This window comes from Falco peregrinus, chromosome 1 (assembly GCF_023634155.1).
Source record: "Falco peregrinus isolate bFalPer1 chromosome 1, bFalPer1.pri, whole genome shotgun sequence".
Lineage (NCBI taxonomy): Eukaryota > Metazoa > Chordata > Aves > Falconiformes > Falconidae > Falco > Falco peregrinus.
Genome location: NC_073721.1, coordinates 120,645,364 through 120,933,721, shown reverse-complemented (window position 1 = coordinate 120,933,721; position 288,358 = coordinate 120,645,364). Strand labels below are relative to the sequence as shown.

At 46.4% G+C, this 288,358-nt stretch overlaps 3 protein-coding genes and 2 long non-coding RNA genes across 28 annotated transcripts; 4 read left to right on the top strand and 1 right to left on the bottom strand.

Annotated features, from left to right (window-relative positions):
- Positions 1-29,903: 29,903 nt before the first annotated feature.
- On the top strand, positions 29,904-47,883 carry LOC114013575 (uncharacterized). Of its 3 annotated transcripts, XR_008745416.1 has the most exons (4): positions 29,904-30,084; positions 30,947-31,793; positions 43,904-44,115; positions 44,924-47,883. It is a non-coding gene; the product is annotated as an uncharacterized LOC114013575 (long non-coding RNA). The 3 variants fall into 3 exon arrangements; XR_003556627.2 differs by lacking the exon at positions 30,947-31,793; XR_008745415.1 differs by lacking the exon at positions 30,947-31,793 and having other exon boundaries at positions 43,813-44,115.
- A 61,283-nt stretch (positions 47,884-109,166) lies between these two features.
- On the top strand, positions 109,167-136,278 carry RGMA (repulsive guidance molecule BMP co-receptor a). The gene is made up of 4 exons (XM_055793329.1): positions 109,167-109,249; positions 116,477-116,592; positions 129,275-129,786; positions 132,372-136,278. The coding sequence occupies exons 1-4, from the start codon at positions 109,236-109,238 to the stop codon at positions 133,071-133,073; spliced, it is 1,344 nt and encodes a 447-aa protein (XP_055649304.1). The 5' UTR covers positions 109,167-109,235; the 3' UTR covers positions 133,074-136,278.
- Positions 136,279-141,362: 5,084 nt separating this feature from the next.
- On the bottom strand, positions 141,363-236,141 carry CHD2 (chromodomain helicase DNA binding protein 2). Of its 21 annotated transcripts, none has more exons than XM_055813112.1 (43): positions 235,675-236,141; positions 208,390-208,461; positions 207,580-207,674; positions 203,270-203,330; positions 194,624-197,808; positions 194,155-194,288; positions 179,864-180,083; positions 177,305-177,391; positions 170,819-170,880; positions 169,340-169,462; positions 168,862-169,011; positions 167,811-167,944; positions 166,937-167,162; positions 166,124-166,224; positions 165,429-165,473; positions 165,094-165,269; positions 164,314-164,438; positions 163,507-163,723; positions 162,772-162,861; positions 161,670-161,860; positions 160,459-160,647; positions 159,780-159,942; positions 159,243-159,395; positions 158,671-158,742; positions 157,349-157,498; positions 156,596-156,744; positions 155,981-156,077; positions 155,128-155,220; positions 154,473-154,646; positions 153,366-153,541; positions 151,851-151,892; positions 150,669-150,808; positions 149,795-149,933; positions 149,506-149,656; positions 148,048-148,170; positions 147,618-147,746; positions 146,741-146,881; positions 145,430-145,564; positions 143,882-144,060; positions 143,379-143,478; positions 142,634-142,850; positions 142,011-142,260; positions 141,363-141,896 (listed from the first exon to the last, which is right to left on the bottom strand). In XM_055813112.1, exons 6-43 carry the CDS (start codon positions 194,214-194,216, stop codon positions 141,563-141,565), a joined length of 5,505 nt encoding a protein of 1,834 aa, XP_055669087.1. In that variant the 5' UTR covers positions 194,217-194,288; positions 194,624-197,808; positions 203,270-203,330; positions 207,580-207,674; positions 208,390-208,461; positions 235,675-236,141; the 3' UTR covers positions 141,363-141,562. The 21 variants fall into 21 exon arrangements, with proteins under 21 accessions (XP_055669087.1, XP_055669075.1, XP_055669071.1 ...); XM_055813100.1 differs by lacking the exon at positions 235,675-236,141 and adding an exon at positions 228,859-229,094; XM_055813096.1 differs by lacking the exon at positions 235,675-236,141 and adding an exon at positions 225,946-226,118.
- Positions 172,741-176,986, top strand: LOC129785089 (uncharacterized). Its single transcript, XR_008748622.1, has 2 exons — positions 172,741-175,507; positions 176,538-176,986. It is a non-coding gene; the product is annotated as an uncharacterized LOC129785089 (long non-coding RNA).
- A 20,727-nt stretch (positions 236,142-256,868) lies between the features above and the next one.
- On the top strand, positions 256,869-278,067 carry FAM174B (family with sequence similarity 174 member B). 2 transcript variants are annotated; one of them, XM_055820230.1, is made up of 3 exons: positions 256,869-259,022; positions 267,193-267,324; positions 271,203-274,092. In XM_055820230.1, exons 1-3 carry the CDS (start codon positions 258,742-258,744, stop codon positions 271,210-271,212), a joined length of 423 nt encoding a protein of 140 aa, XP_055676205.1. In that variant the 5' UTR covers positions 256,869-258,741; the 3' UTR covers positions 271,213-274,092. The 2 variants fall into 2 exon arrangements, with proteins under 2 accessions (XP_055676205.1, XP_055676216.1); XM_055820241.1 differs by lacking the exon at positions 271,203-274,092 and adding an exon at positions 274,105-278,067 and having other exon boundaries at positions 258,414-259,022.
- The last annotated feature ends 10,291 nt before the right edge of the window (positions 278,068-288,358 follow it).

Below are 288,358 nucleotides of genomic sequence, written 5' to 3'. Positions count from 1 at the left end.
TTTCCAGTGTGTCAGACTGACTAACAGCATCAGAGAGGCCATTTCTGCTCCTACCCTGCTTCTTTAACCTGTAGGAGCCGCTGACACTTTGTACTACTGAAAAACTGAGTCAACGGTGGCACGATGAGATTTTGTTATAAAGGACGTTTAGCAGATTAAATTTTTATGCAGGATATTCCTCCTGGGTCAGCCACTCACTGTGTGGCCTTCAGCAATTCAGTTCACTCCTTCACACCATAAGTCAACTCAGTTGGAAAACTGGGTGAACAATACCACTGAAATCTAGGTGCTACACGTTAATTGAGATTTTTCTTAATAAGCAATTACCCATGTGTGTTAAAGAGCACATCAATTTTAAGGTACACAAAGAAGGTAAAGCTTGGCATAGCCTTCATTCAAGAAGAATCCAGCCTATAAAACAGAGCTATAGAAGTTCTTGACACAAATTTAAGGTGTTCTTGTGATGACTCCTCCCTCCTTTTACACATGCAATAAGCCTGGCGACCCCTCTGGTAAGGCTGTACCAGCTGTGGCTGCCTGGAGGAAGAGGACTGGCTGGAGATCAGGACCTGCACAGATGACCATTACAGCAGGAGAGAGCATTCACTAAACCACAGCACATGGGAAGGAAGCTTCAGGAGCAACACATCATTATCCAACAGACAGACCGACCACTCTGGGCACACCAGACTCTGACATGGCTTGCATTAAAAGGAAATGCAGGGACTCTGTTACCTCCAGGAAAACTTATGTGCACACAGATTAGATTCAATTCAGTTTTTTCACCTTCTGGATTCTCTCACTTGCTCTGTTGATGTCTTTAACAAGAGCCAAGGGTTATTATTGCCATTTTCAGTCTGCATAGATAATTTGGGAGCCTGTGGGCTGTATGAATCAGGTGAAAAAATAAATAATACATGAGTAATCAAACCATACTAGCTTTCCAAAGTTAATCATGCTTCTAGATTTGCACATGGCTCTCTCCTTTTCCTTTTTATTTTGCATAATCTTGCTTACCTCACACTACCCAACACAGAAGCTGCAGCCACATATGAATGACAACAAGTTTTGCCACATACATGTACGCCTGCCAGCAGGGAGGTGTGAGTAGAGCTCCCTGCATCTAGCTGTAACTCAGCAAAGCATCCACCCCGTGGTTTCGGTCCATGGCATGGCATTGTCTCCGCTTTGTGTTGGGAGCATGAGCTCTTCTATGTGGATGGAAAACGAAACAGATTTCCAGGTGAATGCTTACTCGGGTTGCCAAATGTCACTTGAAATTAGATTCATACTGCAATTTGCAGAGACTCTGCATCTCACTCGCTTGTCTTAAGCACTTTTCTAAATAACTGTAGATAAAATAAGGCATGGTCAGAGAAAAGGGCCAAACGAGTTGTGACATTTAATTTTAATTCAAACTAGCAGTAATTGAAATATGTTTAGCTCCACTGGTTGGCAGCCTTCAGGAGAGATTCAGCACGGGCAACGGAAGAGCTCATACTCATTACATTCCTACCTCCTTCCTAATATGCTTCAAACCTACCCTTAGATCTTATTGTTTTTAACCATGTGGTTTGCTATTTAACGCAGTCCTTGGACATCTCATAGAGACTGTCAGCCAGCATGTCCATTAAAGAGGGCCAGGACAGAGGAGCTGCCCTTTTAGACTTTGTAACCTCTTTGTCTTGCCCCTTCTATTTTCCATTCTTCCCGTCCCCTCATCCCCAAGAGGCAGGAGGAACTGATTTTTCATTTCCAGCTCCTTCCTGAGCATGTCTGCTGTTTGTCGAGACAGGCATTGAAGTGTAGCACTTTCGTCTTACTCTATTGAGCATGTTTTGGAGCCCTTATGTGAAAGGTAAGTACATGTGTGCATAATACAGTCATTTTTCATAGCAAGAAAGACGTCATAATTGATTAACATAAATCAGATATCATGAATTATATGGACAGATTCCCCAGACTACTGGCTGAAAGAAAGATGAAGAGGAAAAAATAGTTACCCTATAACAGAAATGAGTTGATGATATATATTTCCTTCTTGTAACATTTTTCAAATTAGAAATTTGCACAGAATTGGGTTTGACCTGTAGCTGAACCACTCTCAACTTCCCAGGGACAGAAAACCTAGTTAAGGATTTCTCACTGTTTCTTCCTTGGCTTTCTCAAGATACAAGAAGCCCTAGTCACCCCAGGATTTTACATATTACAATACAGAAAAAATTGACTTTCTGATGCACAGCATTTGCAATCCAAGCAAACTGGAATAAAAGAAAGCAATTGTCATCAAAATACCTTGTCTAAAATGCAGTCTTGACATGTAATAAGGGGCATAAATTTGAGATCATCCACCCTCACTGGTACCGTTTTGGTGAACTGACTGTATTTTAACTATTGAGTCATGTCAAAGTATGCCATACAACAGAAGATCACAAGCTAAGCAGATAAAGATAGACCTACATATGGTTCCAAATGCTGTGATAAATATTTAGATGAGTGACTGAAGTGTTATAGCATCATAAAACCACATATTTTAGGTTAATGTAAATGCTTATATCTCTATTCACCGCAATACTATCTACAGAACCTTAAAGAGACAGACACTATAGGTATTTTTCATAATGTACCTAGGTGTGGGTTTTGGCAAACAGCCAACACATGCAGTTTTCTGAGTTTCAGAATTCCCCTGACCTGCATTATTTCCACTTGTGATTTTAGTTTTCAGCCTCCCAGCCAGAATAAGACCATCCAAACATTCAAATGTAAACTCCTCAAAATGCCTCATCTCTGTTATTTTCCAGTGAGGTGTGGAAATTAATAAACTCCCATTTCTATTGGAGCCTAACAGACAGAAAGCTTTCATATCCTAAGCCTCAGGCAAAGCCACCAGACCAAGCTGGAATTACTAACAAAATCCATGGGCCAGGAGGAAAGGTGGGGCAAAAAGATCAGAGCCCTGAATGTTCACTTTGATTCACCCAGTCTAAGGTCAAATTTTATTTCCCTTGCTCCACTGGACACAAATGGTAGCAGATACTTCAGCGTCTGGGACAACAGCATCTCAAGTCTCTGCAGCTGCAGGAGGTACTCACAAAAGGATTCACCTACTGGAGCAAATGTAACGATCTTAATAGACTTCAGTGCAGAGGGGGTACGGAGGAAGGAGTTTGTGACAAGCACACATGGTGTTAGGGGATTTTTGTGAAAGAGATTAATTTAGGAGGGAAGTGGGGAATGGCAAGTAGCATACATATCCATGTATCTCCATACCAGACAAAAATGGAACAAAAAAGATGGAAAAGCAGAAAGCCCTGACCTGTCATTGGTGTGCTCAGCGTCTCCCAGTGGATTCATTCTATTAATCCTTTTGCCCATACCTACCAAGTGACCAACGTGCATTTTCGGATGCTGTTGTGTTGGCCAGCCCAAACTGAGTCAGAGGTGACCAAAATCCCGCAACAGCAACTGAGGCAGCTTCCTTCAGCCAGGAAAAGAATAATGTGCATCACCCCTGGCCTCCTCATCCCCATCTCCTGTGCTCCCTAGTCTACAGCTCAAGCTCTTAATGTGGATTTGGAAAGTCCTGTGAAGATGCACAAATCCACGGGAACACAATCCCTGCAGCGCTTCTTTCATGGGAAGAAAGAGATGTGTATATTAAATGGTCAGAAATAACCACACAGACATAAGGACAGGAGCAGGCCCGTTCAAGTCCAGTTATGTGATGTGCAATCCAGGAATGTTAACTCTTCCTATGTTCCTCACTAATGCAGAACATTTACCACTAGTAATGTAAAAATAACGAACAGCAACAATTTCACTGGCTGCAGAAACACTGGAGTGGCATGGGTAGTAAAAATATTTTCTTTTCCCCCAGGTTTGTTACACCTGCAAATACACCAAATTTAAAAACAACGATGATCATATTAGGTACTAAAAGACATTTTTCTGATGCTTTCTGCACAAAGAATGAAGCATTGAACAGGAAATTCACACTTCTCCATTTTCCAATGGCACAGGAGAAAAATTAAATAGACCCAGCATTGAAATACTACCCAGGCTTGTCATTTGACCAGTAGGGAATGCTGATATTTGCAGTGATCCTTCAGGTCTGAGCTTTCTAGCCCACTCATATCACATTCCTCCTAAACTGTCTGCCTTGTTCCTTCCAGCTAAAAGGGCAGTTTGCTAATCTATTTACCCGGGGCTGACAATGAAGGCAACCAGATGACATTCAGAGAGAAAACAGCAAAGGACTTTTCTACTCAAAGACCCAATATGGTGTGTTGGATGCTGTTGGAAAGCATCTGCAGCACTGGCTGTATTTACAGAGCTGCTGAGTGTTGATGGCTGGCTTCCTCCTGAACACGAGCCAAGCATCATGGGCGTCTGCTATTAACAAGTGAGCAGAGGATCCTAATGGGGCTCTTGTCAGGCTGAACAGTACACACAGTTTATTCTTGCTGTAGCCTCTGCGGGTGGTTACTGGATGCTGAAAGGCCCTACTGAGCTGAGGGTGCCCACAGAAAAGGGGGAAGGAAAAGAGAGCATGAAGCTCTATTCCCTGTGCACTGCCACTTCAGGTAAATCTTTCTGTGCCTCCATCTATTTGTAAAGTCAAGATGATGGTGTGCATTTCAGAGAGGTGCAAGGAAGCCAGCAGTGCCTGCAAATTTGACAAGTTCTTTTGGCAGCAAGTGCACCTTCTGCATGTCTTGAAGCTTCTGCACGGCATGTCCACGTACGATATATTTAATCCAGCATTTTTACATGTTACTATGAAACCCTAACTAGAACAGTAAAGTAGTGCAGGACCAATGGGTACCTCTGGTTGCCAACAAAACTAAACCACAGCAGACACCTGGGAAGTCCAGAGGTACCCTCATGGCCGGGAACATTAAATGTAATTTCTACTTAAGTCAGCTAGTTGGTCCTTCTAGTCACAAGGGTTGCTGGCATGGGGCTGATGTCACTGATACCCAAACTACACACCACATTCCCATCCACATGCCCAAAGCCATTTCCAAATAGAAACAACCATACGTTGTGCTGCAGGGATATGAGAAAGGAAACAAATAGTGACTCTTCCAGGCCTTCTGAGGACAACAGAACAATTGTTAGCCAGTTGCAAAAACACTGGACCGATTCTGAGGGGGTTCCCACACACACACACTTCTGTAACCCAGCAGTCCAAGCACAAACTTAATTGCACACTGGTCTCATACTGCAGCTATCGCCACAAAACAGGGCAGCTGCATGCAAGCCAGCAGCTCTGTAGCTAACTTCCAAACTGCATACTCACATTTGCACACACAAAGCTTTTGGCATGAAACTGGTTTTTAAGAAACTAGATTATTAACATTTCAAGTTCCTCTAAAGAAACCGGAAAAATAAGCAAGACTAAAAGGTGTAGTGGTGAATTTTGATCGGTTTTGCAGGTGTGAAGAAAACAGAACACAGAAGAAAAAAAAACCTTAAGTGATGAATAAACTCCAAGCTGATACAGAGGAAAGCAAAAGGAAGCTTACTACAGTGATGAAAACTTTCCTGCAACTCCAGGAAAGAGCTTCAAATCTCTTAAGAGGAAGTTGTCTCCCCAGATCTCTCGGACTACTCAGGTAGTTCTGTTAAACACTGGTTTAATACTTTCAAGTCCAACCTCAGCCAGAGTGACAAAACAGGCAGTATTTGAGGCGTTAAGAAACAAGGGACAAAAACATTGGTACATTGACTGTGGTTTTCAGAGACCTCAAGAACAAAACCAGAAATGAAAAAAAAACCACCCCAGTTCCTACGTCCTGAAAGAACTACAATGGATCGTTAGCAGTAAAGAGCTGAACAACAACTAAAGAACTCCTAGTACGTTCTTTAAATGATATTCCAGCTAGGGGTAGTATGGAATATTCTGGGATTGCTGTGCCGTGTGTGGGAACAGATTAGGTAGATTCATTGACTCTAAGGCCAGCAGAAGCAGCCTGTTACCTAGAAAGTTAAATGTCATCACCAGTCATTAGAGTTTCTGCCGCCACATGTCTAAACCGCTTTCAGGAATAGACTTTTGCTTTAGCACCTCTTCAAGACTCACTTTGGGTTGAAGTCTTTGAATGTTTCACCAAATATATGGGAAATAACTGACTCCATTTAAAATGTGAGCCCACCTCTTCGAAGCTGCCTTTGCAGCTAGTGACGAAGAATAGGACAGAGACACATGATGTTGTCTGTTTGAATTCATTCAGCCATCCCAAATGACATAGAGGGTTCAAGGAGAAAAAAAATAAAATCAGCCTTTATGAAAGATGTTTGAGTGTCCAGATTACATCTAAACCCAGTTCCACTCTCACTTCCCATTACTGAAACACCCCTAGCTTTACGAGGTATCGACATTTCAGCTCATTAGTATTATTTACCACTGCAGAATCAGCAAGGGCTTTAACACTAGCTCAAACCACAGAATATAAATAAGCAGCTAGCAGATCATCTTAAGGTTTGGGTGGGGTGCTTTCCTTTTCATCCCCAGCACTTCTCCCTATCCACTGCTTCCACGAACAGGGAAAAAGTGTGCTTGGGATGGAATGCAGAATTTGGATTTATGCAACGAGCACCCATAACAGGGAATAATCCTACTAATCTCTCCTTTTGGCCCACTGAGCCTCAAACAGAGGTATCAGGAATTAGAGAGTCCTCGTTCTTACAAGGGAAAATACCTCTTTTTTTTTTTTTTTCCTGTTTAAATCAAGTTAATCCTCACTTGGTCTTGGCCATTTTTTCCCCATAGCAGCCCTTTCACAAACTCAACCTTGCAGCTAACCAGAACCAGTCAAGCAATTACACTTCAAATGTCTCTTGCAATCCACCTCCTTGGTAACCCGATAGCTCCCACTACTGACCTTCTAGAAAGAAAATTGATGTACTCATGCTTACCTGAGTACATAACATAATATATAACATAGAGAAGGGCAATGGGGTCATTTCAACCCCCCAGTTTTCATTCTGTGTATTGTTTCTGGAGCTAATTTTCTACCATACAATTAATACCAACAGGTACTGGGATTTCTTAATTCCACTTTTCTTCACCCAAGCAGTCATCTTCTAGAGAAAACGTATAAAGTACACAGAAATTTAGTATTACCGTTCCCACTATATTAGCCCATGTCTTATTTCACCATGTGGTTCCAAGCTCTAGTTAAAGTGCTGCTGATGTCTCACCAAAAAATTAACTGGTTGCTATCATGATGCCAAGACAGAGGCACTTGTCTAAGTACTGATTTATTTATTTTTAAACCTCACAAAACAGTCCTTACCTTTTCTCCAATTTTTTTTCCTCTGAATTTTGAACTTAATCTCTTTGATCTTGACACAAGGATCTGTTGGCTAATGTTATGCCTAGCAAGCTGTGGAACAACATACTAGCACAAAAATTTGTTGTGAGAGAACTGGACCTAGAAAGGCAAACCACTCTCTAGTAATCAAAACTATCCTATATTTTCACTGTGAAATTAAAAAGAATCAAAGTGTTTGATACAGGATGAACAGCATCTATAATTCACTAGCTAGGTGAAGGACACACTTGTTAAAGAAAATCATCTCAGAAAAATGTTCATCTCATGTCAGATCTTTTTTGTAAGAGGACCAATAGGTAATTAGATTTTTTCCTAGCAGCCAAAGGGGACATTAGCTTTTTGCCTCCTAGCTTCTAAAAAAAAAATATGTCAGTATTCTTCCCTTGATGCTGGAGCTGTTCCAGTGTGACACATACCATACTCAGCCAACATGTCAACAAATGTAACACAACAGCTAACAACATAATTTCATCTGTTATCTTTTCCTTCAATAAATCTCAGTCGGTCTTTGTTTGCCCATCTGCTTAAAAAACCCAACACAATTAACACCTGCCACAAAGGCATCCCAAATGTTGTTCATTTTTTATGTTCCCGAAATAAGACCTGCCTGGAATTTGAAGGACAGGATTCATCTTTACACTGCCCCTCCACTATTAACTCTACATACATCTCTAGCTCCAGCACAGCAGATGTGAAATGCTATGGAAAGTACCTATGAAGATGGTCAACAAAAAACACTGAACGTGTCTTCGATCCTGCATAGCCTTCAGCTCCAGCAAGGTTGCTCCTGCAACACCTAAAACAGGGTTAGTATTTCAGCTAGTGCAAGAAACAGCTTGGGTCTTGGCACAAATTCCTCTGTGTCAGGGAGGATAAATAGAGAGAACAATCCCAGAACAACTCTGTCAGCAGGTTACAGCTGTGAGAAGGAAGATCTCATGTAGTCCAATCCCCACAGTACTTCCCTCAGCTGTGCTTGTTTATTTGGGCTCCGCTCAGAGATAAGAAGTCAAGTTTAAATGCATAGTTGTATATAACCATAATGCAATGGACCAAGCTATTTCCCTGTGGTTCAGGCCAGCAATCAGTTTCTAGCATATCACATTCCCATCCATATCCTCCAGACATTTTATTGGCTGATCTATTCCATACTATGCATTACAGGATATGGAAGGGATTGAGGAATACAATGTTAATGGAAGGTGTGTGGCACCGAGTTTCATGGCATCAGTTGGAAAAGCCAAAGGAATGGCCCAGGGTCAGATGGCGCTGAACTTATTTTCAATGTGGTATAGTGCTGTGTTATTCAAACTTGGAAAACTGAACCTATGAAACACCAGGATGAAGAGACGGGGGTTACTTGCTCTGCAAGACATCCAGGTTTATGAGATTTTTTTTTTAATTGAGGTGGGAATTGGAAGTCTCAAGGAAAAATCCCTCATGCAAAAAGGCACACTTTATGCAAGTGAGGAGAGCATCATTACAGATGCACCTGGTTTCTCAAAGGGGCCCAGATAACTTCGTTCACCACTGTCTGCCTCAGAGACTGGAACAGTGGATATACATGTGCATATGAAGGCAAGAAGAATATTTTTGCTGTTGTTGATTGATGTTTACATGGCCCTTTCAGATTCCACAGGCAAGGTGTTCCAGGTTTGCAAAACAGTCCTAAAAACCCAACACAGCAAAGAGGAGCAGCATGTGGAGAAGCAACATGTCAATACACACTGCTCACTGACCACTCCTAAACAAAACCATCAGAGGAAAACCAAGCAAAAATGATCTAAGCAAAGATGGATCCAAAGTTCAGCTTCAGCAGAGATTAGCTGTGAAAACTGGACAGAACACCTTCTAAACAAACTTCTCTTCGATCCAGGTCCCTAAAAAAAGAAAAATCAAACCATAATTTCAACCAGTTGCGATGATTTTCATGAAGGTTCACAGCTTTCTATACGAGGAAGTGGAATTCAGAAGAGATGCTCAGATTCCATTGATCTCCACATTTTTGATACAATTGGAGATGTTGAGAAGCTGATTGTCCCTTTGTCTCCTCTCTTTTTCTCTTTGTAGACTCAGAGAAGCATAAACCTGAATTGATAGCTTCTCCCAATGCTCAGGCTATGATTTATCATTCCAGAAGGCTGCAGTGGAGAAGTAATTGCATTAGCACTGCCACTGATAAATAGTGCTTTCTTCAGACTTACGAGCCGCTGAGGGCTAATTATTCCTCAGATTCCAGATTCCGTTTGGCTGTAATCACAGGGTGAATCATCTCTTTCCAAACACGGCAGATATTAATGGCAGCACATTTATCCTAATTAATCTTCCATGGGGAAGGCCTTTTCTTTTAATTAAAGACATGAAAATGTGCAAAAATGACAAAAGAGCATGTGGCCAAGTAAGGACAAGAGTCAAAGCACCTCAGAGGATGGCGAGGATTGTTTTCACAAGGAGATAACGTAATAAGCCATATTCATCCTTGGCATCTGGATTTTGACCTTATTAAGCTGACACATTGAGACAAATTCATCTTCAACACTTCAGCTAAGGGAATGTGGTGTTGATGAAGGAATGGGAACCCACTCTAGCATCTTTGTGGCTTAGCCATCGGTACTCAACCCACCCCCTCAGCCCCCAAGAGCTACAGCTCAATACCAATAATATGCAAAAGCCAGAAAAATCAACAGGTTATTTGGCTGCAGAAGCCTCCTGTTGCCAACTATCTAAACATAAGTCAAAGAACAAACACTAAAGCTCAAGATATGGCAGACTCAAAATTTCCATCAAATCTTAACAAAAGTAATGTTTCACTAAATGTTCACTAGTTCCTAAGAGATATACTTCAACCTATCAAACAAGTTAATAGGATTATATTCTATCAGCTCTTGTAAAGCTTGCTACTGGGAACATTATTCATAAATACAGGCTCAGATGTCAGTCACTCTGCTGTGAACTAGATGCTGAGAATATGAGTTTCTTTCAAAGGCAGGCTTCACATAGGTTTTCTGTGGGCAACATGCAACATACACCCTGTGAAATATGTTTCTGTGCATAATGGGGATCCTGTCTAGGTTATGGTGCTTTGCAGCTTCAAGAATTCCCTTAAATTTGGGGTGAATTTAAGTCAATCGGTAGCCATGGCACAAAACCCTCTTTGGGCAGACGTAACTTTTCCTGTCCTGTGTCTCAGAGACAGGCTGTGGAGGGGGAAGAAAAAAAAATTAAGTCACGAGTAGCAAGGAAAACTCATCAGTCAGCATTACTACATTATTTGGAGTCAGATTGCTTACCACCCCTGTACAATCAGTTGATAAATACTCGGGGTTTTAGCAGTGGAGTTACAAAAGAGGCAATTATTCTCACAATGTGAACAGATAAGATGTTGGGATAACATTTTCCTTGAGATTTCTCATAGTATATTTAACTCGGGAGCTGTTTTGTTCTCAGCATCTCCAGTAATTATGAAGAAGAGACCCTTACACAGTGTCATCCCTGGGGATTTTACCTGCATTTGTACCTTATGGATTCCTTAAGCAAAAGGCCATTTAGGCTGCACATGCATATACTGCTCTTTTAGTTTACAAAGAGAAGAAAACCCTGTCAAAAACCCTCTGAAAGATGACCGACATGCAAAACAGTTCATGCCCTGACCTAGCATACTTTCAATATCAGTGCTTTAGTCTAACCTGATGGTTACATGGTGTTCCCAAGCATCGAGGAAACGTACCTACTGGTACATTAAGTGAGACTGCAGTCGATACTTCTAAAGTGCCTGTTTATGCTGCAGTAGAGAGCTGATAAACAGCCTTGCTTCTAGTTTCTCTTAATTTAGAATTCATTACGTCTCTCTTTCCATGAAAGATAAACCAATAGCTGCCCTTGACAGCTGTTTTCTTTGGGGTCATTCTCTCTATCCACCCATCTACTCTTTCTTCGGGGGGTTTTGCTCACTGTAATGCTAGCTCTATCAATTTCATTCAATTCTTCCAACACAATCTACAGGGAATGAGGAGGACAGCAAAGCCAAATGCATTTAACCATTTGGGTACCAGGCATCAGTGTGAATTATGATAGCTAGAGGAACTGTGGGCAACGGCCAGAGCTGTGTCACAATAAGGAGCATGTGTAAATGAGAAGATTATGCCAAAAGGTGAGACACTCAGCAGGATGCCAGGTGGATTGACTTGAGATGTTTTATTTTGGTTCAGCTAGTATTGCACCTGGCTGCAAGCTCTGGCAGAGTCTCAGCTGGGGCTTCAGTTGTGTTTGTGTGCCAGATATACACAGGGTGCATCCAGCCTTTTTAGAGCAACGATTACTTTCCAGGACTCTGATTTATACTCCAAAAAGGACAGATATGACTGCTTGAAGAACACAAAAATCCCCTGTTAGATTAGTGGTTCATGTAGCCCGATGTGATTTCTCCAACAGCAGCTGTATGAGACACTATTTCGAGAATAATCCACCTGCATAATCCCTTCCTTAGCAGATTCCACCAACACCCACAGTCATTGCACAAGAGATGTTGAAGAGAACACCCCTGCCTGCTCCCTTTACTATCCATTCAGCAGGCTTGAAAAGGAAAAGATAATTTCACAAATAACAAGTCTCCAATGTTATTTAAAAAGTTCCTCCAGTTGTTCTCTGTCTGAAGAAAGCTGCTCAAGTGGGAAGCTTATGAAGGAAGGTGAAGATAAGTCTGGAGAGCAAAGAGGGCAATGGAAAACAAGCATCTTAAACTATATCATCCTCACTGGTAACTCAGGAGTATAGTAAAACATTTCCCAGTGCCCAATGTCTGGAAAACCAGCCTGACATGGCACAGGGAGTTCCCAGGAGTCTGCTAAGAATTTAGTGTCTTCATTCCTATGGTGGTATTACACAGCTAAAACATTTAGACTATAAACACCTCAAAGAGGAAGCAGAGGCAATAACTTTGATATTGCCCCTGCAAAAAAAATGCAGTGATGTCCGTGGTAGACATTTTCACGATACTGCAAGAACATCGTAACTCCTTGCTTTAGAAGGAGAATATATCCCATAGGTTTCTCTTACTATTCATTCCTCAGCCACCTCTTCAGCATTGCAAAAGATGGAATACAGAAGAAACACCCAAATTATTTTTTTTCTGTTTACAGCTGAGCTAATTTCTGCTTATATGCTGTGATCAGCATTTGCTCACTGAAGATGTAAGACCTTCTATCTGAAAAACTCAGGGTTGACAAAGGGTAATCTGTGACAAATTAGCACAGAATGGCAAGAACAATATTGACAAACCTTAGATGGTCAAAGTCCCAAAATGCTGATAGCAGCAATAGAATTTAAATAGGTTTATAATGTAATCAGAAAACAGAGTGAGCATCAAAAGGCTTCCAACTACACTGGGACTTAAGAGGAGAGTGGTCTAGGTCTTGCAATTTGTTATTCTTAAAGCTGAAGAAACTTCAATAAAACCACTACAGGTTTTTTAAGCTGTTTTGTCAGGGACATCCCAGAACTCCCTCCTGCCACTCCTGGAACAGTTTATTCAAGCATTCGTTCTCCGTCTGGTTGATTTAGACTGTCTGATACTGGCTCTTCCCAGATCAGGTGATTTGACAGTTTATAGGGACACATTGGATTCCAAAAAACCAGTCCATGACTTTGCACCAACAATCCCATGAGCAGTCTTCAGTCTCAAGGGTTTATGCTAAAGACAACTGAGGGAGCAACCTCTGAACTAATTCTGGTAAAGTTTCTGTGGCAGCACTCATTTCTGTCCCAGTGTTGGACCTGTTCTACAAAAAGGGGCATGGGGCAGAGCATCAATGTGTCCGACCTGGGACCGTTAACCATAAATGGTGGCCAGATCAGAGTCAGTGGGGAGTGGAAAACCATCCTTTCTGGCCTACCACTGTCTGTACGCCAGTATATCCACCTCTGACATTACCAAACTGGAAATTCTTGTCAAAAAATGTCTATTCCACTCCATCCCACCTCAAAAAAAGTGAGAGATATGCCACCAAGTGTCAAAATTGGGAAAGCTATGCCAAAACCATTTCTGCAAAGCAAAATCCTGCTTCCAGAAAGCCACATGCAGGGAAAATGAACCATTAACTGAGTCAAACCTGCCCACCCCTTCAATGAAAGGGGAGTAGCTACAGTGTCTTCCATCCACCATAGAAACATCTGCCTTTGTATGGCACTGGAAGGAGACCATGTTCCCGGGCAGTAGCACCTTCTCCTCTCCTCAACTGTAATAAAAAGCCACCTTTCCCTCTCTCCTTACCAACCTCTCATTAAAGGTTCAAATGATCCCCAAGCAGGGAAATGTAATTAGGATCTAGCTCCTGGGAATTGCTATCAGTTTGCTCACACTGGCTGGTAAATGGCTGAACATCTCCATCCGCCTGGCAGGGCATGATAGAGTTTCCAGTGTCTTTTGCCACCGTACAGCACTGTGGCTCCCAGAGCTCAGGAGAAACACCGCCTGCAAGCCCTCAGCACAGACCAGCTTCTAGTGTTCTCCTGGTAATACAAACTGCCAGCCAGCATTTTTAATTAGAAAAGCAGCTACAATGGAAGAAAGCAGAGATTAACCCATTGAGTCACCCTGTCCTGTTTCCCCACAGAGGAATAATCTTTAGAACCTCCTTTCACTAGCAGATTCAAGTGCCATCATTCACATGGAAAAAGGAGAAAGGAAAATAAAACAGTGGTTTCATACTACTGAGCCATATTGGACTTCAGGAAACACTGCACTGTGTACAGAACCACAATACCGTAAGGGGATGTTCCTCTTTTGAAGACAGGTGGTGAACAATAGCAAGGGATCTAGGAGACTTTTTCAGTTGTCCTCGATCATCCAGATGGACTGAGCCTGGAAAGCAGGACATTTTTCTTTCCTTCAGAGCCAGGCTTTGTGTGACCCCAGTCATGTCATCTTGCCTTCTGGACGTCTTTCCACACCCAAAGATTCAGGAATGGTTGTAACAACTCTAATGTTCAGCCAAAGGTCCCAATGTGATTACAGAAAAACCACATCAAATGCCCAAATCATTAAAAACAAATCTTTATGTATTTCAAAAAGCTTCTGCATTGTTTGTCAGAGATCTAACCAGTCTATACTGTGCCTCTCTTCTGGCCCAGCAATTTATGTTTTCTTCCCATTAAAAAAAAAAAATAAAATAAATGCTTTCAACCATGTCTCTAATGCAGCACCATCACTGGTAACTGGGAACCCTGATGTCCTCCAGCTGTGACATTTTACTCTCATGGCATGGATTTCGTTCTCAGAGTTTACTTTATCATCAAGTCCTTGTGTCAGCTTTATTCCTCATGTTAGTCCACTAGCCTGTCCTGTTATTTATGTTCTCTTGTGATCAGCTGCTGCACTGCAAGCACCGTAGCGTGCTGATGTATAAAGGCTTTTTTGTTTTTAAAGGGTGGGCAGACTCTTCCCAAAGCACGCATAATAAGGAATTGCCAGAAATAGCCACTGCCCTTGCCCAGGTTCAAAATACAATTGTGTAAAATATTAAATGCTTGTTTTATTATATAGAACAGAACCTTGGTATTTATGTCAAACCGTAATCTGAAGTAAGAGAAGGTTGTACTATTCTGCTATGGATCTATTTCTAAGATTGGGTAGAAAAACTGATCTACAAAGGCTGTAGATCTTTTCTTTAAGGATCATTTTGATTGTTAAGACAGACCTAGAATGTGTCCCACCATTGCAGCGGGTGAAGAAATGAAACTACAAGGATGAAATGAAGGTGGGGAGATGTTGCTGAGGTCATGTTGGGCCAGAGGGCAGGAAGGGGAGGTCTCCTTGTCTAAGGAACAATAGAGTTCTCATTAGTATGAGCATTTTAAACCAAACTGCATGAGGTACTAGAGCAAGCAAGATTAGAAAAAAAAACAAAAAACAAAAAACAGAACACCTCAGAGGGCAGAGAACTGACACAGTTCGTGCCTTCCCTTTGAAATGCCCATAATCAGGTCTCCCCTTTACCCTATTATCCTTCACTATAATATTTTAAACCATCACACCTGTATTCTTCTCATTCATTCTTCTGAGTACAATTAAACTCTACTAAAGAGTCCACTTCAACAAGAAACAAATAACAAAAGCAACATCATCTGTTTGTGCTGTCCTCACTTGCTCTCACTGCTCCATCAGGTGGAAAAACACCACGCTCAAATTGGCAGCCAAGATGTTCGCAGCTTTTTTTGAACTATATCTTTAATTTCAGCTGCATCTGGGTTCAAACAAACGTCAGATTCCTGTCTGCATTTTATATCTCAGGCTCAAACAAGAGCTCTGGGTTAAGATGAGTAGATCCTTGCTCTATCTTTTGCTGGCATTCTTCAGGGCATCGAAGTTTCATCTAACCGTTACCTTAGAGTCAAGAAATATATTGCTCATGGATCTCCAGGGAAAAAGACACAAGTGAAACTTATTAAGTGCATGGCCTCAATATTTGTCCATCCCTTCCCAAAGAAACACAAGACAAGGCTATTTGCTTCCTGGACAATAACTGGTCAATCATTTTAAAGCCTGAGGGAGAGCAAAAGTACTAACTGTGGTATTAAAGCAAAGCATCATTAACAGCACTGTGTGTTCATGGGAGCAACATAATGAAAAGGGAATATTTATAGTCAGTATCAGTTTATGCAGTGAGCACATCTGCCCCTACCTCAACAAATCCAGATTATGGGGTTTATTACACTTTAAAAAAGGTCAGACCTAGACTTATAAAACCTGAGGACCTTTATCAGACAGTGGTTGTGCATGGCATGTCAGTGTCACATTTTAAACTGCCAGAGATAACTGCTTCTCTGGCTGTAAAGATGGGCAGAAAACCTCCATTGCATCATTCTGGTCAGGCAATAAACATGAAATTTTGAGTATAATCTTTTAAGTCCAACAGCTTTAAATGCACACACCATCCACCCCATGGCCACCCCACACACCCCCAAAAAAAGGATGCCTGGTTGTAGTCCCCTACAGAATTAACATGCTACCTGCCTAGCCAGCCAGCTCTTGGCTCAGCATGCTCAGGAGAATTTTACTAAGACATGGCTAGAAAGCAAGATGTCAGCATCACCATACAACAGGGTGCCCAGATTCAGAAGGCTGCACAGGCTGGCCAAGGTCTGAAATGCCAGGTGATTGGAGATATTTGCTGAGTTTTCGGTGGAGGAGGCAACAGTCACTTTGATGACAAACCTGAAACTAAAAGTAGAGCTTTGAACGCAGAATGGTGAGCTGGTTGGAAATTTTATATATCTGGGCATTTATCACACCCATAGCTGGTAGCTGGCAAGTTGTCAGCAAAATACAGAAGCACACAGTGAATTATTTTCAATCAGCTTATTTTTCCAGCCAGGAGAAGACTACAAACTTGGCAATTAACAGCAACCTTGTTCAGTACAGATACCAGCAAATTAACTCTGCTTATTTATTTATTTTCCTCCTTGCCATGCAGTGCATCCTAAGGTCTGTGGATACAAGCAGAGAATAAAGTGGATGCTGAAGGGAAAAATACAAGGTCTCATTTACAATGCATTCAGAAGGACTGTAGGAAAGGGAGGATAAAATATCATTGCAAGCTAACTACAGCAGGGAAATGGCATGAGCCATATCAACGCTGCTGATAAGGCATTTATTTAGAAATTATGAGACCAGGGAAATCTGGTTTATTTCTTAGTGGATTTTTGGGTTCTTAGCCTTTCATTTTATGCTTATACATTTTTTTCCAGCCTTTTTCAGTGTTACTTCACAGCCAAATTGAATCAAAGTTATTCTAGCCGATCTGTAGCTATGTGTTTAGGGTTTCATAAGAAAACCTTTTCCTTCAATTTAGGAATAGGATGAAGGGAGCCATCACAGGGTAACAGGACAGAGGAGAAGCTGGAATTTGTTCTTCAACATCAGGGCTCACAGAAGAGCTTCACAAACTTTAAAGCCAAACATAACTGCAGCTGTGCCATGAGACAGATGCAGGCTCTGTTTCACTAAGCTCAAAGGCTGATCGGCTCATGCTAATTAGCTCATGCTAACAGCACAACTTTCCAGCTCTCAAAGTCTACCTGTCCCCAATGCCCCACCACCCAACATCAGAGCCCCAAACAGTTAAGGCCTTCAGAAAGACAGTGCTAGAAACAATTGCAACACTCCTTAACGCTGCACACTCCTAACCCCTACAGGAGGGAGGCAAGTCTTAAAAAAGAGGAAAATCAATGGGGTTGCAGTCCAGAGAACAACTTGCAACGTAGATTATCAAATAAGGCACTGTTCTTTGACTTTATTTTCAGCTGACAGAATTCAGACATCTGGTCATTTCCCCAGCAAGGGCTTTGGACCACAGCAAGTAAAAATCTCTTTACAATAGGCTGCAAGCTTAAACTGCTACTCGTTGCTACCACCAACATCCATGCCTGGCACGTAGGACTTGCTGGTAATGTCTCTGGGGAAAAAAAAAAAAATCATCTTCCTGGGACCTTTAGTGTAAGCTTCCCACAGCAAGAAGAATACCCAAGCTCTCGTGGCCAACACGCACATGCTCAGCCGGCACGGGAACTGGCTCAAGACACTGCTGTTTAGGCTTGCATCATTTATCAAGATAGGAGGCTGGCAGGCTCCTGCCTGACATGCACTGGCTCAGGAAAGGGAAGTGGTGGCAGCTTACCTGAAGAAAATAATAGCATATGGCTGGGTATTTTGGCAGGAGAAAATAAAAAAAAAAAAAAAATACACAGCAAAATTATGCCAGTAAAAATTGGAAATAGTTGCTGAACAGAAGCGCTTTGAAGACCAGAGAGATCATTATTCTAACCCAAAGGAAGCATACCCTTGAGAGCAGGTTGGGTGGGGTGACTGGAAGAGCATAAAGAGAGAATGCCTAAGCCTACGATTAATGTATTAAAAGATTTCAATCCATTAATACCTCATATCCCCATTTCACTCATGTTCTGCCTCTCCCAAAGAACCCAAATTCCACCATGAGCCATAAGGAAGGAGGGGTAGTATCACTGAAAGACACACCTAAGAAAAAATGTCTTTCCCCTCCTTGTTCCTTTTTGTATACGTACAGAAAACCAAAGAGTACTTTTCATATTTGCTCAGGGATTGAAGGCAGCACAGCACATTTCCCACACTTCACCTGGAGCATCTCACACTACCCTCTCTCAAAAACTGCATCAAACTTGGGAGGGATTAATTCTTTTCCTTTTTTTAATTTAAATCTACAACACTTTACAACATGGATCCAGAACTTCCTGGCTTATACTTTGTACTCAAAAGGTTAAATCATTTCCTTTATGAAGTTGTTTGGGGTGTGAAGAAAATAAATGGGTGCAATAAAAATAAATCATCTCTTGCTTTGCTGGTTAATGCATGTAACCTTGCCTATTGCCTCATTCAAACTACATCCTCACAAAAGCTTTGGAGAGCAGAAAGGAAAACAAAATAAAAATGACAGCGGAGAGAAGAAAGCGGAAGGGGAGAGGAAAGGAAGAAAAGATGAGTTTTCAGGCGAGATCTGAAAACAGATGGGGAGTGATTGAGGCACAGAGATTCATTGTTCTTGCAGAAATAGCTCTGAGCAGATTATTAAAAGCAGCCCATCTCATACTGTCACACTGATCCACAAGAGTCTTTCCTAGAAAATCTAGCAGCTTTCTTCCCCATCCCCAGCTCACAGCTTTCTGCAGCCAGTTCCACCAGTAACAACACCCTTTCCCTCCCCTTCTACCCCTGCCTTCTTCTGGACAAGGCTTCGAGGCTGCACTCACCTGCCCCACACCACCTCCTTACTGCCTGACAGTGCAAGCAGAAGTAGTCCCAGGGCTTCTCCACTTTATTTCAGGATGCTGGCTGGCAAACTAACAAGGTAAGCTTTTCCCAGTGCTCAGATGCACTGTTGGAATAATATAAGTACGTACACAACAACTTTAATTCTCTGCCTAACTGAGCATGATAGATTTTACTCAAAGCATACTAACGCAAGACTCAGATCTGCTCGACTAATCAGGACAGCCTCCAATGTGATCACTGAATCTTGCCTTGGCAGCATGAAGGTCCAGACACATACATATTTTGCATACATGTGTTGTCCATCTTTGCTAAAACCAAGCTCAGTTTCTCCTTAACTGGCAGTAGGGCTTTGATCACTTGCAGGGAGAAAAAAAAAAAAAAAAAAAAAACCACACACATAACCCAAAAAAACCCCAACACACACATACGCACACACACACAAGTCAGAGCTCCTAGGTTAAGTTTGAGGGAACTATGCAGATAGAACTTGAAAAATGTAGTCACAAGGAAGACCATGTAGACACCTCAGAGAGACATTCACCTTGCTTCATTAATTCATTCCTAAGGTATAGGCTTTGCTCAGATTCTCAATCAACTGCTCCATCAGCCTGATTCTGCCAACCAGGATCTTGACGCTCCTAAGAAAAGAATAAATTATAGTCAAGACAAGGAATTTGCCATTATGCCTTCTAACATCCTGAGAGGGGAACATGAGCTGTGCTTACAAGTTGCTGAACTTATCCCTCCCTGTGCCCTGTGCTGTGCTTAGCCACTGGAGCACTGGTATAAATTATACTTAGTGGAACAAGACCATGTAAGAGCATGACAATTTATTAGTGGGGGATTTTCAAGTGACTTTGCCTTGCTACAGGTGTAATGCCCAGGCTTATTTCAAGCCTTTCCAATGGAAGGTTACTTTTCTGAATAAATTTAAAGCTTTTCAAATAAGATTTTCCTTTAACACAAAGGAGCAGAACAAAGGAGACATTGCCCCCCTTTCCTCCCCCAACCACACTGATTGTGATATATGGCCGATGGTGAAAAGCAATTTCTAAGAGTATCAAGTATGTTTTCACTCATGTCCTCACTTGAGGAAAGCTGCATTGCTGCACACTGGCAATTGATTTGCCAGGTTCCAATTCAAACAGCAGGTTGCCAGAGTTATCCAGGCATCTCACATGCCTTGCATGGTCACTTACATCAAAAACACAAAGTCCTTTTTGGATGCTCCAGAATACACTTAAGAGGTAACTGGCAAGCCTCAACAGCTTCAGGGCATTTTTGCTTGCCACATCTAAACATTGCCTTAGGTATTTACTTAGTATCATTTCATAACAATTTCAGGAATGCTTTAAGAGTTTGAGTTTTAAATCTCTGAGGAATTTTATCTTTACAATTGGATAGCAAGTTCCATCAAAAGATCTAGGGCTCAAGGGTTGGCATCATGGATGGTGCCTTACAACAGTATTACATAGCTATGTGTCAGGGCTAACTTATAAACAAAGGCACTGCATCTGGAAGACCAGCTTTGAATATTGTTCCCCAAAATAAAGGGCCTAAATCCTGTCAAAGCATTTGGATATGCCAAGAGTGGCCTATGGGATCACAAAAAGGAATTGCCCCAGAGGCAGAAATACCATCCATATTTCTAAGCTCTGTCCAAGGCACTGACTTCTCCCTTCACTGGATGTATGACAGAAGGGATGAACAGAGCCACTGACACGTCCAGAGTAACCCCTCAGATATCCAAGCCTAGGCTAGGACCCTTTCAAGGACTACAGACACCTCAGGAGACATCTCTGGAGGCAACACATGGAGAAAGAAATATCAGCACTAAAACATCAGTTAGCTCCATTAGTCTGGGCCAGAATCTACCTGGGCAACCAAGCTGTGGAGCCTGCTGATCATCAGCCATCTTCGTGACAGACAGCCTCATACACAGTGCCAGTGAAGAACAAGCTGTGAGGGATGATTTCTCTTGCTTGAAAATGCATCCTAGCAGTGCTGTTGGATGCTCATTGTACCATTTACCTGCAGCTGTACTCGTGTAACTTGTGACCATCCCTGCCTCGTGCCATCCACAGCTTTCATGGCGTTACTGCTGCCTGACCTTCATCAAGCCTCACCTTGCCTTTTCCCAAGGCACATAGCACAGGCTCCTGGTTTCCAAAGCATCAGCCTCCATTTGAGTAGCATTCCTCACCCAATCTCTTAGCTTAATATCATCCCATATTCTTCCAGTTCTAGACCTCCCCTTTCCCTCATCAAGGCCCTTCTCAAGTAAGAAGGCAAGAAACAAATAGCCCTTAACTTATGGTATCTCCTAAAAGATCTCCATTTCCAGAGATATTTCTGTGACCATATGGAAAGGCTTTTGTAGCTTTCCCCAGACTGCTGCTGCTGTCAGAGAGAAGACAGTCTCTGCAGAGAAGTCATTTGATATATAAGTGGGAGGAGAAATGCAAAGGACAACTCTCAAGCCCAGTGTCAGTTCTGGGAAGGAAGCCACAAGCAAGAGGCTAACAGCTCACAGCCATCTCCCTGCCCTGTGAAATCCAGAGGCCATTCCAGCAAAGCTACGCCATATAACAACATCTCATCATCATACAAGGAGGCCCTCTCAGGCATCAGCATCAGACTTTTCATCGAGGCTATCCTTAATATGCAACAGGCAGAAAGAAAAACAGCTCCGTCCACAACAGCGAATATTTGCCACACTTGGCTGCAAAAAGTCACCCCAGCTGTTACATACAGGCCCAGAGGAAAAAGCTATTGATAAGCAGCTATTAAGTCTTCCACTGATGTCTCTGCAACCTCTGCTTATGTTCCCATTCTGCAGGGTCTGTAATCACACGCACCGATTTAACCAGAAGAACAAAATCTCTGCAGGACTACAGATGCTGACTTGGTGTCCTGGAAGGGTAGAGAATATTCACACAGAAGTGACTGATAAGAGAAAAGAAAGAAGAGGCAGAAGGATGAAATAAAATAAGACCCAGGAGGAAAGAGCTAGAAGTCATCTGCAAAGTTCTATAAATCACATTGAAAAGTAGCATGTCTCTCTCCCCGAGAAAAACTGATAAAACATTGAGGATGTTGCTTTCAAATGCTGCTAGTCTTGTCACAACTCTTAAAATTTCAGTACAAGTGTCTGAATGTAGGAATTTAGGCCTCTTTCTACAAAGATAGGAGAAAAAGATAAGCTAAGACTGAACACATCAGTAAAGATTCAGATTAATTTGAACCGAGTGCTATTTTTTTCTGACATCTCCTCAGTAAATATAATAGGCCTCATATGAATGATCCATCCACCCAAAATCTGTTTGAACCAGTATGTTTTCACAGCCAGAGACTTGACAAATTTACCTGGGTAACTGAGGTTTTCAGGTTACATGCAGTCCTTACAAGAAATTTCCTTCCCTCCCTGAAAAATTAGGTCTTCTGGAAATTATTGAATCTTTCATCTTATGAACAGCCATAACAATAGCTGGGAAAATCACCCTACAATTGTGCCTGTCTGCCAGAAACCCTGCTATCCTGGCACCGCTCGTTTGAGATCACCTATTGCCTTAGAAGTTATTCTGGTTTGCACAGGTACAGAGCATTCGCATCTGGATGCAAAGCAGTATTTTCCCTGGCTTTTTTTATCTTGTTTTATTATTAACTCTGATAGGCTTGAAAAACAAAGGCCACACATTGCTCCAGATACAGCAAGATGCAGAGGTCACAAGAAATTGTATAAAGGTTCTACCAAGTTCCTTGGGATCTTTTTCTTTGTGCTTCCCCCACCACAGTAAGATTCCCTTTCCTTAAAGATTCTCATTTCTCACACCTTCACATACCCCCAGGCTCTGTCCAAACTACTTTCACAGAGCCACCTTTGCCTCCTTCTGACCACTGGCCCTTCACCGACTCTCAACAGAGCCAAAACAGCAATGGTATTTTTGCCACGAGCACACAGAATTTTGAAGAAATTCTCCAAAAGCCATGGACTTAGCCAGAAGCTGAAGTAGTACCTCTAGGAGGAGCATGAGGTCTGTGGACAGCATAGTCCTTCACACACTCAGCAGAGCCAGGCAATTGCCACCTCAGTTGGCGTTGTCATTAGATGAACTTTCTGGAACTGTGTTTTCACCCAACCTGAAAGATTCAGACTTTTACTTTTTTTTTTTCCCCCTTCAACAAAACGTTTTAAATGCCTCCATAAATTCTTGAAATGCACAGACAAGGGTGCAAGGTAGCCATCACTTTGGCATCATTTTACTTATTCTTGGAGAACAACAGTCTGTCTTCCAACAAAATAAATGGAAGAATGCCTGTATCTCATGGTAGCCAAGCAAAAAGCCACCAGGGTAAAAAAAAAAAAAAAAAAAAATCATTAATCTTCAGCTTTGCTGTGGGCAAAGCCTTTCATACAGCTTGCTGTAGACACCGCTATTCCGGGGATCTTATTTTATGTCACTAACACTCCAAACACGTGCATGGACAACACATGTTGAACAAAATAGTCCGTATGGCATCCCTGATACTCGAAGGGAGAAGGCTTTGCGGATGCATGATCCAGAGAGACAAGCTGACTGCTGGGCAGGTCCATTGCTGACCTCTGATGGTCGGAGCCAGACTTACAGAGCCAGGGACAGTCTCCAGGAGGTGGAAGGATCACCCACCCTGTGCTTGTCCCTCCCGCCCGCGGTTAACGAGCAACTCCTGAGCTGTTTATGTCAGTTCACCTAATCATCAGTGACCAGCTCAGGGTGGAAAAAACAACTTGGAGAAAACCTTTGCTTTAATCCAACCATCTCATCTTCAGAGACCAGTTTGAACAAAGTCTTGGATCACAGGGGTAGGAAGAGGTTGCAACTCAGTAGCAAGACCATCCTTGAAAATAGAATTGAGGGTCCTACACTATGCTCAGACCTCACCTGACCACAGTGAGTACGTTCACAACACACCAGTGCCCAGTTATAGCACATGGCAGGGACCTTAGTGTCCAGTCTTCTGTCTGTGCAGCTACATCAAGTTCAGCGATGACAGTAGTATTGCAGCTATTGAAACCTCCTACTCCAGCAACCACAATCAGCTCAGGAACTCCAGTCCAGATACAAAAACTCGAACCGGGACCCACCACACCTGGTAATTAGACATGGTGATAAACAATGCTTCCTCGCTGCAAAGTAACACACCAGAAGTCCTTCAGCAGGAAACATGCTGCAGAAGGTAGGCACTGGAGAAGGGGTGAGGCACTTCAGACCAACTGCTCCCTCCCCACCGTGTTCCTCCCCCTTCCCCAAAAGTCATGGGAGCTAAAATAACATTTCTTTCAGCAAATGTCAGAAGGAACTTCCATGACTCATCAGCTGTTGTTTTAGCCTGCAAGGGACTATAAATTACACTAATTAGAACATGGTATTTTTCTTGCAGTTATACAAAACACTGTCTCTTCCTGTGACATCTAAGAGCAGAGTCATCAAGCAGGAGCGTGCTCTGTGCGTGTTTTAACTAGAATCCACAATTCACTACATGAAAATCCTCCTAGCAGCAAATCGGTAAGAGCTGAAGAGTGCATCAAGAAAGCTGTGCTGAATTACAACAGGAGAGAGAGTAAATTAGTGGCCAATCAAACCTGTTCAACCAGAAAGGGAGCCATTCCTTACTGTCAGGGTCTACAGGACCAGTATCACTTTCACTCTGAACAGAAAGAAGGTAATTTATGGAGTCTCCAGTCACTCACGCTATCAAGTCCACATGGATAATAAGTTTAGCATTTGTGAGACTATATTTTCTGGGAGCAGCTTATTTGCATTTAGCCCCATACACATATGCATAATCTTAGATGAGCCAAACTGAAAAGCCTGGCTATAAGCTGCCACTTCAGTTTTCAAGCCTGAATTATCCCCAGCAAAGTAAAAGCAGAGATTTATTCAGAGCCCAACATCCTAAATCTGGCAATTACAACAGGCTCCTGCAGAGCCATTGCCCTGACTCACCTTCCAGCAAGGCTCGGTCAGGGACAGATACAAAAAGGGGGGGTTCTGCTGCACTCCTGGAGCGTGGCAGTGCATTATGGAGCCCTAGTCTATACATCCCCTAAGGTGGGCATGTACGTGAACAACACACCCATCGAATAACCGTGCTGGTGAGGAGGGAGCTGCCCTAAAGCAGAGCTGCTTCTTGCAGTGCCCCATTCATCGTGACAGGGTTCAAGACCTTTGGCTGATTTCTTCTCCCCAAGAAGGGAGAGGGTCACCTGACCTATGAAGGCTGATGGGACCCAGTTGCCCACTGGTGGTACAGCTGAGCCCAGGGCTATGGGGCAGGCTGGAGGTGGGTCTGAAGCAAGGAGAGAGACCACTGGCCTTGGTCAACAAGTTAGCAGCTTGATCTAGTCACACATTTTTCCACAGAAAGCTGTGGTTTTCTCCTGAAAAGACAGTGACCTTCCTTAGAACAGGACTCCCTGGTGTTTCACAACATTTCAAAGAGTTTATTGAATTCAATACTGGCTATTTCATTTATTTTTTTTTCATAAAAATCTCATGCGCCACTGTCTAGAAGCAATGGAGTATCTACACTTTGCATTGCCACCAGGCTTTTTGACAACATGAAAGATTCTGGAAAAAATATTTTTTTTTATTTTAAGAATACCATCTTGGTTACAAGCCAAAGCCCAACCTGGAGTCCAAAGCAGGACCATGCCTCCCTTCAGAAGATCCCAACCCCAACCCTACGGCAGCACTGTCTGCCCGAACCTTGCCGGAGGTGGCAGCCCAGGGGCAGTGGGCAGCAGCGGGGGGCAGCACCCTGGCATTAATATGGTGCTAAGAAACAAAAGCCTTGGGCACCAACAAGACCCAAAGGAGCATCTCCCCAGCTGTTCAGGGCAGGGACCCGCATGGATCCCTCGTAGAGCTCCTTGCAAGCCACAACGGTCACAGCTGGAGAGTGAGCGGCGCAGGGCAGCTGCCCACACAGCCTCCCCGGGGCAGGGGGGTGTCACTGAGGTGGGCCCAGCCGCCCCCCACCTGCAGGGATGCACCAGGCTCCTCACCTGCGGGGGAGGGCAGCCCCCTCCCTGCAGCAGCTGAAGTCAGCGAGCCGAGGGGCTCGGCAGGATCTGGCGGACATCTGGCCACTTGGATTTCCAGACAATGACTCATACACACATCCTGGGACAGCAGAACCTGCGGCATCGGCATTGAGAAGGGATATTACCAAAGGCCCCATTTTCTCCTGATTGCGCAAGGTTTAATTGGCACCTGAGCCTCTTTAGGACCAGAGAAGCAAGGGGCTAGTTTGGGTGTTACAGTCACACACACACCCCCCGCCCAAAAGCAGCCCCCCTGGCAAGGCGGCAATGCACCAGCAAGGGGAACCAGACAAGGGTCCGCGGGGGGATTTGAATATGCAGCTCCACAGTCCAGGCCATTACCGAGGGAGCAACAATCCAAGTCAGAAAATTAGTTCCTTAAACAGAGGGAAGGATTCAGAAAGTTTGTTTCTGCTGTTTGCCGTGAACCACAGCCCAGGTGCAACACAGGCAAATCTCCTGAGCAAGGGAAGCCACCAGCACCCCGGCCCATGTTAGCAGAGGGCAAGTTCGTGCCACTCACACTTCACCAACATAGCACAGCTGTCCATGAGCTATCAAAGTTTGGAGAGCCCTAATCTAGAAAAACACTTCTCAGCCAGAGGATTGTGAAAGACAAATAGGACACTGCTAGGTGCTGGAAATCTCATTCCTTTCAGTACAGAAAACGTTGCTATTCCACCACTGGCCAAGACCTACATCATCTTTTTGAAGCACATACAAAAATGGGCTTAGCATTTTCTCACTGGGGTTTTTTATATCTTAACTTCACGGTAAACAGAATCAAAAAAAAAAAAAATGATGAGAAAACTTTGGCTTCTGTTAAGGCACCATCACCCCAATGAGACAGAAATATGCCGGTCTGGAAGGTCTCTATGCACTGTACATGTCACAGCAGGACAAAGCAGCTAGAGGCACAGCCAGGCAAAGCCATCTAAAACCCATAGTATATTTGTCCTGTCCTCAGGCGTGGAGATTTTCAGCAGCTGCCAGCAGTACCTCTCTGCTCCTGTGGGCTTTGCCCAAAAAGGATGGTACCCACACACCACCTTGCTGCCTCCCAGCCCACCCTGCTCTGGCAAGGGAGCACAGGTCTCCTCTGTGTGAGGCTTGCTCAGTAGAACAGACAGCATATGGCATCCCACGATCAGCCTGATGATCTCATCTTGTCTGACTGCTATTTTTACAGCTTGTTATTAATAAGCATAAACTAGGAATTTGAGGTGCTGCCATGTTGGATATTCACACACTTACAGCCCAGATGGTGCTTTACCAGGATTACAGATTGCCAGGCAGAGGAGCATGCAGAGGAGAGCCACGCACGGCTGCACACGAGCTCTTCTCCTTATTCCCAGCTACGAGTAGGACATAAGTGAGGCAGAAGAACAGAGCAACGAGTCCATCCTCAGGCGAAAGAAAATGACCTATTAGCAAAACCATAGCACAAGTCCTACCTTGGTGACAGAGATGAACCATCAATTGAAGGTCCCACCAGACTAAAGAAAAAAAGCATTCTCCTAGGAGGTGGGTGGGTATATGTACTCTCTGAGCAGGGGCATCAGCCTAACAGCTGAGCCCTATAGCCTTTGTTACTTCCACCGACCCTGCTGGCTATAACCTTCCCACCACCTTAGCAGAGAGGAGCTAAATTTAGGACATCTGTGGGCCGGCTCAGCTGTGACTCCATTCTCATCCTCCTCAGACCTACCCAAAGGCCTCACTCTCTTCAGGTCCCCTCTACCAGTAAACCCCAAAGCAGGGCTCAGGTGGCACTTAGTGCAAGCTTCAGGCTTTACAGTGTGTATGGGGGAGAAGTCTGCTTTTGAGACCCAAGAGCAGGTCAGATCCACTGTTTCATGGACTGAACAGATATGTGTTATAGAGAATGCGAAGGCGTCAGGGACTTGTAACACAGATGCCCAAAGGCGGCTACATCCGTGCCACTATCCGGAGTGTTGTCTAGAGGGATTCACTCACTCTAAGCATCAGGGTCAGATCATTAGGTGAGTTCAAAATCCACGTCTCAGCCATCAAGTTCTTTTAGCTTGGATGGACACTGACATCCCTGGGGGCACTGTGGCCCTACCTTGACTGGTTTTCCCATTACACTTCTTCCTGCAGAGACTGCCCCAACAGAGGCTGCAATAAGTTCCCTTTGAGCAGGGAACAAAACCAGCCTCCTCGCTGAACTCATGACCCACTGTCGTTACAGGGGTCAGCCCTGTTCACATCGTGTGCTCAAGTGTTTTGACCTATAGATATGGAGAACAAAATCTCTTTGAAGTCAGCAAGATCCAGAAGAAGAACGAAAGGGGGGAAATGCCCTCCAACACAGCACACAAGTGAATGAGGCGGCAGCTTCTGGCAGCCTGACAGGCGTGGAGGGGCACGCATGCCACCGAGGCGCTGGGGGGGTTTCCACCCAGATAAGCAAACCCCTGCAGTCACTCAGCCTGCATTCGAACCCACGGCGGCAGAAAAGCCTTCCTATGTGCTTCATATGACCTTGGCAGAAATACGGAGCTGGGGACAGTCATGAGGAAGGAGGTGAAACACTACTCACAGATGACAACCAGAAATGTGTCGTAGATATGGGAAAGCACCCCTCTGACCTAACTGCACAAGGGTGGGGAAAGAAAAAGTGCAGAAATGGGTCAGGGAAGGCAAAGTGTAAGAATAAGGCAAGAGGAGGAGGAACAGGAAGATGGTTTTAAGGTCATACATAAAGAGGAACAAGGCTGGCTGAGAAAGGCGGTGGGAATTGGCTGTTCCAAGCAGCCCAAAAATACTGTCCAGCTGCGCGCAGCCCTGGGGCAGGAGGCCAAGGCTGGGTGCCTGGCTGAGGGAGGCGGGGAGATGTGGAGAGGGGGGGCAGGGGGGCTGCCAGCACCTGCAAGAGCTTTACAGACTTCATAAAACTGAGCAGGCTCCGGCTGTGCACCAGGCTCAGCCCGACGCATTGATGCCCAGGGTTGTTCCCACAAAGCTAAGCACTCCAGCGTGCCGGAGGTGGGTGAACCCCTCGCTCCTGGAAGGCAAACGTGCAGCACAGCGGCCGGGAGCACATGTGTGTGTTGAAGCCCCTGAGTGCTCCCACGTGGGTGATGATCTCACGGTCCCTCCCTCCGCCGCCTGCCCGGGAAGCGGCAGTGGAGGCTGGAAGGGCCTCTTGTCTTTAACGCCTCTTGCTGACCTTTACATGGGGCTGTGCATGCCGCTCATTTATTTTACCCCACCAGGGACACCGCTGTACCAATGCATTAAAAAACAGCAGCTTTCTGCTGCGTGCAAGATGCTCTGCAATTTGCTCTGACAGCAAGGCAGGTTTGAGAAAGGGCCTGAGTTGGTTTGGATTTGGTTTTAATTAAAAAAGGTGGGTTTGTTCATCTTTTTTTTTAAATGGGCTCAGGGTTGCCTCTTCAGCAAGGAGGCTGATCCTCCCCAACTCCCACTAACTTCCAGAGGAGTGGAGGGACTGGGGCACTTTGCAGGACAGGGCTGCGTGACGGCTCAGCCCCAGCTTTGAAGGATTTATGTCCCCCACCTCTTCTCTCTGGTCAGCCAAGTGTCTCTGCATCCTCTTCAGCCGATCCCCAGGCCTGACCCGAATCCGCCTGAAGTGACACTTCCACCCACAGCCCATCCTCCCTCTGCTTCCCCTGAGCTGCTGCGAGGGTTGGGCTGGTTTCATGGGGCAGCCATGCACTGCCCATCCCCATCCTGGGCGGAGGGGAAGGAGGGGGAGATGGAGATGTGGCAAAACCACATCATGTTCTCGGTGTTTCCTCAGCTGGTAAACCACCATGGAAACTGAGGAGGGAGCAGGATGCAAGGACACCTTGACAAGAAGCTTCTGGGTGAGTTTTGGCTATGGAGGACAGCTGAGGGGGTCGGTGGGCAGGGAGGAGAGCGTGGAAGGGAACAGGAATGATGCAAGGCTTGCCAAAAGTGGGTCCACAGGATAACCCCATTCCAGCTACCTGGCCCTGAAGGAAGGAGCACACCTCAGAGGTCCCGCAGCACTTCCCTCCCTTGCCCGGCCATGGGGGCTCTGTGGGGTGCTGCAGCTGGTTCCTCCCCAGGAGGCCATCTCCTCCTCTCACCCAGCTGGAAACCACACTGGGGAAGGAGCTTGGTTTTGAAAACAGAAAGGAGCGTCTTAATTCGCCATTGTTCAGCGGGTAATTGCTTCCTTTCTTTCCCTGCTCCTGGTAAAGCCAGGGGCAATTCCTCCTAGCTGGAGGCAGCCTCCTCCAGGCTTCTACTTAAAGTCCTTAAGAGAGACTTTCCAAAGAAATAATTGCTGCCTTTCTACTTCACAGTCTTAACGAATATCTTTCGACCTCATTTCAACACTTAGTGGGTTTTATTCAGGTGACGAAGGGATTGTCTTTTATTTTAGCTCCTGCAGTCTTTTCTCTTTTCTCCCTTTCTGATTCTTTTCCCTCTTTCAGTCCTCAAAAGGACATATATGTGTTAAGGTCAGTTCAGAACTATTCTTAGGATTCAGTGTTGTGCCACTGTGAAATTAATTACAGCAGTAATGTTTAAGTCTGAAAAATAAGGTGCTTTGAATCAAATGAAATAAGACTTTTAAGTAAGAAATATTAGTTTATCCCACAGTATATCCCTGCTTAATGCAGGCTAAAATTGAAATCCCAGCTCTTGAAGGATGAAATTGTCCATCATATTCTTTACTAAAACCTATAAACATCTCAGGAGGTGAAGAGGTCTCATCAGCTCAACACAGCCAGCATGTGACGGGAAAACTTCAGAGAAAAATGGATTTAATAAAGCAAATACAGTTTCAGTGGATGGTCTCACTACAGCAGTACTGACACATCTTTTTCATGCATGAAAGAACTGCACGTTTGTATTCAGTGAGGACTGCAAAAATGAAGATCAAGGAATGTGTAGCCCTTATCTACCTATAAGGAGAAACCACAGGCAGTGGTGAGTTGTGAGGTAGGACTGGAGTCCATGACCAGAGCCAGCAAGAGGGGAGCTGAAGCCTCCTGTACTTCCAAGGAAATCTCTGCATTAGCACATTATATCTTTAGTCTCTTAGTCAGAGTATATGTTCAAGGTCTGGAATTTTCCCCAGGTTTCTCCTTTAGTCTCCGGGAGGCCAGGACTTTCTTCTTGCTGCAAACCACTGGATGATACCATTCGTTACAACACTTGCTCGCCTGGTGGGCTGTGAACCTGTGGGGTGCTCTGAAGGGAAAGGGCGGCTGAGTGACAGCTGCTCCCTGGGGAGAGAGAGGAGGAGGGAGAGATCTGGGGTGGGCTAAAACGAGAAGTCCAACAAGACGTACCATGTTGTTTTGCTGCACACGGACACACACGTTTTACCTGGTATCAAAATGCACAATTTGGATGGCTCCTTCACCAGAGGAAAGAGGTTGAATATGGAAATGAAACGATCACAAGGAGGCTTAAAAGAATAAGTGGACTGACAGTCTTCAGACAACTTGTTTTTAGGTCTATCTTGGCACATGATAAAGGACAGGCGTAGTGACACCTGACGTTTCAGATTTTTGGGAGAGCCCCACATGACATAAAGGTAAGAAAACACTGAAGACACGTATTCCATACAGTGTAAGTAACCTAAAATCACAGATGCACTGCAGACTGGAAGGGAGAGAGACCTGTTTGAGAGCTGACCCTTTACAACCATAACAATCCAGCAGACTGGCTGCCTCTCCCAGTTTTTTCCCAAAGCAGTCCTGAAGCCCGCGTGCTACGTGCTGCCATGGTGCAAGTGCTGAGCAAGAGCACCTGGGGCTTAGGAGCCTGTGAGTTGGCTAAAGCCCGCATGAAAAGCAGAAAAAATATCATGAGCATTCTCTATAGAGTTCCAAAAAGCATCCGAACTCTTTCCAGCCAATACACAAGTTCAGAGTCAAGCAAATATTTCCCAACACCTTAGTCTGTCACTTTGGTTTTGCCTCCTTATCAGCTGTGGATTGGCCACATTGCATTCCTTCTGCTCTCCAAAAGGCCAGGAATAAATCACACACAAATGGTTTGAATGCCTGAGACTTAAGCTCCTGCTTAAAGTTAAGCATGTGGTTAAATGATTTGCCGGAGCATTTTGCTGAATTAGGCCTAATGGGTTTGTCCCAGTGGAATAGTCAGATTTGTAGAAAAGCTAAAAAAAAAAACAACCAAAAGTTCTTAAATAAATCACATTATTTCAGAAGTTCAGAAAAGTATTATTTTTTATTTATTTATGCTGCAGGTATAGCTTTGCAGGGAGGGTGGTCTTATTTTATCAAATGAACTCATCTTTGTTACATATATGGACAATTGTTACCTGTGAATTGCCCCCCACCCTTTCTCTCCTCCCTCTCTAATACACAATCATAGATAGGCATTCTTCTGAGTGAATGTATTGGCAGAACAAAAGGTTCTTTGTGAACAACACATTTATTGTTCCAGTTTAAAAAATAAATATTTTTTAAAAACGTTAAAATTGAGCCAGGGGGTTGGGGGGAGGGAATGTAAAGAAGGGGTTTGTTTTCCTGCTATAACACCCTCTCAGATGAACATTATTGCTAAACAAAGACACATCAGAAGACACTTTTAATTAAATTGATTTATGGGAGAATTCAATGGATTTCTGCCAGTTTACACCAGCAGAGAATGTGACCCTAGGTGATTCTGTGTGGGGGAGATATTTGTACTTCTAAGTCAGGGACTTCAGGGGGGGATATATGAATTTTAGATAGTCAGTCTCTATTTGTGCTTATCATAGAGCAAAACCTTGAAGCATCTTTACAGGTTGATCGTAGATTGTCCTTATTTGAGATGATTCTTTCTTTAAACAGCAAGAACCTGATAAAAAGCCCAGACTTGTATATCTTTGGTTGATATGCGGATTTCATGGGGGCTGAGGGTGGGGAACTGTACCACTACTGGCCTGACAATTTTTCTGATTGCCATGTTGAGGAGACACCAGTCTGGAGATGCACGTGGAAGCTCTGCATAGGAATACCTCTGTATGCCTTCTCTTAGAAAATCAGATTCAGCTTTTGGAAAATTTCCTTTGGCTGAGCTTCCCTTCACATCTGGTAGCTTCTCTCACCCAGCCCTCTCCCCAGGACCCTCCTGCTTTTTCAAAAGAATAAGGGCGTGTAATCCTCAGCAACCCCTCCCTCCTCCCCACTTCAAGCCACTTTAGAAACCTCTGCCAAGAGCCTGTCTCTCTGGTACCGCAGCCAGCTAGCAACAGACTGCGGGTGAGACCAGATGTCCTCTCATCTTTATCTGTACATCTGCAGGCTGCAAGTCCTGGAAGCTCCTCTTCTTTGTGCCACCGTGAGAGAGATACACATCTCAGCCCGGGCCTATGCCCTGAGAAAAATGACATGAAAATGCAACCTGCCAGCACTGACTGGACTGACTGGTTAAGTCAATGCAGAAATTGGAAGAGTGATTGCAGAAGGTCACATCAGCTAGGCCAAAGGCCAGGTGATGTCTTGAGGAGTGGGTATTTTCCAGCAGCTGCCTCCCTTTCCTGCCGGTAGTCCTGTCTGGCTTCTTCAGGAGAACATGAAATAATTCCCTGCTGCTCTCCATCCACTGGCAGTCACCCAAGAGCATGACACAGGTTTTAAGCAGGTACCTTCATCCATTCCGGTTTCCAGAACTTCTCACGTGTAGGATGCTGCCCATGATTTGTGCCAGTGTCTATTGCTGTACAGGAGGTTTTTTACATGGCCAGTTAAAAAACTTAGGCTAAGGGCATGCCTCTCTTTCCGTAACCGTACAGAAAGTTTGAACACATAGTGCCTCAGCATGAGGAACATCTTCACAGTCTTCTTTCCTGTAGAGATCTGATTTTGATAGGAAATAGTAGTCATTGGGAAAAAATACCTTTAAACCAACAGCATCTTCCTCAGACAGCTAGAAGTGCCTTTAAGTTTGCTGCAGATTTATGTATCAGTTTATTACTACCAGTAATACAAACCATTCTTCCATTAACAAGAGCCCATCCATCATTCTAGGCACCTTTTCACCATATTAAAATTGACAAGCCAACACCTATCCCTACTGTAACAGTGGGCTGCTCGTATGCTCATAAAGTAAAAAACACACAGGCTTTCTCCTTCTTACCATCAGCCTCCTTTCTCCCCTCTCCTAAAATTTCCCTTTCCCTCATGCCTGGGAAAAAAGCTGGATCTGTGCATCACAAATACCGTTCCAGCAAAACATCCAAACAGCCCACGGGAAGAGGCCCAGGACACTCTTCTCCTTGCTGCAGCCAGGGTCTCATTAAAGGGTGGAAAAGAAGACCTGAAACCTTACTCGGTTGCTACATGAGATCTGCGTATCACAAAGCAGAGCATGCTGCGGTCTTCACTGTTGTCACAAAATCCCAGGGCCTCCTCCGCACCTTCTTTTGGCACCAGCCAAAGCATGCATGCACCAGTCCAGGAGGAAGAAGACAACACTGGATAAGGTCTCTCTCTGCAAGTGAAGGTCTCTCCTTTCTTAGTTGGTGTTTCTTCACTCCGTTGTCCAGTTAAAGTGTCTCATCCACACAAAGAGGCAGCCTCCCTATTTTGTTGGAGTCTTTCCCAGCACATTGGCTGCAATTTTCTGCTCTGTTTTTGTTCCCTTGTTTTGAACCGATGACATGCTGCGCTGGTCTTCATCAGATACAACTTATGTTGCCCTGTTTGATGGGGGTCTGAAACACAGAGTCCTTCGCCTCGCTGAAGCTAAAAGACCTCACAAGATCTCAACACACACTCACTACAAGTTATGTGTCTTGGTCAGAGTCCTGTCAGTGAGGCAGAAAAGAAAACATCAAGGAGAAAAGTATAACTGCATCCAGGACGTATACATATTACATGTATTTATTTATTTATTTGTCTATTTATTTATGTATATGGAGCATGCAGCAGCCAAAGGACTGTTCTGCCTAGGCAAAAACCTCCTCTGGCCCATCTTATTCCAGGTCTGGAATCTAGAGCCCAGCTGCCTTTCAAGATGTCCATGCAAGGCTGCAGGTGCTGGGATGGGGGTTTGGTAGATGCCCTCTTCTCCCGGACAAGCTTGGAGGGGTCATGGAGCAGTGGGAAACACTTCTCCCTAGATAAGGCACTGTATCAAGCTCTGAGGGGTTCTCCAGTGCCCCTACTTGCATGGGTCTTCCTAAACTACCCACTGAGCGTACTCTGCTGCCTTGCATGCCCCTAAGAGTTTCAAGGAAAATTGGTATTTTTGTTCATTTCCAGCCCAGGAAAGTTTGGTGCTAAGCAGCGCTGGCATTGTCTTGAACACTGTTCATTCTCCACCCCAGACACTTTTGCATTTCCACATTTCTTCCTAAAAGGTGATGCATAAAGATGATTTAGAGGTGATTTTTACTGAAAATATCCAAAAAGTATGAGGCATTGCTTTTGCTGAACCAAATCAGATTTAAATTATACAGAAAGAAGTTACCAATTCCATTCTTGTGAAGTGCTTAAAGATCACATCTCTCCTGAAAATAAGATTCAGCCTTACTCTGAGCCTTACAAGTTATTTAGTAATTTTCCTTTTTTTTTTTTCTTAAGAGCACAATAAATAACTTAGTTTTTTACAACTGAGTGCTGTAAAAGTTTTAAAACAAAAAGGTTTTTTTGAAATGAAACAGCAGAACATGAAACTCCAAACCCACTTAAATACTGAGTTATGCAATACTGCTGGAACCTCCTTCCTCTGTTTCTTCTAAAGAAGCGTTCAGTGAACTGGGCACAGTCCTGGGGCACGCTGAGCCTGGGGCAGAAGTGCACTCTCCAGCCAGAGCTTTGCCAGGGGACACTTCAGTCACAGCGTTTCAATCATCTTCACTTGCCAGTAACACCACTCTAATTGTCTTTTACAGTTACATGCCCAGGCCCTTCATCTCCCAGGACCCGGGAGTATTTTTGAGATTGTGAGTAAAGAGATAAGCGCACCCTCCCCCGCTGGAAGCAAGGCTCTCTGCCCTGCATTTCTGCAGCTCATTAAAAGCTGTCAGCACTGCACAGCCCTCCCGACGGGGCACGGGAGATGAGGGGCAATGTGAAGCTGAGACCACAGATAGCATTTGCAGAGGAACAGCGTAGTACTTAGTATGGATGCTATGAAACCTCGGAGAAAGCAGAACCATTCAAGCAGAAGAAAAATTAACCAAGGCCTCTAACTTAAAAAACAAGCTGTAGGTTAAAAAAGAGTTAAAGTATATGAATTTTCGTTTGGAGCAAATGATGTTCTTGGAATATATGAAACATCTATTACCAGACATCAATTTCTACCATATGGCATATGCATTACTTTCCCTTCTAAACACACTTGCAGTTGCAGGCTCATGCCTTGCGTTCAGCTATCGTATTGTGACAGAACAGTTGACTTTGATGAAATGCATCAGTCTGGCAAGTTGAAGGTGTTAGGACAGTGGTACAGAAGTTCACTGAGACTCTGTTCTTGTTAAGCCTGTGTCTAAGTACAACATCATGCAGCCTGCAGCATATCTGAGAGGACTGAACATCTTCAGCCAAATTATCACTAGGATTAGGCAAACGAATTCAGCTCAAATAAGTTCTTCAAATCTTTTCTAAAGCTCCAAGCAAGTTTCCAATGAGGATTTATTTTGGCAGATCTCAGTCTCTTCTATCTCATGATCCTGTGTTGCAATGGAAAAGAAAGACTTCAAGACTTTTTCCTGGCAGTTAAAATAAGAGGGAGGCCTCTTGAATTCATTTGCAATTTACAGGTTGAAAACATCTGATCTGTATGATCCAGTTGTTTTGCATTTCTTAGCCTCAACAAGAAAATGCCTTGCAATATTTTCAGTGCAGCTGGAAGCAAAGATTGGTGGATTTTGCATCTTAAGATACATCTATTTGAACCTCTTTGAAGGAATAAAATTCAGAGTAGAAGTGAAGCAGAGTGCAAGTCAACAGAATTTCTGGACGATAAAGATCCAGCTCTGAGCAGGTGTTTTTGCTAAGTGAAAATACCCATCTGGATGTTACTCTTCGTGACTCGGGTTGGCCCAAATTTGCAGGAAAAATCTGTCACATTGTTCCCTGGATTATGCCTCCAAACCTGCTAAGTGCCTATCCCTCATTAGTATGATCAGTCCTGCCTAGAACCCCTGTTACACTGAGATCAGATTCACAGTTTTGGTGTGACCTCCTGAGGTTTGATTTCCTTCCTCCCTGACAGCAAGATCATAATTATTGAGGTATTAGCTGACATGCACTGACTGATTAAATGAAAAATAAATACTAATTGCAGACATATCATTAAAAAGGAGAGACCGTTATCTGACTCTAGGTCAGATGTAAGCAAAGATCTGCTCGTAGTTAAAGAAAAACCCCAGCTTGGTGATGAGTTTGATGGGGCACCTTGTCCTTGGTAACAGCGCAAGCCTGTAATCAAGGGCAGCCTGAAATCTGGGGGATGGCACAGGTCTAAAAGGGTCCTGTCTCTGTGGGGCAATGCACCAAACACACACACGCTTACTGTACAGCACAGCTGCATGAACTGCTTAAGTCCAAGATGACATGAAACAAGTCCTCTGCTGCTCAACCCACCACATGCCACATCCCTCACGTACCAATACCAGGTCTATAAAGCCAACATTTGCCCTTCAAGCTCTGCCCCTGTACCAGCGTGGGCCCAGCATGAAAGCTGCAAACATAATTTTATGTCACTTTTTAGACCTGTTTCCTCATCTCAAGTCTTGCTGTATCCCTGTGACATTTTCCATGTAAATGTCAAGAGGTTCCAATCAGGAATGAAAAAAATCCTAGCACCTCTGACAGCTTGCATCTGGGTTTGGTTCATTTTTTTTCCCGAAGATTTTTCTTGTCTTTCAGTACGGAGTTCAAGCCCATGTTCCCTTTTCCCGAAAACTGATCCAGCCACTTACGGGATTCTCAGTGAGATCATTCAGGAAATATTTCCAGTTGGAGGTCTTTGCTTGGGGAATTTTTTTTATTTATTTTGTCCTGTGCTTGGCATCAGTTACAGGTGCTTTTCCTATTTTGGATGGAAAGGATATTAAGCAGTATTCCTAAAGGTCCTTTTGGCCTTTTTTTTTTTTTTATTTGCCAAAAAAGCTTTTGATGGAACATCCTCCCCTGGCCCCCAGTCTGACAGGATTCCCTGACCTGCATAACGCTGTCCAGATTGAAGCATGAGAAACATTTCGAAAATGAACTATGCTGAAGTCTGGGAGTTATTAGCTGCCAAGAAATCCCAAAAGCTTTTAAACCTTGTTTGCAGCTGCAGAGTAGGAAACCTAGGTGTTATTCATAGAGGAATTCAACAGGAACTGTAAATTCAAGGCAACTCACTGCTAAAATACAAAGGTAAAGAACTAAAACAGACTTTAGAAAAGAGCAACCCAAGCCATTACCATGCCAAAGTGAGTGATTGAAAAGGAAGTCTGAAAAATTTCAGTATGCCTAGCTGGGATATAAAACTCAGGCTGAGGTAAAGCAACACATTCTCTAAGATCATCTCTCCTCTGCAGTCAGTCGCAGATCAGGGCTGAAGGAGGAGGCTGAAGAGCTTGTTAGCACTCCAGCATGGGAGATTTTCATTAGGCACCTGGCACGGGGGAAGCGGGGGAGGCTCTGGGCAAAAACCAGACTCAATTGATCAATAAAGGTCCTTGTCAAGGAACCAAACACTTCCCCAGTCCCAGTCACCAGACTTCATGTGCTATAACATCGCAAAACTGCCCCTTCCCAGGCAAAGAGAGGAAATGAGGGTGAATACTGGGTGGCTTCCCAACTAAGATGGGTTTCCCAAGAGTGCTGGTGCACAATCAAAAGTCATAGGATTACGTTGGCTTGATGGATGTTGCTCATCAGCCACGCGATGGCCATCACCTGGGTGTGTTGTCCCGGCCCTGGCTGTGAGGACGGGCACAAGTGCCATACTGCGGGCGAGCGATTTTCATTTCACAAGGAGCAGGTGTACAGCAAACTACAGCAGGTCAGCTTTCCTTTTCCAATGCAAGCCCCGTGCCCCTGCCCACTGAAAAGCACGTGTGACCCTCTTTCTCTGCTCTCCTGCACACAGAACAGCTAGCAGCCCCAGCCAGCGAGGCAATAAACTGCGAACACCTTTTAGGGAATGATCTCATCCTGAACAAAAGTTAAATAAAATAACTTGATAAATCCCCATTCCCCCGTGTGCACGAGCACACAAAGAAATAGAGTGCTCCTGCATGCTGAAGTGAGCAGCTGCTTCAATTTTCTAGGCATCTTTAGGGGAAGAGAAGCTTGATTTTCACATAGTTCCATAAGTGCAACCTCTGAAAAATCAGGTCCCGTCAAGTTGCCTTATGTTCAATCCCTTCAGCAGAAGCATCCCGAATGAACTTGTCACTTGTCACCATCTTTTCCAAGGACTCCAGAAGGAGAGGCGAGACTCTCAAGGCAGGAGGATACTTTTGCACACCTGGCTTGTACTACTTTAAGGAAAATTACTCTCAAGAGCTAATTAAAATGCATGATTTCCCCCCTCTAGCTGTATAGATTAATCTATTTCATTTTCAAAATCTCATTTTTTCCCATCACTTCAAGTATTCAGAAGAGATTACATTATTACAATCACAACTTGGCCTCAGTCCCAGAACATAGAGATGAAGAGAGAAAAGGCTTTTGTTGAGCGCGCACACACACGCACACTTACACACACACGCCCCCCAAGCAGTCAGTGGAAGCGGTTGGTGCTTCAGACAAAATGAAAGCACATTAATCAGCTAATGGGGGGGATGGATATCTAAATTCTTATGACAGAAGCCACAAAAGGGAAAGATTTTAGTGGAATGTAGACTCAATACAAGGCAAAAAGACCAGGGAATCTGATGGAAAACTATAAATGGCAATTTTTTTAATTTATTTTTTTTAAAAACCAAGGGAAAGCACAGAGACAACGAAATGGAAGGGGTAATTTTTAACAGGGCTCAGAAGTGCCACTGGGCAGTTCAGGACAATATCACATCCAGGGGAAATCAAGAGCCCTTGGCCAGCCAGATCTTTCAGACAATCTGAAGCCCAAAGAGGTTAAAAAACTACTACTATAGTAGCTGTATAAAGCAATTCTACGGCAACAAAAGAGTTGAGAGAGAAAAAAAATATGAGAAAAACTGCATCATATGTTAAGATGCTTCATTAGAGTGCAGCTACTCAGACTTCCCCTGGAAGAAACAAATCCCTGGAGGTGAAGGGACCAGATTTTGTGTCAGTTATGCCAAAGTACTTTCTTCAAAATTAATGTAAGCACTGGGAAGTTCACACAGTTAAACGAGAGCAGAACTGCTGTCCCTACAGGACGCCTCCTCCCAGCGCTGCCATCCCCCCTCCACTGCAGATGTTTGGGGAGGGGGAGAGGCTTAGGCTGTGGTTCCATGTCTATTAATATCACATCAGTTGTATCCCAGATTTCGTGGCAGGACAGATTTGATCTGGATCAAGCACAAACACATTTTTGTTGAATTAGCCTAAGCACATGATATGATGTGCTCCAGTTTTAGATTAGTTGCCCATATTATGTCAGCCTGAAGATGACAGACAGTACTAGACTTGGCATAAAGGTTGCCAGGATAAAGTTATGTCACCAAAACAGCTGGATGCATTTGAAACACCTTGTAAATTTGTACCAGATCAGGACTTTGCATCGCAGGGATCAAGCTCTTTTGATCCACTGGTGTGCACCTTAAGTCCAGATGCATCGGCTTGTGAAAGCAGACTAAACCCTAAACCCATGTGTGCAAGATAGTCACCATTCTCAAAATCCCAGTATCCAGAAGCTAAGAAAATAAGTTAGGGTTAGATCTAAGTTTTATAAGAGTCTTCCTTTTTCTTGCTGACTCAGGGGCTGATCACCTGCTGGCCCAGGTTAAGGCAGGGATGCTGGTGCTTGAGACATCACTGTAGCCTGACACCACAGCTCCCCACCAGCCTTCAGCTGAAGGGCTGTTTCAGGGTGGGGGCAGCATCTCAGAGCAGCAAAAACAAATTTAATTTTTATATTTCGTAGAAAGGGTTTGGGTTTTTAAATTATATATTTAGTGAAAACACAAATAATTCATGAGTGTTTTCAAATACATGAATAATTCAAGCTGGAACTGAAATAGCTAAATCATCAGGGCCGTCATCCTCATAGAGACATCTAGGATAGGTTATTTCAAGTACATTTCACTGCAGACTGGCACGTGCACAAATTCACTAATAAGCAGCTGCATCCATGCCTTTTAGCCTCCACAAAACCCAGCTAGTCACAATATCCCAGACTCAGGACGCCAGCCCTATAGCTGAGATGCATCTGAGCCCTAATTGAGCCATGGGTTTAAGAGTAGGGACAGAACCAGTCTGAAATCCCATTTTATAGCTCCTCAAACCACATCTGAACCATGTGGTACATGTGTGGCATTCAAGAACAAATTATCTGAACACCATACAAATGTTCACTAATAGCTAACTCCGAACTCTAGCAACCAGCATTCTTGCTTGCATATTTGTGGCTGACATTGTGCAGGCTGTGAGGCATGTATATTTGTTAATTTGAATTCTGTGTATTTTGTGGGCAATGAGGGTGTAATACTGAAACCATAAGTTCATTGTGAAAAAGTTTGCACTTTTATATGTGTGTATATATATATATATATGGAAACCTGGAATGAGCTGGACAGTCAGATACATTAGCAGGAATTCTCAGAACAAGAAAAGCTCAGCTTTTTAAGTACCTTTTAATGGCAGTTTCCTTTACCTTTACACCAATAGATTCTACTTTTTTGGGTTTTAAACTAATTCGCTAATTTTTTTTTTTCAAAATATACTTTTAACTTCCAGTTGCATTTTTATTAAAAACTGCATTTTACTTTTCATTTACTCTATTCCATCCAACAGCATTACTTACGGCCACTCCTGATTTACTGATATAAACTGAAATCCTACGAATATTTTGTCAGGTAATCAAGGACATGTTTAGCCTCCTGAAAGAGCAGTAGTTAATCATTTAGGTTTTAAGCACAAAACGTCTGCCAAAAACCAGCCTCTGCTTTGACATTTTACTTGTTACTAATTTGATGCATAATGCCAAAACTGTATTCCAGTGGATGCATCATCCTACTTCCAGCCTCCCCCTTGCTCTGGCCTTTACGCCACGCCTGGTCAGCCTCGTGCCAGGAAGAAATTCAAAACTCAAACCCAGAGAACTGCAAATTCAGCATCAGCTTAAAAGCTAGTAGCTGTTGTCACCTCAGGCTCTGCAAACACTAACCCCAGAGGGAAACCAGCCAAATCTCACCAAGAGCTCTGTGCAGGGACACGGTGTTTGCTGACCCAAAGAGCTCAGCCAGGACCAAGATGCTGTCAGCCACCACGGCACACAGAACCAATGGAGAGAGTCTCAGTTTAGGAAAATGATGTCGAGCACTCCCGGCCATCAGCATTTTGATAAAGGACAGTGGCCAGCTTACTGAAGTCTTGGTGCATCACCTTCAAGGCACCCTTGTCCCTTGGCCACCCCTCGAATCCTGGGGTCAGCCCTGGGCCCCTCACTGCAGGGTGGACATTGAGGGGCTGCAGCGTGTCCAGAGCCGGGCAGGGGCTGGGGAAGGGGCTGGGGCACAAGAACCATGGGGAGCGGCTGGGGGGGCTGGGGGGGTTCAGCCTGGAGAGGAGGGGGCTCAGGGGGGACCTTATCGCTCCCCACAGCTGCTGCAAGGGGCTGCAGCGAGGGGGGTCGGTCTCTTCTCCCAGGTCACAAGCAACAGGACAAAAGGAAATGGCCTCAAGCAGCACCAAGGGAGGTTTAGATTGATTATTAGGAATTTTTTTTCACCAAAAGGGCTGTCAAGCACTGGAGCAAGTTACCCAGGGAGGCAGTGGAATCACAATCCCTGGAGGTGTTTAAAAAATGCATAGATGTGGTGCTTAGGGACACAGTTTAGTGGTGGACTTGGCAGTGCTGGGTTAACAGTTGGACTTGATCATCTCCAAGGTCTTTTCCAACCTAAATTATTCCATGACGCTATGAATGAGGACACGGTCCCTCTCCACTCCCAGCACAAGGTGACCTTGGTGCACCCGATTGGCAGCACTGTCCCACCACCCCTGTGGCTACAGCCAGAGCCCAGGACAATCTGCGTGGAGGACATGTAACTTTTATAAAGCAATATTTAAGTAAATAGCTGTCCTATATCCCCTCTTGTGCCCCACCGCAGAGGAAAGCAGTCTGGGGTGGGTTAAACAGCTATTCTGTGGCCAGAGATGACACTGACAGAAAGAAAAACTTTTTGGAAGGAAGCTGTAAGTGTAACATTTCAATAAGAGGAAATGATGGAGCTATGTTATCGTATTGGCTTACGTAGTTACATCTGATAGCATTTTACATTCTCTGCTTATCACCCCAGCTATAGCTCTGATTTGGAAAAACTTGGGGTTCAGAACAACCAACAGAAAAATGCTATGTGGTAAATGTTAACACCAAGTGTGCTAGAGCCATGTCTTCTCTAACCCTCTGATCTTGGGAAATATAATGGCTCATTCATTCTCTCTCTCTCTCTTTTTTTCCCTCCCCAGTTTTGTAGGAATTCTGCCATTGTAACAAGCCTTTGACCTAATCTCCGTTTCTTCTAATACTGCCTGACATCTTCCCATCATATGCTAACAGTGTGTGTCTTCAGTGAAAAGCAAACCGTTGCTGGTGCTCTCAGGCCCTAAAGAAAAGCAACATGGAAGAAGAAAGAAAGAGAAACCTCGACCTTGCTGGTTCTTCCCAGCGATCTGTTGCTCCAGCAACTGAAAGTCAAACAATGATGTCAAGAAGAAGGAGCTGGCCACTTCAAACCCTGCGTCCAGTTGCCACAGCAACTAGGTTTTAAAGTAAGTGATGCAGTGAGTTTTTCTTTTCTCAGTAATAAAAAAAAAATACGAGAGAGTAAATGAGGGCAAAGGATGTTTACCTGGGGCTGGGGGCGTTAGTTTAGGGGACCGTGCTGTAGCACCCTGCCAAAGGGCCGGGGCAGGGAGGCGGATGATGCTGTTCCCTCCCAGTGGAGCAGAGCAGCTGCTTGGAAGTGAATAGCTTTGCTCTTCCTTTCACCAAAGGAAATGCCAGAGAAGCAAACTCTGCTGCCAGATGCCACATGGACACCAAATGTTCCTCACTGGCTCACACCAGCCCGCGCTGCCGAGGCACCGAGGGGAGGGCTCACTGTCTCGCTTTCATCCCTCCTGACCTGAGCTCCCTCAGCTGTTGCAGACCCATCTGTCCCACCAGCGGCTGGCCGCACTGGGCAGCTTACAAGCTTCAAATGAGGAGGACAGGTGCTGGGGGGCACGGGGGGGCCCTTCGGCCACCCCTGAGCAGCAGCTCTTTTCCAGCCCCCGCTCCCCTCCGGCCCTTTCCCCAGCCTCCTGGATAGCTCTTTTGTTTGGGACTGTCAGTTTGTGGCTTCTCAAGAACTGAAATCTGTGGCAAAAAGGCATGGCTTTGCAATTTCACTCCAAATAAAAAATCCTCCCCAGCCTTCCCCATCTAAAGGGCTAAGAGGAGAGCTGGGAGGAGAGCTGTTTGTGTTGCTGGGGGAGCAAGACCTGTCCCCTGTTGGAGGTTACCGCCAACGCTTTGGTTGATCAGACAGCTTACTCATGTGGCTTCTTTGTACTTGGAACACGTTGCTTCCCACAGGAGCCTTCCACGTGGAGCTGGTGCCAAACGGAGCTGGGACATGAGAAGCAACCTTAGTCCATGGTCCCTTCTTGGAAAGATCTCGCTAAACCAACCAGCCTCACTGCAGACCTCCTAAGGAGCCGCTTATCCCGGCATGCCTGCAAGGAACGACGTGATTAACTCTTCCACTGATTCATTCTTATCCATTTATCTAATACAAACCATTTCTTACTCCATTAGGCCCTTGCCCTCACTGAGTAATCCCCAGTTGTATCATGCTTTGGAATTAGTCTGTAAGGTCCTCAGGGCAGGGATCATGCCTTGGAAGGTGCCTCACAGACTTTAGGCCATTGCTAAATTAATAAGAATGTAATAAAAGTATTAGAGAGCTCTACCAAGGGAGGCATTGTTATGCCCCAGAGGCAGCATATCTGGTTAACAACCCTGAAAAGAAATGCCAACAACATTAGCCTCTGCCCCTACATCCCTCTGCCTAATGTAAAATTAAATAGCTACAAATTACCTATCTATTTTTCTATCTGCCTAGGCAATTAGCCCACGCTCATTACTGGACATATGGGGATACATCCAAGCATGCAGACACTCATCGAGACGGGAGGCGCAACACACAACATGGCACGAGTGGATTCTCCCAGGCCTCTGCCCCACTGTAAAATATACCATCAAACCCACAATACACTGGACCATCAGTGGAGGTCAGAAAAAACCTGCAAAATCCAGCAAGAAAGGTGTCCAAAGAGTGAACCAAGAGCCAATGGTGGCAAACAGGCTGTGGAAGTGCCATCAAGAGTGCAGGACAGAGAGGAGCAGCCAGGGATGTTTATTCATATGGGAAAGACAAACACCAAACTATAAGCAAATGTGGCTCAGTGCATTTATGTGCAATTAAAGCTCGTGCATGCATCTCCATGAATATGAGGTGCACCCTACTGATTAGCGAGCCTGTCGCCAATGGTGCATCATGGAGAATAAATCCACAGAATTCCAGCAATGGGACATCTAAGCATCAAGTCAAATATCCTGGAAGAAAATTCAGCCCGAGGTTCTCTGGTCAGCAACAGTGAACAGGACCCCCCTTATGCTCTGGCACAGATGTGGGTTGATTTGGCCACGGCGGCAGCAGCCCCCCACACCATCACTGCATTAAGGGAAGAATGCTGTCTCAAATGCACTTTAATCCAGTTAAGTTCAAGCCCTCCGTTTTGCAGTTTGACAGTAATGCTATATTTTTATTCAGCACAGGATCAGAGGTCTGATGAAACCTCATGTTGCCAACATAAAAGTGGAAGGAGCTTTAGCTAATCCCAAGGAAAATGAAGTCCACTTCTTTTTCCCCGCACCCCTCCTGAAAAGAAAGAAAATGCAAACCCCACATTTGACTCTCTTGGAAGAGAAAATTCCCTGCTGTCCTCAGATGGTTAAAACATGCAGCTTTAGTGGGCTGCATAAGGAATAGTAATTACATACCCTTCACCTCTTGCCAGCTTGGTGGGTTTTTTTTGGTGAGGGTTTGTTCTACATCTTTCAGCTGGTTTGGATTTTTTTTTTCCAGTCTTTCTTCTGGGGGAAACAATCTCACCCTCCATGAGAAAAGGGCGGTTCAGGGGGAAGAAAACAGAAGGGAGTTCACAGTCTGCTTCCATGTCACATAAAAAAAAAAAAAAAAAAAAAAAAAAAAAAAAAAAAAGAGAGAGAGAGAGACGGAGAGAAAGGCCAGGTCTGCAGTGGAGTTAGCCTGGCTGCACTAAAGGAGCAGGTGTTGTGCTGTGTTAATTTATCTGGGAGGAGACCTGAGCAAATCCCTGCAGCCCTGCTGAGAAAAAAAGCTTTGTATGCTGACACAAAGCCCTCCTCGCTGCAGCATTTCTCTTGCTGTCTTCTCTTCCATTCTCTTCAGCTTCTCCTAATTGCAGGGCTAATGTCCTCTGACAAGTGCCTCAGATGGCCCAACAACAGCCCTACCACCCACCCTCCCTGCCCCACTCCCCATCCCTGATTAGCACCGGTCTATGCAAAGCCCAGGCTGCTCTTGATTACTCTCTAGCACAACCATGTCTGCTGAAGAACTGCAAAATACTTCCTCCACCATGCTGAGGACACAACTGCTTGGCCGTTATGACATTTCTGCCATGTCTGGCACAAGGAACAGGGCAAACGGGGCTCCAAAGATTCCTCATTTTAGGCTGCAAACCCAGGACCCACATCAAAGCCAGCCACTTGTCTGATGTTTGCTTGGAATGATGGTGTCTGAGGGAGGGGGCCTATCTGCCTCCCATACCATGAATATGTGCATTATTGGCATAGCCTCCAGCCACGCCACAAGCTGATTGTCAATTAAAATGTGGATCTGGAGAGCAGCAAGCCTAGGCAAGTAAAGGTGGGAAGCAAGGTTATTTATGAAACGATTAAAATAGGTGGATGGTCTTCATATGAGGTAGAAGAACAACAATCCAACAAAGTCTTCTGTTGACAATCAGAAAGGGTCCAGGTTCCACAAGCATCGTCCTAGCGTTTCTCACTCCTAAATACATGCCCAGGCACTGGCACTTCCCTGGAATCCCAGGCTTTTACAGAGAACTCACCATTTCCACCGGGGCCACAGCATCCACCCTTGCTGCTGGCCACTTATCCGAAGTCCAGCATGTAGAGCAAATATCTCCAGTGGCTCTACTGTGCTTTGGAGCTTCTCTTCTATTAGTAAGACTTTCCTCTGGGAAGAGAGGCCAGCATGGCAGAGGAAAGGAAGCCAGCACCTTCAATAGCTGACTTTCCCAATGGCATGATGTGCTAAACCTCCCCTACTGCCCATACCATTGCTAGCACCATAGCAAGGCGGATGCACTGGGATGAGAGAAGGAACAGGCTCTTGCCCTTGCTACCAACAGCTGCAGAAGGTGCACGCAGGGCTGCTTGGACAACCTCAGATCCACATCAGCCAGAGCAACCCCTGCGTGGGTCAGACCCACCGGGAGGATGTGCAGGAGGGGACATACAGGGTGGCAATGGTGTTCCCTGCCACCCTCAGCTGCACCCACCCCTCCATGCTATGGGGACAGGCAGTTTTTAAAGGCAGTTTGGGCAGAGAGAAGGTGCCCATCAGACAAGAGTTACCCTGCACTGAATTATTCAGACCAAAATCAGTTTCTTTGTCAAGAGCAGAAGGTTCCCTTGTGCATCCGGGAGGAAAAAAGAAGATTTCAGGATACCAGCAAGCGGCAAAGGGCATCATGTTCAAAAATTGCTCGGAGGTTTCACTGCACAAAGCTAAAACAAAAGACATGCTTTTAACATACAGTGAAAGGAGAAGCACGTTGGGGGGGGGGAGGAGGGGCTACGGGGAGGGATGAGAGCAGCTGGAGAGGAATTCCAGGGGGACAGATAGACAGGCAGTCACAAAGTCTGTTAATTATTTAAAAAATAAACTAACACAGAAAAGGACATCCCAGGGAGGAGGGGGAGGGAGAACCTCAGGGTACCCATCAATTATACACAAACCAGCCTGGGGGCACTGCAAATAAGGGTCCTGTGGGCACCCTCATGAAGATGTCACCAGAAGCTGGCCCCATCCCACCACTTATGACACAGCACAATACTTCTGTGACCCTTTGTTACCCGTAGTTTATTGTGGTTTGTAACTTGAGTTGATATCCACAGGAGGAAACAAAAAAACACCAAGCAAGGCTTGGTGATGGTCTGTGTTTCTAATTGCATCGCAACCACATTTTCATCTGGCACCACTGTGGCACATAGTGAACCGGACAGTTTGGAAGCCTCCCTCCTTATTTTTGAAATAAACTACAACAAACAGTTGGGTGTTAGGCAGAAACCAGCTGCATCCAGACCAAGGTAAGCAAAGCTACAAGCCAGCAAGTAAACCTGTGCTTTAACAATCAGCTTTTCTGGCTGGAGCTTGGACAGAGATGGAGCAGCACCTCCAGAGCTGCAGATCATCAGTTTTCAACAGGATCAGGTCACACACACCACTCCTGGGGACTACACAACATGATTTTTCTTGGCTGAACAGCCACCTACACTGTTGGCTTTCAGATCTTTCTTTCCAAGAACTCCATTAACAGATAATAACCAAAACACAAAGTTTAAGTGGCAAAAATATTTCTTCCCAATTTTAGTATTTTCTTATAACTTGACCCTTGAATTGGTATCCCAGTATCTTTAGTAGAGCTCTGGTCCAGAAAGTCTGAAGCTTAAGAGGGGAAGAACCATCTCGGGTTCAGAATTAGTAATCCTGCATATATCCTGTGTCCACTTCTGTTGTTTCTTGTTATGATGAGAAAATAAAAAATATTCACTAGAAACAAAAAGCACTAACTTGCCTTCTGCACCCCATCAAGCAACTATTGAAAAATAACAGCTTTGGGTTACAAATGGGAGAAGCTAGAATTCAAGTTTTCAGCTTAAAAGTACGAAGACCCCCAGCCCATTACAAAACCTTAACCCATCCAGGTCATCCTAATTCCTCCTACTCCTCTGCTCTTGGTTTATACATGAACTGACTTCGCTTTGCATTGAGCTCCTCCTTAAAACATACAGAAACGTGCAGCTTGCAAGCAAGAGGGGTGATGTGTGTTTGATAGAAACCACCCATATAAATGAAACCACAATTTTTACGATAAATTGGCAAATGGGCAAACATGCAGAAACTGTATCTGCCCTTAATGATTTATTTAAAATAAACAAATCCAGCTGTGGTGAAATAACGAGCTCTCTGCAAATACACACACAAATTCTGGCTATTTCATTATGAACATATTAAATCTACTCACTCAACTCTAGCTCTTGATGATAATTAAATACACATAAATGTACTGCAGTGAATTTGCTCCTGGTAATTTGCATAGCAGAAAATAATTATACTGGCATTTAGATATGGTGCAACATGCTTCTTCTTCACGTGCACCACAAATTTCTTCTGATGCTTTTGTGTCACCCTTTAAGTAGTTAACGGAGGCCCCCTTCCTATTAATAGCAGGATACAGTGGATTCATGGTGGCTTGGCCTCACGTCTTTGGAGCTCTGCTTCATTTATGTGTTTGGGATAACTTTTGTCCTTGTTGCTAGGGCTGGTGCTGCAAACCTCTTACTGCCTTTAAATAGCCGGCTCCTTTGCTGGAAGTAGAGTGTTTTCCATTTGTTATTTATTATATTGGTCATTTGTCCAATTTTGCTAGCCTTGTCCAGTGATTAACCAAACAACGCCAGGGCATCCTTCAGTTCAAGGGAACTAACCAGTTCGTTCCCCTCCTGTCCGGTCTATTTGGCCTGTCGCACATGGGGATGATGCATCTCTGACCCAGGAGAAGAGGCACAGACCTGCGTCCATTTGGGTGAGAATCCTCATCCCAGGCTAAGCTTTGTAGTCCCCAGCCATCAGCAGGAGCGAAGGCAAGGGTCAGGCAGGAGAGGAGCATCGAGGAAAGCAAAGCCACGGAACAGATTTGCCGGGCTGGGTTTTGTACAGCCAGAAAGCCCAGCCTTTTCTACTCTGAAGGCATTTGTCTTTGAACATTGGTCATAAAAGCCTGTGAGAAAGCCTCCTCTCCCTCTTGAGGCTGCTTCCTGAGCTACAGCTGGCCATGCTAGCAGCCTTCCCTGCCTTTCAGCCCCCAGCCTCTGCTAAAAGGCAGGAGGTGCCTCAGGTTACTTCCAGCACACCCTGATCTCTAGAGAATATTACTGCTCCAGTCACACTGCTTAAAGATGGGAGGCATATATGATAAATGTTGATTAACCACATCAAGTATTTTAATAAATATTTAAGAACAGATTTGTTGCCAGATCACATCTTGTAATAAAGGAAGAGAGCCCAGGGAAACATCAAAGACAAAACAGGCAGCACGAAATCTGTCTGAGAGGTGAGATATCACCATGGGAGCTTCAATCCCTGCCCAGACAGCTCCTGGTCCTGCTTCCTCACGGCCTCAGAGCAGTGTCCACTGGTGCTGCCGCCTCTCTCACCCTGCTGCCCTGTGCTGCTCCAGCTCCCCTCAGCCCTTGCCCAAAGCCATCCCCCTCTCCCTTGAGCCACCTCCCCACCCCCACCCCCCTTTTTGTTGTCTTCTCCCTGATTTTAGTCTAGTCTACTTGCACAAACTGGTGGGAGGAAGATGTCCCAGGAGCGAGGGTGATAGCCTGGGCAGGGGAGAGTCACGCTCAATTCTCCCCTCCGCCACTGACTTCTCGTTTAACCATGGGTATGTTATTTTACCTCTTTCTGTCCACCACTGCCTTCTTCAACATACTGTTCAAAGATATCTGTTAAAAGCTGGAAACACTTCAAACATGATGTTAGCCAGCAGCCACTTCAGAAATCTTGTCCATTACAGCTGGACGTTTATCCTTAGGTGAAATCGTAATTCTACCAACATCCAGAGTCGGACTCTGTGTCCTTCAGCGGATGGTGGGTTTCCCCCTCCCAAGGGTGATGGTCAACATTGCAGTCTGACCCATCTCACGTGGCTGTATGCTATGAGATGAACACACAGGCGTGCTGATGTTCTCCTACAACTACCCCCAAACCCAGCTGAAGGCCAGGCAGAGCAGGAGGGGTGGGATGTGGCCACCCAGTGCTCTCCAGCGCTGAGACCCACTGGCTGCTGCTGGGATGCAAAAAGGAAGAGGAAAAATGCAACAAAAGAATAAAAAGTCTTCCAGTCCAAAGCACAATTAGGAAGAATGTATCCCTTTTTCTCAGGGTTAGTCTTTTTTCTTTTTCTCTTTTTGGCCTGGCTTACAGCTGCCTGCAGCTCCCTTTCCTGGTTGCCTAGCAGGGCTAGCATTCATGGCAATCTGAGGTACACCATGGATGCTCCCTGGAAGCAGCCTGCTATTTCCTACCCAGATGTCTTTCATTTCAGTCAGTGTCATTGCTCAAAGAGCAACAATAGCCCTTCATTTCCATCATCTTCAGATGATCTAGTGACAACATTGCCTTACCTTCAGCTATGTTGTACCCTAGATGAATATCACCTACAAAATAATTCAAAACAAATCGAGATGCCTAAACTTGTGAATCCTTCCATTCCGCAAGGCCGAAGGGTTATTTTACAAAGCACAAACACTCAGGCTACACAGTTCTGCTCAAGTGCCCTGTAACAGTCAAGAACAGCTGAAGCAATTAGCAATGCCCCATCTCCTCCAAAAGGCACAAACTCCAGGGAAAGAATCAATAGGAAAACTTTACAATACAGAGCCCTTAGCTCAAGACACGTTTTAGGGATAAAGCCTTTAAAAGGCAGGGGGATAAGATGCTAGACTAGGACTTAGGAAAGGGCTGAACTCTATCCCTGCATATTTGGCCGTGCCATAGAGGCTTGGGTTCTTTTGTGTAAAACGTAAGATGATGATATTTGTTTCATTTATTAAATCATCTGGACTCCACTGACAGAACAAGCTAAATATCTTATTATATATATCTTATTATACTTCTAGTATACCTCTGAGTTATTTCTACCATCCTATTATTTAACAGAATAGTTTTAAGACTGATAAATGTGCCAGAAGAGAGACAAGGAAAAATATTTCTACACACTTCTAACCACAAGCACCGCATGTACAGGATATCTGGATGGAGGTGAACTATCTCCTCCTGGTTAGTTTTTGAATGGCATTTGTGGCATGTCCACTTGTCCAGGCAGGAGGCTCAATTTGCTAACTCCTCTGCTCCCACATCTCTAAAATCTGCACAAACAGGAAAGGGAAAGTGTTCTCATTCACTCGCTGGCTGTGTGATGGATGGAAAATCAGTTCAACCTCTCTAACACAATGTATTGTATTCTTGCTAATAGAATTTGAGCGCAGGCTTCCAAAATATCGCCTGAAAGGTGAAGCCTGCTCAGAGCTTTCAGATTTAGAAACTTCACCTTCACAGGTCTATACTGTACCTAAGAAGATGCTTGTGATGTACTTACGTCTTTCATCATCGTACAAGCACCTAACACCTCAGCCACGTAAAACATTAAGAACAGGACTTAGAAAGATATTCTGATTATAAAGATGATTTATTGTTTACTCTCACAGGCCCTCGTTGTTACTTCCACTGAAGTCAATGGGAGATTTGCCATATAATTCAATAGGGTGGAGCAGAGCCAGGGACTTTTGTCTGTTAATTCCTTGTGGATCATTTACAGCTTTCCAAGCACCACTGCAAAAATAAACTTCAGATTTTTAAAAAACCACACGCACACACAACAAAAAACAACTGGAGTTAAATGTGTATTAATACCCAAAGAGAACGACTGGCATAATATCCCTACAGTATTTCAGAATAGCTCATTATTTACTCATTAAATCAGTAAATGACAGCTCCATTTTTCAGGATCGGCAGCATGTGCACTTGTCTCATCGGGCATCAAGTGACCCAGTATCCCAGGGGTGTGGTTTGCTCTTGAATATAGATCAAGTCTTAATGTGATGAGTTGGGTCGGAGCACAGATATGGCCAAAAGTGGGCTTGGTAAGTGACAGTGCTCTGGAGATGCCAAGCAAAGACTTCCACGCAGGGAAAGGGAATATCTATCTACCCTAGGTACCTCTCTGGTGCAGTTCAGTTGACCAACCCTAGATGTCCAAGGCCTTGAGGAGGAAGAAAAGGAAGACTACAGGGGACAACCAGCTGCATAAAGTCAGATATTCAGGGAGCCAAAAAAAGGAAGAAAGTCCAGTTCTGAGCTCCCCAGCTCAAGAGAGACAGGGTCCAGCGCAGAGGGTCCAGTGGAGGGCTATGAAGATGATGGAGGACTAGAGCATCTCCTTTATAAGGAAAGACTCAGAGCACCTGGAGAAGACTGAGAGGGGATCTTATTGATGCCTACAAATACCTTTAGAGTGTCAAGAGGATGGGGCCAAGTTCTTTTCAGCTGTGCCCAGCAACAGCACAAGGGGCAACAAGCACAAACTGAAACATGAGAAGTTCCTTCTAAATATAAGGAAGAACTTCTTTACCTTGCAGGTGACAGAGCACAGGCACAGGCTGCCCAGAGAGGTCGTGGAGTCTTTTTCTCTGGACACCTTCAATGTGACTGTGCAGCCTGCTCTAGGAGAACCTGCTTTAGCAGGGGGTTAGACTAGATCTCCAGAGATCCCTTCTGACTGACCATTCTGCATGATTCTGTGAAAACTCACACACCCCCTGTTTCTTCCACCTTTAACGTACCTCTCATCTCAAACAGCATAGTGACAAAACTCAACATTAGGATAGAGTTTGAGCATTTTTGCACCCCATTGCCACATTTTCAGGCAGAACTCTTCTGAAGCTAAGTATTTTCCCTGCAGAAGCATGTGAAATGTCACTCCCTTGCAAACTTCCACCACTCAGCTGCTGAAAGAGTCAGAACCTATAGTCCCAGACTAAATCGGGGCAACGCTCCTGGATGAACCCTCCACCATCTTGCTGAAACGATTCTCATGTCAACTGCTTGGGAAAAGCAGGGCTAAGACAAAGGGGAGCTGAAAGCCTGGGGCTTGAATTGAAACTATAAAAGGAACAAAAGTAGCAACAACAAAACTCCATGGACTCCTTTGGCACCCAAGGAGGAAGCTTAAAATACAGCCAGCATCTCTCGGCCTTTTTTTCCCCTATCTTCTTCTAAAAAAAAAAAAAGAAAGAAAGAAAAAAGACAGCTCTTAGAAACAATCTCTTTCTGTGTAAGCTGTTGCCAGAGTCTAAGAGAATAAGCCAGCGTTTCTGTGCCAGCCCATTCACATGGCCAGGTGAAAAGAAACTCATTCCTTTACAGCCTGCGCTGCTCCACACAACATCTGCTGAGAAAGTGGAATGGGAAACACCAAAAAGGGGAGAAGAGAACAGCCGAGGCCTTCAGGTTAGAAGGGCAGCCTGTTCCCACCAGGGAGCCCCTCTTTCACTTGCAGACAACTGCTGCATTTGACATTTCAATGGGAACTGAGGCAGAGCGGGAGGGCGGGCGATGGAAGAGGGGGAGGTGGGAGAGCACACATAAAGGGACCAGAGTGAGAAAAGTGGGAAGACAAAAATTCTGCATCTCTTTCATTTCTGCTTTCAGGGTTTTTTTCCCCATAATATGACAGTCAGGAGACAGAAGGGAATTTCTTTTAAAATTAGGCAGATAAAGGGTTGCCCTGTTAAAAACTTCTTCAAGATGAATCAATTTTATGGGGCTTACAGAGCAAAATATATTTTTTTTGTCATCTCCTTTTTTTGTTTGTGCTTTCAATGAGAAGGAAAAAGGATTTACATAAAATAAACAAAAAGAATGAATAGCAGCAAATCCTGCCATGGGCACTAACAGTGGATGCTTTTAGAAAAAGTTACACGAATATTGTTTCAGTGTTCAGCATTGTCTGAGGGTGCAACACAGACACATTCATCCTGGGGAGGAATTCTGGAGTCCCGATCACTTCATACAAGCCCCTCAATGACAGCTGCATGCTTTTTTTAAAAAATCTGCTTTATAGAAACTTTCATCCAAACAGATCAGAGTATTTTGCAAAGGCTTCAAAGCAGCCCTGTACCATGAAAGGGTATTATCTCCATTTTACAGAACAGGAAACTGAGGCCCAGAGGGAATCACACAGACAGCATCCAGAAATGAATCACTGGCAAAGCCTGGAATAAAACTGGTTCCCTGGAGCACCACGCTCGTCTGCAGCAAATGCAGAAATGGCCTTGGCTAAGTGAGAGTCTCTCCACTGGGTTTTATGTCAAGCCCGAATATGCAAACCAAAAATAACACAAACAAGGCTCACAACAAAATAGCACGTTCATACCTACAACCAATAGGTATGGATTCATCGTCACGACAGTCCACGTACTGGGAAGCATGGAGGAACCTTTCAGCATCTGGTGAGAAGGTAAATGAATGGCTAAGGTGGGAAGATGGTAGAGGAGAGCCCAGTAACAGCTTCCTTGAAGGCAGCACAGGAAGGGTTGGGGTCTCCTCAGAAGAGTGAGGTGCAACTTGGGTTTGGCTTCCACAAAATATGATGGGAAGTAAGACACTACATCCGCAGTTATGTTAGGTTTGTTTCTTTCTCGGTAAGGATGCCCACAGATTCCTCTCATGCTCAGTAAGGGAGGCAAAAAAACCCCAAAAAAACCTGCAAGACTAACACAACACACAACACATGCTGTGCAACAATTAGAGGTGCCTTGCTATTTGCTTGGGACTAGGGTCACACACAGGAGAGAACCTCCAAACAGCCACAAAGCCCTGAATGCCTAAGCTATAACTCAGAAGTGAGGATTAAGAGGTTAAAATGCTTTGTGTTCAGCTGGAATCAGTCTAGAAAGAGTTCAGCATCACTTACCCTTTTGTGTGTCAAAAATCGCCAATCTTTGATCCTTCTTTACTGCTGTGGCTCAATACCATTTCCTTGCTGCCTCTGCTCCTCACTGCACACACACTAGTGGGTTCCTGGATAATAGACCCGTTTGCACTGGGACAGATTTAAGGGTGATGAAACAAAGTCACAGGTGCCTATCAGTAACGCTGGTCAGCGTGGCATGTGTCACATCACAACGAGCAAGTGCAACCTGCACCTTCCTCCTACCAGCCCAGCCTCCTGGCTCTCCAGCCTCCACAATGTCCATTTTCCCTTTCTTACACATCACAGATATCCACAAACAAACAGATCTGAAAACCCACAGGGTCCATCAGAAGGCATGGAAAGAACTTGCTAAATGATTTTGGAATGGTTGGGGGGGTTTGCTGTTTCGTTTCAAGTCAGAAGACTGCTACAAACATTTCTGTCACTGGCAAAAAAAATAACAATCTCTAGCAACCTTTATTCGCAGGTTAAAGCATGAACCCTGATTTAAAGGGACCCAGGAGCCTGCATGCATATGTATTATTTGTCACACCTTCAGCAAGCCCAGCACCATGACACAGCAGGTATCAGAGTCCCATTGCAATCCTAAAACATCTCTCCATACTCAGCGGAAATGGCAATTTCTTCCCACTCGTCTTTTCCTTCCCCCACACCCCCAATGAGAGCAGAAGGCAGTTTACCTCTGCTAGAAAGGAGCCTGGAGTGTTCTCCAAAACTGTAGGGAAAGCTTCAGTCCCTCTTTTGAAGACTCCCATTTTTACACTGGAAGAAAGTTTAAGAACAAGATCTCATAGCAATGTTCCCAGCACCAAAATAGGGAGTGCTCCCAAGGGTGGGAGGATTTTCTGCCTGTCCAGACTCACCACCAAAATCCAGTTCATGTGAGCATCCTAAGGGGTAGGTCTGGATACGTGCAGGGCGATCCAGGCTGCCCTCTGCACTGTACCACTAACTCATCCAAAGCCAGGGGGATGGTTTCCAGCAAGGAGCTGTTGGCACCTCTGAACTGCACGGCTTTTATTTTCCATCTGTAAAACAGGAATAAAAGCTACACAGTGTGCACAAGATAAAGGTGCAAAGTGCTAGTAAGAGGTTAAAACCCTTCCTGGTGCCTCCCAATCAGCTGCCAGGGAGAAGAGAGCAACAGGTAGAGAAGCACCTTTTTTTTTTTTTTTCCCACCTTTTTTTTTTTTTTCCTAACTATAATAACTTTGCTCTTCTTACTGCAGTTTTGGCAACAGTAACATAAGTTAGGGAGCTCCCCACCCTTTTAATTCCCAGGAGAAGTGACTAATAGAGTGACAAGAGGGCTGAGCCATCAAGGCTCTTGCAGCCTCTGCGGCCGGTGATGAGTACGATTCCATCCACCTTTTTCCACATGGGCTGCAGCCACCTCCCCGTGCTCGGTGCTGAGAGGTTTCACTGTTTCAGCTGCCACGTTTTATAACACATACTCAGAAACCAGATATCTATGGGGTAACGGCGAGTAACGTGCTGGCCACTATCTGCCTTGCTGAAAGGGTGATAAAAGTCAGTCAGAGACAGTCCCACTTCCCAAATCAGAGAGTGAAATGATCAGCCCCTTGGAAAAATAACAGCACAAGCCCCTCCCCACCATCACCTTTCTTCTCACAGATAAATACCAAGCATTAATAACACAACATTAAGTCCAAAAAAGTCATGGCTCACACAGACAAGATCATGAAATTGGTTTAAATGTAACAGTACTTTTTCCCATTAGAAAAGTCATTTGAATGAACTTTGGGTTCTCTCCTCATTGCTGGACTAGAAATGGGTTTTAAAACCAAAAATGCGACCAAGAAACAAGCTGCTGCTCCTACAGCGGTTGGACTTCACTGGAATCTTTCAATTTGCAGCAGAGGTACAACTTTTTTCCTAGCCAAGAGATATGGTGTCTCTATCAAAAGCATTCCTTAGGCAGAGGCGTCTTCTCTGCCTTTGGCTTAACCGAAGTTTTTAAGCTCCAGTTCATTGTATATTCCCCTCAAAATAACTGCCTCAGAGTCACAGTAACATTTTAGCTCAAAGCACTGCTTGATGATGAGCTTGTTTTGCTGCAGCATGACCTGTCTCAGCTGGCAGTGTGACTAACTTCTGGCAGAGGCAGGGCTGGTAACCTAGGTGGGTGATGAGGAGAAGCAATGACACCTGGACCCATCACTGCTATTTGCTTCAGTGCACCACAGCCAAGCTCCTGAGATGTTTGGCCCCTACTTAGAAATCCCTCCCAGTGCCTGTTGGCCCCAGCTGCACCAGCCTGCAGGTCAGGTAAGGACCACAGATAGTTCAGGCTGGTTGGCATGGGCAACTGCATGGTGATGGGGAGGTCTCGGTTACGCCCACAGTGCTGTCCCCAGCACCCTCTTCCACAGCAAGGAATTTAGAGATGCGACAAGAGAACAGTGAGATGGGGCAGAAGGTTTGTTTGGGGAGGAGGCGGGGGAATCACCCTGCAAGCATCTCAGAGAGAATGGAAAATCATTAAGAACATGGCACTGAAACAACTCTTTGGATTTGGCATTTTGTGCTCTACAGTCTTGTTATCCTTCATCAGCTGTATCTGCCTTGCATGTGAAGCACCGTAGATCCACACCTCCCAAAAACAATGGAGATGAAAGATCTGGGGTTCGGCATGAAAACCAAGGTGACCATGAAGTTGGGATCAGACTTCAGCCAAACCTTCCTGCAAGTGCAGGAGCGTGTGCATGTTGCACCGCAGTTCTTGTATTTGCAAGCTCCTGGAGCAAGGACCATTTTTGTACAGCTCTTAACACCAGCTTAGCACCATTTAATTTTCCATCCCAAAAGGAAAGCTCTGGTCTGCCAGGTTAACTAGGCAGAACCATACCATTTGGAGACCCCAGAGCTGCAAATGCTAAATTTGGAGCTTCTCCACCTACCACTCCCCAGTCACAATCTGAGAAATAAGAGGGGGGGGGATAATCAGAGAACAAATTTTAAATAAAAATATAACGAAGTAATCTGTAAGATGTACATGGGTAACTTACCTGTCTGCTGTTACATTTTTTTTCAACTGAATTTAAAGCAGATGAAAGCCCTGAAGGCTAAAGTCTGCTAACTTCACCCCCTACCTACCCACCAGCTCCAGAAATAAATCTTGTGGGTTTGGAAATAGCTCCTTCCCCACCTCTAACCACAGGCTTCACAGTCCCCGCCAAGCCTATTTCATTAGTTTCTGGATCTTTCATACGCATACAAATATGCATACATACGCACACACATACAAAGAGCTGCCCACTTACAAATCTGACAGGTAAAATTATTCCCTCCTTCCACAGCCCTCCTAATTGCCTCCCCTGGGCTCTTGCGAAGTGTAAACGTCACTGACTAAATATTAAGTTCATGCAGTGTCACCGTTATGCCTTTCATTAAAGCAATATCTGTCTCATAGCTCAGTGTATACGTTACTTCTAATTTCACTGTTAGGACCCACATGTAGTATGCAACTTTCCAGTCCCACTTTAAATCATTATGCCAATTTCCCTCAGTTATTTAAAGATAATTTTCTTGGAAACCACTTGAAAGATGATGGTGGCATTTTTTAAAAAACAAAACTGTGTTTTTTCTAAAAGACATTTTGTCCCAGCACGCGTAGATGTGCTTTCTGTTGACAATTTTCTCAGAAATTGTTAGCAATTCAAGACCTCATTCATTCAATATCATTAAAATTGTGTCATGATATAAGAGTTATTAGAAGGTTCATAGTATTTACCGTCTTAAATATCCACTGCTGAAGGCTTGTGATCACTCCATAGTCTCTGCATTTTATTTTTTTTTTAAACAAAATTGAATTTCACAGGAAGTTTTCAAGAGTGATTTTTTCTGTCACAGAAGGGTCTTCTCCACAAGCTGCTGTTGCTTATGTCTCCTGAAATCCAAATGAAGAAACACACCACCTGCAAGGAACAGCAATGATTTTAATTGGATTGCAGTAACTATCAAGAGATAAATAAGCAACAAAAATAATTAGTGTCAGCAGCTCCTTGTTTGCAAACTGGGACCTGTAACACTTGCTCCTGAGTTCAGGATGCAAACCAGCTCTCCCCAGACCCTTTGAATCCCATCCCTAGAAGTGACAGAACCCTAAAAACAGAGAAGTCAGCAGAGAAACAGAAGAAACTGCATAAGAACCGGACCTAAAACTTCACAATGCAGAAAATAAACAAATCTGGTTGCTGCTAGCTGGGTTACTCAGAAAACAGCAGTACCAAAGTAAGATTTATTGTGTTAATGTACATAAGATTTCTACAGCCTGCTAATTTGCAACAAAGTGAATTAACAAACAGAATTAACTAAATGACCGATAGATAATCAAAGCAATTTGATGACAGTTCATTTTGTTAATGGTAAGTAGTGAGCAACATGGTGGTAGTTTTCTGCTTTTTAAATGTGCAGATAGTAGAAACAAAGCGTGCAAACTCAGATGCTTAAACCTTGGCTCCTGAGTATATATTTGGGTGCCTATCTTCCTTGTTTTAATTTTCACAATGTTCTTAACAGCTCAGCAGCTTTGAAAACCAGACCGTAATGTTTGTACCCAAGCAAGGATTTCTGAAGCTTGAGATTTGAAAAGGCATGACTAGAAATATTGTAAATGAGCCACTAAATTATCATAAAGCACCCACCGACTTCCCAATTGATTTCTTTCAACAGCTGAATCTGTTGGTTGCAGATTGAACAGGGAGTCAATAATTCCCATTTCTATTTCCAGCTCTGTCAATAAGAATATCTGGGAGCATTTCTTCCAGGAAAGATCATCTTCAAATCCTTCCATGTGGGGCATCAATTTGTCAACGCTGGTTTATGACATTGAAGTCTTTGCATTAGTAAGACAAAAGCAGTGCCCCAGTAAGCTGAGGGCGCAGGCTGGGTGTCAGGACAGCTGTTTTCCAGCACCCACCACCACTGAGCTTGGCCGGGGGCGATTCACGCAGCCCCCCTGCACTCCAGCTGTCACAGGCCAGCGTGCAACATCCTCTTTCAGACTGTAAACCAGCACTTCGGTGACCACCACAGATCTTTCAGGATAAAAGCAAGCCTAATAAGACCAGCTGCTACATCTGTAATAAGTAGCTATGAATTTATATTCCTCCTTTGCATAAAATGCACAACCCTTATCCAAGAATATGGAAGTACTTTTGCTCCCCCCAACAAATACCTAAACCTTGTCAAAGGTGCAGGTATGCATACATTTATTCCAGCTGTGGGCTGTATCTGCAGATTAAATACCATTTTTTCTCAGTCTGACAGAAAAGGGAGCTGGAGAAAAATGTGTTGAAGTAAAAAAAAAAAAAAAACAACCAACAAACCAAGCAGTCAGGCAATGGCTAGTAACTAAATGCTGATTCCCACTGCAGGTGTCTTATTTCCCCTGAGGGCCACCTCTTGCTGCTTGTGTCTGCTCCCCGCCCCGCCCCCCCCCCCCCAGATGTTACAATGCAAGAGGCAGCAGGATGGGTTAGGGCACCGACTGCAGCAAGTCACGCTCTCCTCCTTCTTTCCCCCCTCCTCTTCCTCCTGCTAGCAGAGGCTGGCCAGCCACAAAGCCACTTTTATCCAACACACCTTACTTCCCCAACTGTGTAATGATGTTCAAAATATCCCCAGAAGATGCTTTTCACTGGACATAATTATAGACACTTGCAGGACACTGCAATTAGTAGATCCCGCTGCCCCCAAGGATAATGAATTAAGGAGACACCCAACATGGGAGAACAAGAAAGGGAGGCAGAAGTGAGAACAGGATTTTCAGCCTCAGGTGCTCAGGCTTCAGGGAAAAAGGAAAACCTCCTTGCTCTAAGTTTCTGGAGGGCTGGAGAAGGTATGATCTGTGCAGAGACCAAGGGAGAGACGCAGCTAGATCCAACGCGTCCACACTTGTTCCTTTCTTGTAAGCACCAGGGGAGCAGAAAACTTTTCCCAAGCTGGCCCCCATCCTGCAGCACATTTTTTTTCCTTCCCCTACTACTGCAGTCACATGCTGGCCACACTGTCATGTAGTGCCCAGCCCCACCAAACCAGGATGAGCTGCTCAGGCACCTTCATGGAGAGGCTCTTTGCAAAAATGACTCTGGAGCGTGTCCTTCCCTTCCCTTTTCTAAAGGGAGAGACAGAGCTGTGCACTGATTTGGAAAAGCAGAAGCCCCCAAAAAAACAGCTAACTGCCCTTGGTTAGTAATGTGGAAAGAGGAGCCTGGCCAGCTCTTACAAAATACACTTTTGACACTGATCTCCCAAACAGGAACAGACTTGTTCTGGCTGTACGTACGTGTACACACACCCACACGCACAGATGTGAGAGGAAAACTCGGATCTTTTGGGCAGCAGCCACCAGCACTAACCCAGCCTCCGTCACCCCAACCCACCACTGCAGCTGGTGGCCGTGCAGCTCCGGCCGGTGCTTGGAGACCAGGACACCAAACTGCTGGTCATGCCACTGACCTTAAAGGGGTCCTGCTCCCATGGGTTGCAGATGCTGGTAGGACCTGGAAAAGTAGAGAGAAAGAGATGAGAGTCTACATCCATCAAATGAGGCAGCTAAACGAATTGCCCTTTTCCAGAGCTACGAGTGCTCCAAGTGCAAATCTTTCAGAGTTTGTGACAATAAATTTCCCCCCATCCTATTAATAAAATATAATAGCAATTCTAAGAATAATGGCCTGTTATCTAAAGTCTTAAAATGACAGAGCAATCAAAGGGAAGGTGAAATATCAGGCTGGGGGAATCTGTTCGGAGCGGGGCGATTGCAACCTGCCTGCACAGCACACAGGCAGAGCACGATAAATTTAGTGGTTTCTCGGACAGAAAAACACCACACGCGTGACTTATTTAAAAAAAAAAAAATAAGAAATGCACATTTTAAAATTGTTCCCGGTGCACATATGTCAACTGTTTGCACAGCTCAGAGAAATTGCCGTGATCTGCCATCTAAGCCTGCAGAAGAGACAGGCTGGAGGTATCAAACGCCCGCCCCTCCTGCACTACAGCTGTTGTGAGGTTTGCAGGATCCGACACCTGAAGGCAACAGGGACAGCAAGGATCACGCAGCACATGTTGGTCTCTGCCACTGTTAAGAGTGGATGGGGAAGACTCTTTAAATATTTTGCCCTGTAGAAGATGCATAGAAAAACTGAATTTAACTACAGGGGTTTTTTTTGAGACCAAAAATTATGTCTGACATTTTTGTTGTCATTTAGGACATTTTGGGGAGCTGAATTATGGCCAAGGGTGTATTTCCTTTTCCTTTTTTTACTACTTTTGTAAGAATTTGAAATTCCAGAATGTTGTCAAAACAGTTTAATACTTTTACTCTTTACTCCTAATGATGCCCTCATTCCTCATTCTTCCTTCTTCCCTTATTTTTTATCTTCCTCTGCTTTTCTCTCACCAGTGTCCAAAGGCTGAATTCTCCAGAACACTGTTCTACAACACAGTTATACAGCCACTAGCAAAAAAACCCTGTTTCCTCCTTGCATCCAGCCACTAATGCAAAAACTGCTTATGACTTAACGATGCTTCTCCACGCTTCATTAGCTTTTATCAGTATGGAAATCGCGATTCATCCCGAGTTCTACAGACCTGTCACTGGAGATGGGCATAGGCGAGCAGGATAAGTTTCTGGCTTTCCCCGCTGTCATTGGGCTCACTGCCATTGATTTCAGGGGTGTCAGAAATGTCACCCATGGAGGTTTGCAGCGATAAGCTGCTGATTCTGATCCAGCCCCAATTAGCAGCTGCCTGATAATTGTTGACATTGGAGAGCTATGAAGTAAATTGGGGGCCTTGATCCAATGAACCGTAAAAATAAATAATAACCATAAAACGACGTCTGCACTATAAAATCTCACACAAGCATTGCCAGTAACGATGCCTGCTATTTATATCCACTACCTGGTGGGGAGGGCTCTGCGCTTAGATACATAACAATCTGCCTTAGCCATCTTTATGAGAAGGTGAAGGGTTGAGCAGGCACTGAACCAGCACTATTATCTTGCCTTGCCCCTAGTCTAACCCAAATCAGGGCTGAAATATTGCAGGTAGCTCAGCTATTGTATCTCTGCCCATGGGGTCTTTCCAAAAGGCAGGTTTCAAGCACTTTTACAAAGTTTCAGGAGCTGGATTCAGCCTCTCCTCAAGCCCTAAATGACCTATTAAATGTGGTGGCACATCCAGGGAATATCTTCACAGTTGCTTTGAGCACATCTCTGAAACAAAACACGACCCCACTCCAAGAGACTTTTGCTTTGATTCACCTTTCCCATCACCTTATCTTCACTATCGCTTTAGCATGCATAAATATATTAAAGAATGTATCTGCCAAAATAATTTCCAAATCAGAACCTCCCGAGTTTTAATTGCCTTTTCCCAGAAAGCAGTTGTGACAACTCACTTGAGTCAACTTGGGCTTGTAAAAATGATCTTGATCTTTGCCAAACCCTGGCTCTGGCTGGTTCTTAACAAACCACCAGGCAGGGAACAACTTAATTTAAAAACTTTCAGTGCTGAAAACCATGGAAATCTGCTCTTCTCTTACCAGCTCGTCTGCTAATCTTCTGCAACTCAGTAAGACTGGGGCATCAAAGGGCTTTTAGTGGGTTTAGGATCCAGCCCTACACACCTTTGCCTATCAAGCTCCCATTGCCTTTGAACTGCAGAGGAAGAGCCTGGAAGTTTTCTTAGTGCTGCTCTTAGTGCTACTCTCGCTTGTACGAAAGGGAAATTTTAATGCTTTCCTACCTCCACCAAGCTTAATACATCAGTGTTTGCAAAGAGCTGTGAGATCCCTGCATAGAAGATGACAGAGTATGAAGTTATCATTCGCAAACCTATTGATGTTTTCTCCAGAGCAGCCAAATTAATACAATACCAAGTCCTCACCCGTGTTCTATGTAATTAATTCAACACTCAAGACAACATTTCATTTAATCAAGACATATCTTCTCTTTCAGCTGAAACAAACATGGAAGTTATAATGAAAACAGGTCGATACATCAACTACCAGCAATTTTTCCTCTGTATTTCTGCCGGTCCCTGAAAGCTAAAGAAGAGCTGACACATTCCCTTCCTGATCTGCTTGCTCCTTGTTTGACACTCCTGGCGATATGACAGTCAGACAGACAGCAAGCTTCTCAGAATAGAAAGGTTTGTCATTTAATCTGTTCGCAGCAGAATTGATTGCAATTTCTTTCCCCAACTAAAAGTGTGTTTTCATGGAAATAAAAAATTGTCAAAGGAGATCTGACCATCTGGTCCTCCATCCTGACTCCGATGGGGATCAGCTCCAGCTGTTTCAGGGGAGTTTTGTTGCCAATCCTGTTCTGTAACAAACCAGTTTGCATCCTGAATCTGGAGGGCTTCCCTGCCTCCAAGCTTTTAAGAGAGAATCTGCAGCTTGCTTTTTTTTTTTTTTTTCCCCTTTTACAAAAGATTCCCAAATATTTTACACTGTGCTTTCAGAAAGGTACTACAGTTAATAAGGAGTCAGCCAGCTTTTGTGGGCAGCAAAAGAGCTGGCTCTTGCACCCCCAAAGTATTTATAGCCTTCTGTGACACATTTAACAGAAAAGCTTCATGCTATAGCAGATAGATCTATATTTGCCATACTTTCGCCAAGATTTCATGGGATAAGACCTGCTGCCCTCATACCATATGTAAAATGTCGCAGCCCCTTTCCTGGCGGGGTTGCTGGAGTTGCCATTCTGGTTTCTAATGAGGGAAGGAACTGGAACACTGTAAACTTGCAACTTCGTCCACTTCATGTAAATCAAAGCACAGCTGCAAAATTTAGGAACAGGGAGGGGGGCGGGGAATCTCCCACCACACACATCCAAAATATAAATACTCCTGGCTAGTAAATGTTATTTGACACACTCACATCAAACCTGTCATCAGCTCAAGCATTTAAAAGAAAACCACTGCTGGGATTGGGTTCACAAATCTGTCCCTTATACTAATTTACAAGTAACCCTTCTATATTAATTACTCCAAAGCATGCCACAATGACACATTAAATTTGCATGCAAAAGCCTAGTTAAAGTCTGAATAAGCCAAGACCATCTGAGAAAGCACTGCACAGAAATGTATTGTTTTAAATAACTACCTACTGCTGAGCTGGGGCACAGAACATATTTGGAAGCAGTAAAACTGCCGGAAAGAAGAATATTTTGAACACAGTATATTTGGATCCTGCTAACGCTGGAAGAAATGAACAAACAAATATTAAGATTGGTATAAGGTGAGGGGTTTTTTAAAAATCAAATAAATGCAAGCATATATTTGCCCAGTCTACTGATCCCTGGAGGTGGGAGTTATCGCTGCTTTGTTGCAGCTGTAGCAAACGTGGGAAATGCAGGTAGCAAAAACCATTCCAGTTCCCCAGAGAAGAAGCAGTTGCAGGGACTACCCATCGCTCAGTGAAGCTCTAAATCAAGTTAGATTTAGATTTAGGGCCACAACACCGGCCCTGTTGTGGATTTGCATGGACCTTCCCACAGTGCACCAGGATGTTTTTACCTCATAACAGATACCATCAATGCTAAGCAAATTGCTTGAATAATAATGCATATTTGCACAGTGCTGTCAGTTGCTGCTGATGTCACTTGCTGATTATCTTTATCCTAACTTTTTCATCAATGGAAGCTTGTTGGTTTTTTTTTTTTATTTGTGACTCATTCTGTATCATTCATTATATGCTGTGCCATGCCAGGTGTACTTTTAACACTTGCTTTATTGCCACAGACATGTTGTTTCAGATGGGGATGGGGTGGGAAAGGTGTCTGCCAGAATTCACCCTTCCCACCCTATGGAATGTTGTTATTAATTATAATTTATGTGTCATTAATCACATGATATTATTATTTATAAAGCAATCAGTCATCCACATACCAGTTATAAAAGGATCAAATCTTATGCCCTGATGAATCAGAGTTCACTATATTTTAGGTTTCCCATAATCAGCTGGCAAAGGCTTGTTTTCAAGCAAGATGCTGTTTATTTTTAGATTATAATGAATAATGAGGAGTCCATGGGAGAAATAAAGGGAGAACCACTTCTCTGGGGGATGGAGTGATCCTAGAACAAAATGTTTGCCCATAGTGCCGTCACCAAAAGCAGCAGTGCAGAGACGATACCTAACCGCTCATTACATCATCCCATCCACCCAAAAAATGGAATAACACACAAGTTTGGCTTTGACATACCATCCACCTTTGGGCATGTTATCACACAGATGCTTCCCCAAGGCATGAAATCACAGGTTCATATATAGGAGCTACACAAGAAACAGGTTGGCAGGCGATGGGGAGGACCTGCGGTATGTATTTCATGAGATGATCTGCAGTAGAGGCTGCAGGGGATGGGGGGGCTGATCAGATCTACCATTAGGTAGAGCTTCACCCAAGCCACAACGATTTGGAAAGGCGGCGAGAGATGAAGGAGCCTGGGTCTGGCTTGCTGGTTCCCATCCCGCTTTGTTAGCCTTACAAAATGAAAATAGGGTGTGAAAAGCCAAAGTGTGACGATGAGGGGACACTCAGGAGCTGCACAGTTGGCTTCAAAAGCAAGCAGTGGCTGTACGCCAGGCTGTACCTGCAGTGCATGGACCTGTGCAACAGACTCGATTCTCCAAGGACTGAAGAGGGCACAAAGCCTTTGACCTGCAGGTTACTGCTTCAAAACCCAGACAGATTTTGTGAACGATCAAAAGTAGTTCCTGACCGATTGCTGTTTGCATCTCTAAGTAAAGAGGAAAATCTCAATCCAATGCTCAGCTGCTCACAGCCCAACAGCCACCTTCCAGTGCTCAACAGCAAGACTTGCAGCAGCAGCCCTGCACCTTTGGGAAATAAGAAAATCTGCAGTCCCAGCGAGAGACATGCTGGGGACACCACACCTCAGCTCACTGCAACTATCAGCAGCCACAGTCATGAAATACTTCCCTGGAACCAGCTTATTATCTACAGTAGAGTCTGAAATCCATCATTATAATCCTAATGGAAATACATCCAGTATAAGACCCCATCTAGTCAAGGGGAACAGGACTGGGAAGATGAGAGGATGTTTGCACAGTCCCAGCACACAAGCCTTTATCCTGCAACATCATCTTCCAGCACCTGCTTAAACAGAATCATAGAATCATTTAGGTTGGAAAACACCTTTAAGATCACTGAATCCAACCATTAATAGAGGATGCAAGGTGCTGGCTGTGTCCTGGGAATATAGCTTCTCCGTGAATATCACAAATTTAGAGCTTTTTGAAATAACCGTACACATCTACCACGCTCAGATATTCTGAAACCCAAGGAAGAAATACCCTTGCTGCTCTCCCAGCATGACCATGACTCATCCTTCAGAGAAAGGCGCAGACAATTAAGAGCATCTGTCAGTAAAGCCAGTGACAAATAACTCTTTCTCATGGCTCTGAGCACACATACTTTGGTCCACAGCTTTGGCAACTCTGAAGTGCTTGGAAAATGTGTTACTCCACAGCAGTCTGCCCCCAGCTTGTTTACCAAGCAAGTATGCTTAAGGAGCCTGTGGAAAAGGCCATGGTTATAGAGTACTCCTGGGCTGTCAAGTAATCAGGCTAGATTATGGTGTCAATCATTAATTATTGGGGAGGGGGAAAGGAGGGCAGGCTGAAATTAAAAGCAAAGCCAGAGTTCATTAAGCATGCAGTAAACAGGGAATAAAGACTAAAGCACTCAGCTCCTCCCTTTAACCACACCTGGGACCAAGGCTCTCATGCCTGCTCACAGTGCTGCTCTTCCTTAGTGGGTTTCAGTTTTCTTCATTCAAAACAATTCAAAAGCTTCACATTCCTGCTTCTCTCCAAACTTCCAAGGCCCTGTTTCTTTGTCAGGAGAGGAATTTTGTTATCAGAGATAACTCCTCCAGTCTGTGGCTGAAGATGATGCTCACATGGGATGCTCCATCAGGCATAAATGGCAGGGTTTGGTGGTGCAGCGTCTTCTGTGTGTGTGGAGGCTATGAACCACCCCAGACCAAACACTGCCTCTTCCCAGTCATTCTTAAACCCATAGAAAACAATCCATTGCACCCCAAAACTGCAACCACTCAGGGGAGCATGTGGTGCTGCTGCAAAGGCACAGGGACATGAAACTAGGGAGCAGGGAGGAGAGGTGGTGACCGAAGCAGAGTCTGGGAAAAGGAGGGAAGGTGTTTCCCTAAGTGCTTGTCTTCTGCAACTCAGCAGCAACTTGCAGTGATTCGTTATCATGCTTTTATGGTGACTTTTTATGTAAAACATAAATGGACTGCTCCAAACCATCCACTTTGATGCCTCACAGAAGCAACATCCCACACATCACCCCCTGCAAGAGGTGAGAACCAGCCCTCACGGCACGCTGGCTTTGGCCTATTGCCGCCTTAGCAGCATCACAGCAGCGGTGCTGAATGTTCAGACTGCTGCCCACATGCTGCAGCATCCTAGCACAGGGGCTCTGCAGTCTGACCAACAGCAAAAACCACAGGAGTAACAGTCTGTGCATTTGAACCTAAATCTAGTCTCTAGTGATATATATTGTTCAAGTGAAGCTCTATGAACTCCCCTTGAAGAATATTTCAGGTTCAATTGCTTGAGAAATTTATCCAACACTTTATCATCCTTGATGTTGCCTTTAAGACCTCCTTGATTCCAGAGATTTAGCACGGGATTAGCTGAGCTCTGGGGTGCAGGCATGTAGACATCGTTCTCTACAGGCTCAGCCAAGAGGTGTCATCCCCTTTCCACCACCCATTCCAGTGCCCTACCATCCAAACAAACTTGCCACTACCCACTTGTTCCCAGCCCACAGAGGTGCGGTGCGGGAAATTCCCTGGTAACAAACATAAATGAAACCTTTTTCCCCAAAACCTTCCAGGAGGAAGCACTGCAGAGCACAGCAAACTTTTGGCACGCTCAGATCTTTTATGAGTGGCTAGTCTGGCAAGGAGACTTGGCTGATGAGCAAGCTCAAGCTCACCTCTGGCCAACCCTTACACAGATGGAAAGCCACCGACTCAAACCCAGGTTCCCTCACTGCTCTCCCCACCTACCCAAGGAACCCAGCCACTTTGTCATCCCCCTGCAGCTCTCTATACTCATTTCAAGCTTTCCCACTCTGTTTGCCAAACCAAGCTGGGCACCTACCGGCTAATTCCAGAAAAAAATAAAAATTCTTCAGCAAAAATCCCAATATCTTATCATCTGAAGCCAAACCCCACTCAGTAAGCCTGAATGCCTCTAAAGAGGACCCTCAACCTTGAGAGACCTTCAGCGACACCTTTGCTGCTAAAGCCCAAGAGGAGGTGCAGTGTTGCTCAGGCCAATGCAGAATGCCATCCTCCCATGCATACCACCTTTTCCCAGGACTGCAGGGAAGAAAAGAAAAAAAAAAAAAATCAACAAGAGCAAAAACACAGACAGGTCTTTTGTCTCTGAGCTGCTTGTCACTGTGCTGCCAGATGTGAACAGAGTTTAAAGGAAAGGATTTATATGACTGCCTCGCCAGACCAGGCTCAGATGCTTTTTTCAAGCTTAGGTAAGACATAAGACAAAAATCGGTTTCCCCGTCTGCTTTAACTCATGGAAGGAAAAAGAGATTGACTTTAATTTTGCCTATAAACAAGCTGCACCCCCCAGGTGAGGACAAAGAGACGTAACGCAGGGCTGCCCAGAGCAAAGCCACACCTGACCGCCAGTCAGGCGGACCAGAGCTGACACCAGCGTTTCCCGTGGCATCTCACCTGCGGAACACCCCGCCGCACATTGTCACTGCCCTCCTAGACACAGCCACGCAGCCACCGCATGCCCTGCCCCTCCGCAAGCGTCTGTAGAGATAGATCTGAACTGAAATTTAATGAATCCGGCTAATTCATTATTTGAAAGACTTACGTGTTTCAGTTTTGTTTCATCTCTGTTTCTTTTTTTTTTTTTTAACTTCCAAGCCAAGCATACCAGATGGCCGATACCACTCTCATTGCTAGGTACTAATCAGCCACTTCCGTATGATATTTGCCATGAAGAATTAATACAATTAGGTCAGGATGTAAAGACATCATATTATTCATGGCAATAAGCCCAGATTCACTTTTTATTCCTCCTGCAACTGCCTGCAGCCCGGGTGAGGTCAGAATCCAGGTCCCTTTTTGCTGCAGTGAGCTGAGCTGCTCCATGTCTTACTGCACAGCACTTTCCCAGCTGCAGCTCTTGTTTCCCTTCCACCAGAAATATCATCAAATTCAGCTTCAAAAGGAAGCCTTGCTAAGAGATCTCCAAGCACATGCTTAACAAAAGGGTGATGCCTTTGTAGCGTTGCTAACTTTATTTTTCAGGTTTTATTTTCCCTTCTTTTTCAGTCACAACAAAGGATGCCAGTGATACGAATGCAGAACCGGTGAAAAGCACTGGACAGCCTTCAGCTGGCCAAGCCTTTGGAGCTGGGAGCTCACCAGGAGGGAGGGCTGCTGCCATGCACTCACACACCCCATCATGGTGCTCCTCCCTGGCTGCTCACCCAGAAGTGAATAAGCAGATCAGCTATTTGTCACCACTTTTTTTTTTTTTTTTTAAGTCATTGTTGGTTTTTCCTTCCTTTTATTTTTCATATCTAAGTAACTGAAACATAAACAATTTTTCCTGCAGCAGAGGTTACCCCCGCGGCAGGACCCAGGTTTGTCTAGGAAGGATAGTTCCTCTCTTTTCCCCTCTCAGGCCACATTCCCAGGTCTCCCCGCCTTTACCAAAAGCTCAAGCCAAATGTCAGAACTGTTCTCTGTGCAGCGAGCAGGGAGGCAAAACTGGAGGCAGAAAGCTCTCAGACTGCAGGACAGGGTGAAAGCCAAGCCGGGACCTGCTCCCAGGCAGCCAAGGGCCAGGATGCTTGGCGAGCCCCACGCAGGGCTGCCGTGCCACCCCTAGAGCCAGTTTCCAAGGTAGGCTTTGCTGTCTCGCACGGCGGCCAGCTTCCCGGCAGGCCTGCCCGCAAGGCAAGCCCTCTCCTGCAAACCACGCGATGGCTCTGCTCTGCTTCCTCCGGCTACTTACAATTCAAGACATCTGTGTTTACTCCATGACCCATAACGGAGAGTTATTTTCCCTGGAAGGGCTCCATCACTGCCTCTCTCCTGGTGCCTACCATGTGTCCATTTATTTTTTTTTAATTTATTTTTTTTTCTTTTGCCTTCAAGGAAGGTCTGCCTGCTGCTATTTTCAGCACCCTCCCCACGTGCTAGAGGCAATTCTTGCTTTGGGACACATGGTGAAGGCTGCAGAAATATTTCCTGTTGGTCCGAGAAGAGGTTTCTCTAGCAAAAAAAACATAACAGTGCTTCAAAGAGCCCATTCCCCCTGTACAGCACAACACAGATACAGTTGAAAATTTCTGACACCACGCAAAGTGAAAACTCCACGGAGAGCCAGAAAGCTTAACAAGTCAATCATCTAATCTACTGCAACACCATGTCTAAAACAAAATATACTCCTTGCTACTGCACTTCATGTTATTACCCAAGGGGAATACAACCCTCTCGCCTGACCCCTGGGTGCAGCAGGCTAGCCAGATTTCACTAGGCATGGTCCTAACCCCCAAACCTGTTTCGGAACAGCTCAGCCACAGCCTTCATAGCTGGTCCCATCCCCTGCTGTCATGCAACGCGAGGAAGGCATAGTCCCTCTCAGGACTGCCAGCCCTCACTCCTGCTGCTGAATGCCCTTTCATTTTTCTCCTGCGTGACAGAAGGACGACCCAGTTGTCATCTCATCACCTCCCCGTGGCAAGACACTAAGGGACACTAATTCACTGACCAGGACCAACCTCCTGAACTCATGTCCTTCACATTCACGTAAATCCTCTCTCATGCTCTCCCACTTCACTTTGTCACCCCCGGGGCGGGGGGTGGAAGAAAAAATTAGTGTAAAGTGTTCATTATTACTAACACTGTTATTATATAGCGGGGGAGATCAGAAGGCGCAGGTAGCGACGGGGGCTGCGTGGAGCAGCTGGGCTGGGTGGGCAGGAGCAGGGGTTTGCAGGGAGCCTGCAGAGCGGCTTGGGAAGGATCCCAACGATCCCTTCCAGCATGGAAGCAGCTCGTTCCCGTCCTACAGGACCCGAATCCCTTTTGCCCTGCGCTGAGATCTCCTCACCACCCTGCCAGCCCGGAGGTGCTTGGCTGGGACTGGAGCCCTGTCACGGGGCCAAAGCCCATCCCAGGGGAGCGGGTCAGCCCTGGGGTGTGGGGCAGGGGGGCTCAAGGGCTGGCAGCCTCAGGTGTGTGTGACTGCAGGCATTCCTGCAAAGCAGAAGCAAGAGATTTGTTACCTGGAGAGGGCTGATGCTTGATGAGTGATGTCTTCATCCAGCTGTCCAAGAGGGGGTTATTCTGCCTGCAGGCAACTTCTGCTTCATCAAGGCCAAGAGCCCACGTGCAAGACTTTTTAAGGTCCTTAAGACATCTGTGAAAGAGGGAGAGGACTGAAGGGGAAAAAAAAAAATATTAGCTGGGGAAAGGGTGCCTCTTCTGTTTCCATGTCAGCTGGTGAGGAGACGTGGAAGGCCTTGCAGAGCTCCCGCCCGCACACTCCCCAGCATGGGACCTGCAGAAACGTGTTCCCCCTCCTAACGAACTCATGTCACTAATCTGGCAGCCAGCCCTCGGAGGGGGGATTGCTGAGCAGCCACAGCGCTGGAGAACAGACGGAGTGGGACATATGGAGATTTCAGCATTTTTTTAGTTTCCAGAACTTTTTTTTTTTTTTTTTTTCCAGTGGAGAGGCATTCCTCTGGATAGAGAATGCCAGGCTAACGACAATAAGCCTGGTTTTCTGAGGAGCCTGTCAAAGACAACTAACAAGTACCCCAGGTACTGCTAGATGAAAATCAGAGGGATGATTTTTGCAGAGAGTATTTGGGTATGTTGTGGCGAGGATCAAGAGCCTGAAGGAAAGGCCATTGCACAGGACAGATGGGCTTTCTAGGTGTCATCCCACCCATGCTGCTGGATGGTGCTGCTACCCCAAAGGAATGAGCACGTTACTCTGTGCTCCGCTCCCCTTATCTGTAAATTCAGGCTGGCTCATTACCACTGCATTTTTAGAGTCAACACATGAGATTTAATTTATTAGTGCCCATAAAATCCTTTGCATTCCAGGGTGGGAGTTTTCTGCAGCACAAACCTCGCTGCTGCCTTCTGCTGCCAAAGCACGCCTGTCACTTCTTGGTGTTCACCAGACCACAGCAAGACGCTTCCTGCGTAGCACCAAAATGAGGTATTTTCCTAGGATGTAGTTCACTTTTCCTTCCTCTCACATGGATTTCAGACTTCGTAAAAGACACCTCAGAGAACCCCACCTCCCCACCATGCAACCACAGCTACAAGACTTGGCACTTTGCAGATCCAGCTCTCACTGGTGAGGATGCAGCCCAAAATATGGCATCTCTGCCACAAGTGGAAGGCAGAACCACTCACCAGTGCTGAGGGGTAACTTCTCATACCAGGGGAGGCCTGGACATTGCTGGGGACAGGATGACAGCTACTGGTATGTCACGAGGGTGCGCATTGCTTGGCCATCAGATGGGAACAGTCTCCATCTGCTCCTTCCCCAGCCTGGACATCAGCTAGGGCATCACACTCCTGCCTTTCCCCTGCAAAGTCGGGGTCAGGCAAGGAGCCCCGGGACACCAAGGGGAGGGAGGGAGACAGGCCAGAGACAAGTCAGAGACATGCAAACAGGCACTCCCTGCCTGCCCCGTTCAGCTTGAGTCATTCAGGAGTACTGTCAGGTTTGGCTAATCCTCTTTTAGAAATATATTTCAAGCACTATTTCTGAAGGTCCTGGAGGCAAGATAGCTTCAGCTATAAACCTCTTGGCTAAAGAGTGAAATCCAACCACACTCAGTTTACCTCCCCAGCTGAGGGCATGTCAGTGTTACACTGGCTTCTGGAGTTCCAAGTTTGGAGGACAGGAAAATGGATGATCTTGCATCTTGTCTGAAAGATGCAAGGCCACAGGGGTTTTCCTGGCTCTACATTAGGAAAAGAATTTAAGATAGCGTAATTCCCGTCTTTGCACCCAGACTTGCAACACTATGGATGCTAAGAATTTGCCCTCCAGTTCATCCCACCAGCCATCGCTACCACATGGGAAGATGCACGGGAGTAGAGCAGGGTAAAGACTGTACGAGCATCAGATAAAAAACGCAAGGAACCAGGGAAAGCCTTGTGCTCTACAACTGGATGCCAGTTACAGGTCTTCTACTCCTGAACACTCCCGTTTCTTTTCCAGCAAATACATTTCCCCTGGACGCAGTCCCCTCAAAGCCATGCCCGGAGGCTCAAGCAGCCCAGAGGACCCCAGGACTTGGACAACTCAGCCCCGGCCAGACTCACCACAGGCCATCGCAGAGGGGTTAAAAGGCTTCGCATATGGCTCTCATTGCTCTTCCTTTTATCCTGGTCATGCCCAGCAGGCAAAGGAGCACTGGAGGAGGTGGGGAGAAGGAAGTGGGGTGGGAGAGGGTTAAATCTGAGGGAGGCAGGGAAGTAGCCTGGCCGTGGTTTTTTAGCACAGCCAGCAAGAAGGCTGCCTGCCTGCTGCCTCGGGGGACTATTAAGGGACTATGGTGACTTTCATCTCCAGGTCACTAGTTCAAATCTGGTCCAAGTCAGGGACAACAAAGGTATTATGTGAAATTAATTGCTGGTCTCAAGTCCAATTCCTAGTACATGTGTGTCCATTTCAGTGAAACTTGCACCAGCTAAAGACCACTCGAGTACAGAGGCAGAGAAGCAGAAGGGTGGTGAAGCTCCTGCCTCATCCCCCAATGGAAACCCGCCTTCGGCAAAGGTCACTGTGATCAAGCAGCACTTGCTGTCCTGATCTCCCAATTTTCAGAGATATTATTCTCACACCACATATGCCTTTATCTACGTAAAGAAATAATTTCAGGATTTCTAGATGCACATACCCTGAGTCAATAATTCAGAGTAGTGAGTAACACCCAACATGATGCTGGAATGTCTCCCAAAGAAAAACGTCTGAGATAACAGGATGGAGTTAGACGGGAAGATTTATAGGGCAGGGACAGTCTTTTTGTTCCAGTTTTTCACAGCCATCAGCACAGCAGCTCCTCACCCATGAGCACAGGAATAAGTGCAGGCTGGAGAATGCCTCACTGCTTTGAGCCATAACCAGGCAGCACAGCTTCTGGTGCATGAAATTCCCAGTGAGAATCAGTGCTCCCCTTTCCCTTTTAAAAAAAGTGAATGAAAACATTTGAAGGAAAGCCATTCGCCAAGGTGTTTGAAAAATAAAACCAAATATCAAAATACTTTTGAACTCCCATTCATGGAAAACTGACTCATCTGCTTTAACAGAGCAGAAAACTACCGGACAGAACCAAGGGGCCCCACAGCAAGGTGTCCATGTTCGCAAACCAGCAGTTCACACCAACTGTGCTCTAGATGGTACCTCCGTACCGCCACGTGGGACTAGAGGAAAACACACCACGACCCTGTCAGTCGTTCCTGGGGTGTCTTTAGGGCTGCCAGAAGACAGCTGTAGTGCATACAAAAGGGCATTTTGTAGTCTTCCTGGGCAGTGTGCTCCCAGACGGGGGCTGAGCAGGGACTTCAGCAGCTCCCAGCATTTATTTTCATGTTTAAACTGGGCAACACACAGCTCTGCCCAGCTCCCACACTGGAGCAGGCAGTCGAAGGACTGCTCTCCAGTCACCAGGACAGACTCACCCCCCAGCCGATGCTCACCCATGACGCATGCCAGCTCCCTCGTGCTAACCAGAAGCATTACCTTGTTTAATTTCTCTGTCAAAAATGACAGCAGATGGTCTCAGCTGGGAAATGTTGCTTGCCCCTGGAGTTACAGCTGCATCGCTCCTGACTGCTCGCCTCCCAATTAAAAGCAAACCTGCCTCCTGTCAGGCAGCAGCTCATTCTGCCCCTACAGCCCACCCCATACTGGCTCCCATTTAAAAATAAAAGATTGCCTCTTCTGAGCTGCTTATTGCTGCTTGCACTGACAATAATTCTGTGGAAATTGGTCGTTGCCACCACTGATGACCATTAGCATGCTGACCTGCTTTGACTTTGCCATCAGCTTTGAATATCAAATCAGTGATTAACGACTTCCAGTAATGACCCTGCCAGGAGCATCCCTGTGTTTCTCCAAGAAGGTACCCTCTGAACTGGATCATTACAGGAGCTTGTCATTTGTCAGCAATTTAAAAGCTGATAAGTCAGCAGTGCGCGCCTGGGGATGAGGCTGTGCCGTTTCCTTGATGTCTGTTGTACTTTTCCTTTTTCACTGGCAGAGGCAGATAAAATTTATATAGTTATGGCCAGTCTTGTTTGGTTAACATCATCTGAGAGAACAGTGTGAGGAGAATCACTTCTTACTTGCCCCTTTCTGATCATCTACCTGAAAACATCTAATATTGACTATCTAAGTCTGTGATTCAGAAAACACGTCAAGTCCAGCATTATTGCCCAGTTTTAGCTCAAAGACAAGAAAAAAATTCTGTAGAGTACCATTCTAATAAAAAACTCGTTTTTCCAGCTCCAAAAACGTTGGCAGATTAATTCTGACAGATTAGACGTCTACGTTGCATTCTGTGTGGCATTAAATAGCATCCGATCTCCTACGTGCCCACTCCCTCAGCGTACAAGCGTAAAACCAGTGCAAGGTCTGTACATGCCAACAGGTGACCCAGAGCAGATGCATCACTGGCTGGTCCAATGCACAAAGCTGGCGCTAATGAGTATGAAAGTACAGCCTCAGAGGCAGGGTGCTGGGCAAATGAGACCTCTGGTCTGCTCAGGTACCTTAGCTGCTTATGGAAGAATAAAGCTTTAACAATGCAACAAAGCCTGGGCCAGAAAACCCAGTCAGAGGCAATACACCCATCATCCTAACAAAAACATCCAGCCATCCCTTTGATACTTTTACCAGGGCTTTCTAAAGAGCTCCCTGGGGCTGCATCAAGACCAAGCACTGCAAAGAGCAGGTGAGCCATGCTTGGAAGCTGCCTTCACATCTGCAAGTGCTTTATGGTCCTGGGGAGAAAAAGAGAGAGGAAGAGGGGATCCTCTAATGAGGTTATTACCAGTGCCTGGCACTGCACAAGGCTGCTGCACTCATTCCTCCTACAGGAAAGGAAAACCCTTTGTGTGAAGGATTTAAAGGGCTCTGACTGAGACACCAAAGGTACCATCTCTCAACAGAGTCAGGGCCATGGACCAGTTTGGCAATCAAAGGAAAAAGTTCTGGTGTTTTCAGCAAAACAAAAGCAAAATAAACAGCAAAGTCTCCACCACCGGGTGGGCTTGTGTGGTTACAGTCTTGATTTATCTGGCAGAATGGAGCTGATTTAGACTTGCTGGATTGCATTTAGTGCACAACCTCTCCATGCCTCTGTTTCCTTCTTATTTGCAAAGGGTTAACTCTGACTCAAAGACAACCAGAAGCTCCCATTTCCTTTGGGCCCATCTATTCCAACTGTGAGCAACAGCTGTAATAACCAGGTCCCAGGAGAAAGGAAACCGTCAGGCAAAACCTGCCATCCACATCAATATTGCCAGCATGCTCAGAGACATACAGAAAAAAAAACCTGCTCTCCCCTGACCCTATTTCTCCAGGCAACGCTGACACAGAGCCCAATACTTCATACAGCAGCAAGCACAGAGCTTTCCCAAGCTCCAAGAGGCATCCTCATCCTAACATATAGATGAGCCATACCTTACTGCAGGCCTCTGGGGACCGAACCTTCCAGCATACACCAGCACCTGCAAGCCATACAGACAGCTCTGCATCTTGCAGCTGCGGCCAAGCGAGGGGGGAAGCCAGAGATATAACACCTTCCCCACAGCCTGTAGCTTCTTTGCAGTCCCCTCCCAGCCTCGCTTGCTGGGGAAGCACCACAGCAGAAGCAGAAAGATGCAGCTCTAGATTTTCCTTACAAGTAGCTGAACAAGTAGACACCATCAGGAAGCCCTGACAAAGTTTCCTTCTCCCACCTGCCCTGGGATAGGTCCCTCTAAGCATTTTTGTTTCCTGTGCTGCAATCTTATTCCCCACCATGCACAGCTCTCTTGGCTTTGTTTCAGTCCTTCCAATTGCTTCATAGCAAATTTCCAAATCATAATGATAAAAAAAATAAAAATCCAAAACCTTTTCAGCACCACCTATTTCTTCTTCCAGCCCGCTTTTAGTAAGTTCAGTGAGGAACTAGCTTCCTCCAAGGATCCAATCAAAGCTTCTTATCAATTAGGGTAGCTGGCACCCAGCTGAGCCTGTCTCCCAGTTGGGACCCATTAACACTCAATTAAGACAACCCAAGGCCCTGTCCTCCTCCTCTCCTCTCCATCAGTGCACAGGTCTGTGCACAAAACCCTCTCGAGGCCATGTGGTTGCCCATCCATCGTGTGTCTGGGAAGGCACGGATAATGATAATGAGCGTACGGAGCAGGGCATGTTCTCAGGGAGCTTTGCACAAGCTATTCTCTTAGCATTTCAGCTATGCAATTAACCTTGCCCACACGTCACAGACAGGACAGTGCCAGCCTTCTGAGGGAAAGGCAGAGATCTGGAAAGTGTGGGGTGCCCCCAAGCAGAGCTAGCTTGCTCTTGATGGCATCAGGTGAGGGATCAGTCCCTGGTGTCTTCTGCTATGTGGCTAGGCCTGATATCTTGAGGTTTGTAAGAACAGCACCTCCACTTTTCATGGACCTGGGTAGAACTAAGTCACCTTTTCAAGGGCTTTTTTTGTTTTATCTACTCATAAGGGCCAGAAAGCAAAGAATAGCAACACGACACGCAGCAAACAAAAGAGCCTGATAATCTTCTTTAAACTTGTGCTTTCTACAAAGTCTTTGATTCACTTTGGGTGGCTGTTTGGAGCTGATACCCTGGGACATTTCCACACAGTTGGCTGAGGCAGGGAGCTGGCCCAGTTGTCCTCTGTCCTCCCCTCCACTGCTTCCATAGCAGCCCCCTCTGCAGGGACCCCCGCGGCTGCAGCCCCTGTTCAGCCATGCAGCCCTGGGGAACGGGGAAACCAGCCCTTCTCTGCCCTTTCCTTGCCACCAGCCCTGTCCACGCTTGAAGCTGTCAGTGCTGTGCTGAACCCCGTCCAGCTACTCCCTGAACACACACTACATCCCCTTCAAACCCACAGGAAAACAGCGCACAGTCTTTTCACCCAGAGGGTGCATCCACCTGCCCGCCTGTTTGCTCAGGAGCTGTGTTTTCGGTTGTGCAGCCCTGAGCAAACCAAAGCTGCCAGGGAGCAGCACATGTTCCTTCCTCGCTCTCAGTGATTTATTTCTATGCCACACACCTCCAAACAGCACACCAACGTTTGGTCTAGTTTTAATATATACATTAAAATATCTATGTCTGCATTTCCATGTGTATATAAAAGCAGGGAGACAGGGAAAGGGAAATTTGTCAGATGACTTAGCGACTCAAAGCCAGCCAGAAAGCATTTCATCTACCATGCTTCTGAAAATAACCGGTGCACAGTTGACTTCAAAGTAATAAACAGTACAGACATTTTCCAGCCATATTTACATCACTGTAGGAGGACGCAGCAGGAGACTCAGTTAGCGAATCGGTTTTTCTCTTTGCTGCTTGTGTTCTGGATGAAACTGAAGCATACTTCCAGAAAAATCATCTGTTCCCAAGCAAAAATCACTTTCTTTTCCCCTTCTCTCATCTGCTCTTCCAGGAAGTTCAGGGAATTCACATCAGCATCAAGCAATTGTTCCAGCATCTCCCTGCTGCAATCCAGCTCACGGGAGAGGGAGGAACCAGAACTACCCTGAGAGCTGGGCTTTCTGGCTCTGCCTGATGCCTGGTCACCATCTGTCTTAAGTGTCTGAAGTAATTTACTTCCAATTTTTATGGTGTTTGAACTGATAATACTAATTTATGTCCAGCGTATTAGACTCCTAGGGATTCTTGTTGGGACCGACCTTCTGATCACTCTCCTATTTAAGCCTGAAGGTACGCTGCTCATGTTTAAGGTCATCCACATTATACCTGAAGCCTCTAATGACTGTTACTGCTGCTTTTATGAGCAATCTCTTAACTGACCGTTTGTCCTGCAGTCCCAGATGCCAGACATTCCACCAACACGGGCATCACCCTGGGACTGCTCAGTCACACACAACTCACCTGTGTCCGCAATGCCCTGGCGTTCCTGGGGATGTTGTGAAAGCGATGTGGATGTGCTCAGGGTGTCCCAGACCTAAGCATAAAAACAGGTGAATCGTTAAGTCAGCTCATTCCCAGGGAACAGATTCTCTCCAGTAAGATCTTTCTCAGGAATTTTACACTGAACTGTGGATCAGGGAATGCTAACTCAGGTGAGGAGAAATACAGCACCTTGCACAACAGACCTATGATCTCAACTGGGCTTTGTGGGCTCCACTTTTTCCATCCTGTACAAGTAAGAACAAGAAAAGATGACTGAGGATGTGGCCACGCTGGCCTGGAAGTAAGAATCTCCTGAGAGGTACAGCCATCCTCAACACTTACTCCTTTAGCAGTCTCAGGAAAGTCATTTAACCATCTCATCTCTGGTTTCCCTCCTGTAGCACAGCTCATCTGTCACACAAACCATCGTAGCAATTCAGGTCATCTTGCAGGTGACTGTGAGCAATGCACCCCCTTTGCTCCCTCCTGAGGCTGCCTACATCAACCGCAGACCGATCAGCGTGGGAGCCTGAATCCCCCCGCCTGGCACACCTGAGACATAACTGCTATTTATGGCAGAGCAGCAACATCTTCTAAAAGTCACGTCCTAAATTGAGCCAAATTGTCATCCAACCCAGCAGTAAAAAAACACAGGTTCTATACAAGGTTTCCTTCCATATGTGTATGGGCCAGGGAGGAATAAATCTACCCTTCTTGGATGGAAGGTAGAAAATTATTAATACTCTTCTCATTAAAGACTTGTTGGTATTTTTCTCAAAAATGAATAGTTTCACCTGTTGGTGAATGGCAGCTATTTCTAGCAAGAACTTGGCCAGAGCACCAGATGAAAATGCACCGCACAGTTCCTCCCAAGGAAAGAAACAGGTGAAGGGGCCATCCATCACCACATCAAAGCAGAGCTTGCCCCTTTGTAGTGCCCATGAATGAGACTCGTTTTGTCCTCCTAACAAGTGGGTCCTGTGCGGAAGATGGCTGCATTGATTCTCCAGCGGCTACTTTTAACGGCTGTGGCAAAACCAATCAACTTGATGTCATCGACAGCTTTTGAGACGTTGACTAAGGATCTCTGGAGGGCGAAGGGGACAATACAACCTGGAAAGCCCTCCTTCCTTTCAGCCTGCCCTGCACTTCCCCTCTCGCCTGGTTCCCCCTCTCCTCTTTATTAAGCCGCCTTTGTGGGGCTTTCACCCATTCTCTCCAACAGTGAAAAAGTCCAAGCAAATGAATCTCCTCCTCCTCTTTTTTTTTTTTTTTTTCTCCCCCCCTCCCTTTTCTATCATCCTTTTTCAAAGTCGTGCTTGCAAGGGATGGCAGGGCTTTCAGTGCGATGGGGTCCCTGCCATGCCGCTTTGTTGGCTGCCCCAGCATTGTGCTTCCCAAGGCAGTGCAGGTGCAGCAGGGTTTTGTCTGGGTGTTAAACGCAGGCTAATTAGCCAGAGGGAGGGGAACAGGGATTGTGGCGGTGGCATTCATTACACAGAGACATTCAGGTTCCGCAGGAACTGGGATCCGTCCGGTTAGCACAATCCCAGCTTGTTTTTACCCCTGCTGCAAAACAGGAGAGACTTTGGGAGGCAGGATCACACCCCGCGTAGGTTCACTCGCCTCCTCCCCACTTGTATTTGCTGCTATCCAGGGAGTCATCTCCGATGGGGAGAATAAATTGCTATCAGCTCTCTGCAGCACTTCCACACCCCGGGAATGGTGAAATGGCATACAGGCTCAGGAAGCCAGGGAAAGACACAAAGTCCAGTAAAAGAAACGCGAATAATCTGCTCACAAAATGCCACAGACAGCCCTGGCATTGCAGGCTAATGAGTGAGGGTCTGCCCCGACTTCAGTCATTTTTTTTTGCAAGCCCTCATGAAAATAAGCCCATAATGCACACCATATGCAGTTTATGTGGCATTCAGTCTGAATATTTATTCTGAAAGACAAGAGTCTTTGGTTGGTTTCATTTGTCACTAAAAAGGAGAAAGAAAGAAAGACTTTGACCCAAACCCAGAACATCAACGACAGCAATTTCACTAAGTAACAGATACGAGTTTCTTCCCAGGTATTCGCATGCACTAGCTCCAAGGTGTTTGGCATCAGTACGCTTCAGAGCAGCACCTGAACACAGGAAGAGTAAATCACACATTTGTTCCCATGCCTGTGCACCAGGGCACAAACCTCCATAAGCTCGTAGAAAGAAAATGAGAAGTTGTTGGGAATTAAGGACCATATGTCTCCTTGGGTCCTCTGACCTCACGTTTCCAGAGTGAGGTTGCTCCTTATTCACATCTCCCATTTGTAAGCCCAGCCAGGTCAGAGCAAATTCCGTGTTGATTTAGCAGCATTTTACATTTACTTTGGACCCATTTTGTGCTGGTGTGAATAACTGCATAAGTATCAGGCAATCAAGGGAGCAAAGATGTGTAAGTAAAGCAAAACAAACCATATAAAAAACTGTAAAGGAACAGTTCCAGAAAGACAGTTAAGTATTATTGATCTACAGAAATTATACTTCTACATTAAGTCTCAGTTTAGGTAAAAGTTGCTAGATAACTCTGCCACGGTTAGGTCAAAATTTAAGATCTCGTGTTGTGTTTCCCCTGTCAAGCAAAGGACAGTTTTGCAAAGCCTGTCTTTGTGGGAGTTTTCCACAAAGGGTTTCAGGCAACATAAAATGTTCCTGGCACTATTTTCAGCTGTGTGTCCCAGAGACACTTAACTCTGTACTTAATTCAGGTTTAATAGGCTGCGATTATATTAAATAAATACCAGCTGAACTGATTATTTAATACATAGTTATAGCTGTTTAACAGCCATGCAATTGACTGTTACATCTCAATAAATGTATGTTTTTCATCGATCGCCTAGTATTTTATTTCACATCCCATAATTTTCCTATATAACTCTTGGACCTTCAAAGCATTGCTGGGGGTTGCCCCAGCCTGCCTCGCTGATCCCTGCAGTGGCAGCAGGAACATGCCCAAGAGCAGCTGCCGTCCCAGGTTAGGTCACCTCAGCCAGCTTCCTTCCACCTCCTCCTTGCATTTTCAGGTGATGCAAAGCGCTTCCTCGCATCGCATCGCTTCCAGCCTTGTCCAGCTGCTCTGTGCCGGTGGAGCAGCTGCATCCCTCCACCCCGGCGCTGGCCTCCTTGCAGGAAGTCAGAGATCATTCTGCTCTCAACAGGCTGTAAAGAGTTTAAAGCTTCAAGAGGCTCTAGAAATGTATAATCCAGATTTTATACTTTAAAAGTCATCCTTCCTTGCCCATTGATGCTTTCCGACCGATATTTGTGTTCTCCCCTTCATCATCAGTTTGCCTGCAGCTCCTTTGAAGACATTTACTCCGCTAAGAGGCATCTTTATTGTGGCACTGTCAGGCGTTCGAAATGATCAGAAGATATACAAATAAGAAGTTGTTTCTAAAACCTGCATCTATTTGCAACCCAGTGAACTAAATAACAAGCTGTTATTAAAAGCACATTTGTTGAGGTCTGACAACTGCACGACAGATACATACAGTTTCTGCTGCAGAGTTGTTTACCCTAACTAATCACTTAACTTCTTAAAAGACGGTGTCAAAATAAAAATTATACAAACCAGTATTTAATTACATTCTGGTGTTACTACAACCAAAATGGGTTTTTAAGGGATACATTTTAGAAAGGCTTTTACCCAAGCATCCTCAGAGACTGCAGGCAATGCCATTCCCGTGTATTATAACAGCCGAATTTCCATGCTCCATCAGAAATTTCAGGGTGCACAGTAAATAGCAGGTTATTTGTCTGATTTGTGTGTGTCAGTGTAAGATCAGGAAGCCTGAAAATACAGATCTCATTTGAAAAGTGGCAGGGGGAAAGAGAGAGAGAGAGAGGGGGAGAGAGAAAAGCAGGGTGGTTTTCACTATTTAGTGCTGCCTATGCTTTCAGAATAAAAAAGGCAAACCCCTCCACATTCCTGGCTGTCATGAGCTGCACTTTTCCTATTCAGACCCTGGCCCACTGAAGCCGGTAGTTATAAATGCTCAAGAGCTAATAAACACTTCTCAGGATTTAGTACTGGAGAGCCACATGGTAAGGAATAGACAATTCTTTGTTATCATCGTACATAGCCCCTTCCTTAAAATGCCCTGACACGATTTCTCAGGCAATAAATCAGCTTTCTTTAGCACATTGGCAAAAGCCCATCTACGTATCCTAAAAGCAGGTTTTGGAGTTTTTTTCCATATCCCTGTGATGGCTTTATTCACAAGCAAACACACGTGCATGCAAGAAAAAAATGCAGATCTTGCATTTCTGAGAAATAAGTTTTTTTGCAAGCTAATACTCCTCAGAGCAAGTGGAGAAGCCTCGTCCTTATCCAGCCAGCACAATCTTTATTTGCTCTATATTTTCCTGACACAGTCATAGCTCTGCACCGTTCCATCATATGGCAGAGGTATTAATTCACTATTTCCTGCATTATACAATCCCCACTTTCTTTCCAGTTTTCTCACTCTAATGATGCTATAATAAAAAACAGAGGTAATAATGAAATTGGAAAATAGTGTAATTTCTAGCTGGCAAAGGGAATTGCTGGAATAGAGAACAGCTCTGGAAGTTGCTTTGCTACTAGCTTATTAGATGAGGGTTTTGAACAGCGTTTGAATGACTCCTCATGAATTGCCTCAAAAATCCATCGAAGCGGCATTAGTGGAGCTCGAGAACAGCAGACCCAGGACTGACTAGCTGATGGTCAAAGCCAGGTAGACCAAAGAATCAACAGCTGGGGGTTATGTACAATATTAACAGAGAAATTCCATCAAATAGGGCTTTTCTTGAGGTCGAGTTAAAACAGCTGCGTGCTCCAAAACAATAAGGAATCCAACATGCGAGGCTTGACTCCGCTCTCGTATTCCTCCCGCTCCAACCCCACTCGCTGGTACCGCTGAATTGCCGGGCACGGGCTTTGCTTCGGCTGAGCTGGAATAAACAGGATCAGAATCATGACATTCAAATGGATTTTTTAATGAGCAATTTGGAGATAAAATTTCTTTTCAGCACACTCAGAGATACACCCTCTCCCATATGCTCTGCCCTCAGCTCATTTTCAACATTTATTCATGCACCTATGACAATTTGTTATGCACATGCCTTTTCCCCTAAGAAGCCCTCATGATATGGTTAAAGATACTGATCTGGAAGCAAAAACCAACCAGAAAATGGCATTTCAAAAGCTGGGCACTCTTGGGAAATGCGGCAATTTCTTTCAAGCCTTATTTGTGGGCTGAGCTTGTCAATGGAGAAGTTATGCAGCCAACCTGAAACACAACAGGTTTGTTTGTCCTCCGAGCAGAGGGTGCCTCAAAGTTGCACAGGCAGTTACTGCAGTGCTGTCTGGAAGTCACTGAGAGCAGTGAGTTTGGCCACTGAAGGAAAATCTGGGCATTTGCCAACCTTTGCATCCATCAGCACTCTTCAGCCATATGAAGGAGATGGTAGCTTGGATGCTTTTCTCAACCAAGCAAAAGGAATACCCTCCTGCTCCCACTGCACGGGCGTAGAAACAAACTTGAGGAAAGAAATGCTGTCTCCAGAAATGGTGACATGCTACAAAGCCAGCTGCTTGGTGCATAACCAACTGCACTGGGAATGGAGAAGCTTCGCAGAAGCTTCGCAGGTGCTGATGGAGGGCAGACTATGCAGAAGGCTGTCCCCAGCCCCAAAGACACTTGTTTTGAGGTCTCTGTTCCATGGGATCCTCAAGCTGAACCCTTGAGCTCACTCTCATCTTCCATTAGCTGCCCCAAGTGCCTAATTTTATGCTTTGCCTTCCACCGTGAGAGAGCGTTCAGCTTCAGAACAGGCCTGGTCTCACCCTTCTCCAGAGGAAGAGTGGATTTTCAGAGGAAAATTTAACTCTTCAGCTTTGTAGAGAGTGGGACAGAAGCACAAGATAAGGGGTTTCTTTTATGGACACCAGCTGGAGCATCCCTTGTGTCAGGGTGGGCTTAGCCTGACACAACTCCCACGGAAGAGGCAGGCAGAGAGAAGGGGGACACTGGCTTTCACACAAGCTTTGAGGACTCGGAGTGGCCAGACTCGCATCTCATCCCAACATCCAAAATCCTCATGTGGAAGAAAGTGGCAGAGAGCAACTGCTGCGTTCAGCTGCCGCCAGTGAAACAGGAGCCTGCAGCCGAGCCCGTCGGTCGGCATTGCCTCACTAGCTCCTGCAATTAGAGAGAGCTTCTGGGGCAATAAACAGCACCCAGCTGGCTGCAGCACAGCTCTGAGCAGTTGGGTTTCAGCCTCCGGAGCCTTTTAAAGCTTTGCAAGCATGGACTTAATGGGGAGCCGCATTTACACAGGCAATGGTGAACTGCATCTGGGAGGAGGGGGTGGCTGGCCGGTGTGCATGGTGTTGGATGGATCCAGAGACACCAGATCTCTCACTGGTCAAAAGGTGGTTGGGAAGGAGATGCAGCCAACTCTGATTTCCAGCACGGGTGGAGCCGAGGTCCTGTGGGGCAGGAGGGTTATGTGCCTGGTGTCAATGCAAAGAAAAGTGGCGTCATGCATCCCCTTCCTGCGATAAGGGAGGAGTGGATGTCCTGCACCCCATCATACAGTGCTCCTTGCCTGGGCTGCCAGCACCAAAGATCTGTGCACCTGCAGCAGCAGCTACAGGAGAGAATATTCCCTGTAATGGGAGGCAGATCTCAGACTACATCAGATACAGGGAACAGAAACACACACCATCCGTCTTTCTCTGAAGGCAATTTCATGCCACCACTTCTGCTTTTTGATCCAATAGCTGTCACCTGAAACTGGCAGCGTTTCCAAGCACGACTGCGAAGGGAAGGACAGTTGTTTGATGCAGCACTATTCAAATCTGCCCAAATGCATGATGGATACAACGTCTGAGTATTTTGACCTTCAAACCTCCCCCTCAGCTTCTCCATAGTCTGTAGTCAGATACTATGGTGGCTTCATTTATTCAGGATATGTGGGCAGAGATAGGTGTCTGTTGACTGATGGTATCAGGTTGCATAATTTGCTTTTAATTTATATATGTCCTCCCAGAGTCTAGTGCAGGGAATAAAATAGATATGAAGATAAAACAACGGCTTCGGGGCAGGAGGGATGTGCAGAACATAGAGTCCTCTCCTCACCACAGAACTCAACCTTTGCTAAATACCTGAACAGACATTACAACTCCCATGGGCTTCAAACTCTCACTTAAGTAAAAAATTGTGCAGGTAGCCTAAATGGTTAGAGCCCAACTGGAACTGGTTTTGGAGCAGATACCAGGAAACAGAAATCTGTGATTATACTAAATGGCAAGCCTGTGCTGAAGGGGTGCTCAGGCATGCCAAGAGTCAAGAAACTAGAGACAGGGCAGGGTACCAAAGCAAGAGCGGGGTCAGAGAAAGGCTCCATCACACCAGACTACCCTGTCAACTCCCTGGCTTTTTGGGGTGGGGGGACCCTGAACAGCGAAGGCCAGCCCAGCACGGTAGGGTGGGCTGGCTGGGAATAGGAACAAGGACAGGCATGTCGGGAAGCAGAAATTGACCATTAGGACGCTGGGAGCAAGACAGGTCCAGCAAATGGCACATTGCAAAGGCAAGAGCAACGGGGAGGATTGTCCAATATCTCTGCCAGCAGCAGGGACTAGCTGCTCCCAGGCCTGACAAGATTGGTGTGAAACTAGTTTGCCAGACAATCCTTTCCAGACTTCAACTGATCAAGACAATCTCTTCTCTTCACTTGTCGGCTTTGTCACTGTTTGTTGTGTTTCATTTACAGCTCCTTCTGCTCTGCAAACACAAGAGCAGCTTGTGTTTGCAGAGATGGGCAGCCCGTGTTAATTAATCCTGAGATGCTGAGAGCTCTCTCAGCCTTTGAAGACAGACACACCTGACCTCGGCATCTGCAGAACGACACCCCCTTTTAACGCACTTATCACCAGATTTCATCACAGCTGTATTCAGCCGTCCTGCCTGTGCCGGCCTGGCCCTCTGGAAGCGGGCACGTGCTGTTTCCCTCCTCTGGACTTATCCTTTCCACACGTAGCAGCTCACCTTCCTCCACGTGAGAGGAAGGCTACAGGCACCATCCTGCACCTTCACATGGATGGCCACCAGTTTGCACGTGCATATGAGTGATATTAAATTCAATCACAACAGTAAATGATCTGTGCCATTTGTCCCTTCAGCATCAGCTCACCACAGCACCGGCTGCAAGCAGGAAACATATCTGCATCTTCTCCATCCTGAGGCCCACTTATATTGCAGGGATGATCAACTGGCTATTTACTTTCTCTATAGTTGCTTTTTAACAGCAGTGACTAACACAAAGTTTATTACCTAGATTTAAGTTGTACTTGTGCATCAAAACACACTAATGCATTTCACCCACCTGGATTCCCAGCTCTGCCATTCAAGGCTTCCCTGGACTCAAGATTCAGTTTATGACTGGCAAGAACCCTATACTGGTCTGGACTGCAGCGTTGTACCAGATCATCATTCACACACCGGATTAACTGGTCTGAATCCCAGTAAAAGTGTAGAAAGAGCCCCATGTAAGCCTGCTCACATCGAGGCTTAGCTGGGATCTGAATGCTTGTTTCCAGTGCAATACTAATTAGGGTAAAACTATCTTTTAAGAGGAAGAAATATTAAAAATAATTTTAATAGGACTCCTGGTCACTCCCAGTTCTACCCCTCACAACGGAAGGAAGAAGGAGCCCTTTTCCTTGCTTATCCCCCCACTGTTTGCAGGCACAGCCTAATCCTAGGGCATGGCCAGCACAAGGAAAAAAAAAAAATCCACCCCAACATTTGAACCTCTCTGTGCCTTTGATGACTAATTTGACTCATTACCTTATTACAAAGCACAGCAGGACTATAGGCAGAACTGAAGGGGAGCCTGAGACCAGCAGAGAATTTGAGCTCCAGAAAGTAACTGCTGCTTAGAAATAAAATGCAAATGGTCAGAAATAAAACAAAATAAATAACTATAAGATCCAGAATAGGATCAGTACTCTATGAATGCCCATCAGACTCTGAATCCTCATCCAGCAGGTGAACAACCATCCAAGGGAGATGGATGGCTCTGCCAGAGGATAGGCAGCCCCAGGAGCCCAGGACAAAACTCAGATACAGAGAACAAAACTGGAATTTAAGCAGAGCTAGCCAGAAGGTCGGGCTAGATCACATAGTAATGGTCCCTCTTAGTCTTGCACTTGGTGAATGTTGGATCCTAACAACACGTCTCCAAATGTGAAGGACCTCCGGGCTTTCAGCTTTGCTTCCTACACCAGCGAGCCTCAGGAGAGGTGAGATGGGGTAAGCCACACTGTGCAAGATAAGGTTGATATGCAGCACTTCCATTTGGTTATTCAAACCTAGCAACTGTGGGAAACCCTTAGAAACTTCTCCCTGGGGTATCTCCACCAGTTACCTAGAAACCCAGACTGGGTTTTATGAGCAGAAAATATGTTGGGAGGCATGTTTGCCTCATCTGCTTTAAAAAGGAGCTATTTTCCCCTTTTCCCCACCCAGCAATTTCATTAGTTGAGAACTATTTATGGGCTTTAACCACCCCTCTCTTCTTTGCAGCCTGGATTTCCCAGCCACAAGGACATCCCAGCCCCTTTCACTTCCAGCATTATGGTCTCACCCAGAAGTAATCTGTACAAGCTCCTGTGGTATCTACAAGGCTTTCTGTGAATAAGAAATCCTTTATGAGCCTAATACCTCTGCATGCTATCCCGAGACCTCAGAAAAACCTACTTGCAAGACGGATTTTGCCTGGGGGGCAAATGGTTGTGGGGTGGGGGGAAGCCCTACCAAACCTACCGGGATTAAATTCCAGACCATAATTGAACCCAGCAAGTTTTCCAGTTGATTGTCCTCCCCTTTTGTCCAGGATCTTGCTGAGCTTTCTTTGCAGCCTGTTTGCTGAATATCACAGAGCAAACAGCCCAGCCGCCAGCACATTACCCCTGCACGCCGAGAAGGGCTTTCTCATTTCATTCATCATTTCTGGGTTGCAGGAGCGATTTCCCCAAGTTAGCGCATTGCCTTAACAAAGCGGCGGGGGCTCGGTGGCAGGGAGGGAGGCGAGCCTATTAGCCTTTCACCTTTGGAGGCCTCTGCTCAAATCCTGGCTCAGGTTACCAAAGAAAGCCAGTCTGATGGGCTCTAACCACCATCTGCAGGGCGAAGCTGCCTCCCTGGGCAGCCAGGCCAGCAGAGACGTGTTACACACCACGCTCAGCCCCAGCACCCCCTGCCCCTGCGCAGGATGCCCCTGCTTGAGTCCCATTTCCAAGGAACCTTGGCCAGACTCATAGTTCATGGCTACAAATTCCCACGTCTCCCACGAGCACTGCAGAGGCACTGTCCGAGTGTGGGGGTGAGGGCAGGCTGGGGAACCTTCCCCCATTTATTTGCTTTCCCTCGGGTTTGCTGATCTTTCTTCTCCAGTCTAACTGGCCCAGCTGAATATTTACTGACCCGTTCTCTTCTTGTCATTCTGCTTCTCTCTGTGACAGATGATGCAGCTAAAAGTACAGAAAAAAAAAAATTGTAGTTTAACTATAAAACAGCCAGGATCATCACTTTTCTTTGGGGGGCTCTGCTTTACGTGGAGCTGAGCTACCGGGGGATTTATTTCTTCAATTACACTAGAAAGAAGCAAAAAGAATTGATTTTGGAAACAACCCAGGACCCAAAAATCATCTCAAGCTTTTCAGACTGTTCCTGGAGATAAGACTGAGCTTGACATTTAGAAATGTATTTTTAGAGGAAAAGAAGTTTTACTATTCTTCCTTGTATTTAACTGTAACCACTAGCTGTGATTTTCTGGAAGAGTATCCGGGACAAAATTACAACTTTAGAGATGAAGGTAGAACAGATTAATGAAATTTTTAAGATGTGGCTGCCAACAGGAGTGCTGTTTTTTTCAAATTTATCTGAGATATGGCCTACTTGGGGATCTGAAGCAATTTTAAATTCTTTGCTTCTTTAAAATGCTCTGGTTTGGTTCAGAAAGAAGCAAAGCTGAGATGTTCTTCCAAACCAGCTGATTTCCTGGCACTCTCAAAGAAGACATCTCCTTCCAGAGACAGTAGACCTCCTGGCACTTCCAAACGTTGGGCTTCCTGACTTAAGAAAAGTGGGATCACTGAGGTTTGATGCATGGCGAGGGTAAGCGTTCAGATTCAGGGGCTGTGCCAGTGAAGGATGGGGTGCAGGGAGACAGCTAGAAGTGGGCTGTGTAACTGAGTTACCAGCCAGGTTTGTCTCTTCCCCGTTCTCAAGGCCACCATCCACTAGACCAGTTCCCACACTTGTGTTTTAGGAGGATCCAGTCAATCTCAAGGAGGTCCAGCATATCAGAGGCTTAGCCCTCCTTCCAGGGCCTTAGCAACTGCTCCTGCAAGACCTTCATGCCCTGTGCGAGCTCAGACTTTACTCACTCAGCTCGCTGCGGGTGCTACTCAGCAGACCCACGTGTCGGATACAACCTAGAGCCAACCATGTGAACAGAAGGTCTGTCAGGTTGGGGCGGGGAGGCAGGGGGGCTTTTGAACCCACTCGTCTGCCATGAAGGCACCCCATCAGGACCAAGCATGGACAAGTGAGCTTTCCCTGCCACGGCTCGCATCGCTGCTGTTTTGCAGGAGGCAGAGACCACAGCTGTCAAGCAGATACAATCCACTGGTGCTATTTTCACGTTAGGTATTTCTTTTCCCTTCACAGAGGAAAAAAACAAATACAAGGCCCTTTGCACCTGGTGAGGAACGGCTGTTTGTTTAGACAACCAAATGATGTCATTGCTGAGAAATGATGCCCTCACACCCCCTTTAATACTCACTTGCCAGAAACCATAATGGAGTGAAATGACCCATCACCATCCACAGCTGTCTGATATAGCCAGGAATGTTTCTGCCTCCTCCTCCTCCATCTCTTCTAAACATACAAAGGCCAAACTGTCCTTACCATTGTCATTTAACAACAACAACATCATCTCCCTAGGATGAAAGCAGGTGGAAATTACTGCCTAACTAATTTTCCCTGCAATTTGCCCTGGGAACCTTCTAGTGAAGGCTACAGCACCTGAGCCTGCTCTGCTGTGAGGTCTGGCCAAGGGCGACACCAACCCCCAGCCCAAGCAAAGTTGCCTTAAAGAAGCTCCGCGCTTTAACACCGCTCTGCTCCTCAAGACAAACGGGAAACTAAGCATTTTTAATTTGCATTTTAAAACAAAGGCTTCTAATATCCAGACCATTAACTTGGCTATGAGGCTTTCAGAGTAAAACTTGTTACCCACTGTGTGTTTTGTTGTCATTAAGATATATTAAATACTATTAATTGTGATGCTTTGCTATTATGCTATTTGGAGACTTGCCACAAGCCCACTTCCGTCCAGCCTGTATTACGCTGTGAACCTTGGAGGCATTTTAAACATCTTGTGCAAAATTCATGAATATGAAGAGGAGCCTGTCTATATTTCCAACATCTTGAGGGGCTGGAGAGCCTTCCTGAAACCCAGCTCAGTTCAGGGCTGATCCCTAGCAGCCACTGCATCTCAATCCAACCAGCCAAGCCCCCACCCAAGCCCAGATGATTACCACACTCTATATGCACCTTCCTTCTAATGAATATAGGCTTACGGACATCTCATGCATTATTTACCAAGGTGTGCTTATTATGATTGCAATGATTTAAGGCTGTTTGTTACAGGCACAGCTCTGAGTGATTGCGATCAATAGAAGAAACAAGAACAAGCCAATCTGCATAGAACAACAGTCCCAGTCCTTAGGGGCTGTGCTTCCTTGATTAACCCTTCCCAGCCTGGCAGCAAAAGAAGCTGGCACTTGTTCGATAGACACAAACAGTTGGTTACCCTCCCTCTTGCTCTCCCCGCCTCAGTCACGGATGAAGAGCCATTCAGAGGGGCTATGCAGCAACTCCAGCTGTTTCTTGGGGCAGAATCCCACATGATGGCACAGTATTCCTCATGGCGTGTATTCCTCAATGCATATCTTGGATGTGGCTATAATCTATTCATGTCCTATGTCATGCCTCCATCTCCAGGCCCCATATACAAAGCCTCCATCTCTTTTCCCAGATACAGACTTAAAAACAGGGGCTTTTGCTGCTAGCTCTGGAGTTCCCAGGTACAACCCCTGAGAATGACTAAGGTAGCAGGCGTGAAGCAATTACTGCAAACAGGTAGCTGGACACTGACCTTTCCTGCATGGAAGACAGTGGGAGCTTCCTCAGAGAGAATTGGAAGGAGGAAGAAGGGGTAGGATGCAGAGCAGTTTTGCTGCTTCCCAGGTTTAAAAGTGGAGAGGTCCCAATTCTTTGCACCTGATACCTCCTAATATACAGAATTACGATTTAGCAAGTGCCCTGTGTACCCTGGGAGCTGGACCAGATCTCTGAACCTGTCAGGACAATACATGTGATGTCCCACCACAACAGTGTGACGTGTCAGATGGCAGAAACTTCTCCCCTGTACCACGGGGAGCAGGTAGCTGTAACCTCTGGGCAGGATAGCCCAAGGAATGTGGTTTTAAGGGCAATCAATAAACACCACTCCAGATTTATCCCCAACTCCTCACACAAGGTGAGTCTGGAGATGTCCTTCCCCACCAAGTACATGACTGATCTCATCTTGGTGCCTTGCTTTTACACGGGAGCTTTGGATCGGACCTGGCACACAGGAAATCTATTCATTACTTCAAAGGGGAAGCAAACAGGATGTCTGGACAAAGCACCAAATAAAAGGCTAATGACACAAATGGATATTTAATACAATGACTTCCTCTGATTATCCTATAAGGAAACACTTCAAATGCTGTCCATTTTGTACATGCTGCACCATTGTAATATGCTTCAGGCTCTGGGAGGGAATTTTCCACACTGCACTGGTAAGGTGGGACTGCTCTTGCCTGCCTGCCGCAGGTGAGGCAGTACGGCATGCACACCCTGTGTGAGCTGCCCAGGATCCTGGGAAACTCCGCCAAGCAGCAGGATGGCAGCCCCCTTCCTCCTCATCATCATCACTTGCTCAGCACCCCCAGCACAGGGAGAAGGGTGACAAGGCATCGCTGTGGTGGCTGTTCACATTATGAAGCTATTCCTGGTGATACAGAGATCAGAGCTTCATTTCTCCCTCCGCTCTATCTCCATCACAGCCAAAAAAGCATAGGGAGCTGGGGAAACAGCAGCACTGGGTACCCCCGCTCGGGTTCAGCCCCAAGACTCGACCTTCTCAGGACTGTCCCATAGCCTGAGCCATCCCCAGGGCACTTCTGTGCTGGGAGGTCACTGAAAAAACAGAGTTTATCTGAAATCTCTGCTTAGATTAAACCAAGACAGGATTTCATTAGCACAGCACTTGTTCTGCATGCTGCTGCTGATCTCTCTGGAGAAAAGACAACTGAAGCCTTTTGCTTTATTGCAGCTGGGTGGGGGTAGAAACAAGAATAAAATAGTTCAGTTTAAAAAAAAAAAAAATTGTTTCCAGAGTTGCCATGACCTGATGATTGCTTTGGGTTAAACTAAATCCAACCCAACATAATTGGCCAAAAGGCCAGAGACAGCGATATGTGGGAGAATTAAGATTGCATTCCTTTTTGCTGGAGAGAGAAGCTTGACAAACTTTCGTGCAAAAATTACTTATGATTTTCTTTGATTTTTTATGTGAAAAGCTCAAGTGAGAATTCAGCTCTATATGGTTACCGAATAGCAAAATAATGGCACTATTAGGAGCACAAAGCACAATGATTGGAAAAAGTTCCTTTCTAGTTTAAACTCATTGGTTTTGTTAACAGTTATTTCATTCCAGTGCCTAGCCAGCACTCTGTTTAAAAGAAGTCTTTGTTAATATTTTGATTAAGTTAATAAATATTATTAGGCAAACCTGCCTCTACACAGCCAAGGAACACCTCCTAGCAAAATCAGGACAGAACATTTGACAATCCTAAAAATTGTAAAATAAGGAAATACACAGAAAAAGAAGAAGAGGAAAAAAAAAAACCAAAAAGAAAGAAAATTCCTTCAACCTGTGTAGTCTTTAACTATCCCAGCAAAATTAAATACATAAATAAAATTAAGGCTAATTAAACACCAAATTTCATTACAGGCAGTTATCAAGGCACTGTTCTTTGAATAAAGGCAATCTATAGTCTGGGGAGGAAAAGGAACATTTTCTAAAGCCTTTTGAAGTCCAGCTTTCTTCCAGCAATTTATACACTGCTTGCTGGGATGATTCCACCAAAAGAAAAAGAACAAACAAACCAACCCAAAATCTCTTCTTCCATTTCTTAGCAGCATCCTTGGGATAAAACTTGTTTTCCTGATGCAATAAAGATAATTTTGACCAGTACAGCCATCACTGTTAGTAATCAGACTCTGGTATCTTGTACATGGTGTGAATTATAGCCGTTTCTGTACCAGTGATGCAATAGCAGTTTTCTACCCATCTTGAGTTGTTCCTAAGCTCAAGGGAAAGAGGTTTATTCAATCCCATCTTTACTGTACAGCTGCTTTAGGAAAGAAGCCAGTTAGTGTTCCATTCCAGACCAAGAAAAATAAGTTTTAGGGATAAGACGAAGTTTTATCCAGTGCTTACAGCTCCCATTGCAACCGAGGCCAAGCTAACAGACCTGTGGGAAAGCCTCACTGTCTCACAAAGCATAGGTGTCACTGAGAAGACAGCTTGCCCCAAAGGGCTAACATTCCTCCCTGATGCCTTTGCTGGAGCCACACAAGGGATTAACTGGTCTCATTATTTGATAACTCAAGTTTCCTGTTGATTCCCACCTACTGCTGACATTAAGAAACTACGACTAGTTGAAGTCAGTTTTCACACTGGGACAAGACTGCTGGCAGCAATCTTTAGCAGGCAGTGGGAAAGCCAACAGTCCCATTACCTGCTCAAGCAGACCAACACCAATGGAGAAATCAAGATGGAAAATCAGGAAACCACCTTCATTCAGACTCAAAGCCACCTTCTCCTTCTCATGCAAGTGGCCTAGGCTCTATCGCCTTCTCCAGCCTGGGAAATAAACTCCTCTTCCTTCACAAATGACCCATTTCAACAGGCAGCAGCTGATGCTTGGCCATATATTAGCATCCACCTCCAGCTGCTAGCTGATCACACAGCAGAGGAGGTTAAGTGTCACTGGAGCTTAGCAGCAAGATTGGACCTGCCCTTCTCCAGCTGCATCCGTTGTGCTCTTGGGGCTGGGCCAGGCTCAAGACAGAGGATCTGACAGGGTGGAAAAGGAAATTCTGTGCATTCCTCATCCATAGCCTACATGCCAAGTGAAATGCAGTGATGAGCAGCCAGACCAGAGCACTTGTCTGAGGCTTCATTCTAGCTGCAAAAATTGAAATGTGTTTAAAGCAGTGCTGTTGAGCTGGGTCCAGAGAAACCAGGCTGCTAGGGTTATGAAATCATCCACCCTCCAGTACTACTGCAACAGGTGAAACGTTAGGAGGAGCATAAATCCTGGGATACACCCTTCAAAGACTAAAATCTGGCACAGGAGTAACACCTGCCCTGAAATGTTCTGAGCATGCGATTTTAATTTTCTTTGACCTTTTAGTGTCTCTCCTTAGCCAGGCACAAAAATATCCTCCTCAGAAAAAATGTCTGCCTGGAAATTATGGTCCTTTTTTCCCCAAGTCCTATTAAAGGGAAGAAAGCTGCTTGTCTTCCAGAAATATGCTGCTATGAACAAGCACTGCATGAATTGCCTGTTCAGAAAAAAAAAGCATGTTCTGCAGGGGGAATTCTCTCAATGCTCATCCTTGCTCATACCAGTTATGTCCTAACAAACACAACTGTAATGAAATTAAAACACAACAGCAGGAAAATACAACGTAAATGCAATGTGACCTTGATAATTAAGAGTTGAAAAATCCAGCTCTTGGTACCCTGCTCCCTCCTGCCAGTGCATTATTAACTTTGTAAATGGAAATCTCCCATGAGCAGCCTCATAGCTGCTAATCACAACATCCTGGCAAATGCTGGTGTGAATAGTTCCCCTTCATTGCCCCATCTGCCTTCATGGTTTTCTGGGGGGGCAGTACTCCCCACAATAACACCAGCTCCTTTATTTCATCTCCTAAAGCCCTGTGCAGTTTGCTGGGGTGCCCCAGATCCAAGTCATGTCCCCTCAAGAACTGTCCACCCCAGTTAATTTTAATCCCACAGTGTAGCTGGGGCTCTGTGGGCATGAAAAGCATAAAAAGATATATGAAGTGCATCGCTGTTAAAAGAAGTGCTGCAGAAGGGTCTGCCCAGTGTCCATGGCCAGGGGTGCCTGTCAAGTACCCAGCGTGCAATCAGACCTTTAAAAGTTTCAGCATGAGGCATCTGGAGCCAACAGTACTCATGCCACGGGGAAAGAAGTGTCATCTCTCAAAACATAACCTGTGCCTTCCCACCCCAGCCTGGCAGCCAAGACATCGGCCAACACCACCATGGCACCTCATCCATTCCATCCATGGCTGCTGACTTGGATCGGACATCAGCTCTGGTCCAGGACACTTTGGAGAGAGCTCACAGTCAGGTTTGAGTCCAGGCATTTCTGGCAAATCTACCTCTGATTCAGCAACAACATTGGGTTTGAAGGTTTGGCTTTTGAAAACTCACCAGCTCAGCTAAAATCCCTAGCGGACAGAATAAGTCTGGGAGATGGTGCCAACAGCCAAAGTGAGACAACCTGCTGAGAAGAGTCTTCCAGGAAGCTGGTTGAGCTGTGTTGGCATTATCCACACAATATTTTCTTCACCACAAAAACAATGTTTCTGCCACTGCTACCACTAATTTCACTCCATCGCTTGTAAAACAACCCCTGTCTTTGTACATCTGTTTCCTGAAGGGGTTTATAACCCTCCCATTTGCACCATTCACTGTGGGACTCACTTCAAGCCATACAGCAAGTGCGTGATGCAGATCCACTCGGTGGTCACCTCTAGTTGCTGCTAAGCGTCACATCTGCTCAGAGGAAGGTGCCCTTTTTGGACACCAATCCACCCCAGCACTACTGCAATCCGGGAAGAAGGATGAACTTCAGGATGGAAAAGACAAGACAAGCAATATGTGAGGTACCATTACAAGGGGACTTTTCCAAAGCTCTGGTACTACACGTACCAAACTAGAAGTACCATAGCATAAAGTTACCTCCAAGCAGCTGACCGTCTGCCTCCACACAAGGAACAGTTTTGGGCTGGGATGACTGAGCTCAAGTGTGTCAGGCTGGGGGTACCAGCCCGACAAGAGAAATGGGTCACAGATCGATGGGGAATCCAAGTGTACAGGAGGCAGTTGGTAGGGACGTCACATGGGACATTTTGTCCATCAAAGGTCTCAGTTAACAGCTGTATCTGATGCCAGTAGCCATGTATTTCACATATTTGTTCTGGCTAAATAGCTTTTTGTGCTTAAACTTGCCCTCACTAGTGCTTCTTTCAGCTGAATATGATACTCTCAACTTCCTTCCTAAACCATCCCATAGTAGTCTCCTACAAACTGAAGTTAGTCTCTATTCAGTGCTGACTTCTGCTGAAGCACTGCTCAAGCACCAGTTCCAAGTTCCTCCAGCCCAAATGGCCAATGTAAAACTCTGGCATAAAGATCAGCCACAACTTGTGTTCCTTGGGCAGAGTGGAACCCCCCCCAGGAAGGATAATGCCTGTGGGTGCAGGAGACAGAGCTCACACTGAGCTGGCACAGGGCTTGGTCTTTTGTTGAAGGACACGTGACACAAGACCCACAATTCTTCTTCTACATTTCTTCACAGAAAACGGTTGTGATCCAGGAACAGCCTTGCAGCACATGTGCTGAGGGTAAACAACTGCACTACTTTTAAAACAGTGCAAACAGGACTACGAAAACATGGACCGAATTCTACATCCTAAAAGGGTTTTTCCAGCCCTGTGTCCTCTGGTCCTGTTCCTTTGACCTTGCCTTTCCAGCATTAACACATACCACACATTTTTCAAAAAGCATCCAGCAAAATAAGATATTTCACTGCATTCGATCCTCCCTGGGAGAGATGAGAACAAAAGCTCCTAATGCACGTTAATCCCATCACCAGAGCGCTGCTGAAAGATGGTTGATACTTGGGATAGGAGCACTGGCAAGGAGTAGGAAAGCCTATAGCCTTATCAAGGCTCCCACATCCCACCCCAGCAGTAGCTGTCTATCAGTGGTTGGTGAAGCAATTCTCACATAATTTGCCCAGCGTAAGTAAGTCCACAGCAAGGTTCATTCGTGATCACAAAGCACACAGCACCGTGGTTCAGACTCCGCGATCTGCTTGTGTAACGTTGTACAGGGCAGGAAGGTGGCGGGCGGTTTGGGTGGTGGGCAGCATATACACACTGCTCTGCACGAGTTGGGTCAAATCTCCTCCTCGGCAGGAACCCCTGTGCTTCCACCTCAGAAAAAAAAACCAGAAAAGATAACTTGCATCCATGGGAATTTCATGAACCACTTGTCTAGGGGAGAAGAAACCCTCTAACAAATAAAACTAAATACAAATAGACACAGTCTAGATGAAGGGTGACATCTTCAATGGGAGGAAGGGAGAGTCAAGCAGCAGTTTCCATCCTGGGGCTGGGGCTGGGGCAGGTGGTGGCAGCAGCCACCGGGGCTGTGTACAGACTTGTTCTCATTTTTGTCCTTTGACCCCCTACCCTACCCCCCCCCCCCCCCATCCCAGCAGCTGAGCCTTGTTTACTGGTATTTCGGCAGCCCATCTCCTGTTTCCATTAACCCTCGGAAGAGGTGGGGGGGGAGATAAAGGAGCAAGATCGTCACACTGGTGCCCTGAGGAAGGGCAGCAAGCTGCATGCAGGCAACACCACGGGGGGAGATTGAGCCAGTATTTGTCCGTGGGGGAAGCACGGAGATGGCAACCTGGCATGGGCTCGCTGCTTTGCCTGGCACGCAGCACATGGGAGGGACAGGGCGTTCATAACGACTCTGAAGTCGCCAGCTTTGCCTCCGATGTTGAGCACCTTGGGGGGCTTTTGCTGTTCTGATGATTAGACAGATGGTGTCAAAACTAGCCCCACTCTGCCTTCGGGCGGTGTTTATTCAGCACAGAGATGAGACATTTTCAGAATTCCTCCTCCCAGTCTGACCTTGTAAGAGAATAAAATCCATAGGACCTTCTCCCCACCCCACCCCCCAGATGACACCATGGAGACTCAGTGCTCCTGGACAACAATACCCCATGGGTTAAATCCAAGAGTTTAACATAAAAACAAAGGAGAGACATTATCCTGCTGACAGTCAGAGCTGCTGAATCCAACTGATCTGAGCCACTTCTGGCCAAAGAGATCAGAGATGAATGATACCTGCTACAGGCAAGAAGGCATACTGCCGATTCTCCTTGCTCCCTCTGATAACACTGCATTTGCTACAGCATGGCTGGTACCTGGGCTATAGCTCAGGGTTATTTGTGGGAACAGTCCTGGGACAGTCCTGAGCCATCCCAGCTATAAGCCAGGCCAGTGCTGTACTGTGAATACCTAAAACCTGCTCCAGGAAGCACACATCTAGGAAAAGCCCTCCCAAGCCCTCACATTTTCAAACCATAGTGAGAAATGCACTCTGCTTACCTGCAAGGTCATCTAGTTTTAGATTTGGGATATTTATATTTATGGAGTTTGGCATTTCTCTTCTTTTTTTCCTTTTTCTTTATGGAACCTATTGTTAGCAACAAAGTAATTTCATCTTTGCAACACGGCCAACTGCGAGGCATCAGCCCTTGGTTTGGAGAAATCCCATTAACCATTTTACAAGATAAATGCTAAACCTAATGACAGGCTGCCGTACAGTTGTTAAGGATGGATAGACAGACAGACAATTTCAGCCCAGCTGCAGTCAGCAGCCTGGCTTAGCTGTAGGTATATTCGTCATAGAGGGACCTGAAGGATAGTGAAGGGCACAGATTTAGCATTATTCTTGCAAGTACAGGTTCAGCCTCCCCACCCTGTGCCTGGGAATTGCCAAATGCCACAAAGAACAAATTGAGGATTAAAAGGACCCCTTGGTCCCTGCGATGTCCTGCTTTGCTGCTGGCCCTGGGGACCACGTGCTCCCCTTCTCTTTGTCTCTGATCGGGACTTGGGCAGGTGGCGAGCCACTCGCTGGACCAGACAGCAGCCCTCCCGCCGCCCCGCAAGCGTCAGGGTTCTGATGAATATCCATCTAATTGGAATCAGGGATTCTCCAGACCAGCCCTCCAACTGGAGAAATTAGCTAGTTTATTCCAATAAAGATGCTAATACAGGGGGCTTTGTGAAGGGTGAGAAATTCCCATTGTCATTCAGAAGCAATTTGTAGCGGATTTGAAGCCTTTGAAAAGGTGATGTGCTGGTGGCTGGGTTTGTATAATACCCATCTCTGAAATTCACAGCTGAGCATTCTTCCCCTCCATATGCTTCAGTGCTGCCCAATTTGTATTCCCCGGGTGAGGAGGCGCTGGAGCGGAGCGGCGAGCGATAGCCAGCCACCAGCAACGGCGAGGGGAGGGTGGCTGGTCCTGGGGAGGGGGACATCGCTGCCGAGGGTGGCTGGTCCTGGGGAGGGGGACATCTCTGCCGTGTACGGTGGGGCTCCACGCTGAGCTGCTGGGGGTGGGGGTGCTAGGCAAACCTCTCTGATGGGGTGGGCAGCACCCAGCCTGAAAAAAGCTGCTTTGGGGAGAAGGGTCGTAGATGCCTTCACCCATTAATCGTTCAATGCTTCTTCAGGGTCTTCCTGCTGTTTTGCTGGCATCGAACTCCTCCACACAGCTCCTTTGCTTTTTGGAGCTCCAGCCTTCATTACTCTTTGTTTCTAGATTTAAGTCATCAACTCTGGAAGTGACTGAGACTGAAGTTAACACCATCTTTCCAGAACAACACCAAAATCCTTAATTGAACTTTCTAATTGAGTTTAATTTTCCCCTGATGCTCTCTCTTCAGGTGTAGCCTTCTGAACTGAAGACTGTACAGGCTGGTGTCCTGCATGAGGCACCTAATGGGACTGAATTATCTAGGGAGAGGTTTATGTTCTCCAAACTGCTTGGCAGGTAACATTTTACGGACCTTCTAGCCAGACTTGCCTCGAATGTACCAGCCTCTGCAGTAAACCTAATCAGCATTTTAAAAACTAAGCACTTCTGCAAACTGCAACCTAAATTCACATAAAAATTAAATGCCTCCCTAAGCTACTCTTCGCAGATTGCTCTAGGAGATACAACGATATAAAAATGTTTCTCTAGTCTATCAGCAGCCTGGAAATGGAGGCAGAGCTCTGTACCACAGTGAGGGACTATTTTTGCTGAGGGGGCATCCTCCACTGAGCTTATATCCTTTGCTCTGTCCGTCTTGTGATGTAAAGTCAAGGGATGGCAGCAGAAGCCATGAGCAGCTGGGGCTGCTCCGCAGAACCCCAGATGCACTTGACCCCTGTCCATCTCTCTGTCTCTATAGCTTTATCTGTGCGAAGCCTGGCACTGTTTCATGTTTGCTGTCGATTTCATCGCGCCATTGAGTGACATAAGCGACAGGAGATGCTCTACTAAAAATGTTATGCTAAGGCCCCCACTCAGCCAGGTATTTCAATGCACACCTAAATTTAAACACAGGATGGCTGCACCGGACCCAACGGAGGACTCCCACGCCTGCTGAAAATACCTTGAGGTCAGATGGTTTAGAAGCACAGGCGAGGGAGGAGGAGTATTTCCATCTGCTCAGGATCCTGCCTTTGACCATGGGCCATGGCCCCGCTCAGGAGAGGACAGGATTGACCAGGTCAGAGTCCATAAATGCTCACTCACGGTGAGGAGGACTCCTCGGCTGCAGCCACTGATGGGCTCATTCCCGGAGATGTGAAGCTCAACAGACTTTTCCACAGTATCTTTGCCAGATCTTCACATTTTTCAGTGGGAAGCCTGGCAGACAAGCAATGTGCCCACACGCGGCTTTTCAGCAGCGGTGAACTCCTGGCATGGCAGAATTGTAAGTTCTCTGTTGAACCAAAGCTTAAATATTTTCTCTAGCAATACCCGGCAGCAGAAAGGGCTTTTGGTGTTCCTCAATAGCCGTGCTGTGCATTTACTGCTCAGGCTGCAGTTGAACCAATATCAGGTTTTGATGCTTAAAGGAGGCGTCAATTTAAAAGTAATAGATAGAAGAATATTAATAAATGGCTGCATAGGGAAAAAGGAGGCTTGGTCCCCAGCCAGGGCGGCTGATGCAGCTGTGAGATTTTGCTTGGCTGCGCAGCCTGGCTTGCCACGGGTCTCTTGTGTGACCAGAGCACAGATGAGGATCATACGGAGTAGGAGAACAGTCTTGGCTGAGCTCAACTTTGTGCTCTGAAATAAGCTAAATTCAGCTCTAAAACCCCCTGAGTAGGGATTACAGAATCTGTTTGTGATCACAAAGCACTAGATAATTGTAACTGTACACTTCTTTTCTTATCTCATTTGCAACGTTGATACGAACTTTAATGAAAATGAGGAAAAAAATGTTTCTCAGACATTTTGGCCAGCTCTGAAGCAATGCTTTGCATTATCTACCCAGAAAGAATATCTTTGTTAGCACAATAGCTTTTTTTTTTTTTTTTAACCTCTTGAAAAATGGAGTGAAGATAGCATTTTATTTTTGGTTTCCAGTTGGCTTCATTTTCTACATGGGGCTCAGAACTGGGGAGCTGTGCCTTTTCCCTGGTCCTTGATCAGGACGGGGCCATAGTACCTTCTTCCCAATGCAACAGGGAAAGGAAAAGAAAGGAACCAATTTCACTGAGATGTCCCAAATAGGTAGGTCAGGCCCAAGCCAAGGAAAAGTGTAAAGATCAGAACAGAGACCCAACAGTACAAGTTGACAGCACCTCCATAATGAAACATTCACAGGGCAGAGGGGAAAGGGAAGGCTACCACCCTCCAGGCAGCAACCATGCAGCCCCGTGGTCCATCCTGCGCTGGTTCACTGCCAGGCTCCAGTCTGGAGACATCCTTGTCCTCCCCATGGTGAAGAAAACCCATACAGAGCTAAACACACCCCACAAAACACAGGCACCATCACCTGCCTGGGGGCCACGTCTCACCTCCTTGCATGGGTAACACAGTGTCAGTGCCAGCAGCTCTGTGGCACTGGAAGGGTGAACACAGCCCTTCCTCTCCTCAATGGTTCCACACGATTTAGCTCTGGGCTCTGCAGCTTAGGCTCCTGGTGACCCCGTTATGGTTTAGCCCGTGATGCACTGAATACAGGAAAGGAGCTGGAGGGAAGGGTGTCCTTCCTCAGGCACATGGTCCCCATGGGGGTTTTCTCAGTGTCACCATCGGGCTGACCAATGCAGCTGCGTCATCACCTCCTGAATGGTGCCATTGTTCCTGCCTCCAAAATAAAACAGACACAGGAGGCGTTTCCACCCAAAGAAAACCAGTTTCCACTGGTGACTTCTCCCCCCTTGCTCGAGAATCCTCCCTCCCTCCCTTTCAAGGCCCCTGTAGCTTTTCTTTGTGCCTCTTCTAGGATGAAAAGAGGTAGTCATTGATTGTATTAATAATTCAGAGCCTAATCTCACGGACGGGTGTTCACGGCCCATGAGGTGGCAATCTTTCATCTTGAGATCAGGATCAGCCAGATCTTTTAGAGGTCAAGGAAGATAGCTGCAGCATGGAAAATGCCTTCAAAATAATAGGTTTAGGCAACTCTTGTGCACAGTTGAAAATGGCAAATGAAAAGCTTGTGTGTCTTGTACTCTCCGTTGCCTGCATCTCAACCTGGTGATGCCCACAAGCCTTGAAAATGACTTCCATCTGTTTCAGTGAGCTGTGGAGTGATCTCTGCCACATGCCCCAACCCATCGACATTACCCAGGTCACCTGAACCCTCTGGCTCCTCAGGACAGCCACCTACCTGCCTGCTGATGAGGGATCTTGCACTACCGTCCCTCTTCTTCCATGGCCATGCTCCTCCTTTAACTGCCTGCTCAGTTGTGCCGTCTTAATTGTTTCTGGAAGGACAAAGTGTACCGGCACTGTACAGTTGCTGTGTTTGTTTTGTGGCCAAGCAGGTCCCCGTGCAGGGAAAGGGTCAAATTAATCTTCAGTACAAATAGGTGAAACTGGTCACAGGCACTAAATTGGGGACTCCTGGGACAAAGAAAGAAAAGGGAAAGCTGAATACTCTTAGGTTGAATTTTCACCTAGCTGTACTTTACACACAGGGAGCAAATTTGCACCACTGCTCTTGGAGCCTATCTAAAAGGCCAGTAGTCTATTCTCAGACGAGTCCTTCTCTTCTCCCACGATCTGCAGTTATCTATCTGCTGTATCTACGTTACTGCCCTGCTAGCTGGGTGTTGCGCTCACCCCAGAGGTGAAGGTCATGCAGGAGAGTGTCCATGGAGGAGTGCCATTACACCTACACCTACGCTCTGCACCTTGCTGGAGGAGGAAATGGCAAGGTCCAAGACACGCACCTTGCACCTGGAACTGAAGGTGCCAACTCCTGCTGGCATGCCAAAGATTAACAGCACACTGATAAGAACTGGAGGAAGTGGCCGGCAGGGACTTCTGAGAGTTCCCACGAGCACGGCTGTGCTTTGCTGGGAGCCTGCCTGCTCCGGGGCTCCTGATTCCCGACAGGAACCAGGCTCAGCACCAACTTGCTGCCACCGCGATGCTCTGTCGCTGTTACCAAGGCACTTCCAGCCCCCTGTGCATTAGCATTTCTTCTGTCTTGTGCTTTGTCTTCCCAGGGAAGCACTTCCCCAGCACAACCACAACTGATGTGTTTGCGGTGGCAATCCATCCCCCCCCAAACAGTGGTGGCACAGTCCCCAAGTGCTCAGATTAGTAACGCTCCACCGTACAGCATTTTACAGCCTGGGACTGGAGCCCGACCCACTGTGCACACCTGCAGGAAGGCCTGGGCTTGCGATCACTTCTCCCCCCTTCCTCTTTGTCTGCTGCTTTCACTGAGGCTTCTCCCAACAAGCAGTTTACCTTCTCTCGGGCAGGGTTTGTGCCTGGTTTCCTGTCTGCGCAGCGTCCCAGGCCTGACAGAAGCGGCTCTGTCTGTGCTACAGTATCCAGACCCCACAGTATCCAGAACTGTGAACTGATTTGCAAATAATAATTACGGAAGGAAGCCGTTCCTTCTATAGCTGATAACTTATCTGGTATACATCAGGTTTTCCCCAGTCTTTTCTCTGCTCCTGCTTTAACAATTCATCCCCAAACACGTGCCTTTGTCAGGACTAAAAACCCAGTGTATCCACATTTAAGAAAAAGACCTCTTTGATGGCAGGGTTTCCCTAGCAGGGCTGTTTAGGTTTGTTGTGATTAAATCACATCCATTTTCTAATTTGTACCTAACACACACTCAAATCCCTTCTTAAGCCCGAGCTGTACAGGCACATTTCGTCTTCACTGCTGACTTAATCAAGCAGCGGAGAGCTGCTGTGTGCTCTCTGCAATTGTGTCTTGCTCGGGGGGGGGGGGGGGGGGGGGGGGGGGGGGGAAGGGGAGGAAGAAATGCTTTGCAAAGGGCTGCTATTATCCATGCACTACGGCGACAGCATGTTTAGCACGTTTGTGACTCTGGAGCTGCAGTAATTAAATGTGTGTCTGACACTCTGGCAGGCACAGCCTTGCACCCAGAGCTTTCCCATCCCAGCGGCAGAAAAGAAGCAGGCACCCTGGTACCCGTGCGTGCCAGAATCAGCCCCCCCAGGCCTCTACGGGAGGTGGGAGGTGGGTGCCGGCCCCAGGCTCACCCTGTGGTGGTGGATGCTGCAGTGGGGGCTGCCACACTGCCCGGCTCCAGGCGATGCCGGGTGCTGGGGCAGCTGGGGCCGGGGGGGCTACACCCAGGGGCTGTTAGGGCAGCCTGGGGTCTCCATCCCTTCCCCATCACATGAACACAGCCGTGCAGAGGGTCCTCTTCCTGCTCCCAGCCCCAGTCCTCGCCACAATCCCCCGCCAACGCAAAGATGCTCCCGGCACCTACGCATGCCCCAGTCGCAGGACAGGGGGTGCCCCCCCAAACCCCCCTTCCCCTCCATACCCTCCCGCTGCAGGTGGAGCCTCCGCACCCCCCCCCCCCGGCAGCGCTGTCCCCTGCAAGCCCCCTCCGCCTCCCCCAGCCCCGACCGCCGGCACGGGGGTGCGGGGGTGGTGGCGGAGGGTCTGCAGCGGGGGGACCCCCTCCCCCAGCCCCCCCTCCGCCCGGCCAGGGGCCGCGCCTGCCCTCCCTCCGCCGCCGCATGCTAACGACGCTGCTCGTGTGCGGAGGGCAGGAGGGAGGAGGAGGAGGGAGGGGACCTCCCTATCTGGCTCTATCTCCGCCGCCGCCGCTCACATGCTCCGGGCGGGCGATGCGGCTCCCCGCGTCCCGCTGAGCGAGGCCGCGCTGCACCGCGCCGGGGCTGCCCTGCGCCGGGCAGGGGGGGGCTGCCTGCGCCGCGGCGGGCCCTTCCCCCCCGCCACCGCCGCTTCCACCCGTGGGCGGGGTCTTTTCTTTTTCCTTTTTTTCGTTTTGTACTATTTTATTTTATTTTGTTTTATTTTATCGGGGTTTATTCGGCTCGGGTTTATTTTTGTTTTATTTACCCCTCCTGGGAAAAAAAAAAAAAAAAGCCGCCGCTCCCTGCACCGACCCCCGCGGCGGGCTGGAGAGGCTGATGCGGCCGCTAAGGTAAGCGGGGGCGGGGGGCTGCGCGGGGCCCCCCGGCAGCACGCTGCCCCCGGCTCCCTGCATGGCCCTTCCTCCGCGGGACCTGTTGAGGCTGTCGCTCCCGGTCCCCGGCTGCCTGCTCCCTCCCCAGCCGACAGGAACCACGATTCTTCCCGTTTTCTCTGCCCAGCTCGCTCCCTCCGTCCGGCTTGATGCTAGCCTGGCGTGCATGCGGTTATTCATTTATCCTTCCTTCTGATGGTTGCCACTAAAAATGCACCCTGCTGGGCTAAGTCAATGGAATAATTCCTTGCAGACCACTGATGAGAACCAAAAATACCCTCCCCAGGATTTTCCCCTTTCCTTTGGATAGCTCATCACGGGGCTGATCGTGATTATCGAGACCGGAGCGCTTCATTTGCGGAGACACAAAGCTTTCCCTTAACTCCCGTGGCTGCAAAGCGCTGGGGTGTTCGCAGGCTCCGAGGGAAAGAAAGAGGGGGTGACAGCTGGACAGATGTGGGACATGGGCAGGGACGGCCACATCTGTGCGCAGGGAGAGGACGGGCAGCTGGAGCGTGTCTGGCCGGGGGGAGACTTTGCTGCTGCTGAACCGAGTCCGTAAATAGCCCATAACCTCAGCCAGGAGCCGAGGCAGGGGCACAACATAGTCCTCAGCCAGGACATTTTGGAGGCATCAGCCCTAGCAGCCCCTGTTGAGGCTTGTTTCCACTCTTGGGACCTGCACGTTGCCCTTCCTAAATATTATATATATTTAAGGAAACCGGGCTGTGTTTGCAAGACAGGTGCTTTTTGTTGTGGTGGTGGTTGCAAGGCAGGAGATGAAAGTTTGGTGGTGTTTTGATGTGATTCTTGATTGCTGCCTGTTGGAGTAATTGCATCGCAATTGCTCAGAGGTAGAATCAATTTCCCCAAATTGAGATTTTAATGGGAGCTCGCAAGCTGCTGTTATGTCATGTGGTTTAAGGCGGCGTTGGATTGCATTTATTTTATAAATTGGATAGTTTTGCAGGCGGCGCAGGGATAACAGCACCACCCAGTGGGGCCGCAGCCCCGGCCCAGCCCAGCCCAAATCCAAGCCCAAACCCAGACCCAAGCCCTGCCCCAGCCCCAGCCCCAGTCCAGCCTAGTCGCAGCCCAATTCCAGCCTCAGTCCCGGTCCCAGCCCAGCCCGGAGCTGGGCACACCTGGGAGGACTCCTGGTGCCACCTCTGAGCTGCTCCGCCCCCCCCCCCCCCCAAAAAACTCCCACTTTCATTTGCCAAAACACCTATAGAGGTGCTGGATTAAGGTTGTTTAATTATTTTTTTTCCCCATAAGAAGGAATGTTCTCTTTCTCAGATATTCAGCAAAAAGTTTTAAATCGGCTGAGGACACTGTCGCTTAGGGTTCCACTACCAAGAGCGTAGGAAAGGGGTCCTGCAGTGGGCTGTATTTCTGGCCACTGCTGTCAGGAATTCACAAAAGAAGACCTGGGAAAGGCAGTTGGGTTTCACAAAGCTTTTTCCATAGGATACTTTAAACACCCCTTTGTCAAAGGGCCGAAGATGTAGATTTGCAAACACTCGATGCTATCTCCCACCTTTAAATGAGATCCAGGAGATGTCCTTAGCTGACCTGTCGGTTAGACGGGGGAGAATTAGGGAGCTATGTTTGCACTTTCTCAAGATACCAGTAGCTTTTAAAAGCAGCAGAGAAAAGCTGTCCCATTACATGGAGTGTTTTCTGTCTCTGCTGATAAAACACCCAGTTCTCTGCAATTCTTCCGTGCTGCTTATTTTTTGGCAGTTCAGATTTATCCATCTTTTCTGCTGAGCTGACTTTTGGCCATTTGAACTTGCTCTTGGGAACCTCCCAGCCCACCTTCTTCTTTTATTATTTTTTTTTTTTAGAGGGGAGCCCAGATGTGAAGAAGTTACACTAAAGAGATAGTGCTTTATATTTACCCCAAAGATGAGACTGGGCCAGGAAGACCAGCTCCCTGCAGGGAAGTAAATATACAAATGGTGAATTCCAGCCAGCCCTCCAAACACTGCCGAACAAGGGATGGTTACATCCTCCCCTGTGTAGGAGTCAGGCCTCACCCCACAGGGCTTTGCAAGCAAGGGAGAGACACGAATGAATGCCACCAGTCAAAAAAAAAAAAAAAAAAAAAAAAAAAAAAAAAAAAAAGGTTGATGGGATGAACTCTCTTTGCCTGAAAATATCCCTGCTTGTTTCACTTTCTGTCATGGGTGAAACTGGAAGCTTTCCACCAGTCCATCTTCCCTTCCCCTTGTCCAGCCTGCCTGGCTGTGAGCATTTAGGGGTGATTTTTATGGCTGTGAGCTTGGAACAGGCATTTTGAAGGGGGCGCGCACAGCAGGGTTACCCACAGCGACTTCAGTTGGGGCTGCTGTTAATCAGTTAATCTGAGGATGCAAAGGTGCAGGTCAACAAAATATTCCCACTATTTTATTTATTGGAGTTATAAAATTTTATTTTATTCCACCTTCAACCCACTGGCCTTTTTTTACACAGCCAGATTGGTGAATCTAGTGCTCACAGGGGCAGCTGCGGGGAGGTGGATTAGCTTAAACCAGCAAACTCTTCTCTGCACTTCGCTGCGCAGGAGTGTGTTGGCCTTCAAAGCCCAGCTCCATGCCATCACCTCCGCCTGCCCCATCCAGTTACTGCAAAAGTTCAGCGTGGGGCACTAATGAAACCTTGGGGGGACACTTTCCCTGTCAGCTGCCCTACCAGGAATTGTACTGCAAGGCAAAAGGTTTGTAGGGAAGGGGGTTTAGACGCATCTTCAGCAGCTTCAAGGCGTACAGCTCAGGGAGAGCGTCTGCTGGTGCTGTCAGCCAGGGAAACTGTAAAATGATGATAAAAAACCCTGTATGATGAGTAAAAGGAAGGTCTTTAAAATGAACTGCAGCGTTTCCCAGTATTGCAAACATCAGAGCTGTGGCTGTTACTTTAGAAAGATGAAGAGGGGTTTTTTTGTTTGTTTTTCCTGCTCAGAGATCTTTTTCTTTAGTAAGGGAACTTTTCAGAGCACAGGTGTTTGGGTTTACTTCCACGAACATTTCGGGATCAGTTGTCAAACCTCCCTAGACAACAGTTTGGGGATTTCCACTCCAAACTTCCTTTCTTCCTCCTTTAGGGAGCAATTTGCATTTTGCCGCTCACCCCAAACACGTATCATTGCACCACATTTCAGGATTAGCTTCCTGCGCAGGTGACCGTGCCTTACCCCAGCCCAGCCATGAGCAGAGCCCGTTGAAAGCCTTGTCCTGAGGCAGAGCAGGCAAAGGCACGTGCTGAAGCTGTGTGGAGATAGTTGTGTGAAGAGTGGCCACGCAGAAAGTTCATGGGAGAGTCAGGAGCAGACCAGGAGCCCTGACATCCATTTCTCTAACTACTAGTTACAGTCCTCAGAAATACCCATGTTTACTATTTTAGCCATATAATTACAGGTAGTGAATAATTCCATTAGGAAGGCTGTAAGGGGAGGTATCATCTGTAAACCTTAGGGTTCAAATTAGACATGTTCATTCAGCCCTGTTGAAGCCCACGGCCATACACGGTGTGATGCAGGGCAGAGAAAAGTTCAGACGAGTGATTCCAGCTGTGTTTCCCCTGGGAACTGGGAATCTTTCTGCTCATCCTGCAAATACCTCCGAGAATGCTATCAGCTCTTCACCCCTCCATAACACCACCAAACACGAGAATCAACGCGCAGCTGACCACGGAGGTGCCTTTGCTCCCGGAGCTGAGCCGCTGCTCAGCGTAACTCCGGTGTGCCTCAGAGGTGTTTGCATTTTAGCGGTGGGCGGTTTCCCACATACTGCTTGCAAAGAGCATCAGGCTCGGCACTGCCCAAATGGGGAGCCCCAGCCAGGCTCTGAGAAGGAAAGAAGCTGGGGAAAATGCAGTCGCTCCATGTTTCCAAGCCTAGATATCCCTGTTAAGCAAGGCAGGGATCTGAATTTCCCATAGACAGCGATTTCAGTAGGTGATTTAAAGTCCAGGTCTTTGATTCAGCTAATCAGAAAGGTAAAGGTAATTTGAAAAACGTAGGAGGGGGAGCAGGATTTCAGAAACCCACCTTATTTGGGGCCTTTTCCTGCTCTGCAGTTACAGTTTGGACACATCTGTTGTTTTCTCCAGCGAAATCCACTGCTTTGATCGGTGCCAAAAACAGCAATCCCATTTGCAATGCATGATGCAACTGAGCAAAATCAAGGAGAAATTTTTACAAACTGGCGCCAGGGGCATTGGACCGTTGCTTTATGGCAGTGCAGTTTTCCCTTCACCAAAGGCAGAAGATCCAACAAGGGTCTTATTTTAAAAATAATGCTTCAAACTGGATTTCAGTCTATCATTGCAATGTGTTAGCTTGCCACAAAACGGCAATACCGAAGTGGCACTTTAGGTCAAACAATAAAACCAGCCTCCCAGCAGCTATTTGGCAGCTGGCTTTTAGAAGTTCGTAATTCAGATGTTTTTTTGAGTTAAAAATAAATAGATCATGCTATATGTTATCAGCTGGGATAACAGCAGAAGTGATGTTTTTCAGATTGAAATAAAAGCAAAAGTTGCATTGCAAGAGGATGGGGTGAGAGCAAGAGGAAGGGATTTGGGGTCTGAAATCCCATCTCCTGGATCTTTTCCCCCTGCCTGGGCTCTCCCCAGCTCATGGACCTTCTCCCTCCTCCCACCAGGCCCGTTCCAGCTTCCCCAGGCCTTTTCCGGCTCCAGCTCCCTACACATCCCATCAGCAGGCATTTTTTCTTGGGCGATAGCAGCAGCTGGCAGGGTTTGGACATGCTTGCCCCTGTTTGATATCCCCCACAACGAGGTGCTTCGAGTAGGCATTCCTCCCATGCTGCCTTTGCTACGGGTCTGGATCTGGCCTGCCAGCTTTCATCTTCTGCCCAGCACAGTCTGGCACTGTCTGGCAGTTCTTCTGCACACAGAGCTCCCTCTGACTTTAGTGGACATCATCTGAGCGCAGCTGTAGGAGGATCAGGACCAAAACACATCTCCAAGTCAAGCAGGCAAGGCCCCAGGATTTTTGGATCCCATCTGGGTCCCCAGGTGGAAAAGCTTCAGCATTGTAATTCCTGTTGCAGCCTAGATAAAGCCCCAGTGATGTTCCTCCTTCGTTTGGAGGCTAAAGGGCTCAAACCCCACAAGGAGAACTAGATAGGTATTAATAGTTATCGTTCCTTCTTGGATATTTGCTCCCATTTCCTCTTCCTCGCCTCACCCTCCATGGGATACCTGTTATAGCTAAATCAAGATTCAATCTGCGACAGGGAGATCACAAGCTGTCACTGGAGACTTTAAGCTACCATCACTCCAAAAAGCATCCTTAAGGGTATTTGTGAGGCAGAAGAGAAGGGGATTTCCCAGGACAGCTAGATGTAAAGTCAAAGAGCATCCCAGGCCTATACCAAGCTGCAGGAGGAAAAACACGTTGTTAAAGGGCATTTACAGAGTTGGGAGGATTGGGTAAAAATAACAGCATCCTTTTCTTTGCATAAGGTCCCCAAGAAAAAGGAGATGAAACATTAGGATGGCAAGGGGGGACTTAATCAAAGGAGAGCTAATGATCTAAAGCAGGGAAGTTAAAGCGTATTAATTAAAGCGTATTACACCCGTAGGCAATCTCATTCAGAAGTGAAGGTGTCTTAATTCACTGTGGCTAAAACATCCTTCAAGGGAAATTTTAAAGAGATCCAAGTGGGCTGTTAAGGTGATGCCTCCCTCCTGGCCTCCTGGGTGGAGCAGCCCCACTGCATGGTGGAGCTTCGGATCCAATCTGCTCACCGCTCCTGTGGCATCGCAGGAGGTGGACAAGAGCAGGATTTTTAAGCCCAGCAGCCCAACGCCTGTGTGCTTTGAGCTGCTGCTCCACCTGCTTGGTCTGTGAGCAGGGAGGGTGCTCCCAGGGCTGCCATCTGCCCGGGGGCTGCTCAGAGGGTCTCTAAGGGGTGCTTATGAAGTGAGAGCCCCAGAACAACTGTACCAACACAACTGCTGAGACTTTCTCCCAGCGAAAGCGGAGCATCCGGGACTATACGCAGGCTGCAGACCAGGCTGAGGTCCTGAGAGAGTGTAGGTACGTGTTAGTCCTCTCCATCAGTCCTCAGCAGGCTGGCAGCTGGATTTGGGGACTCCGAACCCTTGTCCCCCTTTCTGAGGACTATTGGTCTAATGATAAGGATCTATAAGACTTGCTGTTCCTTAGTCATCGGGGATTACCTCACTGCTGCCAGTGCCACTGCCAGTGCCCGTGTGGGTGAATGACCTGGAAAGGTTGTGAAATGCTCACACTTACGGCGCAGCTGGGGCTGGGACAGCATGGAGGAGCTCCCTGTGCCGGGGGGGCTGGCCGTGCCCCAGCAGGCGGGGGTCACAGCATGGCTCTCGCATCCCTGCCCTGCACGAGCTGCCCAGCATCTCCTTGCCTCAGTTTCCCCCCTTTGCTCTACGGTGGCCTCTTTGCTCCAAACGGCTTAATCTGGAAGAAACCCAAAGCGAAGTGCTCTTGTTAGGCCCAGGGGAGAGAGCCAGGGAGGGCGCGCTGGCTCTGCTGCGACCTCGATGGGGCGGGAGGAAGCCCCCCCCCCCAAACAGCAACAGCGCTGCGGCGCACGGCAGCGGGCAGACAGGGCAAAATCGCCAAAGCCCTTCCCGCTGCCCACCCCCGCGGCGTGGGACCCCCGCCACCCCCCACCCCGACCCCCATCCCTGTGGGGCTGCAGCCACGGCCGTAACCCCCCGTGCGGGTGTCCCAGCGCCCCCTCCCCGCCGCCCCCGGTGCGCAGCGCGGCGCCGGCTCCCCCGCCCCGCCCGCCCGCCGCAGGAGCATGGCCGGGGAGGCGGGCGGCCGCGCTCCGGAGGGGAGGAGGCGCACGGAGAGGATGCAGACATTGGAAGGCAGCCGGGATGATTGATGGTTTGAGCTGTTTTGTAATGGGAGGGGAAGGAGAGGAGGAGGAGGAGAAGGAGAAAAAGTCCGTGTAATCTTTCAGTGCGGAGGCCACCGGAGCCCGGAGCTGGGGCCGCCCGTCCCTGCATCGCTCCTCGGAGCCATGTGGGGCTTTTGATTTCCCCCTCCCCAATTCTTTTCTTTCGATTGATTTATTTTTCCCTTTTGTTTTTTATTCCCCCTCTCCCTTCTCTTTTTTTTTTTCTTTTTTTTTTTTCTTTCTTTTTAAACTCTTCTTCCAGGGAGAGGATAGTGGTTAAAGCTCGAGCTGGATGGATGGGTATGGGGAGAGGGGCAGGATCCACAGCCCTGGGACTTTTCCAAATCCTCCCTGTCTTTCTCTGCATCTTCCCTTCAGGTAAGGAACAGCCTCTTTATTTTGAAGAATTTTTTCCTGTATTTCTCGCAGCCTTTGGACAGCCGCCTCCATTCCCCGTCTCTGGGCCTCTTTCTCTCTCCCCCTCTCTGCAGCAGTTTGCCACATGTTTAAAATAAGCAAGTGGGGCTCAGTTTTGGTGGTGCCCCCCCCCCCCCCCCCCCCCAATCCCTTTTCCCAAAGCATTTGCGCTGGGTGTTTTTCCTTGACCTCATCTTCTTTGTCTCCCCGCTGCCTCATCCCACAAGGAAGGAGATGGTGGAAAGCAAAGCGATCCCGGGCGGAGGCAGCCGGGGGTTGTTGCTGACAGCGGCAGGCAGGTTACGTTGTTCTCCCGTTCCCGTGTGTGCTCTGTGCCTGGCGGGGGGGGGGCGGGGGGAGCACAGGACGCGGGACCCCCACGTGAACGCCCCAGATGCCAAATTCCTGCCCGTGAGTGCGGTGGGGGGTCCCCGCTCCGAGCCCGCCTGGAAGGGAAGAGCCAGAAAGCTGTTGCGGAGGGGTAAGGGGGGGTCGTTGCTTTGTGATTGCGGGAAGGTGGGGGGTCCGGGGGGGTCGCAGGGCCCCGCGGAGGAGGGAGCACGGCCCGGGGCTCACCTGGGCCAGGCAGCGCGGCGGGCGGCGGAGGATGCGCGGGCGGCATGGAGCGCCCCCCGCGCCGCGCTGCCCCCCTTCCCGGCCTCGGGCCGGGCGTTTCGGGGGGCTTAGCACCATTATTTCGTTGGAAAACACCCTCTCGGGCCAGAGCACCGGAGCCGTTGTGCTGTCCGGGGGTGGGATGGCAACCAAATGGTCCCGCAAGCATCGGCTGCCCGGCCGAGCCCTCCCCGCGCACCCCCGGCCGCTCGCACCTACTGCGGGTCCCCGCGCCCCCCCTCCCCACCCCCGGTTTGTTTGTATTGTGTCAGAAAAGGAGAGAATTTCAGAATTACAGCTGAAAACGCCATCTGTTTCCAATGAATCCCCCATAGTTTTTCACAATGTTTTTGGCAGATCTCTGCCTGCAAATTCCTTCAAGCCCTGAGTGCTTGTTTTTGTTGGGGGAGGGGAAACCCAGTCCACAGAGGCGGATTTGTTCCTTCCAAAACTCTCCAGTTTCTTTACCTCCTTTTTTTTTTTTTTTTTTTTTTCATTTGCAAGGGGTGGGGGGGGAAAGGGGAGAAAGCAGGAGTGAGAAAGAAAAGCTTTAACGCTTAAATCTCCCCGTTTATCTTGCTAGTTTAGTAAACCTTTCCCTGTCTTTTTTTTTTTTTCATTTATTAATTTTTAAATCGCCTCTGCCTTTCTTTTGCATAACCGTAGGTGAAGCCGTCTTGCAGACACATGTAGTAAATAAATAAATAACTGCTTTACGCCCTTCCTTCCCCCCCCCCCCCCCTTTGCCCTCTTAGCCTTATAGCAGGAGAGCGAGCCTTTTCAGCTCTGCCCTTAAGACTGAGATGTCCCTGCGGACCCCACTTCTCCCGAGGGACTTCCCAGCAGGCTGGAAGCTGAACCCCTTGGTTTTTTTTCTTTTTTTTTTCTGGAAACTCTGGAACTGCTCCCATATGTGTTGCTTAACGCCCTTTTCGGAGCGGTTGAGTTGCAAAGCGTTGAGGCTGTGAGATTTACGGTGCAAGAAAGAACTTGATAGGAGATCTGGCTGGCTGCTTTGTTTGATTCTCCCTTCAGCAGTCAAATAAGGTGCAAAGAACTGGCAGAACGAGGCGATCCGGAGCCCGCGGGAGCGGGGTGCAGGCGGAGACGGTGCTCCCCATGCGCAGGGCTGGGAGCATGCCGGGGGCTTTCGTTGAAAGCTTTTTGGGGTGGGAAGATAGGAAAAGGAGGGGATTTATTCCGTGGCATATCCTTTGCCCCTTTTTGCCTGTGCTTCCTGGGAATTTGTGGGTTCCCAGCAGGTTCCCAGCCCTGAGGAAGCTTCGCGCTCCTCCTGAGAGCCCTGGGTGAGCGGGACTGCTGGAGGCTGCCCAAGCGGGCACTTGGCATGTCAGATCAGTGTCTCGCTGAGTCCTGCCCTATTTATTTATTTGCTTAACCCCCCCACATACACCCCCCAGGCTGGATTCCCGCTTGTGCTGCTCTCACACCAGTGGCTTCACCCTGCTGCCTCCTGGGCAGCCCCCACCTTCGAGCACCCTTGGGCTGGGATCACCAGCGTGGGTCATCTCTGCGTGGGTCAGGGTGGCCGCTGAGCGTGGGGCAGCTGGAGAAGGAGGTTTGGGCAGAGCAGGCCACTGCGGACAGTTTCCGACAGAAGTCCTGCTCAGTGCCCAGTCCCAGCATCGGGTGCTCATGGGTGCTCTCCCCTCCCAGCTGAGACCCTGCTTTCCCCGGGGGGGGTTGGCAGACCCCAGCCCCTGCCTCCCATTAAGGGCTGGGCTGAGTTTTCTTGCAAATCCTTTTGTACCCTTTGTGCTTTCAAAATCTGGCCCTGCGTGTCTTGCCGCAGATGTCAGCCTTTGCTCTCCCCCTCGTACTCTGGTTTGCTTTGGCTTTCCCCGTTTGTCTTTAGTTTTGCTGTTCTGGCTGTAATACACTCCGGCCTCCAAAAAAAAATTTGGGATTTTCTGCCCTTGGTCTATCCAGGCAATGTGGTTGATTCCAGATAAGGATCCCTCCCTACTGGAGGTGTATTGGATCGGTTGATAAATGGCTTTTGTCTCGGTGGCAGGGAGGGAAGTGATCACAGCATTAAGCCGAAATTGAGCAGGGGGGCTTAGAAGCTGTTAAAACAACCCCCCCCCCCCAATGCTGCAAATGGGGAGTCGGGCTGGGGGCCGGGGAAGGTGGTGGCAGAGGAGGAGCGCGCCTCTGCGGGTTGTTGTCAGGGCAGAGAAGAAGGGAGGATTTCAAACGTAAACCTGGAAATATTTTGGCTTCCCTGTTTTGTTGCTTACTCGGAGCTGGTCTCGTACTTGGAACAGGGAGTTCTCTGCAATTGCCAGCAAGGCTCGTTGTGGGGCTGGAAGGAGGCGCCTTGCGTTTAATGCAGATGGGGTGGATATGTTGCTTTTTTCCACAGAAAATCCTGAAATTCCCAGCCCTTGGTTACTGAGAACAGGGGGAATGTTAAGAATGACTTTGGATTTATCATGGCAGCAGCTGAGGTTTCCTTCTTTGTGGCCTGAACAGCTGTGTTGAGTTGGATGTGCACATGAAAGCGCTCACAGGGCTGGGCAGCCATAAAAACTTACTAACCTGGGGGCTCTGATCTCCCTGCACCAACCTGCTGTCCCCAGAGAGCCAGGCTGCAGTGCTGGATCTGGCCCCAGTGACAACAAGTTTTGCTGGCTCTCTTCTGGCTTCCTGATGGGCACATCCCATAAAATAACCGTAGGCTCTGGCAGGGTGGTGTATGGCCCAAGCGAGCCCCTCCTCAGCCCATCAGTCCCTCTGGGGACCCCACAGCTGAGCCCTACAGCTACCAAAGGATAAGTGCTAGTGGGACAGCAAAGAAGGTCAAAGACAAGGGGGGTTGGTCCATCTGGTTGGGTTTGATTGGGTTTGATTTGCTTTTCCCATTGGAGCAGACTCTGAAGCAGGAATAAGGGGGAGTGTGGGAACCCACGAGCAAAAGAGCATTGGGGTCCCAGGTGGTGTGGAGGGGGCTGGGGTGAACTAAGGCTGCTGCAAGCCAGGAGTGATGCATGCTGAGGCGATGGGGGAGGGGTTTGGGGGAGGATGAGGGATGCTTGGAGATGCGGCTGTGGTGGGGCAGGTGATGGGACGCCCTGGCCTTTTTCTGGCTGCCCTAGCAAATGCTGTCCTGATGCTGCAGATCAGAAGTGAGCTGTGCAGGCAGAGCCCTGCCTGGCTGTGCACAGCACCCGGAGCGCTCTTGTAAGAGGAGAGCCCCTAAATGCCTTTAAAAAGCTTTGTACCCTGCACTTGGCAACTACTGGGATGAAAAGAAGAAGATATTTATTCCCTTGTCCCTGGGCTCTCAAAATAACAGGGCGTTCGATTGTAGCCTCAAGATTGCTTTGCACTCAAGTGCAGTCCGGCTGAGTAAATCACTGCTTCACCAGCTGAAATTCCTGCAGCAAGGGGGAGAATTGAATTATGGCCAACTGCAAAACCAGATGCCATCCCCTTGATGAAGTCATCGGGCTCTTACTGCAGAGAACAAGCTGGCTCCTACACACACGCAGCCCTCGTAGGCGCAGACTGAGCCGCTCTGTCTAACAGCTCAGCCGTGGTGTGCGGGGCAGCTGGAGGCTGGCACTTCTGCCGATGCGAGAACAGTAAGTCCTTCAGGGTGGAGCACCAGAAGGGTGTCGAGTCCCGCTTTCCACTGCATGAGCATCCAAGGCAGTCTGGCCATTTAATTCCCAGCAAGCAGAGCTGTCCCTGCATGTGCGTGGTTTTTATGGGTCAGGCAGAGAGCAAGCTTCACTTGAGCCCAAAGTATTTTCTCCTCCCTCGGTTTCCTCTCCTTCCTGGACAGCTGTTGACTTTGGTCCCCAAAGCCCTAGTAATGATCTATGGCATTTTGGTTTTCAGACAAGCTACCTTTTTTTCTCGCTGTGTGACACGCTCCAGCCGGCCCTCTCTGAGATGACAGGGACATGTGGCAGGGCATATTAGGGACAGATCTTGGCTCTGGGCTTTGCCGGCCCACAGCGATGTGAGAGCATCACTGTGCTGGGGATGGGAAGGTGGGGAGCAGCGGGACTGGAGGGGTGGACTCCAGTTAGAAAGTTACTTTTTCTCTTAAAACGAAAACCTGAGCCCAGGAGGGCCAGCAATCGGATGCATTTGAAAATAAATAAACCTCTGAAGGTCTGTGGCTGTGAAGGAGGAACAGATATTGTGGCTTCCGTGGGGCATGAGTGATGGTGAGTGAGTCTGGTGCCAGGTGGAGCTAGCCTACAAGAGGGGATCCACTAGATCCCCTGTGTGCCCGGGTGCAGCTCCAGCATCAGTCAGGTGCCCACTTGGGTTTTCAGTGGGCTCATGGGGCTGCTGCTTGCCAGCCGGGCAGCTGCCACCCCACGCCCTGTGCGCAAACCAACGCCTCCGATTGAGATGCCGCAATTTTTTGGCAGGCATTTAATTGTATAAATTTGCCTCATCCAGATTTATGTGCTCCGGGCTTCTCTCCATCTACTTGTTTCGTGTCTCATTTACCTCTCCGTTTGAAGGGTTGAAATTTCACAAGAACACGGTGGGGATGATTATTCCTAGAGGGAATCCACACCTGTGAGCAGAAAGCGTTTCCTTGCCAGCCCTGCCGCGGCCCGGGCGAGGGGGAGGAGGGTGAGGGACCCACTGCCACACCTGGGGGGCCCTGGGGCGCTGGTGGGTGGCAGCCGTGCCTTCAAAGGCACCCTGGGAAAACAGCTTAGGCGTGGGGAGAGTGATGTCTGCTGCAAACCCAAAGTACTCGGCGATGGGGGTGGCTGGCAGAGGTGGCCTTGCCTGGGTACCACTGCTTCAGAGAGATGGGGACATGGGTGGTGTTGGCTGGGGGAGGGAGCGGTGGGTAATGCTTCATGCACAGGAAGAGAGCGAATCCACCTCTCTTCCCAGTGGGCTCATCTTGGGTGAAACCCTTCACGTCCTCAACATCCTCATCTGTAAAATGGACCACTCCCCTCAAGGAGATTTGCCGGCTCTTGAGGACTGTTGGTGAAAGCAGCTGGGCCCTCCCCAGCCGGGAAAGTCAGGTGTGCAGCTCCAGCACCGCTTCCCAGCCCACAGCACGCCATGGCGGGCAGCCAGCTTCGTTAGCACCCTTCTGCAGATGGAGAATCAGAGATTGCTTCCCTCTCTCCTTGTCCTCCATCCGCCAGCTTGTGGTGGAGCAAAACCTGCATCCTCTGAACCATCCTTCCTCTGAGCAGGTGAAAGCTCAACAGTTGCGGCAAAGGCAACGCTGAAGCCTGAATCCCAGGATGAAGTTTTACGAGCAAAGTCTGTGTGTGACTGTGGCTGCTCCGGCTGTGAAGGCTGGTTCCTCCTTTCAGCCCATCACGCCTCCTGAACTTCCCAAGGGTTGCTGGTAATTCTCAGAGCAGCATCGCCAGCCACTCGTGGCCTCAGCTGCAAGCTCCATGATTGATGCCCTCTCCAATGGTGTCTGCTCCCCCTTCTCCCTGCGTGGGGATGTGGAGAGAGCCTGAAGGAGCAGGGAGGGGGGCTGGGAGAGATGCATTCGCCCCCGCTGAGCATGCCGGGTCAGTGGTAAGCTGACTCTGAGTCAAAAGAGCTGACTAAGTGACAGGAACAATCAAGGGCTCCTTCGGCAGCATCCAACGGTTTGTGCCGTAGCTGGCGAAGACACTGACTCTGCTTTTTTCCTGCCTGTGCTTGCCCCGTGTCTCCGCACGCCTGGAGAGGAGAGATGGGGGCCGTGAACCCGGCACTGAGGACAAAAGGGAGTTGGCCGCGGCAGGTCCTGCAGATGCTTTAGTGACTGACACAGGCTGAAACGGGAAAACTCCTTCTGTGTCCCTCTTTTGACTTAAAAGGATCTGGAGAGAGCCTTTCCCCAGCAAGACAAGGACCGGGTTAGGAGATGCTGCGTGGCTGGAGCTGTGGTGGCAGGGACATCCCGAGTCACGCTGTCAGTGCGTCCTTTGCCTGGATTTAACGCATCGGCTGCTGTTGCCGGTGGAAGAGAGCCCAAACCCCCGCGGGGAAGGTGGCCCCTCCGAGCCACCCTCCCCACACACGCCCTTGCAAAATATGAGCTCCAGCTCTTTAAGAGTCAGGTTTATTTTTCTCCTTCAGTTCCCTCCTCCGGGTCCTCCCCCCACTTCAGTGCAACTGAAACCTGATCTAATCCCTTTGCACATGGGTAATTTATTGGTCTATTGGGCTTTTCTTGATGGCAAATTGCATTGTCTTTCTTCCTGGGTTGAGGCTTTGGAGCAGTTTGCTGCATTCCTGCAGCTCTTTTCTCAGGGCTGATCTTTCACACCCCCTCTGAGCACAGCCAAATCAGTTTTATTGGGCCTCTTTGTTATGCAAACAAGGCAATAATAACCAGGCTATTATTCTGCAAGATTGTGCTTGATTAACAGTTCAAAGGAGGTCGCTGGAAGAGCCCCGTGCTGCCATCGCGCACAAATCCCTTCCCGCAGCTTGGGTCAGGTGGCCCTTGGGTCCCCCTGGCCCCGCGGTGCCCGGGGGGGCTGCGGGAGAGCTGCCCCTGCCCATGGCACCCCATCCATCAGGGCTGCGGACCGCTCCAATGGGCTTCTTGCTCTCCCTGGTGTGATAAGGCGCCGGCTGATGCGTGTCGTAGAACCATAGAATAGTCTGGGTTGGAAGGGACCTCTAAAGGCCATCTAGTCCACCTCCCCACAGTGAGCAGGGGCGTCTCCAGCAAGAGCAGGTTGCTCAAAGTCCAACCTGACCTTGAATGTTTACAGGGATGGGGCATCTACCACCTCTCTGGGCAACCTGTTCCAGTGCCTCACCACCCTCATTGTAAAAAATTTCTTCTTTATATCTAGTCTCAACGGGCATCGAGATGGCTGGCACATGAGGTGGCTTGTGTAGACTTCCCTGCTAGGACAGGGACAGTGCGAGGGGCTGGACGCAAAGGGCTGATGTTTTCCATCCCCTTTGGTTTTGTTTTGGACTTCTGAAGCCTTGCTGGAAGGGATCGCATCAGCCAGGCTTTTGAGGAGCAATGTGATTTTTTTTTTTTTTTTTTTTTAACTCTTTGGGGGTCATCTTGGTGTTGGTGGTGACTGCTGTCTGCCCAGGAGTTGAGCAGCCCACACCTTGAATCTGGTAGATGTTGCAGGTATTTAGCACCTCCAAGAATTGCGCCTTTCCTATTGAGGTGTCAGCATAAATATGTTTATTTAGATTACTTAAATAAATATGTGTTCAGGAGCCTAAGCCTAGGTGCTCAGATCTGAGGCCAAAGGCAATTACATTTTACTGTGTTCTCAAAAAAAGCCTTTTACTGCATGTGTGAGGCTTGCACATCTACACTTCAATCTATGTATTTGGAAAGACGCGGGATGATGTATTTGCATCACATGTGGGTGATGAAATACTTTCCAGCCCGTTAGTAACCAAGAGGATATTAAACAACATCTCTTAGCAGTGAGCACTTTAAAATTAACAGGTCTGGTTAACATACACCCAAGAGTCTTAAAAGAATTGGCTTTTGATTACTGAAATTAATTTCCAGTAATTCTCTTTGCTACAGAAATTACAGGAGAACAGATGAATTGTTGATTTTGTACTGGTTTTCTGAAAGAGCGTGATTTGGGTAGAAGAAATCCAGGTAACCTGATACCAGCTGAAGGGAAAAGAGGGGGGCACTGATAATTAAAAGGCTGTTAAGGTTAGATGTGTGCATATAATATGTTTGAACACTTAATTTTAACAGCATGTAATATCATGTACCAACGACAAGGGCAGAGCAGTGGGGCCGGGGTCGCATGATACCCCAGGCTCCTGAGCATGCGTTTGGTGGGCCATGGGATGCTTGCTGGATGGAGGACTGGTGCTTTGCAAACCGGGTGCTCTGGAAAAGGTCTTGGCCAAGCAGCACATCTTGGTGCCTGCTGCGGTGCAGTGGCCCGGCGAAAGGGGTGACCTTGGGAGAGCAGTGAGCGTGTGTCCAGCATCGGTGTCGCCTGGCGGGGTGGTAGGTTTTGCAGGAAACAAGCCTGCTGGAGGGAGGTCTGATGGTAGAGCTGGGCAAACACCTTCCAGTGAGAACTTAAAAGTGCAAACCGTTTAGCTTATCTAGAAGATTGACAAGTGACTCGATTGCAACGTGTAAATATCTTTGTGGGAAACATACTGGTTACTAGCGGACCTTTTACTGCTTCGGAGAAAATCACTGGTTCTTTTTATGTCCTTACAATGAAGTCAGATAAAATCCACTTAGGACCAAGACCCGTGTTTTGTAAAGGTGATAAACTCCTGAAACAGTCTGCTGAGGAAAGGGGTGGCTTTTCAGCCCATGCAGACCACAGAAGTCCTCATGGGAGGTATACCTGAACAAACATGGGGCAGGGGGCTACGCACAGGGGGCTGTCTTAGTCCCGATGATTTAATGATTACTTCTGGCGTTAAACTTACTGAAACCATTGGTTTCAAGATACTGAAGGAAATTCTGTCCTTGGTTTAAGTGGCACCAAGGCCTTGAAAGGAGAAGGTGATAGGGAGGTTGGGAGGTGGCTGAGCTACCAGGGGTTGAAGTCACCCGTCCCTGGGATGAAGGACCCCTTTGCGATGGACAAGGGTGGTGGCATCACCCAGACCCAGGGGTGCCTCTCAGATCCCAGGAGAGCCTTGCTGGGTTCCTGCTTGAGAGGGATTTATTTCCGTGCTAAGTCATCTGTGGTTGAAAAGCAGATCCATTGTGAGTCGATGGAAAATAGATTATGCGAAATTGAATAAACATCATTTCTTGGCCTGGGTACAGATGAGCCTGCACCGCTGTGCCAAAGCTGCTGCCAGAAGGGACGAGGCAAGGCGTGCTTGTCAGGAGGGGGAGAGGGTTGTGTTTGCTCTCCTCCACAGCCTTTATCGGCCACGGTCCCTCCCCAGCAGCGGGAGGGGGTTGCCAAACTCGGTGGCCACTGGTGTGGTTGGAGAAATGTCTATGGGAAAGCCCAGGCGTGAGCAGCCCGGGAGGGCGTGCAGCCCTGCTCGCAGGCTGCCTCTGCTGCTGCGGCACCTGGCTTTGGAAATCTGGCCTTATATGGGGCCCTGAGCGAAACAGCAAAAAGGGAATGGGTGCCAAAACCGGAGCGATAACATCTTAAAGAAGAACGCTCCCCCTTCAGGCCCAGGGAGGAAGGAGATGGGCTTCCCTGCCCTCAGTTCTGTTGGATTTTTTTAAACTCGGTACCTTATAAAGTCACGCGTGACCCTGGGCAGTGTTGCAGTGGGGGATGCTCGGCATGGGGACGCGTTCAGCGCTGAGTGTTGGAGGGCTGCTCTGTAGGCTGCCACAAGCTCATGCCGGAATCTCCTGATTCAAGCGAATTAAGCATGTCCTTAAAGAACAACAGGCTATGGCTTCGTTCCTATTAAAAAAAAAGTCCCCTGTACGCAGCAGCTGAAGGGCTGGAGCAGCCAGAGCGTGCAGCAGCCTGGGCTCTGCAAACGGCTGGCTGGGTGGGATGCTTTGCACGCTGCATCCTGGTGCCTGAGCGAGCTGTCAGGTGAAGTGGGGGGTGTGGGTCCTGCACGGCCAGGGACATGTCTTCCAGCTCCTCCTGGGGCTATGCTGGCAAGTCTGACTGCAGTGACAGCGTGTTCGGCCGCATGCAACCTCAAGGTATCCTCTAGCTGTACATTAGCATAACTACTAGGAAAGCAATGATTTTAATTGCCTCATGCCACAACTGTTTGGGATAACTGGCAATAGTGGGACTAGTCACGCTCCTGCACGCTTTTTTGACTCCTGCCTTCCACTGGGAGGGTCCTGGGGCATCTGCAAAGCTACGCTCACAGTATCTCATCACAGGGAGTGAGATGCATTTTCCTTATTTTCCGCCCTGATAAACCCACACCCACACCACGAGCATCTTGCCCTGAGACGCCCCTGCTTGCACTCCCTGTGCCAGCAAACTCGCTTGCTCCTGTCACTCTGACTGTGCTACTGTGTGCAGCTGCCAGCATTAAATACCATCCCTTACTTCTCCCTCTGGGTTTAGGCACTGTGTTAGCTGTAGCGTATTGCAACAGCCATGTTTGAATGTATAACCTTCCGAGCCAAGGTGGGCAGCACTGGGGAGCCGGGCTTTTTTGCGTGCTGGTAACAAGACATTGTTTGCATCCCATTTCTCACCTGGGAGAAGCAATAATACTCCTTTGCAACCCAGCTGGCTGTGATGGGAAGCCCGCTGATAAGCAAAATGTCTTTGGTGGAAAACCACACTCTTGGGGTAGAAAAGAAAGCGGTATGAAATAATAAATATTTCTAAATTTGAGCCATACAGTGCAGAAGGCTTAGCAGAAACATGAGCCCATGTCCCAGGTCAAAAGCCTGTGACCAAGTCACCTCTGGTCAATGACGAGTTAAAGGCTTTCCACAGAGCTTCTTGCAGGTTTAAATGAGATGCTGCCAAGACAAAACAGCTCCTGGGTTCTTGGTGCTGTTGCTAGCATCTGAGTTTATTAAACACGAGTTTTAAAACTGTGAGGAACCTGTCACCATTTCCTATTTGCGCTTGACTCTTCTTGGAAAGGGAGAGGAGACAGGCTTGTTTCTTAAAGCTGGACTGCTTAGTGTTTTATGGCCCCGGTCTCCCTTTCTGATTTTCCAGCACCAACTGTGTTTAGGTTTCCAGCACTGCAATGTTTAAAACTAAAACATACTGTTTTCCCTGAAACAATACTGGGGTTTGTAACTTTCTTTTTAAACAAATCTGAAATGGTTTTGGCACAGATGCCTTGCCAGCCTCCTTCTAAGCAAACCCCGAGACAGTAATATACGTATATGCCTGCGAGAGGCACCATGAAAGCATCTGGAAATGGTGGGGCTTTCCTTCTTTCTGCTGCCTTTTGTGCCTAAGCCCATCCTGTCTCCAAGCCCTCCGAGGGGGTCCATTAAGAGGAGATGAAGGAAAACACCGTGAATTTTAAGTGGTGTGAGCCTGGGTTGGCCCAACAAGACTCCAAATTGGCAGGGGCAGAGCGGTGTCTGTGCGGTGTGCAGCGATGCCCATGTGCTTTTCATACAGCTGCTTTCGAGGCTGCTCCAGGGAGGCCCCAGGGGGCAGAGGCTGTGGAGGGAAAAAGCAGGATTTGAATTTTCTTTGCCTTACTCCGCCTTGCCAGCAAGCACTGGGGCTCTGGCTGGGCAAAAGCCCTGCTGCCTTCGCCTTCGCCTCCGCGTGGGCAACGCAGGCGGGCACAAAGGGGAGGCGGGGGCTCAGCTGGCATCCCTGCACCCTGCCGCACCGGTTTTTCTCCTCCACCTCTTGTTCTCTCTCAGTGGGCTGTGGTGGGGAATGGGCTCCTGGGGCTGGGCAGAGGTGTGCAGCAGTCAAGAAAGAGGTTTTTTGGCTCCTGGTTCTTTCCAGGGGCACGGGGTTACTGGCAGGCGCTGCTCCCAGCGCTGCTGCAGCCATGAGGATGGTGAGGTGGCCGCTGGCTCTGCTGCAGGGGTGGTCACGTACAGATCCTGCTCTAACCTCTGCACGTTGACGTGTGGCTGGGGCACAGCGGCCGTGCTGGGGCTCAGTTTCCCCATGCCCACAAAGGAGGAAAAGGAAGGTGGACGGATTTTTGCGCTGGTAGAGCTCGGTCTGGGCACAGTGCACGGGAATTTGTGCAGCACAAAGCTGTGAATTTCAAACCCTAAAAAGGCATTAAAAACCCAGCTGCATCTCCCCCCGCATTAATGATGCTGTCTTATCGCTGCTAATGACTATGGCCCATTCTTCCACACCCTGGTTTTCCCCCAGGAGCATTAATCTAAAAGGGGGATGCTCTTTGCTTTCTTGGCTGAAATTGGGGCAGATCCTGTTGGTTTCTTTGGCTTTGATGCATGAGAGTTGGGTCATGTGAGAGGGTCACAACTGGCGAGCGAGGCCTTGTCACGCGGTAGAGCCAATGTCATGAGTTTGGTCTGTGGGAGGAGGACACCAACCTCTTGCCGGGGGTAGGGTTGGGTGTCCCACACGCAGGCATGCAAGCATTGACCACCTTTGTTTTCCTCCCCCTCCCGCAGTGACTTCTCCATGCAAGATCCTCAAGTGCAACTCTGAGTTCTGGGCGGCCACATCGGGCTCCCACCACCTGGGCGCGGAGGAGGTGCCTGAATTCTGCACGGCGCTGCGCGCCTACGCGCACTGCACCCGCCGCACTGCCCGCACCTGCAGGGGTGACCTGGCCTACCACTCCGCCGTGCATGGCATAGACGATCTCATGGGGCAACACAACTGCTCCAAGGATGGCCCCACATCCCAGCCCCGCCTCCGGACGTTGCCCCCCGGGGATAGCCAGGAGCGCTCTGATAGCCCTGAAATCTGCCACTACGAGAAGAGCTTTCACAAACACTCGGCCACCCCCAACTACACCCACTGTGGGCTCTTCGGGGACCCTCACCTCAGGACTTTCACAGACACTTTCCAAACCTGCAAGGTGCAAGGGGCTTGGCCGCTCATAGACAATAACTACCTGAACGTTCAGGTCACCAACACGCCGGTGCTGCCTGGCTCCACGGCCACCGCCACCAGCAAGGTGAGCCTTGGGCATGTCCCTGTGCGCAGAGGTGGGCAAGGGCAGAGGTGCTTCTGAGCAGCCTTTCTTTCCACTGTCTCTCTCCTCTGCCATTCGCACATCTCCTTGGGGAGGGTAAGACCAGGTGGGGGCTCCTCTGAATTTGAGCATTTGGCCCTAAATAGCAGACACCCATCCTTCCTTTGTCCCCACCTTCACGTAAATGGCCTGTGGTTTCTCCCGGAGCACATCCAGCCCCATCACGGTTAGCAGGCTGAGATGCTGCAGCTCAGAGGGCCATCACGGCCAGAGCGAGGGATTGCAAATTAAAGGGCTCCACCTGGGCGACTACCAGGTGGTTGTGAACAGCCAGACCAGGAATGATGGTGGCATCTTTTGGAGGACACCCAAGGTCCAAGCAAACCCAGGACTGCCCTCCAGGGAGTTTCCAGATTGCAGGAAAAACCCTGGAGAGAGCTGAGCTCCTCACGCTGTGTTCCCCTCTGCCCAGGCTCGTTATTGTCTCTGTGGTTTGCAGCCCAGTCGAGGCATTTTGTGGGGCACAGTCTGTTCTGGATGTGCTTTGACAGCCTAAAATAAACATCCTGAAGGTACAAGGCAAACACTGAGAAAACCCAAGTGAAAATATGCTGCTGTGAAAATGTGCAGGACTTGTGTGGCACGGCCTCAGCTTCAGGAGGAACCTGGAGCTGATGAACTATTAGTGTTGCTCCATGGTGCACAAGCTCTGAAGTTAACAGGCCACTTGGTATGCCAAAAAAGGGGAGGCTTAGCAGGAAGCACCCTCTTGCTTTTGGAAGTGTCCTGTCCTACTGTGGCTGGGACTTCTGCTTCTCCCTGCATGTGGGGAGAGGAGAGAAGCAAATTTAGGGCAGGGACTGCTTCTCAGCTCTGTTTGACCTTTTTAGCTTGAACTAGAGCTGGCATTTTGGTTTTGGCCTGTCCCTAATAAACCTTAAAGATACTTAATGATGTTCGCAACTCCTTACCTACCAGAAGACATCAAAACCTGCTGAAACTTGAAAGGAAGTCTGGCTTGAGGAAACTGGTCCTTAAGGACCCCAGGGAACTGCAGCTTCTAGGCTGGATCCCAAGGTCACCATCTTAATTGAGCCTTTTCACCATTATCTGCCTCACGGGCTTGCGGTGAGGAGTTAGTCATGAGATCTGCAGCATGAGCTGTGGAAAGCACTACTGGGTCATTGATAGAGGACCATGTGCTGCTGGAAAGGATGGGAGCCTCTCGGTCCATAGGGCTCTTTTGTGTTTTTGCACAAAACCCCATGTTCTCTGGTGTGCCCTTCTTCCGCCAGCCAGAGGCAGGGCCGGACCCAGAGGAGGTAGCAGGAGGTCCATGCAAGGGGTAGTGCAGTTGAAACCCAGCACACGGTGGTGCCTCATGACAGGGCCGAGGAGGGGAGAGAAAGGCTGCTGCAGGGCTGGGAGCATCTGGGCACTCAGCAGAGGAGTGGGTGGGGGAGAGGGACATTGCCAGGGCTTTGGACAGCTCTGGGCTCCTCACCAGCACCACTGGGAGCAGAGGTGCTGGGAGCCACCAGCGTGCCCAGCCCAGTCCTTGGGGAGCCTGTTTTTCCCTTCACACTCAGCCTTTGGGCGTACCTGCCCTGAGGCTGCTGGAACTGTCTCTACTCCAGTCCTGCCCCACTGGCCAGGTCTCAGTCTGCCCCTCCATGGGTGCCATGTGGCAGGAGGCTCCCCCTACCACTCCTCCTTCATGGAAAGAAACACAAGATGAAGAGCAAGTCTGCAAGAAGTGAAGAGGAAGCATAGTTTGCATGGGAAGAAGAGCAAGTTGCATTTACTCTTCCTCCTTCTCATCAAGCCGTCCCACCAAAGCCGGGTCAGCAAGGGAAAAGCAAGCACTATGAGGTCCTTCCTCCTGCAAGGGATCTGTGTTTGAGCCCAGAAAAGGGTGGGGAGGCGTGGTGGGCTCAGTCTGCGCCCTTATCACCCCTAGAAGGGCCTGCCCACTCGAATATGTCGAACACCTGTGTGTCTGCATGGTTGAGATGGAGCATGACGTGTTCTGAGGTCCAGAGGAGAAGACTCTTGTTGATCTGCAAGTGAGCAGGGAAAGGAAGAGGCCCAGCCCTTGGGATGTAAATGCCATGGGAGCCACAGGAGAAGCTCCACCACCTTTAGGAGAGTCAGGGCTTGTCCCCCTCTGCCATCTGCCAGGCCCTGGAGGCAAGACAGCGCTGCATGCATGGGCATGCTGCCACAGGCCTGTGAGTAGTGATACTCCACCCAGCTCTAGCTACAAAGGAGTGTTGGGCCTCGAGATAACAGCGCAGATCATCCAGGTGGTACGTTCAGTCCAGCCTCTGGGTCTTGCCTCCATACACAGTGTCCTCATCCCTGTGCTGAAGCAGGATGGCCATGCCTGGGTGCCTGAACGTTGAGGCAACTTCTTAGGATGAAGCACTGACCTATGAGCTGAAAGCCACATGCCCAGCCAGGCTGAGCAGACAGCTCCTCCACCTCCCATGCTCCCGGTGGTGGCCATATGCTCTCAGGTGGTCATTGCTCGTGGTAACCGTGTTCCTTTCTTTCCTCCCCGACAGCTCACCATCATCTTCAAGAGCTTCCAGGAGTGTGTGGACCAGAAAGTCTACCAGGCAGAGATGGACGAGCTCCCCGCTGCCTTTGCTGATGGCTCCAAGAATGGTGGGGACAAGCACGGAGCCAACAGTCTGAAGATCACTGAGAAAGTGTCTGGCCAACACATCGAGATCCAGGCCAAGTACATTGGCACCACCATCGTGGTGAGGCAGGTGGGCCGGTACCTCACCTTTGCTGTGCGCATGCCGGAGGAGGTGGTCAATGCCGTGGAGGACCGGGACAGTCAGGGCCTCTACCTGTGCCTCCGCGGTTGTCCGCTCAACCAACAGATTGACTTCCAGACCATCCGATCGGCTCAGACCACAGAGGGTCGTGCTCGCAGGAAGGGGCCCAGCCTGCCAGCCCCCCCTGAGGCCTTCACGTATGAAACGGCCACGGCCAAGTGCAGGGAAAAGCTGCCCGTGGAGGACCTCTACTTTCAGTCCTGCGTCTTTGACCTCCTCACCACAGGGGACGTCAACTTCATGTTGGCTGCTTACTATGCCTTTGAGGATGTGAAGATGCTTCACTCCAACAAAGACAAGCTGCACCTCTATGAAAGGACACGGGACCTCGCCCCGGGCAACACGGCTCCCTCGGGGGGACCCCCCGCCCTCTGGGTAGCACTGCTGTGTTTGAGTCAGGGTTGGTTGTACTTGTTGTAGAGGTTTGCTCCTTCACGCCACGGAGAGTGGGGAAAGGGGAGCAGGAGGAACCAGGGATGAGATGATCATGCTGGACCATGGGAGGCTGGGTATCAGGGCCACATGGGTTGTCCTCAAACCTCAGCCCCTCTCTTTGGCACCAGGTCCTCCACCTTCCCAGCTCTTGCCTGGGAGGAACATGCTGCCGATGGGACCAGTCAGGAGTTTTTGCTGAACTGTACCTTGTCTGGACCTTCCTCGCCTCCCCCTCTCCTCCTCTTCCTCTTCCTCCTCCTCCCAGTAGTGTGGGTGCTGAGGAGCCCCCAACTCCCTGTAGCGCTCTCCCACGTCCCAAAAATGCACGTGGTGACTGTGACCTTGGCGTGCATGAACATGGCTTTGTCTTCAGAGAGCAGAGCCCATGGGGAGGGCACAGAGCAGCCAGATGAGGCCAGACCTGGCCAGCACAGCAGGGTGGGCTTTCTGCTCACTGGGGCCGTGCTCCGCTTTTCAGGCATGTCCTGCTCTGCCCACAGCCCCAAGTTGCAGAAAGTGGTACAAGGGGCTGAAGCAATGATTGGGAACGGTCCCATGCTTGCCTGGCCACTGGTGCCAGTCATCTTCTGGGTGGAAGGAGGACACAGTCCTCAAGCCTCAGCTTGCATTTGCTGTGGTTCAAAGGGCATCTCCTGTTTTAGCCAGCTCATTTGGCTGATTCACTCAGTAGTTTTATTCCTGGCTCCCTTGTCTCTGCCTGGACCCACTGAGGACTCTTGATGGCAACGGGAGAAACCTGGCCAGTACCCAAGTGGTTTCTGCAACTTCTGCCCAGCGTTGGATGAGTTCCTCACACCATTTGCTCTCCGGTCCCCTAAAGCTGGCAGTGGGGAGGCTGCTCAGTGGGAGACCCGATCCGCACCTCCCTCCAGCCCTGCACCCACTCGCCTGCCTGCGGCTCGGCCGGGCCCTGGGATGGAGCAGGAGTGTCGCGCTCTGTTTGTTTGCTGCTAGGTCTCTGCTCCGCTCCTCATCCTGGGGACGCAACCTGCAACCCCATTGCAGACCAGTTGCACCTTAAGCCCTTCTGGGCTTGAATCAGAAATGGGGCAATGTTAGAAATCCAGCCAGGAGATGGGAGGCAGCAGAGCACCACCCCCCCCACCCCCCCCAAATGCCTCTAAATGTCTGTTCCCTGCCTTGAAACCATCAATAATCTCCTTCCCCCTCCACGTAGTGCTGCCCATCTCCTCCTGTCCATGATCCTCTGTGGTTCACCTCATCACTCGCTGAACAAACAGCAAGACCACCTTTGGTCTGCATCTTGGAGACCTCCTGATGGGTTTCCCCTCCTTTCCTCAGGGGGAAGTTCCCAGAAGCAAGCCCCAAAACGTGTTACTGTTGGGGGCACCTCCTGCTCTCAAGGGAGGTCTCTGAGCATGATGAGACAAGCTAGCACCAAAAGAGGTGGGAACAGGCTACATTTGGCAGTCTGAACTGGTGCCAAGAGGCAGCCTGGTGTAAATACTCAACGTGACTATTCATTGTGTCCTAACAGCTCTAGAGCTCCATTTGTAAAGCAGCAGAGAAATGCAAAATTGTGTCAATGGATGTAATTTATATTGTCTCTTTAATATATAGAGCCCTGGCATTGATCTCATGTGACTGTACAGATGAAGAGATGTAATTGGTTTTTAAATGTTTAAGGAAAGAAACGAAACGAAAATATGTGTTTACTACTTTGCTCCTTGCTTTGTTTGCTGGTGCCCCAGGTATTCTGTTTAGGGGAGATTTTGAAATAAGGATATCACAGTTTGGAAGCGCTGAGGAGAGCAACCACTGGATCACGGCACAGGACAGTTTAGTTTCCCAATGCACTAACTGCTCAGCTAGGCCTATTTGGACTTTTTGTTTCCTTTGTTCAACGATGAACCAAGTTTTTGTCTTCCCTGGAAATTCAAACCACAAGTTTTAAAAGCCAAAATTTGTCACTAAGTAAGAGGAAACATTTATTTCTTGCTGTGCTACCCCATAGATAACAGCAGCTCTGCAAAGCATCCCTCTGAAAACACAGTGCTTCTTGAAAGCAGTCTTAGCTGGCCAAGCCACAGCGTGCCAACAAGTCAATGCTTCCCTTAAGACCTCCCCTTCCTGTAAAGCAGTCACCCTACGGCACGATGCACTGTGGTTTAAGGGTGGTAATTTCCAGCCAAGGAGAGTCTGTTTAATTATGGTGTGGCGCAGTCCCACTGTCCAGGTGAGCACTCCAGTGGTGGCCAGCTGTTGTATGGTGGTTGGGGTATCCCTATTTTGGAAGCAAACAGTGAAGCACTTTATTTTGGTTGTGTTTGACCCAGTTCTGGTTAAAGGTGAAGTGTGGCCAAGAAAGACCCGATACTTGGAAAAAAACCCCCAAACAAACGTAGGCAAAGGCGGGGGGGGCAGTACAAGAAGGCCCCCCCACCACCTCCTCCCTGTGTTGAGACCCACGGGAGTGTCACCGTGTGTATATACTGTAAATTATTTATTGAGAGAAACGCAAGTAAAGTTTGAGGTTTTTTGACAATAAATGAGTGGGTCTCATTTTGTTCCCAGTGTGTTGGATGGTGCTGTTCACCGTGCAGGGTGTGAATGCTGCCCCATTTCTGCATTCGCTCTAAAGCAGCCGTCTTCTGCCTGTAACCCAGAGAGCCTTTGAAGAGCTCATTTCTGTCCTGAATTCTGAAGAATTTCACTCTGGCGCTCTGTCTGTAGCCAAATGAGAAAACCAAAAAAGGGGTGGGCTGAGAAAATACAAATAAACTACTGGAGCTAAGGAAAGGAGATGTGGGCGATGGAGTCCCACTGGGTACCATCGCCCTTTCCCTGCTCACCCGGCAGCAGGGACGTGCACCCCAATGATTTCCCCTCCTGGTGATCTCCCCTTTCCTGGGCATCACTCTTGGCCCCAGTTGGGTCTGTTACTGCCCTCTAATGAAAAAAACCAAAACTGCAATTTAATTAGTTTTCTTCTTTTAAAAAAGGTGAAAAACTCCTTGCCCCAGGCGCTGGGTCCGGGGAGATGCTGAGGCCGGGCCACCAGCACCAACGAAAAACATGTTATTTGGGCAAATCCATGCACAGACGCCCAGCACCAGCGGTCGGAGACCCAGCCTCCCCTCCCTCAGAGCCCTGAAGAACCGGCAGCTTTTGGGAAGAGCCAAACCCGCTCCTCCTGCCGCTGCTCGCAGTGCTGACGGAGCTTGGCTTTAGCTGAATCTGCAAAGTCACGTAAAAGCTGCCCGTAGGTCACCAGTGGTCCCCCGCTCATCAGCCTCAGGCAGCAAGCGACACCTGCATCTGCTGGTGGGAGAAAGTGCCAATGGAAGGGGATGGTGACCCCCGGGTGACCACAGCGCCCCATCCTTGTGCGGCACTGAGCTTTCCCCGGGAGGGCAGTGGGGAAGGCACAGGCCGCGCAGGGACACCGGGGCAGCGGTGGCAGCAATGTCCCTGTGGCATCTGGGAGAGGTTCACACTGCTCTCCAGGCCATGGCCGGTGAGGGTGCAGCCCCAGCCTCTGCAGGCCCCTGGGTGCTCCAGGGTCCTGTCCCGCCCCGGCCCTCCCTGAAGCACAGTGGCTGAGGTGCCACAGCCGGGTGTCCCGGACAGGCCCTTAAGGCCCGTTTTGGCGGCACCTGCCCGTCCCCAGGCCCCAGCCCGTCGTCCCCGGCCCCTGGCCCCAGCCCATCATTCCCGGGCCCCAGCCCATCATCCCCGAGCCGGGGGCCCCAGCCCGGCCCCGGGCCGCAGCCTCGGCTGCTCCCAGCTTCACGTCCGACCGCTCGCTCGGGGTGCGTGGGACGCGGCGGCCACCCGCCCCTCACACCCGGCCGCCTGGGAACGGCACCACCACGGAGCAGAGCGCACCGAGAAACGGCGTTTTGCTGGGAACCGGCTGCCCTCTAGAGGGTCCGCTCCGGTGCGGCCTGAGGAAAAAGGGGTGGCGGGGCCGGGCTGGGACCCCCGCGCTGCACAGCGGCCCTGCCGGCCACCGGGGGCCAGCAGCAGCCACCGGGGGCCAGCAGCAGCCACCGGGGGCGGCCGCCGCGCTGCACGCACCGTGCCTTTACGGAGGAGACGCTCCCATGGGACCGACTGGACCACAAGCAGGAGATGTGGGAAGCTGCATCACGCCAAGGGGTCACGTCCCCGTCGGCTTCGACCTCGAGGCCCTCGGTAAGTGTTGGCAGCGCGGTGCTGTGGCTGGGGGCTGGCAGGGGGACGCCCACGGCCCTGGCATCGAGGTGCCCGTAGCCCTACCCGCCCCCTGCTCCAGTTCCTCGGGCCCCCGCGTCTCCAGCCTTCCCGCGGCACCCACCCCTGGGTAAGAGATGAGCCAGCACAGAGCTAAGCAGACACCTTCACCTGCCTCAGGCGGGGTGCTGTCCCCAGGGCAGGGACACCTGCACCAGCTCCCCATGGCCCCTGCGCCTCCCTCCTGCCGAGCCCCCTCCTCCCCCCGCAGCCCCCCCGCCAACAGCCAGTCACTCTTCCCATGAGGGGATCCATCTTTCAGGGGCATGTAACACAGCCGTGAAATTTCACTCTTGGCTGGAACTCGGCTCAGCAGCAGCAGAGAGGGCTGGGAAGGGCCGGATCCAGTGGTTACGGGTGCGAAAAGCACTTTTTACAATGAGCTTTTCTAACTTGGGAGGAACGGCTTCAATCCCTGCGCTGTCCTGCCGCGCGGGCCTCGGTGTGCGTGGGTGTAGGGTAAGCAGCCTGCAGGATGCCACCACATCCCACCTGGGGAGAGGCATGGCCTGCCCAGGAGGGGCTGGGGACAGAGCGGAGAACTCCGCTGATGCAGCAGGAGCAGCACTTCTCCTAGAGAAAAGGGGAATTCTCCCCAGAAAGGGTCAAAAAGAAGTTTACGCACCTCCAGAGAGCCAGAAGAGATGGAGATTGGAAAAACACATCAACATCAGTAACCATCCCAGTGAAATCCTGGTGGAAATGCACCGCTTCTGATTGGGCAGAAATTCCCATCCGAAGGGGTTCCCAGGTCCCTGTCACTGCAGACTGTGAAACTACATAAACCAGCCGAGAAGAGCAAGCTTATTCCTGCACGATAACCATAGCCACGGCAGCACGGCCGCAGCGGGCAGGGAAGGGCCCTGCAAGCCCCAGACAGCCGCGGGGTTCCATGCTCACCCTGCGCTTCCACCAGACCTGCTGCTGCACCGAGGGGCTGCGGGACCTCCCCAGACACACCACGCTGGCACGGTTCTGAAAATCTCAGTAACACTTTTTAATATACAAGAATCAAAAGTACAGCAGTTTTACAATGTAGGAAAATTTAATACATACTATATAAACAACGTATTTACATCAGAAATCACTAGGACAGTGGCATTTTTTTTTTTCACAAATATAAATTAATATTAATTACTGTTTTTAGTCAACAGGTTTAAAAGTCCAATTTTTTTACAGTAAGAGTCCTTCTCTCCCCAGAGGGGAGGCAGAGGTCCGGAGGAAATGGGTGAAAGCAGAGTAGTATTTTTGTGTGGATCATTTAACTGTTCACGTGAGGACTTCAGAGTGCTGTCAAGTATCCATTTTGGTTGGGCACCACATCACCTGTCCCAGCAGCAGGTTCAGTTCGCCGGATTCCTATCCTATGAAATCACAACTTTACACCATTTCCAAAGGGGTTAGGCTGAAAACCTTTTTTTTTTTTTTTTTTTTTTTTTTAAATAAAAGCCCAGCAAGTTGCTACTTTTTCCTGCAAAGAGGCTAGATGGAATCTCGCAGCTGTCTTGGAAGGAAAAGCTGTACCAAATGTTGACACAAATACTGCAGTGAAATTTATGGCTGTGGACCTGTCCCCTCTGATCCCACTCACACCCAAGTGACCGTGTCTTGTTATGGTGCTTACGTTGAGGGGACATAAAATGTATGTGTGTGTGAGCACAGGGAGGACTTTCTCTCAAATCTAATTCTCCAGCTTCATTAAAAGCAAACTCAGAGAAGACCACCCACCACCAGGGAACAAAACCACATGACTTCAGTGTCAGGCTAACGTGACAGCAGGGACAGCTCTTCAGTGGATGTGGGTAGAGCTTTTGCTGTTTGCACAAGAAGGAAACCCCAACCAACCTCATACCTGGAGCCCAGGATGAGCAGAAATTCCCACATCTGGACGTAGAAAATGCCTCTTGCTGGGGTTCAAAGTTTTCCTGCACCAACCGTAACACTGATCTGGCCAGTATTGCCTTTTGCTACAGGTGTATGGCACAAACCTTCCATCACGATAGCACCGCTTGGTGAACAAAAAGAGCAATTCTCTTTGCCCATCGATGTTTCTTCCATTTTCACATTAAAAGCTAATACCGCTGAAAAGAAAGGACCTCTTTGTTGAATACCACAGCCAGCGCGCCTGCAATCACAGCTTAGTGAGAAACACTGCAGAAACATGCTGTCTCAACAGCTCCCATCGCCCCGGCAGCTCCAAGGGGGACTGTGGAAGACTTCCCTTCACCTCCTCTCGCACAGGTAAACAGAAGCGTAACACTTTCTCAGGGCAGTACAGTGCCCCTAATGAAGCAAAACTGACCTGCATTTGGTGGAAATCTTGCGAAATAAAAACAAAAAGGGGAGCAAAACACTTCCCGTGTGTCCCGTTACAGCAGTAGGCTCAGGAAGGAGTGACAGCAGCAGATTCAGGGGATGCACTATATGGAGGGGGGCACATGGGGGTATTAGTGTTGCTTTGTGTGCACCTGCCAAGGCACTGGCTGGAGTCAGGAAGCCGGCCCTGAACACCCATCTCCCCTCAGTCTTTCAGGGCAAGGACATCACAGCTTGTTAGGGTCAGATACTGGCATCTTAATAGGAGGCCCAGCTTCTATTCCCAACCAAAAAGAGGAGTCTGGAACAGCCCGGTCTTTAATACTGAGCTCTGGGAGATGACGCATCCCCAGACACCAGGCCCCCGGCAGCCCGGCTGCTGGGGGAGTTTTGTGGTCTCCAGGGATGCGACTCTATGGACAAAGACCTAGGACATGAAAAACCACCACCCAAGCTACTTCTGGCCAGCAATTTGTGTGCAACCCCTCTCACCACACCGCTCACCAGGCTGGACACTGTTCTGCATCACACGCTGTGGCTCAAATACTCGGAGAAGGGTTTGCTCTGAAGTTCACTGAGCTGGGCTGCAGACTCCTCTTTCCCCTTTGCCATGCTGGGCTCTTAAGACATTTGTTCCCAGGATTTTTAGGGACCCAATCCTGAAATCCTCATTCCCTCCCTGCTCACTTAGGTGCTAAGGCCCCAGGCGTTATTTCCAATTTAGACAGACAGAAGGTCTTTCGGCGTAGGTACCTTTAGCAATTCAGTTACTGCTGAAATGGTGGCAGGAAGGTGACCACTCACTGAACAGTCACCAGTCCAATGGATTACTATTTAACTCTGCTCTAACATTCCTTATCCTTTGCCTGCAGTAAAGGTTTGTGATCACTGTTTCATGAAGCACAGAAAAAAAATAACTTGCCCAAAGACTAGAGCACTTCAGTGGCGCAGGGAGGTTAGGAGCTTCAGGATCCCCAAGATGTCCACAGGCATCTTCTGACCTTGCAGCTCCCAGCCAGCAACTGTTAGTTTCTGGACCATCCAAGCTGCCCATGTCAGAAGAGTAGAGGAGTTTTGTTACGAATTCCTGAGCCCTGTCCACCGGGAAATACTGTTCTCACCCCAGTTTCTTTCCTACTGGTTAGAAGTGAACTAAGTCTTTGCTAAGGAAGTAGGGGTCTTTTTTTCCCCACATATTCCAAAGCCCACGGAGTCAAGATTTGCCAGTTTTAGCCCTGGAGATGGAAGAGCCCCCACACCTCTTCTTGCTGCAGGGGACACAAAAGCAATCAAAGCAGAACCAGTTTCTTGAAATGGATGAAGACATGGAAATGGTAATATGGCCAGTAAAGCAATGGATTGTCACCAGCATAGCTCCAACTCCTTTGGAGGGACTCCGCAGGGACATCGAGAGGCCCTCTTTCAACCACACTTGGCTGTTGAAGGACTCCCCTGTCCCTGCTTGAATACATCCTCCCATCGTCTACACCGGTTACACACAAGCCCATCCCAACCAGTTTATCCCCAATCCCAAAGCAGCATCTGTCACATAACATCAAGTCAGAGCAGGCACACAGCCTTCTACACAATCCTAAGCAGCATTGATCCAGCTTCTCAGTTTGGGGAAACACTGGCTGGGAAAAATTCCCTTGGGTCCACTGGACTGGCGAAACGCAAACAAAACAAGAATGAGGCAGCAAGGTTGGTTCCAATGTTCAATGGTAGAAGAGGGAAAAGGAAACGGGAATCCAAATTAGAACAAAGAACTAGTGAAAAATCTTCCTCCATTTATAATCCCCCAAAATCCTCCTTGACCCAGCAAGATGATAGCAGCTTGTTCAAAGTTTCTGTTGCATCAAACCAAGTATTTCAGACGTGCGCTTCCCCCCCTCTCAGTCACCTTATGTCTTCCGAATGTTCCAGTTATAATCTGGATTGTTTTTCTGTTCTAATGACCTATCCAAAGGTGACCTGTGATCGAGAGGTGACTTGGAATCGTGAGGGGATTTCTGAGAGGGGGGTGAGCGAGGGTCCGATACTGCAGGGTGAGGTGGAGGGAGAGGCTGTTTGTAATCTCCCGATTTGTCTGTGTGGAAGGACCGGTAGTGGTCCGAAGGTCCCTGGCCATGGTATCCCATGGGTGGCCTGTGATCTGACATCCGTCGGAAATCCTGCTGGTGGTAGTTCTGAGGCCTGAACTCATCGGATCGTCGACGCTTAGAATCGTGATGGTGTCTGCAGAGAGAAAACAAGTGGATGGAGATCAGTTCCCCAAGGAAAGCCTGGCCGCCGTGGCCAGATGCATCACTACAGACTCCTCCCAGCCTTTCTGAGATGAAAGGGACTTACCTGTCGTAATAATCTCTATGGCCTCTGTGGTCTCGGTCACTGTTGTACTGTTCGTATGGCCTCTTGCGGGAGAGGTTATTTGGTCTGTAGTTCCCAGAGCTCCGGTGGGGTTCTCCACGAGATCGCCGATCCCCATAGTGGTGGTCCTTGTACCAGTGCTGCTCATACTGGTGATGCCGCTCCCCACCCCACATCTGGTTGCTGTTGCCACCGTAGCTGAACTTTCGATCCCTCTGCCATTCTCCTCGGTCTGCAGTGAGGAAAGCACCAGTAAGTGTCTTTCATACTTCAGTTTAAGCCCATTACTTTGCTGAATTCTCAAAGAAATTGTAACTATTGCTGTGCCCCTTTAACCTTCCCCTCCTTAAACTACATGGGCCCAATGTTATTCTTTGAATTTGTTTATCATTATTCTAGAAAATCTTACTCTGTCCTGTTCTTATACTCTTTACATCACTGTATCATTGTGTCTTCTAGTCCAGCAATAATTACAGTGGTAACGTATGTTCCATCCCTCCACCTTTAAACCTGACCAGCCGCAAGTGCCAGAAGGATCAAACAGTCCAACTTCAAGCAGCCATTAGGTCAGAAGAGATGGTTTCTCCTGGCTTGCCCGTGCTCACCTGTATTGCTGAAATGTCTCTTGTTTGGATGGCCATAGTTGTCACGTGGGTGCCCGTGCATCTGCTGCTGGGCATGGGAAGGGGGCAGGTGGATCTTCTGGGAATGAGGATTGTGAGGCACGTGAGACTGGGACATCACAGAATCGCGGCTGGAGCCTGAAGGCTCTGGGCGGAATGGCTTCTTCATGCTGGACATGTCCTCCTTCTTCTTCTGCTCCTGCAAGGTAGAAGAGAGGGTTACGGCTCAACTGCTATTCCACCAGAAGATTCAGACTGTGTGAGCAATGGCCTTGTCTGTCAGGCTCTGGATCCTTCCGTAGACTCTGCACACTGTGGGCCACCCACCCCTGAGGACTTGGTGAACCAACTGTGCCCAAGCATGGTGTGAGTGGCAGCGGCACAGATGCGGTGGAGGACAGGCACAGTTCTGCCCCATGCAGCTCCGCTTCCACGCCCTGTCTCTACAGGGCAGCACTCCTAGGCTCGTCTCTCTAAAGGTCAACTCAACACAACGTGCCACACCAAGTAACGCTTTTTCCTGGTCAGAACAGCCAGGACAAAATGACCAGTGTTGTTAGGTGAAGGGAGAAATGGCACCTGAAAGAGGAGGCAAATGCAACCAGACTGTTAAGAAAATCACAACAACAATAAAGCAAGCCCATGATAAAGAGGAAGAAAGTATTGACACTTCCAAGTGCAACAACTTTTAAGACAGCAACCGGAGGGAAGGTACTTCAGATCTCACCTCCTCTTCCTGCGATCTTTTCTTATGAGCCATCTTGTAGAGTTTGTGCAGTTTTCTGGCATCAAATTCTGTGAATTTTGACACAAATATCCATAGGTTCCTAGAAAGACACGAACATTTTCTGTTAATCGCTACATCAGCAGTTTAACTGCCAACTGCTTTCAGACCCACACCAAATCAGTTCCACCCTCTCTGGAAAACAGTCTCAACCCAGCTCAGGATGGGATGATCAGAAGAGCTGGAGCCAGGTTCTTAGAAATAAAATAAAGAGGTTTGCACTCATTTGTCTAAACTAGCTCTGAAACCAATTTAAATGAAACCAGCACAAACTGCAGACTAAGCCCTCACCTAAGACTGGTCATGGACTGAGCGGGCTAGAGAACGCAAGATTTCACACATCAAATGAGAGGCAAATAGCACACTCATTCACATAAACCCAGCAGCCTCTGACTACCATTTTTAAATATCACAGACCAGCCAAAGACGACAAAATAATCCCCCACCTTCTCCATAGCTTGATATGATCCTGGTCAGTGTAGGCTTTAAGGCACTCAGAGATGCGGTCTCCAATTTTTAGGAGGCAGTTGCGTGTGTGCTCCAGCTGTTCTTGAACTGTCAGTCCCTTATCAGGCTTATCGAGTTGCTTCAGTGCTTTTTTGACTGGTCTCATCCTTTCCTTGCACTTGAAAAAGCAATAGAGAGCAGAAAGTGATCCATTTGGCACAAGGGTCTACACTGTTCCCTTGTTAATCAGACAGAGCTGAAAGAAGTTCATTAGCATGAGATACTAACTTTATCTGACCATTAGGCAAGGAGAAATCAGCTATGAAAATAGCAATTTGTTGGACATGCTGCAGAAAATGATCAGGAAAAGCCGAGAGACTCTCCACTTCCACTGCGCCTGCCTTTCAGAGGGGAACAATTTGCTTTGCAAACCATAACCACACAGTGTCTTACACTGATCCCACGGCAGGCAGGGAAGCGTAACAGAGCATCGACATGCTGAACCAACAGCCCCAGCTGAGGAGCGCTCACTCAATAGCCTCCCTGTCCACCCCCATCTGTGGCTGCTTTAATCTATCGCTTTTACCAAAACTGGAAGACATGAGATGAAAGCACCATCTTTATCAGCTGTGCGCATCAACGCTGCGCACAGACAGCGGATCAGACAGGTTTCTACTGCCTGACTGGATCTTTCATGCATCACAGAGGGAAAGTTAAAGAAAAAAACCAGACAAAAACAACACAGGACCTGCAGCAAATGTACAGGGAAATGCTGAAATACCACTTTTTGAGAACAGTTCCGTAAACGCAAATCTGTGTAAGTCAGGCCAAGGAGAGTCTGCCATGACCACTTCTACTGAAAGGCTATTTTTACAACAAGCCTTGCAGGTGTGTTTGCTGCAAGAGCATTTACACAACCAGGGACGTGCTTACAGCTCAGACAACTCTGTACCTCCTACAGCCGTACAAGGCCGCCCTCAAAATTCTCCTGTATTTCCCCACCTGGAAGAGCTGCAATGGCTCCCTGGCTTCTACAGGAGAGACACGCTGCCACATAAGGCTGCAGGGTCTTCTGTAACCCAGGGCTTCCAAACGAGTGGTGGAAACTTATCAGGTGAAGAAGAGAGCCCTTCTGCATGTTCTGTTGACATGCTGCCACCTTCTGCCCTGGCTGGCATCCCTGGCAGAGGGAGGGGATGAACACGTGCGCTCATGCACAGCAGAATTGTGAAGGGAGTTAATCTGAATCCTTTAATAGTGCAATCGCCTGGTGAGAACTTGGAGCTGGAAGAGGTTTGAAGTTTCTTCCAGTTGAAGTGCCACTTGCAGCAGTCAGCTGGTTGGCGCAGAGGAGGCTGGTGGACCACTCTCGCACAGGGCTGCTCTGCCGCGCTCACAGATCGGGCAGAGGAAATCACTGTGGGGCACTAGGAGGGGGTTCACACCCTGACACCTAAACCACGTCCTTGGACAACATGTAATCAAACCCCAGCTGCCTTGCTGAGCTCCCTACCACTACTCTCCCATCTCCCGAGGAAAACACTTACTATGCTGAATGTTTCTTGGTCCAGATCATCATCCTCATCTTCTCCAATGGGGATCGGTTCACTCCCAGCGGTAATGTGGACAGGACCTTGCGATCTCTTCCCTTTACTTCCAGATTTAGCGTCACCACCTTTAAGCTTTACAAGGACAAATTACACACATCACGTGATGAGCCAGATTGCAGGATCCCAAGCGACCCAACTAACAACCTCTGCACTATTGTTACTGGCAGCTGTTAAATCCTGGGCACTGCTCCTACAGCTTTCCTCCCAAGATCTCAAACTGTTCGGCTGCAGTGCCTCTATTTAGCTTTACGTCATCCCAGAGGGAGTAGAGAAGTCAGAGCTAACATTTTGGACATGAATATGAAACTCATACTCATGGAGAGAAAACCAACACTGAAGACTTGGAAAAGAGGTTAAGCTAAAGAATATATATATCCCTTGCAAAGGACAGAGCTCAGACTAGCCTCATGTCTATGAGGATCTGCAACTTCATGTGATGTCAGTAGTCCTCAGACCCTCCGGAAAGCAATCTCAAATCATGGCCTGCTAGTGTAAATTTTGATTTATATGACTTATCTGAAGTCAAAGTCCTTTAGAGTCAACATCATACCAAAAATCACTGGAAAGCAAACTGTCCCCTACATATGCAACAAAACTTCTTGGTTTGCACTTATGACCTCAGTGTCAAAACACACTGGGAATGCAGCACATACCCGTTGCTTGGACAGGTACTTCAGGGCATTATTATAGAAGCCTTTATTTGAACCCAGCCCCAGGGCAGCTGTACCACAATTCAAGGGACATTTTAGTCCACAACATACCATTGATGTTGAAACACTCATTTTGGGGAGTCCTGAACAGCAACAAGGAGAACTTACAGTCTTGATGGTGTGGACACTTGGATTATTTAGGGTGAGTTTAAATTAAAGGGGAATACAGACAAGGAGCTGCCAATCCTGTGATAAATGGCAGCTGAACACAACTTTGATCCGAGTGCTCCAGGCTCTTCCCTTTTCCTTCCTCAGCATCAGCTATTTGGCCATATCACTGGCACAGGGACAGCAGTACTTTAAAGATAGTCTGACAAAATCTCTTCCTTTTTGCTCACATTCCACCAAGCTTTACGATATATTGCCTTTTCTACTTTTCATTGCAATTCTTCACAGTTAAGAATTCAGGAGGGCTGAAAAAGGGCTAATACCTCCCCCCACAGTGTTTCACTGATGTCTCTTCACACAGGGCATTTAACGAATCATAGCTTGCCCTTCTGTTCTATCTCTTTAAACTGCTCCTGAGAGTACCACATACCTTTTCTTTCTTGTCTTTTGTTTTCTTTTTTTCTTTATCGCTTTCCTTTTCCTTCTTAGTGGTAGTCTGTTTTTCCTTGTTCTCTTTGTTCTCTTTCTTCTTCTGTTTCTTTTTCACTGGGCTCTTTTCCAAGCCATCCTCCTAGAAAATCAGTCGCGGCACAAAGTTGGAGTCCCTCACCTCACATATACTTTCTTCCATAAAGCTTACATCCTTGAAACACAGGCAATTTTTGAGATCCATCCAAAATTGCCCTCACACCTCTTTAACCAGACAGCAAGCCCTGCTTAACCAGCTGCGATCCACCCAAGCCCTCACAAAAGGGCATTAAAAAAAAATAGACGGAGCCCCAATCTCTAACTAGCTGGCAAACTGTAGATAAGCACTGCTTTCCCATGCCAGTTGCGCTGGAGAACGCTTAGCCCCTAAGGTAGATACTGATCAGCACACAAACAAAAAGCCTTAGACTACAAGCCAAACCACTCAAAGACAGAAGGTTTTCCAAGCAACAGCATGACCTTGGTAAACTCCAGCTTCACCACTGGCTGACGTACTGAAGAGGGAAACAATTCTTCTTTCTCCCCTTTATAAGGGCAACAGACTTTGTCCTGAAAAGACCTTTCCTCCAAGTCAGTATGTGGATGTGTGTGGCCATTCTAGGATCCCCCAAAACACTTCAGGCACTAACCTAAAAGAGTGGGTGGGAAAGGTCCTTCTTTCACCCTGACAGCTGTAGATATGGTTTTGCAAGTTTGCCAGTCTCCTGGGAAACACAGCTCGTAGTGTCCCCCAACTCCACAGAGCGTTTGCTAGGCATGCTTCTCACAACACAGCTCAAGAAAACCTGGAAAAGCCATTATCCACCAAGTTGACTCACCTTGACCTCACCCTCTTCTGACTGGTTGTCTGAGTGCCGAGGAGAGGAGAGTTCATTCCCATGCTCATCTTTGACTTTGGGAGCCTTGTTCTCTTTCTTTACTCGTGGTTTCCTCTTCTTTAGCTTGCCCTGGTGGCGAAAACACAGAACAAGTCAGGGCAAGAAAACAGCTACAGCTACTACCCCGGGGACATACCCTATGTCCTGAATATCTTGGCAGGGTGGCAGGAAGCCTGATGAACCCGAGCCCTTTGGTAAGCGTCGTAATTACCTGCCCCTTACTGAAATGATAATTAGTATCGCAACACAATCAGACAAGTCCATACTCTTTCACATAGATGATGTTCGGTGACCTGAGAACACAGGCTGTCTCGCACTATCAGCCAGCCACTCATCCTGAAACCCCCAGAATCAAGCAGCCACATCTCACCTCTTCCCCATCTTTCATGTTTTCTTTCTTGTCCAGATCTTTCTTCAGCAGTTTCAGTAGATAATCAACTCGGGTCTGGAGCTGTTTTCCCTGAGGTTTCTTATCTGTCTCAACAGGCAGGATCTTTGATAAAGAAGTAAAAAAAAAAAAAAAAATCCACATGCACCTATCAAACCTTGACAAGAGAGATATACACTAGCAGCAGTCCTTCCAGGCCCAGCAAAGGGCTGGAGATGCTGCACCTTCTGGCAGAACAAGAAGATTCAAGCATTTCTTCCAGCTCCCACACAGATTCTCCCTGTTTAGCCACGAGCAAAGCTCCCAGCAAGCAAGCATCCCTCCCCTTGGCCTTTTGCATAAGTGAAAAGACCTCATGGCGGCTCTATATTTGCTACAATCTTTCTTGTAAGTGTGTGAAAACAAAAAGAAAAGAAAAATGCCAAAACTCTGCAAACTGTATTTGGGACCTTGAGTTGCAAAACTGAGTCTCCTCTCCGTGACACATCAGACTTGTTCGTGACAGCCTTGCCACAGCAGGCTGGTCCCCTCCGGTAACCTGAGACATTGCTACAGCAATGATGCAGATGCAGAATTTTTAGCGGAAAACAAGGCTGCAAGATGCCACTTTGTGGAGGAAGTATCTCAGCTTGCCCACGAGGTTACCTTCATACTTCACTGGAAATTGGCTGGCATGTCTCAAGCAATTGTTCGCATTGTAAAAGGCCTCTCTGCACTTCACGTGGGAGGGCTCCCAGCCACAGCCTGATCTTTGCTAAAAACACTAGCAGGGATGTCATGAGAACGTAGCACATGGGCAGCAAAGCTGGCGTAGAGATTCTTGATGTTCCTCAGCACTGTGCGGCAGTTTGCTCTCCTTCCATTGTGCTGACACAACGGATGGAGGCTTATTTTTAACCTGGATCATTTCAACATGGACCCCATAAACAGTTCTTACGGGAATGACTGAGAACAGAGGAACTAGATGGAGCCTTTCCAGCTGGCTTTGCTGCCGTGGCCAGTCATGTAACTATACCCTCAAAGCTAACACACACCAGTCTTGACATAAGCAGTGTCAAATCTGTGAAAAATTATTTCCACACAGAAATTCAGACGCAGCTTCTTGTGAGATGCTCAAGGAAATATTAAGTCACAATTATGCAATGCACCCTCTATACTGTGCATGTAACCACACATGTCAGCATTACAGTTTTCCTCCTGCATCATTTCAGTGTGGTTCATATGGTACTGTTCAGAGAAAATTTACTGCCAATCAAATAACACAACTCTGCTTTCCATTAAGCCTGCAACATTCCATAGAGGTCACTGTTTTCCTCATTATTATTTATTATTATTTTTGGAGTGGTTACAAACATAAACATCTGTTTCTGGAGTGAATCAAATGCTCTCTATGGACACTGCAATGGACCCAAAATGCAAGGCACAAGCAAAGTGACCCACCTTATCAGATAACTTCAATTCCGGATCTGTTTTAATTAGCTCCCAGTTTCCATAGCCATGCTCATAAATTCCCACTAACAAGCGTGAATCCTCCTCCACTCCCCAGTCTACATCAAAATGGGCAGCTTTGACACGGCAGGTCAGGCGGTACCTGAAGGCATTTCAAACAGAAGCTACTTTTAATGCTGTGGAGGATAAAGCAAAGCCACATATCTAGGCTATGCTCTTTCCACTACAAAATCCAAATTCCCTGAACCTCTTCCTACATTGCCTGCTTAGCCAGACTCACTTCTTCCTTTCCTCTGGGTCTGTGGGAATGGATTTATGCAGCATTTCAAACTCCTCTTCATGCTGGATGATGGATTTCACATTGACTTGGACACCAGAAATCTTGATAGTAGGACCTCTTCTTTTACCAGGTCCTTTCCCTGCTCAACAATAAAACACAGCAACTCAGAGAACTCCGACAGAAAGAAGCGCCTCTAAAAACGTCTAGGCACACAGAGATCAAGGCCTTGCCTGCAATCTCCTGTTCAAACATAAGGCTGTCTGCTAAGGCAGGCCTAAAATCTAAGTTTTCTTTCACTAACTTACTTAGCTCTGTAATCTAAACACCTCCCAGTACAATTTTCTTAAAAATACATCTAAGCATGCTGGAGCTGTTGCTTCAGTAGTTTTGTTTAGTTGCAACAGGCAGGGACCCAGCAGGAGATCCAGCCCAGACCATGTCTCTCCAGACCCACAGCACAGAACAGCCATACAGAGAGCAGGGACAATGCCAGCTCTGGGAAGGGCTAACAGTGGATGCAGCTTTACCATAGAGTACACGGCACCGCTCCGACTCCCTGGTCTCAGCAGCAGTTAAAACATGATCTGCTTTGCCTTGTGGCACAGCATTAAATAAGCTGATTACTTCAGCCTCTCCCCACAAAAACTCGTGTTCAGCAGAAGCCAAAAGACCCAAATGGCACCTTCCAGTCTGAGAAAACTCAAGGGTTTCTCACTGACAGCTGCCCGGCAGAAGGCAGTTTAAGTGTGTCCTTGTTCTTCGCTTTTAAATCGCAGTGTGGCATGCCTCCCCATCCAGCAAGGGAACGGTTTTCTCACCAGCTCCATAGAACACCCCCAAAAACATAACAGCAGCACACAACCTTCTTGCTTACCTTCACTGGGGTTTTCTTTCAGCTGCTCCTCATATTCTTGCATTGCTGACACACAGCTATTGTGGATGAGCTCTCCTAACCGTTTCAGATCAGCCACAGACTTATCCACCAGCTCAGCATCCCGGGCAATACACTCCAGCCTACGAAAGGGGAAAAAAGTTTTGTATTTGATACAGCTTATTTCCTCCCAGTCACTTCCTCAGCAATTGTTTCATAGCTTTTAGTAGTCAATGCTATATATCTATGAATGTATGAAACCTGCATGAGTCGAGTTCATGCGAGAAACAACACCGTTTTAGTCTTTTTTTTTTTAGGTCTAACAGCTGCAGTACAGTGCAGATGTAGTATAACATCCAATCCTTTGGGTCTTTCAGTATTAAACCCAAGCTGAGAACTATCTTGGGCACAACAGGTGCCCTCTGTGACTGTCCAGTGTTCTTTCACATTCTCACAGCTCCACATTAACTCCATTTGATGGTCAAAAGCTGCCATCTGGTGTCCCTTTTGCCTGGCTGAAGTTAGTAACATCAAGGTCCACACACAAACCTTGTGCTTCACAACAGAAGAGTATAACCAGCTGAAAAAACAGTCATTTCTCATACAACATATATGGATCCCTGCCTCAGCTCTGAGACCTCAACAAGGGCTACAGCTTTCCAGACCCAACAGACATGCCCGTCTCCCTCCCTCCTTCACACCAGGTCACAGCACTCATGCAGCGCTCTGCAGACCCCCGCTCGAGGATGACGTGCGCCTCTCTTCCCTTCAAGAGGGATATGGCAGTGAGAGAAAGACGCTCTGAATTCATTCTTGAAACTAACACACACAGAGAAGCTTGGCAAGCGTTTTGGGTAGCATTTGCTGTTCGAACAGCTGATACCTCTCCTTTCTAGGCAGACTGGAAATGCCCCAAGGGCCAGACTCTGCCAGCAGGATGATGCTGTGTACAGCCCAGCACCACTACTGCTCTAGCTGTTTTTTGGCCAACATTCATCAGCACCATCAACCGAGACATGAGGGGCTGCATAGCAGTGCTAGCGTTACCGATCACACGACAGCAAGGCTTTGTGCTGTCCATGGAGGTTGTATCAAACACCCAGAGCAATGTGTGTATGGCTGTGCTCACGAATACAACATCCCCCCGGTGACTCCCCTCTGGTGCAAGCCCAGGCTGGGACTCACCGTTCAAGAGGCAGTCCAAACTTCTTGTAAGCCTTGATAAACCTAAGCAAAAAAAAAAAAAAAAAAAAGAGAGAAAACAAAAACTAAACCAACTGCCATAAAAAGTAGGTCTCCAATATCACAAATATGCTTGAACATATTAATTACAGCCTGCCATGTTATCAACCTTGCATTCCATACTGATTAGGCTAAGCATCACTCAGCACTGGGAAGCCTAATCCATTAGCCCCCAAAAAGAGTTTTGTGACCTTGGCTGGAGAAGAACACAACATTATTGTGAATGTTTGACAGATGACGGGGAAAAGAAAAAAAAAAAATAGAGTTATAACTGTAGTGTAAAAAAAATTTTTAAAAGTATTGGCTCACACCATGTTGGTAATTAACTTCATTTTTCCAAGGAGAAGAGAGGCATTAAATCAATGCCATCAGTATTTTTAACGCTCAGGCTACAAGTGTAACAACCCATTACAGAAGAGCCAAATGTGGTGCAATCCATCACAGAGGTTTGCAGACAAAAATTGCTATATATTTTTACGTCTTATTTTTATTGTGAAAATCACTGCCATAGCTAACAACTTCAGGGCAAGAGTCAGGCACCGTTGCTGCAACTGAACAGTGCCTTGTGCTGGGAGCAGACCCAACAGCTTCAACTACACATTTTTAAAATTAGTTAATTTTTTCCCCTTCTTTTTTTTCATCTTGTGCTCTTTCAGGTTCTACATCACAATAACTAAATGGCTGATATATTTCACATCGCAACACCTCCTTCCTTCTCTATGGTTTCAGGCTGGATATGGGGCAGCTTCCACAATCCAAAAAGTCTGACCAACCTCCTGTTAAAAAACACATTAACTCAGAGATGGAGAGAGTCAAGTCACAACTCTCTCTTTTCCATCTTTGGTTGGGTATCTGCGCAGAGCCATAAGCAAAGACATTTGGGAAAGCTCAAGAGTCAGAAGATACGAGAAGAAAGTAACGCTCTGGAATTCAGCCTGCAGCTCACTTCAGGGACTGACAGCGCAGAAGAGGACACACAACCACTGGGATAAACAGGACCAGTGGCTTCTCATGGAGTCATTTTGCCAGAGCTTGTCTTTCACTTAAAGCTTAAATCAGCAGGACTACTGCCAGAAAAACGTCAGGAAGGCCAGAGTCCTGCACTTCCAGCTGTGTCCCATAGCACCTAAGACCTCACGTGTAACACTGAATTAGCTCAATCCACTCAGCCCAGGAAGGGCACTTACAAAAAGGACTAATTTCAGGAAGTTAGCAGGTTCACTAAAGTAGCCTACTAAAGACAATCCAGTCCATTTTGCACAGACCTGAATGTTAAGGTCATCAGCTGGGAGCAAACTGAATTACACAAAGGTGCAGAAGCTGGCCCAATGAACCAGCTCTACACTTCAACTACTGACGTGCTTACAGGAGAACAATTCCTGGACTAATCAGGGGTTTTCTCCACCTGCATGGGATTTCTGTATTTGTTTTCTGAACTGTCTCACGCTCAGCACTGACCTCCTGATCTCAGCATCAGTAAATCCTTCCACAGTATCTTTTCTAACACTCCGAGGACGCCCCCTGCGCTTTGGTCTCTTCTCATCATCAGTATCGTCCGTCTCACTTTCTGATGCAGATGACCTCTGAAGCCTTCTCTTAGTTTCTGCATCTGATTCACTGTCATTCGTCTGAGCCTGTATGTACCAGAAAAACAGCAGTACAGTTAAAGCTGCTAATCTGCCAACCTTTTCTGTCCCTCCCATGAGCTGCCACTGTTTAATGTTCCAACTGTAAAACACCTCAGCATCTCTTCCTGAAGATGCAGGAGCCCACGTAACCAACCCAGAGAGGCTGTCTTGTAGTTTCCAGCTAGCTAAGGGTGTTAAGGTGGCCATCCTTCCCTTTACAGCCTTCTACCCAGAAGTTTCACGACTGCATTTTGATTTATTAAGGTATAAGATACACTAAAACATATTGATTACCATGGTTTTGTGCCACAGCCCCTTAGACTCTTTTGAAAATCAGGACATCTCAGAAATGAATCTGGAGTCATCTGACACGAATTACCCTTCTCGCTACCTTTAACTTAAATGTTTTCCCCCAGCTCATCCCAGAGCACAGTTCATAACCCCTTAAAGTCCCATATCCCAGAAGAGTTTCCTTGCACAGTCTGCTTTCTGTTGGATTGGGGTAGATCCAATCACCTAAAAGAAGAATTTGGAAAGACACCATCTCTTCTGCCTGCAAAAGCCACATTTAGGCAAAAGCATTCCAGGCAGCTAGAGCACCCAAGGAAAAGAAACAGCCAGAAAACGGCATACAGTGGAGTAAAATCTGCACTATACAGTTGGAAAACTTGCCCTGTGCTCACTACAGGTTCTCTGCATTTTTTCTGCTAAGACAAGATGATTCATACCAAACCCAACGCGGGCCCTCACACTGCATTACCAGCTAGGGGGCCCGATGCGTTATGCCAACAGGAGGTCAGTGTGCTACCTCTGTGCTTTACTCCTAACCAACTTCGGAGGACGGAAAGCAGCACTCAGGTGGCAGGAAGGCTTCCCCTGAGCGTTGCCTTTGCCAGCTCTTGCCTTCTGCCTCTCAGGTCCTCAAGATGGGCTGTACCTTTTTAGTCGAGCTCCGGATTCGAGGCAGCATGTAGATTTCCTCCAATTCTTTCTGCCTTTCTTCCTCCTCCACCTTTTTCCTCTGCTCCTCTGGAATGATATCATCCCAGTCCTTCTGCGACCGCTCGTCCAACTCTGTCTCTTCCTCCTCCATGGTTGCAAAGTTGGCCACCTTTTATAAGCAAAGGAACAGTTTTTAGAAATTCCCTCCCCTGGCAGGCATACCTCAGAGCTGTCTGCTACGCTTCAACTCCGTCCACATAGGAATTCTGCCAACATTTCTATAACTACTTAATAATTGATCCCTATGTCACTACATTCCTGGTTTCTTGCCACATCTTTGGGCTAAGAGCCTTTGAGGAAGTACGTGCAGTTTAATAAGTACTGCTGAGCCTCTGTAAGTTATTGGGTTTGTTTCCAAATTTGGTAAATTCCGCATTTTATTCACAGCCTTCAAAACCACCTTAAGTGAAATGAAATTAATACTTACATATTTTGCCAGCTACCAAACCCAGACAATCCCTCAGCATACAGCTTTGTACAAGTCACCTCTTACCGAGCCTGATCTGCCCTGTCTGTTACTAACTTCACCGCCACGGCAAGATGTGCAGAGCCACATTCCTGCACCCATCCACACAGCTGCGGGTCCGTACCTTAAACTGAGAAAGAAGCTCGTCAGTAGCACTGGTGGACACCTCATTCTCTCGTGTTTCAGCCAGACGTAAAATCTCATCAATGTCCATCTCCTACCAGTCAGAAAGAGTGATGAAGTGGAGGGTGCCGAGCACAGCAGGAAATAGGAGACTTTGAGGACAGATTTGTTGAGTGCAATAGCTAAACACACACTGTGCTGATGCGAGCTAAATGAAAGTGCAAATATCTGCAAGGTGTCATCACCGGGAGCAAGGATGAGCTATCTCAAGTGCCACAAACGAGTATAAGTAAGGGTGATGGGACAGGAGATAAGGAACATCAAGGCTGAGCAGCAGGGAAAATTTCCAGACAGTGAGATATGTTAACTGTGGACTGTTTCCCTTGGGGGAAACTCTGCTACTCAGGCCATTAAGAGAATTGGTCAAAGCACTCAATACTAAACTGTCAAGTAATGCTGCACTGAGGCAGGGGAGAGCAAGCTATTTAACTTCACTGTGCCGACTCCTGCGCCTCTGTGAACAAGCAAAAAAGGATCCTGAAGAAGTGCTCCGAGGAGGCAGGGAGAGAAGTTTTCAACAGGCTGTGCTGTAACTAGCTAATGAATCCTTAGGAGCCAAGAGATTCTCTCAGCAGCCATTACTATTTAAGCTCTGACAACAAGGCTCTCCTCCACCCCCTGATCCCCCAAGGCCAAGAGCTCTCTTTCTTCAGCTTCTCCAGACTCGGATGTGCCCTGTTCACCAACCTGCTCTCATGCACAGGGCAAGCACAAAGAGGAAGCAGACACACACGATCCCCCATGCAGACCTGCAAAGGACTACAAGCAGCTGTGCAATTTCAGTTTCAAACTACCTGAGGCTCTGACTCTTCCCCTTCAAGCTCCTTGAAGAGATCTTCAGCTCCAAACTTCAGAATAGCTGTCAGCTCCTCTTTGTTGAAAGGATTGGAGCTGCAAGAACAAGTGAGAAAGAAAATGTGGTTTGAGCTGTTAAGTCAGCACTGCTACAGCACAAGACCGTACCAAAGTTTTCCCTAATTAAAGCAAGGAGCAAGTTTTCTATGCAGCACTCTGGAAAGCTTTTCTGTTCATCTTTCCTGCTCTAGCACAGGCAGCTACTGTAAAGGGAACCACCTCCATCTACTGGAGGGAAACAGGGAGAGTCTGAGGTCACCGTCAATGGCAGCTGTTCCACAGCCACCACCAGGTTCCCTCAGACCAGGATAACCTCTGGCAGGAAGACAGAAGGAAAAACAAGTAATGTATTAAAACTAGGTTTTTATTTCTGATCACCTTTATCCTATGTGTCCAGATTAATGCTTGCATGAGCCAAATCCATGACAATGGCCATTATTTATTAGCCTTATGCCCTGTACCCAATCAAATAAATATTGGGAAATACCAGCAGGTGAAGCTGGTTATGCCACATGCTGTACCAGACATCCCTGCCTCCTGTCACAATCACTTACTTTGATCGTCCAGAGTTGTTGTCCAGAACAGTCCGGCCAGTGGTGTCCATACGCTGGATCACCAAGTGATCCAGCACCATTTTCTTCTTGGCCCTCTCAATGATTTCCTCCTCTACTGTACCCTTTGTGACCAGGCGGTAAATATTAACCTGAAGGGCAAAAAAAGACCAGAGCTATTTCTGGACCTAAACACGCTCTGTCGACACGGCAATGCATCCCTCAGCTGTTTCCTCAGCAGACTGGTCTGCTGACATCTCTTCATGTTCTATATGTGGTGTTTTAGAAGAAAAACAAGCACATTCTTTTTAAATCTCAGGGGAACCAGTTAAAAATCACAGATCCTGTAGCGTGTCTACGGACAGAGTAAAAATCTGCTGAAACAATCAGTCTAAAACCAAACTATCATAAAACTTTTCACTTCTCTAATAAGACCCTAGTAAAAACGGATGTTTACTTTCTAAGCTTTTGAGGGCCAGAAAGAATAGAGTGCGCTAGGCTGAGAAGTTTGGTTCGGTTCTTGGTTTTGAACCTTCCCAGAACCCAAAGCCAACAGAAAGACCTGGCATCTGGTAAATTTGGGTTGACTTTTTGTCTCATGGCTTTTAAATGAGCTTCCCTTGGGTTGGCAGCACTCTCTGGAGTCAGGACTGGGGGCAAAAAGACCATGTTTTCAGAAGCTCTGGTGAGGTGGGAGGCCCATTTAGATGCACACACTGAGGCCACCAGGAAAACAATTCAGGTAACTCTTCTGACCTGCTTCTTTTGTCCAATCCGGTGAGCCCGAGCCTGAGCCTGAAGATCATTTTGGGGGTTCCAGTCCGAGTCAAAGATAACAACAGTATCAGCAGAGGCCAGATTAATTCCCAGCCCTCCAGCTCGCGTTGACAACAAGAAACAGAAGTCCTGGAGGGGGGAAAAACAAGGCATCCGTGAGTTAGCCAGCCACTGTGGCTGTAAAATAGCAATGGTGACTTCAAAGCTATGCAAGGCAATGGAGGGAGGGCTCTGTCGCTTCTTAAGAAAACAGAAAAAGGATTTCCTTCCCACACACCCTGCTCATGCAGGCTGAGCACCACTGGCACAAGGCGAGGCAGTGCTGGAAGTGGTGAAAGGTGTGCTATTCCAGGAAGGGCCTGGCATCCATCATTATGGATGCAAACAGCTCAGAGCAAGGGCACCCCGGAGTCCCTTTTGAAGGTCAGACCATGCTGCCCACCAGACTCCTACAAAGGCAGCAGGCAAACACATGCTTTTTGTTGCCCGAGGCCTGCTGGGACCGAGATCAGCCACTAAACAGACTGTTTGGGTAGGGCACGGGGTGCCAGGTTAGAGCTCAGATGCCCGAGCCCCCATGAATGCCCCCAAGAGAGAGGAGAGGGGAAAGGGCAGCTTCTTTGGGCATTCTTGCTCCTTTCCCACCCACACAGCTGTCTCCTCCTCACTTTTATTTGCTCATTTTCTCACAACCATGAAGCATCTAACTATATCTATCTCCTGTGTCAGCCCAGAATCCCCCTCCAGTCCGGGCTTGTGGAATGAGGAAAGGTATTTCTCACGGCTGGGCTGACTGTGGCACAAAACAAGTGTCTCGCACCAGTCACCGTGAGTCAGCAAGCCCAGACGAGAGGTCTGAGGTGCCCTCTCCTATTACACTGGAGACTTTCACATCCAACACCAGACTCCACTGCCTGCCAACACTTAAAATCTCCTTTTTGCCTCTGCCATTTCATATCCAAAACCAGCTTCAGACTGGTGGAATCATTTAGCAACCACCTCATTCTCCAGGCCATGGGGAGAGAATTGTTAAATTCTGGCTCTTCCCAGCCTCTTCAGGACTTTCTGGAGACGTGACCTGCAGCCCTGTTCTTTGGATGTAGGAGATTTAAAATAAGCAATATGGCTAGCTGCAAAAACTGCTATATCTGTGTCTTTAAAAGTATCTGGGGTCCTGTAAAAAGAAATGAACTGAACTAATCCCCTCTTGGCAGTCACAACCTGCGACTGAGTCATAAACACCCGCCACTCGGGCAGCCCACCCAGACCCTCCTGAGGCAGGACAGCCCCAGCCGTGGTACCTCAGAGCCGTCAGCGTTGAAGTGGTCCAGAGCCTGCTTTCGGATCTCCCCTTTGATCGAGCCGTCCAAGCGCTGGAAAAATCAACGATGATAAAAGAAAGAAGGTAAAGGAGCCTTGAGAAACCGCTGCGCTCAAGTTCTGGGAGCCCTACAGCCCCCTTCCCTGCCTGCAGCATTTAATCATTAAAAATAGCCACCAATTAAAAATAACTGCACTGCCTTAGCCCACCGTGTGGCAAGGGTAGGAGCAGGGTATGCTCAGGCAACAGCCACACAGAGTGACGCTGCAGCTCCCGTTACAGGCTCCCAGCCAGGGTCTCTGCGCTGGCTATCCTATCCTCTGGGTTTATCACAGGACACAGCCCAAAGCAGGGGCCTGTCAGAGGCAGCATTTTGCAGAGAAACTGAAATTTCACTGAAACAAAAGGACTTCCCAGTTCCCTCCAGTATATTTCAGTCAGTGCGACTTGTAATCCCAGCAAGCAATCTCTGGGAAGCTGTGACTCCCGCCGCCCTTGGCATTTTCTCAAGTTTTCAAGTGAACCCCGCTTTTCCACGCTGATGTTTCTCACCTGAAAAGGGTAGTGTTTGATAGTCAGGTACTCTGCCAAGATGTCCAGCATCCTCACCATCTGGGAGAAGATCAGCACTCTGTTGCCTCTCTCCCGCAGCCTGGTCAGCAGCTTGTCCAAAAGAATTAGCTTTCCACTGCTCCTGATCAGAGACTGAACAAGTAACCGTCATTTCAGCTGATGCTTTTCAATCTCACCCTTATGTCCGTTACACAGACACATGCAGAGATCTGGTTCTTTTGGGGTCATGCTTCTCCCATACATCTCTGATTAGATCATCTGGATTTACACAGCAGAGGCCACACACAAAATGAATCATGCAAGACAGATCTTACATTGCATACAACTCCCACTCTAGGTGGCCACAAAACATTGCCTACAGTGGAAGCAAAGGGCTCTAGACTCAAGTGGCTTAGCTGTGAGAACTATTTCTAATGGAAATGCCACAGAAGCTAAAGCTTCACCAGACCTCATTCTTGGTGGGAGGCCAGAAGACAGAGGAAAGTTAAGGAAAAAAGGTGGTAACCAAAGACCCACCTGCAGGGTCTCAAGGCCATTCTCTCTCTCGTTTTCCTCAGGAGGTTTAATAAGGTAGCAATGGTTGCAGCACTTTTTCAATTCCATCACAATGTTCAGGAAACCAGATGTGCTCCCTCTCGTTCCCTTTGAAAGAGCTTTGTAGTTTCGTGTCAAAATCCACCTGCAGGCAGGAAAATGAAAAGACCACATCATTTCACAGTGCAGAGTGGGCATGCTGGATTCTTGGAGGGACAAAACCTTCGGGGACACCTTGTTCAAGCATCAGTCTACTTCCCTCCCTCCATCTCTCTTTACTTCTACAGGAAACTGCTGTTACCTCACTAAAAACCCTGATCTTACTTTCCAATTGACATTATTACAGCTTAATATTAAACAGCACCACAACTTTGTGGGGAGCTTTACTCCCCCAGGAAAGACATAGCCTCTGTCCTGAAAAGCCAGCCAGCTGAATTGTATCACTCTACAAAAGCACCCCCAGTGGTCTGCAGATGCTCTTTTAGAAGAAAAGTTACCAACTATCCTACCTCAGATACCTACTGGGAAGCTCCTGGTACTACAGGTGATGGCTGCCACACTGCATTCTGAAGGACACAGTATACTGGAACACATTCCCAAGGCACACAGAAAGATGTGCCCACTTCTACTGGCGCTCCCAGGAACATAATAAATCACTCACTTGTAATACTGCTTCTGCAAAGCAGACATTTCCACCCGGAGGATCTGCTCCACTTTGGCTGGCAAAGATTTCTCCACATCCTTCTTCACTCTGCGTAGGAGAAATGGTTCCAGGACCTTGTGAAGGCTCTGGTAGCCATTCTCTCTACCTTTCCCGTGGTCCTCTTCAAAATCCTCCCAGAACTCAAACCTAGCAACAGAAACAAGGAGCAGAGAAGGGTCTGAATACCTTGTCTTATTGCACCAAACAGCAGCTATTGGATATGCTCCTACTGCACAAGACAGGAGATCACCAGTTTAATGGAAACACGGCGGAGGACAAAAGGTTCACTCTGCTCTGGCTAACTAAACAGACTGGTGGCAAAGCCAGAAGCTCTCTGTCCTTAGGTGCCTTCCTAACATCTTGTCCTTGAGCTCCACGCTGACTCCCAGGGCCCAAAATCCCAAGCTTTCCAGTATTCTGCTCCGCTGCCTCCTGCTGATGTTCACCTGGCAGCATTTTCTGAACTTTCCCCAGTGCCCTTCACTCAGCAGGGTTTTGGCAACAGTACTACGCTTTACACTGCTCTGAAGGCTCTTCTGGATCGCTGCTTCCTCCAACAGCTCCTTCGAAATGTGGAGATCTGCTCTTCTCCTCCGCTAGGGAGACCTCATCCCTATCCTTCACACTTTCTGTGATCCAAAGAATTTGGGGGACAGCTCTTTTTGGAGTCAAGTATAATTTTAGCGAGCTTTGGGGCATGCTTGTCTAAGCCTTAGCAGTGCACATAGCCCATTTTGTTTTAAAGAAAACATTTGTTACAATGCAGACACACAATCAGCTAGACAGCCCCATCCTCAAGCAATACTTCCAGAGACTGTCGTAAAATGGTTGGCGAGGGTGGCTGAACCACAGTGAAACCTCAGAGATGGTTGAGATGATTGCTTAAAACAAGTTTAGCTTTTTAGAGATGGCTCTAAGACAGCAGAGAGATTTGAAAGGCATGTATTAGGTTTCCTCATTCAATCTGCTGCCAGAAATATTCCTTGTGTTAGTCATTTAATCTCTGATTTTCCCCACCCATGTCTGTTCCCCTTTTGTTGCTCTAACTCCACTGAGTTTAATTCAAGGATTTAATTCAGGGATCTCCGCTATTATGCACTCCCTCGAGCCTAGTTAACAAACAAGAATGGACACGGAGGTATTTTCTGAAGGACCAGGAGGAGACTTACTTCTCTGGCATGATGAAATGCAGCAGGGACCAGAGCTCTTTGAGTGAATTTTGAAGTGGGGTACCGGTAATCAGCAGCCTGTGGTTGGACTTGAAATCAATCAATGTTTTATACAGCAAAGAGTCATCATTTTTCAACCGATGGGCTTCATCCACGCCTAGAAAGGCCCAGTTAATACTTCCCAAAACAGCCTGGAGGGAAAGAAGAAAAAAAAAACAGCCCCCAAGGAGACACAGGGTCAGACAAGCCCCACCACCTTGCACATGCCCCTCTCTCCATGGCCAGGAAGCAGTGCAGTGTTTGCTTTCCAGGATGTCCTGCCCCAGCCCCAGTGCTGGACCCACCACCAAAGGAGCTGGGCTCACAGAGTTTGTTGTTCACAAAATCTGGTGACCAAGGCACCCACACTAGTTTTGCCTCCCTGGAAAGGTGAAAAGTAGCCATGCTGTATAGCGCTCCTGCTGTATAGCACTCCTGCCGTATCCAACAGTCTTTCAGCAAGTATATCTACTTTAATCCACCTTCGCTTCACCCAGAAAGCAGAGTCCTCCCCCAGCCCCCTACTCTTCCCTTTTCTCCATGCTCCTGCGGCCCTGCTGTAGCACTGGAGCAGCAGCAGGAGAGCAGACAAACAAGCCTATAAAGTTAAGGTAATCTGAGTTCTGATTTTTATTTTTTTTTTTTTTTACATTAGTATTAAGCTTTTTTGTTTTCTGCTAGGACTCAGTGATGCACTGACAGGGATGATGAGCATTTCCTAAGCAGACAGATTTCTTCGAAGTGTAAAAATCCAGGTATTGTTTACACTGTGGCCAGCAGTTCAGTGTAATATTTTGTCCTCTTAACTAGCCTAAATTAAGCCAGGTAAAATCCCTGCCTGGTGTTTTACAAGTAAAAATAACACCACAACTGTGCAGTACAAGAGCGAAAACACTGTAACAGGTGTCCCACATTCCCTTTGCATTACTGGCAGCAAAAGCAAATAGTAGCTGTATGTTCTCCAGCACTACAGAGGAAAGAGGTGAAGCCCCCTAGCTAGGGCCTGGCTTCCCCCTTTGCAAGCAAAAGAAAGTCTAAAAAACATCCCTGAAGCATTACTCACCTTATCCTTCAGGAGAATCTCATACGTTGTAATAAGTGCATTGAATTTCAACCTTTTAGACTGAGAGTGGATCCACTCATATTCACGTATCTGTGAGAGGCGAGAGGAGACAAACGTTAACTTTGTTACCAAAAGAAAAGTTAGCAATCATTATTTTAATGTAGCTATAGCCAGCAACCCCAAGTCCAAAACCCTCGTGTTCAAGGTGCCATTTGATGAGCTCGGGGTGCCCAAGGAGCAGCTTGCTTTAGAGCACACATGGTTCAACTGCCCTCGCACAGGTGAAAAAATAAGGTCAAACAACTTGCTGTTGTGACATTACCCTGTCTGCCAAATGTACACATCATCTCACTATCGACACCGCAAGACTCACAACATTTGTGTGCTTTGTCACGTGAATAATTAAGCATATAGGAAGCAAGGACTTTTATACTGCTGTACTTCTTACTGCAGCACATTTCAGCCCAGCACAAGAGTGGTATTATCCAGACTCTCTGAGAGAAGCCAGTACTCCTGTGCTCACTCTAAGAGAGGAAATAAGTTAGAAAAGTAGAAAAGTCCTTGCAGCAGTGAATTACACCCGTGTGCTCAGCTACACCAGCTCCAGCCCCTGCAGTACTGCCAGTACTCTCTACCAGCCTCTCCAGCAGAACACGTCACACGTTACACAGAAGCTGTTGTTTTGCACCCAGCATTTCTACCCAACCCCACACTCTTTGCTTTCCGATTACACACCATGTTCCTGCTCATGAGGTCTCCGATGTAAACCACCACATTTATCTCAGGTGCCCACACTTCAAACTCCCTCTGCCACGAGGTGAGAGTGGACAAGGGCACCACCACCAGGAACGGGCCATAGAGCTGGTGCTGATGGAAGAGGTACGACAGGAATGATATTGTCTGAATCGTCTTGCCCAGTCCCATTTCATCAGCCAGGATCACGCTGTTGTTCCTGAGAAAGAACAGAAATGCTGCCTGAGTGCACGTTTCCCCCACTACTAATTCACTGTGCACCAGCATGAATAGCAATCCACCAGGACAGAAAGGGGGCAGTGCACAAACATTTATCTGAAGACTTTCAAGTGGATCCCAGGGACAGTCAGACTGCACATGGCACAATAACTTGCAAAAACAAAAGCAAAGGGAGAAGAGAGTGAGTGGCCTAATTTTGGATGGACGTTTCTCAAAGACTTCAACAAGTATATAAGCATGCTGAGCCAGAAACCCCTTTTTTTCAGTTAAGGCAACAGAAAATGAGGGCTGATATGTAGTAGGCTGACACCACAGTCAAGTCCAGCACGTGAACAGGCCCAGCCAGGGCAAATGCTTTTTGTTTTCACACAAGGTTTCTTAAGTTCACGCTTCAGATAGCTCCTGCTTGCGGTGTCTGCAATGCAGCTGGGTGTGTTAACATTCAAAATCCTTCAAGCTGCAGAAGGAGGCTGGGTAAAGACCTCAGGTGAAAACAAGAGGGTCATATCCTACTGGGACAAAAACCAGGAGACACAAAACGAAGACCACATACATAGCATCTGTACGTACTTGCACCACGAGTGAGCGAGCCAGTTGAGGCCCTCCAGCTGGTAATCTCGCAGCTCCAGGTTCTCCCCACCAATGTAAGGAGGCTGTTTCTTCAAGGCAACAAACCTTGGTCTCTGCTTCAATACCTGAAAAAAAGATGCTGCCGTAAGTCCGCTGATGAAAAAGACAAATTAAGTAATGAAAATTCAGCAACGAAATCTATCAATTCAGCAGATTTTCTCGGTTAAAGTCCGTCCACGTTTTCCTAGCCAGTGCTTATTGTGTGCATTTCAGATAACAGCTCCACAGTGTTACGTTCTGCCTGCTGTCCTCTGGTTCTGACGACCAGGGCCGTGAGCCTCCCCAGCAGTGCAGTAAGCTGTACATAATGCACACCAGATGGAATAAACTCTGCTTTCTTTTTTGTCCTCTTTTGGGTTTTCCATCCCTCTCCTCCACTGCATCTTTTCCCAGGTACGCTGTTATTTGATCCAACTGATATTAAAACTCTGCATTTCTGCTGCAGCTCCTTCTGAGGAGGAAGCACTTTGCAAGGGTTAATGAAGACTCCCACTCTCCGGGGGGACGGAACATTCTCACTGTGCAAGGAGTAAATCAAACTAAAAGGGGTTCACATCTCTGCCTGAAGTACAATACAAGAAAGGCAAACAACCATTCAAACACTGGTGGGAGGATAGGAAAATGGTCTCTGGCATTTGTCCTTACAAAATTACACATCCCCACCGCTCGTGTCATCACCCAGCCTGAAGAAACCCAGCAACAGGAGAGAATTAAGCAAACCTTGCAATCCCGGGTGGGAATGGTTTTGGAGTTGTTGCGGTTGTTGAAGCTGTCAATGCAGTGCTGAAATTTCTTGCTTATCAGAGCCTCATCTTCCCAGCTGCACTCGGCATAGGGCAGCCCCATCCACTTACAGAGGTATTCCGGGTCATTTGAGGATGTTTTGCGACTGTTTGCTGCAAAATATGCAAAAAAGCCCAAACCTCAGCAACTGTGGTTCTGTGGCTGCACCACAAGAGTGGTTCACAGAGGGGCAGTCCGAACCACCCATACAGCCACAAGACAGGTCTCAACCAGTAGGAAAAGTTTATAGGGACCAAAAAACACTCCTTTACCTGGGAAATCCGAATGTCCCGTGGCAGACTTGCTGGTCTTCACAGCTGTGTGTGGAGACAGAAGGGAAGGAAGGGTTTGGAGTGCCGGCAGCCAGCAGATGGAGCAGGGCAGGCAGGCTGCCTCTGCCATACACCCCACCCGTTTTTACAGGAATTGCATTGGAAATGGGTTAAATAGCTCTCCAAGCCAATCCCAAAGAAACTGGATGCTGGCACCTATGACTGACATGACTGTGGTATTACTGAAGTGCTCAGGAAGTCCCAGTTTTATTTTTAGTAGCGATCATGAAAATCTCACCCCTGTGCAGCCTTGCAGCCTAACCACATCCTCAACCACGTCACATAAAGCGGTCCTCATACAAGCCAGACCTGTACTGCTGCTTTGGATGCAAACACCTTGCATCCAAAGGGCTGAAGTCGAGGAACTTCAGCAGCAGCAACCTCAACATCCTCTTGGAAACTACCGTTATCATCCCACACTTCAGGCAAGGAGAGCGACTGATTTGTAAACGTGCATTCCTCCTGTTCAAACCCGTGGATTTCATACACTGAAATACAGTTAACACCAGGTTTCTTTCTCTGGAGATACTGAAGGACCAGGAAGAAGAGTGTGCCATACAGTCATTCTGCTGTCACTAGCTATTAAAGTTCCCACTCCTACTTCACCCCTTTACAAAAGTGTTGGGTCCACTTACCAATTACTCTCTCCACAATTTGATATTGTTTGTTGAGCTCTGAAGCTAGCTCTTGTTGGCAGTTGAAATATTCTACATCTTCAGGTGATACCTTGCCCAGCCTAGACGCAAAAACAATCCAGAACAAAAACACACTATAATGCTTCTGAGGCCACATATAGAAATTCTACTTTCCTATACGGTCCTGTCATTCAGACAAGTTACTGAAGCACACTACTGCTTATATGTTTCCTAAACTATTAACTATAAATCACTACTGAGAAGCGAACGTCACAGATGTTCATACTGTCTCCTTATTAAGTGATGCCTTATACTGCAGCAAGAATCAGCCTCAATACCAGAGTCACAGATGGAAGCTGCTACTCCAGCTTTAACACTTTGGAAACACACCATAGCTCCCCTTACAATTCCCGGGGAGGCTGGACATAAACTGATGCCAAAACTTGCACACAGATAAGCCCACAATTAGCAAGAGTCAATAAGGCTGTAAGCCCTCGTGTCACCTCCAGGGCCAAGTAAATGCGGGCACCACTTTTTTTTTTGTCAGCTACCCCAACTCTTAAGCCTGGGTTGTGGCAATATTGTGGATTTTGTGTCCCTTCCTCTCTCAAGACCACAGCACGGACATCACCTCTATGAGGGAGGATGCTCATCAGCAGGCAGAGAGAGATGTGAGCGTTGTGCCCTGAAAACAGTTGCTTTGGATGAAACGTGCTTTTCAAGAAGAAATCAAATGTTCTCAGTCATGACTCCGCAAACCTCTCCTAAAAAAGATTTTCCCAAGGCCGAATCACTGGTTGAAGTAAAGCATACCATTGCTTGATCTCCTCCTCTTTTTTCTTGAAGTTTTCCAGCTTTTTCAGGCCCTTCACTTTCTGCTGCTGCAGGGACTCTTCACTCTCCCATGTGCTATGGATGTATGACCAGCCTTTCCATTTGATCAGGTACTGAACTTCTCCCTCATCCTTTTCAGGATCAAAGTCAGCGCTCGGGTTGCCGTTGGCTTCAGTTGCATACACTGTAGTGGAAGCACCAGTGGCTGCAAAAGAAATCAGGCTGCAGTCAGTACCTTTGCTATCGTGTATTGGACATGAACTGCATTAGAGCAGAAAGTTATTTTTCTAATACATCTTTTGTGACAGCACAAAGAATATCCTACAGATTCTGCAACCCCATAAGACAGGCACACAGAAGTTTTCTATATAACAGAATCTTTTTAAGTCTCTCTGTTATAAACGCCTTTAAGTATAATTCAAAGGTCTCCTGAAAATGTTCACAACCATTCAGTTTTACAAAAACACTTCTGTAAGGCTACGAGAACAAAACATCGGCTTTATTTTCATTATGACCTTGTCAATGGAGCTACGAAAACTGACTCTACTAGAAGATTTATGCTGTATTTCAAAGAAGGGAAAAGCAAGAACTGCAGAACAATGACTGCATCTTTAAAATGTATGCACCCTAAATGAAAGCTGCCAAGCACATAAACTTGACGTTTTAGATTTTTCAATACTGCATTTTACAAAAGCTGCTGGAAGACATAAATAAGAGGCCTAGAGGAAAGGGTAAAGAGTGCTGAAACCCTTGGCCCCACTTTGAAGTTGCAACAGCATTGCACCAGCTCAAGAGGAACTGTGATTGCACATGATTGACGTTAGAAATAAAGGCTTTTTCCAGAACTACGCACCTCCTTTTTTTCCAAGCCTGATGTCTAAGACTTTCTCAATAGTTTCACTGTTGTCTTGCTGTTCATCAGCTCCTTCCCCAGTCATCTCTATCAGGTCATCAGAATCCGTCTCAAAATCATCATCTTCTTTGTAACTGAACAAGATAAAAACCAAACTGATCAAAAGCCCTCGACTTTCCAGTCCAGAAACACAGAGAATGGCATGGACTGGGGCAAACCCTCTCCAGCATTTATCTTGTGGTTGACTGCATATTCACACATGCATTTCTTATCTTAGCTGTTCAGTGGTTTTTCCCCCGCTCAGATAGCTACACTTTATCAGACTAATAGTCTATCTTGTCCATATAGTTTTTCTGACTGTGGCCAACACCAGATGCTCCATAATGAGATGGAACAACCCCTGCAGCAGAAGCAAGGTCATCAACAGAGCAAGTCTCCTCTATCCAATGAAAGATTATTTTATGTTTAACAATGGAGGTTGCAGAGTATCAAAAGGCTACGTGGGTGCCTATACCCACCCTAGGAGCTAAACTTCTCATCTTTGATGAGCGTTTAACTACCAAAAAATATTATTTGAGTGGCTCTTTGCAAGTCCTTTATTAGGACTGCCAAAAGGTGAGAAGGCACACTGGGGAACGGATAATGGTTTACCTCCACCATGGGTTGATACTCTGTCCCAAGACAGTACCTATCAGCCATTTCCAGACACTTGGTCCAGTCGAGCACAGATGCTCCCTTTCACTCATTTTGATCTATTAATTGCAGTTCTTAATCTCATCTGAGAGTGTGTTAGAAACATTATGCAAACCTCCTCACATTTCTCTAAGAGGGACTGGTAAATATTTCCTCCTTTACAGGTGGCAAAACAAGGTAAAGAGAAGTCCTGTGTTTGCAGCATGAACCCATCAAAAGAATCACATCTCTGCCAAGAGCTACCTGCAGGGGAGGGCAGGGTCTCTGCAGGGTCACACGGGCAGTCAGGGCCCACTGGTGCCCCCCCTTCCCCAGCCAGCCAACCCGCATCACCAAGCAGCCCCACACTTGTTGATACCTGACATTTTTGGCTGCTCTTCGGCGAGTTTGTCTCTTGGGAGTCTCATCATCTTCGTCATCATCGTCATCTTCAGATGAGTCTGGCCTCTTTCTCTTCTTCCCACGCAGGGGTTTGTGAGGCTTTTTAACATTGGTTTTGGCCACTGTTCTAAAATCAGAATTAATAAAGCCCTAATACAGCGTGTTTTACATGAAGATCCATTTTAGTAAATCTTTAAGAAAGCATGAATCTCAAATATTGGACTCCTAGAGACACAGTCGCTGTTAACTACCACAAAACCCAATGCATCACTCACTGGAGCATGAAATAGGTAAAGACAGTAACTAGGTCCTAGGTTTACTAGGTTGTAAAGAAGGGCAATATCGCAGGAAATAAAACCACATTATTTAGTGACAACTACAGATTACCTCCCTGCCAAGCACAGGCAGAAAAGACATGCAGAAAGACAGACAAGACTGAACCAACCGCTCCTTACCTCCTTTGAGCAGGTCTTCTTGCTTTAACTTTCTTCGGTTCAGGCTCACTCTCTCCACTGGTGCCTTGCTCCCCTCCATCTTCATCCTCCTCTTCACCAGAAACATCTCTTTTCCATTTACTTCTAGAGTCAGAAATGTAGGTCACGAAGGGCAATCGTATTTCAACACAAATACTTGGATAAACAGACACCCAAGCCGTCTAGGTTAATGCTAGCAGGCCACAGTTACGAGGCAAAGGTCAAAACTGCACTCTCGGTTGGCCAGTGCAATGCACGGGTGATTTTATGGTGCGATTGTCTGCTTTTAGGAAGAAGCCTCAGTCACCTAGGTTTCAGTTCAGGTATTGGGCAGCGTATCTTGAGTAAGAGTGGCTCTTAACACATACTACAACAGTGCTTGTGGCAGAGTTGTACTTCTTACAGCTGGGTGGAAAAGTGCTTTGATTTATTTAATTTTCTTTTCTGTTTCTGAAATGGGCTGGAAAAATCTTAAGAGAAGTGCTCACTTTCACTTATGGCGTACAAGCCACAATGTGCACAGTTATATGACTTCCTTGTAGCCTGGAAAATGGAGCAAGAAGTCTCCTGCCATCCAAATTCAGGCAATTAAAGTTTCCAAGTGTGAAGGCAAATCATACTGTACCATTAGTGGAAGGAAGCATGTTCTCCGTGGACAGGTCAGAGCAAAGCTGCAGCTCTGAAATGCCCTTTGAAGGAGCCCCTCCTCTCTCCAAGGGGACATGGAGAGTCCACAGGGATTATTCCCCTTGCCCAGAGAGGTCCATACTACAACAGGGAGGACCTGTGCTTTATTACCTTCCCTCCTGCACTGATGTGTACAACTAAATGAAAAATTAAAAGACAAGAAACAGGAGAAAGGGAGCAGGATCACGTGGCCGTGTAAGTTCTCTCCAACAGGCAACTTGTAGCCCCTTCAGTTCACTTTAGTGTTTGGAAAAACAAAAAGGTACTTAGATGGAAAAGAGCAGTAAAATATGACTGTAGGTGAACTCGGTTATGGTGATCAGACATCCAAAATATCCTTTATGGAAGTTCTTTTGTTTTAATAGAGGGTTATAAAAGATAAAAGAGGACAATAATTTGACTTCTTATTCTCTGTTAATCAAAAAGGTGGATGGAGAAGGGGTTAAACTATTTTAAGTACATCCGAAGGAGAGTAAGTAACCTGACGGAGAACTGGAAGACTGACAACAGAAAGCGAACCTGACTTGTCCAGATTCCATCACAGGCAAGTGGGAAAATATAAATGAAAGAAAAGTTGGGAAATTCTACCCATCTGTAGATCCATATTCATACTGAAGTTTCAGTCATCCGAACTATTATTACTGGAAATATTAAAGAACTTATTTTACAAGCTCACCGTGTTGACAACACCTAGCAATCAATCAAATACTACCATTCTGAAAAACAAAACAAAGCCAAGTATCACCATTCAAAACCCTTTCCCTAGAAACTTACGGTTTTTTCATTTGCTTCTGGCCTCTTCTTTTTGGGCTGTCATTTTCAGATTCGCTACTTGCCTTTAATTGAAAAGAAAGAAAATCAGGTTGTAGGCTTTGCTCTGGACTGTCTCCTCAAGGATACAACTGAAACGCATGCACGTGGTCTGAGCTCGGACACAGCCTGCCTGCTCTTTCACTGCAGTGCTGGAAGGATGCTTTGGTGTGACGGGGCTGCAAGAGAGCAGCCAGCCCCCCGGCACCAGTCTGGTTACTGCTGCTGCACTCTCAGCGTGAAGAAGGTAACTCTCTGCAGAAAGGCTGGAGAAATCTACTACAACAGCTGTCCTGGAGTCCCTGAGCTGGGGATGCACAAGGCTGCGACCCACCTACCCCTCAGCATCAACCTCCAACACCTGGCAGATGCCATCTCAGCGGACAGTGCAACACCCCCTGGATTACAAAACCACAGGGTGAATTGAACCCACCAAACCTCGCACCGCCCAGGCGCTGTTGCAACCTGCGTTGCAAGGTGAGCCTCTCTCCTGCCTGATGCTCGAAAATCAGGCAGCAGTGTGACTTCGCGCTTTCAGGGCTTGCCACAGTGCTAAGGCTTAGCTGTTTTACAAGGCTTTTAACTGAAGGTGCAGTGGCTGCATGTACTTTCAAGAGCGCCCATACCTGCCATTTCAGCAGGAACCTGCAGTATTTGGGGTTGTTTGGGTTTGGTTTCTGTGATTCTGTGGCTGCACTTTCACAACCAATGCATTATCTTCTCTTCCTTCATTAAAGAAACTTCCTATAAGGAAGGAAATTCTCATAAACAGACAATATTCTCATCACAGGAGTCTCCCTGCTTTCCTGTTGGGTTTTTTTTTTCCTCCCACAGCAAAAGTGACTGAGGACCTGACTGCATCAGGGCCGTGTCCTGCTGCTTTCCTTCCTCCTAATCCTCCAGTCTCCACCAGTGAAGTCTCGCTGGCTAAATATATCCAGAGATATTCTAACTCCTTGCTGTACTATTTTAAATGTGGGCGTCATTAACTCCTACAGACCAAGACAGCTAAAAAAAAAACACCCAACCCCCCCAACCTTTAGGCTGGTTGTACACAACCCCATTTTCGTAAAAACTAGTCAACCATAAAAAACAGATTACCACACAAATGACACCCGTCAACCGAAAGATTACTTTGCCTTATACACTTGCTCTAGAAAATGCAAACCAGCAGGGAGAAAACTGAAGAAACCAATGTGAGATTTCTAAAGGAGTATTAAAATGACAGAAGCAGCCTCCAAGACACCTTGTTCTACACGCTTACTGGAAATCTGCTTCATGCTGCTTTTTGCAGCAGTACTGAGCTTTAGCTCCAGGTAATGCCTGCTCACCACCAGTACCCCAGTTTGCATCTCCTGGTACCCCTACCACCCTCCTGGATACAGCTAGCAAAGCTTACAACCAAGAGCTGTTCGCAGTAATTTTTTGAAATGGTGTGAGCTGCAACATGAAAAACTCCAGGCTCTGGAGAGACATGGCCCACCCTCCTGATTGCTTTCTAGATCCTTTATTTCCACTTTCCAGTTTCCCTTCCACCAACAGAATTTTCCCTCTCACTTGCATCACTGTTTCCATTAAAATATACTGAAATACTGGATGCCACACTAGACCAAGAGCTTTGCTGAATTTCACTGTGGTTTGGGGTCAGATTTACACGTGACACAACAGCACCTTTTGAACCGTATCTTACTACAAACACGTGTTCATCCACCTGTTTCAAGGCCCTGCATGAAATCCCTGTCTCATTTACCAAGCATCCAGGAAGCACGTGACTGGCAAACACCGCAGAGAGACCTACCTACCCTTTGCAACACAAGCCAAGCATTCCACAGATTTCAGTTTCAACAAGCAAAGTTTAAAAGTCTTCCTTACCCCCCCGCCCCCCCCCCCTTTTAACGTCTTATCTGCTTTCTGAAGCGTGCTGCTTTGCCATTCCAATTTTGGCATGGTTTTTTGAGAGCTGTCCGTCAACGCACGTTTATTTTTCGCTGTCTTTTGGCAAACCACAAGTAGAAAGAGGTGGATTTTATTTCTGCTCTGCGTCACAGATGATCAGATTTGGAGAAAACCAAATACAACCTTTGGCTCTCTGAAACTAACTCCACTTTTTTGCCAAAAATCCCATTTTCCAAGTTTCTTTTGTCCATTTTCCTCATGCCTCTACTCTCCCCCTGCTCTATCACTGTCTCTACAAAGCTGATGCTATCTCTTAATGACTGTCTTTTCCTTACCTCTTCCTGCCTTGAAACATTTAACTCACGACTGCAATTCAGCCGCCTTCAGTTACATTTTTCAAAGGCATCACTGTCTTTTTTGGATGCGTGTCAAGCCCAGCTCTATCTCCTCTGACACAGCCAGTCCCCATCCCCAGCCTGAGTCATCTGCCTGCCTCGTGCTCCCACATCCTCGCTGTCCCAAGTGCTGGGAAGTGCCATGCCTGCAGCCCTGCAGCCCCAGTGACGCAGCATCTCCTCCCCACTCCCTCGCCTACCTCCAACCCGTGTCTCCTTCTCACCAACTCCTGACCCCGGGGTGCCAGGCTCCAGCCCCTGGCTGAAAGCTGCTTTCTACCATCTTATACAGAAATAATAACAAATTTTGTTTTAAAAAAGCACACGCACGTTTTAGCAACCTCTTAATTCTGCTTAAATCCACATTTGAGGACCCAGCTGCAAAACTCTACGTGGACTTGCTCCAATCAGCCCAAGGCTGAGATCTGCACCTCGGCCCTGGACTCTACAGCACAAACAGAGCTTGTGCTTGTAAACACCGTTATCGACATCAACCCACAGGCTCTGGCTAGTGGCAAATTCCTCAGTTAAGGAAGCACAGCTGATAACCAGAGAGCTGGGAGCATGCCAGGTCCAGAGCACACACCTGAGGTCCCATCCGCGCTCCAGCCTGCCACCCACCATCGCCGGGAAGCAGACTGGCTGGGAAATCACACGCAACTTGAATTTTAGTAACATCACATCCCTGAACGACACAAGCTCAAGCTGACACAATCGGTCTCCAGTCCCCACCAGGGTTTTTGTTCAGCCCAGCAAGAGACGCTGGGGGCACACACTGCTGGCTCTCAGAGCCTGCCTACCAGCACTGGCAAAACCCGGCTGGGCTCAGGCTGCCCCTCTAGGGTGCTGCTGCTGTGGCCAAGGGGGAAGATGCCTTGCCTTCCTAGATCCCCCTTTCCCTACCAAACACTACAGATGTGCCCATCTTACTCCTGCACCACCATTTCCAACTGGACCAGCAATTAGACTCTTAAAACGTGCTTTCCCACCTCCAGCTGAAGGGACCAGCCCTCCCTCTCCATGCCTGACTCCTCCCATCCAATTTATTCTTTCTCCCAGTGCATAAAGTGTGCACACTTTTACTAGACTAAATATGCTGTATTCTCCCATGGAGTAATGCTGCACAAAACATAATGATACTGCACACGTAGCACCAAGCAGAGCAATGCAGCAGCAGTCTAAATGTTCTAGTCCCACAGGCTGTCCGTGAGCATCCTTGCTGCTAGCTCAGAACAGGAGAAATGGAGACTCAAGGCCATGGGCACGGTCCAGCTGAGCCTCTCGAGCTCATGCTGCCTACTAGGAGAGATGAAGACTTGCTTAAACAGAGGCAAGAAATATTTCAGAGTAAAGTCAAAGTGAGGATTTGCTCATTGCAGGCTTAACAGAGGCCAAGCTCTAGCACTCCAGAAAAGCTGGAGAATCTCAGCTCACCCCGTTAAGTTTTCTTATGTCTGCCAAACTTCTCTTTCCCTGTGATACTGGCAGTGTTTGAACTTTCAGCAAATATGTGAGGTGAAGCACCAATCAAAATGCAAATGAGCAGATATTTTTCTCAATAATAAAACCAACTGTATTTTGGGAACACCTCTGGTGCATGACTTACGGCCTCTCACAGAAAAGATGCACCACGCCATTTATTGCCAACTCCAGCCTGAAACCACCCTTTTTACAGCAAAAAGACCGTGCCTGTTTTGGGCACGTTTATTTCTTGACTGCCCCAGAACACTCTGAAAGGCACCTGGCCCTGCATGTCTCACATCCCCTTGCTGAAACTTCAAGCCAATTCATTAACTGCAGAGAAAATGCATGTGCAAGTACTGTTTTTACTAAAAAACTCATGTGTGCCCTTATTCCTGGAGACAGCTCTAGCTCTCTGAGCCGCTCTGTGCCCCCATGCAAAACTCCGCTTTCGCTTCCTCATCTTTCAGCCCACGCCTTCGCATCGATCGCTGGGTTTCACCCTCCCCGACTACAGCTCGGAGACCGACACAACGTGCTGGTGGCCTTACGGGCAGTTCCCAGAAGGCAATCATTTCTAACACAGAAATAACCCTACCCAAACTGCTGGTCTCAGAGGACAGACCAGTGATTGAACAATGCCCCAAAGAACTGAACCACCCCCACCTACGCAACATCTCCCCCGATCAGGGTGAGTCACGGGGCAGCACACGGGCAGGTGTGATGGGTGATTCTCATTCTGCGCTCTGAGCCTGCCACGCTGCCTAAGCGATGCTGTTTGCTAATACTGCAGAGAAGCGTTAGGGAAGAAGGCAATTAAAAGCTCCTAGACACTGTGCTGGAAGTCCCAAGCAGCAAGGAACAAGAGCAGGTCACTGGCGACAGGATTAACCCTGTAAAGGTAAAAAGCAAACTTAAGAGGTGTCAAGCGCCTTGGGTTTCTGCCAGCTCCAGCAGCAGCAAGGAGGCCTCAGCACCATGCAGGCTCGAGCTACGCTACTTCCTCCCTCTTGGCGTTTAGGTCTTCCAAAAGCAAGACTTTCCATCTCCTCCTGCTCTTCACGAGGCCTCAGCACTGTGCTCCTGACACGTCACACCCTCCACCGGACTCTGCTGCAGATGGGAGTTGCCCTATGGGGACCAGTGCTCCTTTGGGGAGAGAGAGGGGAAGGGGTGGGTCCAATTTTGTTGAATTTGGCTTTCCATTCCACAAAGGTGGCGATGGGATCATTGGGCCCATTGGAAGGACTTTTTTTTTTTGTTTTTTACAATATTTTGTGGTATAGCAAAGTTTTTACATCTCAGATTTATTTTTTTAAAAAAAACTTTATCGTACCTTAAGTAGTAGGAAATAAAGATCTCGAAAAAGAAAACAACATTTGCAAAACCACGTAATATTGTAAAACAAAAAAAGATGGGACTTACCTGAGCCCCTAACAGGGCACTTGGGTCTGCAGTGGAGGTCGGTGGTGGGTGTGACATCGCCAGCACAGTGCATGCCGGGGCATCGCACAGAGAGGCGGCCAGTAAGCTTGGGCTTTGCCGAACTTGAAAAGGAAAACAAAAGCTAAGTCAATGATGTGCCCCAAGCCCCTTCCTAACCTGCTGCTATGTGGGACATCCAGCACAGGAGTCGGGGGGGGGGGGGGGGCAGGTGGTGGTACTGCAGGTGCCACAAGGCTCAATAATGCACAGAGCGAGGAGCTGGAGACTTGCATTTGCCACATGACTCAGACCCCTCGAGCATCAAAACGCACATTTCAGTGGCAAAGCACAAGTAGCCCTATGGTCAGAGAGCACCACTGGGCTCCTGCTCAGCTGAAAAGCTTTATCTTCAGATTCCCAACCACGTGGTCCTGCACCTAGCTTTAAGCTCCAGGCTCTACTTTCAGTCTAAACTTCTCTCTTTTTTTCTTTCCCCTCTGCTACAGCTACTCAACCTTCCTGAAGACCTACAGATGAACAGCTGTATGCAGAAAGCCTGCTGGATGCAAGTCAAGGTGGTAGCTAATTCCTAAATCTTCAGAAAAAAAAAAAACAGGAAAAGCAACAATTAGAAGGTTTGTCTGCCAGGCTTTGACCACTTGTCACCTCCAGCTGAAGCATGAAAGACTTCCCAATATTCAACAAAAGAAAAGTGATAGTTCACAAAGCGGAACGCACACAAACGCATTTATCAGCATGATCCATTCCAGGATGTACAACAATGACTGTTTTGTTGTTATAAGGTGTTTCTGAGAGGTTTCCTTTATTCCTGGTTGGATCTGTGTTGTGTTGTGGTTTTGGTTTTCTGGTTCTGGTTTTTTGGTTGTTTTTGTTTTGGTGTTTTGGGGTTGTTTTGGTTTTTGGTTTGGGTTTTTTTTGTTTGGGTTTTTTTTTTTGGTTTTGTTTTTTTTTTTTTTACAGACTCATTTATCTCCAGGACATTTCTACAGCAGAGCATGATTCGCATTACACCCCATTCCAGCAATCAGACCAGTGCATGCAGATCTCAGCCCACACCGTGTCCCGCTGACTCCAGAGGTCTCAGGCCAAGCGGATCCAACCGCAGGACTGGGACCTTAACTGTGAGCTCCATCCATGCACCAAGCCAGGACTCAGTGTTTACAAGGCAATGCAGACGAGACCTCCCTCTGCTCTTTGGGTTTGGTTGTTTTTATATGTGCAGTAATCCCTCATTTGTTTTTTTTTTCCTTACCTCATCTTTTATATTAAATCGTGACGGTTCTTGTCTGCTTCGGTTTGACCTCCTAACCCCATAAACATCAGGATATTCTTCCCACATCTGCAAAATAAACAGACCATCAGAAGGCCTGCTTCACCCCAATTATTTCTAACATTTTCGAAAAGTTTGATGGTGAATGGTGGTTTGTTTTTGGTTTTGTTTTTGTTTTTTTTTTTTCAAAAATCAATGTAAGACCATTAGGGAATTAGCAACCAGTAGATGGACCCTTTAAAAAACTGGCTGAAAAAGATTATGGTTATTCTGGGGTATTTGGCAACACGCTAAAGCAGCATATTTTATCTGAGCATTATCTTTACAACGGTCCACCTTTCCACCAGTGTACAAATTACCCTCCAGCTCACTTAGGCTGAAGGACAGAGTGTTGAGATAGCCAGTGCTCTGCAAGCAACGGTGCTGAAGGTAAGGAGGCAACACCTTGCATGTGGAATGAATGGACATATCAACCCAAAAGAAAAATTTAATGTCACCAACAGTTTCCACCACAATTCCCTTCCATTGGGAAAACCCCACCAGCTGCCTGAGGAGCCCAGCACCACCTTCAAAAGTGAATTCTGTGGCCCAGCGTGGACAGCAAATGGACCAGGGCACCCCGTCCTTTGGCAAGGCAAGGCAAGGCAGCGGTGCTGCCGGTTCTTCTCCAGGATGGACTGATGCAAATGCAGTTTGGCAGCGCAGGACATGTGGATGTGCAGAGCCGACTACTGGGAATGGTTGTGCTCTATTTGTTGTAACCAGGCCCTCAAATGTTTAATACACTTTGCCTAACAGCAGGCATCTCTTCTTGCTGGATGAACAGGAGGACAAGGGGGAGACAGGAACTGATGCCCTGAGGGATATGAATGCAGAGCTGTGCTGGTGACACAGGACACAGATGATTTACAGGGTAGACAGAAACCACCAATGTGCCTCTCAAACACCTACACCAACAATCCCTCTCTCCCGCGGCAGACCTGATCCTCTTAAGTTTTCTAAGCCTATTCATTCTCCTTCTGCTTCTCTCTCCCTCCAGTCCTGAAATGTCTCTGCAAGCCACTAGCAGGAAAAAGAAATCAAAAGACACTGCCAGATGCAGCAGTAACTTGGGATTGAGAGCATGATGAATAGAAGGCTACAGCCCAGCAATTTTTCTGCTACTGTTAAAGGAGGAATGGGGTAACACTGCAACAGACAGATTGCGAAGGTGTTTATCTGTTGGGCACGCGAGTGAAGAGAGAAAAATTCACACCACAGAAAACATCAAAATACTCCCCAAACCATCTGAACAACTTGTCTTTTCATCTTTTAAATGGCACAGGTTTTGGATGAGGGATCGACTCCCATGACAAATCTGAATAGCATCTAATACAAATTAACCTCACCTGCACGGGTGTATCTAGACAGAAATACAAAATAAACAGTAATGTAATAATTAATTGCATTGCTTATTCAAGGGGAACAGGTATCAACATGCCTAGGTTAAGCCTAGCTAAGGAAAACGCCCATTAACAGAGAAATTAAGCAAGGGGAGAGGCTTTCTTATTAGAGGGTGCCCTGACCTTTTCATGCCTCATCCATGCTAATTATCACCTTCTGTATGGATGCGCTCCTTCACAGGATAATTTTAATGTTTATTGTAAGGGACATGCTCTTGGAACCCCACAGAGGAAAACTTCCTTCAGTCCCCACTTATCAACAATGAAACAGAAATTTGAATATCGTGTTACCACAACTGCCTTATAAACACATCTTTCCTTGCCCATCTGAACACGAGCTGAGCTGGCAGCCTAGAGATTTGTGAGAGGGAGAAGCTGGTAACACAGTCCTTCCCTTCTCCCTTGCAGGTATGTGGGGAGTGCAGGCTGAAAGCACTGCCCTTCCTTCTCAGTCTTTACGTACATAGCAACTTTCTCCATAAAACCCTCTCATGAGCAAGCTGTGCTAAGTGCAAACCACAGCTCAGAAGAACAGGATAGTTACCACCAAAAAACGCACACACAAAAAAACCCCAGACCTGACCTAACCTGATTTTCTTCCCTTCAAGTAAATTCAGTTCACCAAGTTCCTGTCTCCAAATGGGTTCTTGGACTCCTCTTTCTCGCCTCACACCACACTGTGTTACTCGGGTGCCTCCATCCCTCAGGTGAAGTAGGTACTGAAGGCACAGCTTTGGTACAGCGGAGGTGCTCAGCAACCAGCGGGACACCACATGCATTAAACACCTGCAAACCCTTTTCCTCCTGGGCAGCAAGAGGTGGAGGGCAAACCTGCCCCTCATTCGCATCGGTCAGCCCCATCACCCTCTGGTGCCCAAAGGGCTGTCCCATCACAACAAGGATGACACCAGCAGGGCACAAGCACGGCACCGGGCCCAAATAACCAACGAGCGTCCTGGGGACACCAGAGGTTGGAGGCTGTTGGGTCAATGTGCAAAGAGGCAGGGATGTTGAAGACAGCTTTGTTAAGGTCCTGCTGCCTGCTCTTTCATGGCAAGTACAGGGGTAACACAGCTATGCAGAGCAGCAGAGGCAATACCTTTTTAACATCTGCTATCCTTTCCTTCTTAGAGGCTGGTTTTTCTTTGGTTTCAGGAGGGGTCTGCTGAGATTTTGAACCCGTTGATTCACTTTCTGATTCAGACTGACTTTCAGAGGACTCCGAGCTGCTGTTTGACTCGCTGCCCTGCTCGCTGCCCTGCTCACTTTCAGACTGGCTTGCGGAGTCAGAGCCAGAGGCTTCTTCGGATGCCGAGTGACTGATGGTAGAGAAAGAAGAGATTACATTTTAACTGTACCGTCACAGCTTTGAAATACGCAGTGAGCAAACCTGAGCCATGTCCTACAACAATAGGCTTGGAACAGCCTACATTCAGGTGTGACCTGTGCGGTCCCAAACTGGCATACCGAACCAGAAGCAATTCCTTCTCAGGACAGGCACTGAACGCATGGGCCTGAGCACAGCCTCAAAAAAGCACTGTCCAGTATCTCCTGCTCATCAACCAGAACAAAAAGAGTGGTGGTACCATGAAGAGAAGCACTAGCAATACCAGTAGCACAGGTCCTACTGGGAGGATCTGGCTCATTCAGAGCGAGCAAGAGTAAGCTATGCTGGGTGCTGGAGCATGCAGAGACCATCCTGCTGTATTAAAGATAAGCAGCTGTTCCAGCATGCCGCTCCGCTACATCCTAGTATGGCCAGCCATTCAAAAATCCAACATTCAATTTCTGAAAGAGGCCAGCACCAAATATCGTATGCATAATACTATTTATTATAGTAAATACCATGTTTCTTCTAAAAATAATAAATTCAGCAACAAAGCAGCAGTAAGGAGCTTATACAGGCATATCTATGCGGCTGAGGCAGGTCCTGTTTAAAGGGTTACACCAATGCTGTGCAGGCTGCATCTCTCAAGTAGCCAATAACAGGAAAGCAGAACATCAAATAGGTGAATTCACCTTCCCCCCCTTTACGTTAAAATAGGTTTATGTACAGAATATTCACTTAAATGCAGGCACCTCAACAAAACAATGAGAGGCCGGACTATTTTAGGTGGTCAGTATACTCAAATACCTTTGTCCAATCACTCCAACACCTCTTTTTCATTTAAAATCCAATTAAAGAAAATTTAAAACTCATTACAGCATATACCATACATGCTAGTAAGGTATTATTACAAATCCCACGCTTCGCAAACCAAAACGCAGCGCGGCAATAACAATGCTACAAACTTTTAGAACAAGGAGCATCTCTTTCCAAGTCAGCTCTTGATGTCCAGCGAAACGCTTTCATAATATTTAAGGGCATACTGCAAATGTAACGTCAAGAAAGAAAGAGTCAGGAAAACTCTGCAGAGGAAAACCAGATTATTTTTTTTATTTTTCTCCTTTTGTACAAAACTACAAAAGTAAAGAGCTGCGTCAAAGGCTCAGATTTCCCAGTCCAAAAAAAAAATAATAGACAAAAAAGCAAAAGCTCATGTACAATTGCATACATCTCTATAGAGATCAACGCACGCTACAGAGACGGGATTTTTGATTCAGCTCCTATTCGCTGGTACACCCCCATGCAAATAGGGCTAATTTACACCACGGAAGTAAGTCTTCCGCTCTCGGAAAAGAATTCTTAAAAGTATCTACGCGCTCGGGCAGCAGCGGCTCCCGGCTGCCGTGTCGGCGGGAGCGGGCAGAGGGCAGCAGCCGAGCGCGGCGGGAACCGGCTCCACCAATCCCCGCGCGGGGCCGCAGCCCGGCTCCCGGCCGCCATTTTACAACCCTCCCTCTTCCACCATCTTGCGGTTTCGTTGCAGTGGTGGCTGCAGCTCTGGGCCTCTTGGCAAACTCCTAAAATGGAAGAGGCACAGCCTTTTTTTTTTTTTTTTTTTTTTTTTTCCAGGGAAAAAAAGAAACAGTTGCGAGCGAAAATTTCTAAGGCTGAAGTAACAGAAACAGAGCCTTTTTCCAGCAAGGCGCAGAGGGCGAGCTGTCACTGGTGGCTGCTGGTTTCATTAGCCCAGCTTGGCTTCAAAGGAGACGGGGGTATCGTGGCATTTCGTCCTAGCAGGGTTGGAAAATCAAGCTGAACTACCACTGTTCCAGGCCGGCCGGTCGCTCCTGCCTGTCCCACTCCCTGTCTGCGATAACCAAAGGCCCAGCCATCTCGCTACAGCCTGCTGCTGCCTGGCCCTTCCTCGATGTTTTCTGCAGCATTCAGCCCCCTCTTCTCCCCTGCAGCCCTCCATCGCTGTGCTCTCCCGCTGCACCCTGCCAGCACCGTCCACCGTCTCTCTCCCCACTCGCCCACCACCCTGCAGCTTCCGTGCAGCTTCTCGTCAAGCACGTTCACAGACCTGCTGACATCTGCTACCAACGGCCCACTCAAACACATCGCTTTGCAACCGAGGCTACTCAGAGCAAGTGATGACACTTCCCCGCTGGAGAATTTTCAGAGTTCCAGGGTGGGTGGGTTTTTTTGGGTTGCTTGGTTGTTTGTTTTTTTTCTCCCCCAAGAAAACCATGGGAATTTTATTAGGAAGCGCTGCCATAACACTTAGGGAAAGGATGCTCCTGCAGCTCTAGGGACAGCCGGTTTCCACAGGCAGGGCCTGGCAGGACCCAGTCCCACAGAGCCTCCTGTGGAGACGGAGACTCAGCCTCCACAGAAGAATGAGACCTGAACTCATCCAAACTGCTAGTGTCACAGCACAAACTGGCAACATCAGGCTCTGTTTGAGTCACGTTGGTGTCCCATGTTCCACGGGAACACATAAAAGAAGACACTTTTCTTCAATCAGATTTACTAGCAATAGCTGGAAGAAATTCTAACCACCCAGGCTAGACTGAGGGCAGGCAGCTTTGGCAGTATTTGTTTAAAGGCAGAACAATAATTACTGGCCTCCTCCCACTCCCGAGCTCTTTGCTTCTCAAGGCCCTAAGCTTTATTTCAAGGACACAGGGACACAGCCTTTCTGCACATCTATAGCCATGATTCATGTGCTTTATCCACATTATCTGGACACTTTTAATTCTTTTTTTCCAAGATATGAACTGTATCGTCTGAAAAGAGGACTTCTCCAGTGACAGACAGATGACACACACGTCTGCACACACAGGTATGTGTGCGCTTGCCCTAATAAGAAATATAGATGAGACGACGTATGTCCTTTTGAAGGCTGTTGCAAGTAATTCTTTTTTAACGAACAGCCTGTTATCAAGGCAAAAGGGTATGTGCTTGTCTTTGTTTCTACCTTGATACAATCAAATAAGAGAACTGAAAAGGCTAATTCCATAAAATAATCCTTTCTAACTATCACACCAACGATCAGGCAGCATATCCGCCTGCCAACAGAGTATAAAGGACTAGCAACATTATATGTCAAGTCAGGCCTTACACGGTACATATATGAGATTTAAGTCCTCTTTTCAGAAACTGTTTTTAGAATATGCCCTGCTTTAATGCCCCTAAGTTAAAAACCAAACGAGACCCACTTTCAACTCAACTGTAAGCGGAGATAACCTATAATTAATTCTCACAAAAATCATGATTCAACCAGTCCACACTCCTCCAAATTCAGCACAGAAACACTTGTGAACATCAAGAAAGCTACAGCTGCACCATTGGTAACTCCTTTAAAGTGAGAAACTCCTATAAAAATTGAGATCTGCCAAGACTCAGCCAAATACATCTAACTGGTTTCTAAGAAATACTTCAGGCTATAACTCCATTTTAATTAAGAGCCTGCTCCTGACTTGAGGGGGAAGAAAACCAAATCATCCCTTACCAAGAAGGACATGTTCCTTCCAAGAAGTAAGTAGCTGAACAGCACTGATAAGACCCTTTACAATCAGGCATCTAAGTTTACAAGGCAATTACAACGTGCCTGAAGCCTCCAGCCTTAGAGTTTAATATTTCACATACAACTTCATTTTATAGGGGACCATCTTTTCTAAGAGCAGGGGTCCTCAAACTACAGCCCACGGGCCAGATACGGCCCCCCAGGGTCCTCAATCCGGCCCCCGGTATTTACAGACCCCCCCCCCCCCCGCTGGGGGTTTGGGGGGGGGGGAAACCAAGCAGCAGCAGTTGACTGCCTGCCACTTCACCCGCGCGCCGCCCCCTCTTTAAAAAGTTTGAGGACCCCTGGCTAAAAGCAACAAAACATTTTGTAAGTTCTCAACAAGTACAAACAGTAGATGTTTCCAGAAGGTGGAAGACGAGCTGAAAAAATTACCCAATATGCATTGCTGCAACCAAGAGCTGACAAGGAAATGGCTCTAACGGGCACCTCTTTGCCCGGACTTTTAAAATTTGGCTTTTGATGGACATGACTTGAATTCAGCCCAGGGGATAAAGGAGGATTAATGACCCAAGATCCTCCTACAAGCCAAACTCCTCCTAGCTGTAAGAACTGTTGTAACATTTCAAATGCAAACAAGTTTGAATCCAAACAGCAATGTTCTATTGGGCTTCACAAGCTCAGCAAGGCCTCAGCACCACTGAAACCAAGCCATGCAGGCTTGACAAGGTCCTCGGCACAAACTCCCAAGGCTGGATAATATCAGAGACTAGGTAATACCAGAAACCAAGTTTATTGTTACCCACAATATAATAATAATAAAATAAATTTTAAAAAATAAGCAAACACAAGCTTAACCCGTACGTGTTGTTGGACACAGCTTCACGTGTCCTGTGGATAACTGACACCCAGACGTCCATCCACATCTTGGCTTGCTGCCACTGTAAGGCCAAAGGCAGGCAGCTGCGAGACAGTCCCTCTCCTCCCCCCCCATCCTCCCCCATCTTCCCAGTACTCACTTTGTCCATAGGCCAGCATAGGTTGGGCTGATGGACTCCTCAATGAGATGTTTGAACATGCTGACACGTCAGAAGACTAATCCAGAGAAAGAGCAAAACACGCTTCTGCTGGCTTAGCAAGTAAAATCGCCAGCCAGGCTACAGGAACCAAAGCCTGTGGAAGCGTATCACAGCTGGCAGCGCAGGTGAGTTGCGGAGGAGAAAAGGTGCGCGCAAGACCCCAGTGCTGGGGCAGCAGCAAGCCAACTGCTGGGCCTGGCCACCTGCGGGCGCTCAACCTCTCTCCGTGGCAGTTGGAAGCCAACTGCCCGCCGGCGACCCAAACATTCCAATGCCATGGCAACAGGCTGGTGACATCACCTGATGGAACTCTAAGGTCAGCCCACCTGACCCGCTGCCATTGGTCACCACTGACCAATAGCAGCCAAGCTGCAACTCTCGAATGAGCGGGATGTCTTCTCCAGACCATACCTACCGGTCAGACCCAGTTCTACCAGTGAAAGAGGCTTTTCAGCCCCCACAGCTCTTCAGCAATGGCTGCCAGCCTCACCTGTCCACCAGTGGTAGTGGCCCAAGATTTACTCCAAAACAACACACCACCAAAGCCAGGGCAGGCCACCAATTTAAAACTATTTAAACAGATGTGTCTTCTTAAAGCAAACTACGTACAAACTTTTGTACGCATAAAGGGATGGTGGCAAACCACAGAAGCCGTTAACGGACCATCTCAGCTGGATACCATGTTGCCGTTAAACATTTCCTTTGAATATCTGATCTATAAATGTAACGTTCCTTATTATATATATACATGTATAAAATTTCTACATATATTGCAAATGAGCACCAACAGTTAACGTTGATGCATGCACTCAGGTTGTACAGTAGTTGTAAAACAAGCACCAAACCACATTACATATCAACTCTAGGCCAAACAAGCATGGGAAGGAAACAAAACTGATTCTGGCTATAGATCACCTGAAGAGGGGATCACATTTGACAGAGGGGATAATATGTGGACCACAGAGGACTGAGAACAGTTCATGTGATCCATCTCTTGCCTTGGGAAAAAACATGAGCAAGCGCTCTAAGCGTAGCCAAGGCCATATATACAGTACACAGAGTTCGTAGGAGAGCCAAGTCAATGACACTCAGATTGTGGTACCGAAGATAAATTAATTCCTAGCATTTTTAATTCCCTTTATTCTGAAAGTTATTTAAAAAAGCGATTGGTGCTTGCCTGTCTCCCAAGGCAAAGATTCTCTGAGTGATAAGCATTTGGAAGGGTCAGTCAAAGAGTTTTTCACAACTTATTTTTCCTGCAGGCAAAAGTGGAAACAGGGGAAGGGAGGGAAGAAAAATATTCCTGCTACTCTACTATTTGTACCCACGCATGGTATGTATTTCTAGCGGTGATCTGTCTCAAAGCAGGAATTTAAACTAGAAGATAGTAAACGCAAACAACTTTGAATACTCACAATATAATTTGGCCAACTCTGGGCAGGCTTTCAAGGGGCACAACAAACGCTCCTAAGGTTACAGGCTTGCCCTTTCCAGATAACCAATGTGTCCTTCAAAAAACCAGAAAAATATTTCCCCAAACTCATCTGTGACCTGCAATTTTTTTTCTTAAATAGGCAAGTGAGAAGAACTACCATAGAGAGCACATATTCCTTCCACACCTGACTACAATCTCTGCTTGCAGAGACTGGGTGTTAATTACATTTACACATCAAGAGGCACAATAGGGCCATGGTGCTAACTGTAACAGTCAGGGATTATGCACTCGGCAGGTATCCTAGCCAAATAACCATCTGAATTGGGCTGTGGGATTTCCAGCCCATTCTGGCCACCACTCCTTGCCCCAGCACAGGACTCCCAAATGCCAGAGGCAAGCCAATCCTGAGCACACTGCCAGCTAAATACCACCTTTGCTGCTCTGCTGCAGCTCCCTGTAAAGCACATCGAGCTATCATGAATGACAAGTATTTTCCAAAAGCGGGGTGTTTTTTTTTCCCTCCACTACAAAGACACCACATTATGCTTGCATAAGCAAGCAAAACGAGCAGTTCATTCATGACTGGGAGAGCTGGCTCGCTCACTCTCTGATCTATGAGCCAGAGGCTGAAAATGCTTGGGATGTTTAGTGGGAAAAGAAAAAAAAGAAAAAGAAAAAAAACCAGCACGGGGACAAAAGGAGTCAAAACCTGTCTGCTTGATTAAGGAGCACCATTGAGAACCTCCAAAGGCAGCATCCTTTTCCTTCCCTGCACAGAAAGGAAAGGACAACGGCCGTTCCCAGACTTCTGAAAAGGGCCGGTCTTTCCCTCCCAAAGAAGCAGCCAAGCGTTTCAGCTCCACATCCACCACTTGTGGGAGGGCGCAGGCTGGCTCCTGGCAGCACCCACCACCAAAGTTCGAAGTGAAAGGAGCCCAGGGGCACACACCTTCCCCTAAGGCCAAGACAGTGGTGGCAGTTAACTCCTTGTGCCCCTCTGCCATTCCAGCCACAGCTTCTGCTTTGTCACAGCAGGGGACAGCCCAACTAAAGCTCCATGGCAGCACAAAGGGAACTCCGGCCACAGGCAGCATCCGACCTTTTGTAAAGGAGATGTTAGATGCAGCGGGGGAAGGGCTAGGGTTCACACACACAATTTTGGTTTAAATTAGTACAGAAGAGGCAATTGTTTTTTTCTCCCTTAACGTTTCCAAGGTTCCTTTAGGTCCTAACATTAAAAAAATGCAGTAATATGGACACTTAGGACCCAGAATCATTAACAAGAACACGAAGGTGCACACATTCGTTTCTGGTTCCAGACGACCTGCAGTTCAGAAGAGGGGAGCCTGACCTGGCTTGAGGGTTTTATTTCAAGTGACTGTTGCTAAAGGCTGGTTTTAGCCAAAAAATTTAGGGGCCATAGTTAAGACTCCATTTTACCGACAGCACAAGGCATTCAAAGCTCTCAACTGGTCACAACTCTGTAGTTAAGAGCAGAGGTTCCTCCCCATGAAAGAGATGCAAATGACTCCTATAATTAATCTATTAGCAATTCTATTAAGTCATCTATACCTAGCAATAAAACTTGCAAGAAACACAAATAGGTACAACATAACTTTTTCCTAAGGAGTGAAGTGTTCTGGAGTCAGTGGATTCTTGACATTGCAACACACTTGTTCACAGCCAGGGTAAAGGTTCATGAGCAATGAAGTGTTCAGCATCCTGTCCGTGAAGCACCGGGTGCTTGGCCAACACACTCCACAGAAGCCCTGCCAAAGACGAAACCAGCACAATACCAGCAGGGAATCCGAGATCACCGTTTCAAACTTTTTTTTTTTTTTTTTAACCTTAGAAGTCAAGGCCAAGAAAACATATATACTGCAGCATAGACGATCTCAGCCCACAGGTAAATATAAAGCAAGCTTTATATTGAGAATTGTAATGCAGCAGCACTGCTGCACAAGTGGCGATGTAGTAAAAGCTACTGCACATTTGGAAAGACTCATCAACGTCTTGCTTATTATATCCAAAAGACATTCCCTGCTCCAAGAAAAGAAGGCATTAACAGCGTGACAGGCTTATAAAAACTTTACTGCAAGTCACTAGGTGTGAATTTTTCATCTAGGCTTTTTCGTTTTCGTTTCAAGGATGCTTTACAGGACAGAAAGGCAGACTTTACAAGCACACCACCACCACCTGTTGAAAAAGCATCTTCAAATGGCACTTCAGCACTCATCTTTTAATGAAAACACATCAGAAAAATTTACATAAAACCATGTCAGTAGAACAGTACATCCTTTGCTAGAAGGCTGCTTGTGTATAATTATGGTAATCCAGGCCATCCCCTCCCACCAGTGGTGGTGGTTTTATTTATTTTCCTTGAGGAGGGGGAATAATGCAGAACAGGATCTTCCCCCATCCATTATCACCAGCTTCCCGAGCTGGATTTCAGCTAGGGAAAACTGGAGATTTAGAAATACTTCTCCATCTTCAGATCTTAGCAGCCTAATTTAACAACATTGCAATTCCTGCTGGAACTGTTGTCTGCAACGTGGAACAAGGTACAGTGGATATATATACACCTCCAGGTTATGTATCAGGAGATGCAGACCCACCCAAAGTAGATTTTAACTGTCTTGAGTTCAAAAGAAGCAAGGCCATGGCATCAGAAGCTTCAGTTCAGTCCCTACACTCCTGTTCACAGGCCCAGGTCCTTAACCCCGTGGCTAATCTCACTGGATCTGCCAACTGGTACCCTCATCTGCTCCTTAAAACTAGGAGAGATAAGCCTGAATAGAGGCCTGCCAGTATAAAAATTCCTCAGAGACAGGTTTAGCAACTCAGTAACCTGCTGATGATAGGAACAGCTTTCTGAGACAAGGAGTGCAACATGAAAACAAAGATGGGACCTGGTTTCTCCCTATGCCGAGTTGGAGAAATTACAACCAAACGTCACCACCTTCCCAGTCCTCCCTCAGGGGCTGCTCAAAACTCTTAAGTTAACAGTGGAAATGCTTGTTTTAATGCAAATGAAGTGCGGTTGTTGTAGCCCAAATGGGGGCAGACACACTGCTCCCAAGATGCAGGGGTGAGATCCTGTGTTCTCAGAAGTGCCATCCCTTACAAGCGGTCGGGGTATGACCCTGTGGCACTGCAACAGATTTTTCTCCGTGAGCCATGGGAGAGTTCAGCTTCAGCTCATGTAGGAAATGGGGGAAGGTGCAGATAAGGGCAACTGTTGCCCTCAAAGTACAGCAGGTGAAACATCAACCCAACAGAAAGCGGAACAGACTCTAATCTACAAACTCAGCCACATCAACTTCTCTTGGCTAAGGCACAAATAAATGTAGGCAGGAGTGGTGTGGGAGCATGCGTGCACACACGTGTATGCAAGGATAGCAATGCCCCGGCAGCAGCACACACTGCGTGCCACGGAAGCATTTTTGCAGGGTTACAGGATTACCCAGGTGAGCTCTTTATTCCTATTTTCCCATTTTTATTCAGCAAAAGTCATGCATTTGAAGAATATGTAAAATTTGACTAATTAGCTTAAGATGCCTAAAAAGAAAAATCCAGAAGATAATAAATTTCAGCTAAATGTAGCTTCTTGCAGTTAGTGAGCCCTTTTTATAGCACTGTATGTATCGTATCCGTTCCTGGCAGCAATCACTAAACAGGAAACAGAGAAGTTGAAAGTCTCAGAATTGTGTATTCGTAATTAGAAGAGACATTTCCTTCGAGAGGGTAATGTGAAACAGAAGTAACAAAGCAAACCAAGAACAATCTCCTTTGTGCTGCACACATTACATCATTATTCATCTGAATTCCTTGCACATTATTCCTTTCATGCTCTGCACTGATCAAGCATTTTCCCTTTTCAAAAAAGCCTCCAGTTTCAGAAGGGGTTAAAGCTTAAAAAGGAGGAAATAAAAAATCCTTGTTAGAGAAGCCAGCAGTGCAAATGAAACTGAAAGACTCAGTGCATACAGGATGGTTGCAACAGCTAAAAAGTAACCCCTCAGCCCGGACGGAAAGTTGAAACCCGGTTAGCAGCATTTTAATAAATGTGTTTAACGTTCCACTCGGCTCAAAGAAAATGAGTTGCAAAACGCACGCTGAAAGCAAGAGTGAGTTTTAGTGATTTAAGAATGCTGAAAGCCGTAACGCTATAAAAAAAAAAGCCAGATGTTCCAGGAATACTATGATATTCTGCAATTCCTTTTGAAGTTTAAAAAAAGAAAAAGCGCCACACCAAAAATAACCCTGTTCCTTTTCAAGTCACTTGGTTCTCAAAATAGCCCGCACTATTAAAAAAAAATAATAAAATAAAAGCCAGCGCCTGCCAGATGAGACGAAGCGAGGGAAGGCAGCAGCGGCCGCGCGCTCCACGGCCACGCTCCCAGTGCAGCCCAGCGCAGCCCAGTGCAGCCCAGTCCAGTGTCTGGGGCAGGCGTGGGAGAGGCCGTGCGGCGTGCGCAGCCATCACGCGCAGGCAGGGCTCTGCCTCCGCACCAGCCGCCTGTTACCAAGCGAGCGCAGCCAATCGCCGTCCCCAGCGAGCACAAGATGGCCTTTGAACTCCCCACCAGCAACTTCCTGCTGTTTTTAGAGTACACACAGTGCAATGCAGTATGTCTGTCAGCTATGCGGCACAAAGGAACAGCCATTTTGTGACTGAACTGGACCCGCACCAAAATGCCAGGCGGTGCAGCCTTCCCCTCTCCTTTCACAGGGAATCGGGGCTCCCCCAGCGCCAGCGAAACAAGAAAGGGATGCCCTCCGCTTTCATCGGCGGCCAGGGAGGGCAATTTTTATTTAACATCTTCATTTCCCTCCTCCCCCCCCTCCAAATCCTCTTTCGCATGTAACTACATCTTCATAAAATGGCTGCCACGTCAAACGAGGGTGTTCTGCTCTGCAAAGGCTGCAGCACACACCGCAGAGCACTCTGCCTCTGTAAGGTGGCTGCCGAGCAAAAAAGCCACCATTTCAGACCTCAGCCCTCCAGCTCTCTGAACAGAAGACGGGCTGAGATCTAACCCACCACAACCTTTATTTTTTCCCTCTCCCCCAAAATGATGTTTTAGTGCTAGAGACGCCAAAAGCTGGATACAGACACAAGGGTTTCTTCAGCCCTGCTGCTTCTGTAGCAGAAACCGTTCCCACACCGGTGTTATTTAAGAGGTGCAAGAGCAACTGCAACAGATTCAGGCCAGGGGAAACTGGAAGAACAACGTATCCACTGCGTGTTACTTACTATCCCCTACAAAACTCACTCCTGGACTTCAGGGGGACCCCCAGCCTACCTCTCACCTCTGAAGTTCACATTAGGGTTGCACCAGGGATGTACCCTCTCACACCACCTGCCTTTCAGAAATGCAGCACAGAAGATGCTAGAAAACACACCAGGATTTTGTTCAATTATTTAATGCAAGTCCCAGGTACACAGGTGGTGGTTATTAGTAAACGCAGCATACCAACTTTTTTCCTAGGTGGAGAAAGTTGCACAAAAATCAATCAGCTTCAAGTTTGGAAAGATTTACTGTCAATATACAAAGGACAGGTGTTGGCTGTTTGGCTAGAAAGGCACCAAGTTACACCCCTCACCTTACAAACTGCAAAGAGTTAACACCATTACCCTCCCCAGGAGGAATCACCTATTTTGGGACAACTCTCAGGTATTCTTATTCAGCACATGCCTTTGCATTTCCTTAGGACTGGAGAGGTAGTCAATTGCAAACATACTCCCCAGTTAGGACACTAAGGTGGTACACAGGAATTGTATTTTCTTCTGCTTTAACACCTTTTTCTAGTCCTGCATTTTCACTTCTCCTGCCCAGGTGAATGGCACCAACCATATCTACCTTTTCCACCCATCGCCATCACCCAGGCCTCCAAACAGGGATTTATCTAACAGGACTTCATGTATTTCCACAGATGCTGAGCTGGTCTCACAACTGGGGAGAAAGCTGGCCAGCAGCACGTGAAATGCAGACATCAATGCATTTCTGGGCTAAAGCACAGCAAAGTGGTGGCTTTACTTCCTAGAAATCATTTCCCCTACAACTTCAAGTCAACCTCAGGAAGTAAAGCCCATTTTATGACATTCAGCTGACTCACAGCTCAGAAATAAGCTCGATGGGGTTCACTTACAAATATCCTGTGCTCAGTTGTTGCCACACTTCAGGTGAGTGGACATTACCCACAGCAAGTTTATTTTGAGAAAAAAAAAATTGTAAAGGGGGAAAAGGGTGATCTCACACAACAGGTGCTACATGTAAATTGATCAATTACCACAAAATCTTTCAACCAAAACACCAAAAGCACACATAAAGACACACCATGCATATGTTAATACTGCTAAGGACAAAAACCCCAAAGGTCTTCTTTCTCTGGAACTACTGCTAGATGTCTCCAATTACACCTCCTGTTTAGCATGATATTTCTAACACCAATAAAATACCTTAATTTAGATTTCCTGAACAAATTATACCCATTATTGCTCTTGCTGATAATGTGCACTTCAAAAAAAAGCATGAAGATTTAAGTAAGAGAACTCGTAAGTAATTTCTAAAAAAAGCCTGGCTTTTCCAGCAATATTTTGTGTGTCGTATTTACAGTAAAGGTAACACTGTTTGAAAGGCTGATGTGTTTTTAAACCTGCATTATAAAAGCTCTGTACAGGTGCTATATGTAATGCTCCAACAGTCCCTGAGGCTAATTTAGTTAATAATAATTTCAAATTAAACAAACTTACCCATATCCATTTTAGGATTTAAAATTTGACTGCAATTTTAATACATCCAGAATACCATCCACGTTTATACTAGAAGGGTACAGTAATTTGATAATAGATATATACTCCCACGGTATTTCATGTTTGTGTGTTTAAGGAAGGTTAAATACTGGACATCAAGAATACTACTCAAACACCTGCAAACATCACACAGAGCACATGTGATACAACAGGCAGTTCAGAATTCTTTTTTATTAATGTTGGTTAAAAATTACTGAAGACAACACCAGAGAAAAATAAACAGGCCACAATTCAATTAAAATTAACAAAATGCAAAACTCAACTGTATTTACAAACTAGGAAAAAAATGCATATAGTTTAATTTCCAATTTCTGAAAAAGCCGACCCTTTAAATACAAAATGAGCAATCCAGTAATTATACTTCTGCATTCCCAGCAAACAAACATTTCCAGTATTTTGCATTTTTTCCACATCAAGATTAAGTTTATAAAAATCTGTAAAGAATCTCATTACTCAACAAAAGTAAATAAAAACACTCTGAGCAAAAATACATTAAACAAACAAGCAAAGCATTTGGAGCCTCTTGTTAACAGTACCAGTGTATATTTTATGATACAAAATGCTATCCCCAGCAGGAGAAAGTCTGGTTAAATTGTATAAAAATATTCTAAAATACCTAAACAGTATCAAAAGTTCTACAAGCTCAAATAAAATTTGAAGTAAGGGGTATCAGACAAACAGGCATTTTTCAGTTTATATTTTAAAATGAGCTTTTTTTCATTCATGTAACTTTTTCTTGTGTCTATTTACTATAATTTACTACTACACCAGGCTTCTGTATGGCCCTCAGTTAAAGTTTAGACTTCTGAGATTCTTCAAAGAAAAATTTGCCTTGTATGTAAAATGGTGCAATGCAGCAATGGCTAAACCGACAAGGTCATTTTTCACAGCACAAAAAACCTAAAAACTGAAATTCAAAAGCTGGAAAAACATAATACAGAGGAAAGGGCTCCCCTGAATAAAGGTACAGTACCTTTTGACTCTGACATGGGCCCTTAAGTCACAACACAACTTTCAGAAATTGCTACCAAAAAAAATTAGGGTGTGGCATGCTAACAATCTCAAGGTCATTCCTTAAAAAGGAAGCAAAATCAGTAAAATGTTTTGTATTAAGCACTGACAGTAATCCAAGGCTGTCAAAGTAAACAGTGTATTCACAGGTTTTACAAAAAAAAAAAAAAAAAGAAAGTTGATAGGTCATACCTCGATGCATTGCTGTGGACTGAACCCTCCTCTCCTTGGCTTTTGTCCTTATTTCTCATCATCTTTTTATTCTTAAATATTAAGAGGGGGTCAGGGGTGTCTGTTTGCTTTGAAGTCCTGTGCCCAGGTATTTACTGTCAAAAGTTGAAAGAAAGGTAAGGTCCCAGCTCGTTTCACTGGCTTTCATTATCAGGAACAAAGTCCTGACGCTGCAATGATATTGTTATAACAATACACAACACTGATCAACACGGCAAAACGGAGATTTAAAACAAATAATCGTTTTTAGAAGAAAAATCCGAGAATAAACACAGTAGAGGAGCATCCTGCAAACTTTCCCAAAGTAACACTGGATGCAAATAATCTCTGTATCTTATTGCGTCATCCCAATACAGCTCAAATCGGTCGAAAATCTAAGTATTTAAAACAGCAGAAATCTAAAAATTATTATTATTAATTGCTCACCTACCTGATCCATGCACCGCCACCAGGACCAAGTCGATATTAGTTTCGGGTAGTGGAAAAACATTAGATCCAAAATATTTAGAGTTATAACGATAAAATACGAATTTCAGAGAATGAAAAAAAATATATATTCTAATCCCAAAAATATGCTGCTGATAAAGCAAAAGAAGCGGTAATTAGTACAAAAATGTCCGGGGGAAAAAGCTCATTAGGAGAGCGCACAAAAATGGAGGTACGCCATGGCTTCTAAGCTGGAAAAACAACGACCTGGGCTCTCTCCACGGCTTCTTCTTTCCAGCAAGGCACGAAAAGGGAGCCCTCAAAAGCTGCTTTTCTGCCCGAAAAAGGTCCGCTCGGCCCCCGATTAGTGCCTAGGAGAGGCAAGGGGCTGTGGGGGCCCCCTGAGGCTGCCCGAAAGTTAGGGAAAGTTGCGTAAAGTGTTGGGGAAGGCACGGAGCTGAGCGCGCTCTCTCTAAGGCACAGCCGCCATCTAGAGCTCCTTCCCAGCTCTGAGCTCTGCCTTTGATTGACACTCTCTACATTTACCCCACAACTCAGGTGATGTACCATAGACCCACCCCTTCATTTCTACCAAAAAAAGAGATAGCCTCCACCTAAAGGGTGCCTGCTACCCCCACAGCCCTGACTTCTTCCAACTACCCCAGCTGAAGGGGCACCTTAACCCCATGTGGCTCAGGCACCCTTTTGAAACCAGAAAGAAATGGAATTTGTGCCTTTTGTTTTAAAGATTTGCTAAATATTCCAGTGCCTGGGCTAAAATTACTTCCTCCCTGGACAGGAAGTGGTGCTGTTACAAGCCATTTTGAAAGAATGGAAGTGGAGCTGCCAGCCATGCAGCCAGCAGCAACCCACCTTGGGGGTCACCCCACCCAAGGGGTAGCTTTTTTTCAGTTCAGTGGCAGTATCCCCAGACAATAGCTCTTCCATTCGTCACCCAACACTTGCGCTTAAAGCTTGGGACAGAAGCGTCACCCGCTCCTAAGCAAGCCCTGCATCACTGGTAACACCCGCCAGCTCAACAGCGCCTCCCTGCTGGTTCTCCCCAACAACAAAAATCCAACAGCTACACAATTTCCATCAGTTATGTGAAGGCACTACTGCAAAACAAGGCTGACTCTATTAAAAGGGTTATTTCTACTTCACTTTCTTAACCCATTAATGGGCATTAAGAGATTTTAACACAACAAATTAATTTTAAAGCCGTACAATAGCCGAGCTGTAGAACTGGAAATCAAGCAGTATCTCAAATACAATATCCTAGTGTGGAGACGATGCATCAGAGAGGAAACGGAGGAGACCCAAGGATCCCCTAGCCTAGTATTCTGACTACCCGTTGTCTTCCCACAAGCAACAGACACCTTGAAGCGCAAGGACATCTTGCGTATTCGTAAGCAACACAACAAGACAGTGAAATCGGACATTGGGGGACCACTGCGGGGGGAAAGGGGTACCAGGCTAGTTTGGGTTTCTATGAACACCCATGGCACAGCATCCCAACAGCCTGACAACACTGGCTTCTACCAGTAGGTCCAAGATAGTCCCCTTCAAATTCCTCCACACACTTGCCATGCACATCCTCCAACAACCTATCATCCTCCCACATCAATGGATTTGGGTAGGAACGCTCTGTTGCCACAGCCCATTTTAAAGAATGTCATTTTCCTGATTATTTACAGACAACCCCTTGCACCTGAACACAATGCAAGACCATTCCAAGCAATCCAGGGTAATCCTAAGGAAATCCACTCATCTGAACGGGGATCCCTTCAGGTTGGTCCCAGTACCCAACTCCACCATATAACATGGCAAAACCAAACTTCAGCAAGCATGCATCATCAAAATGGCTGGATTAAACGGGTATGAACAATCCATCATGGTAAAAATGGATATTTACAAAGACTGGGCAAGCCACATGGTTAAATACACACAATGGGGTTTTGTTTGTTTTTAGGAGAAAACAGCTAAGTTAGATCAGTACCACCTTTGTCATCTTGCCCCTCCAGCATAAAACAAAGACAGCCAAAAATTTCAGGTGAAACATACATAGGAAGATGGCTACAGTTTAACTACCTGATCCCCAAGAAACTTGAAAGGAAATTGATTTTTGAACATTAGAACCATTTTAAAATTCATTTGTAAAGGTTAACATGTCATCTGTAGCAGTACCCGTAACAACTCAATTTTTTCTTTTCAAATACATGGTACAGGATCACGCATCTAAGTCTACATTAAATAGCAGTGAAGCCGACTGGACACTTGTACGGAACAATTTTAAGACCGAATACACCATTTAGGAAGTATGCTGTCCAGGAAATCTGTTGAAAAGTTTCTGTACCCATATACATCCAAACAAGCATACCTAAAAAAGTTACACAAAATACTCAGGCACTCCTTTATTGTCGTATTTGCTCAGCCTTCAATCAGTATCAATTCCATCTTAAAATAACTTCAGAAAGTTCAGCAGAAGTACCCTCACAATAGGCCAAGTACTGAAAAACCCCTAACATTAAGCACCTGAGTGAACCAACCAGCGAATAAAAATTCATTGGAAGTCATGGCAAAGTGAACATAATTTGCAAACGAAAACCACATTTTAAATCAAGTATAGCGCAAAATTTTACCTTGCCTTTTAGTGCTTAGCAGCTAAAGTATTTCTCACTTTAACAGCAACCAAAAAACATAACCCACTTCAGCATCAACACAATAAAAAAAAAAAAAAAAAAAACAAAAAAAAAAATACCAGCCAGAAAGGACAAACACAAAGTGTGAAAGAAACCAAAACCTTTTATTAAGTCACTTGAAAAAACATTACATTTTCTCCAAAGGGGTAGCAACAGATCTCTTACCAAATGAATTTGCCTGTTATGCACATACAACCCCGAAGTAAAATTTTGCCACCCAGTCCTCAAACAGATCCATCATTGGATAGCCACTGATACCGTCCCCTGCTTAATTCAAGTGCAAAGTCCATTCTGATAGGATGATCACAACCCAGATCTTCTCTGGTTTAATAACACGAGAGTCCATGTTTTAACATCGTTTTCTTGGACAGACATATCACAGCACTCATGCATTAGTCCATTTCCTCAACCTCTCAATCAACAGTGGAACTGCCATCTTGGTGTCCCATTCGTAGACTCCTTTTGACACTCTTCATGTGATTGGATTCTTTATGGAAAATTAAAAGAAAAATGCTGTTGGAATACAGATCATATCTTTAAACTAAGACATTCAAGTACTGCACCCTGAAGATAGTTTAAACATATAACTGATGCTGCATTCTATATTACACATTCCAGAACACCTACTTTTACCATGGACAATGTCAAATCATCAGTTCAAGAGTCAAAAATTATAAATTTTAACCAAAACTATGAATAAGTAGGGGAGGAAGTATTAGAAGTTCAAGAACCCTTTCAGGCTCCATAAATTCCTTTTGAAATTTCTGCATAGCGTTAAAACACTAGAGAAATCAATAGTGGGAAATCAGAGATATTTGCTCTGGCAACCATCTTTATTGGACTAACCCACCTACTAAAGCTGACGCTGCTTAGTGGAAAACCATGTTCATTATAATAAGCCAAATTTTTTAACTACTGTCCATGCTCCTTTCTTCAAAGACATAGATGCATCAAAACCAAGGTAACAGACATGAAAACTGGTTTCCTATATAAAGACAGTGACTGAACACCACCTTAACCCAGTTTCCCAGCTCATGGAAGACATACAGTGCAACAGCAAACACACAATTATAAACAAATAGAATGACTGGTTTAGTTACTGGTGGGAAAGGACACGTCAAAAGTCAGATGAAAATGGTAACGTTACACTAGTTGTCTTTAGCAAGGCCGCCATACTAGCCCTGCTCTGTATTCCAACTGTACTCTTCAAGTAACAGCAACTAAGACCACAGGTGAGTGACGAGCCAAAGTGATCAAATGACTTCCACATGGATAAATACAAACCAAGTGTCCCCATCTTTACACTATCATCCAAGAAAATAAGCTCATGTACTTAAAAAACCCCTCTACTACTCTCCTAGCATGCAAAAATCAAGTACAGGAAGTTATTAAGTGTTAAGAACATAATTTTAAAACAATGCTATGTGTAGAAGAGACCAACATACAAAAAGGGTTTTTTAAATGTCTTCATGATTTTGAGTATCTGCACTCCAGTGCCAATTTACTCTTTTGAATGTGTATAGCTTTAACCCCATTTTAGTCTGAAACCCAACTTCACCTCTACATTGTTCCCCTGGTAATCCTGGGCAGATTCTTACACATGATGCAGAAATTACCCACAGTACAGCAAAAATCGTGGAGCCATCTAGTGGTCTCTGCCTCCTCATTCCAGTTTCCCCATTCTCATTTCAAAATAACCAGTTACAACAAAGCAAACAGCAATGGAACCAGTACAACAAGCCTCAGTCTGACTTTCACAACTGCCCATATGTCCTGTTCCATATTACTTTATAGACTTCCTTGTTTTAAATACAATGGAAGCAGCACACAGAAGTGGAACACAGGATCTGGTAATTCACTTTGCCTTGTACTGTGCAATGTACATAGTTGTAATAGTATTCAACCACAGGATCATCACATTTTCAGAACCAGAAATTGAGCATTCAAGTTTGCAGAAGTTCTTTGTTTCAAGCATTCAACTCACCCTCAGTTAAGATAGAATGAAATATTTTGAAACATATTTTTTCTTCCCCATAGTAAACTGAATGAACAGTTTTGGGGGTTGTTTTGTTTTTTGGGGGTTTTTTAGTTCCAATTGTTACATTAGCCTAATTTCAAATTCAGTTAGGCATCTGAAGACAAATTAAAACTTTGAGTATTTTTTTTAATGCTAATGCCTTGACTGAGGTACCAAAACATGAAAAATAAGTCACCACAGAGTTGTCAATTATTGTCACAATCAAGTACTCAAAGTACTGACATGAGCACAGTAGAAACCCCATAAATAAGCTTCTTACAATAAGTATAAAAATAATTTAAACGGTCTTAACATAAGGAAATTTAATTACTGGTATCAGCTATCCCCACCTCTCAAAAATGTAATTTAGTTACATATTAGTCAACCTTGAAAGGCCCTTTTCAGTTGGGTTAGCCTCCTGCCTTAGACACTAATGAGATCTGCCAAAAGCAATTTGAGGGCAAGTTTCCCTACTAGGTTCACCTACATTTGGTTGTACCAAAACTCTGCAAGTAATCCTGCCACATTCATGTTAAACTCTTCTCTTGACCTTGTAAAATAATTAGCAGTAAACGGAACTGATGATATATTATAATTAAGAACATGCTACAACAATCCTTGTTGTAACTTATTCATACATCAAAAAGATGCTACAGTAACAGCCAAAATATTAATAGCAATCTGTACACTTTTTCATGTGAAATCTACATTTGCTTTAAAAGATTTCACAGCAGTTGTTTACTTATGAATTAAGGCACATTTTCTTAAGAGGTTTCAATAATGTTGCAAAAAAAATACTCCTCCACCAAGACATATGCAGTGATCCCATACTTCAGGTAGCCATTGAAGAACCCTATTTTTTTGCTAATGACATGAGCCTTTTGCTCCTTTTGTAGAATCAATAAGGCATCATCCCATTTTTCAAACTTCTATTATCTACTATTTACTGTATTTGTTTCCAAACACAGTATTTTGCTCATAACGATTAAGGGGCTTGCATAGTCATGTAATACTTTCAAGGTTTCCTTCACATCACTGGTAACATATTGACACTCCATGTCAACAGACAGAATTCACAAACATGCCTAAAGGTTTAAGGCAGCAGTTTTGAAACATCTTCAGTTTACAAAATTTTTCTCTTCAGTTTTTTTCTAATTATTTGTTGCTCTACCTATTAAGAGACCACAGCAATAAAAGACATCTCTTATGGCCAAAAACATGGCTTCAGCTATTTCATGTCTATTGAAACCTTGTGTTCCTGAAGTGTGAGATTGAAGGCCTGTAACATGTAACACACCCATGCATCAGTGCAAGTGCCTAAAACACCACTACATCTACAAAGTTTTCCAGAGTGAAAAACTCTCACGCTCTGAAGCTTAAACTTAAAAATCGAGATGACATACTGTTAGTAAAGGGAAATTCACTCCAACAGAGGGAGCTGAATGGACAGAATGGAAGTTCTGAGCAACCAAACCTGAAGTTCTACACTTCGAAGTTCATTAATGCAAGATTTTATTCTCCAAGACACGTCTCTGGTAACTCTCACACCAGAGGGAAAAGCAGACCTGTCCTTTACCGACATCAAAAGTCCACCTTTAAGTCCACCAAAAGACATCTTTAAAAGTAACTAAGTACTCTGGACAGTCCTAAGCCTGCTTTTACCACTATCAGATGTTCAGCAAGCACAGGAGTAAAAGCACAACTCATGTAAGACCAGGTATTCTTACTTAAGAAAGGTTGTTTGCCAGGTTTTGAGATTAATTTTCAAGTAAGATGTGACTTTATGCACTCTTTTGTGGATGTTATTTTTATATAATAAAGCATGCCAACTGCAGTAAGGCTCCCATTTTCAAATATTTGCCCCTTCTATCAAAAAAAAGTAATTAAAATCAGTGCTTCAAAACCAGAGACAGTAATACTAGATCTTTCAAGATCCATACATCTGGATGTTTTTACAAACACATTTTGAAGAAAACTGTTTCTTTAAGCCAATTAAGAGTTTCACTTTCACCCTTTACATCGGGTAAGGATTAGAAAACAGGAAAGTGGAAGCATTCCTTGGTCTGTAACTGAAAAGTCAGGCTCCTGCTCAAGAAACCAGATCTGACAACAACTAATTTACAATCCAATGAGAGAAAACAGAAAAAAGTACACAGAAAGATGTAGGAAACAGATGCAGATTAATACAAAAATGGAACACAAATCACATGTTTACAGATTATAGCAGGTTACTGAGGAAAAAAGGCATCAGTGGACAGCATAGGGAGAGTTTTGAGGAACAGCTGGAAGGAGTAATAATTACTTCTAACATAGCAAGAAATATGCTGTTCTACACACACCTGTAGTGTGAAAAATAGCCTAAGACTTCAGAAAAAGTAATAAAACTCACAGAACACAGCAGAAGAAGATGAAACAGTAATCAAAGATCATCAAAACTGAGCACATGTACACACATTAAGAACTGAATTGCTCAAAGTTTGTGAATTCTATTGTTTTGCTTCAGAGCTGTAGTCTTAGTGATAAAATTGATTCAAAACGAGCTGTACCTAAAAGCAGAAAAAGGCCACGACATTGTGGGCCTAGCAAGGTTTGCACCTTACCCCCACTACTCCTTTTTCCTTTCAAAAGAGCTCTACATTGGTTTCTACATCACATGAGTAGACAGAGACCCCAAGAAAGCATGGGACTTTAGAGTACAAACAGGGAGAAGCTGCTTTTCTAGCAGCCAAGGCAGCATAGACAGCAGTTTGTACATGGTAAGCATGGCTGCTGAAGGTCTCCGTTAACACACGTAGCCACCAGACAGTTAAAAATCACTATCTATCATCTATCCACTGAAACAAGAATATCTGCATCCTGGAACACATTTTCTCAAGCTGTCTGCAGTCTGAGGCTGGCATTACTCAATCAGGTAGCATGTCATACTGAAAGAACTGTCTCCAAGAAACTGTCTCTTTTAAAGAAAAGCATCTATTCCAAAGCATAGCTCTACAGGAACAGAGCTTCCCACTAAATAAAAAAAAGTTAATTCATGTACACAAAATGCAATGGATGCCCCAATTAAAAATGTCAAATAAAGGAGTCTGAATTTTAAGCAGACAGGAAGACAAAAGGACTTGGGGTCTTTCCAGAGACAGCTCCCAAGAGTTACAGAACATGCCAGAGACAGCAAAAGGTCATCAGGACCAAATTCCTTTTAGATAAGGAAAATGGAGAAAATCCTATCCCCATATTCATCCAGCACAGAACTGAATTAATTTTTCTACTCAAGCCTGCCAATTTTGCATTTTGACACCATGAGGAATGATTCCTAAACAAAGTCTATATGCTAGCAGTTTAATATAGGAAGCTGTTACCAGCATTACATACCATTTTCTGCAAAGCTGAAGCTTCAAAAATGAACAGAAACAGAAAAATCATAGAACAGTTCCTATGTGCTCAGACTCTCACAGATCCTGACAGAAGCATAAAAGGACAACACTAGACACTTGTAAGACAAGTTCTTCCTGCTATATCTTACACACCATTTGTTATCCAAATTTTGTGTAGTACTTCTCTGTAGAGACAGACATTGTGTACCAAATCCTTCTGAACAAGCATTAAATCTATGACTTAATGTTCTAAATGAAATATGGAGTCAAATCACAGAAAATCAAAGACCTACAATTAGATATGAAAGCTGTTCTCCAGTGAGACAGGTTGAGAGCACCATCCAAGTATAGCTTCCTCTCCTAAAGAGCCCAGCAAGAATCATCATGTGGCCCTTCTAACTGAACCTTCTAGAAACATGTGCTCACAGACACACTTTAAGGAACTTCAGGATGTATCCAGCCAAAAACTTCATCAAGTTAAACATTATAGCCACGTGTGTTGCTGGTTTTTTTTTTTTTAAAGCTAAGTAGAAAATGTTATTAGGAATAACACAACTTACCAGTGCTTCAACCAAGAGCAGTTATTTTGGTTACAGTGAGTAAATCAATTCCTCAACACATCTGTAGGGAAAATGGTATATTAAACACTTGAAATAAAAAAATTAAAATAATTTTAAAACATTAAAGATCTACAAGACCAGAGCACTAGCCTAGGAATATTACAAAAATCCCTATCCTCAAATAAAATAAAATTCAAAAAGCACATTCCCAGCAGATCACAGCATACGGCACAAGAGACATTTTAATAAATAATTTTAAGTATCACTAGGCAACCTATTATCAAAGAACCTGTGCAAACCACCCAAGAAAGTCAGACCCAGTCCTGTACACAAATCCCTTGAGAAACAAAACAACAAAAATAATTTTGTAAGTTTTTGAAAAAGAGAAATTGGGCAAATGAAAGTATGCTTACACAAACTGATCTGCCCTTCACATAAAAATAACTAAAATACTCATTTTTACTGAGAGGTGCTATCAGCTAGATGCTGTGAAAATATTTAACACTGATATGGAATAAGTTTTTTATATCTCAAAGTTATCCCACGTATGGGTAAGGCCCAAATTTGAAAACTTAACTATGAAAAAGCTTATTGGCAATCCACATCAGTAACATTTAATCAAAATTACCTTAAGCAGAGGCAACAGAATTAAAGTAAGACCTAAAACTCTACAACAACTCATGAAACCCCCTTATTTTACTGTAAATCTCAACTGTGTGAAGTCATCCACTATCATGAGCCACACAAGTTATCTTCCTAACCTGTACAAGCAAACTGCTTCTCTCGTGATCTCTCAGAATCTACTTATCTTGGCATATAGCCTCAAATATGTAAAAATTAATGAACCTATTCAGTGATACCATACTGTGCATGATTTTCTACAATATTCTAAATACTCTTCAAACTGATAGCTACTCAGATGTGTAGAAAGCAAGCTGTGATGAACAGAATTGTAGTTTCTTTGCTGATATAATTTACTTGAAACTTAATATGGAAAAAGATCCCTTTAGGAAGGGGAAACAATAAAAAGTTGTAGTAGTAAAGTGGCACAAACATGTAGAATATCCAAATGAACAGGAAATTTAGAGCTTCAAAACATGCATTTAAATGTGATCCAACAGCTGCTATTAAATGGAGGCACAAAACTGAAATACTTCAAAATGGCGGACAGGCACTTTGTAGATGAAACACAACATGGTTGCTGGACTTTAATAATCCAAGAGGCATCTATCAGTCACGCAAAGCCTAAGAAATTAACCAGGTAAAGAGGTTTACTTATGCCCATTAAATCTCCTTCTGTCCTATATGTCCCATTTTACTCAAAAAAAAAAAAAAAAAGAAAAAACACTTAGAAGCTACAATTTAATATATGAAGACTACATAGCATTAATGACCGCAAAATTTTCAGCTTGCGAGTCTTGGCCATTTTAAATAATTTACAGCACAGCTAAACATGTATCACTGCATTCAAGTTCATTCTTGTTGTCTTCAATTCTAGAAGTAGCATCCAGTTATGGTAATTTCACAGAAACTTTAACGAGGATACTTAATATGGCTTTGTACCACACAGAGGAACAGCCTCCTCTACTGAAAGAGTTACTAAGACTCGACCAGAGTGCGTTCTTCTGACCTCAGCAGAATTTTGCAAAAGGAATCTAGTATCTGTCAGAGTGGTAACACCTAGTAGCAGTAAAACTTCTCCACTCTGAAGTGAACAAATAAACCATTGGGTTTTGTAAAAATAGCACAAAGATCTTACTAACATATTACATTTCATTCATACGATCACACAAGTGATCGTTTTCCACCATTATAAAATAGACCGCTACATTCTGAGTTTTTGAATTTTAGTATCCAAAACTCACTCACGAACTATAGAACACATCACAAACACTGAAGGTTTACGCCAAGAGCCACGAACTATAGAGCCAGTAAACACAGGTTTCAGCTGAAAAAATTTAGTCTTTCAGATTAACACCTGTATTTCCTCTTTAACATTCAATTTATTTAATAAATGTCAAACTAAAAATATTTTCATCAGACTACTCTCAGTAATTGTTGTAGCCCCTGTGTGATTAAAAAATCCACGCCCTATTTAAAAATAAACACGTTTTTCTTCTTTTGAAGTAGTTTTACAGTTGTGGCTTATATTTGGTTTTAAATTATAGAATGAGATGTTGTAAGCACAGTATGGCCTACACCACGTAAAACACACCGTGCATCATAGGTCCATGACTCCTTCACCAAAAGACTGGCACTGCTAGCTCCAGAGAATCAGGAAAGCACACCTTTTACAGCAAGAGGTGAGGTCAAATGCTCTAAAGCTATCAACCTGGTAACAGAGTCTTTCTCAGGATAAACTGAAGTATTTCAGCAAAGATAATATATACCAGCACACTGATGTTTTTCCATATAAGCTACCAATGTTACAGATCAATTCTATGAGAATACTTAACATGACTTTGTACCACCAGAGGAACAGCTTCCTCTACTGAAAAAGTTACCAAGATTCGACCAGAGAGCATTCTTCTGACCTCGTCAGTCCTCATCAGTATGCTGCAGTGTGGTCATGAACTTAAAACTTTCCCAGTTTTAAGTCCCCAGTAGTGTGCCGCTAGCCTACTAAAGGTCTACCCAACCTAAAGATCAAGCTGCCATTTACAAGATGAAAACATGCTGTTCTTAGAAGAAAAGGCAGCTCCAAAGAGCTCACAAAAGTAACAAGGGACATTTAAAACTGTTTTTATTATAATACCTGTTCAGCACAAATAGCATCATGACAACATAGAAAATAAGTAAGACCTTTAAGACCAAAGTGCTCCATTTTGTACTCATTGCAAAACACCCAGGTTAGTCAAGATGACTCTGCTCTTGAGCACCGTGCACGGTGGTTGTAATTTTTTTATGAAAGCAGATCAATTAGAAGTTGCAGCTTTAGACATTTAAGGATTACACATTAGGAAAACAAGTTTTGAGTTAAGACAAGATCAGTCCCATCACCACTACAAGTCTTTTATGTGAATCAGGCTAGTCTTGCCTTTATCGTAACAGATCATGCAGTATCTGGTGACTTTGACTCTCTGAATTGAAAATTCACGTGGGATTTCAAGTATGCTCTGCTGTTCCTCTCAAGGTACCAGATAATTTCTAACACAAACTTCTAATTCTTAAACTTCACAGCAGGCAGTTACACAAAGAAGTTCTAGAACACACTTAACAGCCTTGCTCGTTAGCTGTGTTTTTTTGCAGGACATCCATGGTGAACGGTAGTCTAATACCTATAAATATTACTTGAAACCTGCCTTGCATATTAGTAGTGACTTACTGCATATGAAGGTTTATTACAACGTGGAGAGACATTTTGAAAAAGCTTATGCAAAACCAGTACATGATTTTTCTTATATGAACAGGCTGAAGCGTTCATCCAAGCCAAAGAGAACAGCGGCACTCAGGCAGGGGTTCACAAGATCTGCATTCTTAAATTATCGTGATAAATTATGTAATTTTAAAACGCAAATTATCAGGCGTATTTTTGAAAATCCTGATACACATCTTCATGAAGATACCCTACACTCTGAGCTCCTGAATACATACTGAAGTACATTAGCATGGTAAGCTGTGAAAAGGAACCAGTTAAGACAGGCAAACAAGATCCCAACTTTTAGTTACACAGTGGTAAAAGCATGACTCAAATACAACATGTTGCTCTGTCTCTAAATGCAGAGCCTTAAAGTGAAAAAAAAAAAATAATAAAACCAATCAAACATTAGAAAGCCAATTTTTTTTATACTGCAAGGACAGCAAGACACTTCATAACAGCTAGGTGCAGGTTTAGGCTTTTAGAGTAAAATTTACACTGAAAAAAGAATTTCTATGTTTATTGTATAAAAACAACTTATTGGAAAAGAAAAGCTTATGAGTGTCACTTGCTAATGAACCAATACCTTGAATGGAAAGAAAAGCATTTGTGAAGTTTGATTAGACCGTATGTCCTTAGCAGAGATGGCAGTCAGTCCTCATAAGCACAGCTTTAGTTTACAGCGTGTTGGCATGGTAATGTCAGATTCTTAAAAAAGTCTTATTTATAAGTGAGCATAAAAAAAAAAATCTCAGAAGATGTGTAAGGAGCCATTACTGTATTCAGTACACACTAACAGATTTCAAATGCACTAAAACTTGAAAAGAAAATTCAAGAAGGTAAAACATTGCAGCTTAAATGTTCAATGTTTATTTTGCTGCAACCCCCCCCATTATCCTCCAAAATATTTAAAAACAAAAGAAACAAGGAAACACAACACAGAATAACATACCTGGTATGTACAGTACAGAATTTTGTTCAAGGTCTTTTACCCAACCAGCCATCTGAATCTTTGGAAGTAAGAACAATATCCAGAGTAATAATAGCCTTTAAAGAAAAAAAAAACCCACCATGTTTGACTGAAAACAAAGGTGTATACAGATTTTACCTACAATTCTAACATTCTCAACTGACAGAAACTTTTTCAAAATACATACAAAGGTGTCTTACGATTAATAAAAATTTTACCTACAGTACAAAACCATAATATTCTATCCTTGCCAAGCACTGGCATTCAGGTCTCCAAAACTGAGTAACAGAGCCCAAAAATCTTCTGTATGAAAACCTGAAGTCTAGGATTATTACTGTCATACACAAATTCTACAATATCCCCAAGTATTAATGCTACCAACTCATTAAATACAAAACCTGAAAAATTGTTAAAGTTCAATGTACGTTTTTCCTGGGACAAATGGAACTTCTAGGTTTATATGAAAATACTTTATTTTCCAGCAACAACAATGCACATGTATGCGCATACATATATTAAAAAAATAATCTACTTACTAAACAGCCTTAGTAAAATAAAATTTATATGGAAGCTGCAGCATGAACATCACATTATTTTAAGGCATTCTCCCCATATGTGCAAAAAAAGGTTTTTAAATAGTCCAGATAATTTATAAAATGTGTCCTCTCCAATTTAAAAAATGTTTTGGTTTTTTTTTTCCTCTCCATCTGCGCAATAACAAAAAGGCAAATCCCAAGATCAAAAAAATAACAAGGAAATAAACATACTATCACAAGTTATAACCACTCTTACCTAAGAAAATAAGGTATGAATGACTCTTCTGGAAGCCAGTCAGGAAATAAGATATTGTTCATGGAATTCTACCTAAAGAAAAAGAAAGTATGAAAATTTTCAACATTTTGCTTTAGAAAAGCAGAACAAGTCAGATGCTTGAAATTTATTGATCTTTAGGTAATTATTAAGTTAGGAAAAACTTATGATAGCAGTAACTGTATCTTTACAACTCAACTCTAAAAATAAAAGTACGGGTGGCTGCACATACTTGGCTGAAAAAAAACACTGGAGATGGAAGAGTGACTGACATAGAACATGTATGATCTATATTTTTGCATGAATACCTGCAATCTGCTCTTCTGTCTCCCTTTAATTTAGAATGACTTAAAGATCAAATGTCTGGTCAATTCTTCTTAAGAGTAATTTATCACACAATACCTCACAGTCCTTGTACTTTTTTTTCCACATTAGTGTCTTCAGAAGTAGGCTATGCAAAATCTAATAAAATCTCTAGTGATAGCAAAGTAATTTTAAAATGGCTTCTGCCATCAGCTTCTCAAAATTTTAAGTCCTAAGTTACTTGATCTCCCCTAGAAAGGTATCTTTTTTGCCCTTCAGAACACACTTTTTAAGCATTCAGCTTCTTTCACCTTTAATCAGATCCCAAACTATGCTCTTTAACACAAGGAACACCATATTTGCACTACCTCTAGCCAACTTTTCTTGCCTTTTGTGAAAAGGCTTAACGTTCTATTTTGCACCAGTTACATTTATCACCACTATTTCATACTCTAGCAGAAGTCTGGAATCATTCTGTAAATATGTGGGTAATTAAAAAAAAAATACATTTTAACGTTACATTAAAAGATACTAAACATAAATGAAATTCCTACATCTTATATACATAAAAACGCAGAATCATTGAATAAATATGATAAAAATTAAGAGCAGTTAATTTTCAGAAACTTAGCTATTTCATTTTCAGTAGCTGAAAGAAACAAGTCAAAGCTATTTAAAAATTATCACCCAATATATTAAAAAAAGAAAAATACAGCAGACACCCACCTAAAGCTAGAACTTTCTTTTCAGCAAAGTGTGTATGTCAGAACCTGTTCTACACTGCAGAACTGTTGCTGAGGTTATAAAACCACCATAATCCAAATCTAACATAAAGATACCGAAGACTTTGCACAGAGGTGATAGAAGTCCAATGGTTGCTGAAACTTGTATTTTTATTTCCAACAAAAGCCAGCTTTCATTGTTGTAATGACAGATTTATATGTGCAGAGGAAGTACCGAAAAATGTTGATTTACCTCCAATGGCAGTATTTAAAACCTGCACGGAGTTTTATGATCCTGTACAAGTGTGCACCAGATAAATCCAACTAATATGGCTACACACAATCTCAAATTAAAACTGAAGTTCTTAATATTTACCTCTTACCCTACTACAGTGACTTTTAATACAATTGGAATTACAACTTCACCCTTAAATTGGTAATTGCTGAATGCGAGCCAGCGCAAAACAAACATCAGGCATTCCATTTAAACTTGCGTTTTTAGAGTCCTGCAATAGCGTTGTACAACTTCTAAATTATTAACCATCGAAAAGAACGATAAAAATGCTACATGAACAGAAATGACTGCGAGTTCCCTGAAAAATGCATAAACTGAATACTAAAAACAAAACTGACACCCAATTAATTATTTTTAAAAGCTTTTAATGTCACACACAAGCCCATTCGCTTCCTTGTCGTGTAATTCATATTTAAGTAACTACCTTTTCTTCCCGTAGTGCCTTCTAAATCACAACTGTAGTATTTTGCCAACTTTAAACTGTAGACTTGGCATGACCGAGCTTTGTTTTTTTAAGCTTGTTAAGTTTTTGTATTGTTGTTTTAATTGCAAAAATCATATCGTATCTAATTCTTAAGACTTTTCCTTAAAGTTCTGCACCTGAACTGCTGTTTTTCAAGTGAAGTAAATTTCTATCTATTGTTTCAGTAAAGTACTAAGCTGTCTCATCCGCAGCCTGTTTTTTCTTACTGGTTTAGAAAGAGTTAAAAGCCAACACCCCACAAAAAAACCACCAAGTTTTATTTTTAAGAGAAAAGGACATGGCGTCTTTGTTCTTACAAACTACGAAAACATATCCCCATCTGAGCAGCAACGGGCACCAAACGCTCTTTGAACAGGTACGGGCTTGGGGCTAAACATTTAACTGATGATGTAGTACAGTCTTCACCTCTCCCCCCACCACCCCACCCCCCCCCCTTTACTGCTGCATTGGAGTTATAAGCTGGTTTGCAGATGCCCCCCTTCCATGCTGCGCTGAGGGGAACAGGTCTGCAGCCCCCCCTCTCCTCACTGCTGCACTGGGGAACCCGTCTGCAGCTCCCCCCATCCTCCGTGCTGCATCGGGGGCCGGGGTGTGCGGAGCCCCCTCGGTGCTGCATGAGCAGGGGGGAGGGGGAGCGCTCTGCAGCCCAGGAGCCGACGAGTGTCACCGGGGCGGCCGCCGAGCCGGGCTCCCTCTGCGGCACCCCTTCTCCCGCCGCTCCCTCCCCGAACCCCGCGGCTCCCCCCGCACCCAAAAGGGGTCACGGAGACGAGCGGGGGTCCCCGAGGCTCCCCTCAGGGAGCGGCGAGGGGGGGCAGGGAGAGGCAGGCGCCCCCTCCCCCTCCCGGCTCCAAGGACATTTTGTTTTTCCTCCCAAGGACAAAGGACAATGAGAAGCGAGGAGGCTCAGGCACTTACCCAGCGAAGAGCAGCCCGCTGGCTGGCAACGGGGGCCCTGAGAACGGGACGCTGCTCCCCTCCTCGCCCTGCCGGCGGCGATGGACGGCCCCGCGCCCGCCCGGCAAGGGAGAGGCGCGGGCAGCGCTTCGTCGCCCGGCGCCATTGCCCTCCGCCCGTCGGCAGCCCCGCACGGCAGCCCAGCTCGCCGCCCTCCGTCGCCCCGGAACCCCCAGAGTGCCGGGCCCGACTTGGCTCCCGAGACCGGCACACGGGGCGCTCGCCGGGCGTCCCCGCTCCGAGCCGCGGGGAGAGCGCCCGGGAGCACGGCTGCAGCTGCGGCTGCTTCCCCGGCCATCTTGTGCCGTATGTGTGAGAGTCTCTCCCGTCTCCTCTCAACTCCTTCCTCCCCTCCCCCCCCGCACAACATGGCCGCCCGCTTACTACTCACTGCGGCGAGGAAGGGGCGGGCCCGGGCCCCTGCCCCCTACCCGCGGCGCGCTGCGCCCCCCCCTCCCGGCCCGCCCTCGGCTGCGCGCGCGCCGCGCGCCGCTCCCCATTGGCCACGCCGCGCCCTCCCCGCCAGGCCCGAGCGCGCGCGCCCCGCTCCTATTGGCCGCGCCGCGCCCTCCTTCGACCTCCCCACCCCGGGCCCGCGCGCACCGCGGCCGCGGCCTCCCATTGGCTGCGCTCCCCGCCTCAGCGCCCGCCGCCGAGTATTGGCGAGCGGCGGCCGGCCGCTCCCCATTGGCTCCCGCCCGGCTCCTCGCGCGCCCGCCCCGCCCGCCGCGGGCTCGCGCCCAGTCCGCACAAGCTGCCCCTCAGGGGGAGGAGGGCGGCGGGGAGCTGGGCCGGCGCTCCCGCCCCGCAGCTCCCGCCCCGCCGGCGGCCCCGGGCCCCGCTGCCACCCCCTCCCCAGCCCCACCTGGCCGGGGTTAGGATGTTCCTCTGAAGAGGCACACCCCGCCTCGTGGCAGCAGTGACCCCGCTTCGTCCGAGCGCCGCCTTCGCTGCTAACCCACGCTTCAGAAGTCCCGTCATCCCTCGGGGTGCCTAGGGCGCCCCTCGCTAACCTGTGGCCGCCTACGGCGAGGCGCAGCCCCCCTGGCCTGGCTCGTTAGGAGCCCCTCGCCCAACGGCCCGGTTTGCTGTTGCACCCTGTGCTGCCATTCCCACGATAAGCACCTCGTTTCTCTCACAGTACCTATGCAGCAGCCTGGCCTGGGCCCTGGCGCTGCCCATCCACCGGGCAGGCCTGGGCACCAGCTCCACCTCACCGCAGAACGTGGTGCCGCAAAGCCCTTGGCTCCCTTGACCTGCGTACGGCCCACGGCCCCGTGCGCCCTCAACCTGCTCCTGACCCCGCTGGTGGGAAGAGCCAGCACCACCGCACTACCTGCCTGTAGTCCCAGTCCTCATTAGTACCTCTCAAAAGCACCACAGACACCCAAATAAAACTAGGTATGGTGCTTTTTTTAGCCGACTCCATAGAAACTGTCTTGTATGCCAACCTCAACAGGACATTGTCTCCTATTTTGACTACTGCCATGGAAACCAATTCAGATATCAGCAGGATTGAGGGGCATCCCCCACATTTTTGGTCACTTGTCATAAATGCCTGTCCCCAGCCAGTGGGTTAGGATGTTCCTCTGAAGAGGCACACCCAGCAAACACGACTGAACAGCGTAATTAATATTTACATACTTCAGCAGTCACTTTGAATGATACACATGCCTTTCTCCTTTTTCATTCGCACAGCTTACTCCGCTAAAAGCAGAGAGAAAGGGGTCCCGATCTTCCTTTTTTATACAAAGCATGTGGGCAGTTATGGCAGCAATTAAACCAACAATGTTTAAAATCATAATGGAAGGCCTCAGCAGCTAGCCTGGCGCTTGAAGTTGTGCAGTTGGACTTCAGCAGCCATCTCCTGAGCTGGGTCCTGGAAAAGCCAGAAGCAGCTGGTCAGCTGAAAAGAATCAGTCAACTAACGCCCTTGAGGAAAAACCACGTTGAGTTTGAGATGTACTTCCTTTCAAAATACAGAGAAAAGCTGACCTCCTTGTACAGGATAGCAGGGGAGGAACAAACATATCTACTGACTTGTAGACAGTGGTGATAAGGTGGTTACAGTCTTCAAAAAAGGACAGTGGCATAAAGGTACCTCAGCATGGGAGCCTCCAGCTAAGGAATTAACGGTGGAGCAAAACTGCAGATACTGCTTCTCAGCTGGGGAAAAGGGCAAAAAGGCCTTTGGGTTTGTTTTCCCACAAGAAGAAGAAATGAAGTTCTGGTCTACAGAGCCTACGGAGAGCAGGAAGCCTGGTCTGCAACTTCATTCCCGTTCTGATTCCTGCAAAGGCTAATCCTCTTGCTCTCGGTGGAACCACTCACACATAACTGTGCATAAAGGTGCTTGCATGAACAGAACCCAGATGCTGTCCTCCTTAGAAAACTACCAACAGTGAAGAAAGGGGAAAGGCAACCAAGGATAAGGCAGGAACTAGATGAAAGTAGGGTGCAGCAAAAGCACTTCTACTTATGTCGGCATTTTCAGCCAACTACAAGGTATGACTTCACAGCAAGGACCAAGATTAGAAGTTCAGAGTACAATTTCCAGCCTTTCTATTGCTTCTTTCCAGAACACAAGTACATTTCTAGAAAAATTATATTAAGTGTGATCACTTGTAATAACCGCATGAAAGGGAGAAAAGAGATCAGGCATCCAAGACATAATTGCACTCTTTAAGAGTCATATGATTCCAGCCAGAAGAGTTTAAGGTTGTATTTACTTTTCTCTAGCTATACCAAACTGTCTAGTATACTAGACTATTCCTCTTTAAAAAAAAATTAATCCTGTACATTTACAGACAGAAATGTTTTTGAAAGTCACTTACTGTATTGCTGTTACATGTAACCAAAAAATTACTGGAAGTCTAATATCCTCATTAAATATTTTCAGTGCTGCTGTTTTGCTTCCTGGCTACCAAGGCCTAAAGCAGCTCCAAAAAAAGCTTGCACAAGTATCCATCACCTCTTCCGTTTCTTGGATTCAAGTGAGTTGTACGTATGTGAACCTAAGTACAGTCACTCTCTCCAGAGCTGCAGCACTCATCACACAACTTTGCTGTTCCTGTACCAGTCACAGTCTACCTGTTTGCATTCTTCCTGCCTAATGAACAGCAGAACGGTGCTAGTCTCCTTTTTCACGTTTTTTATCTCCCATGGTCCTCTCTGTATAAATACAACATTCTCATTCCTACTGCCTCTGCAGTTACCCCATTTTATTTTTCCTTCTAAATTCAGCATTTCTACACAACTGCAAAGTCCTTCATACAATTTATTTCTTCTCTTTTAGATGACAGGCTTCCTGCTTTGTGTAGCATTAGGCCAGATACTTCAGCCATGTTTTATGAACCACATGTCTGATAATAATGAGACAACTTAATGTTTCCATTACTAATTTGGGAACTATTTTCTGAGACTGCATCTGCGGCTAGAATTCCAGATGGAGGCACACAATCTCACTTTCTGGTACTCACCCAAACTATTTTCTTCTACAACCTTTTTTCCTTCCCCCCAGCTCCCACGAAGATTGTTATCATCCCTTAGGGACAGCATGCAAAAGCACACTTTAATTTCACAGGGCAGTGTCCCTTTCCCTGCCTGCTCCAACATGCCCTCAGTACCAGAGGGTACCAAAAAGTTGGTGAAGCAGCTTGCTTGTTGCAACACACGAGGTGCAAATGTAGCGTACAGCTCTTTGGAGACACAAGTACTGTAGAAAGGCCGGAGACCTGACACTGATATTTGACAAAATGGTTAAGTATTGTATCTGCCTTTTGAAGTGGAAAACAGGAGTCTAAACAAGACTGAGAGATGTGCAATGTCACCAAACCTTTCTTCAACCAAAACTCTATCGCTTTTCAGGAGAAATCAATAACAATTTTCTAGGCCCTAAGCCAAACATAATAGTTTGGATTATTTCGATAGAGAATATGCAAACAGGATACCAAATGCCCTTTGAACACAGCAAGCTGTTCTGTGGTAGGCATTTAACTTCCTGCGCACTGGGTGCTCACAGAAATTGTCAGTGTCCTGAATAAAGTATAGCTCTATTTTCTTTTTTTCTATGTAACCTGTAACATGTTGCTAAAACAATCTTTTTTTTTTTTTTTCCTTTCTGTTTCCTTCCTTAGCAGTTCACTATTAAAATCACAGTAATTGTACAGGCAGATAAAAACTACCTTCTATCACACTTCTGAAAACCTGGGATTTTGGAGCAACGTGCACAGAGACACTGCAAGAGTACAGCTATGCCCGCACTGCTGTCATCTGTGGCCTTCTCATAGCAGTGACACAGAGTAACATCAACAGACAGAAACATAAATAAAGACAAAGTTCTTTAAGCACAGAACCAGCTTCCCTGTGTGACTGCTGAAGACGACGAGGGTCTATTGATCCTAGCTAAAGTTTTTTGCTCCTGTCACAAGACAAGCGATAACAGCAGCAGCAGCAAGGATAAAATACACTTCCAGCAACCAGCTTGTGCTGTTCATTCTGCTCTGGGTCTGGAACTGGAATTCAAATCCAGACTTTTGTTCCAACCTATAATGAATAATTGCAAGCACATCTACACACATGGAGAGAACTTTTACATATGCCCTTTTTATTTCCGTGATTTAACACTGAAAACTAAGATTATGTTAATGTGGTGGTTTTGCTAGCACTTTTTTGGTGCTCATGTTTAGAACGATGAACCTTGTGAGCAGCAAGAAAAAAAAGATTTATTACCAAAAATAATTAGAAACAAATTCTTATCAATGGCACAAACATATGGTAAAGAATCTTCCAGTCTGCTAAGCCAAACTACAGTGCTTTTTCAGTATATTCAAAATGAAGCAATTTTAACCACAATTCAGCTCTTTTTATTTCTCTTTTCAAAGAAAAATAAGTTATCAATAAAAAGTACAAAGACGTAATGGAAGTGAGAAATGGAACCAATATCTTTTCTGGGATTTAACAGTCTTTCCTAAACAAATTTTTAACTTGTCGGTCACAACGCAGTACTGTTTCTGTACATGTGATCTTGCGGCCTGAGATCAAATTTTAGATCTAAGAGCTCCTGAACAACCTACCCACCTCGCTATTTCAGTTTTGCATGAGTTCCTGTATACAATGAGGCAAATAAAAGACCAGTAACTATAGTCTAGTGAGAGGATTAATTATTGTGCTTTATATTTACATGACTAAGGAATATACGTGTATTTTTCTTGAGAAAATCAAGTCCACTTATCTTAAGAAGGTTTGAAACTTGAACTTCCTTGTTATTATAACATATCAGCTTCAAGCTATCCCTTGTTGCCAGCTTGACTGTAAGAAATTTTAATGATTTCAGTCAAGGGACTTACGCTGTATTTGGTCAATATTTAACCATAATAAGTGATTGCCTGAAATAGCAGTCTTAGAGATAGAAGAAAAATGGGAAGATACAGTAGCCCTTATTTTGAAAAAAAAATCTTATGCCAGTTTAAAACTGCGGGCTGTTTCAAACTTACAGAATTTGGGTGATTGTTTAATAACATATTTAATTGCTTCCTAAAGTAAGCCATTGGAGCTTGGAACAACAAATCTGTTCCTTTATCCCCTTTCTTTAACCTCTGGTACTTGTATGAAATGATCTGTTCTTTTAAAGTCAGCTTTTAGGTAACAAACTATTCTGCCTGGGTTGGCAAACTTTTATAGGAGGCTTGAACATAGCAGAAAAAATACTGATCGACCATTTTGCCTGTACCTACTTAGACACTACAATTTATAGAAATGCTAATAAGGTATTACATGTCTCCTTTCATGAAAAAGAAGAACTTGTTTATTACTGAAATCACCTTTGAAAGCAAGTAAGAAACTAATGTGCACCTTCCCAGGAACTTTAATACCCACAGCTACCAGTGCGCAAAGGCAGGTTCTGTGACCTGACTTCCACGTGTTAACTTCTCTGTACTGACAAGGTCTGCTGTTTGGAAACACACAAGGGTTAAGACATATTGCTAAGGTTTTAAATCTCTTTGAAAGGTAGAAGCTGCGAACAGTGTTTGTTATGCTACCATTCTGGCTGTAAATACGGTCTGCAGAGTCATAGGAGTGTTCTGCTGAGCTGGGAGATGGTCATTGTTTTGTCAAAAGTCTGTTCAAAAAAAAAAAAAAAAAGGCATTGGCAAGATTAAGAGAGCCATACCCAGTCTTACGTTTCAAAATAAAGATACTGTTCTCCCATTTTACAATATATTATACAATTGTTACGTAGATTCAGAAGAGTACATTTTATAACTTTTAAGTAATACCTTCATAATATTTGGATTTTAAATGTAGCTAGGGAAGAACACATTTTTAGAAGATCTAGACAATTAAATTAATAATTTTAGGGGTGTTTTTTAAAGTCAGATAATTCAAAATTCTAGCATGATTACTTCCTTGTGCAGATTTAAAGTTTGCTTTCCAAAGGCATTCATCTGTCCATCCTTGAAATTTATTAGCTGCAAACATGAGCCAGTAAAGCTTGATTGCTTAAGTGTTTGAGGAATGTGATCAGAAAAGGGAAAAGAGATTTTACACATCAAAATCAAGGACAAAAATAACCCCCAACTATAAGCTCTAATTTTTATTTTTTAATAACTCTCCATTTGAGTTCTAGTGGACATTTGGAAAGTTTAGATGACGAACATAACAGCAAGTATACCTTCTTGGTAAATCTCCTTGGAGATAAAGGCATTCATACTAGCCTTGTGAACATGATGAATTTCACTCAAACTGAACAAGATGAATTACAGCTACTCTAGAATGAAAAGAAAAACAACCCAGGCCTCCATAACTGCAAGTATAGAAGTGGGATTTAAATTTCAAGCAAGTTTCAAGCCTGTTTCCATAACAATCCTCATTCTTGTCTCCTGCGTGCAGGTAACACCATAGGGCATTTTATTGATTGCTGTATAATAGTTGACAAAATGATGCATTATTCAGCAAATTGTCACATGCAGTGAAAAGCTGTGCGTGCCTTTTTTTCTGAAATCTTACAAGTGTATACTTTTTTTTTATTTTATAGACAGTCTAACGAAGCACTGAATCACCCTATTGTAAAAAAAATTATGTAAAAATATATATAAAAGAGAAGACCCCTTATATCTGTAGCTCAAAACAAAGTTCTTCATATTTGTCAAGACTTGTTAGGTGTGGAGTCCCATCAATTTTTGATGGAGTGACACTTTATCAGGGACACACTTGGATTAGAATGTCATCTGAAACAGAAATAGCTTCTGTGTCAGACTGGTATTTCCCAAGAGCTTTTATATTTTCTTCCTACAGTCGACTCACTATAAACTGGCTCCTGCCAGGGCTTTATCCAGCTAGGAGAGCTCATCAACCTAGGGACTAGAGCAGTTTTGTGTATGTCAGGCATGTCGTCCATCTAAACTCCACAACTGGCAGCTTTAACTGTTGCAGGCGACGGATTTGCATGCTGAAACAAATACTCTTTCTCTCTGGGCAAGCTGTTAATGGTGACAATCTTGTCTCAGCTTGAAAGCATTCATAGTGTATTGGTTTTTTTTTTATATTTGGTCCAAGATTAGTATTAGAAGGTGAGCTGGTAAGAAAATGTGAGCAACCCAAGGAAACACTGTTGGTACAGGCCTGTCACAAAATGAGGTCAATGGCTTTTTGTACGATTAAAGGAGCAGAGGGAATGCAAGACACCTTGGGCGAGCCATCCACAGCACTTCATCACTGTCTGAAAACTCTCACTGCAACTTCCATTGCAATTTCACCCAGTGGAAGACCCAAGCAAGGTGCTACATACCCAAAACGTCACTTACTTTCTTCAAGATTCAATAGTGGATTTAATAAGAAGCTATTACCTCTCTCTACAGATCTGTCTTGTTGTAAGGTCTAGAAATGTCTAATTTCATGACAAAAGCTGAGACTTTGATCTATTCTTGTTACGGCAAACACATGGGTCTTAAGTTATGCGCCTGTGCCTTTAATTCAGCACTGAGTAATTACATTTAGGTCAGTGGAATCACTCCAGGTTTTTCTTGGTGTGTCTAAACCAAATGTTGTCCTAAGGATTTGGAAGCATATGAAGTGAATTTAGGAATGAACATGTATGTCAGTACTTGGAAAATGCAACTGGAATGAACTAACCCACTCTGCAGAAGGGAAAGATAACAAAAAGCAGAGGCCTAAATTTCAAGAATGAGAGCAAGCCCACATAGTTTTGCACATGCAGGTATTAATGCATCACTGTTCCTTGTATTTTCCTTACATTTATTTTATCTTACCTATTTTTATTAATAATGGCAAAAGGAATAATATAAATTACATCGTTCTGGGTACTTCACCTCTTATTTCTCCTTCCATACACCTTTTAAACCTTTCCATAAAACAGAATATTGTCTATCAAGAGACCAAACAGGTCAAAATAAAATACCTTTAATTTGGAAACTATCTAAAATTTTCTTGTAATAAGCCACTCATTACTGGTATTAAATAGTATGTTTGAATACTCTGACCTAGTGTGTAAGATGGAGGTGACTTTAGAACACTTTGGAGGAAAAAATGTATGGGGAACACGGGTTTGTATGTGTAAGAGGTAAAGTCAAAAGCTTAAATAATTTATAATCATGATATTAACAAAAATGAAACACTGGGACTTTAATAACTGGTACTTTTTTATTAAACTCCAATTATTAAGACATTGTGCTCCTGGCTAGTATGTAAGGTGCTGATAATGAACATTCAGGGACAGTACTTTTACTGCATGAATGAAAACTGTTCTGTTCAAAAGATTAATAAAGGATTCTCTTTTTTTATATACGTATACACACACACACACTAAAGTAAATGAAAATTGGAACCAAAAATGAAGCTGAAGTCTACTCAAGTATTGTTAATAAAATGGAATTAAGTTTAGGCAAAAATATAGCATAATTAAGAGGTTCAGAAGGGCACATCAGTATATGCTGGAAAAGTTACTTTTACATACGAAAATTATTTAGTGCTTTTTATTATCATTATAATGGACATTCCTACATGATCAAATCAAAGATGTGCACAACTTCATACTAGAGCTCTGTACTGCATGTATTGCTGTCGTCGCTGCACACTGCATCCAGGTTACCTTTGACCTGTGGATTTAATGTAACCTTAGCAAAATAAAAAAGGGCAATGAAGAAAACAATGATCTTGAGGTGGCAAGAAGTTTTCTTTACATTGCTTTTCTGTAACGAAGGAATCACTGTCTCAGAGAAATCTTTGCAGGTGACAGGCTCGAAAAGGAGATTCTCTTTCAGACCCAGAGCAAGGAGATCAAAGACCTTGCACAATTCAGCTGCAGCTAACATGGAGGAATCGCACTTCCTCTTGGTTTTAAATATGACTAATACTTTTTGCGATCCTAGTCTGGATTTTAATATCACAGAAGTTATTGGGTGTACTGTGAGCAGCTGAAACAGAGTCCTGCTCTCCTGACAGTCGACAGTCGCATACCCAACTAGCGCTGCGCTACTGCAGCATCCCCACTCCGGTGCCATATTCAGGCAGAGGCTGCGATATTTCTGACCAGTCAACTGGCACATAGATGCTGATTGCTTGTTCAGCAAGGAAAGCAGAAAAAATAGCCTTTGTACCCATTCTGTAGTTTTTCCTTTAGCAGAAGCTCTAATTTGCCTCTGTAACCTGCAGCCTCCCCTGAAGTGCAGAAACTCTAGAACTGGAATTTGTTGAAACTGAAGATCAGATCAAAAGCTCAAGGCCTCCAACAGCATGATTTCATAAGCCCTGCCTCCTTAAGAAGTCAGGATAAAAATACAGCTACATGAAAAATAAATGAGCAGCTTTTCCCGACTCTGAAACCAGAAAATAATGACATGAAACCAAAATCAAATGCAATAGTATCGCTCATATTCCAAAACACCAGCGTTAATGCTCCCTTTCCCAGCTCCCAGAGATCTGTTAAACAAACGAGCCTTATAATGTGTTTTGCAAGTGAAAGGTCCTGGAGTGGAAATAGTAAACTCCAACACCAAAGACCCTTAAAAAGGCTCTTGCTTGCTCAAAGAGTTTAGCACTGAAGGGGATTCGGTCTGACCTCGCTCCTGCCACAACCCATATTTTCTGTTTTGATCAAACGAGTGGTTCAGCAGCACTAGCGATGGTCTGAGATTTTAGATGAAAACTAGTATATCAATACCTGGAAGTCAAGTCACCCTGCGCAACTCAAAAAGGGCCAGTATCACATGTGCACAGACCAGTCAGACATCTCTTTATACTGGGAAAAATACTCCATTTAAAACATGCTTGATGTACTACACTTTCCCTGAACACCTCAGCCATGCCCCCACGATGCTGAGTGCACAGCCACGTTATCGCCCTGGTTATCCTTGCTGCAGGCTTGGTGGCATTTTTGGAACCATGTTACGCCTTTAAAATTTTTTAAGTGTCCTGGAGAGACCTGATTTTCGTTGTACGCTGCAATCCCCTCAGGAGAATGCTTCCCCTTTTTCCTCATTTTTCTTACTTGCCATTATTACTTTTTTACCTTGAGTGTAAAAATTATAGCCTTTGGACTGAAAGGAGGGGAAAGGTGAAATTAATAAGCCTCTTGATTAAAAAACCAAGGAGAAAAACCTTGAAATACAAACTCCCATGAACACAACATGTCTCCTCCTGCTGCATTAATGCCAGTTCACGAAATGGCGACTGCCTCCGTCGACAGCTGCCTAAAAACGCACACATCCCCGCAGGAAATCAGAAACTCAACATTTTTTTTATTTTTTTTTTTTTAAGCTTTCATTTTTCTCTCTTTACATTCAGCCCCTCCAGGACTCCCGAGAGCCCTCCGCAAAGCCGTAACCTGACAAACGCAGAAGTGATGGGGAACGTATAGCTCTCCTTGTGCACAGAGCAGCTGCTTCCATCTGCCCCCAGCTTTCGGGAAACACCCGGGACTCATCCCCAGGCTGCACTGGGGTGACTGGGTGCAGGCAGGCTGGGCTGGTACTCCGGGCTCTGGACTCCAGCGCCCAGTACAGTGCAAATAAATGTGCTGATTCAGCCGGAATCATTGCGATCTTGCGTTTCCAGAATTTTCTCCCTCCGCTTCCCAAATATAAAAGGACTTTTTGTGCTAAATACCGAGCTGGAGCACTGATGGGCTCCGTGTAGGGCGCCATGTGGTATTTGGTTTCTCACTACAGTACATGTTTTTATAATGATGGGGGAAGGGAAGGAAGGGAGCTGCTCTTACCAGCATGCCAATAATCTGTTGCAAAGGACTGGAGCTCTGAGAGCCAATTAGTCCTGAAGTTAACCATTTAACTGCTGAAAAAAACTCAAGTCTCAGACAGACTCGGTGAGGTTAGGGACAGAAAAGACTGCATGGGTACCTGTGGCATCAAGCTCAGTGCAGATTTGTTCACAGATGTATTTTTTTACTTTAGTACTAAATATTTTTGACACACAAACTGACCACTGAAACTCCTTTAGGTCACAGCCATGCAAAGGTGGGACAGCTATATCCAGAACATATATAATCACACAACTTTAATAAAAGCTGGATGTGTTTCAGCATCTGTGCCAGCCTGTGGTGGAACCATGAAAGCTACCCACAGGAGCTGCATTTCCAATATGGATTTTGGGTGGGTACAAGTCCCTGCCACATGAATGTCAAAGCCGTGCTGCCCACCACAGTGCTGCCCTGGCAGAGGAGAGCTCGCTGTGTCACTGCAGCATCTCCCAGCAACGCTGCTGAGAATGGAAAAACACCAAACCCTGTAAGGTGGGGCAAGCTCCAAGAACATGATGGCACAGTTGTGTCTCCATCATCCCCAGGCTGTGCCCAGACACAAACGTGTACTTTGGACCTCCCTGCACCAGTCTTGTTTTTCTAACACCTTAACTGCATTAGAACAAGACACACCCAAAAAAGTTCTTTTTATATTCTGCCGTTTAATTTGTCATAAACTTTTAGTGCCTGAGGCAGACTAGCTCACGGCTTGTGTGCTGCAGAACAAGCCAGGGAAGAAGATGCATGGGGAATTCCCAGCCTTGGTCTTTTTCTCCAGAATCAAGCCTGAACATGGCCAGAGAGTACAGACAAATTAGTCCTAATGCAGAGCCCCAGTAACATGCTCCCACTTGACCTGGCAGGTCGGCAAACCTATTTTTGTGCTCTTTTTTTATTCCATGGCATACCAGTGAATACAGGATCGGACTCTCAGGGATGCCAGGAAGACCAGCAGAGTTTGCACAGCACAATGAAGTGCCCTGGCATACCATAAGCGGGCTCTCCTGCCCAGTTCCTCAGCCCTAGCAAGAAGCAGGGTTTATTTGCTTGGGAGGGGCCATACTAGCTCTGCAGGTCTGCTTCCAGTCCGAGCAAGCGCTGCAGTGCACGTGAAAGGCATATTCCTACACCACCAACCTCCCTAATGGACGGAAACAGAGTTAAATCTCCCTGTTTGCCATGAGGAGAGTCCAGTGCATATGGCAGTTGCGTGCTGCTCCCCTTGCAGCCCTACAGCAAGGCTGGCACCATAACACGTCCCACTTTTAAGCTCCAGGAAGAATTCTGAATACATGAGAGTATAATTTACCATTCTTACCATTCAAATTAAAAACATGGGGGGGAGGGGGGGGGGGGGCGGGAAATGCACTGCTAAGAAAGTGGCAGATTACTTAGGCATGTGAGCTGTCAGAGCTCTGGCAATACAAGGGCTCTCTTGTTCCTGTTGCCTCCCACAGCTGCATTCACTAAATATATCCTGGGCAGAGAGCTGCATTTCTCCACCCCTTCCTCAGCCCAATCAGGTTTGCACAAACACCACCAGGCTCCCTTGGGACATGCAGGCAGGCAGCAGCGATGCCCTAGTTACAGGCATCATAAAGGACAGAAGTAACTAATGTCGTCTGCAAGAGGGTGAAATTGTTACATCTACAGGTTATTTCAAGAAGTAGCATGTGCAGCTGATCGATATTCAACTGTTAAAACCAGGGTGGTTTGTTCTCCATAATGATACACCCCATTTGTATGTCAGAATCAGTTACGGGAAGTTATTTCCATCAGATAATTTTCAGTAGCTTCTGGAAAAAAAGAACTGTGATCTCAGAACAAATTCAAAGCAGAATGGCCACTTCTATGAAAAAAAAAAAAAAACAACCCACAAATCAGCTCCTGGCAGATTTAGAGGTGAGCAGTGGTCTTCAGTACCTCAGGGACTGGCTGGCCCACAGAGAGCAATCCCAGTTTTGCCTTCTATCAAGTCAAGGCTCTGAGACATACCATCTGATCATATATCCAGCCTCTACGACTGAACATCTACAGGGCTAAGGTGCTTCCCCCATGATCTCCATTCTGCTCTGTGCTTCTCTCCTGTCCTCGCCTTGCATCTTTTACTTGCAAGGACACATATTCTTTGGCCTGGCACAACAGATCCATGGTCCCAGCCACATTCTCAAAACACTGCTGCAGTCACAGCAGCAAAGAAGAGGAAGAGCTGGTCCTTCTGATACAGTTAATTCTATATAGGATCAAGTTCTGGTAAAAAGAGTGATCTTGGTGGCTCTCCTTGCTTCTCAAGCTGTGAGCCAGCTGGGATTTTGACCCTCCTGGTCCCTGCTTCTTCCTTTCCTCACAGTTCCCTATTTCTTCAACACCTCCATCTTCTCTAGCAGCGAAGCACATTTGACAGAATCTGGTCAATTTTTCAAGCTTTCTTATTTTAAGAAGTCAGTGGGAGCAGACTGTATCTTGCAATTGAACCTCACAGGAGGGAGAATTAAATATCTCATGCATGACCTTAATCCATAGTATTTTGTAGATCGTTTTTCCTGTAATCTCAGTACTCTGGGTTTATCATGCATTCAGATCATATCTGTAGCACTAGAACATTTTGCTACAAAAGGAACCCAAATTCTTTTTGATGTAATTATGCAGTCACATGAGTCACATGCTTGCTGTGGAATAAATATAAATACTGAGCTTTTGGGAATAACTGGCAGACTTATGTCAAAGACAAAAAAACCCCTCAAGAATGAAAGCTATCTATTATGTAAGGAAAAAAGATCCACCTTAGTTATCAAATTGCAGTTAAGGAAAATGGCACGATTATGTAGGAAGTGTCTTTTAATATCTCCTTTTTTCAATCTGCAAAACATTAAAGAAAGAGCCTAAACTCATACTTAGGCATCCACATAAACTAAGGACCTTATTTTCAAAAGGTAGTAATATTATTTGAGGTATTTAAAAAACCTCTGAAATCAGATCATTCATTCACAAAACGGTCACAGGTCCCTAAGCTTAGTCAAATAGTTGAAAGCTATAAAAGTCAGAAGGTTGTGCTGTTTTTTTTGTGCCTTGCCTACACTTTCTTTCCTTCTTTGCTTTTCTTGCCTTCCTGAAACACATTGTTCTCAAGGACTGTTCTAAATTTGTATTTGGAAACTGCCACTATTTTAATTAGCGACATTGCTGTAGAAGAACTACACCCTGCTGCACCGGTTGTACTGAAAATGAGCCTTGTTCGCTGGGGACAGAAGCGGTGCTGCCTCCTCTGATCTCATACGGTCTGCTGGATCCTATGGATTTCTGAGCACATGTAGAAAGATGTAGTCTCATCTATGCGCTTTCAAGAAGGAAATACAAAATGTGAAACCAGATATTAAGACTGAGCCACAGAGAAGCCACGGGTGTGCGAGTTACCTTCAACAACACTGCAGTTCTAAAAGCAAACAAAGGCATAAGAAACTGGGATGGAAGGCTTCATTCCTCAAATAAGGCAGTGACTCACCCACATTCCGAACTGCTCAAACAAGGGAGGCCTCTTCCTGGCAGACCAGATCCTCTGCATTTTACTGTGAGGAGCAAATCCCACGCCAAAGCAAGCTGTGGCGGTGGCACATTGTAATAGACACAGCACAGGGCCAAATGTGTTTCGGAAAGGGACCCTTTTTGCAAGCCTCTGCCTTAGCTTGCCTTCTTGAAAACATTAAGAGTTCAGAAGTTCTGCTTTTCACATGGGAAAACACAATGAAAAGAAAAAGGGCTACTACTAACAATTGCTTTTCAAGAGCCAAATTCATTTTTTTCTTAGATACTTAGATAAAATTGCTGAGGCAGTAGTTGACTTTTTTTAAAAAAAAAAAAACACAACAAAAAACAAAACACAAAGAAAACAATCCAAGGACAGAAAAGACAAGTCAAAAAGTTAACTGAACAGAGAGCCAAGCAGCGTGTAAGGTGGATAAGGTGCCATTGGTAACCATCAAGTCATCCCTATGGGAGAATTTGACCTAGGGATATGGAGATTTGCCATCCTAAACATCTGCTCAGTCATTCCCAATATACAAGGCAGACTTCACTGATGAAGGACAAGCATATTCCAGGTGACAAACAACATGTAGCCAAGCTGCTGAACATGCCCAGCTCCATCCTTCCTGCGTGGCTTTCCTGGACACGGGGCACACTGTGCAGGTCCCCAGATGGCAGGGGCATCAGCAGAGCTGCTGGGAGGCAGCAACAGAGCCATCAGCAGCAGGGATGAGAACGAGGTGGTAGGAAGGCTGGATGTAAGGGTACAGGACCAAAAGGAAAAGCAGCACAGAAAGCAGAGAACATTGCTAATTTTAAAGAGAAACTACAGGAAGTCAACATCTTTAAACTATAAACCTCAGAGAGGTTGTGGTTAGGAGGCAAACACTGCAGGGTGACAGGGCTACAGGGAGGGCTGCAGGTAGGGCTATGCCAGTGCCCAGGGAGGGATGCCTCAAAGCCACGATTCATCTGGAGCCCCCCCAGGGAGCGGGGCTGGGTAGGTGGTCCCCTCTGTAACTGTGCCAGGGCTCTGCTGGGTAAGGCTTGTTCATCTGTGTGATGAAAGATGCTAGATTATGAGCGTAAAATTCCCTTCTGGCTTCATACTCCAGGAAGCAAAATGAAGTCTGACACTCTGTGTGTTCCACCCTATACCACGTTTTTCAATTCTCAGGTTTCCAGCAGTAGCCAGACCCCCCAAAACAACATGTTCATTTCATTCCTCCTGGGGGTCAGCTCCTGAGGGTGTCTGGAGCTGCTGCAAAAAGCAAATGGCAGCATTACCTAACGGGGACGGCTTTCTTGCTCAACAGCTAGCGGTGTGGGTTTGGTTGCTGGTGTAGGGACAGCCCTTGACAATGCAGGCTGCTAACAGAACACAAATCTGTGTCATTAATGGAAGTATCAAGCCTCACACAAATAAAATAAGCCATCTCAGAGCTGAAGCCACACTCCAGACATCATGAAAATGCCTGTTGCAGTAATGCTGCTGTTGTATTTGAAGCCTAGCCCCAGCGAGCAGGGAAGGCACACAAACCCAATCCTCCATACAGCTGCAGATTTTGCTGGTGGCATTTGAAATATTTCAGGCATTTCAGACAATCCTCAACTAGAGCAGAGACTTACCCTTTGGGACTCCAGAGCTTACATTATAAAAAAAAATAAAGATCTGCTTGCTTATCAAGTTGCAGAACAGCAGCTAGCAGTCTAGTTTATTAGATGGAAACAACAAAAGCAGGGGAATATTTTGCTGACATTAGCTCTCCCCAATTCAACACGGTGCCTTGATTAAGTTCCTGTTACGATCAGCACAACAGCAGAAAACCAACACAAGCTGTAACAAGATGTTTCCTTGTGCAAAGGCAGAGAAACCATCACAGGAGATGGACCCCGAGCATATTATTATTACGGAGTATTTTGGCTGGCTTGTACTATTTGGAAACCTTGGTTCTGCCAGGCTGATTGAGAAAGGCAGCATTTGTCCCCTGCCTTCAGCATGAAAACACAACTCAAATCCCTTCTCGGGAACAAAGGTGCTTCCCAGGAGCCTGGCGTGCTGCCGGCATGCCGAGCGTGTAGCCAAGCAACGGCAGCCAGATTGGGGCTTGCGCCTCACCCGTGATGCTCCAGCTCCACAAACAATTCTTGCCACGTAGACAAGAGCGCGCAGGGTAATGGAAAATTACTGCAGGCTTTTTCTTAAAGGGCGAGAATCTCCGTTGGTGGAGAAGGTTGGTCTGCATCCCCCTTCCCAGCTCGCCCCAGGGTAATTTTTTATTTCCTGCGAGAAAGGCTGCAGTGCGTCACTAGCACACCGGGGCGTTAATAAAGGCAGATATCATTTGCATGATATTTCAACTGACTGCAGTGATAAAAAATGTAAAACAGAGAGCTAAGCTGCGGGGGGGGGGGGGGGGGGGGGGGGGGGGGGGGCTGAGCAGCCAGAGGCAGGAGGTGAATGAGCCAGCAGCTGCCTTTCTAAACCTGCTTTCGACACAGCCCCAAACATGGCGACCTTAATGCAGCGCAGTTAATATTAGCTGAGAGCTGATGCCAAAATAATCCTCTTGCACTTGGCAGGCATGATGTTTTAACAACTGCCTGGCAAATTTCTGCCTGCAAGGCTGCAGGAAGTAAAAATGCCTTTAAAGAAAGAGCAAACTTACTTTGCCAGTTGTTAGACTATTAACGGGGCAACAGCAATTTTTAAAAATCATGCCCATGTTTACCTCCGGTTTCTAGTGCAAAGGAAAGCTTCCTTCTTAAGACAGCATTACGTTTACCTAGCTTAAAATACTAAAGTGCCATACAGATAGCTACAGTAGCACCAAACAGCCCATTCAAGCTACTACACTTTTGCCATGTGAAAATCAGCAATCTGCAAACTTACCGGTTGGGCAGGGCAACATCTGCCTGACAGGCACAGAGCCACAAGGGCTGGCCAGCAAGAGGGTCACAGCACTGCTGCACAAACAGCGCTCTTTGCAGAACTCAAAATTAGCTCCTGTAGCCATTACAAGTTTCATTTCATCTCCTCAAGGAGCAGACCACGTTGCCTGTTCCTCAGGGCACCTACGGGCAACCAACTGCATCTATCCTGCAGCAAAAAGAGAAAGGCAAACCTGCCCCTCTTGCTATAAGCCTTTTTTGTTCACTGCATGCAGCTGTAGCTCATGATGGCCTTGGTGTTGCTCAAGAATGCAGCTGTGCTTTCTGCCCTCCCTGGAGCTGCCCGCAATTTCAGGTGTAGCTTGACAGACATGTTCTAGGCAGCTCCTGCAACAACATGGCTTTTGCTCTTTCCCATCTTTGTGTTTTAACTCTTCTTCTTCTGTCTGTTTTTCTCAGATAAGCACTGCTTAAAGTCTCAACCCAAATCTTTCCATTTTATTGGAGCCAGCAAATGGAAAGGAAGCCCCTGCACCGAGTTAGAGGACTTCTTTGTAATAGATGCCCCACTCGCCCCCCCCAACAGAAACCTTTGTTGTGAAGCTGCTTTCATTGCAAGCTCCACAGGGAAAGTCATTACATTTAATAGAGGTTGACCTCATTGTGTAGTCCTCGATATTAAAGCTTATAAGGAGGGAACATAATCAGAAGCGGTGACTTCTCAACAGAGATATACAGTACTTGTTGTTGCTACCTCCTTCTTGCCTAAGGATTCATTCAATATGGCTTGGAAAGAGTAACTTGAAACAGCTTTTGGCAGATAAGTGAACTCAAGTAAAATGCAAAGATCTGGTTTCCAAGAAGCCTTTTACAAGCTGTATAGAGAAATGAAATTAAACCCTTCAACAGCACACAAGGCCTCCTACAGAGCCTCCCTGGAAGAACTGCAAATATGCACGCCGGGTGAAAGCTAATCTGGGACTGAGTCTGGAGTTATGTAAAGACATCTGATGGTGGAGAGGACCTGTGGTTGTGCATGGACCTGCCCACGTGGCAGCCTTTGCTGGGCTGGAGGGAATTGCTGGAATTTTCTACTGCATTTCCAAGGCTGTGGTCTGAGACAAAGAAAGCCAAAGGGTTTGAGCTCAGTAAACACACACAAGGGAGTGAATGCAAAGGTGCCTCGGCTTTGTCAGCCTTCTGGCTTTACTAATGCAACCTGGGTTTCCACACAGTTGTCACAGGGGAATGAGTAAACACTGCCACTAGCTGCCACTAAATAAACACATTTTCAGAAGCGAGGCAGTGCACTGCAGTGAGGGATGTGCCACACCATGCCAGGGGCCTCGCTGAGCACAGCTGTGTTGGCGCTTTTCACCTTAGCATGTTTTGATTTTAAAACATCTGTTCATAGCCTGCTTTTCAAGCAACCGCTATGCTTTTCCAAACTGTAGCAGTGCACTTGAAATACACATTTTTAGTTAATTTTCCCAGCTCTTGTGATGTCCCCATTGCCCTCCCACCTCCTGAATATCCCTTGCATTTCCAGTGCTCTGGGTCCTGATGGCTAGGTGTCACCTCTCCCTGAAACATTGGTGCATTGCTATGAAAAACTGTCATTATGTAAAAAGAACAATTTCTTATTAAAAGCCCCAGGCTGCTTTACATTTCCCCTTAGATTTTGCAGTTTGAACAAGCGTTTCTGCTCCAGCAGGCCTCAGAACTTCCTGATTTTTGCATAGTTCTTCCCACCGCAAACAACTGAGTTCAGCTCTGCCCAAAACTCAGCTTTAGACTTGGTTTCTTGAAAAATCAAGATAAATGGTGGCATCTCCAGCTGAAGTGCTTTCACATGGTGTTAAATAACAACTTCTTTTTGGTAGTACCACCCCTCCCGGAGCTGTGCACCCTGCGCTGAGCAGAGCGGTTGCTGCCTACACCTGCTGTCGGTTTGCCCTGTGGTTTGTGGCACAACGTGCATTTCAATGGGAGAGAAGAGAAAGGCAGCTCCTCCAAGAGCATAATCAGAAACTCCCTGAAGACCACAGCACGGTGGCTTAAAACACCCAGCCTTTGTTCCTCCTCCCTCGGAACAGATTTCCACTCCAAACAAGCAGAAGGCATCACAGTCATGAAAAATGGGTGAGGAAGCCCAGAGCAGGGACACGCCAGCCTGTTACAGTCCTGGAGGGCTGGGGTGTGAGGCTGGGAGGACACTTGGTGGCCAGCAGCTCTCCTCCTGCAGTCCCACAGGGACGGAAGGATGTGGCATGAATAAGACACCTTTAGTCTTGCACCCTACTTCACCTCCACCCTCAGCAAGGCCAGGGCTGCTGCGGTTTAGCTAGTTTTTCCAGTTTCCTTCAGGTACCTCCTATATTAGATAAAGAGTGTTAATAAATCACACCCAACAATTCCCACCACACCTCAAGCAATTAACCCCATCCCGTGGCAGTGCTGGCTGGGGAAGCCTGAACATGGGACTCCAGTAAAGCAGAGAGCAATCTTGCCGCCCATTCAGTGCAAAGAAGGTTACTCCTTTCGTGTTTATTTTTAGAGCAGTAAGTTATTTTCAAAGAGACTTTCTGTCAGGCTTGGCCCCGTATAAGCTGCCAAGTCAGCACCTCCGGCTCCGTGGGCATCGTTAGCAGGGCTGCCGTGCAATGAAGTGGTGTCAGCACTTCCATTACAGCACTTTTCCCCTGTTCCAGCCCCGTTATAAATGGGGCATAAAAATCCAGTTCTGGCAGAAACATTCAAGAGCCAGCATGGAAAACAGTCACCACTTTAACCTGATCCCTGCTAAACTTCATCTGGATGGGGAGAGAAAGTAGGGATTTAAAATACATTTTATCCCTCCCATGCTTAAATACTGAATTTTGAAATCCAGCTGTATCACACTCAAATTACTCATGGGGAATTTTCTTTAGGGTTTTTGTTTTTTAAACATAGCCGTGGTAAATGCAGAAGTGATCCTCTCCCTCCTCCGCCTCTTCCGCAAGCCAAACGCTTGATTAAAAAGTTGTCGTTGTCAATCCTAGTAACGAAGGCCACAGTTAACAGTCATTTTAATTGGGCACAAATCCGTGGTAGTGTTGAATGGGAGAGACGGATGTCCTTCTCACCACCCTCGGCCACACGCAGCCACCCAGGGTGCTAGGTCAGGGAACTAATTTAGCTGACAACTAACCAGGAGCTTCCAGCCAGCCCAGAACTGGCTAAACCCACCTGGCAGCATGAGGCGAGGGCACTGCGGTGTTGGGAAACAGCGGCCAGGGCTGGAGGAAAGCAGGGTTGCTCTTGGCACCAGCGCTTGTGCCTATGGAAGATGGTTTTTATTAACTGGCTTCTATATCAGCTGCTGCTCAAAGCAAAAGCGGCCCCTTCTCTTGTGGCTATTGAGTGGCCATGCTGTCAGCCAGAGCCATGAATTCATCCAGACTCAAACTCCATATTTTTCCTTTTTTCTCTGCTTTACAGCTGGATCATGTCCCTGAGTACGAGGGCCAGAACACAGAGTGGGAATAGGACTGGGACAGAGGAGCGCAAGATGCCTCCTGCCAGCAGCACCAAGGTCTTGGGTGGGTGCACAGGGCTGACCCTGAAACAGCCCCGTAGTGCCACAGCTCCGGGCTCGGCCGGTTTCTCTCTCCCGAGGCAGCACACAGCGAGTGCACTGCAAGATCAGCAGGGGAAGAGGAAGAGCCTATAGCTTACTCTGCACTGCCTTAATGCCAGAGGAAATGACTGTCTACAGGGGCAGGTAGGTACAGAGGAACTCTGGGAAGAGGAACTACAGTAGGAAGCCTACCAACTCTTTCACAAAGAAGTTACGCCACTCTGGTTTCACTGTTTATACATTTCCTAACTCCAGCAAGTATTTCTGTGTTATCCCAGAAAAGGCAGAGACTGGAAACTGCTACAGGCTTCAGCCAATGGGAGCTTGTTCTAGTGTGACATCTGCACCTCCAGACTTGTTGAGGATGTTTAGGAGATGCGGAAGGTAGAGATCTTGTGGAATCAGGTGGGACAGCAGCTAGTGCAGCCCACCCCAGTCCTGCTATCCCTCCTTCCTATGGGAACGCTGTGCTGTACGATCTGGCAGTGCCTCCTACAACACTTTCAGCTCCGTTACTGTATCCAACCACACTTGAAAGATGCGTAGAAGAACCAAAGAGAAGTTTCTACGTGTCTCCTGAGAACCCCTTCCCCCATTCGACCTCCAAACACTCGAGCTCGGGGTAGGAAGACTGCAAGCACGGCCATCTGCCAGCCCGCGTGGCGGCAGCTGCCTGGCCAGCCTGCATGTGCATTTTAGCCTGCTAATTAGTGTGCGTATCATCATATCATATACTCTCTGCTTGGTGTGGGTGTGACAGGAGACATGCGGAGGGGATTTTTTTTGCAGTGGAGTCTAGTAATACAAGACAGGAATTTGCAGGGAGTGAGGCTTTACTTCCTGCTCATGGAGAATCATGTCCCGCTTGTCTGCTTCAATTGTGTAAATCTGGGGGAATACACCAGAGGACGCATATTCCTTTGCATAATGCCGATGTAGCACCCCCAAGAACACCTGTAAGGGGTAACCAGTATTTTGGCTGATGCCCTCCATCGTGAGGGAATTAGAAGATTGGGAGGTCCCTCAGTAGGCTGGGTCAAACATCGGCATCCCAGAGTTATCTCTGCGTTCTGCTGTTAGCGTGGCTGCACCAGGGCTTCTCTTCCACTGAAGAACTGTTTTTTCCTGTGTCATCAAGTGCAGTGCAGCACATTGTTTGGCAAAGTTCTGCCATGACCTGTACCTGGCTAAAATTTGAGCGCCACTGGCAAGAATGACATATTACCCTAGGTGAACAAAAACCCTTTAATGAAGAAATTAATGTAAATACCAAAGGTAGGTGAGAGATTAAAGCAGGACTCAGAGGACATTGGGTTTTGCGGGGACTATGACTTCACCTCTAATGCTGTGGTTTGGCTCAGGGCTGGAATTTACTCCTGTTAAATATGTACCTAATGAGACCACTGACCTGCTGGGAAAGTTGCTTTGATTTTCATCCCTGCTGTTCCAGCTTCTGTTAAAGTTACCGTTAAAGAGAAAGGCGGTCACTTGGCACACTGCTGCCCAACACACCTTTGGAGCCTGGCCTATGATGAGATGTGTGGTGTCTCCTTGCCATCTCACCTGGGTGTGTAAATGCAAGTCTTGCACATGCACCTTTGGAAACTGAGGCCGAAGGGGTTGTACTGACCTCTCTTGAGAGGGGTTTGCCAGGAACTGGTTAATAATGTGGTACCCTGGCCCCATTTCCTTCTTCTAGGTGGGTCTGGGACTGCTGTAGCCCCAAAACCCTTATGTGCTGCTGCCTGAGGGAGATTTGCACAGGCAGGTCCACATCTCAGTCCTCAGTGAAATGCTGAGGTCCCCGGTGTCCTGAAATGCCATTACTCTGCCAGGGATTTTGTGACCAAAGCTGAGAGGTGAGTTAATAGCTCTCCTATGCTAAGAACCAAAACAAACCCTACGGTCTCCTCTGCTTACAAGATTGAAGTGCAAGTGATGGCTTTAGAAGTACGTATCATAGGCTTTCTTCTTTAAACACAGAAATATTCTGTTGGTGAATAAACTACTTCAGCAGCCAGGCATAGGGTGACTCCAAAGGCTGTTGCAATTATGAGTTGTTGCAATTATGAGTTAAGCAGTCATTCAGATTGTGTAATTTCCTAGGGCTTGCTAATATCCCAACAAAGAAACAAAAAAGGAAATGATGAAAAATGTTCCGTGTTCTTAATCAAATTGATACCAGCAGACTTAAATCCCTCCAGCTCTGAGCCAAAGAGAAAGCCTTTGCAAAAGAGAAAACTGGGTGTCTGCTTGCCTGGCAATGCTTGCTGTCTGGCACCAACCACAACAGTGCATGAACATCTACTATACACCCACATACAGGGAGTGGTCAGGCCTGAAATGCAGCCAAGAGCAACAGTGTGCAAAAAGGAAACGCACCTCTGCCCTGTACTGCTCTGTCCATGACAGCCCACTGGAAACCGATTCTCCCTTGTGAGTTAAGGCGTTGCTATTGCAAAGGCAAAAAAAAAAAAAAAAAAAAAAAAAAAAAGAAAAAAGAAAAGTAATTAGGAAGGCAAATGAAAAGGCCGCTAATTTGCCGTACTTGCTCCGTGTGTGAACAGCCAGGGGATTAAACGGCGCCTGACACTCCGAGGGCCGGGATGCAGTGGAGCTCAACATCCGTGAGACAATACAGCAACGCGCCCCTCATCCGCGCAGGGGCCCCACAGGAGCCCTCACCCCGGGCCCGCTACACCCGCCCCCAGCCCGCCCCAGCGCCCCGCCTCCTGTCGCGACATCGCCCCCGCGACAGCGAGGGCCGGGCGGGCGGGCGGAGCGCCGGGCGGGCAGGCGGGAGGCCGGGCGGGCAGGCGGGAGGCCGGGCCGGGCCGGGCCGGGCCGCGGAGGGGCCGCCCCGCAGCCGCCGGGCGCGAACGCAGGAGCGGTGCGAGCTGCCGCCCCGGCCCCGCTGGAAACCGGCTGCTGCCCCCTGGTGGCGGGAGGGCCCGGCGCGGCGGGGACGAGGCGCAGCTGGAGCACCGGGAGCCGGGCCGGGCCGGAGGGGGCGGGACGCGCCGGGCAGCGGGAGGCCCCGTTCCTGCGGGGGGGAGCGGGGGGCTGCCGGCGGGGAGCTGCCCCGGCTGCTGCGGCGCTGCTGCTCGGGGAGCGAGCGTCCCGTACACTTGTGCGCACACAGCGCGGGGTCACAGAAATTACCCGCCCCGCGCCTTCCCAGGGCAGCAACGCTTTTACCTGGTCGGAACTTCTAGGTAGGAAATTCAGGTACCAAGCGGGGCCGTGCCTTGCACAGCTGTTGCCATTCTGTAAACTTCTTGGAACGACAAGGGGAAGGTTCCCACCTGCAGACCTCTGAGCGGTGTGACAAGGTACCTTCCTGTGCCGAGCTTCACCAAGCCCTCAAGCCGTTGCATCGAAGCAGGCGTGCCTTGGCATAAGGGAAAGCACACTTTGCAGGGCAGTTTGTTTTACTATAATATTTATAGAGCGTTACCATATATATAAACCCAAATCACTGCAATTAAACAGACTATGGAATTCCTGCAAACGTATGAGGGAGGAATCATGTAAAGGGACACAATGGTGAGCGCAGCTTTTCCCCTGACTTTTTTTCTGCCTGAAAAAACCAGCAGCTGGTGCAGAGAGAGCTGCCCCTCCTGCTCAGCATCACCTTTAGCCCCGACCCACCCCGGGGAGACCTGTTGCTATCACCCAGCATTTATGGGGATCAGGCCGGCGGCGGTGTGCGATTCTATCAATGGAAAAATTTTAAATGGATATAGATGCACAGCACTGATAACTTAGGTTCATCTCCTTTATTACTTGCAGTGGCTTTACAAAACAAAATGTAATTTTTTGTTTTTCCTACCATAGCCGCATTGTCTCTGTCAACAGAAATCATCCAGCATGCAAATGATTCATCTGAGTGTCTGGCATTTCACTAAAAAAGAAAAAAAAAAGCCCCGATCCTGGAATAATTTTATTGTCTGCTGCAAGGGATCAGTAATCTGACAGTTTTAAAGAGGGCGAGATGCTCCTGTCGGGCAGGCAGATGATCCTGCGCTGTGCTACGGCACCACATTTGCATTTCGAACTGCAGCAGCTGACTCAGAGAGGACTTTCCAGGACCATCGGGCAGCCACCACGTCGAATCTCATCCAGAGTTTGCACTGTGTAGAAATGTCTCCTATTAAATAGGATAAATGCCCATAATAGGTAGCAAAGCTAGTGGGCTTTTCAGACCGGTTTGAGAAATAACAGAGCCTCTGCTGCACGGCTGTGTTATGCCGCGTACCAAGCTGCACCAGCAGTTTCAACTGGCTGTTTATGCTTTTCTGAAGACTTTGCTGTTTCCCATGTTTTTTTCATTTAACCTGATTTGTAATGAATAGTCCCAGTTTTATAAAATGGAAAGTGTTGAGGTATGAAGTGTTTTAAATAGCTCTATTTTCCAAGTGTCAAAAATCTCTCCAGCTTGCCAAAACATGGCCATGGATGTAAACACACTGTTCTCTGATAAAGAGGAGGAGTTGAGAACAACAACTTGGGGGCAGCAACAGAGCTGGCCGTAACACACAAGGTTTCCACTTCCTAGGGACTTCACCAAATGGAGCCAGGACCATTCAGGACCTGAACCAGGCTGAAAGCAAAATTGCTTGATTTTTCGTGTGAGTTAGCAATCCAAGAAGAGGATGCTCCACGGCAGGACTCGGTGTTAACCCTCTGCCTCCAGGCTGCAGCTCAACCCGCCGGTCCATCTCTGCTGCAATGTACAACAAAATGGAGAGATCTGGGAGGCAGCCTCTGGCAGGCCTGAATGCTCAGGGTTTGCAAGCAGTGGCAGCCCTGCGGCTGCAGTGCAGAGCGAGATGTAACCCTCCAGACCCCACCAGGGCTTCTACCCCTGCTCAACTGAACCTCATCCCAAAAACCCAAAGCTCTCAGCTCCTTCAAAGCCTCTGCCGCACCGCTCTGTGACCATAGCTAGCCTGCCCTCTGGGTAGACCCACGCAATGGGAGTTATTCTCCATGCATTTAACAGATGGGTAAGCTTAGGTGGGAGATAAAGCGCGTCTTTTGGGGCAGAGGTGGAAAGAAGGGAAGCTTGCCTTCCCGTTCCTCCACCGTGACCATCCACTCCATCTGTTAACACTTCAGCACATGATGCCCATCTCCAGTGTGATTCCGATGAGTCTGCAAAGTGCTGTGTGTTGATGTTTTGGTTTGGTACTTCGAGAGCTCTGTGGAGATATTTAATTAGACAAAATTAATTCCTTTGAGAACAACCTTCTGGCAGCACATTGGGAAGTGCAAGGAAGCTTCTGTTGTTCTGACACTTCTTAAAAATTGGCATTAGCCATTTCCTAATTTATTTTTAAAAGGACAATTAAACCACATCATTCCCCAGGTCAGATGATAGATGTGCCTTGCCTGCCAGCATTGCTCTCAGAAGATGAGGTGCCAGACCTTCTCACCAGAAGACACTTCCCACAGCTGCCAAGCCCTTGCTGTTGCCTCCCTGGAAGGTTTCCCTTCTGCCTGAGCCATCAGAGTCCTCTGGTCTCTTTGTTTTCTGTCCCTTTTTTGCCACCTTCACAGTGATTGCAGGGTCTGATAATGACAAGACAGGCATGGTAGGAAGGGGAAGCATCAGTGCTGGCCTTGCTTATGGCCACTCGATGGGGAGCAGGAGGCAAACCAGGAGGTGTATGGGTGCCCCTCTCCATGCCTGCCTTCTGCAGTCAAACGGGGATACTGGTATTTCTCGTGGGACCAACTGCTGCTGATGCTGCAAACCTCCTACAGGCAGGTGCACGGAAGGGCAAAGTCTTGATACGATTAAACTTCAGGAGCCCCAGAGGTCTGTGTTTGCAGTCGTGCCTGGGTTGGAGCGGGGAGGGACATGTCACAGGCTGCAAGGACTGTGCAAAACACTCACTTAAAACCTTGAAGAATCCCTGTAAGCCTCTTCCCTTTCACACTGCAAGCCAGGAAGGCTCTGGCTGCTCGGGCCCAGTTACATTGTGGAAGAGACCTTCGGGGTCAGTGGCAGGCAGAAGGGCCATGTGAAACAAGACCACTTTTTGGACATTTGTTTTCTGTCCCAGCTCCTGGGCCTCTTCTTCTCCCTCTGAGGTTGCAGGGGGGGGCTCCAAGCTTCCACACTGGCTTGTCGGCCTTTTTGCTGCCTGCATTGCCTATTGACCACCGTACAAAATAAAATTCTCCTTTTTGAGGTTTGCCTTGCCATCTGTGCACTTACACGGGGACAGAACATTTCATGGCTTCATGGAATGAGGTGAAGGCTTGAAGCGGCCCCAAAAGGTACAATGTTTAGCCCTCTTCTGGCACAGCCTGAGCAATGCAGCAGGAACAAAGGGCTGCGTGGCATGATGTCCATTTTATTCAGTCTCCTCACTTCCTTTTACATTGTCTCCAAATTAAATGAGGATTTACGTGGATCTTTAAAAAGATCTGCTCATATCACACCATAAAGGAAGAAGAAATCTATGCTTAAACACTTACTTAGGGGATGTCTGCAGAGTGCTCTGCAAATGGGATGGTGCCGGAGTATGCTACGCATTTGGTATTTAAATATAGCTGTATACACACCCTCAGCCTCCTGAACTGCTGAAAACCTCCTAGCAGGTGATCACAAGCCTTTTCTATAATTGAAATGAACTTAATCCTGACAAAAATGTAGCAGCAGCTGCTGTGAAAGCTGTGGCTGCTCTCCAAGTATTTCTTACATTACCCTGGCCTGTATATTAAAGCGAGACTGATTGCTATGTTGCAGAATCCTGCCACAGAGTGTCTCTTACAAGAAAGCTGCCGTGGTTTAAATGTAAGGGCTTTGTTGTATTTTTCATAAGAACACTTTTCTCTTGTGTGATGATTGCCACGCAAGGATCTGAGCTGCTCAGATATTAATTACTTAGGGCCTGCAACAATACTCTAAAGTAAAAGGTAAATACAGGTATTATTTCTCTTTCTTACACACACTATAGTGATAAGTACGGGCAGTTGCCTGTATGGTGGGCTGAAGAAACAGGGCTGCGTTTGGGGGTAAAGGAGGTGAGCTGCCAGCCCAGGGGGTGTCTGCAGGATGCTGAGAGGAGACAGCAGCCAGCCCAAGGAAGGTATGAGAGATGGCTGTAGCTGCCCTCCTAATTTAACCTTCATGCCACAAATCTCTGCCTGAATCGCAGTGTGCAGTGGAGAAGTGGGACAATGAGCAGTTCCTCCTGTAATTCCTGATTTTCTGCCATCGTATGAGGATTCCCCATGCCTGCCTTGGCTCCTCTGAGTCCTTCCTCTCTCTGCCCTCTCTCTGTGCCTCTTCTCCTGTCCCTGGATCTCTCTGGGCTTTGCCACGTGGGACCTGGTATTTATGCAGTAGCACCAAAGAGCAACCATCAAGCAATTTTTCTGGCAAGGAAGAATGTCTTCACCTCAAAGGCTAGCAAGCCCAACAGCAAAAATCCGAGGAAAGCAGGGCTCAGCGAGCATGCAAGATGGATTGTGCAGAGCAGGCACTGAGTTCCTGCTCCCTCAAAGCCACCGCAGTAATGAGAGGGTCACGGGCCTTGAAAAATCCTATAAGCAGGAGTACAACCACCGCGGTGAAGGTACCTCGCCCGGGAAAACACTGGACTGGGAGCAATTTGCCCACAGTTGCAAGGGTTTACTGGTCCCTGCTGCCTGCCTCCCCCTCGGTCCGCAGAGCCGGACTCATGCTTCCCTCCCTTGTGCCACATCGGTTCTATGGCTCCGACTCCCAGCATGGAAAATATTAACTCAATCTTATTCAAACTGCTCTTTTGCCCCGAGCTAGCCAAGGCACATGCACACTTTTTACGGTGACAGCTAAGGCTGTTTAAAGGGCGGAACAGAAGATGGTGCTGACGAGCCAACATATTTTAACAAGAAAACTTCGTGGAGCTGCTGGGTTTTTTGACAGCTCCAGTTCCAAAATAATCTTTGTTTAAACTAAAGAGTTGTCAAGGAGATAAGTTGAAGAAGCACATGAGCTAAGGGAAACATCCCACCGCCTGTTCTCTCAGGGAGCAGAGATGTGGTGAAATATTGATGGACCAGACTCCCTAATTACATCCCCTACTGAGGGGCTAGTTTGAAATCTGGAGCTTTCCTGCTTTGTATGCGGCACCGTTGGGATAAAGCGATGGGATCCCTTGCAGAGCTACATGGGCGATTGGGCTGGCAACTCTGTGGCTAATGAGCAGGCACCAGCTAGTCAGCTTTGTGGGAGCTAATGATGTTCAATACAAAACGTGTCACCTCCAGGTATCGTCTCTTCCTCACTCCTGGAGTTTAATCCTCTTCGCCGCAGCTGCTGCCTGGGCAGCCTTGCTCTCTGTTTACTGAAGTCTTCTCCATGTGAAACAACAGGAGCAGCAGAAAGAACAAAAGCACTTTTGATCATCAAACTGGGCAAAATGGTGTCAAGCTCTTAGGCTGTGCTTTTTTTCTTACCAAGACTTACGTTATTCAAAAAAGTAAGGCAAATAATTTCCACCCACAGTGCTGGCAGCTATGTGTTTTTTATAGGGAAATTTTAGCTCAAACTGAGAACAGCAATAGGGAACTGCTTTATTTTTCACACCCAGGGTACCCTCATGCCTCCACCGTTCACCTGTCTGTGGATTTTAGTGGTTTGCTGGAAAGAAACATCCTATTTTCAGATGCCTCTTCAAAATCCAATTTATTCAGCAGCTGTAAATGAAGTGGCTGTAAAAGAAGCGGCTGTCTCACAGTATTTCATTTTATAACTCACATGGCACCTGTAAATGCAACTGAGCACTGAGAGCTGAGCATCTAATACACAGTGATGCTGAGAACCGAGACCACGCTCCACTTTGTCCCTTCTGGCCACTCCATACTTGGTGAAGCCCACGTGGGTTACAGGGCTGGAAATCAGGATTCATGCTGCATCTCAGCATAACACCATGATGGCAAATGAGGTCTGTACCGTTAATTCCTCTAGGAAAGGCTGCCACACATACATGTGCTGTGGCAGCACAGATGATGACTGCTATCAACAGTCAGGAGTGCTCACTGCTGGCCCTAACACAATTTTGTGGGTTAGCTTGGTGGAGCTGCTGTATCTTCTTGTTTCCACTTCTCTGGCTCCAGAGCAAGAATAATATTTACCTATTTTACAGGCCACACTAGAAAGATTAATTAGCTAATGCTTGTTGAGTATTTTGAAGACACAAAACAACAAATGCACTTAAGGGGCTGTGTTCAGCGTGCCTGAAATGGACAGACACTTGGCAAAGGCACCAGCGAAGGGACCCAGACAGCATGGAAGCACACCGGGACTTGGCCACCCAGCTCCTGGCCCTGACCCACAGGGGACAGCACACGTCCCCTGCACCCCCTTGCAAATGTGCCCAGTGCTGCTTGCAGCAGGATAAAGGATGTGTTGGTACAGCCTTCTGCTACACAGATAATAAATTTGAAAGCAACAGCAGTTCTCTCAGTCGAGGGAAGAGGCTCATCAGACCATTCATGCCCTGAAGCTGTCCGGGCTTGCACAGGGTGGTGGATCACTCCAGGAGGCCAAGCCGGCTCTTTTCCCTGCCTCAAGCAGTTTCTCCTTTCCAGGCAGCAGATGCAGTGTGTAGCAGTTGTGAGCCAGCACAGTGGGAAAAGTTTTAGTAGACACAACAGAAGGAGAGAGAAGTGAATGTCTTGGGTTCCTGGGAAGCAGCTGGAGGATCAAGAGCCATTCAGTGCTAAAACAGTGTCCCAGACCTGGGCATCATGTAAGAACTAGTGGCTACGGATGCAATTCAAGAGTGAGACTGCAGCTGCCCGATGTGTAACTTAACAGCCAGCAGAGACTTCACAGGCAAAACAAAAAGCTGTCCATGATTAAACCAACTCATTAACTGAACTCTCCCTTGGCCTTGAATAAGGTCCCCTCAGGCCAAAGCTGAGGGATCCAAACACAACCCTGTGGGTCAGCAGCATCCTGCGCTCTATGCTGTTCCCATTCAGCAGAAAGAAGAGGTGGGCAGGGTGGCACCTTCTGTGGCACATCAGTGTGAACTGGCAGTGGCAAGGCAGGGACAGGCAGCAGGAGCGGATCTGCAGCCCCACCGGCAGCTCACCTTGCACAGGCAGCCTCTGCTCTTGTAACTGCCTGCTTTGCACCTTCCCAGCAAGGAGGTTTAGAGTCCGTTCCCTGCAATAACAGCCTCCTTTGCACACACCGATTTGTGGCCTGCATGTACTTTGTTGAGATACTGGAGCTAAGACTGGACAAATTTGCCATCTGGTAAGCCAAGGACACGGGCTTCATCAACAAACACAGGGGAAACCTAATGCTTGCTTTTTTTAAATATTACAAAGCTAAAGACAAGGTTAGGAGGCCTGAAAGCAGATTGCAGAGATGACTGGAAGGACTCTGCTTTCCACTCCCTGACAGGCAGTGTACACAGGCATTGTTCCAGCACTAGGAGCTGGAAGATTCCCACAGAGAGGGGATGGGTCACCGAGTGATGGAGAACGTCCCTGCAAACCTGTGCCCAGAGAAGTGCTGTGGGCTTGTCCACGCATCCCTGTGGCCTCTGTTGGCTTACAGAACTTGGTATAAGCTTGACACTAGAAAAATCAAACAATGAATTTCTTGGCTTTCCTACCCTACACATTAGTGTACTGCTAACTTCCCATACACGCTGTCTTGAGAACAACATGAGAAGAGCCTCTGCCTGAGAAGGGCCATAGAGCTGCACTGCCCTGTTGTTGCTCTGCAGCTTTGAAAGCTCAGAGAGAGCTACCAGACACAGGCTGAAACAGCTACTGTCCATCAGTATCATTCTGCACTGCTGAGGTATCATGGGTCACAATTTGATGCTTTCTTCCTCAAGCAGAAATACTAAATCAAAAGTTAGAAAAAATGGTTTTGCTCCATTGACAAAGATTCAAGGCAGATTCAAAAGGTTCCAAGCATATAAATGTAGGGACTAGGAACAGTGAAACCTTCAGGCATCTTCCTTCAAGAAATGCTTACATGCCTAACTCCTACATCTTCTAGCAATCAAGTCTGGCACTCCGAATACAGAATTGTCTGAAATACCAGGTCATTGCCTCAGGTTCTCCACTGGGTCTCCATAACTGCATTAACTGGGACACTCATAGGCTCTCATTTGTTATTCTTGTCCCAGTATTTATGAAAGGTACGGGAACGGGTGTATGCAGATCAAACACAGAGACACCAGGCTTGGAGACTGGCCCTTGTGCCTGTGATATAAAACCACTTCATAGGAGCCTACATTTGTCAAGTGAGACCATCAGACTTCAGCTATTCCTAGAAAAGCTGCAAGGAAAGGAAAAGGCAGTGAATCTTCCAAAACAGCATGGCAGCATTGAGAGGCCACATCTTCCTAAAGCTATTGCATTTCTGTCACTGTTTTCTGTGGAGCAGGTCATTATGAATTACTAATTACCAAAGCAGGCCAGTCAGGTCCGTCACTGACCTGCTGTGTAAGCTGGGCAAAAAAATGCATCTGTCCCCATTGCACTGACTCAATGTAAATGTAAAATATGTGCACTGAAGAGGCTTCAAGCTTAATATAAGTCTTGTTAAGTGTTCATAAAGGATACCAAAACCTTTAGATTAAGATGTACAACAGAGGAGAATGATAGAGTTATAAAATCCATTTCTACAAATAACTCATATTTATATAGTGCCTTTCAACCTTACAGATCCCAAAGCTTTTTTTCAGCATAACACCCTGATATACTGTGTTCGCTTCACCTACCAGTTCAAGGCAACCTTCTCTCAAGTGAAATGTGGCAGCTGTTTAAAAGCCCCGAGTAGTAGTAACTTTAATAATAGCAAGGCATTTATATGGTCTTACAAACTTCAAAGAGTTAATTCTCTGCCCCTTCAGGAGGCAGACAAGGTTTATTATTCCCATTTCACAAAGGCAATATAACAAGAGTGGACAAGAGTGGAGAAAATCTGCACTCCCACAGATTTATAAAGCAGAATTCTGTGCATGAGCCTGAAGTGCTTTTAATCCCACACAGAAAAAACATATCAACATATCTTATTAAAAAAGTCCTTTACTAAAAATAACGATGTAGAGAGAGCTCTGATCTGGATTCTAACACCTGCCACTTCTGGTGAAAAAATTACCTCCTCAAGCATGTGTTGACATAGAAACATCATGGTCCACAAATGCTTCTGCGCCATGAAACAAATTGGGCGCTCAAAATATACTGCCAAGAATCAAACAATCTGTTTTAAGAGGACCCAAGAGTTACTAAAACCCTCTTGAAATATAGCAGGAGAGAAAGCTGCAGCAACACCAATCTCTGAGGCAGGCTGGCATTGTTCTTCCAAGCACATGCGGCTCCACGGTTCTTCCCAGCCTGCCTGCATCACACGACAATGATGCTTCAATGAGGAGGAAAATTTCCTTCTGTTATCCCCAAAGGTTCCACAAGATGGTCCTGAACTTGGGAAAAGAAAGTTACAAAATTGCTTCGATTTAACCTCTTAATCATTGCGAACTGGAGTCCTGGCCCCGGGTCATATCACTGTTCTCGTATTGTTTCTTCACTACGGCCTGATGCAGAATGAAATAGGAGCTTAAAACGACCCTCTTATCCCTGGATTCCCAAACACCTTCTCACACAGGAGCACAGTCTCCAGCTTTCATTCCTCCTGCTGTTTCCGGCCAAGGATTTGCCCTGTTGCAACTTACAGTCTTATTTGCAGTCTGAACTGAGAAGCACCCTCTTCTAGACCCCTTGGCTCTCTCACAATCTGGTTATCTAGCCCAGACTCCATAGCCTGCAGCATGAAGTCACTGTAAGTTTTGACATAAAGTCACTACAGACATGAGCAGCTTTGCAGTGGGGACTGCAAAAGTCTTTTCAGCTCCTGAACAACTCTCAGCTGCCCACAAATGAATCCGGACAACTGTGCATCCTTCCAGTAGAGCCAACCCCCTGCGGATGCCTTGAGTCACTCCTAAAACCTGAGCAATGCTTGGGGCTGGTGGAGGGTGAGCTGCGGTCTGTGTCCTGCAGGATCTAGGGCAGAGGGGCAGGGAAGCAGGAGAGATGAACTGACCTATGCCAAGCATCATCAATTCTCCAGCAAAGTGATTTCCATCATGGGTCCATGTTCGCTACATGAATCGCATCCCATTCATCACTGCAACTGTCTGGATGTAACTTTGCCAGCCAGGGCTTGGCGTCTCTCTCTCCAAAAAGCCCCTGATGTGCTGTGCAGCAGCTTCACAGGGCAGGACATGGATCAGTGCTCCTACCTGACTCACTCTGCCCCCTCCTCACTTCCCAGAAGCTGCTCCCTTTCATACCTCTGGCTTCATTGTCCCCGGAGAAACCTGCACTTCCACAGTCCCGATGCAGCCTCTGCTGCAAAAAGGTGGCTGGGGAAGAAAGAATGTCTCTACCGCGGTTGTCACTAAACGGCAGGCAGGTCCTGTGCCCTCCATCACCTGCATGCCTGTGAAGTGGTGCCGGGCATGGGAAGCCACGAGAGCAGCATGTTATGAAAAGCTGTTTCAGGGCCCTGGCAAGCACACCCTGGCCTGAATTCATAGCCTGGGGCTGACACTCACTTAGGCACACGACAGGGATGAAGAGGTCTGATACTTAGAAATAAAATGTGGCCCTTTCTGACACTGTGAAACCAAGAGCAAATTCATTTCCCACTGCTGTGGCACTAAGCTGACAACAAAGAGCTTTTCACCTTCTCCACTTTTGGAATAATTCATTTCATTTTGTGGCATTTCGCTGCCATGCAAGTCAAACACACCGGCAAGCATCTAAATGATGGCGCAGGGGAGAAATCTCCTTGACGTATCTGATGCCTTATGAGACAATGCAGAAGGCCATGGAGGACATGCTGTGACTTTGCCTCCTTGGCAGCCCCGATGCCAGGAAACTGAACACACCACCAGCTCTGCAGGGCATCACAGCCAGCTGCTGGCCATGGTCCTCTAATGCTACAGCCCAGGAGAGGAAGCACCTCAGCTCTGCTCCCTGCCTTGGTGGTGACACCAGCTCCATGGGCTTGTCCTGCTCTCTGTCTGCTCTGCGAAGTCTGAGCTTTGCAGGCTGTGTTGGAGTTTGCTTTCAACCTTGAGTAATGAGAGTAATGAAGTATGTTCTGGCGAGTCTGACCCATGACGTCAGTTGATTTCTCAGGACAACGGGGAGATTTACAAGCTTAAGACAGCTTACAGGTCCTTATTTACTTATTTATATCACTGTGAGGGTGGCGAGGTGCTGGCACAGGCTGCCCAGAGCAGCTGTGGGTGCCCCGTCCCTGGCAGTGCTCAGCGCCAGGCTGGATGGGGCTGGGAGCAGCCTGGGCCAGCAGGAGGTGTCCCTGCCCATGGCAGGCGGTGGAATGAGGTGAGCTTTAAGCTTTCTTCTAACCAAACCATTCTATGACTCCATGATTCTACGATCTACAGCTCTCAAGCTGAAGCCCAGACCTAGACACCCATATATTTGGAATCAGAGGTTGAGCAAGTAAAGAAAACGTTTAAATATTTCTCCCTCCTCTCGATTCCCTGCCTGTGGGATTACTATCCATCACAGGTATGAGTGTAAAGAGAGAGCTGCCTGCCTTTTCTCCACCGATGGCTCTGGGGAATCCCCGAATCCACATCATGGCAGGTGCATCACTGTCCTTCCCATGGAGAAAAGCATGACACAGCCCTTGCTGGCTGAAATGAAAGGAGAGTGAGGCCCAGATCATCCTGGCCACAACTGTTGGGGTGAGGTAGTGGAGCATAGGATGCTCCCCGTCTTCAGCTGGTGTAAGTCAGCAGAACTACCCTCAATTATACCACCTGAGAAGTAGTTTTTTCCCATTAAATAAACCCTGAGGCACTTTCTTTCCTTTTTTCCTCTTTCCCTCTTTAATTCCGAAAGAATCCCATTTAATCTGTAGGGAGCTTTTCCTGAACAAAAAACCCCACCAGGCTTGACCCTGACCTTTGCAAATGGAAATATGATGTAGTGAGAACTGAGACCTGAGAGTCTAGCATCTTCAGTTTTGCTACTGAAATACAGCAGGTTATTTCACATTTCTATTATGAGCCTCAGATAATGGGGAAGAAAATTAGGTAATTCCATTTTTTTGATTAGTTGGTTTTCTTGTCAGCTGGGAGATGGGATCTGAGGTATATGGAGAATGGCTGGAGGCACAGGATGAACAGCTGGTCATAGATATTGTTTGGGATGCTATTTCTGCATGACCTGCTCTAGAGATATCAAAAGAGATTGTGTCTGTCTCCCCTGACATTTATACCTGTTTTTCATCGCTGACTTCAAAGCAGTTGCTCTGCATTTGCCCACATTTGAGTGCGTAGGGAATCAGGACCATTGTTCATAGATCGTCTTGAACCTTATCTAAGTTTTTACATGATCGAAAATGAGTTATGTATGGAGACATGAAAATTAAAGTACATCAGGGAGCCAAGCGATAGCAAGATGTGCAGGAAAGGGAGCCTTGCCAGAGCTGACAGATAGCTGTTTATGGGGAGAATTAGAAACTCTAGTTCAAAGCCTGCAAATTGCACCATGAAAGCAGATCCTCCTCATCACGGAGACTGGCTGACTTCTACAGGCAGGTACGTATGAAAAGAAGAGTTTGCAGAATCAAGAGCAGTGTTAGTAAAAAAAAAGAAGAAACCCCCAAAAGATTACTGCATGAAACATCAATAAGCACAGCAAGAAACAGCTGGATACTAGACAACCTTTAATCTAGAGAAAAAAGACACAAACCCAATGTCTAGAACAGGGGTCCTCAAACTACAGCCCGCGGGCCAGATACGGCCCCCCAGGGTCCTCAGTCCGGCCCCCGGTATTTACAGACCCCCCCTTGCTGGGGGCTGTCGGGGGGGGAAACCAAGCAGCAGCAGATGACTGCCTGCCACTTCACCCGCGCGCCGCCCCCTCTTTAAAAAGTTTGAGGAGCCCTGGTCTAGAAAGTAAAGCCTGATTAAATTTAACAATAATTTTTTTAAAACAAGAAAAGCAATACATATGATTAATGAAGCAAAGTATTTGCTTTCCCATCTCATGGGGTCTTCAACTCCAAACATTCTGGAAAAGATGCTTTAGCGATACCTGTTGGCAAGCTCAATTGAGGATTGAAAGGAGTAGATTTGATGCTCTCATGCTTCTTTCTGATCTTAAAAATCTGTGGGCATGTTTGGATTTGGTAAAGCATTTGATATCATATCATAAAATTTAGCTCTTTGGATGATCTGAATACAATAGTCCATGGACCAAATCACAGCTGAGCAGCTGCAAACAAAAAGGAATACTAAACAGGGAGTTATTGTGTTATAGAATTATGTTTATTAGGGCATCACAGAGATCAGGTCTTTGGTCTTTTTTGACATTTTTATTGATGACTCTAAAGAAGGACTGAACAAAAGGATGACAGGCATTCACAAAAGTGACACCAAGTTGAAAGGCATCACAAACACCAGGGAAACCAGAAAGATAATGCAAAGGAATCTGGATAGACTAGAAACTCACGAGTGAAAATCTCTCAGTGCAATGAATCTCAGAGCTGGGCAGACTGGAAATCTCGTATCTCCTGATGCCTATAGGCTTTAAAGGTGATGCTCATTAAGATCATGCTGTGGGAGGAAAGGCCTAAAAAGTGCAGTGTATGGGGAGATGCTCCGTCTGAAGCCCTGGAGATATATGATACACCAAGCCAGAAGGAAAACAACGAAGAATCCTTTAGCACTTTCAGCAGACAAGCCATTTAATAAAAATGTCTACCAAGAATCTTCTGTAATAAAACTCGATGTATCATTTCCGTTCACTGAGCTAGCGTCATGCCTGCAAACTGCACAAGGCTTTGTCTCCTCAATGCATTAATTTCCATCCAAATGCCTGGGCAGAGCCTCTGTTAGCAACCTCTGTTGACAAGAGTGGATTATTCAGGGAAGCGTGACTAACTCTCTCTTATTTCTCTGAAATCTACACTCGCTTCTCTGCTGGCAGATGAAAATTCACGAGTGAAAATGTCTACTGCCTTTCCTTTGTTTCAGTTGTTCGGGCCTGGATTTAAGGAGGGATTGTAGAGATCCCAAACAGGGGCTAGGACTCAGAATCTGCTGTGGCGTGCTGGTAGTCTGCAGTTCGCTTAACCCCTCTCCCAGCACCTCTCAGGTGGAGGAAAAGGGCAGTAGGGGCAGGCAGAGGACTCCTAGGGACGCTCTCAACTGCAAATGAATCGCTGATCTGCAAGCCCTAGGAGAACTGGGCAAATTTAGTCTAGAGCAACTCTTCTGTGCAGGTTTCCCTGCCATGCTGTGGGATCCCTGCCTTCAAGAGCCCACACCAGCAGCTAGGAAAGAATATTCTGGAGGAATGGTAGGACAGAGCAGTGCAGCCAGGGAACTGGGACAAGAGAACCCGATGCCAGGTTGCTTTAGGTGGCCCTAGAGCACCCAGTGCTAAAGGATTTATTTTATTAGGTGGGAGCAGAGGAATGACCTCTGCATGTAGGTCCACCCCACCCTGTCTGGCATTAGCTAATGCCCACTAGCCTGTGGAGCAACTGTCTGCATGAATCCATTTTTCTGTGACCTACAAGCACTTTCCAATTTACCACTCGCATTGCTCAGCCAAAGCGCTACGCACAGAGCCGCATGCAGAGCATACTGTGCCGTTGCACCTTGCTCTGTTGGCCTGCTCTGCTCCTGAGCATGGCTTTATCTCTGTGAAATAAAGGTCATTATGGTCTTGTGCAGGTAGCGAAGGCTTTGAAGAAACGCTTTGAAGTACGCTATAGAAGCAGACATTATTACCCACTGCCCAGGGATTTGGAGAAGGTTTAGTCTGATAAAAAGGCTTTGCATTCTGCTGGCAGGAAGCATGACATAAAGTGGAAATTCTTCCAAGCTGAATTCAAATGAGTTGATTTTTCTATCAGCCCTTCTTCTAGAGAATGGGTGTGCTGTTCCCCGGACTGTGTGAGGTTTAATGCTCTAACAAGGTTCACTCTACCAGTAAGAATTCACTGGGCAGAGCTGTGCTTAAAGTTTAGGACTGAAATTTTAAGGGGCTTGATTGGAGATGAGTTTTATGGTACACTGGAAGATAGTAAGTACATCTGGCTTGTACTCGGTGCTCAGGATTCAGAGGGGTCTTGGTGCTCAGGATTTAGAGGCACAGCAGATTTGGCAGGGGACAGGAGCTGGAGCAGAGGACAGATTAGCAAATCCTCATAGCTAGGACCACGGTGAATTAGCCTCCTTATGGATGATTGTAACTTATGTTTGGCTCCAAACAGTGCTGTTAGACCCCTACCCTCATAAACACTACGTTCTTTCACAGGCGTTTGGACTGGGCAAAGAAAATGGGGAGAAACAGGATAGGCTTGCGGACTAGGCACCTTTCGTCTCAACTGCAGTGAACCTATTGGCATCCCACAGGTGAGGAAAGGATGATGGCTCATAACAGCACTGACAGCAGATGTTTAGTGCCAGGCAAATTCTTTACAGCCAACCTTATCTGAAGTGCTTGCTTCCAAAAATCATCAGCTGTATTTGGGGTGATGCTGAAAACATCTTAAATGGTGTTTCAGGCAGCAAAACCAAGAGATGGGTAGAAACTGTAGTTCACAAAGGCTGGCTTAAGTGACAATTTGCGTAGTGGGGAGTGACATTTATATGGTTGATTTAAAGGTGCTCCGTAAAGGAAACAAATATATTTTACACCTACTCTTCATGTGTAACAGAGGCTCAAGAATTTAGTTAAAAAACCTTGTTTGTTATTTGAGAACTCTCAAGACATTTTCCCTTTCTGCTTTGCTTTTTAAACAGAGTGAGAAGTAGGTGTGAATTTTTTTTAAAGTGATGAGATACGTGAATCTTCTGAACATCTAGATTCTTACCCCAGGTGTCCTTCCAATATTTGAATTAAATAGATGATAACAAGCAACAGGGAGTTTCTAGCATTTTAAGAAATAATCCTTCCTTTCCTGATTGCTTATCTTTTATCTTTTGATCTAGCAAGGTCCTAATCTTACTATTTCTCCACTCATCCTTAGATACCCTCCAGCCAAAAAAAGATAAGGTTTCATGTTTCTAAAGTAAAACCAGAAGAATCCTATGGAAATCACAGCAAAAACAACTAAACAAAAATGCCACTAACAAGCCACAGCGTTCAACCCTTTTTGAAAGCAACAAACCATAGCAAGAGCTCATGGATTTTCCCCTGTCACTACACTTTTTGGGATGTCCTCCTCCCAGTATTCATCTTGCCATGAAACAGTCTTAGGTCTGGTTCACACTGGGGACCTGGAAGCCCAGCTGCAGTTGTTAACAGATGTTTTCCTGTCTTCCCCAGAGTGGGTGCCACTTGTGCATCTATCTACTAATTCCTGTAACAAAATGCCACAAGGGCTTAATCTCACAGCTTCCAGGGGAGCTGCTCCACCCAGAGTTATTCCAGGCGACTCAATATGACTGTCATTCCAGGGGAAAGGCCAGTGAGGAGATGACAGCTCCAGGCATTGCTCTGTTAAACCAGAACTAAAGTCTGCTGCTGCTTAAAGGGGAATGTTTCAGCAGAGCCAGGAGGCAGTTTGCCTCATCCCTGCTCCATCGGGTGTTAGGATTCCTGTGAACTGCAAGCAGATGTTTGGCAAGCTGTGTTGCTTTCGGTAACTAGCTCTTCTGTGGCACTTTGGCGTTGTACATGCTTTACAAAAGAGCACCCAGGATCAGCAGGGTCACTCCAGCCACGGGCATGGTGCATCATGAAGTAGGGTCACTCCAACCACAGGCACGGTGCATCATGAATAGAGTACATAACTTCTCCAAAGGCGCCCGTCGGGGTGAGATGTTCCACCATGGGATGAATGCGTAAGTCACACAGCAACTCTGTGAGCTTCAGCATTTCTGGAGAGCAGCTACACACTCCAAAGGGATGTCTGCACTCCGTTTGTCATGTTGCTCCGTTTGTTAGAGTTGCTTTCATAGTGGCAATGACCATGATGTGTTAGTGCAGTATCCTACAAGGGCTCAGGTGGATTCTCTGCTTCCTACACCTGTGCAGGGCTTTTAGGACATAGGTAAGCAGGTACTGATGGATGAGAAATACTGTTACGGCACACATATTTCCCCTTTGACCTGATCTGATTTATCTCTCCTGTGATAACAATGCAAGTGCGTTGTCTGGGGGTGACAACAGTTCAGCTGGACAGGGAGATGGTACACGTAGGGGTTAAAATCCAATTCTGGTTTGGTGGGGTTTTTTTTCACATCCAGGTCACTTGTAATTCTGGATGGAGTCCTGTTTCTTGGCAGTCACTTTAACATCATCAATAAACTCCAAAGCCATCTGAGGCTGCAAGATTAGCAGCTACCATCCCAATGAATTTATTTTATGCAGCTGAGATGAAGAAAAACAGTCTAAGGACACAATCTGCAAATTATCTTTTAAAAAAAAAAATACATTACTTGAATTATTTGTCAGCTTCCTTCAGGTTGCACTTCAGTGGGCCAGCCAGGACGTACCGCATGAATAGGCAGCGAAGCAGTGGGAGGCAAAGTCATAATCGGCTTTTGTGTTCTTTGATTATTGTTATCCAAACTAAACAAAGATTTGTGGTTTACTGGTGTCCTTCTTTTCCCTGTTTTTTTTTCAGATTAACTGCTACACTGCGACATTGTGTATATTAGTGATACTGTAGGAACCTGTTTAAGAGATAATCTCTGTACCCCGGCTTAATGATTGCTCCAACCTTTGTTTAAAAGAAATCTGCTGCTTATCATAGACTCAAATTGCCAGCCTTCCACAGCAATAACACTGGCTTTTAAGTGTCTGTAAAAAGCCATAAATGCTTTAGAGGGTTATAGGAATAACAGGCTAATGTAATGTGCTAACTAGGAATGTGCAAAGGAGTCAGACTTGTCCAAGTATATCTGAAGCTGTTGCTGGCTCTAGATCACTGGTCTTTAATTAGCAATAGGGCTTCACAGCAGCCCTCAGACCACTCGTGATAGATGAGGCATTGCAGTTTTACTGCACTGCTGGTTGAGGTTATCTGTCAATAGTCACTGGAAGAATGATTAATCCTTGCAATTTTCACATGTTTTCTTGTCTGACATCCAAACTCAAAGACTCTCTGATAGAGAACTGGTCACTCCTTGAATTTATATATTTTCTAGTAGCCTGGGGTTTTAGTTTTGAGACGTCAGAAGTGTGCTCATGTTGCGCTGATCCCTTACACATTAGACTTTTATTTCCTTCCTTACTGGAACTCCGGTCTTTGTCCAGAAGCTGTATTACTTCTGCAGAAAACCCTTGGGAAGGTGCTTTGCCTCATTTTGTATACATTTCATTTCTCACAGAGAAACACATATTCATTCCTGCAAATCGAGCTTGCCTAAACCCAGTGATGGAGCCAGCTTCAACTCCTTTGCTTATTTCTTCTCTGCACAATTTCTTTCAAATTCTCCCCTATTCTGAGAGCTAAAAATACATCTGGGTGCTGCCTGGAGGCCATCAGAGAGCACAAAGGAAAGGGCAGCCTGAGCTTCATATGCATTGCTAAGCAATGCAGGAAGAGCCTTCCCCAACAAATGGGGATGCTCTTGTAATAGGCATCCATAAATACAGAAATCCGCCATTCCCCAAAGCAATTGCATACAGAAACACTCTCGCTCGTTTTATTTAGCCAGCACCAGACTCTTCTACAGAAAGTGCAATTGCTACTGACAGCTCAGAGTTATAATGATACTGAACAGGTGTAAACTGGAAGAACAGCTCAGCAGGGAGAAAAGTGACACCACCTCCCACCCCTGCCATCAGCAGAGCCTTCTCCTCGAGGTTTATGTTTGCATCAGGAAAGAAAAGCAAGCTCTCATCAGAAAGGAAATCAAATATTTTCTGCATTTTTCACTGACTGTGAATTTCCTCTCGACTTCTCAAAGCCCTGTTCTTCTACCAAAGCTCTCGGGAGTGCAGGCTTTCACATCAACCACTGCTAAGGGGAAGATGGAACCAAGATATAGTTTCCTCGTTACCCAAGTGGGACACTTTGTCCTATATACAGGGAAAATGTGACTTACTAGGTAAAATCTAGACCCCACAAATGAGTCCTGATCCTCAAAAGATGACTATTCAGATAAAATGTTTAATATAGAAGGGCTGATAAACTCCCCTTGCTTTTATTTATTACTGCTCTGTTCAGAACAAACCACATGATGTCATTGAAGAACACAGTTGCGAAATCCTACATTCCAGACCAGGAACCAGGAACGATTCCCAAATTAGGCAAATGGCATGCGAAATACCAGTAAAGCATCTATGAGGAAAAAAAAAATCCATTAAAAAAAAACCCAAACAAAAAACTCTGAAGCCACATGAAACGAATTATGTTCTCCAAACCTTCACCTCAAATACTTTTACTGAAAAAGTCCTCAGTATCTTGAGAACATGGAGCTAGGATTGCAAAGTCAATTTAAAATTCAGAAGAAATATTTACAGATTATTAATATAGCAACAATCTGCAAATATTTCCTTTGGATACTGCCATTTGACAGAGATTTTGGATGTCTTGCTTCCCACTTTAACAGTATTTTTAGGAATGGGACTGCAAAAAAGCTTCCACGCTTCCTCTGCTCCCACAGCCTATTTACTTGTTTGAATGTTGATATGAAGAGCAAGTATAATGTTATTCTGAGAGCTGAGTCTTTGAATTGCTGCTCTTTCTTTCAGGATTAAAAACCTGGAAGATCCTACTCCATGGCCACCCTCGAGATGAGGGCCCTTTTCCCCCTTCGTTACAGTTTCGGGATTCCTTTCCAGTATCATATTTCTTGAGGCTGGTTTAGTCTTTTCGCTTCAGGGGTAAAATTTCCCTCTTCTGGCTCCAAAAGAAGTTAAGACAGCAAGGACAGCTGGATCAGTTTATGTTGTCTAAAGTTAGCTGAGATGCTGGGAAGTCCTCAGGAGATACACTACCTCCTGGGGCTTTGTGCCTCGTTCTCAAGCAAGTTCAGCCTTTTTAATGTACGGAGAGGGAAAGACTGAGCTAAATACCTTGTATATCTCAGAAAAAAATGGATCAGAGCTTAGATATTATTTTCCTAAAATCGGTCACTTGAGATTTCTACTAAACAGATGGGAACAAAGCCCAATCTGTCCTAATTAAAGAACAAAACCAAATTAAATTGTAATTGAGTAGTTTCTCAGCATCCTGCACAATGTGGTGGAATATAATGTCCCATTGCACTGCAGAATGGAGACACCATAGCCTAAGTCTAGGTCCTCCAGGCTCCAAGTACAACATTTAAGGGCAGCCACAGGAGGAGGCAAACCTTTGCCAAAAGGAACATCAGAATTGCTGGGTGCTACACGTCCACCCACCCATCCCATGTTGTCCATGTGAAGGGGACATTCTCTAGGGCTCACCTGGTGAGCCACAGGACTAATGCTGCAGAGTGCCAGCCAGCAGCTCTGCTCCATCTCCTCGCAGAAGGTCACAGACACCTCCAGGTACATGCTCAACTCCTCAACAAACAAACAATGCAGAGTTTGACGAAAGGGTCACCTAAGCCAAGAGGAAGAGTCCTCTTTTCTTTCAGAGAGCTTCACGTGTGGCTCCAAGCACCACTGACATATAATCTCCACACCAGCCTCCTGAAACGCTCTGCCTTTGGTCACACCTGCATTTCTCTGACATCTTCCAATGGAAAAGACATGCAGGGTTCACGCCAGAGGTAAAAAGAGGTACAAATTATGGGATGCCCCGACTCTGCAGGTTCAATTTCCAAACAGAGTCACGCCTCTACCCCCACACTGCTGATCAGAACCTAACTGACTGCAAGGAATGCAATAAAAGGCATCCAAATCCTTAACCAACATCACAGAGAGGCTGGTTAAACCTGATTACGTTCAGACACAGGCAGAAGGCAGCATAAATAAGATCCTTAAAAGGCAGGGGACAGAGCAAGGGTACAAATTGAATCAATTACACTTTGCACAAGGGTAACACCTTCCTTTTCCTTCTCCTGCTGTGCAGCTTCTCACCTGAGCACCACAAATCCCAGTCGCATAAGCCTGCTTCTCAGGGGGATCAGAAACAAGCCTGAAGAATCTTGAGCTTTATAATTTCTAGACTGTTTGGAATATGTTTGACACCATACATACTGGTACAATTGCACCTTGTCAAATAGAGGAACTTTATAGTGAGAATAAATGTTAATTCCCTGTGCTGGCTTTCAGCCTAGATCTTAGTAGATTGAAATATCTGCCACAGGAATATCACCACCACCATCACCACCACCCCCCGCCCCGCCCCGCCCAAAGTAGCAAGAAAAGTCAAACAAAAGTGCCAGATCCAGCATCTACCGCTGCCCAGCTTATGCTAGTCAAGTAACAGATGTTTCAGGCTGTGCATTTCAGAGGAAATTACACTGATATGCTCATGCAATACAGCAAATCCTGCTGCAAATATTTGCAGAATATTTATTTCAGGAATAAGTCCAGCTCTATTAAAAAAATGGACGTGAAACAAAATTACTTGGCTTGCAAAGCCTACAGTGCCCCTTTGCCAGTCCAGCACCACGGCAGCAATGCCAAGATAAGACTAAAGATGATCGCAGGTGTAGGTCCAGCAATGTCCATTCTCCATGATTTTCAGAAGGATTTTGTGCTGCCCACCCGTCCTGTGTCATTCCATGGCAAAGCTGGCGGTACTCTGCTTTGAGCAAGCTTAGTAGCAGTCTTTGCCATTCGCTTCTCCTTGCCTGAGGAACACCAAAGGAATGGACATAAGGATCAGCGTGGGACATCGCCTAGTATCTACCCATCACTCCCGTCTACCAGCTGAGCACTTAAGGCAGAATCTTGGGTGGATTCACACCCAGGATTCCCATACGACAGCGGCGAATATTAGTTTTTGAGCGTAATGAGTGGTTTTGCCTAGGTATGTGCCCAGTGCATGGCACTGTGGAGCTTTGATTTCACACAGACAAGTAAAGGCTAGCGGGTGAGGTGGATTTGGACCCTAAGCTCTGTGACCAGCTGGAGGTGGTTCTTGCTTTGGAAGCCCCTTACACCTTTTCTTCATCCTATGGAGCAGCACTGCACTGCAAGAGGAGTGGCAGGGTGCGGCCAAGTGAGATCTGATAAAGACTGAGCAGCAGCTGGCAAACATCTCAGAACAGGCAGGGCCAACATCAGGGTCAGTGTTTACAAATAATAAATCATGTGAGCAGGCTCACACCAATGTTTGGGAAAGAGTCTGCATCACCAGTTTGACCTCCTGCCCAGCTGGATTTTTTTTCTTTTTTCTCTGAACAGAAATAAACTGGGGCCCCATGTTGGAAACTGGGAAAGTGCACAAAAGCAAGCAATGAAATAAAGCTGGAACAATGACCAATTCAGACAGCGTAGGGGGCCTTCTGCACATCGTCCACGTCAAAATTTCCTAATCCCCAAGAACTTGCTGCAAAAAACACAGGATGCTTTTAGTACTGAGTGGGTGGCATTTGCTACGGCATCCCAATTGGCTAGGGAACTGGATGAACCAGGCATTATTTCACTGCCCCCTTTCCAACGGGACATTGCCAGCAGGAATACATCTCCGTAATCTTTTTCACAGTTTAGTCACACGTTCTTATAGATTATACCCTGGCACGCCAGCCCTGAAGCGCAGAGCCTAATAGGCAGGCTTCCCCCCTCTTCTGCTTCAACTTCGTTTCAGGGGCAGCATGCCCCTCTCTCCAGCCACGATTATTTTGCAGCGGAAAATTATTCTGCGGCTCCCGCTGAACAGGACGAGCAGCAGCGAGCGGTGCCCGCAGCGGGGCGGCCCGGCCGCCCCCCGCCCCTCGCCCCCCGCCCGGCCGGGGATGCACAGCCGCGGCTGCGGCTGCCACGGATGTCAGATCCGTGAAGATTTTTAAGGTGTGAAAGATCAGTGCGAACACTAAGCTGGAAGCCAAGCCCAGGTGGCCAGCGGAAAGGGAAAATCAGCAGTAAATGTGACGGAGCGGCTCCGGCTCGGGGGAGCTCGGCTGGCTGGCAGCCTGTGACCGCTGCGCCGCTGGCCAGACGGGGCCTGCCGTCAGGAACGCTGCCGTTACCGGCGGGGGGCGGCGGGACGGGGGCTCCGGCCGCCCTGCCCGAGTCCCGGCCGCGGGCCCCGGCGGCGGGAGGCGGCGCCTCTCGGGGGGGCGGGCCGGGCCGGCCGGCGCTGCCTTCCGGGGCTCGGCGCGGCGGCGGCCGGAGCCGGGCAGGATGCGCTCCGCCGGGCCGCTGCTGCTGCTCTCGGCCTGCCTGCTGCTGCCGCTGCTGCTGCCGGCCGCGCCCGGCGCCCGCGGCAGCCAGGAACCGCCGGCGGCGGGGAACGGCAGCCGCCTGCCAGCCGAGCCGGCCGGCGCGCCCGGCAACCACAGCGGGGCCCGGCTCAGCCCCGTGCCCGCGCTGCTGCGCGACCTCTCGGCGCTGAAGGCCGCCGTCATCGGGGCCTGCGCCCTCACGGCCGCGCTCATCGCCTGCCTCCTGCTCCGCGTCTTCAGGTACGGCCGCGCCGCGCCCGGCCCCGCCTGGCCCCCGGGGAGGGGGGGGGCGGCCCGGCTCGGGGGGCCCGGCCGCGGGGCCTGTCCGCGGGCGGCGGGCGCTAAGCCCCGAAGCGCGGCCGCCCGGAGCCCGGCGGCCGTTAGCGGCCCGTGTGAGGCTTGCCTTCGGGCACGGCTGTGTGAGCGCCCCGTGGGACAGCCGGGGGGGCGCCGCCGGCCTCGCAGCTCTGCGCCTTCCTCCCCTTCTGCGGGAAGACGGGGCGGGAGCCGGGCGGGAAGCGGCTCCCCGGAGGTGCGGGGCGGCGGCGCGGCCGTGAGGCGCCGTACGCCCGTGGGGGGCTGGTGTGAGGGCGGCGGGTCACTGGGACGGGGGCACGGGGGCCGCGGTGCCGTCCGCGGGGCTGCGTGAAGCCGCTCGGGGCAGCGGCCCCGGCGGGCCCTGCTGGGCCTGGAGAGGCCCCGTCCAGCCTGGGCCGTGCATCCTGCGCGCCCGTGGGCTGCCGCGGTGCCGCCGCTGTAGTAACTTGTGCTAAGTGGAAAACCCAAATCTTTCTTTTCCTTCTAATGAAGCTTGTGCAGATAGGCTTGAGGTGTTCAGCTTAGCCGAAAGTAGATGTTGATTTAGACCACGGCCCTGGCGTGTTACCAAGCTCCCCGATGTTTCGTTGGGGTAGATTGCCGATGGATGCAAGCTCCTGCTCCCGGCACAGAAGGAAAGAATCCCCCAGTTGCTCACAGAGCCAGGAGGGATGCTGGCGAACAAGCAGCAAGAAGCTGGGAAGAAGTTTGCATCTTCTTGGCGCTCATATCTCATCCACTTAGCGTGGCATAACCGGTGCGGGCCAGGTCATTCACTGCGCTGCACGCTGCTGGAGTGGGTTGGTGCAGGCACATGCTTGAGTTGTCCAGGCAGCCCTTGAAACTCATATAATGTCTCCTGCTGTGAGGAACGCGAGCAAATTAAACTCGATCCCTTTAGAAGGCCAGTCTTCCTCTTGGCTTGTTGCCGGAGCAGAAGAAAAGCAAATATTAAAGCTCCATTTGGCCGCTCTTGGTGTTAATTGTTATTTTTCTCAGGGTTGTGGCAAGAGTCCCATGGTGCACTAGAGGCTGTCCCTGACTCGCGCAGTCTACAAGTGAAAAATTGTTGCCTGTTTGTGCCCGGCTTTGCCGGGAGGATTGCAAGCTTTCAGTAGTTGACAGTCATCTGACTTGTAGGTAGGGGCAGCAGGAAAGAGCTGGGAGAGCGGAGCAGCAGGCTCTTGGCAGCAGGCAGGAGGTGAGCACCATGTCTCAGGTGACAGAAGTAGTTGAACAAGTGGAGTTGGCAAATTCTTCCTTGTTCTGTCTTCAAGCAGTTCCTTTGTATATACATGATGGCTGCAGCTGAATGCTCTGCTTCTCCTGTTTCTGAATTAATTCTGTGTAGGAAGGGCAGTGTTCACAGCGGTGGTATTATAAAGTATGGTCTTAAAGGCCAAAATGATATGAACTGATATTTTCTAAAGAAATTGACATTTAACTAAATTCTTCTTAAGTGTTGCAGCAGCTGGCAACAGACAATGTAAACAAATTTGCTCATTAAAGTGAGGTGGTTTGGGAGAACCCAGTAAAATACTGAAGAGAATTTTTTTAATCAATATGACTGCTTTGCAGTTTATAAAGTTGTCATGGAGAAACACAGCAAAATTGGTAGTAAGTATATGATCTAGAATTAGGAGTCTGTAAGGGCAGAATGAAAAGCTTAAGTTTCTACTCCTAGTTCTCTCTGAACTTGAAGAGTTTGTTTCCTTTGCCTCAGTTTCTTCTGGGTATAAAGTGAGACCTTGTGTCAAGGAGACCTGGTGTAAAGCTGAACGTTTCTAGCCAAAGAAAGCAAACTGATAGCCTTCAAAAACCTTTCCCTATACCATAGTCGGCAAAAGCAGGTCCAGGTTAATGTCACCTTGGAAATGATGGATTAATTCTCCCATGCCAAAGTTCTTGTTATGCAACTGATCAGAATTAATGCAGCATTAAAGATATGTAAAAAACCACAGCACTCTCTGAGATCTCATATATCTTTAATAGAACCTGCAAGGAGAACGAAGCTTTTGGCTTCTGAGTACATTTCTTTATCTGACAGAGCAGTTGTTTGTAAACAGTTACCCCAGTTGCAAATAAGACGAGAATAGCAACAGGTATGTTTGTCCAGTGTCACACTTGTAGCTGGCAGCATAGATGGGAGGAGATTCTGTTGCAGAAGAGATAAGGAATTTGCCCTCAAATGTAAAGCTTTTTTTCCCATCAGAGTAAGAGCTTTGTTCATACTTAGTCAAAAACATAGTGATTTTTTTTTTTCTGAAGTGTCATGGATTCCTATTAAAGAGATTTTGCTGAAATCCAATCTTTGATTAAACTTTCACTGTGAAATTGCTTTGGGTTGCTGGAAGTAAATTATCCTGTTAGATATGGGTTGCAGAGATGAAATGAACTAGTGAGTGGCCAGATATTCTTGTCACAGGCATTGGATTTATTTTTTTTATACATCTCATTTTAATATATTTTAATGTATATATTATTTTCCCCTTTTTGTTGAGCCAGGGTAGATATATTTCTCCAGCTTTCTAGCTCTGTTCTCAAGACAATGCTCAGAGATTTCTCTTCGTTCCATTTGGGAACGTTATGTTCTGGGTTCATCTGATGGACCTGTGATTCAGAATGTGGTATCACCCAGTGGTTTGAATTTCCTTTCCCTCTGTGGCTACTAGGGACTAGGAGGGTCAGCCAAGACTGATACTCGTCTGCATGTGGCAAGGCCTCATTTGCTATAGCTTTTTTTTCTTCTTTTTTCTTTTCTTTCTCTTTGGCTCAGTTCTGGGCTTGCTTTCTTTCATTCCTATACCCCTGTGTACTACATGCTCCCAAACCAAAAAGATTTCCACAACAGACTAAGTTTCGTATTACTCTCAAATGGTTGGGTAGGTTGCATTACCAAGAAACACAGTGTCTTGCAACAGCTTATGAACCGTTCATGGGGCTAAATTCCCTCTTTGATCTGTGTTATGGATTTTGCCTTTTTACCCCCATGCTCTGCCCTGTTTCTCTCTCCTGGTGCAGCTCAGTTCATTTCATCACAATGCAGTTGCGATCAATTCCCAAGAAACGTGATTTCTCAGATGTGCCTGTCTGTGCTGGTAGACCATATGCCTTCTAGGGGAACTGGATAAGTTATTTCTGCTCAAATGGGCCAGCTGAAACCCAAAGCTTTAGTTGCAGAAAACAGTGTGCTGTGTTTGCTACATGTCTTGACCTGCCCTTGAATGAACAGAACACAGGCTGGGAAAGGCTGCTATTTATCTAGATTTTTAGAGAGAAGCTACCTGCTTATTTTGTAACTCATTGCTTTGTAATGCTGCTTGTTGTTCAGTTTTGATTTCTTCCTCAAATACCACTTTAAGCCTAGTTTTCCAGTAGATGCAGAACTGGTATAAATTACCGAGATTGAGGAGAGAGGTTCAAGCATATGATCGTAGGATACAAGACCCTTTGTTCTATGAGCTGGGCAATTGCTCTGGGCCATCTGAGGTTTAACCCCAGAGAATCTGACTGATTTAAATTAATTGTATTATAACCAGTTTGAATACTCCAGCAAAGACAAGACCTCTGCCAGGAACAGGAAAGAAAAACTCACTGTTAAAATGACCCTAAATGGAGAAGAAAAAGAAAACCAACAAAACTAACCTCAAAACATGTATTTGTGACCCACGTTGAAAGCTTCATTTAAGCTGCATTTAGCTTAGTTAGGGCCACAGAGAATGACAAACGGGACACTTGTCCTAGGTCTCGGAGGTCCTGTCTTTGGGAGGACAGTATTGTCTTGATGTGAATGTGGCAGAAATTGGCAGAAGGAAGGAAGAGGGGATTGCTGTCTGATGCTGTCTTGGACTCTTTACAGCTCTGATGTGAATGGTCGCAGCAGAGGATGAATGCTGTTTCTTCTTGTAGGATTCACTACCTTGAGTTTGGGTAGATCATAAAAGTTTCTGTAGCTCTGCCCTATAAAACAAGGATACTTCTCGAGCAGGTCTCAGACGATACTGGTCTGACTGTGCTGTAATGTTTGGAAGTACATGCTGGCACTGGTACTGACTACCAGATGTGAGTGGCTATATTTTAATTACTTACAGACATCACTGCTTCATTGAACCACAACAATATCCCATTTAGGTGTTCCTGAAGTTATTCCCAGTAGCAGTCTCTGATCCATCCCTTCTGTTAGCAGCGCAGTTAAGCAAGGGGACACTTCTGCTCTCTGTGGCTGCATATATTCCATCTTAAGGACTTGATTGTTAGGGAACACAGCACCTTCGGTTTGCCACAACAAAATGTATATCCAGAAAATACGTGAGGACTTAGCTTCGTGGTTTAACTTCGTTGCATGCAGCACCATCCAGAGAGCAGAAATGCCCAGACAGATCAACAGTAGTGAAATATCACTGATCTAATTCATCAGCTGGTAGGAAGCCTGGAGTTTTCACAGGTTTATATTTTCATAATTTTTTTAAACAATAAATAAACCGGTCCCAATCCATTCCAAATGTAACATTGCTGCAGTTCTAGGGTGAAGATTGTAGCTGGCTTGATCAGACTTGCAGTAAGCACTCTGCTAAGGAGTAGGGGTTTTTTTGCTTTTCTTTTTTTTCCAGGGGGTGGTCCCCTCCCTCTGCATTTCTTGGCAGGAAGTGTTAATGCTAGATAAGAAATGCAGAGACCTCGCTCTCTGGGTCAAGAAAAGCATTGTCTTTGAATATCAGGGTTGTTGACTAAAATAGATCAGAGGCGTAAATAATATAATGAACTAGTGAGTTGACTTGAGCATTTACTTTGCCACATGATGCCTCAGAAAGGAGGATGAAGCGCTGCATATGACTGGTGCTTGATCAAAATAGCTCCCGGTCAAAATACAGAGACACACAGTCCGTGCTCTGCTCCAGCCCATCTCTGTATGGTGTCCCTCCTCGCACTGTGCAGCATGGTGGAGGGAGTACATCTGATTCCTGATGGACCAGACCCTGGTGTGGTGCACAGTGCTGCAGTCATTCAAGCCCAAGGGCAATGCCAGTGTGCAAACATCACTTCATCAGTTAACTTTGTTGTGCTGTTAACACCAGGGAGCTGGTTTTGGTGGGAGCAGCACTGGGTCTGAAGTGAAAGGTTGATAGCCCTGGCTACAGTTAATTGATTCCCCCCCCCCCCCCCCCCCCCCCCCCCTTCTCATGGTGATTCCATACAAGACCTGTAGCATCCCTTCTAATTACGGGGCAGGGAGTGGCTGAAGTCAGACAGCAGAAGCAACGTGATTTTTTTAAGTGGAAGACAGTTTTCTGCACTGAAATACCTAGTTCCACTTCTGCCTTGGGTAAACCACTTGGAGAGTGTTTCAGCTTGTTGCTAACCGCAGCTTCCAGCGCGCTTCTTGTTTGCTTTAAAAAAACCTGCACAAAATGGATATGGCTGGAAAGGAGATCCTCTCTTTGCCCATGAGGGCTAATGTGTCCTGATCCTACCCAGGAGGTCTCCAAAGTTCATGAAACATTTGTATGCTGTAGTTCCTGCTCTGCGCTACTCCGCTGACTCTGCTGTCTGCAAACAAAAGATACTGCCTGGTCCCATCCGCTGGATAAAGTGCTTTTCCTTTTGTGTTGTCGTCACTGATGATCACTGATGATTACAGGGATCCTACTGAGGTTTGGGAGTTTTAATGTGCAGTGGTTTCCTGACAGACAGGCTTGTTTTGCATTCATGTAGGGACACTCCCAAAGCTTTCCTTTAAAGTTAGCTTTGGTAATTCTAGTATTTACGATGTTTAGGGGAGTTGTTCAAATGAGTGTGTGAGAAAACAGACCACTGAAAAGTACAGATTAATGACAAATTAGCTAGGTAATGGGATGTAGAATTAGTTGAGGAAGAAGAGGCAAGGAAAGACTCTTTTGCCTTGCCAATGGCAAACAACTGATTGCAGTGGCTTAGCCAAAAACCAGCAGCAAAATGAGCTTCCTCCCTTTTCTAAATGAGCACTATGGTTAAGTGAGCGTTGTGGAGGACTAATAGATCACTGTGCAAAGAGTTCTGCTCCAGGTCCTCTTTAAAGTGTAGCCCAAATTGACTAATTAATGGCTGGAGGCTAAAGGGTTCTAGTTTTCCATTTCTAAAAATACCTATTCTGCAGTAATTGCTTCGAACACTTTTAATATTAACTGTGGTAAGATGAACTACATAGAATAAGTTATGCTTTCTAATGGAGGGAATGAGGGACGATGTCTCTCAATAAAGTGGGCCTGTTACACAGGTAGGGTCTTAAATGGGTGAACCCATGGAAAGCCCCTGCAGACTGTACGTGTAAGGCAGAGTGGTAAGGCTGTGCTTGGTTTGTTCTGACAGGTAGACACAGGTTAGTTTTGGTCTATGTTTAGGCTTCACGGTGTGTGTAAATGTTTCTTGTAAAATCAATGCATTACTTGTAAGATGAGACCTCCCTGCATCAGTTTGCTGCTAGGTCTTGGCTGAGAAGCAGAATAATACGGAGAAGTGTTTTCAAAATGATTTTCAAGTGTTTGGGTTAAGAGTCCTACTGTATTGGATATAAAATTGCTTGTTTCAACAACAGCAGTAATAGAACAAACCACCCTGTGCTCTACGTGACACAGCGGCACAGATTGCTATAAAGATTAGACTACAGGAGATGACTTCTCGCTTCTGATGCAACCTTAGCCTTCAGAACAGGGAGGGAGTGCAGACAGCTCCATCCCAAGGGCTGGAACCTGTTCATTTGGCCTTGGACTACTGCCCAAAAGCAATGCTAGGCAGAGACACAGACTTCCACATCGCAGCTGTTCACTGGTTTACATTTCCTTTACTTTAAGCTTAGAAGGGACCGTTGCAGTGGAGATGCAAACACAGGATTTGAGTCCTAGTCACTCCGTAATGCTCGTACCTCAGTTCTTGCTGCTGCGTAGCTCTTGGAAAGGCATCTGTTCTTGATGCAGAAATGGGAATGTTGAATCTGGCACACCTTGCGTGACGTGCTGGGGCAGGACTCCTTCATGGTGAAAGTGTACTCATGACGTGCTGTCTGCTCAGAGCGGTAGTTGTGATTACCAAAAATTAGGGCTGCTTGCTTGCACCTGCACCAGCTCCCTTCTCGTGCTTGGCAGTTGCCAGTTTTATTTTATAAAAGGTGAAGGGGAAAATTCTGCAGTTTGTTAACCAAAAACATCCACTTTTCTCCCTGAAGGCTAACCGTACACATCACCACCTTCTTTAATGTATAATCACAAAACTGGATTAATGCATGAGCAGTGTGACCCTCCTAATATGCATGAAAGGAGTAGGTGAAATAAGAACTCACACAATTCAAGCTAGAGGCAGAGAATTAGTTGAAAAGCCATGCACCAAATGTTTGTTAATTGAAAGTAAGTGTTAGAAAATAGATCTCTCAAAACCATGGGACTTGCACGTGCTTGAGCATCTCCATTTAGAAAGGAAAGTAAGGCTGGCCTTTATAGGAGGAGAGGTGGTAGGTACAGTTAGCTTTGAATGATAGTTGATTATTTTTCATAGCACTTACGCAGCATAAAGCATGAAACTTCTCAGACAAGGCTCAGGGTTGTTGCTCCGGGCGTCCTGAGCTTGGCCTGATTGCAAGGGAAGAGAGCAGGCTATTTGTACCCAGACATCACCATCCCTTTGCTCCTAATCCTGCCCAGAATATTCCCTTGTCTCAGCAGGGCTTAACCTGGCCTTTCCCATCTAAACGTGTTCACTAAACCATTGGCTGCCTCGGCTATTTAAGCCCGTGTCTCACTTATTGAGTGTGGCAGCAGGAGGATGCAGTGGGCTGCTGCGCTTGTATGCCTTCCTGGATGCCAGAGATCTCTGGTTTGTCAGGGGCTGAAATACTGACGTTGATCTGGATTGCAGTTGATGAGAAACTGTGCTCTACACTGATGGGCACAAACGGTGGCCTTGGAAAGGCAGCGGGAGAGAACAGAGGCTGGCTCTGTGGCCCGCGTGCCTGGGGAGGTCTGAATTAAACAGGGCAGCAATTCAGTGTTGGTGGGAACAGCTTCAGCCTCTCCAAAGGGTACTGTACAAAAATGGTCCTTCCCTTCCCACCTCTGTGTTTCAGGTCTGGCAAGAGGATTAAGAAAACCAGGAAGTACGACATAATCACTACTCCAGCCGAGCGGGTAGAAATGGCTCCTCTGAATGAAGAAGACGATGAGGATGAAGACTCAACAGTGTTTGATGTGAAATACAGGTACTGCTGCGAGCCCGTCTGGTTAGGCTTGCTCACTGAGCTCTTGTTAGTGAAGACAGCTCTTTTATTCTCTGCTGGGCCAACTTGGCAGAGATAAGGCAGTCACAGTCTCTCTTTCACTTTGCCCAAGCATTATCACTTTCCTTTACAGCTCCTCTGCCTGCTCTCAGCACATGTTGCGCTCTACTCGCCCGCTCTTGTAATAACCATGTCACTACCCCTAGGCTGTCTGCCTTCCTCTTTCCTCTGCAGAGCAGCACAACGGGATGCACGTGCCCCAAGTAGCTAACAAGGTTTAACAGACTGAACTTCCCCCCTTGGGCAGCTGTTGGTAGTCGTTCCTGTGCGCTCTCAGTGCCTACGCACACACTGCACGGAGGGCTGTGGATCAAGGGCTGCTTTCTCAGGTGCTGCCGTTGCCGTGAGCCTGGGAGGGAAATGATGGCAAATCTCCACCAACCTCTGGGTTTGTACCAGAGTGCTCTCATGTTGTTCTGTGACAAAGAGAGGACTGTGGTCCCCCGCTGATGATGTTAGCAGTTATCCCTTAGCAACAATCTTTCCTTAAATGTGTTTGCCTTTTTGAGATAGAAGTGGTGTGACAACTCAAAACTTTTGGTGCTTATTCTGGGCCTGAGATTTATAGCAACCACTCAGCATGTAAAGATGCTGCGTGTTGATTTATGGCATCAGGGTATCTGCATCTCTTATTTTTATTTGCATCAAGCCATCCACAGCATTGAAGTTGCATTCTCATCCAAATAAGGACTACTCTAAAATCTGTCTCACTTTGGCTGAAATAAGCTCTCCTAATTATAAAACCGCAGATCTTGACAACTCCTAACGGGAGGTTTCACAGACTTTACTAAAGTTGCCTGTCTCCTAAATTTGGAAAGGGGGAACAACACATTTGCCTTAAGCACATGTGTGCCAGCATCTAAAACACGTACCACCACACACTCTGCTGCTCTTTTTCAAAATAACTGCATTAGTTCCATTAGTTCTCTATAAAAGTCAGGCAATAGTTGGAATAGTTGGAAGCCGTGGAACAACGAAGGAGTTGTGCCTTTATGTGTAAATAATTAGTTCTTGAATTGGAAGACTCCTGCGTTTGCACTAATAATTTCAACTCATGCAATTTTTACTTGGGGACCCAGCTTTGTTAAACCCAGAGCGCAGAGATCTCTGTCTCACCGTGGCCTATTTTAAAAGTCCCTGTCTCCTGCTCCTCTTCCTCTTAACCGAGTGCTTTCTCTGTGAACTTTAGGTAGCAGGATCAGAGGGGTTTTCCAAAGAGTGAGAACAGAAGACTCTCAGTCACAGCAGTGCTTCAGGATAAGATGTCTAATAGTAAAATACTAGATAAACAAAGGAGAGAACTTGCTGGAAACCATCTGACTCAGGAGAGCTGTGGTAGTGTTACTTGATGTTGCTTCTCTGGAGCACACACTGTGCTGATGCTTTCACAAAAGTTACTTGGTCTTCATGGATTCCTTAGCATTACAAATGGCTCTTCAACTCCTGTGATGCTCTGTTTGGGGGCTGTAGGGGTTTTTGCTTCTTAGCCAGCCAGTCCTCTGTTCAGTTGTGGGAATTCCTCCTTTCGGCCACAGTGCAACAGCTATTAAATTCCACATTTTCTGAAGTCCTTGATGTTTCAGACATACGTTTGTTTAGCCCAGACAGAGCTACCCAAGTTTAGAAGGGGAGATCATCTTACAGACAGCCCCTTAGCAGTACTGATTTTGGGAAGGCTGCTTTGAGGATACATGTGCTGTAAAAGGTATGAAGTGCTCTGGTTCCTTTGTGTGGCTTGGAGGCTACATCCCCAAACAGTTCCTGTCTTCTGTCACCAGTAAAGATACTTGGCAAATTTGAATTGCTGAGTTTGACCATTGACATCCCCATTAAACCAATCAGGAGTTCTTCACGGGTGTTTGTGTTCATATGGGAAGAAAGGGCTAGAGCTGCAGAAAGGCCATCTCAGATGTGCCCACAGTAAGTCAGTGAACTAACTTCTACCAGGTCTTCTGTTGGGGTTCCTTCCCTGGCACGGCCCCCCCCCGCCTCCGCCATTCCCCAGAACTGGCATTCAGGGAATAGTTGTCTTGTGCTGTCTAAGGTTTCCTTTCTTTTTTGCAGCTGAGCGCAGATTCCAGGAACACACAGGGTAGGGAGAGGTAACTGTATCCCTCTCTGTGGTTAATGGGAGTCATTAATACATGCAGATAGCTACACCACTGGAGGGGTAGGTTTGTTTTGGATATTCAGAAAGTGCCTGCAGTTTTAAAAGAGCCTTTGTTGATTGCTCAGTCAGGAAAACTACTTCCCTTCTCCATTATCTAAAAAAAAAAAATAAATAAATAAAATATTGTGCAGATGCATCAGGTGACCTTGCAGAGGTGTTGCTAGGGCTGATGCATAAAGAATGGGGTGATACTGCTATTTCGGCTTGTTAGCCAGCTCAAGCAACATGTTGTGAGGTGCAGAAACCTGGAAGCAATTGTGATGGGGACAGAGGAGTGACAAGTATCTCCTGGCAGCTACCTGTGAGCTATAATATTCCGCACTCTTTTGTTTATCTATTTATTTTTTATTTCAAATGAAGGTGCGTCCTTGCCAGCAGTCAGTATCAGTTGTAGGGCTGTTCAGCTTTATGCAAGCAGCCTCCCAGCAGCGGTGCTTCCTCAGCTTACAGCACGACAGACTTGTGTCCTGTCTGGGTTGCCAAGTCTTCACGAGCAGGTTTTGACCAGGTGCTGCTCTGGTGACTGTACCATTTCTGGGGTTGCTTTCAGAGAGGCTAAGTCTCATGCAACCCCGTGCTGCAGCACCATCCACTGGTGCAGTGCCGCGGTTCACAAGTCATTATTCTGATTTCCTTAATTCTTTATTTCTTTGCAACACGCTGGTACTGAAGCATATGCCTAGGGCTAGACTGCCCATTGTTCAGTATTGTAACACACATGCTGCCATTCTGCATCAGAAACCAACTTTCTGTAGCCTTTTGAACGCAGAATTTTCAAAGTCTCCCTGGCTTCTGAATATCACATGAAATTTGCTGGAATCTTTTGTTCTGTTCATTTTTGATTTAAAAGCTGTGAAACTATGGGGAAAATGGTCCATTCTCCATGAAGTGATAATTTGCAATGGTGTTTGCTCAGTGCTTTCCACTAGAAAGGCACCAAAAGCATTTTTAAAATACAGGCTTCTGAGAAAACAGGGGAATGGAGTGGAAAGGGAACTGGTTTTCCATAGAGCAGCGCAGTAGGGACGTGTTGGCTGTGATAGACTGTAAGCATTATCCAATTCAAGTGTTACATGTACTGTAAGACCATCCTGTGCTTTCAGATCTCTAGGGTTACCACCAGCATGGCAGTAGGGAGAAATCTGAAGAGCTGGCCTGAAGTGCCGTGACGTTAGGTACCTCCTGGCGTAATACCAAGTACATTACCCCAGTATTAACGTACTCGGATACGCAGGTCATAAATAGAGTCTTGTTTTGAGTTTGTAGTGTAAGTCATTGCTGAGGATGATGTGGGTAGGCTCTGGGCTAGTTTGAGGTCCCCTCCGATTGTTGGAAGATCTGTACTGGCACTTGCCTCTGTGTTTGGGGGAGTAATTGAGATTCTGTGCTGTTTCCCCCACGTACTACAAACAACACTCTAATTAAAAGGCAGTTGGTGCCTAGCAGCAACAGGGGAGATGCGATGTATACCTCTCCAATTGTTCTCATGCAGTTAATTTTCTTTCCTTTAATGCTTTGTCCTTGTGTGCATTTGTTTCCAGTTTTACATAAGACATCGAAGAACAAGCAGACTGTAAATTGGGCCATTGGATGAAGGTTGTGACTTTTATTTTTAATTTTTTTTTTTCAGGAGGGATTAAGATTTTGGGGTCCTGGTAGATCCCCACCCCCTGCTTCCCCTGGGCAGTGGAGCAATGAGAAATAACCACCTTTCTCCTGTAAGGCAGACCAATGAGACCACTTCAAAATCTTAACCAAACAGTCCTTTCTGTGGATGCAAAAGCCACCCACTGCCTGCCTCAGAAGCGTGTGTGTGCCAGATTAGATACCCCCTTCGCGATCTCATTTCAGGAGCAGGGAAGCTGTTCTGTCAGTGGCTTCTCTAATCCTGCAAGCACAATTTGTGTGACAAGAGGCTGAAAGTATAAATCAAAGATTGTCACAGAGCAAAGATGCCAAATCGCTTAGACATTAACACCTCCTTGAAAAGCTTCATGGAAACCAGTTTTTTAATATGGAGGATGGTTTTCTGTATGTATTTACTCTGGTATTAAAAGAAGCATTTGGATAAGAACTTCAGGAATTGTTCTGAAATGATTATAGAGCTACACAAAGCAAACTGAACATGAAAAGGGCGTTTGTTTCTTGATAGCCAGTTCAGTCTGTGCTGCCGAAGGCTGAGAAGTGTCCCTGTCTGATTGATTTTTGGACCATATGAACTGTATTGGTCATTTTCCAGATGTCAGATATTTTTTCATTTTTTATGATGGGATTACGCTTGCTGCACATCTTGGAAAATGAATTAGTGGAAAACTAAATCCCATCCTCCAAGCGTGCTCTTTCTCATCCCACCAGTAGATCTTGATTTTAAGATTTCCCTCTGTTCTTTGCAGCTTTAATGCTTTCTTTCAAGAAGGCAAGGGAAGGTTGCACAGGTTTCATCATCTTCTACTTGATGGAGCTAAGCCATGGATTCATCAGGCAGTTGGCACTGTGTGATACGCAAGAAGAGAGGACTGAAATAAAGTAGGTTACCGGCAAATGTCCCTGACAAACTGGTGTTAGCGTCCAACCCCCGTCACAGAGCACTCTACTTATTTTGTGTAATAAGAGAAAAGAGATTAAAACAGCTGCAAAAAGAACCAGTTTCTGAAAAGGTAAATAAAATCGTTAGCTTATTAAGCTTATTAACTCTAGCATAGCTCGTTGGGGGATTTCTTGTCAGCTTCACTAGAAAATTAAAAACAAGTACTGAATAAATTCTGTGGCGCCTTGCACATGAAAGGCTTTGAAAGCACTTCAGTAATCTGGGGTATCAGCATTGTCTCCTCTCCCTGCTGACTTGCAGCTGTTGGAGGCAGTGCGTTCCGCTCGCTATGCTTGCTGAGCACAGCTGGGTGAGTTTCAGAACCATCCCTGCAGAGCATTTTGAGTCCAGGGTGATAGGTGCCACATGAGAGCCCAGAGTAGGGGAAGAACTTGGAATTTCAATGCCAGAGCTGGAATTGTCCCAGTCCCAGTGTCAGGCTCCTAAAAAATTGACAAAAGTAAGTTTTTCTTGGGGTGGATTGAAGTCTCCATCCCTTCTATCAGCTAAGTGAAATTCCTCAGTTTGTTTTCCATGTGAATTGTCATTTTTCCTTCTAACAGCAGCGGCACCAGCAAAATGGAGAAGCAATTTAGGAATGCATCTTCCAAAGTGCTCTTGAAAGCAGAAAGATTTATGTGTAAGGAGTGATGGCAGGCAGAGGGAAGAGGACAGGAACATTTATTCAGCCTTCGTGGGACTAAAGGGCTTTTGAGAGCTTGCAGGATGTTTTGGAGGAAAGATGCACCATGTGTAAAGGCTGGATTCTGGACTCACCCCTTTTTCGGGTGCCAGTAGCCTTGAACTGTGTGGAAACCTCTTCATCACAGTTGCAGGGCTCAGCATTGGATGTGCTCAAGCCTTTTGGGAGTCTGCAAAGTATGAGGGTTATGCTGTTGGTGTCTTCTCTTTGAATATGTCCTTTACAGATCCTGACTGTGTGCAGCTCTGAATGGAGCATGGTATTGTCTGCTTGTTACAGCAAGGTGTTGACTCGCAGGGGAGCAGCTCTAATGGATTTTTTGCCAGCAAAAGCTGCAGGCCATTCTGCATGGTGCTAGGTGAATTGAGCTGGGGTTTGTAGCAGCTTGCTTTATTTTTTATTCCAGCAGGCTGCAGTGACAAGTTGTGTGTAAATGGAGGGGTATCATTTATCCTTATCTGAAGGGGGTACAAATCACTAAGAGTCAGCTACTTGCTATAAATACAACAAATTGCCAAAGCTTTGGTGCTGCTGTTAAGGATTTCCCATGGGTCCACAGCAGGGGAGGAAAGAGATGGTCAAAAGGTAATTTTTGTTTGGTGTTTGAAGGCCGGGTTCTTTCCTCATGTGGCTGTAACAGTTACAGAACACATCACATTCTGTTTGCTCATTCAGTCGATTATACACTGGCAGGGCAGTCCTATGGGGGAGGGCTCTCACCTCCTTTGTGGAGCGTAAGAAGTTCCTGTTAAGGTGGTTTTTTGAATCCTGAAGCAGTTAAAGCAGTAGGGTGTCAGGAGGAGAATCCATAGCAAGGAGGATTGCCCACCTGTGTTGGTTAGTAAGGAGCTGCGCTGGTGTGAAAAAAGCTGTGAGGTCCCACGATGCTGTTTCACGTGCAGTGAAGTAGCAGCAGCCCCTGCGCACGGTCCCTTCTCTGGTCTGCACAGTGGCTGGGCGCAGGATTTTTCAGCACCTGGGTTTTGTCTGATATGACTCTGCTTTTTTCTTCGCTTACTCTAGCTTCTCCTGGCATGGTGTTAACATCACATCAGTGCCCAATGTCACCACAGAAATCAGCTGCTGGAGGGAACTGATGGCAATCACAGTGAATAATGCTGCTTTTTGCTTTGTGGCTTTTTGGCTTTTTTTTTTTCCCCACTTTGCACATGGGTTGTCATCTCTGCCTGTAAGCTATTTAATTGCAAATCTACAGCTGTACTAATTCTTCCTGCTTTCCAGGTAAAGCAGCTCCGAGGAGCATTGGTGCCCTGCAAGATGTCATTCTGCTGTCGAGGGACCTGCTGAAGCCATAACTGTGAAAGGGGAGGCTTTCATCTCTGCAGCGTTACAACCAAACCAAGCCTCACCTCCTTGAGGTGCTGTTTGTACAGCAGGCTATGGATCTTCTGGCCAAAATGTCACCACTTGGTTCCCTGATTTCCTAACTGCTGCGTTGAAATGACCAGAGTTCCTCTTTGCAAACTCAGCTTTCTTCCTTTAGGAGGGCTATGGTGTCACTAAAGCATAACAAGATCCAGCTCTGTTACCGACTTGCAGCTCATTATGGTCTAAATAAGTTTTGCAGAAGAAGACAAGGAAGATTGAACCAAGCTACCCCAAGGACTTACTTTTTGAAATCCACATACTTCACTCACTGTTAAAACTTTGGTCATTGTTAAACAGATCATGTGTTTGAAAAAATCAAGTGAATTTGATGGGCTTTACAGAAGTGACTTTAGGTGGTAAAAATGCAAGCCATGCTAAAATACCACACTGTGTGTTTAGTGTAGGATTTTTGGGGGGAGAGGGTGAGAGGTTGACTCATGTAGAAAATTTTCTTGACTTGCTACTGATACTTTTTTTTTTTTTAAACTACAATTGCACTAAGCCTTCAGGATGAATTTCTCATTGTCCCAAGGAGCTCTGATCAGACCAACTTCAATAAATGAGACCACAGGGAAACAGGAAGAATCAGGCATGCCCGAAACTACAACAATCCTGGATTAAAGATGATATATTTTTGTAATTTTCTGCCCTTCCACAGGGAGTAAAAACAATGTTTTGTACTGTCCTGTGCTGACTGTAACTTGTCTACAATTCATCTATATTACCTTTTTTCTAAGCAAAATAAGTCTTCATGTGGAATGATTAGATTGCAGAAAGAACACCTCTTATTTTTCATGGAAGCTTCATTTAAGTGATGTTAATCTGTACCAAACTGGAAGTTTTCCCCTACCACCTGCTTGACAAATCCCATTTAACTCAAGGATGTGTTTTTAACCATCGCTCCCTGCTGTGCTTTGTGCTGCAGAGGTCAGAGCTGTGGGATGACACCATGAGAATTAGATTGCTACATCTGGGTGGATTGGCTTTAGGAGACCACAAGCATGCATGCTTTCCAGGCCATAGTCAGAAAGGGCAAACCTAACTGGTTTAGTTTCTTTTCTTTGTGGTTTTCCGTTGCAGCAACCACGGAGACAGTTCAGACTTTACTGTTTACTGCACCCCTTAACACCTTTTATTTTTGGTTTTTAAGCTGGCTGGAACCTTGCTTTTCTTGGGCAATGCATTTTCCAATTGTTTTTGGATTGTCCCACTGTTTGCATGACCCTCCACTAGCCTCCTGCAGTTACAACCCCTCAAGGAGACTGCAGAGTTTCTGGCAAAGCTCTGACCTTGCAGCAAGCTCCCAGTTTTGGGTTCCTTTTTTTTTTTTTTTTTTTTTTTTGTGGGTTTTGTTTTTCTGGGTTTTTTGGTGGTTTTTTTTGGTGGTTTGTTTTTTTTTGGTTTAGGCCTGTTGGGATTTGAGGCTTGCTGAGAACACTGAACTGCTTTGTCATGGTACCACGACCTACACCAGTTCTGTACAAGTTCCCTTGGGCCCTGCAGTTAGTAAAAGGAGGTGAAGTGGAATTTTTTTTTTCCTTCCCAGCAGCCTTGCACTTCCAAAAAAGCTCCCATACACAGCTTGCTTTTCCTAGCTGTGACTCAGCAAAGGCTTTGCGAACAGCCCACTCAGCCTGGCTGGAGAAAATCCCACAGCAGACTCTTGTGTTAATATTAGTCACCAAGGCAGTATAAAAATGCTGTGTTATTTTCATTCATGAAATGAGCTTGAGTCATTCCGTATTACTGTTACTAAGCAATATCTAACACGCCAACTGTGAGGTGAGGATGGGGCCGAGCAGGTTGTGGTCTGGCCGGTAGGAATGGCAGGGATCTATAGGTTGAACAATGCTGCAGGTTGAGATAAGATTGGGTCTCTTTCCCGGCTGTCTAAGTAAAACAGGTTTTAGGCTTAGGCTGGCTGATTCTGAAGGAAATACTGCGTCTCTTCAGGACTAAAGTATTTTGAAAACTGGGAACTGAGCCTCTCAGGCAGACCTAGTCCTTCTGAAGTCAGAGAGGTGGCAATGCTGAGGAGGGAGAGAGGTTAGAAGCTGCTGTTTGCATTTGCAGAGGGCGATGGAGGTGGCAGCCCTGTGAGCAGATACCATGGCAACATGTGCATGTCCACTAATCTGCCAAACTCATTAAGCTGAGCATTAGGCACTCTGGATGAGTGGTGGAGAGAGAATGAAACCACCTCTTTGCACAAAAGAAAGGTGAGACCAAGTTACGTAGGAGAGAGATGAGAGGAAAAGGTGCGGAAAGGGCACTTCTTTCCAAGGGTGACTCAGTTATCGAAACCAGGAGTTATTTCTAACAACTGCAGGTCACTTGCTGAGCTAGGCTGGCAAAGGTCATCTGCTCCCCTTGCTTGTGGCTAAAAAATCCCACTATTTCCATAACGCGGTCAAATCTCAATGGTGTCAGGGACGAGGTATTTACATTGAAGGTGGAGGTGCTCAACTGCCACTGGGATGCTCTGGCTCTTCAGGGATGTCCCAGCCTGTGTGCCATAAGCTAGAAAGTGCTTATAGGGAAGCAGCAGCTGCTTGGTGGAAATAAAAGGCCAACCTCACCAGTTGCTCATGGTCATGAAAATAATCCAAATGCTTTCATTGATACTCAATTGCTGTTGCAAATGTGAGGCAATGTTTACCTCTACAAAAGTTGCTGTATGTGATTTAAAGTGTCTGGTTAAATATTCTATAGCTATATTTAGTTAAGATTTTAAGAGCACTTGATGTGACTCATCTAATAGTGTATATATAAATATTTTTTTAATGGTAGGAATTAGTTTAAAACATAGTTTTAATAATTTGAACTGTTTGGTTCAGTTAGTTCTAGGCGTTCATTGGAAAAAGAAATAGCCATTAACCACTACATGAGTGTTTTACCTTAATGTTCTGTGTATTTTACACTGCAGATTTAATCTGGTTGTGACTGTAACGTGACTTAGTATCTGCTGCTATTTTGTGTTGCATAGTCAAACTTGCTTTGTTCAAGAGCATTTTTAAAGGCATATTATTTGTTACAGAAAATGAAAAGAGAAACATTATTACAGATGTCTGCCTGTGGCTCACTCACTGCTTACAAATCTACTGACTAGTAGCAGAGTCAAACAGAGCAAGCAAATTAGAGGCTTTCCTATTTGCGCATGCTGTGCTGTGGAGGAAAAACCCTGCACAGAACTGCAGCTTCTTTACTCCAGCCACAGCCCTGTCACTGGAGATTACATTTGAGAAGCCAGAAGTTGGTGTGCCATGTTTGCCTGCAGAATTAAATCGGAAGTACACAAATAGCTTTGTATTTGGTCTGCGGTTGGTTTTTTTTTTTTCTTTTTCCTTTTCTTTTTCTCCCTGGAAGCTGTGGAGAAGACCGCAAACACTTGTTTAGCACACTAACTTGTGCTATCCTAATGCTTGTCTTAAGCCCAAACTAACTTGTAGAAGTTTACAGGCACTAATGAGGCTTGAATACAGAAGCACTAATGCATTGGAACATTTTGTTCATGATTGTTCTCTCCAATTCACTGTACATGGTATAATCTCTGCAGGTGGCAGGCTATGGTTTTCATTAAGGGTTTTTTCTTCTGTCAGATTAGTTTCTGCTACTGCAGTTTTTATGTGAGGAGTTATCAGGACCACACATTTTGTCTTGTGCAACTGCTTGAACTTTTTTTTTTTTTTTTTAAAAACGTTTAAGGATTTGTCATGGTGACCAAAGCTTCTTTTTAAGAAAAAAACTGGTAAGATTAGTTTGAATGGACTTCTCATGTTTCAGTAGAAACTGCCATCATTAAACATGTTCTTGAAATCCCTCGTGTTGTGTTATGTTTAAGGAGGGAATGGGAAAGAGTCTGTTGCTTATTGAAGTTTGGTGAATTTGAGCATCTTGCGTGATCCCTCATTAGAGGGTTACAAGTCCCTTCATTCTCTGACCCCGAACCAGAGCCTGATAAGGGGGGAAACTGGTTTTAGCAGCATCATAGAAGAATATGTTTAATCACATGAAGTTCCCATCTGTGGTGAATGATTACAGACTCCAGTCTGTGCTCAATCAGAATCTTTTCATTGCTCAAGTGAACACCTTATATACTAACACAATGGCTAGTAGAGCCAGTCAGCTTTGGATTTGTGGCTTTGCAGATGACAGTGATGCTTTTGCCAAGCACGTTCGTGGTTCCTGTGGGGTAACTGCCCATACCCATCAACCAGCAAGCAGCTAAGGCTCATACCTGGATTCAAAAGGCAAAACCCTCTGCAACAGGGAGGATAACTCCTTGCCTTTGGCTACAACCATGTTTGGTTCCTTGGAGCCCACAAACTGTGGGCCTGTTCTCCCAGGCTCCAGGCCCAGCTGAGCAAACCAAGCCATGTCCCCTCCCTGGAGTGGCCAGGACACCACAGCCGTTAGGCAAGGCTAAAGTGGAAGAAAGTCTGGTTGACCAAGTTCCCTGTCTGAAGCAATTTTGCCTTGTGGCTTTGAGGGCATGGTGAGATGCTGAAGTGCTGGAGATTAGGATCAGGGCAACCTGAGGCTTGCTTGTTTGCTGTGCACATTTTGGCAGTACTTGAAGACTTTCCTCTTGCAGTATTTTATATGGAGTGCTGACACCGAGAGCCTGGAGCAGCTACAGGACAGACTGATCCAGTACCCTGTGCATGAAACAGCTCTGCCTCTCTCCTCTCCCACATACCACGTGAGTGCTCTTGTCTTCATGCCTTCATCTCCTCGGCAATAGCCTAAGAGTAGCTCAGTGCTGCAGGCAAGAGGCAGCTGCTGTTCAGCCAGTGGCTTTTAAATCATGTTCTGCCAGTAAAGCAAAGCTCGGTCTAATTCAAAATACTTAACAAAACTCTGTGAGGCCTCAGCCACGAGCCAGCTGTTGTGCAGCAAAGCTGGTTGGTCTAGGAAGTTCAAAAACCATCAAGGTGAGGCCCAACCTAACACTGAGCTGTGGCTAGGTAGGGCAGGGCTGCAGGAGTGAAGATGCCAGGTACCAGAAAGGCAGCAGCTGCCATCTCTGGGTAATGTACTTGCCTTTCTGATGAGGTCTTAAGTAGAAGGTGAGCAAATGACCAAAATCTGGTGTGCATTATTAGCCAAGAGCTGAAAAGCTAGAGCTTGACGAAGATGATCGCAGCTGGAGCTCTGGGTGGAAAGGGTAAGGCTCAGTTTAGCCTTTTTTGAATTTTGACATGGGGGAAGCCAGAAGCTACAACTAAGTTCTTGTACAATAAAGTTTCTCCCAGGCAAGTCTTCAGATGCATTTTGGTTAAAATGGATCCTAGTCAAGGGTTCTTTCTCCAGTTTCTAGAAGAATTCTGCATGGACCGGAGTATAACACAACTTCCCCTCTCTCCTGTATGTGGTTGCTGCCACCTTCCTACAAGCCACCGCTCCTCCTAGCAAGCGTGCGCACAAGTGTGAGGCTACCCGAACCGAGCGGTCTAATACACATTTATAACCCTGGAAAAGGGAGGGGGTGCTTGTCTTGTGTGTCAGCGACCTTCAGATGCCTTGGTACTGATAACTGCACAATTGTCAGGGTTTGGCAAGTGCTATCAAAGAGACATTAACACTGAAATGATTTGAATTATGCCTGACAATGAGCTCTACTAAGAGTATGAAACAGGAATAGCTCTAATTGCTTAAGACCAAGTAGCTTGTAACTAGGCTGCACAAAAACATCATTGAAGGTAGCTCGTCTCCCTATCAGCTGACAATTACCAATTTGTAAGACGCCAGGAACTCTTCTAGCTCTGGTTTCTAACAGATCTACTCCTCTGAGCTCAGCCAGCTAAGCTCCCAGTTGGCTCACTTCTCCAGTGACTGTTTGCTCATGGCATGTTAAATGAGCTGAATATAATACTGAACAGCACTTCTACCTCATGAAAACAACTCTTCAGTTCAAGAAAGCAGTATGGAAGGGGCGGCCATTGCTTTTAAAGCTGAGAGCAAAGGGTCTTAAAAAGCCAAACGCAGTTCTTGAGAGCTTATGAGGCATAGAGCTCGTTTTTAGGCTTTTCACTCTGCTCCTGCTGATTTCTCATAAACCATCTTGTTCACTCACTTCCCTCCACACTGAGGACTGGCAGCACAGGGAGCCCAGCTCCCCCCGGCTCCGGGGGGAGAACCTGCTTAGGCTGCAAGTGGACAAGGCAGGGGAAGGCAGGTCCTGAGGGGCTTGAACAGCTGCTTCACAGCTTCAACCAGCATGTTTAATGTCTATTTTGGAAGGCATTACAGTCTTAATTGCCAGCCTTGGCTTGAGAATATGCACCTCTTTTTCGCCTTTTGCTGCCCACTCCATCCCTCCCAATGATGGAGGGAACCCAGTGATCTGCACATGAAGCAAGAACTAGGATTCCCTGGCCAGGGTTTCAGCTTTGTAGAGTGCAGATGGGGGACCATTGATTTGAAAGATGAGGGATAGAGATTAATGACCTACTGCACCGTTTCAGCCAGGTCAATTTATTTTAAGGCTTTTATATGAGGGGTAACACATACCATCTACTTAAAGCTCTTCCTGACTGCTCTGGGCATCTTACACTGGCTCTTTCTAGATTATTTCTTTCTATGTACATATTGTTCTTCTGGCCTAGCAACAGATACCTGCTCAGGACCTTTACCAATTCCAAAAGCCAAATGAGCCAGTTTGGCCATCTTCTCTGACCTGCATTAGGCAGCACAGAGCATCCTTGGGGACCCCTCTGCCAAGTCTAAAAGCCAGTGAAATAACTGCGGCAGCACTCCTGCCAACACACAGGCGGGTGAACAGCTCGCTCTGGTCTATAGAATCCCAGAAGCCAAACTGTCTCCTCCAGACTTGCTGGCCCTGCTCACAGTAAATCCTCAGCTGCGAGTTTCAGATGTGCATTTCTTGCCAGGTAACAAGTCTGGTAAAGGGACACGAACGGGCCTGGGTTGATGTGGCTGGTCCTCACCAGCTCTGATGCCCACCCAGAATAATCACTGTGCTGCCACTGAGCAAACATAAATACAGTGCTTCAAGTCATCATCAGTTCTTTGAAGCATCACTTCTAAATCCTTTGCCTGCCCCGAGCTGTTCCCCCTGCCATGGTTTCCTGACTGCCTCTGCCCCGATACAAACATACTTAGCTGAAGAGAAGCTCTTCTTTACAGACTTTTTCCCTCTTCTACTGCCCTCAATTCATAAAGGTTTAAGCTCAGGTCAAGAACATTTGCCATTTCCCCACTTCATTTCTGCCTGCCTGTCAGCAGGGTTGTCTCAGCAGTGCCTTTTGGACAGTGTCTGAAATTACCCAGCTCTCTCCATCTCCTTGTGTAAGGACTCCTACAGTACAGATCCCAGTAGCATAGAGATGTTTCTCGGGTAAACAGAAAAAACAGTCTGTTCAGGCAGTTACTCCCGTTTCCTCTCCTTGATCCAATAGCATTATTTTTTTTTTTAATGGTCGGACCAGTTCCTTTTGTTGATGTTACAGCTCGGAAGTGAATGTGGTGGACCCTGCCCTTCTTCCTCCGCTGCCCCATTTGCCATCCAGCTTCCTCTGATATTTCTGCCATCAGCTTCCCAGCTACCTTACTCCCATCCCCAGCCGCCGTGGGTTACCTGCAGTTACACGTTAGCCATGCCCTTGTGGATAAAGCTATGGCAAAGGAGAAGTAAACCTGGTTTAGATTAACAAGGCAAAACGTCGCTGTAACAACCTACTGACAAGGATGGGTCTTGCTAGACAAGCAGATGTTACCCAGAATACGGCCGAGATCCGCAGGACCCGCTGTTCCCCAAGGCTGGCTCAACGACACAAACCCACCAGCCAACAAAAGCCACATGCCCAGCCCGTACAGCAGCAGCGAGTATTCATGCCCCAGCGCAGGTCAGCTGTTCGATGCTCCAGATCTAACCCCATCCCTAAAACCACCATAGGCTCGGGTACAGAGTTTGCAGGTGTGGGATGCAGAGGCTGTGCTATACCATGAGTGAAAACCCTCAGAGGAGACATTCACCGTGGTCCGTGCACTGAAGTGAGCGTGGCCCCGAGTCGCCCAGGCGCGCTTGCTTCTCCTCTCGCATGGCTGTGGAGCACCCTTTGGCTTGGTGGCGGGTGCTGTGGAGCACCCTTTGGCCCGTAGTGCTTGGTAACAAGCAAACTTCAGTGTGACTTAGATGAAGGTTCCAGTTTGAGCTCCTGTAGTTAAGAGTCAGGTCTATTTAAGCAGCATTAGTATTCCTGAAGCTTGCTAAGCTTAAATAAAACAATAGTACCACTCAGGATACTTACAGAGCGAGGCTTTTGCTGAAGAGCTTCCATTTAATGAGCTGTTCAAATGAACAACTTACTCCGTCCCTCTGCGTATATGTAATATTTTTAAAATCACATATTTGCAGCCCATTGTTTGCTACTGTTCAAAGAAACAAATGATTTGCTTTTAACATAATCAGTATCAGAAGTAAATTATTCAGCATTTGCTGCTTGGAAGTCAAAAAGGGAATCTGAATTTCTTTTTGGTTTCTTCCTTTTTTTGTAATAGATATACAAGCTGCAGGGCACACTTTTATGCTCCCGTAGCCAAGATTTTGTAGAATTGACTAATAATCTATTTTGCATATTTATAAACACTTTATTATTTATTAATGGAGCATTTCAGGAGTAAATTTATAATCCTGCCATGTGATCTCAGCCTTTCAGAGAAAAATGGTTGCTCGTGTCAAAGAGTTGGAAATTAGAGCTGGCGCAACAAAGAAATGAGTGAGAATATCTCATTAGTGTGAAAGCAAACAGGCAAGAGCCTTTTGTGAGAATGAATACACACACGCAAGATGGCTCAAAAAAGCCACATTAGATGTCAGACACAGAACACAGCACTCAAGATGTATCAATTCCCTGCTCTGTTTGCTGTAAACCCACAAGGGCATAGCACAGCCCTACAGCCATATAAAAGCACTGGTCCAACACACCCTGTGCCCACTCTCCAGGTTCCCATTACTACACTTGGCCACTCCATCATCAGTTATTTTAAGCTCCAGGAGTTTTGAAGACAGTGCTGATGCCCTCCTTGGTGGGTTCAGGCCTAAAGACTGGATACAGGTGCCCCATAACCTCCCACATCCCACCCCACCGGTGCTGGAAGTCACAGACCACTCACTCATTTCCAGCATCAAAGCTGGATGCTTCAGGCATCCCATTTCCACTCCAGAGCATTACCAAACCACCCAGAGACAGGGGCCAGAAGCAAGTATATACACACAGTTTCTGATACCACCGTTGGCTTCACTTAAAGGTAAATCCAAAACATCTTCTAGGTACTCAGAAAAACCCCAAGCTTCTTTCTCTGCCTTACCTGTGCCTGGGAAGCCCCTAGAGATCCATCCTGATCAAGTGCTAATCTCCTCTATTGTCCACAAGCTCCTGGCTAATGAAGCATCTCCCCGCCACCTTGTAGCAGTTGCAGTAGTTACTCCACTTGTGTCACTTACAGTTCTCTGGTCTTGACACCCCCTGCATCTTATCAAGTGACCTAATGCCTACCAGGTGCTTTTCTTGCTGAAGATACTCCTCCCACCCCAGCCCTCATCTGTCAAACCCAGGTGGAGAAGGAAGCCCAGTGAAGAAGGCACAAGCCTACAGATCCAAAACAGAGTTGGCAGCTTGTGTAAAGACATAGTTGTGGGCTGAAGGTTTCTGAGTTATGCAGGTTCCCCAAATCGCAGCACTTTAAGTGCTATCCCAGTGCTTGCACTGTGGCTGCGCTTCTCCCAGGGGCACTGGTGGCACGCGTGTTTTGGAAGCTGCATGTCCAGAACTTCACGATACAAGGCAAAACCCTCCAGCAGCTTCAGTGCTGGTGTGTGCATTTCCTAGCCCTAGAAGATGCTTTTGCCTGGCTGCTTCCAGCCATAAAATGAATGACACTGTGTACCCCGGTGCCAGGGCAGCGTTATTCAGCCGTTTAGCTGTGTGGCTGGGCTTGGCATCGCTACGTGCTGCATGGCCGGTTGGCTTTCGGTGAGGCTTAGCTTGCAGCTCGTGCCAGCCGGCGCAGCCTGAGCCACAGGAAAGACCTCACAGAGCTCCATCTCTTACCCAGGGCCTCACAAGTTGGACAGGACATAACCGTCCTGCACAGAGGGCTGCAAAACCTAAAGCTCCAAGAAACCTCGGGTCAAAAGCCTGGGAACCGCATCCATCTCTTTTCAATCCAGAGCTGGCAAGCAGGGAGTCTGTAGTGAGGTCTCTCTTGGTGAGGGAGAGGTGATTAATGAGTCTGGCTCATAAAAGCTTGGACAGAGAACTGAGGAGACCTGCTGGGCTTTTCAGCAGCAGAACAGGCAGCCGGGTGTAAGGTGGGTCTCCTCCCATCAGGGAGAGCTGCTGTGCAATTTGCCCTGCGCTGGAGGCATCAAGGGGTTGCTGCTGTTACGGGGCAAAAGCCTCCGGAAGGTGACGGTTTCTGCACTCATTTTATTTTACTTTTCTGAAAGGAACTCGGAGCGTTTGGAGTTTTCTTTGATTTGAATTTCAGAAGAAGTGGAGCAAACCGGCTGTGCCTTGCCTTCTGATGGGGAGCAGGTGGGGAAGAACAGAAGTAGAGGAGTGAAGGTGAATCAAGCAGCACTTTGGCAGCGTACCCAAGTGTAGCAGCATGTCATTTATGCCGTTTAATTGTTCCCTGCAACTCGAATAATGTGGAAGGCATTAGTAATAGTAGCAGCTTCATTATCTTCCTTTTCTGATGTGCTGTCTAAAAAGCTGAAAGCTGAGGAAGGACAGTAGGAACCCAGCATTTTAGGCTTCCTCTGGCATTTTGTTTTTCTGCAGAACCTGAAAACACTTCAGTGAAGCATATTAAGGCCTAATATAAATAGTATGAACAGAGGCAACCTGCATGCAGAATACAAGCGTTGCATTTTTCGCAGGTGGGGTGTCGGTCAGCGGTTGCGGTGCTGCAGTGCTGAGCTTTTGCACCCCACATCTTTGACCGTCCCAAAAATGCACGAGACCTTTTTAGGAGCTACCTTTACTTAGCACAGAGCAAAACATGTCCTGTTGACTCAGAAGCCTTGTTGGGATGAAGGTAGGAAGGGGACACGCAGGGGACACGGCATGGCTTGAAGAGCCGGGGGAAGGATCTGTTCCTGCTGCCTTGGCTGTTGTGGTCAGCTCAGACCCTGGTGCTGCATCTCTACCGTGGCCCATACATTACACCACCTCACTCAGTGGTTCCATCTATCTCTTCATCACATGCCACAGGCCGGCTCTCGTCAGTGGGGTCTTTGGAAATTGGTGTGGGACCTCTGAGCACCCAGGGGGTTTCACAGCTTGGTGTCCTTCAGCCTGCGTTAGGCTCTGGTGAAGCACACGCTAACCATGAGTGGAAGATGGAGGGAGGATTCCTGCCAGAAACACAACCAGTTCAGCTGCGGTGCTGCCGAGACGACGGTAGAGGTGGATTTCGTGTGTTGCCAGTTCCCAGCCGACAAGCCCTTCTTTCATTCTCAGTACATGGAGATGTTGTTTTGCCTTCTTGCCTTTGCCCACCCAGCAATAAAAAGCCAGAAGGATGGATCCTGCTGCCACTGCCACCAACACAAACGTGGAGCTATCCCACTGCTTCCAAGAATATCGATGCCTCATGTATAGGAGACAGATTGATTTTCTTTTCACTCCAGGGCACAGAAGGGACATGAACTAAAAAGAGGTTTTAATGGTGTTGGGGATGGTGGATAGGCGGTTGCATGGAAGATATTCACATGAGATGCTGGAGTCTGTCACAACTCAACCTCCTTTTCTTCCCAAGGATGTCTGCAGCCTGTAATGTTTACATTGTCAGAGGGTATTTGCCATCACTGCTGCCATGAGTTTTCCTGACATTTGCTGGGGAGCACGGACTCACTGAGAAGGAATAACTCAAAGTAGCAGCAGCCTGGAGCGATAGGAGGTGAGAAAATCTTCCTGCACATAAGACAGGAGGCTAAGCTGAGATTTCACAGCTTGCTGAGACACGGTCTTTGCAATGACCTACATTTATACATGATATATGGGACCCAAACATAAACAAGACATGATGAAAGAGCTGGGGAAGGGCAGAAGGGGTGTGTGGTTCCTGGGAAGGCACTGGGAGGCTGTGCTGGTCAGAGCCAGACCCTTGGTGCTGGGATCAGTGCTGCATGCAGCAAGTGTGCTGGTCCTAAATCAAACCGAGGTGCCTGACCTGTTTCCCGTCAGCCGATAACAAGCAGAAATCAGTGACAAATACGGCTCTCCCTGGGCAGCCTCAGAAAGCTGTTGATGGGAAGAAGAGGAGCATCAATGGTGATTTGTCAATGCACCTGAGTCTTGAAATAAAGAGTTTAGAAGAGAGTTGGAGCTATTTGTGTTCCCCCAGCTCTTCAAGCCATGCCGTAATCCTGGTGCCAGGCTATCCTGGGTTTGGAGACGTGCCCTGGGTGAACATTGTTGTCCTTTCGGATGTTACTGGGTCACTCAAAGGCCACCAAGCACAGCTAGGTGACCTGGGTGGCTCCTGTTCACCATTATGTGCCTTCCCCAGGGTATGTGGGCACTAGGAATGATTTTTTTTATCTCATGCTTTGTCCCCAGACTGTACAAGGAAGCTCCTTTTTCTCTTTCCCCCCTTTTATCACCCCATTCTTCTTTCTTCAGATAATTCTGTCTTTTCTTTTGTGTTTAACATATGGAAAGAGTACCAGTAATAGTCTAGCACCATTTATAATGCCCTCCCAAACCTGGCGAATGCAGCAGGGATCTGAGGGCTTTTCCTTTCCCTCTGTGCACAAAATCCAGTCAGTATTACGGTCAGAAAGACAACAGGAATGACAACATTCCTGAAAAAATTGTTGTTCATCCTTCTCCTGTAAGGTGAAAATACAGACAGTTGTGTGTGAGTAGGTACCTTCACACAGACCCAGTTTGCTGTTGGCTCGGGCAGGGCATCGTTGCAGCCGTGTGTGCAGGACACGGCTGGTCCAGGCAGCATCTGCTTAGGCACGGTCTTAACTTCCCTCCTTGGACACCCAGGCACAGCAGGGCATTCGTGTGTGTATTCCAGATTCAACCTGAAGCTAGAAAACATCAACACTGGCAAAAGGGGTTTATTTGGAGCTGCGAATGTAGGTCATGCTGAAGATTAATGACCTACATTTCCCAGGTTTGAAACTGCAGAATGAAGTAACAGTCACTGAGCCCTGTGACCATCTTGCTGCTGTCCCTGGGATGGGGGAAGCCAGCCTTGAAGGTCCAGAATAGGGAGTGGAGGTGTCCTATTTTAGGGAAAACTGAGATGCACTGGACTGGCTTGGAAATAAAGTTTGTAAACCAATATTGTGGTTGCATTGGAAGGGCTGTGAACACCCTGGAGTGGCTATCGGGTGAGGAATCAAGGATGCCTGGGGGGCCGGTGGGAGATGTGTGTCTCATCCTTTCAGCAACAACCAAGGCTCACTACAATGGAAGAAGTTAAACGGCTTGCCCTAGGTCAAGCAGACTGCTTTTTAGCAGAGCAAAAAAATGAGCGAGGATCTCTCTCTAGGGAGCATGAAACAATGAGTCCTGCTTCCCTCTCTGCATCACAGCTTGAAGTTTCCCTTCCACCTGCTGCCTCCAGGCCCATGTTCTGCACTACTGGTGCTCCTGTGCCTCCTCAGGCTCTCAAGCACTCAAGAGCAAAAACACTGGCTTGAAAGGGTTTGAAAAGTTTCCAAATGAAGCTTGTTTCTTTACTTGTTGGTACTTTATTGTGTTTTGTATAGGCTTGTCTCCTGATTAAGTTGAGCATCTCAGTGGGCACCTGTTTGCACACTTCTCTGCACACCCTGACGCTGCAAGGTCTTCTAGTTGGGAGTTTGAAAGTGAAAACTGTGCGTGGGCTCAGATTCAGGAGCTGGAGCTGCAGAAGAAAACACCCTTTACAGCAATATGAGGCTCAGAGGAGCATCGCAGCCTTCTGCAGAGATGTGTTGCAGTTGTCAGTGCTGCATGTTCAGGCATCACACTAGAGCTGGGGCTGCCACGGCTGGTCCAAATGCATTCTCCCAGGTGTGTGTTTGATGTTGGAGACAGAGCACTCTGGATTTCAGGCTGCGTGGAGGTCAAGA

Excerpts from the sequence above, each read along its gene's own strand:
- RGMA (XM_055793329.1), top strand. Across the intron at positions 116,593-129,274 it reads TCTCTGCATCTTCCCTTCAG|TGACTTCTCCATGCAAGATC; the intron begins GTAAGGAACAGC and ends CCCCTCCCGCAG. Across the intron at positions 129,787-132,371 it reads CGGCCACCGCCACCAGCAAG|CTCACCATCATCTTCAAGAG; the intron begins GTGAGCCTTGGG and ends CCTCCCCGACAG.
- FAM174B (XM_055820230.1), top strand. The coding sequence starts at position 258,742 with ATGCGCTCCGCCGGGCCGCTGCTGCTGCTCTCGGCCTGCCTGCTGCTG. Across the intron at positions 259,023-267,192 it reads CTCCTGCTCCGCGTCTTCAG|GTCTGGCAAGAGGATTAAGA; the intron begins GTACGGCCGCGC and ends TCTGTGTTTCAG.
- CHD2 (XM_055813112.1), bottom strand. The coding sequence starts at position 194,216 with ATGATGAGAAATAAGGACAAAAGCCAAGGAGAGGAGGGTTCAGTCCAC. Across the intron at positions 166,225-166,936 it reads GAGGAGGAGATCAAGCAATG|GCTGGGCAAGGTATCACCTG; the intron begins GTATGCTTTACT and ends TTTTGCGTCTAG. Across the intron at positions 141,897-142,010 it reads CATAGAGATTATTACGACAG|ACACCATCACGATTCTAAGC; the intron begins GTAAGTCCCTTT and ends TTCTCTCTGCAG.